The sequence below is a fragment of the Pongo abelii genome, chromosome 16 (assembly GCF_028885655.2).
Source record: "Pongo abelii isolate AG06213 chromosome 16, NHGRI_mPonAbe1-v2.0_pri, whole genome shotgun sequence".
NCBI lineage: Eukaryota > Metazoa > Chordata > Mammalia > Primates > Hominidae > Pongo > Pongo abelii.
In genome coordinates, this window is record NC_072001.2 from 48327322 (window position 1) to 48615679 (window position 288358).

Sequence of the window (288358 nt, forward strand, 5' to 3'; positions counted from 1 at the left end):
TCCCAGCACTTTGAGAGGCCGAGGCGGGCGGATCACTTGAGGTCAGGAGTTTGAGACCAGCCTGGCCAACATGGTGAAACCCCGTATTTACTAAAAATACCAAAAAAAAAATTAGCCGGGTGTGGTGACACATGCCTGTTAGTCCCAGCTACTCTAGAGGCTAAGGCAGGAGAATTGCTTGAACCTGGGAGGTGGAGGTTGCAGTGGGCTGAGATTGCACCATTGCACTCCAGCCTGGGCAACAAGAGTGAAACTCTGTCTCAAAAAAAAAAAAAAATTTGTAGAGTCTGGGTATGTTATCCAGGCTGGTCTCAAATTCCCGGCCTTGAGTGACCCTCCCACTTCTGCCTCCCAAAGTGCTGGAATTGCAGGCCTGAGCCATGGCACCTGGCCAACAGAATTTATTGAGTAAATAATTCAAAATTGCTGCATTTGCCTTAATATTATTAGTTGTAACATATAAATGAGTCACCCAAAGCACAGTGTTATAATTCTTGAATCAGGGAAAGACCAAACTACATATTGACCTTGATCTCTCAAAAGCTTGATATACCCAGGCATTATGAAAAGGAAGAAAAGTGTGGCTTTCTGGGTTTAATTTTTATTGCTGCAAATAGGAATAAGCAGATCTTAAAGGTTATATGGGCAAATTGTATCTGTAACTAACTACCTATAATTTGTGAATTTTAAAAATGTTTATTTTAAACATTTCTAAACATACATAAAAAGGAGAGTATAACAAACCCATACATACCTATCACCTACATTAAATAATTATTATTTTGTAAAATATTCATAATTTGTTTTTTGGTTGAAGTGTTTTTGTTTTTGTTTTTGAGATGGAGTTTCGCTCTTGTTGCCCAGGCTGGAGTGAGATGGTGCAATCTCGACTTACTGCAACCTCCACCTCCCAGTCAAGTGGTTCTCCTTCCTCAGCCTCCCAAGTACCTGGGATTACGGGATTACAGGCGCCCGCCACCACACCCGGCTAATTTCTTGTATTTTTAGTAGAGATGTTGGCCAGGCTGGTCTTGAACTCCTGACCTTAGGTGATCCACCCATCTTGGCCTCCCAAAGTGCTGGGATTACAGGCATGAGCCACCGCACCTGGCCTAGTTGAAGTATTTTAAAGTAAATCCCAGACATCATAATATTTCTCCCTTAAATATTTCCACATACAAGCTCTAAAAAAGGGAGAGGCCATTTAAAAAATATAACTGCCGGCCAGGCGTGGTGGCTCACGCCTGTAATCCCAGCACTTTGGGAGGCCGAGGCGGGCTGATCATGAGGTCAAGAGATTGAGACCATCCTGGCCAACACGGTGAAACCCCTTCTCTACTAAAAATACAAAAATTAGCTGGGTATGGTGGCGGGCACCTGTAGTCTCAGCTACTCGGGAGGCTGAGGCAGGAGAATCGCTTGAACCCGGGAGGCAGAGGTTGCAGTGAGCCGAGATATATACATATGTAGAAAACTGCAATACCATTATCACACCTAAGAAACTTAACAATATCCCTTTAATATCATCTAATGTCTGGATCCTATTTAAGTTTCCCACTTGCCCCCAAAATGTCTTTTTACAGTTGATTTGTCTTTTTGTATATTCAAATAAATACCCCACCTTTGGTAAGTTTTCTCAGACCCCCTTAGTTAGAATTAATCACCTGTCTTGGCAACAGATCATGCCTTGCATTAGCGTTATTTATGGGTGCTAAATTGCAAGCACCTTGAAGTAAGTGATTTGTGTCTTATTACTCTTTTTAATTCTGCTATGCCCCCATCCTCAGTATAATGCCTAGACTACTAAAAAACTGCATTATATTTTGAAAAGAAATGATACTGGCAAAGCACAGCTCTGTGTTTAAGGTCATTAGTAGGCAATGGTTACATATTTTAATTTCAATCTTGGGCTCATGAAATACTAATGTAAGATTTCTTTCTTCTCTCTCTTCGTCCTGTTTCTCTTTCTCTCTCCCTCCCTTCCTTCCATCCTAGAAAAACTTCTGTTTGTTAAAAACATGAGGGTTTTTTGTAGAATCTTCTGACAGAAGTAGCCTTAGAAGTCTTTCATTAAAAGGCTTCTCTGATTCTAGGTAATACAAACCAAGGAGAATTAATGTTGAATTTTCTTTGAAGTATATAACGTAGCTCCATCCAATCAGCAAATGTCTCTAGTTACAGCTCTGGGGTTAAACAGTAAGAATGCTTGCCAGAGTAAGGGAGTGGGAAACTACATTTATGATCAGCCTTACATAAAACAAATCTTTGAGAACGGGCGTGGTGGTTCACACTCATAATCCCAGCACTTTAGGAGGCTGAGGGGGGGGCGGATAACCTGAGGTCAGGAGTTCAAAACTAGCCTGGCCAACGTTGCAAAACCTGTCTCTACTAAAAATACAAAAATTAGCCGGGCGTGGTGGCACATGCCTGTATTCCCAGATGCCCAGGAGACTGACGCATGAGAATCGCTTTAGCCCAGGAAGCAGAGGTTGCAGTGAGCCAAGATCACACCACTGCACTCCAGCCAGGGTGACAGAGCGAGACTCTGGCCCAGAAAAACAAAACAAACAAACAAAAAACCAAATCTTTGCATATAGTAACTATTTGTTGAGTGCCTACTACAAGCAGGACAGAATGCTTTACATATATTCTAACATTTTTTCCAACTCTCTCCCCTGCTAGGTTTGCCCCCATTTTGCAGATATATAAACTGAAACTCATGAAGGTTAAGTAGTTTACTTAAAGTCAGCTATTAATAATAAGTATAGCAGGGGCAGGCTCTGAACTCAGGTCCATTTGACTGCAAAACCCAGGTTTAGAACGAAAATGGGGTTGAAACAGAGCAGGGTCTAGCCAATTTCAGGGAACGTTAAGATGTTGCCTTTTAACTTTAACTTACAGCTTGAACTTCAAACTGTTTGTTTTAAAATAACTGGTCCTTTACTTATTGCAGTATTTAACAAAGGGATGCAGACAGAACCGTGGTGTTGGGCACCAGACAGACCTGCGTTCTGATGGCATCGCCGCCACTTACCAGTGACGTGACCAGAGCCTCTCTGAGTCTTAATAAGACTTTGCACCCACCTTGCCGAGGGGAATCTGGCTCAGCGTCTGGCACACACACAGCCCCTGGCTCTGTGAAATTGTTACCATTGCAGCCGCCTGCAAACTGCAAAGTGAGGTTGCTGGCTTAGAGGAGAGTTAGGAGGGAACCCAAAGACTAAACCGGCCGGCAGGGTCGTTTGCAGAAAGACCTTCTCCTGACAACCTCCCCACCTGATTCTTTTGTTTGTTCTCCCTCTACCTCGGGTTTTTGTTTTATTGTTTTTTTTTTTTAGCAGAAAAAGTCAGGACGCCCTGGGAGTTATTCTGAAATAAACTTTACAATTTAATTTTAATGATCTCCACAGGTGCACAGCACCACATTTTGGAGCTTTTAATGTGATTGGATTAATTCTAATTTACCTGCCTGCACCTGGGAGCCTCTCCTGGGACCCTCGGGTCTGCGGCTCATTTTTCCGGACCCCCTTTTATTGTTTGCTTATTTGCTTATTTAAATATTTTGTTTTATTGTATTTTATTTAACACAGGGTCTTGCTCTGTTGCCCAGGCTGGAATACAGTGTTGTAATCTTGGCTCACTGCGACCTCAAAGGCCTGGACTCAAGCGATTCTCCTGCCTCACCCTCCTCAGTAGCTGGGACTGCAGGCAGGCAGCACCACGCCCGCTAATTTTTTTTAGTAGAGACTTGGTTTCCTCATGTTGGTCAGGCTGGACTCGAGTGATCCTCCTGCCTCAGCCTCCCAAAGTGTTGGGATTACAGTCCTGAGCCACCGCGCCAGGCCCGGATACCCTTTTAGAAGGGTTGGCTTCCCCTCAGGCCTTGGCTATCAGCGCTCCCCTCTTAGGGAGTTCCACCTCCTACTCCCCAAACCTCCAAACTCCTCACAAGCACCAGGGGGTGGCCAAGAGCGACTGAGGTCGGCAGGTATGGAAGACCGCGGCGAGCGGCAGGGGGCGCCAGCGCCCGCGTTCGGGCGCTTCACGTCAGCCGCACAATGTCCTGCAGGGGGCGCCCGGGAGCCGCGTGCCCAACGGGGAAAGCGAGTCAGGTCCCTCGCGCTCCCCGCCCCACGCACGTGACCAGAGCGCGCTGGCCCGGCCCACCCGGGGCGGTTGTGGTCGCTATATATAAGGTGGGGAGGCCGCCGGCCCGTTCGGTTCCGGGCGTTACCGTCCGTGCGCACCGCCCCGCGTCCAGGTGAGTCTCCCATCTGCAAAGACGCGGACGCGCCGGCTCGCAGTTGGCCTGCGGAGCGCGGTGGACGATTTGGCGCCCACCAGGAGATCAATACGTTGGATTTTTAATTTCTAGATTTGGCAATTCTTCGCTGAAGTCATCATGAGCTTTTTCCAACTCCTGATGAAAAGGAAGGAAGTAAGTTTTAAAAACAATTGAAAATCTTGACTAAAGTTTTAATTTTTAAAGATGAAAAGATGGCACAGATTTTGAAAAAAGTATAAAATAAATATAGCTGTTTTGCTGTGTTTCAAATGTTTCATATTGAAGTGTTCGAATGTGTCCCCTCCACGTGTTATCTGTTAGCTCATTCCCTTGGTGGTGTTCGTGACTGTGGCGGCGGGTGGAGCCTCATCGTTCGCTGTGTATTCTCTTTGGAAAACCGATGTGATGTAAGTAGGTCTCAATTTATAAAAACGTTTTTGGCAGTGTTTGGATGACCTTTAGTTTATGAAATGTATAAGTTTCCTATTTTTTCCCCATGGATAAGAATGCCAAATTGTGAACTGGGAGTCAGGGTTAAAAAGCATCTTTTATCAGAAAACTCTTATGATACTGTCTACCAATGGGTCAGAAAATGAAAATTAGAAAAAAAAAAGACAAAAAATTTAAAAACCCATGATATTAATCAAATTAGTTTATTTCTTGTGTTTATTCTTTTACCCATTGGCCCTTCTCCACTTTCTGGCAGTGAAGTAAATCTTGTTTGTTTTTTTTTTAAGTTTTGAATTTTAAAGTTCTTCAGTGGTTTTGGGAGATATATATCATAAAACAATCATTTTAATTAAAATTTTAAATTTTAGCTTATTAGATTTTTACTAATGTGGTAGAATTGATAGATTCAGTTGTCTACGATGAACCTAATCTCAACTTTGGGTTGAAGAAAGTAAAAAACAAAAACGTGTATTCTGGAATATGAGGAAAAGATAAACTTGAAACTGATGGAGGCTGGTGCAGGGCTGAAGAGGGCAGTCCTCTAACCGCTGGCAGAGGGGCCTAGAGCCCTGGAGTTCACCACCTGCAGAGTTCAACCTGCCCCTCCCACAGACTGAGATAAGAACATTATTGCATGTCCTTAGCTTGGTAGTTCCGCTCCCATGATTATTTGGTTTGTGGGATCCTTCCCCAATGTAACCCAATCAAGAGAATACAGACCTCCTACCCTTTAGAGGAACTGATGTTTAATGTTTGAGCCACACCAGGAAACTCCCTTAGAGAATTTTCCATCAATTTTAGTTACTACTGATGGTTCCTGATCATTAGCAGACAAATGCCTTAGTATGAGACTGGTTTTGTCCCTAGCATGTTTATAGACCCAGTATCAGTGTTGGTTTAAATTCGCATATTTTAATGTTTAATTGGCTTTCTTTAATTTTAGCCTTGATCGAAAAAAAAATCCAGAACCTTGGGAAACTGTGGACCCTAGTGTACCTCAAAAGGTATTGTTAAATTAAAAACAAATGATTTACATTTTGCCCAAACCTTAGCACCTTTGTCAGCAAAATAGATTTAGTACCTTACCCTTACTGTGTAACTTAGATCAATTGTGCTTTCATTGAGTAATTAAAATGAGGAAATTTTAAGAGCCTACTCTATGCCAGGAGCATTGTCCATCCACTCATGAGAAGCATATACTTTTGGAACTTATGGCTCACATAATACCTGGCAAACTTAAAAATCTGGATACTGGCCAGGCATGGTGTCTCACACCTGTAATGCCAACACTTTGGGAAGCCGAGGCGGGTGAATCACTTGAAGTCAGGAGTTTGAGACCAGCTTGGCCAACATGGTGAAATTCCATCTTTACTAAAAATACAAAAATTAGCTGGGTGTAGTGGCACGCACATGTAAACCCAGCTACTGGAGAGGCTGAGGCACGAAAATTGCTTGAACCTGGGAGGCGGAGCCTGCAGTGAATTGCAGTTGTGCCACTGCACTCCAGCCTGGGCAACACAGCAAGACTGTCTTAAAAAAAAAATCTGGATACTGCTAAGTGAAAGTAGGGCACATGTGTTTGATCTTTCCCTCTGATCTCATAACACTTAGGAGCCCAAGGGCTTTTTAAAAAGATGGACTGATAGAAACCAGCTCACATTACTATTTTGTGCATGTTTTAGATATGGAAAGAGGTAGGTACAAACACAATGGTGATGCTTTTTCTAAAGGGGAGTTTGGACAAATCCAAAAGAGGGACATGCAAATGAAAGTCAAATTTTTAACAAAAGGTTTTTTTTTTTCCTTTTTTCCCTTCAGCTTATAACAATCAACCAACAGTGGAAACCCATTGAAGAGTTGCAAAAGGTCCAAAGGGTGACCAAATGACCAGCCCTTGCCTCTTTCTTCCGAAGAGTACTCTATAAATCTAGTGGAAACATTTCTGCACAAACTAGATTCTGGACACCAGTGTGCGGAAATGCTTCTGCTACATTTTTAGGGTTTGTCTACATTTTTGGGGCTCTGGATAAGGAATTAAAGGAGTGCAGCAATAACTGCACTGTCTAAAAGTTTGTGCGTATTTTCTTGTAAATTTGAATATTGCATATTGAAATTTTTGTTTATGATTTATGAATGATTTTCTTAAAATTTACAAAGCTTTGTAAATTAGATTGTCTTTAATAAAATGCCATTTGTGCATGGTTTCTCAAGGATTAGATATATATTTAAATGGAAGAGAAAATATTTTTATGGGAGAAAAATACATTTGAACCATGAAATTTCATCTTTTAAATAACATCCAGTACAGATTTCTGCATAAGCTTTTTTTTTTCCAAGTTCATTCATTCATTAGTAGTTTATTGAGCACCTACTATTTGCAGTATAGCTAACAAAGCCAAAATTTGGTGGGATATGAATAAAAGATGGTAAGTACAATGAGGAAAATGAAGTGGGGATGAGGTTGGAGACTCGCATGAGGATTGACCTTGGAGGAAATGCTGGGATTCTGGAGGTGAATTGGAATGCAAGGCATACTGAGATCTGCCCTAAAGATGCCAAGCCAGGCCAGGCACGGTGGCTCACGCCTGTAATCCCAGCACTTTGGGAGGCTGAGGCGGGTGGATCACGTCAGGAGATCGAGACCATCCTGGCTAACGTGGTGAAACCCCATCTCTACTAAAAATACAAAAAATTAGCCGGGCGTGGTGGCGGGCGCCTGTAGTCCCAGGTACTCAGGAGGCTGAGGCAGGAGAATGGCGTGAACCCGGGAGGCGGAGCTTGCAGTGAGCCAAGATCACGCCACTGCACTCCAGCCTGGGTGACAGAGTGAGACTCCGTCTCAAAAAAAAAAAAAAAAAAATGCCAAGCCATACGGTGAAGTTCCTGTGGGGGCTAGGGAGGGGAAGATGGGGAGCCTTGCCAGCACTCTTCAGAGTTTGGGGCTACTCTTCCCTCTGGCCAATGGTAACTTGAAGGCTGAAGACATATTCATATCCAACATGCCCCTGGGCTCCCCTGCCTGTCCTTAAAAATGAAATAAGAAGAAAGTTGCTTTTCATTAACTTTTTTTAAAAAATGGAGATATAATTCACATGTCATAGTATTCACCCGTTTAAATTGCACAATTCAGTGGTTTTTAGCATGTTCACAAAGTTGTGCAACCATCTCCATCTAATTTCAGAACATTTTCCTCACCCCAGAAAGAACTCTGTACCATTAGCAGTCATTTCCCTAGTCCCAACCCCTCTGCTCCCAGCCCCAGGGAAATACTAATAAACTGTCTCTATGGATTTGCCCATTCTGGACATCTCATGTAAATGGAATCAGGCAATATGTGACCTTTGGGTTTGGCTCCTTTAACTTGGTATAGTGTTTTTAAGAGTCATCTATGTTGTACCATGTTTATATTATCAGTATTTCATTACTTTTTCTGACAGTACTCTTCCAATGTAAGGATATGCCATTTTTGTTCATTGGTAAGTTGATGAACATTTGGGTTGTTTCTACTTTTTGGCTATTATGAATAATGCTGCTATTAACAGCCGTGTACAAATTTTTGTGTGGCCATATATTTTCAGTTCTCCTAAGTAGGTAGCTAAGTTTGTTTTTTTTTTTTTGAGACGGGGTCTTGCTGTGTCACCCAGACTAGACAGGCTGGAGTGCAGTGGCACCATCTCACAACCTCTGCCTCCTGGGCTCAAACAATTCTCGTGCCTCAGCCTCCTGAGTAGCTGGGATTACAGGCATGCACCACCACCACACCTGGCTAATTTTTGTATTTTTAGTAGAGGCAGGGTTTTGCCATGTTGGCCAGGCTGGTCTTGAACTCCTGACCTCAAGTGATCCAACTGCCTGATCACTTGAGGAAAGGAGTGATCCCTTTCCTCCCCATTGGATCATGGCTAACACCCCTATAACAAAAGACAGGTTAACTAGAAAAAGCATAACAAACTTGTAGTTTTACTTGACATGGTAGCCTTCAGAATGAAGACCCAAAGATATAGGGAAAGCTGTTCATTTTTATGCTTATGTTCAATGAAAAGTCGGTGTAGAAATATGATTGGACATGTAGAAATATGGACAAAAAGGATATGGTCCTAATGCTATCAGAATAGACTGCATGGGGAAGCTCACCAAGGCCTGTCTGCAGCATTTCCTCCTGCCGGGTGTGGGGGTAGGATCCCTCTGGAATGAGTGTCTTAATTTCTTTATGGCCAGCTGTTACATAGAAAGGTGGGGGAAATTTAAGAGCAATATATTTAGGTTTTATGGCTGGCTTTCAGGAAAAGGGATTCTGGCTTCTATGGCGGTCTTGGAGAAGAGGAATTCTAGTTTCTATGGCTCACCTGGGGAAGAATCAGGGTCAACAGACAGGAGGGCAGAGAAATTTTGCTTCTGCGGCCTTCATTTGGGGTATCATTTTTTGGGCTCCAGCGTTACCGTCACAGCAATAAAAAATAACTAGGTTTTGCCAGGAACTTGGCAACTCTGAGAGGATTAAAGCAAGACTGCTGCCAACTTCTGTTGCTTCCTTATCACCTCAAGTCGTCTCAGATGAAAGTCTCTTATAGTTTATCTCAAGGAATTACACGTAGCAATTGGGAAGCACATTTTTATTTGCTTAAGCTTCTAAAGTCGAATGTAATATCATTTGCACAAATAAAAATTAACAGTTGGTCAACTAAGAGAGCAAAGTATAGAGTGTTTTTCAAGGGATGACTGTGGCTTTCAACTTTAAAACACAAACCTGATTGAAATGTGGTGGTGTGAACGTGGCAATGGGAGGTACTCTTCTGCAGGTTTAGGAGGGAGAGAGGCCAAAAGCAATGTTGATGCTTAAATTTCAAAAGATTTGGGTTTTGTTGTTGTGTTCTTAGCATTTCCCTCAAACATTTTATTTTGAAATTTTTCAAATATGCAGAGAAGTTGAAAGATACTCACATTCTTATCAATTAACATTTTGCCACATTTGCTGTATCTCTCTGTATATGTATGCTTTTCAAAAATTAACTCATTGAGGCCAGGCGCAGTGGCTCATGCCTGTAATCCCAACACTTTGGGAGGCTGAGGCGGGCAGATGGCTTGAGCTCAGGAGTTTGAGACCAGTGTGGACAACATAGTGAAACATCTCCACTAAAAATGCAAAAATTAGTCAGGTATGGTGGCACACATCTGTGGTCCCAGCTACTTGGGAGGCTGATGTGGGAGGATCACCTGACCCTGGGAGGTCAAGGCTGCGGAGAGCCTTGATCTCGCACCACTGCACTCCAGCCTGGGCAAACCAAGTGAGACCCTGTCTCAAAAAAAAAAAAAAAAAAAAAAGTGTTGAGAACAAGTTACAGACATAAGGCCTTTTTCCCTAAAAATTTAAGCATGTACTCACTGCCTAAGATAAAGGACATTCTAGGTGACTAGAATACCATTATCATCCCTAAGAAAGTTAACATTCATTCAGTAGTATCACCTATCATAAATATGATAGTGATATCATAAATATCACCTTTTTTTCCTCTAATTGTCTCAAAAATATCCTTTATATCTGTATTTTAAAATCCAGAATCATCTAATCCAAGGTTTACTTGTTGCATTTGTCTAAGTTGTATTGAGTACTTGACTGACTTGTGGTCATGAAAATGACTCCAAAGCAGCTTTTATAGAACGGCTATCTCTACAGATAATGAGAACATTATCCGGATAACATTCTCTTACATGCAGACTTTACAGTTTTTTATTTCCAATCTAATAATGATGTATTTTCATGTAGTTTATAAGAGGTTGTACAATTGATGAGCACTCACTATGTGTTAGACGCTGTGCTGGCCTTGAGGCTCTGACAGCTTAGGAAAGGGAGACACAGATGTAAACAGCATGAGAGCAATGCCAGGACAATAAAGCAAGGACAGGAGTAGGCACATGGTATGAAGGAAAGCTTCCCAAAGAAGGTGGATCCCTGAAAGTCTGCTTGGGCTAATTTCTTGAAAAAAAAAAATCATCATCATTTCAAGTCAGCAAGGCAATTGAAGAAGAGGCACGTTTTTACCAAGACGGAGCCACCTAAAGTAGCATGATGTCTCTTGGAAACTTGGAGTAGATTAATACAGGAATTATTTATTTATTTATTTATTTATTTATTTTTTGAGACATGGTCTCACTTTCGTTGCCCAGGCTGGAGTGCAGTGGTGCAATTACAGCTCACTGCAGCCTCGACCTCCCCAGCTCAAGCGATCCTCCCACCTCAGTAGCTCCTCCTAAGTAGCTGGGACTACAGGCTAGAGACTGAGTTTCGGCATGTTGGCCAGGCTGGCCTCAAACTCCTCGCATCAAGCAATCCTCCTGCCTTCGCCTCTGAAATTGCTGAGATTACAGGCATAAGCCATCCTACTTGACCAATACAGAGTATTTTTAATATTAAGAGAGATAATTGGAGAAAAAGAAGTAGGTGGAATGTGTAGGACATTTGTGCTATTATCTTGCAGGCGCAAAGGAACCAGAAAAGGATTTTAAGTTGAGGGAGGAGGTAATAGTCTACTGCCAGGGGTATCCAATCTTTTGACTTCCCTGGGCCACGTTGGAAGAATTTTCTTGGGCCACACATAAAATACACTAACAAAATCACACAAAAAACACAACTCAATGTTTTAAGAAAGTTTACAAATTTGTGCTGGGCCACATTCGAAGCTGCCCTGGGCCACATGCAGCCTGAGGGAATCAGGTTGGACAAGCTTGGTCTACTCAATGGGGAGTTGGCAACAGCAACTGGAAGCAGACGCAGACAATGCGTGCTGAAAGGAACTTAGGCTGGAGGCCGGAGACCAGTTGCTGCCATGGTCCAGGGGTCAACGATGAGGGCCATGACTAACCAAAGCCGTGGTGCAGGGGATAAAAGAAAGGATGTGTTTGCAAGAAATTGGGGAGAAATAAATGCAGAACCTCATTAAATGAAGACTCACTGGATGCAGCTGGGGATGTTCACAATGACTCCCAGATTTCTCACCTGCAGGGTTGGGTGGGTGGTGGTGCCAACACAGAAATGCAGGAGAGCCGGGCGCAGTGGCTCACGCCTGTAATCCCAGCACTTTGGGAGGCTGAGGTGGGTGGATCACGAGGTCAGGAGTTGGAGACCAGCCTGACCAACATGATGAAATCCCGTCTCTACTAAAACTACAAAAATTAACCAGGCCTGGTGGTACGTGCCTGTAATCCCAGCTACTCGGGAGGCTGAGACAGGAGAATCGCTTGAACCCGGGAGGCGGAGGTTGCAGGAGCCGAGATCACACCATTGCACTCCAGCCTGGGAAACAGAGTGAGACTCCATCTCAAAAAATAAAAATAAAAATAAATAAATAAAATTTAAAAACTTAAAGAGGCAGGAGAAAAAAGTGGAATGTGGGGAGGAGTGGATAAAGAAGAAAATAAATTAGGCTTTGGAATTGTTCGCTGGAGAGCCCAGAGAGCCATCTAGATGCTATGCCTGGAAACAGGTTAAAGAGTGGTAGAACCAGGGGCATGGACGAGGCGGCCTATGGAGGGCTTCTGGAGTGAAATGAAGACTGAAATGAAGACTATAAGAGTCAGGCAGAGAAAGAGGATCCGTCTATGATGCGGACTGAGGAGAGATCGATAGGGAAGGAGGAGAGATGTGGTGTGGAGGAACCCAGAGAGGAGGAAGTGCTCTTCCCAGTCAGGAGGTTGCGGCTGTTTGCAATGAAACCAAAGCCCAGAGTCCTTTCAGTTTTATGGTGTTGAGCTTTAAGCAAACATCCATAATTCTCTTTTACATACAAATCAAATATTATGCTTTCCGAGCAAAAAAGTTAATATCACATTCCGCATCACTAGAAGCTGGAGTGAGAGCTTATCATTTTTCATTTTCTTGAGGAAATTATTTTACATTTTAGTTGAGACTTTGTGGTAGAGAATGAAATTACAGGATCAGAAATCAGGCTGCTCTGCCACTTACTACGTTGCTTTGGAAAAGCCTCAGGTTCCTCAACTATAAAACCGGGCCAGTGGGGCTGGGCGCGGTGTCTCACGCCTGTAATCCCAGCACTTTGGGAGGCCAAGGGGGGCGGATCACGAGGTCAGGAGATCGAGACCATCCTGGCCAACATGGTGAAACCCCGTCTCTACTAAAATAACAACTACAAAAAAGAATTAGCCGGGTGTGGTGGTGCACGCCTGTAGTCCCAGCTACTCAGGAGGCTGAGGCAGGGGAATTGCTTGAAACCGGGAGGTGGAGGTTGTAGTTACCCAAGATCACGCCACTGCACTCCAGCCAACGACAGAGCGAGACTCCATCTCAAAAAAAAAAAAAAAAGGGCCAGTTCAGGCCAGGCGCAGTGGCTCACGCCTGTAATCCCAGCACTTTGGAAGGCTGAGGCTGGGTCACTTGAGATCAGGAGTTTAAGACCAGCGTGATCAACTTGGTGAAACCTCATCTCTACTAAAAATACAAAAATTAGCCCTGTGTGGTGGTGCGCGCCTGTAATCCCAGCTACTCAGGAGGCTGAGGCAGGAAAATTGCTTGAACCTGGGAGACAGAGGTTGCAGTGAGCTGAGATTGCACCACTGCACTCTAGGCTGGGCAACAAAGTGAGATCTGTCTCAAAAAAAAAAAAAAAAAAAAAACTGGGCCAGTTCGTACCTGTTTAGGTTAGTAGTAATGATTACTTACAGGAGATAATAGCTATAAAGTACCTAAAATGGTGCTTAACATGGACTAGCTGTTCAGTAAGTATTCCCTTCTTCCTAAAAAAAAAAAAAAAAAAAAGATTATCCCTGTAATAACAGCGACTTGGGAGGCTGAGACAGGCAGATTGCTTGAGCTTAGGAGTTCGAGATCAGCCTGGGCAACATGTGAAACCCCGTCTCTACAAAAAATAAAAAAATTAGCCGGGTGTGGTGACATATGCCTGTGGTGCTATTTGGGATGCCGAAGTGAGAGGATTGCTTGAACCCAATAGGTGGAGGTTGCAGTGAGCTGAGATCGCACCACTGCACTCCAGCTTGGGTGACTAAGCAAGACCCTGTCTGAAAAAAAGGAGATTACCACTATTAAAACTGCCATATGTGTTTAGGATTACATTCCATGAGTGGGAGCATTGCCTGTTTCACATCCGTGCATACCCAGCTCTGTTTGAAATCTATGCATACCCAGTGGCTCCTGGCCCACCTTTGGTTCACAACGCCCCAGTTACAAACCTTTTAGAGAGAGTGCACACACAGCTGTAGATAAATGCATCCCATATTCACTCTCACCTACATAGATACCTAGCTTAAAATAAAAACCCCTGCACACATAACAAATATAGATGATCTCACAACCAGAAAAGACATAACAAAAACATACATATCTCCTTAGAAATAAGGCCCAGCACGGTGGCTCACAATCAGTAATCCCAGCACTGTGGGAGGCCAAAGTGGGCAGATCACTGGAGCCCAGGAGTTTGAGACCAGCCTGGCCAACATAGGGAAACCCCATCTCTACTAAAAATACAAAAAACTAGCTGGGCGTGTTGGCGCATACCTGTAATCCCAGCTACTCGGGAGGCTGAGAATTGCTTGAACCCAGGAGGTGGAGGTTGCAGTAAGCCAAGATTGCACTGCTGCACTCCAGCCTGGGTGAGAAAGCGAGACTATTGTCTCAAAAAATAAATAAATAAATGTGCATATTTTAGTAATTACATATATTCTCACATTCAAAAGTAACGGTCTGTGGTTTGAATAAGGAAATGAAGTTGAGTGCATATACCTAAGACAGCGGTAGGAATTTTCGACCTAAAGAAGGACACTGAGGCAAAATTAACAGAGAGAGTTTATTGGGGCCAAGGTTGAGAACTGCAGCCCGGGACACACTTCCCAGTTGTCCTGCAGAGTGCTCCTGCCAGGGTTTGCTGCAAGCAGGTTTTTAAGGGCAAAAGGGAACAAAAGGTGGTCTGACAAAGTTGTTTGACAGGAGTGCTTATTGGTTTATAGAAACAACACTGATTAATGATTAACTGTATATTGTTGAACTATAGGGTATGCACAATGGTGTCCAGTGTATGGCATTTTATGGCTGCTTGGCGTTAGTCTAGAGCCCACATAGCAAATGGCTTCAAGAGGTAGTCACTTAGCTCAAGGACGTGACTGCTGTCACACTCTGTCACATTTCAATGCCTCTCTGGGCCTGATAACTAAAGCATTCCTCAGATAAAAGTTTGTTTTCTTTCTCGGAATGGAATTAGTTTTTCTAGTATGATTGTCCCTTAAAATGTCTTTTTCCCATGCTTAGAAAATTGCCTCAGATAATTACATCATTTCTCTGTGGAAACTAAGGCTATTTTTTGTTTTTGTCTTAGTCATGTTTGACTATATCATTTGCCTGTTTGTACACTACTTAGCTTTAAGATGAAAATTAGAATAAAATTAAGGAAAATCCCAAATGTTATAATTCTTGCAGACATGTTAAAACCAACTTGCTCATTCATTTGGTGAATATATAGTAAGACATTATATTACATATATTACATGTATAATAGGCTATTGCTTATTTGGAGAGTGGGCATACTATTTTTAAAAATAAGGCCAGTGGCTGGGCACGGTGGATCATGCCTGTAATCCCAGCACTTTGGGAGGCCGAGGCTGGCAGATCACCTGAGGTCAGGAGGGAGTTCGAGACCAGCCTGGCCAACATGGTGAAATCCCGTCTCTACTAAAAATACAAAAATTAGCCGAGTGTGGTGGCATGCACCTGTAATCCCAGCTACTTGGGAGGCTGAGGCAGGAGAATTGCTGGAACCTGGGAGGCGGAGGTTACAGTGAGCCGACATCGTGCCATTGTGCTCCAGCCCGGGCCAACAACAGCAAGAATCTGTCTCAAAAAAATAAAAAAATAAGGCCAGTCTTGGTGGCTCATGTCTGTAATCCCAGCACTTTGGGAGGCCGAGGCGGGTGGATCACCTGAGGTCAGGAGTTTCAGACCAGCCTGGCCAACATGGTGAATCCCCGTCCCTGCTGAAAATACAAAAATTAGCCGGGCATGGTGGTGCCTGCCTGTAATCCCAGCTACTCAGGAGGCTGAGGCAGGAGAATTGCTTGAGCCCAGAAGGTGGAGGATGCAGTGAGCCAAGATTGCGCCACTGCACTCCAGTCTGGGCAACAGAGCGAGACTTGGTCTCAAAAACAAAAACAAAAAAAACTCAACTGTTTTGTATTTACATCAAGTAATATATATGATGTTTTCTAAAGTGTGTGAACACAAAGTTGATACTATTCCTTGGTGTATATTAAGGCTCTATTGCTGCAGGCAAGTTAACCTGACTTATAATGTCTTTGGTTATCCGAATTCTCCTTAATAAAAATGAGAAATGGATTTGAGAAATGAACTAATACCACAAGGCAAATGTGACTTATTGTTTGCATATTAATTTGGAGACTATTTCATTGAGTCAACCACTGTATGTTTCCCACATTTTAATCGTGCCGGATTTTTTAAAAAGTAGTGCCATTTGCTTTTAAAATTATTATTTAAAAATTATTTAATTAAAAAATAATAATGTTTAATTACATTAAATAAAATTTGAGTTAAAATAGCATTTTAATTTGATAATTAAAAATTACTATTTAAATTGAGATGTAGTTTAGATACAATAAAATGAACAGGCCTCAGCTGTTCAGTTTAAGGAAGAATTTTGATGGAATAGTCATGTAAAACTAGCTGTGGAATGTTTCTATCACTCCAGAAAGTTCTCTTGTGGTGCCATTTAAAAGGATGAATTTTATGTGAATTATGTCTCCTCCCCCCCACCCCACACACACAAATTTGGCCCACATTTACCTGCTGTGTCACTTCCAGAAATAACAGAGGTTAGCATAATTTTTTAATACCATATAGAGTACCTGACTGTTCTGTGTGGGAAACGCGTGAAGGGAGAAGAAAAGACACACACACAATACCTTTAAGGGTAAACAACCTTTATCCCATGTAAATGGCAATGCAGATATAATAAGCAAATGATATAATAATAAACAGATAATAAGCAGATTGATATAATAAGCAAATTGCAATGGGAAGGGAAGAAGGGAAAAGATATTTACACTTACCAGACTATGGAGGATTCACCACCAGACTGGGAAGCAACAGCCTGGGCTCCAGAGTCGGCCACTCATCTGTGCAGACGAGGAGAGGTCTCATGAAGCTTAGGCGCAGTCTGAAACTCTAGCTTTTTTGTAACTAGTTTTTTGGCATGAGGCCCAGTCATGAGGGCCCTTCATGACTGAGCTCAAGGAACACAAAAAGGTGAACTTGTTTTGCGATTGTCTATTGTTTTTCAATAACTAACGTACAGGAATAGATTGAAATAGAGATTTCTCTGAAACAGTGCCGGATGAACGTCTCAAGGGGCTCACACAACCTGTTCCAGGAATTGGTGATCATTGTTTTTGTCCATGTTTAATTGAATTCAAATTTAATATTTAACTTTTCCTCCACAGCGACCCCATATATAACATTCAATTTACTTTTTTCCTAAAACAGAAAATTGGGAGTTCCTGAACATTGTAAGAAATACACCAGCCAGGCACGGTGGCTCACACCTGTAATCCCAGCACTTTGGGAGGCTGAGGCGGGTGGATCACCTGAGGTCAGGAGTTCGAGATCAGCCTGGCCAACATGATGAAACCCCATCTCTATTAAAAATACAAAAAATTAGCCGGGCGTGGTGGCATGCACTTGTAATCCCAGCTCCTCAGAGGTTGAGTCAGGAGAATTGTTTGAACCCGGGAGGCAGAAGTTGCAGTGAGCTGAGATCATGCCACTGCACCCCAGCTTGGGCAACAAGAGTGAAACTCAAAAAAAAAAAAAAAAAAGAAAGAAAGAAATACACCAAGGTCAGTTGGGCCAGGGCAGTGATTCAGTCTACCACTGCAGTGACAATAAATAGGCTTCCCTGGGCTCTGGGGAACGGAGAAGGACATTGAGTTTATCTAGTGTCTAAGTGATGTAAATTTATCCCCCACAGAGGAAGGGCCTGGCCTGAATGCAAGAGTTACCACAGCAACAAGACTATCCTGGCAATAAATCCCCTCCAGGGCAAGACTGCAACCGATTGAGGCAGCAGTGTGCAGTTGACCCCACAGCAAGATTATCACCATATGCTTCACAAACTCCTTCTCCACTGGTGAATGTCAGAGCTAACCCAGAGAGCAGGGAACCCTCCATGCCACCAAATCAAAGCCTCCCAAGCCATACTAGGAATCTGGCTAATTCTCTCCTGAGAATGGCAGTTCTCAAACCTTAGCTGTGAGTCAGAATCCTGGAAGGCATGTTAAGATGTGGGCTGCTGGGCCCTAACTCCAAAGTTGTTGCTTCAGTAGTCAGGGCTGGGATCCAAGTGTTTGGGTTTCGAACAAGTTCCCAGGTGAAGCTGATGCTCCTGGTCTGGGGACCACAATTTATTTATTTATTTTTTTAAATTCTTTATTTATTTTTTATTTTTTATTTTTTTTCTGAGACAGGGTCTTACTCTGTCAGCCAGGCTGGAGTGCAGTGGCCTGATCATAGCTCACTGCAGCCTCAAACTCCTAGGCTCAAGCAATCCTCCCGCCTCAGCCTCCTGAGTAGCTGGGACTACAAGCGCACACCACCATGCCCAGCTAATTGTTTTAAAATATTTTTTAGAGACGGGGGTCTCACTATGTTGCCCAAGGCTGGTCTTGAACTCTGGGTCTCAATCTATCCTCCAGCCTCAGCCTCCCAAAGTGCTGGGATTACAGGCATGAGCCACTGCACCTGCCTGGGACCGCACTTTGAGAAAGTGCTAAACCTTTGGTGCTAAAGCTTTCTACTCCTTATAACATTTGGTGCTCTAGAATTCTCACACAATAATATTCTAGGACAGTCCTGACCTATCAGTCATAGTCATGCTATCTGGAGAGCAGGATCAAGCCAGGCATGGAAGACCCAAGGGTAGGAATGCCTCTCTCAGCTAGGCTGCTCCGGCCACTGTTCAGACACACTAACCCCAGCACCCTAACCTGAGGAGCAGTGGGATTTATCAGGTGTATAGATAGCTGCATGTGCATTTGTGAACACCGTGTGGGTAGCAGAGATGACAGTTCTCACCATCCATGTCACCATGTCTGGTGATGGTTCTACCAGTGACAATCAATCTCACATGGATTCAGTGACTCAGTGGGCCAGGACCAAGCAGACAGGTTAGCACTTGGATCCAGGCTGTGCCAATCAAAAGCTGTGTGACATGGGCAAATTTCCTTACTTCTCAAAACCTTGCTTTGCAAAGAACTCATTACTTTGCAAGGGTAAACCTGCGGAGTAGGTCAGTATTTGGGAATGTGTTAAGTGAGATATTTCTTGCATCTTTTCCTTCATTCCTCTTCTCCCCTTTGACTTTAAGCTGGGAGCATTCCTTACTTCGGGGTGAGGGCTGAGGTTTCGAGGACAGTCCTGCTCTAGGTGGAGTTGGTGGACTGGCAGCATCAGCATTACCTGAGAGGGAAGCAAATTCTGGGACCACAGCCCACATCAACTGAATCTCAATCTCAGTCTCTGGGGATGAGGCCCAGAAATCTGTTTTTTTTTTTTTTTTTTTTTTTTTTTTTTTTTTTTTTTTTTTGAGATGGAGTCTCACTCTGTCACCCAGGCTGGAGTGCAGTGGTGCAATCTTGGCTCACTGCAACCTCCGCCTCCCGGGTTCACGCCATTCTCCTGTCTCAGCCTCCCAAGTAGCTGGGACTACGGGCACCCGCCACCACGCCCAGCTAATTTTTTGTATTTTTAGTAGAGACGGGGTTTCACCATGTTAGCCAGGATGGTCTCGATCTCCTGACCTCGTGATCCGCCCGCCTCGGCCTCCCAAAGTATTGGGATTATAGGCGTGAGCCACAGCGCCCGGCCAGAAATCTGTGTTTTAACACATAAACTCCTCAGGTTATTATACACAGGTAAAGACTGAGCAGCTCTGGCCTAGAACAAAAAAAGTTCAATGTAGAGGCTTCAAAAGCCATAGCTGACAGCATGGTCTGAAAACCAGCATGCATATGTTGTATGCAGTATATTGAGAAAGGGTTTTTCTTTGGAGGCTAAAGCTTAGGAAACCAAGCACAGAGTTTATGTTATAAGCCATGGTGTCGGGAAGCATTTGTGTTGAAGCCCTCTCTATCCCTAAAGGAAGAACAGTTGGATCAGCAGGAAGCAGAGCAGGACCAGATTGGGTGAGATTAGATCCTGGAGGACTTGCAGGGTACAGCCCCCTTCTCAGCCCACCAGGTCCTGGCTTGAAAAGGTTTATTGCGTGGGTCAGACTGTCCCCCAAGAGGTGAAGTAAGAGACAGAGTTCCAGCCAGAGGCATACAACTGAAGGAAAGAAAGGGCTGAGAGACCATCACAGGGGCACCTGGCACCCCAATTTATAGAGGGAGTAGAGACGGAAAGGGAGCCAGTCTGGAGAAAGAACTGCGCAGAAAACCAGAAGGAAGCCGAGGTGGGACAGCACGTGTCCAGGGCTGGCGAGATTATTATTATGAGCCAGGAGCCCTGAAAATCAGTGAGAGCAGCTTCAGAGGCAACGCGTGAGTGGGAACAGTCAACGCCCTGTCCTGAGTGGTGAGAGACAGCGTGGTCTATGTGACTGTTCTTGCTGGTCCGAGGGTCACTCCAGGCCTGCCTGTGATAACCTCACCCTGCGCTGATCCTGGGGAAGGTTCTATCTGGGTTTGTCCCTGCAGACCCATGGCTGTGGAGGAGCTGGCACTGAGGAGGGCATCCCCACAGGGCCCTCTGGCCCAGAAAGGGGCCTGGGAGGCACTTGGCTCCACTGCCCTGGGGGATTGGGCAACCTGGGTGTGTCCCCGCAGTTCCTGGAGAGTTGGCTCATTCCCTCTCTCCTCTCCAAAAACAAACAGACTCCCATGGTGAGGTCAGTTTCAGTTGAAGCTGCTTTGCATAAAAACAAAACAAAACAAAACATCTCCTTCCTCTTGATGGGAATACTTACCAAAAAGCTTTACAAGCATATGGCTTTGATGGCTGCGAGGTCAGGAGATGTGGGTTTTCCTCTTGCTCTGCAGGACCTTGGGGAAATCACTCACCAGCTAAGGTGTATCAGTGCTCACCGTGCACCAGGCACCTTTGAATCCTCCACAGCCCTTGAGGCTTTTTCAGTGAATGCTGAGAGGCGAGTGCTTTGCCTGGCTGCCATGGCCCTGTAATCAGCAGAGCTGGGATTTGCGCCTGGGGGTTCAGGATGAAGCCAAGTGTTGGAGCATTTTCGAGATCCTTCCCAGTGCCCAAACTTCCCACTTCTCTAGTTTTAAGTCACTGGCCATCTGACCGTGGGAGACTATGGCTTAGGCTGGCCACACTTGTTCTAATCTTGGGGGCTAGGATGTCCCAGATGGCTGCATCCTGCCATGACCATGGGTAAACAGCTTCACTTGCCCCTGAAGCTTCCTTTACAGGGAGAACAGGGCACAACCCCACAGCAGACACAGCAGACGCGTGGGTCTCACCACCAGCCTGTGTTTTTAAGGGCAGAGACCTAGTGTTCTCACTTTTGTATAACTGCCCCCCTACCCCATGCTACAGAGTACATGGCACGTGGTAGGTCCTCCTTAAACGTTTCTGATTAAGCCCAGTGACAAACCCTTTTGCAAAGATACATACCACAGTTGAGCTCTGGATACTTACTCATGAGATTTTCAAGTATTCATTTATTCAACGAATATTTATGTATGTATGTATGTATTTCATTTTTTAAATTACTTTTCTTGGGGGAGGGGGGCTTTCCAGCAAAAACCAGAAAGCCTGATAGACAAATTCTAAAAGAGCTGTAACACTTCAGCAAATATTTAAATGAATGCCTACTGTCTGCCAGGCACACACCAGGTGGTAAGTGATCCAATGGTGAGCAAAACAGTAGGTCCTCATGGGGTTACAGTCTTGTGGGGGAAGAAATAAACTAATCAGTTTCCCAAATGCACATAAAATGACAGCTATGAGAAGGTGACTGAAGGAAAGGGTCACAGGACTGTGGAAGCGTAGGCAAGAGGCCTGCCTGGGCTTCAGGGAGGCATCCCTGACGTGAATGAAGGCTTGCACATTGATCCACCCACCTGCCATCCAGTAGGGACCACATTCCAGAGAGACCGAACTTCCCTTCCTTCCGGTCCTTCTTGTCCTTCCTGTACTTCCTGTCCTTCCCTTCCTTCCCTTTCTTCCCATCCTTCCCTTCCTTCCCTTCCTTCCCTTCCTTCCTTCCTTCCATTTTTTTTGAGACAGGATCTCACTCTGTCTCCTAGGCTCAAGTGCAGCAGTGAGATCCTAGTTCACTGCAGTTTCGAACTCCTGGGCTCAGGCAATGCTCTTGCCTCAGCCTCCTGGGTAGCTGAGACTACAGGTGTGTGCCACCACGCCCAGATAATTTTTAAAAATTTATAGTAGAGATGAGGTCTCACTATGTTACCCAAGCTGGTCTGGAACTCCTGGCCTCAAGCAGTCTCTGCCCGTCTCTGCCTCCCAAAGTGCTGGGATTACAGATGTGATGCACTGTGCCTGGCCCACAGGAGCTCCTTTTCTAGTAGGCAGGTGGATCCTCTATGCAATGATAGAAATTAAATAAATGTCTGTTCAAACTATTTGGAGGCCACACTGCACACCCATTCATTATCAAAAATAAATAAAAATATGAAACCTACCATTGACAAAGCTATAAGGAAATAGGTACAAATCATATATTGCTAGGAGCACCACAACTTAGGTCAACTTTTTTGAGGACAACCTGGCAATAGGTAGCCAGAGCTTTGGATACTGTACCCTAGGGTTTCACTTTGGGGAGTATTTCTTTTCTTTTCTTTTCTTTTCTTTCCCTCCCTCCCTTCCTTCCTTCTTTCTTTCTTTCTTTCTTTTTTTTTTTTTTTTTGTGTGTGTGAGACGGAGTCTTGCTCTGTTGCCCAGGCTGGAGTGCAGTGGTGAGATCTCAACTCACTGCAACCTCCACCTCCCAGGCTCAAGTGATTCTCATGCCTCAGCTTCCCGAGTAGCTGGGTTTACAAGCGCATGCCACCACGCCCATCTAATTTTTGTATTTTTAGTAGAGACAGGGTTTCACTATGTTGGCTGGGCTGGTCTTGAACTCCTGACCTCAAGTGATCCTCCCACCTCGGCCTCCCAAAGTGCTGGGATTGCAGACATGAGCCACCACACCTGGCCAGTTTGAGGAGTTTTTCAAAAGAAAATGCAGTGGTATTTATAATAACAAAAAAAACTTTACAGGAAATAAGACCCGATAGAGGGGAACACTATATTAATATGTGAAAAACAATAATATATAAATATATGGATTGCAGCAGGCACTGACAGGTTGTCATTGTTTATGCGCCTTCCTCCTTGGATGCTCACATCACTTCTATGAGGAACAGGAAGCTCTGGGCACCCAGCTGGTGAGGGCAAGAGTCCTGTGTGCCCCACATGACACCATGCTGCCAACTTCCATCTCACCGGCCCCCAGGCTGTCCGCCCCTGAGGGGGCTCTGGGGCACGGTGACACTCCCCAGTGGGTGAGGGAGCTGAGGTCACTGTCTGCTTTCAACACTTGTCCCTGAGTCACTGCCTGGGCCTGAGTAGGGGAAATCCAGCCCCTGCCCGCTGCAGCCACACAGCCTGGCTCCCCTGGCTCTGGGGGATGTCACCATTCTGAGGGCGTCAAGCAGTGTGACGGTGAAGCCAGGTGCCCTCTCCCGATGGCCGCCCTTGCCCCACGGAGCCTGCCTGCTGGGACGCAGAGGAGGAGGGTTCCAGCCCCTCCTGTCCCGTGTCAGGTCTGTAGCACACAAACTGCCTGCCCAGGGTCCTCAAATCAGCTGTCTTCACTCTGACCTGCAGGTCTCGGCACCTGCATGCTGCAAGCTGGGTGCCTTCCTTCTACAGAACCCATGCCCCCTTGCAAGGAAACCATGGAATTTCCCTAGCAAGGAGTCTTCAACAACTCCAGGCCACAGGAAGGTCACAAATGGTCAGAAAAGGAATGAATTTGAGGAAGGACCAGCCCTGCCCATGTTGTCTGGGGCCCCTCCCAAGGGGACAGGAAAGCTCCACAAACAGGACCTGGAGCATCCAGGGAGCGTCTGGGCTGCAGGTAGGTGTCGCCTTATACACTTTACACCAGGCCCCTCCCCGCCTCCCCATGTAGAGCCTCCAGGACCAATCATATTGGAATCTCCAAGGCAGGACCTGGGGGCATCCATGCTTTTTAAAGCCCTCCAGGTGTTTGCAGTGTGCAGACAAGGTTCAGGGCCACTAATTTAAACCCTAAAATTCTTATACCAGATCTTTCTATAGTTTGGGGTGGGCTACTTTCCTGTCTATGGAAATCCTGCTTGTCCTACAGGGCACATCTCAGCCACCCATTCTTTGGTGAAGCCTTCCTTGACTTCCCAGTCTCCTGAGGCAAAGTTAATTGCTTCCCCACCATCATTAATTCTGGTGGGGTCCGGGCTGTGCCTGGGTGCAAATCCTGCCTCCATGACTTCCTAGTTGTACCGTGGCCACGTCTCTCCGCTTCTGCAAGCCTCAATCTTTTTATCTGTAAAATGAGGCTAATAATAAAAGTACCTATTTTATAGGGTTAATGTTCAGTTAAATGCAATAATCTGCTTATAACAGTGGTGGTCAGTAAATGCTAGCCATTTCTTATAACTCAAATTCTTTTCTGCCTTGTCTGTACTTTCAAAATGCAAACTCCTTGAAAGTAAAGTGAGTCCACCCCAGCCTCATGCTCCCCGTACTCTGTCTACATTGTGCTCTGCACGTAGCAGTATTCAATAACTATTTGATGAACAAATGAATCAGAAGGGAATCCTTATGTGACATTAGAACTTGCTTCCCAGTTTAGCTCTGGAATAAATCCAGAGTCCATATATTGATTTGTTGAGCAATGTTTTCCTTTATTGAGTTCTTACTATATACTGGGCTCTGAGGATTTAAAGATAAACACACAATTGCTGTCATTGAGGAGAGTCTGGAGGAGGACACAGATTCATGACTTTATTATTTTATTATGCTTGTAACATTGTCTCAGAAGTGCCACCGGGGCACAAAGGAAGAAGAGGGGAAGGGGAGGGAGGAGAGGGGAAGGGGAGGGAGGAGAGAAGTGTTAGTGCAGAAGATACAAAGAGAAGGAGTTTGCTGGGTGGAGAGGCAGGGAAAGGCATTGGAGCTGAGGGAACAGCACCTGCTAGGCCAGAAAGGCCCAAGAGGGCGAGCTGCAATCCGAGGATGGTGTGGTACGGCAGGAAAGCCGTGGGGGGATGGAACTGGCCAGGCAGACCGTGGCTGGAATGGGAGAGGCTTCAGGGCTGGACTAAGAGGCTGGGACTTCATCCAGCCAGCCAGGGAGGGTCTGGTCATGTTTGTGAGCCGAGAAGGTAAACAGAGCGCACCTGGGCTGGTTTCCTTCTCTCAGGCCGTCCTGTTGTCCACGCCTTACCGAAAGGAGTCCTGACTCAGAGCTGCTGTGCCGTCCCTTCTCCTGTCCCTGCCTGGAAGAGGCCTATCAGGTTGACCAAGCTTTGCTCCCACCTGTGGGTGAGAAGGGCAGATGGCCGAGAGTGGGTGTGGAGGAGGAGGAAGACTGGATGCCAATGATCCTGTGAGTTTCATTCATTGGAGGTGTAACTTTCAGGCTCAAACTAGAGGCAAAAGGTGGGGCAGCCCATGAGAAACAGGCAGGGGAGCAGGCGTAGCAGAGGGGCTCCGGCTGATGACAGGCAGGGGACTTGCCTCTTCTGTTTGTTTGTTAGAAATCATGACTCTGCCATTATCTGCTGTGACATCTTGGGTACTTAACCCCTCACTCGAGACCTCAGTGTCAACTTCTGTAAACTAAATGGAGTGGGCCAGGTGATCTTTCAACTCTGTAATTCCAAGGAAGAAAGCAGTTCAGGGAGCGGTGTGGATTTTGTAGATAAGGGGCCGAAGGTGGGGACTCCCAGACAGGACAAAGTCTCTTCTGGAGGGAGCAGCAGCCTTTTCAGAGTGGGTGGGTGGCGGAGCTCACCTTCCTTTGCTGCTCCTAGGCCTGACACAGCCTCAAACCCCGGCAGGTACTGAGGAGGTGGGGGAGTGGAGCTCCTCCACTGACCCAGCAGAGAGGAGCGGAGTAACCTCAGCGAGGTGGCCCTGGGAAAAGTGCTAGGGTACAGCTGCCCTAGGCCCCTCTGATCCCGATCCCAGCTACTCTTCTCCTCCCCAGCACTGTATAGCCCACAGGAGCTAAATCCAGGGGCAGACCCCAGGCTTCCGCCGAAGGGTAGAGGGTGGCAGTGGGAGGTCAGCCAGGCTTCTGGGCCAAGAGCCCAGAGAAGAGCTGGTGGCCATAGCACAGGCTATGTGAGGCTGGGCAGCGGGCTCACCTCCCCTCAGCCCCCACCCACCTCCTGCTGGCCTGAGGCATCCTGGAGACCCCTCAATCCCAACATGTTAGTCGCAGTCCCTGAAAGTCCTCGGGTTCACAAGCATTCTATTTTATGTAATGGTTCTCTCTACTTTTATTAGCACCCAGCACCCAGCACTAACCTTTTGTGAAGATATAAAATCAAAGTAAAAAACTCTATAATTATTATTTTTTAAAGCAAACACTCACATATGGATTAAGAGGACCTGTTCACCATTCGTGTGGCAAACATTTACTGAGCATTTACTATGCCAAGCCCTGTGCTGGGCTCAGGAGGACCCAGGGTGGGAGCAGAATCCCATGGAACCGCCTAGGAGGTTCAGGAAAGACTCCTTTAGAGAAGAGAACCTTGAGCTGAGACCAGGAGGGCTGGAGAACTTGGCCAACTGAAGGAGAGAGGCCAGCCTGAGCCAGGGCCAGGAGGCAGGGACTATGAGTAGTTTATTGTGGCTGAAGCAGGGAGTTGACAGGAAAATGTTCCTTTCCCTGCACTCACACAATTGTAATGATCTCTGTCGCTATTTGTTTAGTGTCTGTATCCCCTGCTAGACCACAAGCTCCAGGAGGGGGTACAGTGTGTATGTTCACTGCTGCATCCTGGTACCCAGAACGATGCCTAGCACAGGGGTCCCCAACCCCCAGGCCAAGGACCAGTACCAGTCGTGGCCTGTTAGGAACCAGGAGCACAGCAGGAGGTGAGCTGCGGGTGAGCTGGCATTACCGCCTGAGCTCCACCTCCTGTCAGATCAGCAGTGTGGCATTAGATTCCCCTAGGAGCTTGAACCCTACTGTGAACTGTGTGTGGGAGGGATCTAGGTTGCACACTTCTTATGACAATCTAATGCCTGATGATCTGAGGTGGAACAGTTTCATGCTGAAACCATCCTGCCCCGTCAGTGGAAAAATTGTCTTCCATGAAACTGGTCCCTGGTGCCAAAAAGTTCAGGAACCACTGGCCTAGCACATAGCAAGTGTTCACTTAAATTGTTGTCACAGGAACAAGTAAAAGAAATAATTCTCATGTTAATTTGGGTTAGATCAGAAAGGGCTGTGAAGCCATGCTAATGAGTTTGGATGGTATCCCAGGGCCAACAGGAGCCACTGAAGGTTTTGGGTTTTTTTTCTGGTGATTATTTAGAATTTTGGCCAGGTGCAGTGGCTCATGCCTATAATCCTAGCACTTTGGGAGGCTGAGGTGGGCCGATCACTTGATGTCAGGAGTTTGAAACCAACCTGGCCAACATGGTGAAACCCCATCTCTACTAAAAATATAAAAATTAGCCAGGCATTGCCTGTAATCCCAGCTAGTGGGGAGGCTGAGACACATGAATCACTTGAACCCAGGGGGCAGATGTTGCAGTGAGCTGAGATCGTGCCACTGCACTCCAGCCTGGGCAACAGAGTGAAACTCTGTCTCAAAATAATAATAATAATAATAAAATAAAATGATTTTATTTTTGTTTTTATCGATATAGTCTCACTATGTTGCCCAGGCTGGTCTCGAACTCCTGAGTTCAAGCAATCCACCCACTGGAGCCTCCCAAAGTGCTGGGATTATAGGCATGAACCACTACGCCCGGCCCACTGAAGGTTTTAAATAGGGGAATGACACAGTCATTTTTGCCCTTTACAAATCCCTTTTTGGCTTTGGTGTGGAGAACAGCCGGGATCAGAGAGTTCACTTGAGACCTAAAGTCGGCGGTGTCTCTGGAGATGAGGGGGCAGCACAGATTTGAGAGTTTGAGGAGACTTGATCCAGGGGTGCAGGGAGTGACTGGATGCAAGGAGTGAGGGAGACAGAGGTGGCTGGGAGGATGCCAGGCTTCTAGACCTGGCAGGTTTCCCACCGTGGCCCCTAGGACGGTGTACACGTCTACATTGTCATCCTGACCTCAGGGCATTGTTATGATTGATCGTCTCTTTATGGGACTCTCCCCAGCAAGTGGGCCAGGGCGGGCTCTGTTCACCTTTGTAGCTCTCATGCCTAGCACATGAGAGTAACTGCTCAGTTACTCTGAGCATAGTAACTGCTCAGTTAGTGTTTAGTGGATGAAGTTCTGGTTGGAATTTGTGTATACAACTTTGTTTTCAGAAGGGTGAGAGAAATTACTGTTTAGTAAATGCAATGTCATAGACATAGTGCACCCAAAAGAAAAAAATCATTTCATGGCCAGGTGTGGTGGCTCATACCTGTAATCCCAGCAATTTGGGAGGCCGAGGCAGGAGTATCACTTGAAGCCAAGAGTTTGAGTATATCCTGGGCAACATAGTAAGATCCCATCTCTACAAAAAACCAAAAATATAAAGTCATTTCCATTTGTGAGCTGTGTTCAGAGGCCTGGGAGCTGGGTTGAGGCAGGGAGGAATGTGGGGAGCCCGGGGTGTGGAGGAGGCGGCTGGGCTCCCTGGGCCCTGAAGGTCACTGGACAAGGGAGACCGTCCAGGTTTGGCCGCTGGTGCTTGGTGCTCTCCCCGAGATGCAATCGGAGGGGAGGGGCAGGTTTGGAGGAGAGGTGACAAGTCTGAGTACCCATGGGACATCCAGCTTGATGTATAAACTAGAAGGTGCTGGAAGCCTTAGGTGTGAGCGAGAAGACACAGAGATGTGGAGAGGAGGGCTGGGGGTAACCTGGAGAAACAACTGTTAAGGAAGCGGCAGAGAATCAAGTGGCTAGGGAGCTTGGGGACACATGGGGAGGGCCACCTCAGGCCCGGGGGTCCTGTTGCCTCTTCTCCTGTGCCGTTACCCAGCAGGAGGACCAGGGGCCTGGGAGAGGCGCCAGCACTTTACTAACAGCCCAATGCCATGGGGTTTCGTTTCTGCTGGGTTCCGGCTCACCTTCCTCTTGTGGTCAGAAGAATGCAGAATCCTGTGGTTTCCCCGCTGCGTCGTCACAAGGCCTGCTGCCGGCCTGCCGCACTTTCCCTCAGCTCCATCACTGAACTTCTTTCATTTTTGTAGACGAACCTTGTCACCCTCCTCATAACCCAGGTTTCCCCTGCCTCCGCCCCCCCCGCCCCAGATCGGTCCTGCCACCCTGCAAGTGAGCCAAGCTCTTCCCTGCTGTGCCCTGAGTGGGCTCAAGGGTGTTTCCTGGGCATGGTACCACCTCTCCCTCCCACTGCCTCCCTGCTCCTGCTTCCTTCCCCTCTGGTCTGGCTGAGAAAAAGGTCCAGAGCTGGCAGAGCAGGTGGAAAGCTGGGGGCTGGCTGTCCCAGCTGCTGAACATTCAGGTTCTGGGAGCTGTGGGCCAGGTGCAGCGGTGTGCTGCTAAATGGATAACAACAGGCTCTGGGGTCAAGCAATGCAGCATTAGCTGATTTCTATGACACAAATACTCCCACCACGGGCAATTTCAGGCTACTACCAAGATGTTACTGAAGGCAGAATGGGAAGAGGTGTGCAGTAGCACCTGCTATATGATATTTCCACCCTACAGACCCAATAGACACGAGTAGCCTCAAGAATATTTATAACTGCAAAACGTACTACAAGAATTAGGAAGTGATATGTTTTCAGTATTTATTGCTTTTTAAATAATTTATTTTCAGCCGGGCATGGTGGCTCATGCCTGTAATCCGAGCACTTTGAGAGGCTGAGGCAGGAGGATCACCTGAGCTCAAGAGTTTAAGACCAGCCTGGGCAACATGCTGAAATCCCGTCTCTACTAAAAATAAAAAAATTAGACGTGTGTGTGGCATGCACCTGTAATCTCAGCTCCTCGGGAGGCTGAGGTTGGAGGATCGCTTGGACCTGGAAGGCAGAGGTTGTAGTGGGCCAAGATTGCACCACTGCACTCCAACCTGGGTGACAGAGCAAGACTGTCTCAAAAACAAAAACAAAAACAAAACCTTATTTTTTCATGAGTTGTTATAATTTAATTTTAAAAATGATGACAATTTAACAACTGCTTTGCAAAATTTCTGAAAATTCCACAATTAGCTCTTACAAGCAGTACAAACTGGATCCAGCAAACCATTAGCACCAGGAAGAAAGGAAGAGGCTTCAAACCTCAGGCTCCAAGAGGTGCATTCACAGGGCTGTGTACCCTCTCCCAGCATCCATCTGTCACCCTCCCTCTGTCTGGACACCATCAGTCTGGGCAGCAGGTTGTGGGCAGCAGGCCTCAGAATCCCTGTGTGGGGTCCGCCCCAGTGGGAGCAGAGCCTGGCCCCAGGCAGCCCCTCCCACTCAGCAGACCACTCTTTCCCGGCCTGGACCTGGGGACCTGGTGCCCGCCCAGAATCCAGCCCCCAGACACCTACCCTGGCAGGCCTAGAGCAAGGAAGTTTCATGGTGCAATGTCCTTCCCCTTGAAGGTGTGAAGCCCTGTGAGGGCTGGAATTTCCACATTGCTCAGATAGTGGGCTTGCTCAGTCCTCCCCAGTGAAGAAAACAAAAGAGAACAAGTGGCCACAGACGGCCTCTTTCTAAGCATCTCTTTATTCCTCTGGGCTGCAAGGGGCCTGCATTGGGTCTGAACAGAGGTGAAACAGAGGAAAGCTTTGAGGGTGCAACTCAGCCTGGAGCCATTTCTGGACAGTGAGAATGAACAGCAGTGATGACATCATTCACCACATTCCACATGCGCTCCTCTTTGCACTAGGCCTTGGAGGCATGAGGGTGGTGACTCATAGCGGTAAAAACCCTGTCTTGGCTACCCCAGCAAATGAGTAGAATCTGTGGCTTGATGTTCCTGTGTTCTTGCTGATGAACCACTCACGATGTCCACGTAGTGGCTCCTGCCAGGCACTTGTGAAAGCTGGAGAAAAGAGGTCGCCTTCCCACCATGCCCACAGTGTGCCTCGGCCCCTTGTTCATGGCCCTCGGCCGCAGATGCCTTTCCTTTCTCTCATGCGCACAGGCCAGGCCAGCCCATCCCACCAGGCCCCCTGCCGAGCTCCCTCTTGGTGGAGCCTCCTCTAAACGTAGGGCTCTCCCTGGGGGTCTTCCTTTGAGTGTGGAGTTTATGTGCACTGATTTCTAAGATCAAGAAGGCTAAGACCTTGCCATCCATTCATTCATTCAGCAAGGGGGGCGGGGGTGCTGGGAGGAAGCAGGAGGACAAGTTTTAAGCAGTCACAAAATATAATGAATGAAAACAAAACGAAAAAGAGGAGTAAGGGAAGGGAGGTGGAAAAATACCAAACCCCTGTTCTACCCTCTTCTGAGACCCTGCGCTGCCGGGTGCCCTTGTAAACAGTGAAACAGCCGTCCCAGGGCCTGCGAGGTAGTGCCACTTTCTTAATCGGCCCGCAGGTTACTTCTTAGACGGCGTTTCCATGGATTCCACTGGGTCCTCACCTGTTTCTGGGCAACCTCACCCCAGCTTCCTGCCTTGTGATAAAGATCTTTTTATTTATTTTGAGCAGTCACTTTCCCCTAAAAGATTAATATGTTGTTCTCACCAAGAGGCCCAGCTCCAGCTATATACTACCTGTTTATAGTGGTTGAAAGTTTAATATCTCTTTAGCATCCCTTACAAAATATTTTGGGAGGTTTAGTTTAAATTCAGGCACAGCCTATGGAAGGCTCAGACGCAAGGCTAGGGCGCCATCTCCTGGTCGATTTTGAATATGACAAAATTGAATTTGAATTGAGACTCGTGTTAATAGAGGTGAAAATCAGCTGATTTAAGTTATAGGTGGAAAGGTGTGCGCAGAAACACATGTAACTGATAAAGCACTTTTGTCAGAATCTATAAAGAACTCTTACAATTTAACATAAAAAATCTTAGCGATTGGGCTGTTAAAAAATCAGTAGAAAAATAAGCAGGAGGCTTAAAGGGGCAATTTCTAAAAGAGGATATCAAATGCACAATAAATATATGAAAGATGTTCGACTTTTTATTCTTCGAGACTACTGGTGGAGGAGAAGGCGGAGGAAAGCCCGGGAAGCCTGTATACGCTGTAAAGACCGTTTCAGGTAATTCAGATTTTACCCACTACAGGGCGTGCCACCCACTTTAGTTGTTTTAAATTTGCCCTAGGGAAATATGCAAAATAAAACCGCAAAGAGATGCACTGCACTGCAGCCTGCCAAGATGGCAAAAATGGGGGGCAGCGGGTGCTCTCATACACTGCTGGAGAAAGTGCAAATTGGTATAACTTTGAAAAATTGTTTGGCATTATCTAGAAAAAAGTTAAAGCATAGGCGTATTCTATGTCACAGCAACTTCACTCCTTGATATATGTTCAACAAAAATGTGAGTACATGGACACTAAGAAGCATACAAGATTGCTTATAACAGCATTATTGGCAGGTAATAGCAAGAACTGGAAACAATTCAAAGGCCCACGAAGAATAGGCTGGAAAAATATGTTGATGCAGTGGAATATCTAACGGAAAAACGGACAAGCCAACAGAACCTGCAGCTACAAACGGCAACAATATGGATGGATGGATTTTATGAACATAATGTTGAGCAAACGAAGCCAGGTATAAAATAATCGTAATCATATATAAAGGTCAAAACAGAAAAAAACATTTTATAGTGCTAGATGTCAGGATAATGGTACATTTAGGCCCAGAGAATGAAGGCAGAGATTGGGAATATATTTAAAATAAATTTTTAAAATACATTTAACACTTCAATTATAAAGTTTTTAAAAGTTACAGATGGAATGGTAGAGTGGGATTTCTAACCAGTAGAATTAGGCAAGAGTGAGGGAAGAAATCGAAAACTTGGGAAAGAAGAAAAGCAGGTGTAGGGTGCAAAAAACAAAACCAAAAAACAAACCCCAAAACACCTCCAGGTAATTCGGATTCTCCCCACTAGAGGGCGTGCCTCCCTCTCCTCGCCCCGAGTGTTCTTGCCCTACGCAAACATTTGCTTCGATGTGTTTCTTTCCTCCCTTGAATTATTAGGTTAGTACAAAAGTAATTGGGTTTTTGCAATTACCTTTAATTTAATATATCCGTGGGAAAAATCTTCATAAGAGGAATAATTTGGCCAAAGGATATAACTATTTTAATGCCCTATTTTATGAACGTTGCTAGATTGTTCTTCAGAAAGACTGCACAAATTAAATTGATAGCCACCCAACAACGCGTCAAAATGCGTTCCTAAGTCATTCAATGGTAGACTTTTAAAATGGTAGGTTTTAAAGAGCTTGTTGATTCAACATTTGCAAAACAGTAGTAACAAAGTGGATTAATTTACATTTCTTTAGTTATTAGTGAAACAAAACATTTTCCTTTAAAATGCTTGACAATGATTTCCTCTTATACACACTGCCTAGTCAAGGTGGCCTTTGCCTATTCAGACAATTAGGTTAGTGCAAAAGTAACTGCGGTCTTTGCCATTACTGTTAATTACATAATTACTACTAATGCCAAAACCACAACTACTTTTGCAGCAGCCAAATATGTCCTCTTTATGTATCTGTATTTGATCTCTATATATTTATTAGTAAATTTTTTAATCTGTCAAGGTTGTCACAGTTTCTCCCATTCTAATGGTTACTTTTTTTTGTTTCTTTTTTTTTTGAGCTGGAGTCTCGCTCTGTTGCCCAGGCCTTGTAAGTGCAGTGGCACAATCTCAGCTCACGGCAACCTCCAGCTCCTGGGTTCAGGCTATTCTCGTGCCTCAGTCTAAAGAGTAACTGGGGCTACAGGCGCCTGCCACCATGCCTGGCTAATTTTTGTATTTTTAGTAGAAATGGGGTTTCACCATGTTGGCCAGACTGGTCTCGAACTTCTGACCTCAAATGATCCACCCACCTCAGCCTCCCAAAGTGCTGGGATTACAGGTGTGAGCTGCCACACCCGGCCTATTTTTTAATCTTAATTTTTATTATTTTCTTTTGAAATATACTTGAATGTTCTTGTGGTTATGCTTTTCCATTTTTAACTCTAACATTTTTTTTCTATTACCCATAGTATTACATATATTTCTTCCCAAGTTGTGATAAGTTTGTTTTCTTCTGAAGAGTGTTTTCCAAACTGATTTTCTCTTATTTCTTTGGGTGTGAAAACTTTTCTGAAGGAGTTCCATGGTCAAATAAATTGGGAAAATATTTAGACAAAAATAAATCCCTTCCTTTGTTACAGCAATGATAAAACCTTAACGATGGTAATTTATTCGTTGAAGAAAATATTTATTGAGCATCTACTATGAGGTACTAGGGGCTTGTACAGCTGTGAACAAAAGAGACAAATGCATGTGGTGTATTTCCAAGACAGGGATATCATATACAGATTTTTTTCCAATGTATTTGAGCAAAACTTTTTAATTTTTATTTATTTATATATTTTTAGAGACAGAGACTCACTCTGTCATGCAGGCTGGAGTGCAGTGGTGCAGTTATAGCTCACTATAGCCTCGACCTCCTGGACTCAAGTGATCCTCCCACCTCAGTCTCCCGAGTAGCTAGGACTACAGGTATGGCAGGCTAAGTTTTAAAAATTTTGTAGAGATGGGATCTCACTATGTTGCCTAGGCTGGTCTTCAAATCCTGGCCTCAAGCGGTCCTCCCTCCATGGCCTCCTAAAGTGCTCGGAGTAGAGTTGAGAACCACTGTACCTGGCTGCTCCAAAATGCTTTTTTATGCCTCCCCTACTTAGTCTTTTACACTGTTCCACAGAATATCAGAATCTAGAATTTATTCCAGCATAAAGTGAAAGATATGAATCAACTTTCATTTTTCCTCATCAATTCATCCATATTTTTAGCAGAATTTATTAAATATGATTCCTCTTTGGTTTTGCTGTCTTCTGTTCATTGAATAGAATTTTTTCTATAATTTGGGAATTCTGGCATATTTATTGTTTCATTGGTTTATAAAGAATAGCTGTATCCAAAATGAACAAAACTCTCACTTTCTTCGCCATTAATTGTTGCTAAGATTAAGTGGTACCTGAGGCTTCAGCTTCCCCAGGTACCTGCCAGCTAGAGGCATAAGCATGACAGCAGAGGGTGCAAAGTTATTGGAAACACTGAGCCTCCACGGACCCCTCTGGCAAGGAGGACAGCTAGCCCTAGCTGGGGGAGGAATACCTGGGAGATGGGGAGGGTTAGGAGTGGAGGGAAAACGTGTAGTTATTGAGTACTTGTCATGTGCTGATCACACTGTATTAATATATTACTCAGAAGCCCGCTGTGCAAATGTGGGAACTGAGGTAGCTTGTCTAAGCTAGCCCAGAGGCTGATCCACATCAAGCCCAGTCATAGCTGCTGCTCCTGCCCTGTACTGCCAGTTGACATCTACTACCACCACCACCACCACCACCATCACCACTACACTATCGCCACCACCACCATCATCACCACCACACCATCACCATCACCACCACCACTGCCACCATCACCACCACCACTACCATCATCATCACCATCACCACCACCACCACCATCATCATCACCATCACCACCACCACTGCCACCATCACCACCACCACCATCATCATCACCATCACCATCACCACTGCCACCATCACCACCACCACTACACCACACCGTCACCATCACCACTACACCATCACCACCACCACCATCATCACCACCATCATCACCACCACCACCACACCATCACCACCACCACCACCACCACCATCACCACCATCATCACCACCACCACCACACCATCACTACCACCACACCAACACCACTGCCACACCATCACCATCATTACCACCGCCACCATCACCACCACCACCACCACACCATCACCATCATTACCACCACCACCATCACCACCACCACCATCACCACCACCACCACACCATCACCACCACCACCATCATCACCACCATCATCACCACCACCACCATCACCATCACCACCACCACCATCATCACCACCATCATCACCACCACCACCACACCATCACTACCACCACCACCACCACCACCACCACCACACCATCACCATCATTACCACCACACCATCACCATCATCACCACCACACCATCACCATCATCACCACCACACCATCACCACCACCACCATCATCACCACCATCATCACCACCACCACCACACCATCACTACCACCACACCAACACCACCGCCACACCATCACCATCATTACCACCACCACCATCACCACCACCACCATCATCACCACCACCACCATCACCATCACCACCACCACACCATCACCATCATTACCACCACCACCATCACCACCACCACCATCATCACCACCACCACCACACCATCACCACCACCACCATCATCACCACCATCATCACCACCACCACCACACCATCACTACCACCACACCAACACCACCGCCACACCATCACCACCATCACCACCACCACCACCACACCATCACCACCACCACCATCATCACCACCACCACACCATCACTACCAACAGCACCACACCATCACCACACCATCACCACCACCACCACCACCACCATCACCACCACCACCACACCATCACCACCACCACCACCACCATCACCACTACCACACCATCACCATCATTACCACCACCACCATCACCACCACCACCACCACCATCACCACCACCACCATCACCATCACCACCACCACCACACCATCACCACCACCACCACCACCATCACCACCACCACACCATCACCATCATTACCACCACCACCATCACCATCACCACCACCACCACACCATCACCACCACCACCACCACCATCACCACCACCACCATCACCATCACCACCACACCATCACCACACCATCACCACCACTACCACACCATCACTACCACCACCACCATCACCACCACCACACCATCACCATCATTACCACCACCACCATCACCACCATCACCACCACCACCACCACCACCATCACCACCACCACCATCACCATCACCACCACCACCACCACCACACCATCACCATCACCACCACCATCACCACCACACCATCACCATCATTACCACCACCACCATCATCACCACCACCACCACCACCACACCATCACCATCACCACCACCATCACCACCACCACACCATCACCATCACCATCACCACCATCATCACCACCACCACCATCACCACCACCACCATCACCATCACCACCATCACCATCACCACCACCACCATCACCACTACCACCACCACCATCACCACCACCACCATCACCAACACCACCACCACCATCACCACCACACCATCACCACCACCATCACCATCATCACCACCACCAACACACCATCACCATCATCACCACCATCACCATCACCATCACCACCATCATCACCACCATCACCATCATCATCACCACCATCACCACCATCACCATCACCATCACCACCATCACCATCACCACCACCACCACCACCACCACCATCACCGAACTCCTGACCTCAAGTGATCCACCCACCTCGAACTCCTGACCTCAAGTGATCCACCCATCTCAGCCCCCTAAAGTGCTGGGATTACAGATGTGAGCCACCGTGCCCAGCCCTTTTCTGTGATTCTTTTGCTTATTAGTTGCTTTTGCTGTTCTGATTAGGAGGAAAGCAAAGGTCCTGCTTCCGCAAATATGGGGATATAGGAAACTACAAGGATGCCCATAAAAATACCAAGTGTGACCTTTGTGTTACAGTCCTTCCTTCTCGGGTTCTCTTTCTGGCAGCTGTAAAAATGGCCACGGTGGCAACAGTGGAGGCAGATGGCTCCCCGGCAACTCAAATAGCTTGTACTTGATAAAAACATGCTCACTCCTTCTGCTACTGCTTCCCCAGGGGCCCTCACCAGGAAGGTGTGAGCCTCCCCAGGCTGAGCATGGGGCATGAAAAGAAAGGACTGGGCTCTGGAGGGCTCCAGCATTTAAGGAGCAGGAGGAGGTTGGGGAGCCAGAGGAAGTGGTCAGAGAGGTGAGAAGAGAGCCAGGAGAGTGCAGGCACGGAAGCAAGGAGGTGTCTCCAGGGCGCCTTGGTCCCAGGGTCAGAACAGGCAGGGCCAGTGAGAACTCAGCTGCACAGAAGCCAGAGGCAGCTCTGCAAGTCCTGCCGTGGGAGAGGCTGAGATAGGTTCTGGAGTGAACAGGGCAGAGCCGCTAGCAGGAGGTGTGTCTGTTGCACGTTCCTTTGTGTGTGTGTGGGTGAAGAGGCTTGGGGATGTAAACTCTGGAAGAAGACATCCAAGAAGCTAATACAAGTGGTTACTTATTAGGGGACAGACAGTGAGGACAACGGGAGCAGGAGGATGAGCTATTCACTGTCTTTTTGGATTGCTTTGATTTTTGGACCGCGTGAAGGTTCATGTATTGAAAATAAAGAAAAAGCCCGGGCGCGGTGGCTCACGCCTGCAATCCCAGCACATTGGGAGGCGAAGGTGGGCGGATCACCTAAGGTCAGGAGTTCGAGACCAGCCTGACCAATATGGAGAAAGCCCATCTCTACTAAAAATACAAAAATTAGCCAGGCATGGTGGCACATGCCTGTAATCCCAGCTACTCAGGAGGCTGAGGCAGGAGAATTGCTTGAACCCGGGAGGCGGAGGTTGTGGTGAGCCGAGATCACGCCACTGCACCAGCCTAGGCAACAAGAGCGAAATTCTGCCTCAAAAAAAAAAAAAATAATAAATAATAATAATAAATAAAGAAAATGAAGAAAAAATTTAAATCTAGTAACTTAAAGGGCTGAAACATGTCCAGTGGCTATGTCACTTGGAATAGCATTGGTGACCTCAGGGGAGAAATTTTGGTCAAGTGGAGACAATGAAATCCAAAGTATATTAATTGGTGGGCCAGGCATGGTGGTTCACGCCTGTAATCCCAGCACTTTGGGAGGCCAAGGTGGTGGATCACCTGAGGTTGGGAGTTCAAGACCAGCCTGACCAACATGAAGAAACCCTCGCTCTACTAAAAATACAAAATTAGCCGGGCGTGGTGGCGCATGCCTGTAATCCCAGCTACTCGGGAGGCTGAGGCAGGAGAATTGCTTGAACCCAGGAAGCGGAGATTGCAGTGAGCCAAGATGGCACCATTGCATTCCAGACTGGGCAACAAGAGTGAAGCTCCGTCTCAAAATAAATAAATAAATAAAATAGATCGACGGATGTGATGGCTAATATTAGATGTCTCGACTGGATTGAGGGATGCCTAGATGGCTGGTAATGTACGATTTCTGGGTGTGTCTCTGAGGGTGTTGCCAGAGGAGACTGACGTTTGAGCCAGTGGACTGGGGAGGCAGACCCACCCTCAATAGCGGTGGGCACCATCCAATCGGCTGCCAGTGCGGCTAGAACAAAACAGGCAGAATAAGGAGGGATGTGCTGGCTCGCTGAGTCTTCTGGCTTCCATCTTTCTCCTCTGGTTCCTCCTGCCTTTGGACATCAGACTCCAGGTTCTTCGGCCTTTGGACTCAGGGACTTGCACTGGTGGCCTGCCTGGGGCTCCGAGGCCTCTGGCCACAGACTGAACGCTGCACTGTCAACTTCCCTACTTTTGAGCCTTTTGGACTAGGACTGAGCCACTACCGGCTTCTCTCTTCCTCCTGTTCCAGCCATGTGATGCGCCTGCTCCCGCTTAGCCTTCTACCAGGATTGGAAGCTCCCTGAGGCCTCTCCAGAAGCAGATGCTGCCATGCTTCCTGTACAACCTGCAGAACCGTGAGCCAATTAAACCTCTTTTCTTAGCCGGGCGCGGTGGCTCACACCTATCTCTCAGCACTTTAGGAGGCCGAGGTGGGCAGATCACCTGAGGTCAAGAGTTCGAGACCAGCCTGGCCAACATGGTGAAACCCCATCTCTACTAAAAATACAACAACAACAACAGCAACAACAAAAAGTTAGCCAGCATGGTAGCAGGTGCCTGTAATCCCAGCTACTGGAGAGGCTGAGGCAGGAGAATCACTTGAACCTGGGAGGCGGAAGTTGCAGTGAGCCAAGATCAAGCCACTGTACTCGAGCCTGGGCGACAACAGTGAGACTCTGTCTCAAAAACAAAAACAAAAACAAAAAAACCTCTTTTCTTTATAAATCACCCAGTCTCAGATATTTATTTATAGCAATATGAGAATGGACTCATACAATGGACAAAAGGGACTTTGCCTGCGAGAAGAGGGATGGAAGCAGGGCAGTGCCAGAGGTAGACTAAAGGTCACGGTGGCCTAGTTTGCTGTTCCTCCAGCTTGGGAGAGATGAGAAGATGGAAGGTTGGAAACGGAGGATGATGGAGCACAGAGGGGCGGAACTGAGAGCCCAGGCAGCCCAGTGAGCCCCGCTGGGGCTGAGCATAGGGTGGCCTGAGGCCTGGATAGGTGTGGGGTCACAGGGATAGCCCAGGATTTTTGTATGTTTGGATATTTATGCTTTGTGGAGGGTTGTGCAGATAGCTTCTGAGGCCCTTGTGCCTCTGTTTTTCTGTGATTCGAGAGCAGTGCTATTCAACAGAACTTTCTACAATAATGTTAACGTGCTATACCTGTGCTGGGCAATATGGCAGCCACTAACCACATATGACTATTGGGTGCTTGAAATGTGGCTGGGGTGACTTAGGAACTGAATTTCTAAACTTATTGAATGTTTTTAACTCTTGTTTTAAATTGCGATATAATTGACATATCATGCTCTGCACATATTTAAAGGGTACAGTTTGGTAAGTTTTGGGACATGAGCACACCCCTGTGAAACCATCACCACAATCAGGACAGTGAACATGTGCAGGACCCACACGAGTTTCCTCCTGCATCTTTGTAATCCCTCCCTCCCAACCTTCCCTGCTCCCACTAATCCCCAGACAACTACTGATCTGCTTTCAGTCATGATAGGTTGCATTTTTTAGAATTTTATTTTTGCCCCATCTTTACGACGCTGAGCATTTTTAAGAATTTCATATAAGTGGAATCCTACAGTATTTACTCTTTTTTGTCTGTCCCTTTTGCTCAGCATAATTCTTTTGAGATTCATCCGTGTCATTGTGTTTATCAATAATTAATTCCTTCTTATCACCCAGCAGTATTCCATTGTATGGATATGCTATGATTTGTTTATCCATTCATCTGTGGATAAATATTTTTTCCCGAGTTTTTAGCCATTGTGAATAAAGCTGCTATGAACATCATTATATGAGTCTTTGGACATATGCTTTAATTTTTCGTGGGTAAATACCGAAGAACGGAATGACTAGATCATATAGTAGAATTTAATTTTGATTAATTTTAACTAATATTTAAATGGCCAAATGTGGCTAGTGATTACCATATTGGACAGCACAGTTCTGAAGTATATTCCTTAATCCAGTGATTCTGTAACAGGGAAAGACTTCCCCTCCTTCTGTAAAATCTGAATTCATTTGCTCATCATTCACTGCGCAAAGATTTATTGAGGCTCACTTTGTGCCCTGCATTGTGGTGGTCACTAAGGATGGGATGGGGCAAGATGGACATGGGCCCTGTCCTCAAGGTGCTTGTAGTCTAATGGACTCAGTTTGGTTGGGCTATGGGTGTGTTCAACATTGAAATCTGCTGAGAAATGGGAGGATGAATCCAAAGCAAAGTTATAAAGTGGAGTGGTTTCTGTTTAGGCATTGAGATGTCCCCAGGAGAGGTGTAGGGTTTGGTGAGGGATTGAGGCTCTCCCACTCCTACTGAGATAACCTGTAAAATGAGAAGCAGGTACAGGGATGAGAGAGGTGAGTTTGGAGGACGGGGTGTAGTTGTTGGTGAACCTGGTGTTTCAGATGTGTGTGGGGTGCTTATTGTGAAGGAAGGGGAGGAGGAGGACGTACTGTGCTAGTACAGCTGTGCCTGTCCTGGGGATGTGGTGGGGGAACAGTGGGGGAAGATTCAGCTCCTGAGAAACCCCTAGCAATCCGAGCTCTCATTCTGTCACTGTGACACGACATACACACATCTCTCGTTAGGTCTCTCCCTAGAGAAAAACTATTTTTAGGCCATGATTGAGTGGGTGTGGATGCATTGAACCAAGAGGCTTCCTAAGAATTTTTAGGTCCTTCTGCTCATGACTCATCAGGTTCTGCTCCTAATTCTGCAGAAGCAGCTCCAACCATAGGCTTCTGGTGGAAGGATGAGGGAAGGGGCTGTGATAGGATGTCACTCCTGAGCTGATGACATGTTCTGAGCTGGGATGATTATGAGTGATGGCTTGTGAAGCAGACCCTGCATCCTACTGGTATATTTAAGTCTGTGATTTTGAACCTGTTAGTAGGGTGCTTGGAAAGCTGGTGAGGCCAGGGAAGCTTCTAGTGAGGCTAGGGAAGCTCAGGAACCCTAAATAGGAATAATGACAACCATAGCCAACATTTATTGAATACTAACATATGCCAGGCATTTTGCATGCATTATTTCATTTAATTCTCACAACAGTCCTATGAAGTCAGCTAATATTATGAGTCCCCATGTAACTGAGTGCCCCAAAATAAGTTGTCTTCTCTCCCCTTTCCCACTGTTCCCTATTTTCTACTTAGCCCTTCAGAAATGCAAATACAACCTTTCACTTCCCCCTCACCAGACACTCCTTGCAGACAAGTTCTTCTGTGTGTTCCAAGACAGATGTCTCTTGAGAGTTGGCAGATTTGCAGACCAAGTCATGCCCACAACGGAACTTTCACCTCCAGAGGGTTGGCTTGGGACATTCATCCACCAGGAGGGCACAGCAAAAGCACACCCTTTTCCCACTTGGCCACTTTTACAACTTCTGCCCAGGAAGGTGCCAACTCAACTGGATGGTAAATAAGGCACCAAACAAGCAGTGGGACCCCCTGCTCTTATTCATTCCCCTCTTACTTTATCAAAGTGTCTCCTTTCTGCTCCAGAGGGGAAGTAGCACATTTGAAGGCAGGACACTTTGTGCCCCTCCCCAAGCTAGTGTGAAAGGAAAATAAATCTTGGGGCCCTCAAATCATGAAGCTAAGGGAAAAAGTCAAGCCGGGAACTGCTTAGGGCCCTTCGCTCACTGAAATAAATGCATATCTGATTGCCTCCTTTGGAGAGGCTAATCAGAAACTCAAAAGAATGCTGTTTATCTCTTATCTACCTATGACCTGTAAGCGCCCTCCCCACTTTGAGTCTTCCCACCTTTCCAGACCGAACCAGTGTTCATCTTGCATATGTTGACTGATGTCTCATGTCTCCCTAGCACGTATAAAAGGGAAAACTTTGCTCTGACCACCTTGGGCACATGTTGTCAGGACTTCCTGAGGCTGTGTCACCGGTGCACATCCTCAACTCTGGTGAAATAAACTTTCTAAATTAACTCAGACCTGTCTCAGATTTTCAGGGTTCACACCAGGTTTGCAATAAATTCACTTTTTAAATATCTGGCCTTGCTCTTGTTGGACTGTACACGCGAGGAGCAACCAACCTGCATTTCAGTTACACCCACTTTACCAGTGAAAAAACTGAGCCCGAAGAGGTCAAATAATTTATCTAAGGTCACACTGACTCAATCTAAATTCAAACTCAGGGTCAGTTCTTCCCCATTGGGAGGCTATATATATGAAATGACCCGGTATAAACCCCCTGATAAGAGTTAGTTTCTTTCCATTGTCGACGAAAAGTCAAACTCTGTAAAATATTTGAAGAGATTTATTCTGAGCCAAATATGAGTGACCATGGCCCATGACACAGCCCTCAGGAAATTCTGAGAACAGGTGCCCAAGGTGGTTGGGGGACAGTTTGGTTTTATACATTTTAGGGAGACATGAGACTTCAATCTAAAACATTTAAGAAATACATTGGTTCAGGCTGGGCACGGTGACTCACACCTGTAATCCCAGCACTTTGGGAGGCTGAGGCGGGTGGATCATCTGAGGTCAGGAGTTCAAGACCAGCCTGGCCAACATGGCGAAACCCCATCTCTACTAAAAATACAAAAATTAGCCGGGCATGGTGGCAGGCACCTGTAATCCCAGCTACTTGGGAGGCTGAGGCAGGAGAATTGCTTGAACCCCGGGCGGCAGAGGTTGCAGTGAGCCGAGATCATGCCACTGCACTCCAACCTGGGCAAGAGACAGAACAAGACTCCATCTCAAAAAAAAAAAAAAAAAAAAAAAAAAAGAAATACATTGGTTCAGTCCAGAAAGGTGGGCCAACTCGAAGGGGTGGGTGGTGGTTCCAGTTTATAGGTAGATTTAAAATTTTTCTGGTTGAATATTGGTTGAGTTTATCTAAAGACCTGGGAGCAACAGAAAGGAAATGTCTGGGTTGCAGTAAGAGGTTGTGGAGACCAAAGTTTTGTCATGCAGATGAAGCCTTCAGTTATCAGGCTTCAGAAAGAATAGGCTGTAAATGCTTTTGATCAGACTTAAGGTATGTGTTAATGTTAAATGCTGACAGGTATAATGAGGGGTGTATGACCCCCACTTCCCGTCTTGGCCTAAACCAGTCTCTCAGGTTAAATCTCATGGGTCTTGGCCAAGTGCAGTGGCTCACGCCTGTAATCCCAGCACTTTGTGAGGCCAAGGCCGGTGGATGACTTGAGGCCAGGGGTTTGAAACCAACCTGGCCAACATGGTGAAATCCCGTCTCTACTAAAAATACAAAAATTAGCTGGGTGTGGTGGTGCATGCCTGTGATCCCAGCTACTTGGCAGGCTGAGGTAGAAGAGTCGCTTCAACCTGGGAGGTGGAGGTTGCAGTGAGCCAAGATTGTGCCACTGCACTCCAGCCTGGGCAACAGAGACCCTGTCTCAAAAAAAAAAAAAAAAAAAATTATGAGTCCCTTGGCCAAGAATGAAGTCCCTTTGAGACAGCTGGGTGGGAAGGGCTCCCTGGCAGAACCTCTGACAGCCCGCACACTGGGAGAAATGCGCACTGGGGTGGAGCCATAGGAAGTTAGCGCCCTTGGCAGGGAAGGAGCCTGGCCTTTCTCTCTTGTTCCGGGATATGGTACCTGGGATTCAATCTGCGAGGCAGGAAGCACACTAGCAGGACTCTGGCTTTGCAGAGAGTCCCTGTTTTCCTTTTTGCCCAATAAATCCCATTTTTCTCACCCTTCAAATTATCTGCGAGCCTCATTTTTCATGGTCGTGTGACAAGGACCCTGCCTGTAGCTTAACTAGGGAAAAGTCCTATAACACATTCAGATGGTTGGCCTTAGAATTTTATTTTTGGTTTACATCATCCTTAGATTAGTCCCTGAGGAGAGAATCTACCTGAATTAGACTAAATTAACTAGATGTGTCCAGTAGGGAGGCTCTCAATTTCTCAATCAGTGTGAGGAGTGGGGGAAAAAGAAACAATGTATCAAGAACTATACTAGATGTGGTTTTTTTTTTTTTGTTTGTTTGTTTTGTTTTTGAGATGGAGTTTCGCTCTTGTTGCCCAGGCTGGAGTGCGATGGCACTATCTCAGCTCACTGCAGCCTCAGCCTCCCAGGTTCAAGTGATTCTCCCGCATCAGCCTACTGAGTAGCTGGAATCACAGGCATCTGCCACCATGCCCAGCTAATTTTTTGTATTTTTAGTAAAGACGAGTTTTCACCATATTAGCCAGGCTGGTCTCGAACTCCGATCTCAGGTTATCCATCCTCGTCAGCCTCCCAAAGTGCTGAGATTACAGGTGTGAGCCACCACACCCAGCTAATGCTAGATGTTGTATGTGCTTTATTTTAGTTAATCCCTAAAGCAACCTTGTGAACGAAGTTCAAGTGAAATGCCTAACCTTGTTTTTACTCTAACTCGCTACTTTGAATCTTCCCTGTTTGTCTCTTTAATCACCTAGCCTTGCTTCTCATGTAAATCAGACTCTCTCTAGCTGGGAAAGCCAGACAAACTCCAACTGACCCCTTAATTTACAAGACACTAAGGGCTCCTTATCCGACCACCTTCCGTAAGGAGTTGACCTGTGTAAACAGATCCTCAGCATTTCAAAGGAGCCCAATTAACTGATAAGGTACTAGCACCAACAATGTATGAAGTTCCCAGGATTTTTCTCAAGGAGATAACAACATAAAGCCTTGAGTTCGTGTCCGGCATAGCCCCTGTATCTAATTATAAATGAAGGATTTAGAGCCCTGCACCTGGTACCGTTGCTCTTTTTGTAACCATTTGTCTTTTAAATCGTTTATCTCTTTGTAACCATTTGCTTTTTTGGTTCTTGCATGTTTTTACTTCTGTAGCATTATTGCATTTGAGTTCCCCTCCCCTTCCTAAACCTAGGTATAAAAGTTAATCAAGCCCCTTCCTCGGGGCCGAGAGAATTTTGAGCGTTAGCCGTCTCTTTGGCCACTGGCTTAATAAAGGACTCTTAATTTGTCTCAACGTGTGGCGTTTTCTCTAACTCCTGTGGTTATAACACAAGGTGTTATTCTGTTGTACAGCTGAAGAAAAAGGCTTAGAGAGGTTTCCACCCTTCCCAAGATCACACATCTATTAAGTTCATACAGCTGAAACTGAACCCACTGTAGCCTGGATCCAAACCCTCTCCTTAATATCCTACCATTCAGGCTCACTAACAAAGTGGACAAGAGAAGAGACAGTAAGAGCATAGCCCCCTCAGGGTCTTTATTTGCAAAAAAAGTCAGAAAGCCTCTGGTAGTTCTAGGAGAGATGGGGACAGAGTGAAAGTAAGTGTACATACAGTTGGACCATTATTGATAGAGCAGGCTCCTTCCCACCGGGCCCTCCTCACTCACATCCGCCCTACCCACACAGCTTCCCCTGCAGGCAGGTTCTCTCTGTGGCCTGGGGCAGCCACCCAGCCTCCTTAGGAGGCTTATGAGAGTGTCATGCAATTCTGCACTAGATAATTGACAGTGTTGGTCCCAGCTGGAGAATCTCACCATAAAGGCTAAGAGTGGGAATGCTGAGCCAGACCACTTTGTATTGGAATCCCAGCTCTGCTACTAATTAGCTAACCTTGGGAAGTTACCTAACCTTTCTCTGCCTCAGTTTCCTCATTTGTACACTGGGGTAATAATAATTCATAGAACTGTTGCTAACAATTCGTTAACACTGAAAAAGCTTTTAGAACAGTGCTTGGCAAGTACAGTGTGGAACACTCAATCAGCATTTATTATTATTATACAGACAGCTAGACTGAGGCCTAGCAAAACAGAGTAACTTGTCCAGAGAGACACGTTTAGCAAAGCTGGGACCAGAACCAGTTCTTCTGTCTCTTATTTCATTTTATTTTATTTTTAGATACAGGGTCTTACCATATTGTTCAGGCTAGTCTTGAACCTCTGGGCTCATGTGATCCTCCTGCCTTGGCCTCCCAAAGTGCTGGGATTACAGGGGTGAACCACTGTGCCTGGCTGTCCCTTAATCCAATGCATGTGTATATACTTGGTTAAATATTTTAACAATGAAGATAAAGATTATTGGTTTTAAATCCATTAATACTTTGAAAGTAGTGTCAGCCACTTTCATGTTGGCTTACACCTGTAATCCCAGCACTTTGGGAACCTAAAGCAGGAGGATCACTTGAGCCCAGAAGTTCAAGACCAGCCTGGGCAACATAGGGAGACCTCATCTCTACCAAAAAAAAAAAAAAAAAATCAAAAAATTAGCTGGGCATGGTGGCACATGCCTACAGTCCCAGCTACTTGGGGGGCTGAGGTAGCAGGATTGCTTGAGCCTGGGAGGTCGAGGCTGCAGTGAACCATGATCCCACCGTTTCACTCCAGCCTGGGTGACAGTGAGACCTTGTCTCTTTAAAAAAAAAAAAAAAGTAGTAAGTGAGCTCTTCCACAGTTTCAAGCTGAAAATAGTCGCCTTATTAATTCATTTAAAAAATAATCTGTTATTAAAAAAACAAACTGTCATTAGCAAGGCTAGAATTGTTGTGAACCAGCTCAGTGCTACTACTGGGCTGACAGGGAGATTATCATGTTCTGTAAGTGATAATAACTGCTGGCCATTAACACTTTTAGTTGTAATTATATTATTATCTGGAGTGTTTCAGAAATGTGTCTAATTTTTGTTGTAAACTTAAAGAGATAAAACAGGCCGGGCACAGTGGCTCACGGCCTGTAATCCCAGCACTTTGGGAGGCCGAGGCGGGTGGATCATGAGGTCAGGAGATCGAGACCATCCTGGCTAACACGGTGAAACCCCATCTCTACCAAAAATACAAAAAGAAATTAGCCGGGCGTGGTGGCAGGTACCTGTAGTCCCAGCTACTCAGGAGGCTGAGGCAGGAGAATGGCATGAACCTGGGAGGCGGAGCTTGCAGTGAGCCGAGATCGTGCCACTGCACTCCAGCCTGGGCAACAGAGTAAGACTTGGTCTCAAAAAAAAAAAAGATAAAACAAACCGAAAGACTTGCATAGCTATAGTATATAACTACACATACTCTTAAGTATACAAACCCAATTCTTTGTAACTGGGAGATGGCAAATCTGGAATATTTTTATAGAAGGGCAGTTTTATGATAGGGTTTCAGTTACATTATAGGAGATAGGTCAGAGCCTTGACAGTGGGGGTTCTTAAGGCTCTTTAAAAATTTTCTGTGCAGAGATAGATATTTAATGAATCCCCAACTGTGGGGACATTCACATAGCCTATGAACGTTCACTGTCTCCCACACTGGAGATTCAAAGACCTAGGTCCTGCCCCAGTGGCTGTGGGTAACCGACACCATGGCTCTCCATGGTGACCAAGTGATGGAGGCACCAAACCATGGAGGCCTCATTCACATGCAGGAGCAAGAAAGCCTTCTTGGAGATGATGCTTCTGGAGTGGAGTCATTAAGGAGCTGTTGGTTTTAGTGAGGTACAGAAGTTGAGGAATAAGATCTTCTAGGTAAAGAAGGGGGGCAAAGACGAGCTGCAAGACGAGCAATGCTCACTTAGTCAAGCAAAAATAATAGTAGGTGATGCGTTTGTGAAAATTAACTTGTGGCTAAGCATGGTGGCTCATGCCTGTAATCCCAGCACTTTGGGAGGCCGAGGTGGGTGGATCACTTGAGGTCAGGAGTTCAAGACCAGCTTGGCCAACATGGCAAAACCCCGTCTCTACTAAAAATACAAAAATTAGCAGGGCTTGGTGGTGTGTGCCTGTAGTCTCAGCTACTCGGGAGGCTGAAGCAGAAGAATTGCTTGAACCCAGAGGCGGAGGCTGCAGTGAGCCAAAATCGCACCACTGCACTCCAGCCTGGATGACAGAGTGAGACTCCATTTCAAAAACAACAACAACAACAATAAATAAAAGAAAAATCAACTTGTAGTAATAATAGCTAACATTTGAGTTTTGTGTGTTCTCAGTATATTTGTGATATAGCTCAGTTAATCCTCATAAAATCACATTAGGTAGAGACAATTATTATCCCCATTTTCAGATGGAGAAACTGAAGCACAGAGAAGTTCAGTAACTTTCCACAAATCTCACTGCCAGGGAGAGCCAGGATGGAAACCCAGGCAGCCTGCTGAGTCCCTGACTCTGTGTGACCTCACAAGGAAAACATCTAAGTATTTGGTTTGGAGCTACCTAGTAACTAACCCAGATATCAGCTGGATCTTACCCATTCCTCAAACAAGATGAGATCAGTTTTAATGTCTAATTCTGTGACTTGTAGAAACTTTGGTGCCTTCCTGGGTGTTTCTGTGAATTACCAAAGGCTTATGCTTTTGTTTTGTTTCCAGTGGGTTCACATTGTCTAGGCAGCATTTCTGAGCTATTTCCTTTTGTCTCCACCCTGTCCTGACGATGGCCCAGTTGTAGGCACAGCTCCTTCTCCCTGACTTAGCCTCCTTTCCCTTTCCCAAAACCATGTGTTCATTGGCTGAAGATGTGGGGAACTGCTATGACCAGTGAGTGCATGTTGACTGTAACATGGAACTGCCCCACCCTCTCACAAAAAAGATCAGGTGTGAAAAGAAGTGTAATCTCCTATTCCTAAAGTATTATACTTCCACTATGTTTATATGTCTGTTATCTAAAGCTTGTTGATTTTGACTACATTAATCTACAGTGAATCCCTTTTGTATTACACATAACTAGTTATAACTTATTTAAGAGTTGTCTGTGGCTTTCTGTTCCTGCATTACAACTCTAACTAGATGACTTCGGGCAAGTCACTTAAACCCTCCTGGTGAGAAGGACAATGTTCCTCACATTACCATCATGAACATTAAATAAAACAAAGAGCACAGCTGGGCGTGGTGGCTCACACCTGTAATCCCAGCACTTTGGGAGACTGAGGCGGGTGGGTCACGAGGTCGAAAGATTGAGACCATTCTGGCTAACACAGTGAAACCCCATCTCTACTGAAAAATACAAAAAATTAGCTGGGTGTCGTGGCGGGCACCTGTAGTCCCAGCTACTCAGGAGGCTGAGGCAGGAGAATGGCGTGAACCTGGGAGGCAGAGCTTGCAGTGAGCCGAGACCGCACCACTGCACTTCAGCCTGGGCGACAGTGCGAGACTCCGTCTCAAAAAACAAACAAGCAAAGTGAGCAGCAGTGTCTGGAATGCAGTCAGGGATCAATAAGTGTTAGCAATTATTTATTTCCCTGGTTAACCAAAAGCTGCCTATAGTTTGGTGTGGCTGACACATGGGAGGTAGGCTAGTGGTGGTGGGAAAGGCTGGAACTGCAGGGTGACTAGGTAAGCAGTGACCAGATCAGGACTTTGCATGTCATTACCAAGAGGATGGACTTTAATCCTCCTGGTCACAATTTCTGAAGCCATTCCTAATGGGAGACAAGTGTGATCTTCTATCCACAGGAGTGAGGCTATGGCCCAAGAAGCCCTCCAAAAACATAACATTGTTTTATTTCCTGTTTAACTTACAAAAAAAAACCCCCACTGCTATTGTGTGTTCTATTTCATAGCATGTTCAGTGGCAGGCAGATGGTCTTCACAGGTCAATCCTTGGTTGAATAATTGTAAAATGGGTGACATTTGGAATAGTCTCAATCTACTTCAGAAAAAACCATTTCCACTGGGTGCAGTGGCTTATGCTTGTAATCCTAAGCATTTTGGGAGGCCAAGATGAGTGGATTGCTTGAACCCAGAAGTTCAAGACCAGCTTGACCAACGTGGTGAAACCCTATTTCTACTAAAAATACAAAAATTAGTTGGGCGTGATGGTGCATGCCTATAATCCCAGCTACTCAGGAGGCTGAGGCACAAGAATCTCTTGAACCCGGGAGGATGCGGCTGTAGTGAGCCAAGATCACACCACTGCAGGCTGGGTGACACAGTGAGACCTTGCCTAAAGAAAATTAAAAAAAAAAAAAAAAAGAAAGAAAAGAAAAGAAAGAAAAAGAAAAAAACATTTCCAACCACTTGAACCAACTTTTTTTTTTTTGAGACAGAGTCTCACTGTCGCCCAGGCTGGAATGTAGTGGTGTGATCTCGGCTCACTACAACCTCCACCCACCGGGGTTCAAGCGATTCTCCTGCCTCAGCCTCCCGAGTAACTGGGATTACAGGTGCATGCCACCATGCCCAGATTAGTTTTTTGTATTTTTAATACAGACGGGGTTTTGCCATGCCATGTTGGCCAGGCTGGTCTCAAACTCTTGACCTCAGGTGATCCGCCTGCCTTGGCCTCTCAAAGTGCTGGGATTACAGGTGTGAGCCACCACACTCGGCCTGAACCAACTTTTTGAGATGTCAAAATTTCAATATCATGGTATCTTAAAGATGAGAAACATTTCTTTTTCTTTTTTTGAGACAGGATCTCACTCTGTCACCAAGGCTGGAGTGCAGCAGCACAATTTCAGCTCACTGCAACCTCGACTTGCTGGGTTCAAAGGATCCTCCCAAGTAGCTGGGACTACAGGTGCGCACCATCATGCCTGGCTAATTTTTTGTAGGGATGGAGTTTTACCATGCTGCCCAGGCTGGTCTTGAACTTCTGAGTTCAAGCGATCCTCCCTCCTGAGCCTCCTGAAGTGCTGGGATTACAGGTATGAGCCACCACGCCTAGATCAGAAACACTTCTAAAACCAAATACACGTCAATGACTAATACACTAAATTATATAACACTTTGTTTTAAGGTTTAAAAAATATCCTGGACTTTGGAAAATATTCTTATATAAAGAAGCAAAAAGAAGATGGAATAGAGTTGTGCTAACACTGAAACTCCAGTCAAGCTGTAAACTGAAAAAGAACGTGTTGGAACTAGGAATTGCCCCATGGCCTTCACAGGTGAGTATGATAGATTAATGAATGGAAGTCCAGGAAACATTTCTTACCTTCACCTCAGTCCTTCATGCCCTGACTGAAGTCAAACATTCACTGTGATCACTGTTCAAAGGTAAATACTGCTGTGACCATTTAAGCTGTTAGTGGGTTTCCTCTGGAAAGGAAGTGGGGTCAGATCTTCAAATGCTAGGAGAGTCAAGGGAGCAGAGATGGTCTGTCTTGCTTCAGGGCTAGCCTTGCTTTCATGAGGTCTCTAAAATTTTCCTACTATAAAAAATCCTACTCTCTTACCAAGAAATAGCTCAGTATATTTTGGAGAAAAACCAATCCATACACATTTTTCCCATAGTGTCAACATTTTGTTGAAGTGACAAAAGTGTTAAACAAACAAACAAATAAACAAACAAACACCAACCACAAACCAATGTGCAGAAACTGGCAAGTGAAACATAAGACAATAGGAATTTGAAAATCAAACCAGAAAAAAAAAATTTTACGTCCAGGAGACATGGAAGCAATTTGATAACTCACACAGTATCCTCTTCATGTTTATAGGGTAAGACTCATGGGCCAAACTTTAATTTGTAGTGCTCTGTAAAAGTTACATGAGAGCCTGTTAAACCAGAATGCTGCTTGAAAATGCTATTTTTGGTGATAACGTTGGATTTTAAAACCTCCTATCTTAAACACATGACTCATGTAGAGATTATATTTTGTTATAAGGCTTCATACTTTCTATTTGTGCCTAGTCTATTTCATAGCTTATAGCATTATTATGGGACCATAGTTGAAGTCGAAATATATCCAAAAAATATTATTTATGAATATACTAAAGTTTAGCATAAACAAGAGCTTGCAAGACTGTTACCCCAAATTAGTATTTAACATCTGACATGGACCAAAAAAAATGACACATCAAAATAGAAATATAGCTAGGTAGACAATCAAATAATAAGTAACATCTCAATCTTTACTAGTATATATAATACACACATATATATATATATATATGTATTTTTTTTAAACAGGATCTCACTCTATCACAGTGTCACTGGAGTGCAGTGGTGCAGTCTTGGCTTCCTGCAACATCTGCCTTCCAGACTCAAGCAATTATCCAGCTTCAGCCTCCCGAGTAGCTGGGACCACAGACGTGCCACCATGCCTGGCTCATTTTTTTATTTTTTGTAGAGATGTGGTTTCACCATTGTTGCCCAGGCTGGGCTCAACTCCTGAGCTCAAAGTGATCCATCTGTCTCAGCCTCCCAAAGTGCTGGAATTACAGGCTCAGTCTATACTAGTATATTTACAACTATATTTTATTACAATATTTATTAAATATTGTTGTCTTTTGCTAGGAAACTTAAAAACCTTAAAGAACATCATTTGTGAGCTCCCAATTGGCACAAATTACATAAGGCACTCTACACATATTTTTCTTAACTTTTTGTTATAACAAGTGAAAAATCTAAAAATCAACTGAATAAGCTTTTATGTTGAAAAGTATACTTAAATGATTCTGGTGATCATGGTGTTCTAGTAAGAAAAATGCTTTGCTAGTGATGTTACAGCATACGGCACATGAATAATATTTGAAATCTTGCTACTCTTTTCTTATATTCTGCCCTAAACCCAAAGGAAGATTAAAATGAGAAAAAAGGTAAAGGTATGAAAGAACATTTGGTGACTCAGGTGGCTTCAGACTTACCAGTCACAAAAACTTGCAAGCAGGTTCTAGGAGACTTCACTGCATCCATATACGCTGTTATAGTGTTTTTTTTTTGTTGTTGTTTTTTTTTTTTTTTTTTGAGACGGAGTCTCACTATGTTCCCCAGGCTAGAGTGCAGTGGTGTGATCTTGGCTCGGCTCACTGCAACCTCCACCTCCTAGGTTCAAGTAATTCTTCCACTTCAGCCTTCCGAGTAGCTGGGACTATAGGCACCTGCCACCACGCCAAGCTAATTTTTCTATTTTTAGTAGAGACGGGGTTTCACCACGTTGGCCAGGCTGGTCTGAAACTCCTGACCTCAAGTACCCACTCTGGCCTCCCGAAGTGCTGGGATTACAGGCATGAGCCACTGCACCCAGCTTGTTATAGTCTTAAAACACTCTACACCAGGGGCTGGTAAGTGTTTCCTATAAAGGGCCAGATAGTAAATATTTTATGTCACTACGAAACTCTCCACAGTAGCATGGAAGCAGCCATAGAAATACGTAACTGAATGAGTGTGGTGTGTTCCAGTAACGCTTTATAGACACAGAAATTCACTTAAAGTCCATATAATTTTCACATGCCATGAAATATTTACTGTTTTTTGGGGGGGTGGGGACAGGGTCTCACTGTCACTCAGGCTAGAGAGCAGTGGCACCATCATGGCTCAGTGTAGCCTAGACCTCCTGAGCTCAAGCGATCCTCCTATCTCTCAGCCTCCTGAGTAGCTGGGATCACAGGCATGTGCCACCATGCCCAGTTAATTTTTGTATTTTTTGTAGAGATGAGGTTTCACCATGTTGCCAAGGCTGGTCTTGAACTCCTGGGTTCAAGCAATCCACCTGCCTTGGCCTCCCGAAATGTTAGGATTACAGGCGTGAGCCACTGCACCCAGTGATTTATTTTTAATAGATGTAAAAATCATTCTTAGTTCTTGGGGCAAATAAAACAGGCTTGCAGGCCAGATTTGGCCTGGGAGGTATAGTGTGGACTGGTCCACACGATTGGAGAGTCAGGACGCTCTTACTCTCAGACTTCCTGGTGGTCCTCACCAGTCTATTTTACAGTGGCTTCTTTCTTTCCTTTCTGCCACTGTTGATGGGACTGTAGGGTCACTGCATGTGACTGATACCAAAAGAGAAAGGTTCTTTTAATAAATCTTTCCATACTATCTAAAAGATTTTGTTCAGTTTTATTTCTTAAACATATAAGAGGGCATTATAAAATGACATTATAATTATAAAAGATTTTCTTTTGTTTTTAAGAACAATGTTTTTAGGCCTACTAATATTACTTAATAAAAAGAGCAGATATTTAAGGGACTGTACATTTTTATTTAATAAACCACATGGCAAAACAACACTTTAATAAGTGTATAGGAAATTACAATTTGAAAGTTGCAAATACAGTACATATATATATATATATACTTTGATCTTAATTAACATGGACAAACCCCAGCTTCAAAATCTTTCTAAAATCAATCATATGCAAAATACCTGGTTTCTGAAAGGGCGTATGATAAAGTACATACAATTTCTTAAACTGTGATATGGCTTATTTAATAACATGTATTTATTGAGAGAAGCATAAACTTTCCAAATATACAGTATCTTCCAGGTAGAAAGATGACATACTGGCACATTTTAATTTTGTGTTGCAGTTATCTAAGAATATACTAAATTGCCCTATTTAAGTGGACACTGTCATAGATTTAACTGGGAAAGTCTCCATAAATGTTTTCCAATCTTATCAAAAATCAGATTGGTCCTCAATGATTGGAACAGCAGGTTAAACCCTTTACAAGTCAGAATTCAATGACTGGCGGGCCTGAGTGCACACATGTAATTCATTACTGAGGAACTCCCACAACACTGTCTTCTAATTTGCATGCTCCCACGAACATCACAAATAATATACCTGATTGGCAATCAGTAAAACAAATCTCAAGCCCTGGTTGTCAAGATTCACATGACACATCTGGAGTTAGGGTTTGCAAATTATATTTTGGCTACAGAGATATTAAGCTTTATCAATTATTTGAAGATCAGACTTGCCTCCCCTCAACATAGCATATAGTGATATAGTGATGTGTGTTCATTTATGACTAATAACCAACTGGCTCATGAGCTTGGCTTAGTTCAAAGGCAAAATGAACCAAATGAACTAATCTTATATCTAGGAAACACTCTGTAACTTTAAATTTGCTATATACAAATCAGAGCCAACAGCAAAATTGCCTAAAACCTTATTTCAAATGGGCTCATATTCTGTAAGAACACCATATTAACTTGAGCCAATTAACACATATGCATAAAAGGAAAATAGATTTAGCTAACTGCTTGTTTCAAAATCAAATGATTAATTCTACAAAAGCTGTGAGAGTGGCTGAGAAACACGACCCAGAGTCTTCTTAACAATGATATTCACTGGTGGTTGTGCAGTGTAGTCTCTTTGTCTACCACACTTACTCTACAAAGTCCAGTGTGCAGAGAAATCTGGATCAGGAACAACCAGCCATTTTAAAAGGGTTCTTTCCTACCTGGATATACATTTCTAAGTGGTGCCTTGTCTCTGAAAGATGATTTTCCTCACATTAAAATGAGAGAGAAGCTCACATGTCTGATCTTGACTATGTCTATTCTGGAAAGTCTACCAAAGACAAACACTGTCAGGTGGGACACCTGGGTTCAAGAGGAACACTAAGTCTTGTAAGAGCAAGAAACTTAGTTTTAGAGAATGGAAATGAAGCACCCAAAGTTGAAAATAAAACAGTAAAATAAGAAACCCGGTGATGTGGCAAAAAAACACTGATGGGAACTCTAAGTTGTAAAAATCTGCACTCACATTACATAAGGCATAGCTAATGGAAATGTATGTAGGAATTACAATAGCTTCCAGTTCTGCATATCAAAACCTTCTGAGATATGCTTTCTTCAATTACACTCCCATTATGTTTCCAAGGCAGCATAATTGTTAGTGGAATAATAGGTCTTTTCCTGAAACAGATCAAAAGGCTGCATCTGGCCATAGTTGTGAAACACAGGTTTATGTACACAAGTAACTCTGATTATTTGCAAATATTAATTAAAATACATCACGCCAAAGAACTGCCAAGTTTTTATATTGTGGTCTGTGGTCCTGTCACAATCTGTTTTCCCAGTCCAAAATTAACAATGCTATGTGTTCATCCAACTCAGCCACTGCTTTTCACAGGGCATAGCACTCTTTGAGAGCTCAGCTGAGAAGTGTAATGCATGGTTGTAGCTCAACAAGTGAAGGATAGACCAAACACTTTTTGTCAGAAGTCATTCAGTCCTTGGTCCTATCTGCTAAGTTAACATCCTTTTCTGTGGGTTTTGTTAAGTTACAAAAAGTGAAATCAAATTCTCAAATCTCATAGACTCAGTAAGGTAAAGATACAAACTATGCAGTTCTTGCTACAAAAACAAAGCACAGGAAACTTCATGTGTACCTTACTTTAAGCAGAACATGATAGTTAAGATTTACAAAAGTTTTCATGGCTGGGTGCGGTGGCTCACACCCTGTAATCCCAGCACTTTGGGAGCCTGAGGTGGAAGGATTTCTTGAGCCCAGGAGCTCAAGACCAGCCTGGGCAACATAGGGAGACCCCATCTGATTAAAAAAAAAAAAAAAAAGATTTACAAAGGTTTGCAGTGTTTCTGTATTTTACAGAAGGATTCTTTTTGGCTGGGCACAGTGGTTCATGCCTATAAGCCCAGCACTTTGGGAGGCCGAGGTGGGCAGATCACTTGAGCTCAGGAGTTCAAGACCAGCCTGGGCAACATGGTGAAACACTGTGTCTACCGAAAATACAAAAAATTAGCTGGGTGTGGTGGTGCATGCCTGTGGTACCAGCTACTTGGGAGGCTGAGATGGGAGGATCGCTTGAGCCTGGGAGGCAGAGGCTGCAGTGAGCCGAATTGTGCCACTGCACTCCAGCCTGGGTGACAGTGAGACACCATCATAAAAAAAAAAAAAAAAAAAGATTTATTTTCAATACTCAAATGAATTTTAGCCTGTTTTATCAAATACATTTTTTAAGGAACAGGTCGATATAAAAGTGAGATATGCCTTTATAAGATAAAGAAAAGTTTACAAGAAACAAGCTCAATAGATATAAAAAAATGATGAATATTTTTTTCCTTTCTACTTGCTAGATACTCAAAGTCCGTAAATATGTCCAGATGTCACTGAAATAGCTCTCATTTATTCTTACTTGGTTTCTATATATAAGAATATTTTGATTTAAATAGTTTATATGCTCCTGAAATTTCTGAGAAATTCAGGTCATTATTTTAAATGACTTCACAATAGGAATCCCATCTTGTATATTTTCTTTTCCTTTTTGTTTTTGAGATAGGGTCTCGTTTTGTTACTCAGGCTGGAGTGCAATGGTGTGGACACGGCTCACTGCAGCCTCAACCTCCTGGGCTCAAGCACTTCTGCCACAGCCTTACAAGTAGCTGATACTACAGGTGTGCACAACGCCTGGCTAATTTTTATATTTTTGTAGAGACAGGGTCTCTACAAAAGACCAGGCTGGTCATGAACTCTTGGCCTCAAGGGATACTCCCACCTTTGCCTCCCCAAATGCTGAGATTACAGGCATGAGCCACTGTGTCTGGCCACATAAATTTTCAGTTCAATTCAACAAACATCTACTGGGTTTCATTAGAGGGACCATCAATCCTTTTATTGACACCATTAACTCCCAACAATCTTATAGGTAAATCTGGGTTTTCTTATCTTAGGTTTACTTATAGTAAGGTACTTGGTAAGAAGATAAAATGTTTCCTATTCTTCATTTATATTGTAAGTCATCTGCATGCTTATCTAGAATTTCAACTCACAATTTGCCTGGTACATTGTTACCCTACTCTGATTCTTAGAGGAGCCCAAGAACCATATCCATTCTTGGTGTAAGAAACTGTCACTGTTGAAAAGGGACTCCAAATGTGCATAAAAGATAATCTCAAAACCAATGGTTGCAAAATGAAACATGAACAGTCAAGCTGCCTCTTTAACAGAGGCATTTACAATTAGGTTGCCTTCAGTTTGGAAACCTCTGTTTAGTTTCCCTGCAACACAGATTTAATGTCCATCCCTATCTAGTGCTTTAAAGCACACACATAACAGGCCAGGCATGGTGGCTCATGCTGTAATCCCAGCACTCTGGAAGGCCGAGGCAGGCAGATCACCTGAGGTCAGGAGTTCAAGACCAGACAGGCCAATGTGGCGAAACCCCGTCTCTACTAAAAATACAAAAAAATGAGCTGGGTGTGGTGTACCGGTAGTCCCAGCTAGTTGGGAGGCTGAGGCAGAAGAATCACTTGAACCCAGGAGGCAGAGGTTGCAGTGAGCAGAGGTCACGCCACTGCACTCCAGCCTGGGTGACAGAGTGAGAATCTCTCAAGAACAAAAACAAAAACAAAACCACACATATACATAAGGTCAAAAATCCTTTACATTTCTGTTTTCTCAAAGTAATATCTTCCCCCAACCCCTTGAACATTTCTGCTATGGTATTATTGGAAAACCTCAAAATTGTATTTTAGGGTTTCTGGAGTCCATGGAGAATCCCTAACCCCTATCATAAAACATAAAATATATAATAAAACATAACCCATATCATAAAACATAAAATTCTCTCTGGAGTAATGTTGTTAAACTGTATGTGAAAGGTGGGAATTATAAACTGAACCCTCTAGAGTTTACCCTGAAAGGCTAAACACACAGATGACCTGGAGTGGAGGCAGGAACCAACGTACCACATTTTTTGTACAAATTGCTGGCAGTTCTTAAAGGGACAGAAGATTACTGTTTACATTTTGCAGTCTCTTGCTTTTTTAAGACAATTTCATGAATGATAAAAGTGATGTCGGGAAGACATAAACCTGAAACTCCAACCCCCATCCTCGCTCTTTTATTTTGTTTTAAATCATCATATAGTAATTTGAGTTTAAGCCTAACTTCAGCCATTCAGAATAATATTGAAAGTATTTCCTAAATCATTTAATAACAGTGACCACAATAAATAAAGATTTGGTTCTAAGATTACAAATAATCAAAAATGTTAACTTTGAGATTCAAAACTCTGTAGCATCTGGAAAAGGTTGTTTATAGAGTATAACCGTAACAATAACATTAAGACTTATTTGTGAAATAAAACATTTCTGAAACACTTAGGAATACATGCTTATTCCACTTTTGGGATAACTACCAGTACTTTCTGAAATCTGTTGGGTAGTAATTTCTGTAAAAAGAAAGCAGCAATTCCAGAAGCTGGGTGTCAAGATTATTATACATAATTTTAAAAATTCAGTTTTCCAGCACTGGCTTAATATAAAATGGCCTTAAAAAGTATTTTTAAATGCAAATATTGAATTCTTGATGCTTCCTTTAAGACATGTACTCTGTCAAATTAATGAAGCATGATCTTGGATTGTCTTCTATGAGGTATCTGTAGAGTCACGTCTCATTCTGTAAACAGTGTTTGGGAAACATCTTCACCTGAAAATTATGGCAAAGTCTCCTTTTACCATTAAACAGAGACTAGCACTGTCAGGCTGGGGCGACTGTTTGAGAGACTGATGCTTGATATGGACACAGCTGTCAGGGATTCCATTTTCTCATTTAGGTTTGCATTTATTGCTCTCAAGTCTGTGACTGCAGGATAAATAAGGCAGGAGTCCCCAAAATATATAAAATTAGGGACTAGAACTCTGACAATTTGCACAAGTTCTGTCCACTTCTTGCCTGTAACTCTGAAGCTGAATAGTACATCTATACATGCCAAATGTGTTCAATAATAAATGGTTTGCTTTGGACTGTACTTCCTCCCATTTAGATGAACTTCCAGGAACTGCAATGTCAAGAAAATATCATTACTATCCATTGTACAGTTACATCTTGAATAAGATACAGGGAAAAAAAACAGCTGAAATATACTGGGAATATATTTTTATTAGTCTGATTTCTACCCTCTCTAAGCTATTCTGTTAGATAAGTAGGTCAATTTACACATCCTTAATGGCTTCTCATTATTCTAACCTCTCCAGTCTACTCTCAGGTAGAGAAAGAATACCAGACATCAGTTACAAACCTGTCATTAAAATATCTTATGTACATTAAAAGTAAACCTCATGCATGTATTATTTTGATTTAAAAAGCATCAATAGCATCAATCTGTGAAATGACTTGAAGAAATAAAAATGTAAGAATCTAGCTTTTCCTATGTAGAAAAGAGCACGGGAAATATTCTTTCAATTTTTTTTTTTTTTTTTAAGATGGAGTTTCACTCTTGTTGCCCAGGCTGGAGTACAATGGCGCCATCTTGGCTCACTGCAGCCTCTGCGTCCTGAGTGCAAGCAATTCTCCTGCCTCAGCCCCCCGAGTAGCTGGGATTACAGGCACGTGTCACCACAACCAGCTAATTTTTGTATTTTTTAGTAGAGATGGGGTTTCATCATGTTGGCCAGGCTGGTCTTGAACTCCTGACCTCAGGTGATCCACCCACCTTGGCCTCCCAAAGTGTTGGGATTACAGGCGTGAGTCAACGTGCCAGGCCGGGAAATATTTTTTTTTTTCCGAGATGGAGTCTTGCTCTGTCACCCAGAATGGACTGCAGTGGTGCAAGCTTGGCTCACTGCAACCTCCGCTTCATGAGTTCAGGCAATTCTCCTGCCTCAGCCTCCCGAGTAGCTGGGATTACAGGCATGCACCACCACACCTAGCTAATTTTTGTATTTTTAGTAGAGACGGGGTTTCACCATGTTGGCCAGGCTGGTCTCGAACTCCTGACCTCAGGTGATCCACCCGCCTCAGCCTTCCAAAGTGCTAGGATTACAGGTGTGAGCCACCATGCCGGTCGGGAAATATTCTTAACACCTTTAATCTGAAGGTTAAAATCAGTTTGTAATATCTCAAAGAGATAGAAAATTATTGTTCTGGTATCAATACTGACCTGCAACTTACCCTTTAAAGAGCCTTTTGTTTAAGGCTATTAACAAAAGCCTTTGTTTTTTAAAGACAAAGGCTTTTGTCTTAAAACAAATCTTTTCAGCAGAAAAGTATTCCTACACAATTATAAACAGGGATGTTTAGTTTGAAAGGCAGAAGTCCACCAACCCCAGGCCCACATTTACTACCAGCAACATACTTAGCTGTATGTGAACTATGGCAGTAGATTTTCCTGAAGTGAGAGACCAGATATTTAAATCTTCGACTGAATATACATCTTCTATTTTCATCAAGGCTTCTTTGATATAGTCTACATTCAAATGGCTTGGCACACCTATTAGGAATATATAATTTCTAAGTAAAATTTATTTTGGAAATAAAGGAACTTTCACATTACTGATAAGACATTTATCAAAGAAAACAAATGGCTTTGCTAAATTCAGTTTAAACAAATACCTTAAAATATTAATACTTCAAGATAAACCATGTACACATATATTTTTATTAAAAATGTAAGATATATACAAGAGGGTAATACATACTTTAAAAACATATTCATCCTCACTAAAAAGGAATGCCAATCAAACCAGAATGCTTCATTAACAGATAAACTAAGAAAAAAAAAAAGGAAAAAAGAGGAAAAGAAAAGAACATATAATGATAATAAGCCTATTGTTAAGAACTTTTATTTTCATGCTTACACATAATATCAGTAAGGGAAGAATGCAGTAAATACAACAAAGTCACAAGTTAAGTGGGAATTAAGGAATTAATACATAATCTAGAATTGCATTTTTGCCCTAGTGCCACGGTTTATCAGCAACATGACCCTAACCAAACTATGTTATCCCTCTGAACCTCAATTTTCTTATTTGTAAATGGGGATAATTTACCACATTATCTGCCTTACCTACTTTGCTTAGCTATTATAAGTGTCAAATGGGTAAAAGATGGGAGAGTTCATTAATTCTTATATGTTACATACATGTAAGGTACTGTTATATAGCCTAAAAGGTATTAGTAGAAAGCAAAAGACGTAATTCCTATTCAGAATGTCCCCTGACTCCCAATCTGCTTTAGGGAAGTAATAAACTCATAATGAGGATATTAGTGAGATCTTACCTTCTAGTATTATAACTACTGTATCCCATATGATTCGAAATGTTGTAAAAGCCACAAGTAATGAAAATACGTATGTACAGATGGGATCAGCAATCTTGTATTCTGGCTAAAGGGTAATAGATCAAAATTTATGATTAAATAGACAGATATAAAACAGACTACAAAGCAAAGCAGGGAATATGTCCCTTCTTGCTTGATTTTCTTTAGCAGAATTACAGAATACCTTTAAAACTTGGATATTGTAATTGAAAAGCATCTTCACTCTATCCTAGTTTACGTTACTTGCCTCATGGGACCTATTTCCAGAAATGTAATCACTTGTTCTATTGTTCCTTGTGCCGTCTCTAAATCTTCTAGAATATCAGAGCTGGAAAGAATTGTGTGTGTGTGTGTGTGTGTGCGCGCGCGCGTATTTTTAAAGACAAAGTCTTGCTATGTTGCCCAGGTTGGTCTTGAACTCCTGGGCTCAACCGATCCTCCAGCCTCAGCTGGGATTATAGGCACAGCCATTGTACTCAGCTCTGGAAAAAGTTCTAGCAGCCACTAGTCTAAGCCCCTTGTAATAAAGAAGAGGGAACTCAAGTTTAGAGTTAAGGTATTTGCTCTCAAGGTCAAAGCATTGATGGCAGAGCCAAGATTAGAACCCACTCAGATCTCTGGATTTTTAGTCCAGTGCACATTTTACTACCTAGTAATTCAATCATGCGTTTTAAAATTGAGTTATCTGGGCAATCATGGTGGCTCATGCCAGTAATCTCAGCACTATGGGAGGCTGAGGTGGGTGGATCACTTGAGGCCAGGAATTTGAGACCAGCCTGGCCAACATGGCGAAACCTTGTCTCTACCAAAAATACAAAAATTAGCTGGACATGGTGGTGTGTACCTGTAATCCCAGCTACTTGGGAGGCTGGGGCATGACAATCACTTGAGCCTTGGAAGCAGAGGCTGCAGTAAGCCAAGATTGTGCCACTGCACTCCAGCCTGGGCGAGAAAGTGAGACTCTGTCTCAAAAATAAATAAATAAATAAATAAATAAATAAATAAGAAAATTGAATTATCCAGTGAAGGCACTACAAAAGCCAAATAAAGTTACCCTGTGAAGTGATATCATTTTGTTTACTGCTAACAAAAGAACTATAATGATTGTCAATCAAGTAAACTTACATCAATGTAAAATGAATAGAACTGGCATTGGTGTCCAGTATACTGATATGACAATCAGCCTTAGTTTTCATGTTGAAATTAAATACATTTTAAAATAGAAAAATTACCAATCATATTACCTTGAATCGTATGATGTATGCAGCTATTAGCACACCAACACTCTGTACCAAATCTCCCAAAGCATGTACAAATGCAGCTCTCACTGCCAGGCTATCCTGCCCATGGTTATGTTCACACCCAGAACCTCTGGTAGGGGAATTTGAAGGCAGGGAGTGGGAATGGGAGTGATGGTGACCAGACTGGTTCAACAGAAACCCCATTCTGTTAAAAATAAAAGAAAACATTATTATTTTTCCTAATATTGACAAAAACATTTGTCACTAGTCAGACACTAATGAGGTAACATGGAACTCATTTATTTAATAAATTTGGAGCAACTATTATTTATCAGGTACTGTTCTAGGTACTGGGGTCAAAACAGCGATAAAATAGACATATCCCTACCCCCATGGAGCTTATGTTCTAGTAGAGAAGGCAGAGAAGCCAATAAATAAATACATAATGTATAGCCAGGCAATGTGAAATGCTTTGGAGAAACATAAAGCATTGTAAGGGGATGGAGGATGATGGGCAGAGTGGTAAGGGAAGGCCTCTCAGATTTTCTCTGAGCAGATACCTGAAGGAGGTCAGACAGCAAGTGGTGGAAGAGTGTTCTAGGCGGAAGAATAGCAGAACAAAGGCCCTAACATGAAAATGTGCTCCATGTACTTGAAAAAAGAAAGACAGCCACTGTGGGCCAGAATAAAGTAAGCAAAAGTGCTAGTAGATGAGTTGTAGAGGTACACAGAGTCTTACTAACAAGGCTGCAGTAAAAATTTGATTACATTCGGGGACTATTGTGGGGTGGGGGGGAGGGGGGAGGGATAGCATTAGAAGATATACCTAATACTAAATGACGAGTTAATGGGTGCAGCACACCAACATGGCACATGTATACATATGTAACAAACCTGCAAGTTGTGCACATGTACCCTAAAACTTAAAGTATAATAATAATAAAATTTAAAAAAAAATTTGATTTCATTCTAAGTACAAATAGAAGCCACTAGGGCAGGGATTGGTAAACTGTGGCTGGTAGATCATATTTGGCCCACTGATTTTTTTTTTATACATAAAGTTTTATTGGAACACAGCCATGTTCATTTGTTTACATGCTAAGTGTGGCTGCTTTTGTTTTATAACAAACAGTGTTGAGTAGCTTTGAAAGAGAATATATAGATCTCAAAGCTTAAAATATTTACTATCTAGCCTTTTACAGAAAAAAATTGCTGACCTTGGTCTAAATAATTAAATCTGTAACTTCAACTTTATTATTTTTTGTTTGTTTGTTTTAGAGACAGGGTTTTGCTCTGTTGCCCAAGCTGGGGTGCAGTGGCCCAATCACAGCTCAATGCAGTCTTGATCACCTGTGCTCAAGTGACCTTCCCACTTTAGCCTCCCAAGTAGCTGGGACCACAGGCACGAGCCACCGTGCCTGGCTAATTTTTATTTTTAGTAGAGATGAGGTCTCACTATGTTGGCCAGGCTGTCTTGAACTCCAGAGCGCAAGTGAGCTTCCCACCTTGGCCTCCCAAAGTGTTGGGATTATAGGTGTGAACCACTGTATGTGGCCTAACTTCAACTTTCAAAAGTTTCTTCCCTAAAAAGTTTTAAGGGAAAAAAATTGATAGCTTAAGAAAAAAAATCTAGTTAACACAAAAGTATTCTAAAAGTTAAACAACAACAAAAAACTTTGTTCTACTTAAATTCATGATTTTGACTCAATCTCCAATATACCTGGACAAACTAATGAGGAATTTATAATGTCCATAGTGTTTCATTTATCAGAAAAGTTAATGAGTTATATCATTTTTAAAATATCAAAATATCACTGAATATTACTGAATGCATATGCAATAGTCTCTGAGTTCACAGTACTTGAAAATATTAATGTGAAAAAAATAGAGCTTACATTACATTAACTGCAACTCCAACAGCTGCGGTGATGAGCATTATATCTCCATTTATTTCATAGTTCATATGGATAGTTCTTTGCACAGCTTCATATAAGAGGAATCCCATAAGTATATACACCAACAGCACACTAATCATAGCTGACAGAACCTCTAGAGGGAAAAACACATATAACAAATACATTTTCAGCATGGTTACTACACTTCATACCAACTAAATATTATACAGTCTTTTTAATATTCTTTCCTCTAAGGAGATAAAAGCACTCTATTGTTTCTGTCACGTCACTTTTCTTATTTATTTTTTTGAGACAGGGTCTCACTCTGTCACCCAGGCTGGAGTGTAGCGGCCTGATCATGCATGGTTCACTGCAGCCTTGATCTCCCAGGCTCAAGGGATCCTCCCATCTCAGCCTCCAAGTAGCTGGTACTACAGGCACATGCCACCACACCTGGCTAATCATTTTTCTTATTTAAAATGTGTTTGCACTTACAGAAAAAAAAGTGGTTAGCAGCTTGACTGATCTGGATCCTCCACTAATTTACCCTTACCTCTCCCTACCCTCCACTCATCTCTCTCCAGGGTCAAATTATGTATATTTACAGACCATGCACAAGGTAGAAAATGACAAAATGAGAAAAAATATTTGTCACATATGTGATCACAGACTAATTTCTTGATATAAAAAAGTACACTCAAAAGTCAGTAACAGGCAAGGTGTGGTGGCTCATGCCTGTAATCCTCCAACACTTTGGGAGGCTGAGACGGAAGGATCACTTGAGCCCATGAGTTTGAGATCAGCCTAGGCAACATAGTGAGACTCTGTCTCTCTGTTTTTCCCTTCCCTTCATGTCAATGGGTAATGTGCCAACGTTGTAACAAGGTTCCAGGGTGGCACATCTCACACATGTATGTGAACACCTAATTATCAAGCTCATGAACTACAAGAGGATCAAGACTCTATCTCTAAAAAAAATATTAAAAATTAGCTGGACATGGTGGTGAGCGCCTATGGTCCCAGCTACTCAGGAGGCTGAGATGGGAGGATTGTTTAAACCCAGGAGGTTGAGGCTGCAGTGAACCGTATGCTAATGGACTCCAGCCTGGTCTCCAGAGCTGTCTCAAAAAAAAAAAAAAAAATCAATAAGAAAATTCATAGTAAACAGAAATGGCCAAATTCTCAAAATCAGTCATAATAAATGAAATTCAAATAGGAATAAGATTTATTTCCTCCTATTAAATTGGCAAACATTTTTTTAAAAATCGAAAGTTTGATAATAGCCAGAGTTAGCAAGGATCTACTGGTGGAAGTATCAAATAGTATTACCTTTTTGGAGAGCCAATTGGTAAAACTAATCAAAACTTAAAATGTATACATTCCTTGATCTAACAATTGTACTTTTAGGACTCTACCTGATAGAAACACCTGCATGTGTGCAAAGATATCTACAAGGCTTTCACTGTAGCATTGTCTGTAGCATCCAAAAAGGAAAAAAAAAAAAAAACTCTGGAGACATCCTAAATGTCCACCAAAGAGGAACTTCATAAGTTATGATTTATACATATATAGTGGGGATACCACACAACCATTTATTTTTTAGAAAAGGAAAAGAAGAAAAAAATCAAATTGATAATCACAAGAAAGTATTACATTTGGGAAGTGGTACTAGAAGTTTAGGGGATTTATTTTTCACCGTATTATTTTTGGTAATATTTAAAGTGTTTTAAGTTTTTACCATAAATGCATATTACCTTTAGACTAAAAAAATTTTCTTAAGGCATGCAAATATTCATGCCTTCATGAAGGCTATTAATTAAACGTTGTGTATAATAGCAAATTATTGGAAACAACCAAAAAAGTGATTAGTAAGGACCTTGTAATGTGGAATACCATGCGTGTATAAAGAAGAAAAGAGCTTATTCTGGTAAGGAATAATGCCCAAGACATAGTGTTATGTGAAAAAAAGCAAAGTACACAACTGTGTATGATACATTACCATTTGTATAAAAAAAAGAAAAAAGAATATATAAATAATCACCTGTAAATGCAATTTCCAGAAGGATTATACAAAATACAAAAAACTGGTTATCTTGGGTGAGGAGAATTGGTGGCTGGGAGACAGGGATGACCTTGCCCTATACATGCTTTTGTACCATTTGAATTTTCTACTATGTAAATACAAGGCAAAATAATTTTGTATCTTTTCAAAATAACAAAAAGAGCAATGTGAGGTACATTTAAAAACAGTAAGGCCAGACGCGGTGGCTTATGCCTGTAATCCCAGCACTTTGGGAGACCAAGGCGGGCGGATCACCTGAGGTCAGGATTTCAAGACCAGCCTGACCAACATGGCAAAAGCCCGTCTCTACTAAAAATACAAAAATTAGCTGGGCATGGTGGTGGGTGCCTGTAATCCCAACTCCTTGGGAGGCTGAGGCAGAAGAATCGCTTGAACTCAGGAGGAGGAGGTTGCAGTGAGCCAAGATCACACCATTGCACTTCAGCCTGGGTGAAAATTAACATTATTATATGAAACACGCGTTAACCCTCAAACAATAAAAGGAAGAAAATAATTTAAGGAATATTTTTCCTTTAGAGAAACCTGACACTAATCCTGTGAGTGTTAATAGGTAAAATAATCTGGAAAACTGTTATGTGGAACAACTCATTGCTCAAAAGTTGGTTAAGTATATTGGACTCTGACACATTTTCATTCCAATTTATAAATTATAACACACAAAAAAATCTAGCAATTATAGGCTATTTCCTGAAGACACTTAATGTAGTTAAAACTCCTATAAAAACCACTGGGCACGGTGGCTCATGCCTGTAGTCCCAGCACTTTGGGAGGCCGAGGCGGGCGGATCACAAGGTCAGGAGTTCGAGACCAGCCTGGCCAATATGGTGAAACACTATCTCTACTAAAAGTACAAAAATTAGCTGGGCGTGGTGGTGGGCGCCTGTAGCCCCAGCTACTCAGGAGGCTGAGGCAGGAGAATTGCTTGAACCTGGGAGGGCGGAGATTGCAGTGAGCTGAGATTATGCCACTGCACCCCAGCCTGGCCGACAGAGTGAGACTCTGTCTCAAAAACAAAAACAAAAAAACCACTCCTATAAAAACCTGTGCATCAACAGAACAGATATAAGAATAAAACAAAAACATACCATTTCTATTCAAAAACCATGGAACACCTATTTCTAACATACAGATAATCATACTTTGAAAGAGATATATTAATATATTTTTAAAAGAGATATAAGCCGAAAAAGAGAAAAGACCAAATGAAACATACAAAGCTATGGAGAGACCTCTATATTAAGTACAGACTATACACTCTTTGAGGATATGGTCCAAGTCTTATTCCATGTCATATTTACTGTAGTACTTAGGAGAGTAGTTCACATTGATAGCAGGTATTCAAATATTTATGGATGATTTTGTAGAATGAAATTAGTCAAGGGTTAAGCAAGGGAAGATGATAAAAGGCTATACAATTAAGAAAATGAAGCTAAATATGAATAATAGGTTATTACTTAATCCCCCAAAAAACAAAAAGTAAATAAGTTAAAAGAGAAGGTGTAAGCCAAATAACAAAAACACAAGAGATTTCTTGTCAAAGTTATAACTGCTGATGGTGAAGTACACATATAAAAATAAAGAGGCCGGGTGCGGTAGCTCATACCTGTAATCCTAGCACTTTGGGAGGCCGAGGTGGGCGGATCACCTGAGGTCAGGAGTTCAAGACCAGCCTGGCCAACATGGCAAAACCCCATCTCTACTAAAAGTACAAAAATTAGCTGGGCATGGTGGCAGCCACCTGTAATCCCAGCTACTCAGGAGGCTGAGGCATAAGAATTGCTTAAACCTGGGAGGTGGAGGTTGCAGTGAGCTGAGATCACACCACTGCACACCAGCCTGGGTGGCAGAGTGAGACTCTGTCTCAAAAAAACAAAAACAAAAACAAAAACAACAACAACAACAACAAAAAAAACTGTAAAGAAGAAATAATTTAAAAAATTTGAAACTGTAGAATCTCATGTGCTTGTGGTAGCCTCCTACCACCAGGAGAACTTTAACCAAGTACCAAGGCTGAAGCTAGCAGTTAGCTCACCAGTTTTTAAGGTGCCCTAATCAAACTTTTAATATAAAAATTATAAAGCATGTGGTGGCTCATACCTGTAATCCCTGCTACTTGGGAAGCTGAAGGGGGAGGATCACTTGAGGTCAAGAGTTCAAGACCAGCCTGAGCAACATAGTGAGACCCTGTCTCTCCCCCCAAAATTGGCCAGGTGTGGTGGTGTATGCCTGTTGTCCAAGCTACTTGGGAGGCTGAGGCGGGAGGATCACTTGGAGTTTGAGGCTGCAGTAAGCTACGATAGTGCCACTACACTCCAGCCAGAGTGAGAGTGAGACCCCTGTCTCTCAAAAAAAAAAAAAATTACAAAGCAATACACTTTACACTTATAAAGATTCATAGCCACATAAGTTAATGACACAGAGATGTGCTTGGTTATGAAAACTTAAAACTCATAATTAAAAATTACTTCAAAACCCCTTATATAATTAGGTTGTCTATACTTTCCAGTTTTTCTGGGATAGTCCTAGTTTATGTTTGCTGTTCTGGCATAATTATGAATAGTGCCCCGTTTCACTCTCAAAACTGTTCTGGTTTGGATGATAAATTATAGTTACCCTAGTAGGTCTGTCAGATATAATATTGGATGCCCAGTTAAATTTGTATTTCACACAACAAATAATTTTTTAGTGTAAGTATGTCCTACGCAGTATTTCAGATATATTAGGCATCCTATGAGTATGCTAAATCTGGCAAATCCTACACTCCAGTGATTTTACTAAACCACTTAAAAATCACCTTTTTGTGAATTCTCAAATAAGGCAAACCTACATTCAAGATAAAGTGAAATGAAAGTCAAACACAGCGCATGAACAGAGCTCCTTGGCAGAAGGACTCCCACCCTTACAAGGCCCACTATATTCTGGCAGCCTGCAGCTGAAAAGTCAGTTCTCTATGCCACAGTTTTCACTCACATGAGAAGGATAAGAGATTCTAATACCTGCCTACAGTTAACAGTAATGGAATTCAGCTGATTTCTAGAAACTCCCAAAATGGCATATTAAGATACTGCTATCAATGATATACCTTTTCTAGTCATTAATAAGGAATGTGCCTCATTAATAAGGAATGTGGTTCCCTTGGTGAAAAGCAAAGACACTAGTCTGTTATCTTTTATTCTAATCACCTGCCAAAATGTCTCCTGGGATAGAGTAGTCATAAATGCAAAAGGGAAAAAATGTAAACTTTTAAGTAGATTTTTAGGGCTGAGATTTATAATTGGAAGTATAAAGCAAAGAATACTAGCTAACTAAAAATTCTAAGAGCAGAAATATAATCATTTATTCTGATAAAACAAAAAGCTCTTTCATTTGAATATATTAAGCTTTGGTGAAATACCATAAATAGGACTAACTTAGGGTTTAAAAATTTTTCCTTCATAATATTCTTAACATGATGGAATGCAGATAAAAACAGGCAAGATTCCGCTCCCTCCCACTCCCCCATTTAAGAGAGAGGGAAGCTTTCAATCAACAACCAAATTATGACCTGCTCCAATTTTCTCATTCTTGTTCTGGGTTGGTCTTCAGTCACATAACTTACAATAAAGTTTTCCAAGACAAAAGGAGTACATTTCGGATGACTATTTCATTTTCTTAAAAGAGACTCGGGAACTTTCACAATTAAAATTCTGGATTTCTGTGAAAGCTACCACCCCATTAGCTTTAGGTAAATTCGTTTTTTTAAATAGAGACAGGGTATCACTATGTTGGCCAGGTTGGTCTTAAACTCCTTGCCTCAAGCAGTCCTCTCACCTCAGCCACTTTAGGTGAACTTGAATGGTCATCTTTCAATCAAAATAGAAATTTAGCATTTAAAAGTCTTGAAAAATGGCCGGGTGTGGTAGCTCATGCCTATAATCCCTGTACTTTGGGAGGCTGAGGAGGACAGATTGCTTGAGCTCAGGAGTTTGAGACCAGCCTGGGAAACATGGTGAAATCCCGTCTCCGAAAAAATAAATAAATAAATAAATAGGTGTGGTAGCACATGCCTATAGTTCTAGCTACTCGGGAGGCTGAGGTGGAAGGATAGCTTGAGCACAGGAGGTCAAGACTGTAGTGAGCCTTGATCATGCCACTGCACTTCGGCCTGGGCAACAGAGCAAGTCTCTGTCTCAGAAAAAAAAGATTTTTATGAAAATACTACAAAACCATTAATATAGTTTTGTTTTGTTTCTCTCTGTCACCCAGGCTGAAGTGCAGTGGCACAATCTCAGCTCACTGCAACCTCCACCTCCCAGGTTCAAGAAATTCTCCTACCTCGGCCTCCCGAGTAGCTGGAATTACAGGCACACGTCACCATGCTCGGCTAATTTTTTTGGTATTTTTAGTAGAGACGGGGTTTCACCATGTTGGCCAGGGTAATTTCAAATTCCTGACCTCAGGTGATATGCCCGTATCAGCCTCCCAAACTGCTGGGATTACAGGCGTCAGCCACCACACCCGGCCTAATATAGTTTTTAAAATATATTTTGCCAGCTAAGTCTACACATACATAATTAAATCACTCCACTTGGCTGAACTGGAGCATGAGAGGAGGGAGTAAGATGAGTTAATATGTGTATTTGCTACAAGATCACGGGTCTTTTCATTCGGCTGAAATACAAACAAATGTTTATAGTCAATGATCTAATAAAAACTAAAATACGCCCTGAATTTCATATATAGAGAATAAACAGTTTGAATGGCTAATAAATGCTAAAAGAAAAAATTAAATAGGAGAAAACATAGATGATTATCAAGTTTTAATAGTACTATATGAAAATTGTTTACTGCATATTTTAAAACATCAATAAATTGCCAAAACTAGGAGTTTTCAAGGTTCACATGAAAAACACTGGCTTCCTTCTCTGTCATCCTGTTATTTTCCATCAAGTACCTTATTCTTTCTCTTCCTAGGATTTATTACAATTTATTATTATTTTTATGTTTGTATACATATGTACTACCTATTTCCCCACCTATACTATTATTCATTCATTCAACAAGTAACTATGAGGCACTATAACAATTTGCTTCAACTATGTAAACCACACACAACCCAAGCATATTTATTTTCATGGGTGTTGTATAAATGTACTGGCCTACCATAACTGTTAACTTTGCTAATGCTGTGATGCCAATAATGAGTATTGTTCACTCGACAAAACTCAGTTATAGTTTCACTTAAACTATGTAACACTTGTCTTTCCATTGCTTAAAAAAACTATATATAGCAAACATCTGAAGACAGGTTTCAGAGGTCTCTAAAAATGAACAGGGAAGGAGAGTGAGCTATATTCTCTCTTCTAATTCCTTTTGTGCTATTTTTTTTTCTACCTTCTTCCAATAGAGGATAGGAAGGAAACAGAAGGAAAAAGAGTGGGCTATATTGGATTTGCCTAGGACTTCTAAACTAGTACACGTTGAGCACCCCTAATGAGAAAATTCAAAATTTGAAATGCTCCAAAATTTGAAACTTTTTGAGCACGAATATGATGCTCAAAGGGGCATTTCAGATTTTGGATTAAGGATGTTCAACCTGTATTTGTATTTCAACTCAGGCTAAAGACATCATAGAGGATTTTCAGTGGCCCACTGTCACCACCAGAATGGCAAGCTAAACTCCAAAGTTTGTCTTTCGATCTCCCCTTCCATTATAAATAATCTACTTCTGCTTATTGCTCCCCCTACAACACACCCAAGATGCCTACTACTCTCAAGCTTATGTCTAGCTATCCAGCGTGGACTACCTCACTCATGTCTTCTTTCAGCCTCAATAAAAACTCCCATCCCTAGGAAGTTCTAGGAATTTATTCTTTTCCTATAGATGTTTATTTGGTGTGATTAAATTCTCACTAAGATGTGAATAATTAATAGGCATAACTTTTGTCAGTGGTGGGAGGAAGTTGTCAAAATGAATCTCTAACTAGGAGATTATAGGTTTTTTTGGCTGTGTGTTTGTGGGAAGACTTTTTAGCTGAATAGTTTTCTATCCCTAGAGCAAGAGCGGATAAAAAAATGTCAACTATATGGAATTAGCATTGTAACCAGGTACCTAACCCAGGACAATCCATCATCTAGCCAGCTCTGCCAGGGTTTCTGCTCAGTAAAACTACATATCATTAGGAAAGACATCTATCCTATACTGTCACTTAGCCATAAGCCTAGGCTGATTTTTTTTTTTTTTTTTTTTTTTTTGAGACGGAGTCTCACTCTGTCACTCAGGCTGTAGTGCAGTGGCACCATCTCAGCTCACTGCAACTTCCGCTTCCTGAGTTCAAGCGATTCTCCTGCCTTAGCCTCCCGAGTAGCTGGGACTATAGGCACCCGCCACCGTGCCTGGCTAATTTTTTTGTATTTTTAGTAGAGACGGGGTTTCACCATGTTAGCCAGGATGGTCTCAATCTTCTGACCTCGTGATCTGCCCACCTTGGCCTCTCAGAGTGCTGGGATTACAAGAGTGAGCCTCTGTGTCCGGCCCAGGCTGCTGATTTTTATTACCATAGTGCAAATCTTGCTTTTTATTTCAAATACAACAACTCTGCTTACTACAGTCCTTTCACATGAGCATTATCTTTATCTAATTCGCACAACCTCTTCAGCCCACCGTCTGGAAGAAAAACCATATAAATATAGTCAATTACTTTCACCAGAAGGACAGAAGGATAGAAGGATAGAGGCAGAAAGCAAGCAAGTGGGTGGAGCCTGTTCTCTTTAGAATGGCATTTCCTCTTTGTCTGGAAGAGAATGCTGTTCCTCCTGAGAACTTGTGGGATTTCTCCTACAGTGTGGTTTCATTACATTCAAAATTGTATTACCTTCCAGAATAAGATAGCATGCCCACAATCAAATAAATCCAGGCATTTAAAAATAACTCGCATATGGCCCCTACCCTGCTCTCCATCTTCCTACAAAAAGCTGATTGTAGTTCATTATAAAACAACAATGAAAGAAAACAGATGAAAAATAAAAACCTGAATGATTTTATATAATCTATGGTCTCACATGAAGGAAAAGTAGCAACAGAACAGAACTGACTCCTGGAATAGCCACTGTATCCCACAAATCTAAGACTACCCTTCTTTCACCTTGACTGATTTTTGCTAAAATGAACTGTTATATTGCAAATAAATTACCAAAGACTTATGAGTTTAAAGAGCATGTCTTGAAAAACTGTTATTTAATCATCTTTTTTCCTACTATTTAGCTAAGAATTCTGATTGGGGGAGAAGAACAGTAGGCCATTTTGGAGCATGGAGCATCTTGAGAGATATGAAAAATCTGGGTAAGATGATATACATGCAGGTAGAAGAGGGAAGGAAAAACAGAAGGCTGAAACTAACTTTTATTGGGAATTTACTCTATGCCAGAACCATGTTAGGTACTTTATTTTCCTTACCACATTATTTACTTTTCACAATTCTGCAATACAAATATTATTCCTAGTTTACAGAAGAAGAAACTTCTAGTTCAAGAGAGTAACTTACTCTCCAAAAGGTCATATAGATGGATCTCAGATTTGAACAAAAGATGATTTAGCCACAAAGTTCTAAGTGGTAAGAACTAAAGCAAACAAATAGGATCAGCCCCTCACTGAGATAAGGAAGAAAAAATTCCCTTCTGACAAATTTCTTTCTATACCCAAAAGGGACCTTAAGTCAGGTGTACAACCAGTACAACAGTACTATCCAGCTATGTTAAGGATCTATCTATCTATCTATCTATCTATCTATCTATCTATCTATCTATCTATCTATATGTTTTTGTTTTATTTTTATTTTTTTATTTTTTTTGAGACGGAGTTTCACTCTTGTTGCCCAGGATGGAATGCAATGGCACCATCTTGGCTCACCACAACCTCTGCCTCCCAGGTTCAAGTGATTTTCCTGCCTCAGCCTCCCAAGTAGCTGGGATTATAGGCAGCCGCCAACACGCCCAGGTAATGTTTTGTATTTTTAGTAGAGATGGGGTTTCACCATGTTGGCCAGGCTAGTCTTGAACTTTTGACCTCAGGCGATCCACCGTTCTCGGCCTCCCAAAGTGCTGGGATTACAGGCGTGAGTATTTTTATAGGCTATCCTGTGAACATGGCCACAGTTTTAGAATTATAGAAAAATGTGGCCCGGTGCAGTGGCTCACGCCTGTAATCCCAGCACTTTGGGAGGCCAAGGCAGGCGGATCACGAGGTCAGGAGATTGAGACCATCCTGGCTAACATGGTGAAACCCCGCCTCTACTAAAAATACAAAAAAATTAGCCGGGCGTGGTGGTGGGTGCCTGTAGTCCCAGCTACTCAGGAGGCTGAGGCAGGAGAATGGCGTGAACCCGGGAGGCGGAGCTTGCAGTGAGCCAAGATCGTGCCACTGCACTCCAGCCTGGGTGACAGAGCGAAACTCCATCTCAAAAAAAAAAAAAAAAAAAAAAAGAATTACGGAAAAATGTTTTCAAGTTCCAAATATTTAGTCCCAAATTACAAAAACACCACTACTCCGAGTTTGGCAACTAGTTTCATTTACTCCCAAAACAAATGATTTAAGGATTATGCATTGTTCTAAATTGTCTGTTCCACAGCTTTCATGCCCTTATTTATTCAGCCTGAATATGCAAATTTATGTTTTTGTCTTGTTTTAGACAGAGTCTTGCTCTGTCCCCTAAGCTGGAGGGCAGTGGCGTGCACATAGCTCACTGCAGCCCTGACCTCCTGGGCTCAAGTGATCCTCGTGCCTCAGCCTCCTGAGTAGCTGAGACTATAGGTGCATGCCACCATGGCTGACTAATTTTTAAAAAAGTTTTTGTAAAGATAGGGGTCTCGCTTTGTTGCCCAGGCTGGTCTCAAACTCAAGGGCTCAAGCAAACTTCCTACTATGGCCTCGCAAAATGCTGTGATTATAGGAGTGAGCCACCATGCCTATCCAACAATTAGTGCCAGACACAGAGAGTTTAATATTACCTGTTCTTGTCCCTATTTAACTCATCATCTAGGAGACAGAGTTTCATAAAAATAGCTATAAAAGATGTGATAAATGCTGCTAACCACATATAAATTATTATGAGAACATGAAATAAACTTAGAGGATGATACTACTAATATCTAACTATCATTCACAGACACAAATCCTTTTTTTAAAAAAATCCAAACTCATAAATAAATCAAACACGGGTGATTTCATTGTAAAAACAATTGTTCATTATATATTATATATTAGTGACTTTTTACTTTTTTTTTTTTTTTTTTGAGACGGAGTCTCGCTCTTGTTGCCCAGGCTGGAGTGCGATGGCACGATCTCAGCTCACCGCAACCTCCACCTCCCGGGTTCAAGCGATTTTTCTGCCTCAGCCTCCTGAGTAGCTGGGATTACAAGCATGTGCCACATGTATTTTTAGTTGAGATGGGGTTTCTCCATGTTGGTCAGGCTGGTCTCGAACTCCAACCTCAGGTGCTCTGCTCGCCTTGGCCTCCCAAAGTGCTGGGATTACAGGCGTGAGCCACCATGCCCAGCCTGGGTCTTGCTCTGTCACCCAGGCTAGAGTGCAGCGGCCCAAACATGGCTCACTGCAGCCTCAACCTCCTGGACCCAAGCAATCTTCCTATCTTAGCCTCCCAAGTAGCTGGGACCACAGGCGTGTGCCACCACATCTGCTAATTTTTCTTTTTATAGAGACGGGATCTCCCTATGTTGCCCAGGCTGGTCTCCAACTCCTGGGCTCAAGTGATCCTCCTGTCTTGGCCTCCCAAAGTGCTGGGATTAGAGGTATGAGCCACAGTGCCTGGACTATTAGTGACTTTAAAAGGTTCCATTCATCAGGCCTGGTGCAGTGGCTTATGGTTGTAATCTCATCACTTTGGGAGACTGAGATGGAAGGATAGCTTGAAGCTAGGAGTTCAGGACCAGCCTGGGCAACAAAGCAAGACCATGTCTGTACAAAAAATTAAAAAATTAGCTGGGTATGGTGGTATGTGCATGCAGTCCTAGCTACTCTGGAGGCTGTGAGGGTAAGATTTCCGGAACTCAGGAGTTCGAGGGTGCAGTGAGCTATGATGGTGTCATTGTATTCCAGCCTGGAAAACAGAACAAGACCCTGTCTCAAAAAAAAAAAAAAAGACTCCATTCATCTAAAGATAATTTACACACGAATTTCAGAAATACATCTGCCTGTTTGTCTACTATCAGTTTCTATACACCTTCACATGTGTAATATACTTTTATTGAATACTACTAGATAATCCAAATTCGATACATGTATCAGCTATAATTTGACATAAACCACAATATTATAAGTAAATATTAAAAACTCTTTATTACAGAAGGAGAAGCAAAGGCACAGTAAAACTATTTACCCTAGATCAACAGGACAAAAGAACACCTGAAATTAATTTTCATTTCCTCATTTAATATTTTATTCAATAAAAGCTAATCCTTTTAGAAGGTCATGGACTCACCGGGCATGGTGGCTCACACCTATAATCTCAGCACTTTGGGAGGCTGAGGTGGGCGGATCACAAGGTCAGGAGTTCGAGACCAGCATGGCCAATATGGTGAAACTCCGTCTCTACTAAAATACAAAAATTAGCTGGGCATGGTGGTGGGCGCCTGTAGTCCCAGCTACTCGAGAGGCTGAGGCAGGAGAATCGCTTCAATCTGGGAGGCACAGGTTGCAGTGAGCCAAGATCGAGCCACTGCACTCCAGCCTGGGTGACAGAGGGAGACTCCATTTCAAAAAAAAAAAAAAAAAAAGTCATGAACTCAAAAAAAAACAAAAAAACAAACAGGCTGTGCATGGTGGCTCGCGCCTGTAATCTCAACACTTTGGGAGGTGGGAGGCCGAGGTGGGCAGATCACCTGAGGTCAGGAGTTTGAGACCAGCTCGACCAACATGGAGAAATCCCATCTCTACTAAAAAGACAAAATTAGCCGGGCGTGGTAGCACATGCCTGTAATCCCAGCTACTTGGGAGGCTTAGACAGGAGAATCGCTTGAACCCAGGAGGCGGAGGTTGCGGTGAGCCAAGATCGTGCCATTGCACTCCAGCCTGGGCAACAAGAGTGGAACTCAGTCTCCAAAAAAAAAAATAAATAAATAAAATAAATAAATAAATAAAAATTTAAAAATAAGAAAAAATAGCTAATCTTTGGGTTACAGAAGAAACAAAAATGATTCCTTCTTCACTCCAGACCATTTGGAGGAGCTGAGAGGGGAAGTAATAGCCTCCAGAGTAACTAAATAGACAGTACTTGATCATGTAAAGCTAATTCTCTATAAGAAAATTCCAGATTCAGTTTAAACTGTACAGAAAGAACTAATGGGAAGAGGAGAAAACTAAAATGTGAATAGCATATAACAACATCACTGTTTTACCATCAAGTAGAATTGCTCCTTCAATTTATTTTATTTCTACCTTTTTAGCAAAACTATTCTCACTTGGGTGAGAACCCATTTTCATTGTTACTTCAAAACTATTCATAAGCAAAAATCAGTGTCAAAAATATTTAGTAACTTAAAAGAAATAAAAAGTAAAAGTAGAGATGGACAAGAACTCCTCCTGCTTTCTCCCACTGGGCTCATCGTATTTCTGTTTCGTTACATAAGAGACTAAAACCGACAAACTCTGTTTTATCACTAACACCTAAAAGCAATAAATATGATTTGTTACCATATTATGATAAAATTTAACCAAAAAATTTTAAAGATCGGATATTCTATAGTTTACAGTGACATTTATGTATATATGCCTAAAAGCTACATATAAACCTTGAATTCATTTAAAATTATTTCCAAAGAATAAATGAAGGCTGCTTTAGAAGTGCCAGGCATTTTTCTAATTACTTTACAAATATTAACTCATTTAATATTTGTAATAACTTTATTTAAAAATAGGCACTACTATTAGCTTCCTTTTACAAATAGAAAATGGAGGCACAAAGATGTTAGGTAACTTGCCCAAGGTCAAACTGGTAGGAAGTTAGGGAGCCAGAGCTTGAGCCAAACTATTGGTCTCAGGGTCTGTTCTCTTGACGACTTCTCTTTGTTGCCTCTCATGGGTCCTTGTAAATACCAATCAAAAGTCTACATTCGGCCGGGTATGGTGGCTCACGCCTGTAATCCCAGCACTTTGGGAGGCTGTGGCGGGCGGATCACATGAGGTCAGGAGTTCGAGACTAGCCTGGCCAACATGGTGAAACCCCATCTCTACTAAAAATACAAAAATCAGCTGGGAATGGTGGCACACGTCTATAATCCCAGCTACTTAGGAAGCTGAGGCAGGAGAATCGCTTGAATCCGGGAGGCGGAGGTTGCAATGAGCCGAGATTGTGCCATTGCACTCCAGCCTGGGCAACAAGAGCAAAACTCCATCTCAAAAATAAAAAATAAAAAAAAAAGAAAAGAAAAAAGAAAAAAAGTCTACAATCAATAGTCCATAAATAAATATAAACCAATCTAAAGCCTACAGAGAATGTGATCTTTTAAAGCAGAAAACATCCATATAACAACTAAAATGGCAATTACAGCTAAGCTATGGTTTGATATTTACTATTGTCAGATAGAGTGTAAAATTTCATTCTTCAGTGTAGAAGAAATTTCCAGGAAATCTAATTTTCTGCTTCCTCATGCAGAATCCCAAGACAATATCCTGTGTTCAATTTTTATTCAAAAGGAGCAAGGGAATATTACTTCTATCTCAATAGTTAAGTGGTTGTTCTCCTTTAAGCTCTGACATTTTCAAACCAGAAGCTTCTATGTACTGTTATAAAGTGATCTCCTGGAGGTGGAACTCTATATAGAATCACTGCCTCCAGGTCTAGAGTTGAGTATACAGTATACTGCCTATTGCATAAAAAAGGGTGGTGAGAAGCAGGATATGAACATATATATATGTATTTGCTTATGTTTTCAAAAGGAAGTGCTGGAAAGATAGGCTAGAAACCAATTAAAAGGGTCTACTCTTATGGAATGGTATGGGGAGATGGAGTGGAGGGGAATGAAAGCAAGACTTCTCTGTGTTTTCTTTTAAAAAATAATTTTTGGCCAGGCATGAAGGCTTATCCCTGTAATCCCAGCACTTTGGGAGGCCGAGGCGGGTGGATCACTTGAGCCCGGGAGTTCGAAACCAGCCTGGGAAACAGGCTGTGGAATTTGCAACCAGCCTGGGAAAAAAAACCTCGTCTCTACAAAAAATACAAAAGTTAGCCAGGCATGGTGGTGCATGCCTGTGGTCCCGGTCCCAGTCCCAGCCACTCAAGAGGCCGAGGTGGGAGGACTGCTTGAGCCTAGGAGGTCAAGGCTGCAGGGGGCTGAGATCACGCCACTGCACTCCAGCCTGGGCAACGGAGTGAGACCCACTCTCAAATAAATAAATTAATAAAATAAAATTTGACTTTTGCAACATGTTTTGCATATTTACAAAATAAATCAACAGAGAAAAAACCCATCCCTGTCCCACCCCCCGCATGTCATCAAAACAAAACAAAATTCAACAACAATGGTAACAAACCAAGCTTCTTGTGGGGATTCCCTCTATGAAGTTTTCAGGACCTGAATCTCCAAGTCTGGAATGAGAGATCACAAGAGCTACCCTACTTAAGTGTGTCCAAATGTAAATATATCTCTCCCCATAGAACTTCAAGAGATTACTCTGAAGCAATGGTACTGTGGAACTCAGGGACACCAACTGCTTTGGTTTACAGCTTTATTCATCAAATTCTATGTATCTTTGAATCTTCCTCAAACAAACTAAGTTTCTTCTTCCAAATCTCCACCATTACTTCATAGAGCAGAATAAGTGAAATAAGGTCTATATCTAGATATCCCCTCATAATATTTCAGAATACAAAACAAAAAAAAAGAAGATCCCAAAAGTTTCAGTGTGAAGCTTGAGTACCTTCTTAGCTCTGGAAATACCCATCTATCTATATCTTTAACAATTCCCTCCCTTTCATTTTTTTAGATGACTTTTAAAAATTGACATAAAATTCATGTAACAAAATTCACGATTTTAAAGTGTACAATTCAGTGGTTTTCAGTACATGTACAAGGTTGTGCAGCCATCATCACTACTAATTCCAGAACATGTTCAACACCTCAAAAAGAAATACCATATGCATTAAGTGGTTACTTCTTTCTATTTTTTAAGTTCTATTTTTCTGAGGTTCTTAATAGTAAGGCTTGGCTGGGGGCGGTGGCTCATGCCTATAATCCCAGCACTTTGGGAGGCCGAGGCGGGTGGATCATGAGGACAGGAGATCCAGACCCATCCTGGCCAACATGGTGAAATCCCGTCTCTACTAAAAATACAAAAATTAGCCAGGCATGGCGGCGGGCCCCTGTAATCCCAGCTACTCTGGAGGCTGAGGCAGGAGAATCACTTGAACCCGGGAAGCAGAGGTTGCAGTGAGCCGAGACCACGCCATTGCACTCCAGCCTGGGTGACACAGTGAGACTCCGTCTCAAAAAAAAAAAATAAAATAAATAAATAATAAATTTCAGGAATAATTTTAATTTCAAAGAGCTATTTCTTGAATTTAGTTTTCCAAAACATTTTACTGTTTTATTATTCTGAGCATATTAATAAGATAATTTCAAAACTTTTCTCCTGGTTCTGTTCTTTTCTTTTTCCTTTTTTTTTTTCTGAGACATTGTCTCACTCTGTTGCCCAGGCTGGAGTGCAGTAGCTTGATCTTGGCTCACTACAACCTTCACCTCCCAGGTTCAAGTGATTCTCGTGTCTCAGCCTCCCATGCAGCTGGTATTACAGGTGGGCACCACCATGCCCAGCTAGGTTTTGTATTTTTAGTGGAAACAGGTTTCACCATGTTGGCTAGGCTGGTCTCAAACTCCTGGCTTCAAGTGATCCGCCCACCTTGGCCTTCCAAAGTGATAGGATTATAGGCATGAGTCACCATGCCCAGCTTCTCCTGGTTCTTTAAGTTACCTCTCTTTCCTTTAGGGTTAATTTTTCTGTTAGTTTAGTTTTGGTCACTTTAATTCATGCTGCTGGTTTTTCCCACAGGCTGGAAGATTCTTGGTTGTCTATTCATACTTAGGGCAGAAGGATAGGGAAACTATCCTTTGTAAAAAGGAAATGCTGGAAGGATAAGCCAGAAATGAATTGAAATAATATTTTTTGGTAGAGACAGGGTCTTCCTATGTTGCCCAGGCTGGTCTCGAACTTCTGGGCTCAAGGGATCCTTCTGCTTCAGCCTCCCACAATGCTGGGATTGCAGGCATAAGCCACCATGCCCAGCCTAAAATGGTTATTAATATGGGGTGTAGGGCAGGGCAGAGGACAACTGTATTCCTTTAGGGTGAGTAGGTGGAGAATCAGGATATGAGGTGGTAGAACTCTGAATTCTGGTAAAAGTAAGACTTATTTTGGAGCATCAACTTCCACACTAATTCTTAGTTTTCCTGAACATTTTGTTCAGTTTCTTTCTAGAAGAACTATGTGGTGTTTTACTTGGGGGAAAGTGTAGGCTGCCTGAGTAGAGGTAGGAGTAAGAAGGGAGGTAGGGGCATAGTGACCACTGGGAACGGCTTCCCACTTATTCAATTAATCTTCCCTGTTTTCAGCCCCAATTCTCATTTCTGCTCATCTCTGTCCCTAAGCCTTAAGATCTGTTGGGCTGGTCCAGTTCCTAGTTCAGAGTATGTTCTACATGTTGCTTCTTCGCTTGTTTTCTCCTTCAACCCACTCATATCTACAACTTCCAAAAATTTCTGGAAATGTGTTTACTGGTAACCCAATCATGTAATTCTCTTTGGTGTTTTGGTACCTCTATGTTTTTATTTTAATGGACTCTCAGAGAGACAGGAATCAAATGGTGCTGTCTGGTCTACCTTCTTGGAACTTAGTACTTTTAAGGAAAGGGAAAGATTTGACTTTCTATAGAAAATTCCAGAGACACAATAGGACCAGTCAGTTCTATTGTCTCTTATTTTTACATAGTATTTATTTATGAAGAAGCAAAGTGACTATGCAGAACAAACACTAAGTACTTCTTTAATATTTAATAGAAGTTTCATTATTATGGGTTCTTAACTTATATGTGTAGCATCTTCTGTGTTCTGTTATTGCATGTTTCTGAGGGAGTGTTTCACTGCTTTCATCAGAATTCCAAGGGGTTTATAACCTAAAAGAGTTTAAGAACCACAGGACTATATAAATGTACTCTCTCAAGCAGTGTTAAAAAATTCCCATTCCATGATGATATGTTTACATCTTAGATCTTAACTGCAGGTGTTTAAATCACAAAAAAATTAATGTTTAAAAATAATTTTGAAGCTGTTTAAAAATCCCAAGGCAACCAGTAAACAAATGACTATATCATATGTTGAGAAGCAGTGGAGTAATCCCAGCACTTTGGGAGGCCAAGGTAGGAGGATGGCTTGAGCACAGGAGTTTGACATAAGCCTGGGCAAAGGATGACCCCCTTGTAGGTAGACCCTGTCTCTACAAAAAACACAAAAATTAGCTGAGCATGCTAGTGCACACCTATAGTCCCAGCTACTCGGGAGGCTGAGGTGGAAGGATCACTTGAGCCTGGAAGGTGGAGGTTGCAGTGAGCTGAGATCACACCACTGTACTCCAGCCTGGGCAACAGCGCAAGAAGATCACACCACTGCACTCCAGCCTGGGCAACAGAGTAAGACTCTGTCTTAAAAGCCAAAACGAAAAACAAATTCAAAGAAAATATACGTAAAGAAACAAAAAGTTTACTGCACTCCAGCCTGGGCAACAGAGCAAGACTCTGTCTTAAAAGCAAAAACAAAAAACAAATACAAAGAAAATATAGGTAAAGAAACAAACAAAAAATCTACAGTCTAAGTTTTTTTAGGCTAAAAAATAAAAAAGATGATGAGGAATTGATTGATGTATTAGCCAGGAACATCAGTGTTCCTACAAAATGAAATTATCAGATGTTAACTCTAGTTCTTTGAGGCAAGTTTTGCTGAAGCTACTTAAATGTCAACTTTTGGGTTCTACTTTTGAGTCTGACATCTGGGTAAATGTTACTTCATATAATAGTTCAGGTAATTATTTTATACATATTTTCAAAATAAGCAAAAAATTTAAAAACAGTAAACAGTAAGAAGCAGAGCTGTGTAGATAGCAATGTATGATTTTAACTCTTTATAATTAAACATTAAAATTTATTCAAAACAGGCAAATAAAAATGTGTGCATTTGCAGAATTACGTTGATACAATGGCTGCAGTCAAGTTCAGCCACACAGTATACATTATACATGTGATAGCTCTGCTTAAAATCTAAGCTATGGTAGCTTTGGCTGAAATACCTGAAGTAAAAGAGAGAAGCTAATGCTCATTAATGAGTTAAACCCATGTGGTTTTGCTTTGTTCAATAAACTGAAAGTAAACTTTTTTCTGATGATATCTTCAGGACATAGGGAGCAACCTTTGAAGATTAATGATTATCATATAATTTTATATGTGTAAACTGTTTAGCTGACTAGGCTAAATGTACCCTGGAAAAGATGTTTTTGAATAAATTTTGTTTATCTATTTTCATTTGCTTTGTTCAAACAAGATATCACTGGAACGAGTTCAGTTAATCAGGGTTATAGTTCATTGTGGTTTTACTATAAAATATTATAAAGCAAAAGAAACACCAACTACCTACCTAAGCGATGAAATCCAAAGGTGAATCTTTTGGTTGGTGATTTTGATGATAGCCACAAAGCAAGCAGGGTGAGTATGATGGCGCTTAGGTCAGTTAACATATGAAGTGCATCTGTCATGATTGCTAGGCTATTTGCAATATATCCACCTTAGAGTCACAAGTAGGAGGAAAAAAAGGAACAAGTTAATTTTTTAAAAAAGCAAGTAATCAAACTAGAAATATGCAATATCCTACAAAACATGAACTTCTAACTAAATCTTTATCCCATTACAATTAAATCAAGGTATTCTGAAATTTTATTCAAAATATTAGATATAGGTTCATTTTTCTGGTGAGAATATCCATTTCTTTTTTTCTTTTTCTTTTGAGACAGAGTCTCACTCTGTTGCCCAGGCTGGAGTGCAGTGGTGCAATCTCGGCTCACTGCAACCTCTGCCTTCTGGGTTCAAGTGATTCTTCTGCCTCAGCCTCCTGAGTAGCTGGGACTACAGGCACGCGCCACCACGCTCAGCTAATTTTTGTATTTTTAGTAGAGACAGGGTTTCACCATGTTGGCCAGGCTGTTCTCAAATTCCTGACCTCAAGTGATCCGCTCGCCTCGGCCTCCCAAGTGTTGGGATTATAGGCGTAAGCCAATGTGTCCAGCCAGAATATCCATTTCTAGTAACACATGCTGCAAGGAGTCAATCACCTTTAGAAAGTTAAGAACCACAAGGCAAATATATAAAGAGAGATTTTGTGTCTTGGTACTGAAGCTTTTGCTCAACTTACTAATTCTACTACTAGTGAATTAATAACCATATCTAAATATTACAAAAAAGCGGAAGAAAAGAAGGATGTTCACTTGTTGAGGGGCGTTGGAACATAAAATTAAAGGAAACCTACAAAATGTACATTAGTTCGATATAAAATATGTAAAAATTAACTGATTCACTTAGCAATATATCTGAAGAGGGGTACAAAAGGTAGTATTTAGGATACAATTTTTGTTATCGATTTTCCAGGCATTTAATATATATATTATACATTGTTTCATTGTGTGTCTGTATTGTCCCATAATGGACAACCAATTTTCCTAGCACTATGCATTGAATAAGCTTTCATGTGTATCAGAATCACCTGGAGGGCTTGTTAAACTACAAACTGCTTAACTCTACTCCCAGAATTTCTGATTTGGTAGGTCTGGGATGGGGATGGGGATGGGACCTGAGAATGTATATTGCTAACATGCTCCCAGGTAACGCTGATGCTTCAAGTCTTGGAACCACACTTCGAGAATCACTGTTATAATGTACAGCAGAACTGCATGATCAGGTAAGTGTGCTGAGCTGTGGATCCTCCTCATTCCTGAGCTGGGTGTGTAGAGACAAGAGCAGCAGGAGACTAGGGGCTGATGATTTTTAGTCACATCCATTTACCCCAGAGTGCTCTATACAAATAGCATTTTTATGTATTCCCCAGCATGAAAAAGCTGGAAAGCACTGAGAGAAGGTTGGTGTTAAACAACATGAAGTTTTGGAATCTCAGAAAGTCTGAATGAGTTAATTTTTTTGAGCTTTAGCATACTTATCATTTTATAATGAGGATAATTCCTTAAAGCAACTCTGTCCAATAGAACTTTGAGATGATAGAAATGTTCTGTATCTGAGCTGTCCAATGGTGTAGCCACTAGTCACATGTGGCTTTTCAGCATTTGAAAAATGGCTAGTAAGGTTGGGGCACAGTGGCTTATGCCTATAATCCCAGCTGTTTGGGAGGCCGAGGTGGGAGGACTGCTTGAGCCCAGGAGTCTGAGGCTGCAGTAAGCTATAATGGCACCAGTTCACTCCAACTTGGGTGACAAGAGAGAGACATTGACTAAAAAAAGAAGAAAAATGGGGCCAGGTGCAGTGGCTCACGCCTGTAATCCCAACACTTTGGGAGGCTGAGGCAGGTGGATCACCTGAGCTCAGGAGTTCGAGACCAGCCTGGGCAACATGGTGAAACCCCATCTCTACCAAAAAATAAATAAGAAAGAAAAAGAAAAATGGTCAGTGAAACTAAGGAATTTAATTAATTAAACTTTTTTTTTTTTTTTAGAGAGGGTCTCGCTCTGCCACCCAGGCAGGAATGCAGTGATGTGATCATAACTCACTGTAGCCTCAACCTCCTGTGTTCATGTAATCCTCCCATCTCAGCCTCCTGAGTAGCTGGGACTACAGGCATGTACCACCATGCTCAGCTAATCTTTTTATCTTTTTTTTTTTTTTTTTTCAGGAGATGAGGTCTTGCTATGTTGCCTAGGCTTAATTATTTACTTTTAATTAACCTAAACTTAAAAAGCTACATGTTGGTGACATCAGCCAAAAAAAAAAGTAAGGACCTCTGAAAATCATCTTCACAAAAAGAGTGAAAACATGGACAAAAATAGTCAAAATCAGCTTTTTCAGAACTTTGGAAATTAGCCAAAAGCTTATACACATAGCACTTATTCAAGACAAATAGCTGAATCTCAGCAAGAACAGTTATCTTCGTGGTGTTTTAATTTGCACTGTACCCATTTGTTGTTCTCCAGCTGTATGGTAGCCTTGAAAACCAACAGGCCACAATCACAGTGAAAACCTCAGGTTGGCAGCCATTGGAGGATACAAAATGAGTTTGGAGCTCCTTCAATGCCCCATTCCCAGAGAACTGTCATTATTTGACCTGCCTGGTAGTTCCCTAAAGGACGTGCAAGGATGTTTTTATTTGACTGGACACTTGAAGCTTGCCCTGTATGAACAGCCCCCATCTTCCCATGCTTGTCAAAAATCAGAGGCAACTAACACTGCAGCTTCCTGAGGTAGGTAATGATGTGTTCTCTGTGTTCAGAAAATTTCACAATGTCCACCCTGGAATGGATCTCTTTTCCCCCAATTTGCTCTTTCAATCTAGAAATGTGTGGCCAGGCGCAGTGGTTCACACCTGTAATCCCAGCATTTTGGGAGGTTGAGGAGGGCAGATCACCTGAGGTCGGGAGTTCGAGACCAGCCTGACCAGTATGGAAAAACCCTGTCTCTATTAAAAATACAAAATTAGCTGGGCATGGTGGCACATGCCTGTAATCCCAGCTACTCGGGGGCTGAGGCAGGAGAATTACTTGAACCCAGGAGGCGGAGGTTACGGGGAGGTGGAGGTTGTGGTGAGCTGAGATTGCACCATTGTACTCCAGCCTGGGCAACAAGAGTGAAACTCTGTCTCAAAAAAAAAAAAAAAAAAAAAAATTATAGAAATGTGTATCCTCCAGCTATGGGAAAACTTCCTAAACCATAAACTACAGTGTTGATGATTTCGTAGCCTTTGCTTTCTTTCTCAAACTCCTTCCTGTTATTTGGAGTTTAGATTGATATTCCAATTTTTTTTTTTTTTTTTGAGACAGAGTCTCACTTTGTCACCCAGGTTGGAGTACAGTGGTGTGATCTCAGCTCACTGCAACCTCCGCCTTCTGGGTTCAAGCAGTTCTCCTGCCTCAGCCTCCCGAGTAGCTGGGATTGCAGGCATGCGCCACCATGCCCGGCTAATTTTTGTATTTTTAGTAGAGATGGTGTTTCATCATATTGGCCAGGCTGGTCTCGAACCCCTAACCTCAGGTGATCTGCCCGCCTTGGCGTCCCAAAGTGCTAGGATTATAGGCATGAGCCACGGCGCCTGGCCTCTAAATTGTTTTTGCCCTTTCTCTCCAATTATACATTTTTTTGCTCAATTCTGTGGGAGAGTACCTTAATTCATCTTCTTTTTTTGAGATAGGGTCTTGCTCTGTTGTCCAGGCTGCAGTGCAGTGGCACAACTGTGGCTCACTGTGGCCTGGACCTCCTGGTCTTAAGCAATCCCTCCACCTCAACCTCCTTTGTAGCTGGGACTACAGGCATGTGCCACCACACCTTGCTAATTTTTTCTTTTAATTTTTATTAGAGACAAGGTGTCACTATGTTGCCCAGGCTGGTCTTGAATTCTTGGACTCAGGCAATCCTCCTGCCTTAGCCTCCTAAGTTGCTGGGACTACAGGAGCATGACACCATGCTTGGCTTTTTTTTTTTTTCTTCAATTTTTAGTGAAGATGAGGTCTCACTATACTGCCCACGCTGATCTTGAATTCCTGGGCTCATGTGATCGTCCCACCTCAGCTTCCCAAAGTGCTGTGATTTCAGGCATGAGCCACTGCACCCAGCCCTTAATTTATCTTCTAACTTTTCTATGGCGTTTAAAAGAAATTTCAGCTGGGTGTGGTGGCTCACGCCTGTAATCCCAGCACTTTGGGAGGCCAAGGCGGGCGGATCACGCGGTCAGGAGATGGAGAACATCCTGGTTAACACGGTGAAAGCCCGTCTGTACTAAAAATACAAAAGAATAGCAGGCGTGGTGGTGGGTGCCTGTAGTCCCAGCTACTTGGGAGGCTGAGGCAGGAAAATGGCATGAACCCGGGAGGTGGAGCTTGCAGTGAGCCGAGATGGCGCCACTGCACTCCAGCCTAGGTGACAGTGCGAGACTCCATCTCAAAAATAAATAAATAAATAAATAAATAAATAAAAGAAATTTCAACTATGTTTTTATTGTGCAGAAGCTGTTTTCGTTACCCTGAATTTCTTTTCTTTTTTTTTTTTTTGAGACAGGGTCTCACTCTGTCACCCAGGCTGGAGAGCAATTGCATAAACACTTGGCTCACTGCAGCCTCAACTTCTTGGCCTCAAGTGATCCTCCCACCTTAGCCTCCTAAGTAGCTGGGACCACAGGTAAGCACTACCATGCCCTACTATTTTTCTTTCTTTGTTTCTTTTTTTTGTAGAGACAGGGTCTTGCCACGTTGCCCAGGCTGGTCTTGAACTTCTGAGCTGAAGTGTTCCTCCTGCCTCAGCCTCGCAAAGTGCTAGGACTACAGGCATGAGCTACTGCGCCCACCTTGAATTTCTATTTTAAAGTAGTCTGTTCTTGCTTCATGGATACGTGATCTTCTTTTATCTCTGAGTATACTAATTATATAATTTTACTATTATATCTGACTGGCTTTTAAATAGGTTTAACTAGCTTTCCCTTTTTTAGCCGCCTTCTTCACCCACACTTCCAGAGGTACCTGGTACAACCAATCTTGAGCCTACTTAGGATTTTCTAGTGTAGTAGTTCTAAAATACGGTCCCTGGATCAGCAGTGTTAGTATCCCCTGGGATCTTGTGTTTTAACAAGATCTCTATATGATTCTGATGCACAGTAAGGCTTCAGAATCACTGCTGTAGTATAAACTGTGATGGTTCTCAGCCTTCCCCACTGCTGGCTTAGGTGTTTGCTTTCTTGGGTCTACTAAGTCAGTTACTTCTTTATCTGTTTCCTTTCTGGTTTCCAAAATTTTTGTTGCTATCTTTTCCTCTCCAGTTTTCCTCATATGTGTGAATTTATATCTTTTTAAAAAAAATCTCTTTATTGTATAAGAGGCCAGGTATGGTGGCTCACGCCTGTAATCCCAGCACTTTGGGAGGCTGAGGTGGGTGGATCACTTGAGGTCAGGAGTTCAAGACCAGCCTGGCCAACACGTTGAAACCCCGTCTCTACTAAAAATACTAAAAATTAGCTGGGCATGATGGTGTGCACCTGTAGTCCCAGCTACTTGGGAGGCTGAGGCAGGAGAATCACTTGAATCCGGGAGGTGGAGGCTACTACTCAGGAGGCTGAGGCAGGAGAATCACTTGAACCCAGGAGGCGGAGGCTGCAGTGAGCTGAGATGGTGCACTCCAGCCTGGATGACAGAGCGAGACTCCATTAAAAAAAATCCGTTTATTGTATAAGAGAGGCATCAGGAACAAGCAAAATTAGATGCATGAGTTCAATTTGCCATCTTTACCTAGAAGTTTATATACATTCTCAATTAAGCATTTTCATTTTCAATAAAAATGCAGTTGTAACTCTGTTACCAAATCCAAAAGATGTTTTAGTTCTCATCTAATTAGACCTCTCAACAGTTTCAACCTATTTATTTCCACTTTGAAATACTCTCTTTTTAAAAAAAAAAAAAAATTTGCAACACCTTTTCCCCTCTGCCTGACTTCTAAAGTTGGAGTTCCTAGAGACTTGGGCTCTCTAGGTAATTTTACCTATTCCTACGGCATTATATACATATCTCTCTACCTTGACCTTTCTTCTAACCACAGACTCATATTCTTGCTTCCAAGAATATACCCTCCATTTTTTTTTTTTTTTTTTGAGATGTAGTTTTGCTCTTGTTGCCCAGGCTGGAGTGCAACAGCGCGATCTCGGCTCACCATAACCTCCGCCTCCTGGGTTCAAGTGATTCTTTTGCCTCAGCCTCCCGAGTAGCTGGGATTATAGGCATGTGCCACCATGCCTGGCTAATTTTGTATTTTTAGTAGAGACGGGGTTTCGCCATATTGGTCAGGCTGGTCTCGAACTCCCAATCCATCTTTCAAAAAGGTAAATCCCATCTTGTTACTCTCCTGCTTAAAATCTTATCTGGTTGGCCAGGCACGGTGGCTCACGCCTGTAATCCCAGCACTTTGGGAGGCCGAGGCGGGCAGATCACGAGGTCAGGAGGTTGAGACCATCCTGGCTAACATGGTGAAACCCCGTCTCTACTAAAAATACAAAAAATTAGCTGGGCGCGGTGGCAGGCGCCTGTAGTCCCAGCTACTCAGGAGGCTGAGGCAGGAGAATGGCGCGAACCTGGGAGGCAGAGCTTGCAGTGAGCCGAGATCGCGCCACTGCACTCCAGCCTGGGCGAAAGAGCGAGACTCCATCTCAAAAAACAAAAACAAAAACAAAAAAAAACCTTATCTGGCTTTCCATTGCACTTAAAATAAAAACTACACTCATCTAACATGGCCTACCAGGACCTGCCTGATCTCTTCCTCCTGCCTCTTTCCCTCATGGTTACACACTGAAGCCAAACTGGCCTTCTTTCTAATTCCTTTTGAAGAACTGAAGGCTTTAGGACCTTGGTACATACTGTTCTCTTCTCTTGGAAAACTCCCTCACTCTGTTTGGGTAACTCCTACTATTCTTTTTTTTGGCTTAAATGTACCGGGTCCATGCATAAACTATGTCCTACTGGTTACTATGTCTTATAGTACCTTGTTCTTTTTCTTCCTAGCACTTAGGACCACCTAAATTTTAAATTTACTTATGTGTTTAATGTTTGTCTCTTTCATTAAATTCTCCAGATAGTAGGGATCATAATAGTTTCGTTCTCCATTGTATATTCAGAACATGTAGCAGTGCCTGGCACATAGTGTAAGTACTCAAAATACACTTCCAAAGAGAAGAGAAAAGAATGGACCTTGACGAAGGTCTCAGAGCAAGGTAAGTGGTAAAGCCAACCAAGTCTATCTCAGATCATTTAATTACTTCATTTTTTTTCCTTCTTTTTGAGACAGAGTCTCACTCTGTCACCTGGGGTGGAGTACAGCAGCAGGATCTCAGCTCACAGCAACCTCCACCCCCTGGGCTCAACCGATCCTGCCACTTCAGCCTCCAGAGGAGCTAGGACCACAGACACGCACCACCAAGTCAGGCTAAGTTTTTGGGTTTTTTTGGTAGACAGGGGGTTTCATCATGTTGCCAGGCTGGTCTTGAACTCCTGAGCTCAAGCGATCCTCAGCCTCCCAACGTGCTGGGATTACAGGCATGAGCCACCGCACCCAGCCAAATTGCTTCATTTTTTATTACTCCATACTTCCTACATAAGATACTTCCTACACCTGGCCAAATTGCTTCATTTTTTAAAAGTATATTTTATTTAATGTAGTCTCACTCTGTTGCCCCGGCTGGAGTGCAGTGGCATGATCTCGGCTCACTGCAACCTCTGCCTCCCGGGTTAAAGCGATTTCCGGCTAATTTTTGTATTTTTAGTAGAGATGGGGTTTCACCATGTTGGCCAGGCTGCTCTCAAACTCCTGACCTCAAGTGATCCGCCCGCCTTGGCCTCCCAAAAGTGCTAGGATTACAGGTGTGAGCCACTGTGCCTGGCCAAATTGCTTCATTTTTTATTTCTCCATTCTTCCTACATAAGATGCTTTATTTCCCTTTCTTTCTTTCTTTTTTTGAGACAGAGTCCCACTCTGTCACCCAGGCTGGAGTGCAGTGGTGCAATCTTGGCTCACTGCAACCTCCACCTCCCAGGTTCAAGCGATTCTCGTGTCTCAGCCTCCCCAGTAGCTGGGACTATAGGCGCGCCATGACGCCTGGCTAATTTTTTTGTATTTTCAGTAGAGACGGGGTTTCACCATGTTGGCAGTCTGCTTTCCTCCTAACCTCAAGTGATCTGCCTGCCTCGAAGATGCTTTATTTATAAGTGCTTTGGACACACTTTAATAAATGCTCTATTGTATACAGTTGAACTCTATATAACATTTTGAATAATATTGTTAATGCTTACCCTAAGTACTATTATCTCTGTATTGTTTAACAAAATATTTCCACATTTGACAATAAAGTCAGTATTTGAAAGGAAATACTTATTGTGGCTTTCATAAAACAACACTTACCAAATAACAGATTTCAGAAGTGAGAAGTCAAGACAATTACATCTTAATGATTTTTACTTAGGTGAAATAAACTCTGAATTATTAATCATTTTAAGGGGGGGATGCTGTGATTGTTATTTTAACTTCAAATATTCAACGTTAACTTCAAAAATCATTAAACCTGAATGACTTGATATTCTAGTTGTGTTAGTTTGGGCAAGTCACCGAATCTCAGTCTGCTGAGACCATGGTGCTTTATCTGGGGCACAGGTTGTCTCCTGTCTTTTAATTTCTTTACAGCTTAAGCATTTATAATTATCTAACAGAATAAAAATGAATTAATTCAACAAGTTTATTGAGTATCTACTTTGTGCCAGTCAGTGTTCTAGGTGCTAGGAATTCAGCCTGTATTTCAGTGGAAACAGACAGGTAATATTAAATGAGTAAATAAATAAGATATCTCAGATGCTGAGGACTTTGAAAGTTGGAGAGGGAACAGGGGACAAAAGAGATTTACTTTAGTCAGTCAGAAAAGGTCTCTCAAAGGTGTGTTTTTTTTTATTTTTATTATTTATTTATTTATTTATTTATTATTTTATTTATTTATTTATTTTGACACGGAGTCTCACTCTGTTGCCCAGGCTGGAGTGCAGTGGCGCGATCTCGGCTCACTACAACTTCCGCCTCCCAGGTTCAAGCGATTCTCCTGCTTTAGCCTCCCAAGTAGCTGGGATTACAGGTGCCCGCCACAACGTCCGGCTAATTTTTGTATTTTTTTTTTAGTAGAGACAAGGTTTCACCATGTTGGCTAGGGTGGTCTCAAACTCCTGACCTCAGGTGATCCACCCACCTCGGCCTCCCAAAGTGCTGGGATTAAAGGCGTGAGCCACTGCACCCGGCCGGGGTGTCTTTTTAAATAAGACACGAAAGACAAGAAACTGGCCAAGAAAAGATTTGGGAAAGGCAGTCTATGTAAAGCAGTGTTTTTCAAACTAAGGCCCTGACCTACTGCAGTGGACACATGAAATCCATTTAGTGAGCTGGGACCACAATTGAAAAAACTATTAGGATACGTCACACGAAGGAAAACTTTTGTTTCAGTTATACGTATATTTATACACATGTGACCTGTGTATATTCTCATACATACGTATGCATGCATGCCTAAATGAGTCACAATGTGAAGTGTATTTCTTACTATAGTGAGGTCAAAAAATGTTTGAAAGCCACTGAGATAGAAGGACTAGCCACTTAGAACGCCTTAGAGGCAAAAAGAGCTTTGTGCGTTGTAAGAGGAAGCGAGCCCTGGGGAGGAGTGTTATGAAAGAAGGTAGGAAATGCATATAATTTTTCCCACATAGAACCCTCCAGTCAAGCATCTTAAATCTGGACTGCCACCTGTTTTTATCATGGTTCATCATTTAAGAGATAACATGTGAGAATCATCTCCCTGCTTTAATGTCACTTTGTAAACTGTCACTGAGAAGTTAGTAGTTATACCGACGTGACTGAAAATAACCTCTAAACTAAGAATGTATCTTATATTGAGAACGGATTGTTCGTATAAATAAAAAATGAACAAGAAAACCAGGCTCATAGAACTTTGGCGGAGTCCTCTGGTTCATTTCAGGCCCTTCTTACAAGGCAAAAATTTCATGTTAGTTGGTAATTAATTTTGCAAATCTCTTGGCTATAAATACAAAAGGAAATCGTATAAAAGAAACCACTTAGGTCAAATGTAGAGGAAAAAAATGCTGGGACACTCCCTAAGTGGCCCTCACGACTTATTCCACTGGTTTGTGCCCTGGAAATCCTTACATGTAAAAAAAAAAAAAAAAAAAAAAAGGAGGTGGAGCAGGTGTTCAGTAAGGTCCCTTCATACTGTAAAATTCTATGATCTTAAGTTATTTACGATCATTTACTATTTTAAACGTTGCGAAAATTAACCTGGTATTTTAACCAGAACTTTGTAAAAAGAGGAAGTTACATGACATACAATGAAGGTAACGTCCTTAACTTTACGGTAGATGACAGTGAACAACTAGAAGAGAAAGTCAAAGTTATCTCGGGGAGTTTATATTGTACTTAGATTGAGCTGCACTTTGGAACTGTGTGGCCTTTTCACATGAGATCAGCGTCTTGATAAATACAAACTTCCTGAAAAGATGGGTTAAACCTCAAAGCCTTGTAACTACAGCTTGACAGACTCTCGAGGAAAGGTAAACGGAAAGTGAGTTGGCAACACAACTCACCTACAAGTTCTCCAATCATGAAAAGCAAGTAAAGAACGGCAGCAATGGTCAACCTGGTTTTCACCTTTCTCTGCTTCAGTATCTCTCTCTGTTTGCTGCAGTTGTCACAGGAGTCCACCTTCAAACTCAGCTGACTGTTGGTCAAAGGTAAGTCTTGGTCCAGTAAGGAATCATCGTCGGCCTGGAGGGTCGGGTGCGCCCCGTTAACAGGCCTTTCCGGGGCTTCGGAACCGTCATCGGCCACCACAACTCGAAGTTTGTTGAACCGAGAAAGCCCCTCGTCCCCCGCCTCATCCGAGAAGTCAAAGGCGCTGGTGTCATTTAAAAACAGCGGCGCATCATCCTTCCTTAGCAGAGATTTGAGGCGCTTCCACGCGCCAGAGCCGGCCATGGCAGAGGCTGAGCGGCCGCGGTGCGGAACGGCTTGGGGGAGGCGGACGGCCGGCGGCGCCTACTTCACCGGAGCGCCAGTTCTCGAGGGCAGTGCCGCGCGTCCCTCCCCATCCTGTGGAAAACGAAACACGTTATAAATTAAAGGCGCCCTACCACGTCCTCAAGTTCCGAAGCCGCTGGCGGAGGGTCGCAGGGCCGACCCCGAGGCTCCGCCGGGGCTCCGCGAGGGGGCGGCACATCTATTTAATACCTGGGGCGCTGCCGCGGGGCCGCAGCTCATCTCCCCGCCCCCGGCCGGCTCAGCGAGACCGGCTCGCGCTGCTCCACCCGCGGCCGCAGGAGAGCGGGGTCGTGCTCGCGTCCGCCGCGCCCGCCGCCGGAGGCTGGCTCCCCAGGTCTGACAGGTTCGGGGCCGGACGCCCACAGCCGCCGCCTCTCCCCGCCCTGCGCGAGGCCACGCGCGTGCGCCGGGCGAGGCGCGCGAGGGAGGGGTCGGCGCGAGGACACGCAGGCCTGGCGCTCAGGGCTGGGGCGACCGCGATGGGCGGGGGCGCGCGGCCCGCCCCGCCTCTCGCCCCGAGGCTGGCTTGGGGGCCCCCGCGCCGCCTCCGCCCAGGGGTCACTCACTGGCCAACTGAGGGGACTCTGGGCGGCCCCTTCCACCTTCCCAGGCTGGGAGGCAAGTGCGGTCGGAGGGTCACGCCGGGGGCTGGGCGTTGCTGCTAGGAGTTCCCTCCACCAAAAGTGTGTCTCAGGAATCTCGGGTCGGGATCTGGGTTGCGGGTGCTCGGCAGAAGACAAATCCAGCACTTTTCTTGCTAACTGGAAAGGCAAGCAGCTTTTCTCTCCTCGAATTGCTTGTCTCTGGCAAATTGGCAACATTTGCTGCAGTCAACTGGGGAGGGCAAGGCTGTCGTCGTCAGCAGTTCTGTGTCCTACTGTTTTTCAACAAATATGTATTGTCCTCTTTGTACTCTCTGCCGTGTTCCTTTTGCCTCCAAGGTATTTACGATATGGACTAAACTCAAGCACAGAAAATCTAGTACAGGCATACCTTGGAGATACTGCGAATTTGGTTCCAGACCACCGCAATATGACAAAGTGAGGTCTCACAAATGTTTCACGTCCCAGTGCAAATACAATCATGTTTATAATGTAGTCTATTAAGTGTGTAATAGCGTTATGTCTAAAACAATGTGCATACCTTAATTTAAAATATTGGGAGAGAGGGAGGAAAAAGTATATATACATTTGTTAATTGCTTTGAGGAAGGAGGGTCGCTTGAGCCCAGAAGTTCGAGATTACAGTGAGCTATGATTGTGCCTCCGCACCCCTGCCTGGCGACAGAGTGAGACCCTGTCTCTAAAAATAAACAAGTAAATAAAATACATGACTGCTAAAAAAATGCTAACAATCAGCTGGGCGTGGTGGCCCACGCCTGTAATCCCGGCCCTTTGGGAGGCCGAGGCGGGCGGATCACCTGAGGTTGGGAGTTCAAGACCAGCCTGACCAAAATGGAGAAACCCTGTCTCTACTAAAAATACAAAATTAGCCGGGCATGGTGGCGCATGCCTGTAATCCCAGCTACTAGGGAGGCTGAGGCAGGAGAATCGCTTGAACCCGGGTGGCGAAGGTTGTGGTGAGCCGAGATCATGCCATTACACTCCAGCCTGGGCAAGAAGAGCAAAACTCCGTCTCAAAAAAAAAAAAAAAAAAAAAGCTATCAATCATCTAGGCCTTTAGCAAGTCATATGCTTTGCTAGTTGGAAGGTCTTTGCTCCGTGTTGATGGCTGCTGACTGATCTGGATGGTGGCTGCTGAAGTTCGGGGTGGCTGTGGCAATTCCTTAAAATAAGACAACAATGACATTTGCTATATTGATTGACTCTTGTTTTCATGAAAGAGTTCTTGATGGCATGTGATGCTGGTTGATAATATTTTACCCGCAGTGGAACTTTCAAAGTTGGAGTCAGTCCAGTTTTCTCAAACCCTGCCTCTGCTTTATCAACTAAATTTATGGAATATTCAAATCCTTTGTTGCCATTTCAACAGTGTTCACAGCATCTTCACAAGGAGTAGATTCTATCTCAAGAAACCACTCTCTCTGCTTATCTATAAGAAGCAACTCCTCATCTGTTCAAATTTTATGAGATTGCAGCAATTCAGTCACATCTTCAGGTTCCACTTCTAGTTCTCTTGCTATTTCCACCACATCTATAGTTACTTCCTCCATTGAAGTCTTGAATCCCTCAAAATCATCCATTAGGGTTAGAATCCACTTCTTCCAAAATCCTGTTAATGTTGATATTTTGACCTCCCATGAATCACAGATGTTCTTAATGGCATCTGGAATGCTGAATCCTTTCCAGAAGTTTTTCAATTTACTTTACTTAGGTTCATCAGAGGAATCAATGGCAGCTATAGCCTTATGAAAGGTATTTCTTCTTTTTTATTCATTTATTTTTTTTTTTAGATGGTGTTTCACTCTTGTTGCCCAGGCTGGAGTGCAATGGCACGATATCGGCTCACCACAACCTCTGCCTCCCGGTTTCAAACTATTCTCTTGCCTCAGCCTCCCAAGTAGCTGGGATTACAGGCATGTGCCACCACGCCTGGCTAATTTCGTATCTTTAGTAGAGATGGGGTTTCACCATGTTGGCCAGACTAGTCTCAACTCCCGACCTCAGGTGATCTGCCTGCGTCGACCTTCCAAAATGCTGGGATTACAGGCGTGAGCCACCACGCCCGGCCAGTCACCCAGGTTTTGTTCCATTTATAGAGCACAGGTAGAGTAGATTTAGAATAATTCCTACGGCCCCTAGAATTTTCAGAATGGTAAATGAGCATTGGCCTTAACTTAAAGCTACGGGCTGCATTAGCCTCTAACAAGAGAGTGAGATTGTCCTTTGAAGCCAGGCATCAACTTCTCTCTAACTATGAAAGCCCTAGGTGAAATCTTCCAATAGAAGGTTGTTTCCCCTGTACTGAAAATCTGTTGTTTAGTGTAGTCACCTTTAATGATCTTAGCTACACCTTGTGGACAACTTGTTGCAGTTTCTCCATCAGCATTTGCTGCTGCTGCTTGCACTTTTATATTATGGAGATTGCTTTTTTCCTTAAACCTCATGAACCAACCTCTGCTAGCTTCAAACTTTTCTTTTTTTGTTAAAAAAATTATTTTATTTATTTATTTTTAAATAGAGACAGGGTCTCACTATGTTGCCCAGGCTGGTCTGGGTATTTCTAATTTCCTTCAAGAACTTTTCCATTTCCCAGAGTCAAGCGATAGAAGTTTAATACAAACAAACAAACAAACCCAAACAATCAAAAATAACTTTTCATTTGCATTCACAACCTGGGTAAGAAAAGGCATAGTGCAGGGCGTGGTGGCTCACGCCTGTAATCCCAACACTTTGGAAGGCTGAGGCAGGCGGATCACCTGAGGTCAGGAGTTCGAGAACAGCCTGGTCAACATGGTGAAACCCTGTCTCTACTAAAAATACAAAAATTAGCTGGGTGTGGTGGCATGTGCCAGGTAGCTCCCAGCTGTTTGGGAGGCTGAGGCAGGAGAATCGCTTGAACCTGGGAGGCGGAGGTTGCAGTGAGCCTCGCACCATTACACTCCAGCCTGGACGACAGAGCAAGACTCTGTCTCAAAAAAAAAAAAAAAAAGAAAGAAAAGAAAAGGCATAGCTTTCAGCCTATCTCAGCTTGCTTTCTTTTTTCTTTCCTTCCTTCCCTTCCCCCCTTCGCCTTCCTCCCTTCCCCCTCCTTTCCCCTTCCTTCCTTCCCCTTCGCCCCTCCTTTCTCCTTCCTTTCCTGCCTCCCTTCCTCCCTCCCTCCCTCCTTCGTTCGTTCCTTCCTTCCTTTCTTCCTTCCTTCTTTTCATCCTTCCTTCCTTCTTTCCTTTTTTTGGAGTGCACAGGCACAATCATGACTCACTGAAGCCTCTACTGCTCAGGCTCAGGCAATTCTCCCACCTCAGCCTCCCAGAGTGTTAGGATTATAGGTGTGAGCCACCGTGCCCATCCTTATCTCAGCTTTCCATATGCCTTTCTCACTACGGTTAATAATTTCTAGCTTTTGATTTAAAGTGAGAGATATACAACTCTTCCTTTCACTTAAACACTTAGAGGTCATTGTAGGGTTATTAACTGGCCCAATTTTAATATTATGTCTTGGAATAGGGAGGGCCAAGGAGAGGGAGAGTGAAGGGGAATGGCTGGTCAATGGAACAGTCGAAACACATACAACATTTATCAGTTAAGTTTGTCATCTTATATGGACAAGGTTCATGATGCCCCCAAATAATTACAATAGTAATATAAAAGATCACTGATCACAGATCAGCATGTCAGATACAATAATAATGACAAGGTTTGAAATATTAAGAGAATTACCAAAATGTGACATAGAGACATGAAGTGAGCCCAGGCTATTGGAAAAATAACGGCGACAGATTTGCTTGACACAGGGTTGCCATAAATCTTCAATTTGCAAAACTGGCAATATCTAAGAAGTGCGAGAAAGTGAAGCACAATAAAACAAGGTGTGCTTATAGAGGCGTCCTTTTGGCTTTTGGGTCTGTTTAACAAAAAAACAAAAAACAGCCAGATGCAGTAGCTCATACCTGTAATCTCAACACTTTGGGAAGCCAAGGGGAGAGGATCTCTTGAGGTCAGAAGTTCAAGACCAGCATGGGCAACATATTGAGACCCCGTCTTTCCAAAAAATTTTTTTAAAGCCTCCAAGGAATTGGCAGTTGCAGTGAGCTATGATTGTGCCACTGTACTCCAGCCTGGGTAATAGAGGGAGACCCCATCTTTAAAAACCAAAACAAAACAAAACCAAAAAAAGAGGAAGAAGAAATAATTGTTGCTTTTTTGTTTTTTGTTTTTTTGAGACAGGGTCTCATTCTGTTGCCAAGGCCGGAGTGCAGCGGTGCGATCTCGGCTCACTGCAGCCTTGACCTCCTGGGCCCAGTCTATCCTCCTGCCTCAGCCTTTTGACTAGCTGGGACCATAGGTGCTTGTCATCATGCCTGGCTAATTTTTGTATTTTTTTCCTTGTAGAGATGGGTTTTTGCCATGTTGCCCAGGCAGGCCTTGAACTCCTGGGCTTAAGTGATCCTGCTGCCTCAACCTCCCATAAGTGCTGGGATTACAGGTGTGAGCCACCACGCTCAGCCAATATTTAAATTCTGTAGCAGCTTCTGATTTAAACCTAAATTATAATATCACAATGGAATGGCAATATGCACCCCTAGCAAAGTCTTAGAGTTTTGTTTGTTTGTTTGTTTTGTTTTTTTTTGAGACAGGGTCTTGCTCTGTCACTCAGGCTGGAGTGCAGTAGTGTGATCTCGGCTCACTGCAACCTCTGCCTACCTGGTTCAAACAATTCTCATGCCTCAGCCACCCAAGTAACTGTGATTACAGGCAAGCACCACCATGCCTGGCTAATTTTTATATTTTTATTGTTAGTATTTATTATTATTATTATTTTTTTTTGAGACAGAGTTTTGCTCTTGTTGCCCAGGCTGGAGTGCAGTGGTACGATCTCTGCTCACTGCAATCTCCGCCTCCAGGGTTCAAGCAATTCTCCTGCCTCAGCCTCCTGGGTACCTGAGATTACAGGCGCCTGCCACCACCCCCAGTTAATTTTTTGTATTTTTAGTAGAGACTGTGTTTCATCATATTGGCCAGGCTGGTCTCGAACTCCTGACCTCAGGTGATCCACCTGCCTCGGCCTCCCAATGTGCTGGGATTACAGGCGTGAGCCACCGCGCCAAGCCTAATTGTTCTATTTTTAGTAGAGACGAGGTTTCACTATGTTGGCCAGGCAGATCTCAAACTCCTGGCCTCAAGTGATCCACCCACTTAAGCCTCCCAAAGTGGTGCTGCGATTACAGGCATGAGCTACCACACCTGGCTGTTTTAGAGATTCTTAATCTAGGTTTTCTGAGTGGGTTTTAGGGAGTTTGGGAGGCCTTAAACTTATGTGCAAAATTTTGAGGACGTGTGTATTTTCTGGGATAAGTCTTTTAGCTTTCATCATATTCTCAAATTGGATTGAGTCAAATTAGGTTAAAAACAACATTGTCAGGAGAGCTCATCTTAAAGGTCCAGCCCCTAGCTTCTACTTGAGTTGAGTTGTAGGGCAAACTCCTATTTATCCAGCGTTTTTTTTTTGAGACCAAGTCTCACTCTGTTGCCCAGGCTGGAGTGCAGTGGTGCGATCTCGGCTCACTGCAAGGTCCGCCTCCTGGGTTCACGCCATTCTCCTGCCTCAGCCTCCCCAGCAGCTGGGACTACAGGCGCACGCCGCCACGCCCGGCTAATTTTTTGTATTTTTAGTAAAGACGGGGTTTCACCGTGTTAGCCGGAATGGTCTCGATTTCCTGACCTCGTGATCCGCCCACCTCGGCCTCCCAAAGTGCTGGGATTACAGGCGTGAGCCACCGCGCCCGGCCTATACAGCGTTTATGAATGTTGTATTTTTATAATAGTCCACATGTATTACCAAATTTCAAGTTACAAAAAATACAATAAAAAGTCACATGAAACATTTTCCTCTGAAGATTGAAATGGCACTTTAGAATCTTGTATGCCTCAGATGCAAGAAATCAACTCCTTTAAATATGACTCCTCGGATTTAAATGCCCATCATATTTCTACAGAGCTGCAGCCACGGGAATCAAGATAGGAAACCTAGATCAGAGATTCCATGTTCCCTGGACCAGGAAGGGAAAACTATTTCCCAGTTAACCAGGGCACTCTGGTAATAATCAGCTGAAAGGAGAGATCTTACTGGGGGTTGCTTTCCTAACTCCAAATATTTTAATCCACCGGGTTTGGGAGTAGGTTTTTTTGTAGTTATTTTGAATTTCACTTTGTTATACTGTCTGAAATTCTACTAATGAGAGATACAAATGGATAAAGAAAATATTTTATGAGTGTGATCATTTTCTCTTTAGTATAAATCCTTCAAACAAGATTCCATTTAAAGAAAGTGGATAAATGTTTTTAAGAAAAGTTAAGGCAAGAGCGTGGATTGTTTTGGGTACTTACAGCAAGCTTTGTTGAATAGGGCTGCAGTTCTGCATCCCAGTTTGTTTTTATTATTTTTCTCACTGGGTACCTGGAGAAAGTGATGGGAGGACAACAAAAACTCTTTATGGTGATTTTAAAGTATATCCACAAATTCTGTGATACTCTACTCATCAAGAGGTGGAGCTTAATTTCCTTCCTATTGAGCGTGGACTGCACTAAATGAGTTGCATGTGGCCTATAATGAATATGGCAGAAGTGACTCTGTGTGACTTAACAAGACTAGGTCATAAAAGGTATTGCAGCTGCCTCCTCATTCTCACACTTGGATCACTTGCACTAGGAGGAGCCAGCTACTGTGTCATGAGGAACCCAAGTGGCCCTGTGGAAAGGCCTGTGTGATGAGGAACTGAGGCCTCTTGCCAACAGCCATGTGAGTGAACTATTTTGGAAGTGGACCCTCTAGTCCCAGCTAAGCCTTCAGATAACTATAGACTGGGCAGTGCTAACTAAAATCTGGAGAAATCCAGAGCCAGAACCACCCAGCTAAGCCATTCTCAGATGACCCACAGAGACTGCATGAGATAAGAAATGTTTGTTTTAAGATGGCAAGTTTTGGGATACTTCGTTACACAGCAATAGATAACTAATGTGTTACGTATCAATTTTCCTGCATACCGGGAAAGACACTTTTCTTATTCCTTTATCACATGGGCTCTTATTCCTCAGCCTGCCCTCAGACTAGTGGCATGATTTCTATCATTGAGCTTCAAAATGGGCTAAATACATAGACTTCTGCAAATAGGCTTGGAATGTAACTACAATTTGCAACCTTATTTCTACGCACTCAGAGTTTATAATAATAGACAAATGAACTTTTGAAACATTGCACACTTATAATCTCGGTACTGCCTGCAATTCTGTTTGCTAGCTATTGCTCAGTATGCCATTCTTTTTTAAGAGACTTCATACATTTTTCTAGTCTGAAGAATTTATTTTTTTTTATTTTAGTGAGATGGGGCGGAGGGGCGGGTCTCACTATGTTGCCCAGGCTGGTCTTGAACTCCTGGGCTGAAGTGATCCTCCTGTCTCAGCCTCCCAAGTGCTGGGATTACAGGCGCGAGCCACCAAGCCCAGCCTGAATAACTTCTTGCATGGCAGATGGAAAAGGCTGCCAACCATTTAGCTAGTCTCTCAACCAGGCAACTCGTAATATGCAGATTTAGGCAATAGCAGAATCCTGTCAACTGAATTGCAAGACACATACCTTGGGGCAGTTGAAAGGGATGGACGCAAAATTTCCTATGTCAAAATTTGTTTTCTGGTCCAGATATCTCTTGAAAAAAATGGCTGGGTGTTGTGGCTTATGCCTGTAATCCCAGCACTTTGGGAGGCTGAGGTGGGCAGACCACCTGAGGTCAGGAGTTTGAGACCAGCCTGGTCAACATAGTGAAACCCCCGTCTGTACTAAAAATACAAAAATTAAGGCTGGGTTTAGTGGCTCACGCCTGTAATCCCAACACTTTGGAAGGCTGAGGCAGGTGGATCACGAGGTCAGGAGTTCAAGACCAGCCTGACCAACATGGTGAAACACCGTCTCTAGTAAAAATACAAAAATTATCAGGTCTTGGTGGTGCGTGCCTGTAATCCCAGCTACTGAGGAAGCTGAGGCAGGAGAATCGCTTGAATCCGGGAGGCAGAGGTTGCAGTGAGCCAAGATCGTGCCACTACATTCCGGCCTGGACAACAGAGCGAGACTCCGTCTCAAACAACAACAACAACAACAACAAAAATTAGCTGGCTGTGGTGGCGGATGCCTGTAATCCCAGCTGCTTGGGAGGCTGAGGCAGGAGAATCTCTTGAACCTGGGAGGTGGAGGTTGCAGTGAGCTGAGATTGTGCCATTGCACTCCAGCCTAGGCAACAGAGCAAGACTCCATCTCATTTAAAAAAAAAAACAAACAAACAAAAAACCTACTGAAAATAATATCATAGCTAGGATACTTAAGGCTTGTGTGCCAGGCACTATGAGGGCACCTGACTTACATTAGCTCTTTTAATCATTACCACATCACTGTGATGAAGGTAGTGATTAAAAGCATGGGTCTTGGAGTCAGACAGATTGTGTTTGAGTCCTGGCCTCACCACTTACAGTTGTATGGTCTGTGGCAAACTATTTAATCTCTTTATGCTTCAATTTTCTTACATATAAAATGGATATAATAATAGTACCCACTTCACAAGGGTTGTACTAAGGATTAAATAGGATAATGCCAGTAAAGCATGTAAAACTTAGCACACGTAATTCCTAGCACACAGTATGCGTTCAATCAATCAATGCCAGCTATTATTATTGTTATTTTTATTTTCCTTTTTTTTTTTTTCACTTTTGACACGGCCTCAGGAGGTCCTGAGGACATGTGCCCCAAGCTGTTATTTTTTATGTAGATGAAGACATAGAGTCTCAGGGAGGTTAAGTATCTTGGTCAGGATCATGCAGTTAGCAAACAGAGCAAGAACTCAATTTGGATCAGCTTTGTTTCTGAGCTCAATCTCTTAACCATTACCCCACACTATCTGCTCAGTTTCTTTCTGCCCAAAAATGGAATGCTCTATAGAAAAGCATCTAGACTCTGAAGCATGTCAGGAGAGATCCCTGTTTTATATATCAATGATTTGCCAGAACCTTGAGACTTCAGCATCATCCTGTGAAATCCCCATTGAAAATGAGCAAAAAGAAAGTGGAAAAGTTTTTTAAAAGTGAAATATGGGAGAAGATGCTACTTGGTTGAGGTTCAAATTCTGCATATTCCCCATCCCAAGAATGCATCTCTATTGGAGTATGTGGCCGTAGGAGATTCCTATAGGATGTTTTAGAATGTGTCCCCTTATTTTCTTCAGGAGGGGATGAAAGTTGTTGAATGCGTGGAACAGGGTTAGTGATGTGATACACAACTACAGTGAGTGTATTAGTTTATTCCTTCTATGAGTTGTTACCAGGAAGGAGTCCTGATCCAGACCCCAAGAGAGGGTTCTTGGATCTCATACAAGAAAGAATTTGAGACGAGTTCATACAGTAAAGTGAAAGCAAGTTTATTAAGAAAGTAAAGGAATAAAGAATGGCAACTCCATAGGCAGAGCAGCCCTGAGGGCTGCTGGTTGCCCATTTTTATGGTTATTTATTGATTATATGCTAAACAAGGGGTGGATTATTCATGCCTCCCCTTTTTATTATTTATTATTTTTTAGGCAGAGTCTCATTCTGTTGCTCAGGATGGCTAATTTTTGTATTTTTAGTAGAGACGGGGTTTCACCATGTTGGCCAGGCTGGTCTCAAACACCTGGCCTCATTTGATCCACCTGCCTCAGCCTCCCAAAGAGCTGGGATTACAGGCATGAGCTGCCATGTCGGGCAATGCCTCTCCATTTTAGACCATATAGGGTAACTTCCTGACATTGCCATGGCATTTGTAAACTGTCATGATGCTGGTGGGAGGGAAGCAGTGAGGACGACCAGAGGTCACTGTCATCCCCATATTGGTTTTGGTGGGTTTTGGCCGGCTTCTTTACTGCAGCCTGTTTTATCAGCAAGGTCTTTATGACCTGTATCTTGTGCCGACCTCCTATGTCATTCTGTGACTCAGAATGCCTTAGCTGTCTGGGAATGAAACCCGGTATGTCTCAGCCTTATTTTACCCAGCCCCTATTCAAGATGGAGTTGCTCTGGTTTAAATGCCTCTGACAGAGTGGCTGGAGTTTCAATTTAATACCTCCTCTCAGGGAGGAGAAAGAGAAGGAGAAGGACCCAAAATAGATAAGAGAATTGCCCAAGGATGGCAAAGGCCCCCTTTTGGACAGGGAGGAGATAAAGCAGAGGGTCAAGAGCCCATCTACCCTGTAAGGCAAACCAACCTGCCAGCCAAAACCGAAATTTAGTCGAGTTCATTGTTTTCATAGCTTTGTTTTTTGCTTTCCCTTAGTTTTTGTTTGTTTGTTTTGTTTTGTTTTGTTTTGAGACAGAGTTTTGCTCTTGTTGCCTGGGCTGGAGTGCAATGGTGCAATCTCGGCTCACTGCAACCTCCACCTCCCGGGTTCAAGTGATTCTCCTGCCTCAGCCTCCCAAGTAGCTGAGACTACAGGCATGTGCCATCATGCCCGGCTAATTTCTGTATTTTTAGTAGAGATGGGGTTTCACCATGTTGGCTAGGCTGGTCTTGAATGCCTGACCTCAGATGATCTGCCTGCCTTGGCCTCCCAAATTGCTGGGACTATAGGCATGATCCACCACACCCGGCCAAACTGAGACCCTTAGTTTTAAAGTAAATGTTCCTATGGATTTCTCTAAGCATATCTGGCTGAAATTAGCAGGAATAGGAGGTCCAAGATGAGAAGGGGTTTTGGGAGTTAGGATACCAGCCCCAGAGTCTGAGGTGGTGGCTGCGCTAGAGGAGCTTAAAGTTGAGGGTGGAAGGCTGAACTTGGAAATACATTGGGAGTTTCATCATAGACAGGAGCACCACAAGAGAACTCAGGGAAACTGATTCAGCTTCTAATTTTGTAATCCGTTCACTGTGACCCCTAGCAGTGTAATATTAATAATTGTTCAGCTTATTTTCTTGTCTGTAAAAAGTGGAAAATAATTTTTGTCTTACCTATTTCATTGGGACACTGTAAGAATCAAATGAGATTTTGTATGTGAAAGCATCTTCCTTTACCACTTTACCAGAAAGAGACATTAAAGACCATGCCACATGAACTAAACTACAAAGCAAGGGTATGGACAAATGCTAATCATCAAGAATTCTCAGTCAGGGGTGGTGGCTCACCCCTGTAATCCCAGCACTTTGGGAGGCCGAGGCAGACAGATCACTTGAGGCCAGGAATTCAAGATCAGCTTGGCCAATGTGGTGAAACCCCATCTCTACTAAAAAAAACAAAAAAATTAGCTGGGTGTGGTGGTGCACGCCTGTAATTCCAGCTACTCGGAAGGCTGAGGCATGAGAATCACTTGAACCTGGAAGGCGTACGTTGCAGTGAGCCAAGATCGCGCCACTGCACTCCAGCCTGGGCGATAGAACAAGACTCTGTCTCAAAAAAGAATTTTCCACTTACGTTTGTCTCTTCTTAGGATTGCTAAACCCAGTCCTTGGTTTATTAATGACGCATTCTGACTTATTTAGAACTCCACCACACATTGTTACTTCACTCCTATCCTAAGCTGTTTTTGCAGCCATAGCACCTGATCTCATGTTGCAGCAGGAACCCAGTAAATACTCATGGACAAATATATGCAAATATTTTAATCATAGAGAGTTTATCCATAACCTTAAATTCTCCTTTAACATAAACATTTCTATTTCTTTAAGCTGGAGTGTAAGGCCATTTCTAAGGAATTTTTTTAAGTGGTGATATCAATGTGTCTTATAAGATCAGTGATTATAAATACACTCTTAGTTCATATTTATACTATATCTATTTCAAAGAACATTATAACATTTACGAATCAAGCCAGGACAAAGAAGCAACTGCAGACAAAGTGACTCTTTTGTGGCCTCTAGTAACTTGTGGCTTCAAACAATGAAGACCATTGTATAAACTCCTTTGAGGGGTTATTGTGAGAATTAATTATATTAAAATCTGCAAAGTACTTTGAACTTTTTCCAGAATTCCCTTACAAATAAAGATGACATTAATTTTTCTTGAGGTATCTTTATGTTGGTCCTCCCAGAATCAAATGTAACAAGTTCACCTGCTGTTGAACTGCCTGTGTTCCCTGAAGCAAATCCAAGACTAAGCCAAATTTTATCTTTAGTGATTTTAAGCTGACCCCAAGAGCACACACAATGGAGCAGAATTTGTTGCCTTTATCACAAAGAGCTTGGTGTATGATATGCATGATGCAGTGTCTCATAATCCCTATGCCACATGGTAATTAAATATAAATTACTGTAGTTATTACAGCTATTTTATAGTGACCAACAGTTTTACCCTCCTCTTTGTTATTTATATTTGAATAATTTACATTCTGCTTATTTGCAATAGGATTTAAGGCAGCCTTCCCTTTAGTAGTTCTTCCTTATCCCTAAACAATGTAAATGCTGAAAAACTTTCCTGATTCCGGTAACTGTTTAATCTTCATTGTATGAACAGAAGCACAAGCAGACATTAAAGACAGGAGTCTTAGATCCAACTCTCTAACAGCTGGGGCTCCTTGGGAACCCCTTCTCCTTAGTCTCCTGATCTTCTCTGATCCCAATCTTGTTCCCAGTGAACCCCTCAGCCCATGCTGTCCTCTACCCTTCCCAAGAAGGAGCAGCTCTGAATATTCTGAGTGCTGGGCTTGGGGCAGCAGAAACTGTGGAGCAGCCCTAGGTGAGCCCTGGGGAACGGTAGGATAAGAGCCCTATTGTAAATGAGGAACCTGTCTGGCAGGTGACCAACCTGGTTTGCTTGGGAGTGAGGGCGGTTCCCAGGACATGGGACTTTCAGTTTACTGGGACTAATTTACCTGGGCATTAGACTAGGTTCTGGGACCCTGATATTGGCAGAGTTTTTTCTGGATGGGGAGAGAATCTTATTTGGGAAAGACACCTTGTTCCTTTTGGGCCCTGCAGCACACTGGTCTGGGTTACGTCTTCTCAGGGAACTCTGGATGTGACTCCTGTTACATGAAAATGGAAGAGGTCAGAGTTGTCCAAGAGGGAGGCCAGCCACATCCAGGCAGGGCCCCCATGGCCAGAACCCTGCTAGAGCCATCAGGGTCCCAGGTCAGTTCTGCAGCTTTGCAGGTGTGGAAATGACACCTGTGGGTCAGGCTGGGGAAACTAATGCATGCTAAACAACTGCCCTGAGAGACTTGGTAGATCACTGTTGTGGTTATCTTCATAATCCTGGGGGATACACCTTTGCCATTTCCCTGGATGGCCCCCTTCACAGGACCAGTGATATGAGAAGCCAAGTTACCTTAGAGCTAGAACAAAGGTTTTTGTTTGTTTGTTTGTTGAGATAGAGTCTCCCTCTGTCACCTAGGCTGGAGTGCAATGGCACGATCTTGGCTCACTGCAACTTCCGCCTCCCAGATTCAAGCGATTCTTCCACTCCAGGCTCCCAAGTAGCTGGGATTACAGGCACTCACCATCATGCCTGGCTAATTTTTGTATTTTTGTAGAGACAGGGTTTCGCCATGTTGGCCAGGCTGGTCTTGAACTCCTGACCTCAGGTGATCCGCCCACCTCAGCCTTCCAAAGTGCTGGGATTACAGACGTGAGCCACTGCACCCAGCCTAGAACAAAGGTTTTGAAAGGAGAAAAAGGTTGGTTGGTTGGTTGGTTGAAGACAGGGTCTTGCTCTGCTGCCCAGGCTGGAGTGCCGTGGCGTCATTTGAGGCCACTGCAACCTCTGCCTCTTCCTATGTGTAATTTTTAAGTGAAAGTGGAAAATCCTAGTCTAGTTTTCCTGGAAATTTTTCCCCAGGTCCACATCAGGTGAGGCCCACAGAGAACCAACCCCCTCTACTCTGTACTGATTGTTATAATTTAGGGGAGGACATTCACGTACTACTACTCTAGCTGCCTTTAATCCTCCCAGTTGTATTTAGTCCTGAGTTGTGACCTCAAAGCTTATAGGCCTGTCTTCCTTTTGTAAATAGTTTGGATATTTTTATCTCAAAGTGCATTATTTTGCACTTGCTCCCACGAGAGCTCATTTGTCAATTGTCAGATCACATGGTCAGATTTATAGGCTCTTCTGATTATCTAGCTCAGGAATTGGCAAATGTTTTCTGTAAAGGCCAGATAATAAATAATTTCACTTCCACCACTATTGGTCTGCAGCTCTTCTTATGGTAGCAGTTGTTGCATTTCTCTGTGGGAAAGAAAAGAGGATTAAACACCTCTTTCTTAGCAAAACAGAGAGTAGGCATATGTGTGACAGACACAAGATGTATTCTGTAGTTTTGTTTGGCAGGAGATGATCCATTTCAAAACAAATTAAGAAGACTTGGAAAAAATATAATTCAGTATTTGAATAATGCTGCTTCTTGTTCTTTTTAAAAAATAATAATTTTAGGCCGGGTGCGGTGGCTCACGCCTGTAATCCCAGCACTTTGGGAGGCCGAGGCGGGCGGATCTTGAGGTCAGGAGATCAAGACCATCCTGGCTAACACAGTGAAACCCCATCTCTACTAAAAATACAAAAAATTAGCCAGGCGTGGTGGCAGGCGCCTGTAGTCCCAGCTACTTGGGAGGCTGAGGCAGGAGAATGGTGTAAACCCGGGAGATGGAGCTTGCAGTGAGCTGAGGTCGCGCAACTGTGCTCCAGCCTGGGCGACAGAGCAAGACTCTGTCTCAAAAAATAACAATAATAATAATAATAATAATAATAATTTTAGCTTTGCAGCAATCCTCAGGTGTCAGTCACTCACTCTGCTGTTGTAGCAGCAGCCAAAGAGAATAAACAAATGAGCATGGCCATGTTCCAATAAAACTTTATTTATGGAAACTGGGATGTGACTTTCATATAATTTTAATGTGTCACAAAATATTAGTTTTCTTTCCATTTTTTTCAACCACTTAAAAATGTAAAAACAATTCTTAGTTTGCAGGCTGTACAAAAACAGGCACTGGTGCGATTTGGCCCAGCACTTGCTGACCCCTGATCTAGTCCTATCTGCGTAGAAGTGTTGTTGGAGGTTTTATCGCATAGGCTGTGATCCAGATCATTTACACATGTTAGTATGTCCTTTCCTAGCACAGATGCCTGAGACTTAGGCTCTTGGTTTCATCAATCCTTACTTCCCAATGTACTGTTTTTAAAAATTTATTTATATATTTATTTACTTATTTTGAGACGGAGTCTCACTCTGTTGCCCAGGCTGGAGTGCAGTGAGCCGAGGTAGCGCTACCTCGGCTCACTGCAACCTCCGCCTCCTGGGTTCAAGCAGTTCTCTACCTCAGCCTCCCAAGTAGCTGGGATTACAGGTGCCCGCCACCATGCCTGGCTAAGTTTTGTATTTTTAGTAGAGATGGAGTTTCACTATGTTGGCCAGACTGGTCTTGAACTCCTGACCTCGTGATCCACCCACCTCAGCCTCCCAAAGTGCTGGGATTACAGGCGTGAGCCACAGTACCTGGCCTATTTTATTTATTTTTTTTATTTTTTATTTTTTTGAGACAGACTCTCACCCTATTGCCCTCCCAAGTAGCCTCCCAAGTAGCTGGGACTACAGGCACCCACCACCATCCTTGGCTAATTTTTGTATTTTCAGTAGAGACAGGTTTCATTCACTGTGTTGGCCAGGCTGGTCTCGAACTCCTAACCTCAACTGATCCACCCGCCTCAGCCTTTCAAAGTGCTGGGATTACAGGCATGAGCCATGGTGCCCGGCCCTCAAATGTACTGTTAAGGCAGCAGTATTTATACCACCCAACTGCCTTCATTTGGGCCGGGTATAGCTGGGGCCCCGGAACCCACCAGAATGCTTGCTTGTGGCTGTTCAAGCATCTTAGTGGCGCCTGTGAAAATACACTGGACCTTTCAAAATGGAAATCTGATTGTGTCTCCAGCCTCTTCCATGCCTCTACCCTTTGCTCAGGCACTTGCCTCTTTCCTCTGAGCTGTAGTGTAGCTGCACTAAACTTGTGTTTTCTGGGGTTCTGAGCACAGGCCTTTTCATGTGCAGCTTCCTCACTTGGAATACCTTTCTTCATCATTCTTTTAGCTAGTTAATTAGGTAAGCTCTCTAGAACCACTCTCCTGCATGGCACCCATCATGCCCCAAGTCTAGATGAGTCAATTTGTTACATGTTTCACTTTGTAATGTTATCTTCATTAGTGGCATTATTTGACTAATGGCTGCTACTAACTCTCATTAGACTCTAAGCTCCAAGAGAGTGAGGGACTGTATCTTTGCACACTACTGTATCTTCTGCACCTGGCACTGTGCCTGGCACAGAGTAGGTGGTCAACAAGCAACCCAGTAGGCCACAGCCTGCTGCCTGAGGCATTGATGCCTATGAGAGTTCCCTCCCTTTACTAGCAGAGTGAACTTAGATGAATTATAAGATCTCTTTGAGCCTCAGTGTCCTTCTGTGTAAAATGGAGGTAATAACATAACTAGTGTCGGGTTATGGTGACTTAAATGAGATAATGTGCCTGGCACATGGCCTGATCTAGTCACTGCTAGATTAACATTAGTCTCCTTCTCCTTTCCTATTATTGAGGTCCATTCCGTGGGTGCCTGACACCCAAGTATCACTTGGCCAGATTCCCCCAAGTGCACAGGACTCCATCTTTCTGTTGAGAACTGCACAGTTTCCATCGAGAAATCCAGAATTAGAGATGTGACTACCATGCCCTTCATATATCCACTGCCTTCCCAGGAACTGTCACTTGGGCCTCTAGTTCCCTCCCCTACCTTGAATCAACAGGCCCCGCCCATTATTTTTGCTTCTGAGCTAGTTCCTAATTGCCTCACAAAACATTCCACTTTCACACAACTTTTATTATTAGCCTGTCCTTTGGAAACCTGTCCAAGGTTTTATTAAGGTTTCTAGGTGAATAATACCAAGCTGTTGTTTATCTACTTTTCCTTTTTTTAACCACTTAAACATGTAAAAATCTCACAGAAATTTGTCAAATTTTCTCTTTAAAGATATCATCTTGACAGTCTTCTCTGAAATTAATTTTATTTATTTAGCTTGCCTATTTCACAAATGAACCATAATTTCCCAGGTTCCCTTTATAAATTTCTAAATGATAATAAATATTGTCATGTAATAAAAATTATAATATTTTGAGCCCACTGTGCTAGGAACCTTACATACACTATTTAATTAATTATTATTATTATTATTTTTTGAGACAGAGTCTCACTCTGTTACCCAGGCTGGAGTGCAGTGGCACAATCTAGGCTCACTACAACCTCCACCGCCCAGGTCCAAGGGGTTCCTGGGCATCAGCCTCCTGAGTAGCTGGGATTACAGGCATGCACCACCATGCCTGGCTCATTTTTTTTTGTATTTTTAGTAGAGACAGGGTTTTGCCATGTTGACCACGCTGGTCTTGAACTCCTGGCCTCAAGTGATCCACCCACATTGGCCTCCCAAAGTGTTGGGATTACAGGTGTGGGCCACCACGCCCGGCCCACTATTTAATATAATCCTTATAACAATCCTTCATAGTAGACACTATTGTTCCCATTGTGTACATGGAATAAATGAAATTTTATAAATATTTTGTTCTAAGTCACACAGTTAGGAATCAAGATTTGCATCAGGTTTGTATGAGTCAGGTGCCAATTGTCTTTTCACTCTGATATTTTTCCTCCTTTCTTATGCTTGTTGGTTCATAATGGTGGTGGGGAGGGTACGTATGTCATATTTTTGCTTTTCCAACCTCCTGAGTATACAGCCAGTTGTTATGACCAGTTACCCAATTTTGCCAATGGCCCCTCAATGTCATGTTTCACTTCCATCAGAAGTTGGGTAGGTCTTGAAGTATTATCCTTGTATTGAAAACAGTAATCATCCATCCATCTATCCATCCACCCATCCATTCAATATTCCTTAAGGGTCTGTATACCGACCAGGCGTGGTGGCTCACGCCTATAATCCCAGCACTTTGGGAGGCCAAGGCCGGCAGATCACCTGAGGTAGGGAGTTCAAGACCAGCCTGACCAACATGGAGAAACCCCGTCTCTACTAAAAATACAAAATTAGCCGGGCGTGGTGGCACATGCCTGTAATCCTAGCTACTCAGGAGGCTGAGGCAGGAGAATCTCTTGAACCTGGGAGGTGGAGGTTGTAGTGAGCTGAGATCGTGCCATTGCACTCCAGCCTCGGCAACAAGAGCGAAACTCTGTCTCAAAAAAAAAAAAAAAAAAAAAAAAAAAAGAGTCTGTATGCCAGATGCTATGCTATGTGCTAAAACATGTCTTAGACCAAAGAAATGTGTCTCTAGTTTTTAAAATCAAGACATTGTGGAGTTAGTGGAAGAGGCATTGGCGGGTTAGGGGATTAGGGTAGGGATGAAGAAGAGAAAGGAAGGGAAAGGAAGGAACTTCCTGTGAAGTCATTCTCCTGGGCACATGAGTATGATGGAGGAAGGCAGGGGAAGATATTGAGATTCTTACACAGCAAGATAGGAATGATAAGGCAAAACCAGCAGAATTTTGCCCTGGCATGAAATACTGCCTGTTTGTGGTACCTTATGATTTTCAGTTCCCTTCTCCAGAAGCTGATACTTTCCTATATCTCTGATGTTCTATTTACTCTTTTTGAAGTCACTTTTAGAAATTGGCCAGCATATGGACATGGTGGTGCAGCATATGGATATGGTAGTCCCAGCTACTTGGGAGGCTGAGGCAGGAGGATCACTTGAGCCTGGGAGGTTGAGGCTGCAGTGAGCTATGATTGAGTCACTGCACTCCAGCCTGGCATGATTATAGCTCACTGCAGGCTAGGTTAGTGGAAGATAAAGGCTCCCTCAGGCTGCCAAAAACATCAAGTTTCTGACTCTAATCAGATCTTGAGAGCAAGACCATCTCAAAAAAAAAAAAAATTGGCCAGCATAGATGTTAACCTTTGCATTTTGTGTTCTCTGTGTAGGTAGCATATCCACTCATCTCAACAGCCTACCAGAATTGTGACAGTAGATTCAAGTTATGCTTTTTAAAAGATTTAAACTGATTTACTGGGCTTAAGAAGGGGTTTTCTTTTCCTTTTTTTTTTTTTGAGACGCAGTTTTGTTCTTGTTGCCCAAGCTGGAGTGAAACTGAAACCCCCGCCTCCTGGGTTCAAGCGCTCACTGAAACCCCCGCCTCCTGGGTTCAAGCGATCCTCCTGCCTCAGCCTCCTGAGTAGCTGGCATTACAGGCACGTGCCACCACACTTAGCTGATTTTCTGTATTTTTAGTAGAGACAGGGTTTCACCATGTTGGCCAGGCTGGTCTTGAACTCCTGACCTCAGGTGATCCGCCGGCCTCAGCCTCCCAAAGTGCTGGGATTACAGGCGTGAGCCACTGGGCCCAGCCTACTTCATTTTTTCCCTTGGTTTTGCATGTGTTTGTGTGTGTGTATTAGTCTGTTCTCACACTGCTATGAAGAAATGCCCAAGACCGGGTAATTTATGAAGGAAAGAAGTGTAATTGACTCCCAGTTCCACATTGCTTGGGAGGCCTCAGGAAACTTGCAGTCATAGCAGAAGGCAAAAAGCAAGTGCCTTCTTCACAGGGCAACAGGATGGAGTGAGTGCAAGCAGGGGAAATGCCAGATGCTTAATGCAACCATCAGATGTCGTGAGAATTCATTCACTATCATGAGAACAGCATGGGGGAAACTGCCCCCATGATCCAATTACCTCCACCTGGTCCTGTCCGTGACACGTGGGGATAATGGGGTGAGATTTGGATAGAAACACAGAGCCAAACCATATCAGTGTGCATGGTGAATGCATTTGCACACAAGTGTGTATAGACTTGTACATGTGAAAAGCAAAGGGATCCTGGATTGTTGTTCAATCATTAAAACATGTTCAGACAGAGGAATCCTGGTGATTAGAAGAGTCCTCACAAAGTGGCCTTTACTTTGGTAAGTTCATTGTGAAATCAGAGTCTGAAACTTGATTTTATTAACAGCCTGAGAGTGCCTTCATCTTCCACTAACCTAGCTTACGAAAACTAGTAAATACAAAGGAAAATATTGTGAGTATACAAGAAAGTGTTCATATGTTTTAGAGATCCACACTAAAGTGAATGGTTATCTTGGTCAGCCTGGGCTGCTACAACAAAATACCATATGCTTGGTGGCTTAGAAACAACAGGAATTTTTTGCTCACATTTCTAGAGGCTGAAAAGTCCAAGATCCAGGTGCCAGCAGATTCCATGTCTGGTGAGGCCCTGGTTCCTGCTTAAGAGATGGCTGTGTTCTCCCTCTGTCCTCACATGCTATAAGGGGCTAGGGGCCTCTTGGGGTCTTGGCACTTATGAGGGCACTGTCTCCATGACTTAATTGTCTCCAAAAAGGCTCCACCTCCTAATATCACCTGGGTGGGGTAGGATTTCAACATATGAATTTTGGGGGACAGAAACATTTACACCATGGCAGTGGGGAGGGGTCTAGGATTTTCTTTAATATAGTTTAGTTTTTTTATTTTTATTTTTATTTTTATTTTTTTTGAGAGGGAGTTTCGCTCTTGTTGCCCAGGCTGGAGTGCAGTGGTGTGATCTCAGCTCATCGCAAGCTCTGCCTCCCGGGTTCAAGCGATTCTCCTACCTCAGCCTCCCAAGTAGCTGGGATTACAGGCATGTGCCACCATATCCAGCTAATTTTGTATTTTTAGTAGAAACAGGGTTTCTCCATATTGGTCAGGCTGGTCTTGAACTCCTGACCTCAGGTGATCCACCCACCTCGGCCTCCCAAAGTGCTGGGATGACAGGTGTGAGCCACCACGCCTGGCTATATAGTTTAGTTTATAAAAGTGGGAGAAAGTGAAGCAAGTGTAGGAAAATCTTGATTATGATTGAACATGGTTATAGGGTATTTCATACTCTATTCATTATACTTTATATATATTCATTATATTATTTTCTTCACTTTTTTCCTTTTACTTATTTAAAAACCTAGAATACTTTTGTATTTTTGAAATTTTTCTTTTTTTAACTTTTATTTTAAGTTGAGGAGTGCACGTGCAGGTTTGTTATACAGGTAAACTCTTGTCATGGGAGTTTGTTGTATGGATTATTTTGTCACCCAGGTATTAAGCCTACTACCCACTAGTTATTTTTCCCGATCCTCTCCCTGCTCCTACCTTCCACCTTCCAGTAGGCCCCAGTGTGTGTTGTTCCCCTCTTTGTGTTCATGTGTTCTCATCATTCAGCTTCCACTTATAAGTAAGAACATGTGGTATTTGCCTTTCTGTCCCTGCATTAGTTTGCTAAGGATAATGGGCTCGAGCTCCATCCGCGTCCCTGCAAAGGACGTGATCTCACTCTTTTTTGTGGCTGCATAGTATTCCATGGTGTATATATACCATATTTTCTTTATCCAGTCTGCCACTGATGAACATTTAGGTTGATTCCATGTCTTTGCAATTATGAATAGTCTTGCAACAAACATACGTGTGGATATGTCTTTATGATAGAATGATTTATATTCCTTTGAGTATATCCAGTAATGGGATTGCTGGGTCAAATGGTAGTTTTGTTTTTAGATCTTTGAGAAATCACCACACTGTTTCCCATATGGTTGAACTAATTTACACTCCTACCAACAGTGTATAAGCATTCCTTTTTCTCCACAACCTTGACAGTACCTATTATGTTTTTACTTTAACCATAGCCATTCTGACAGGTGTGAGATGGTATCTCATTGTGGTTTTGATTTGCATTTCCCTAATGGTCAGTGATGTTGAGCTGTTTTTCATATGCTTGTTGGCCACATGTATGTCTTCTTTTGAAAAGTGTCTGTTCCTATTAATGGAGTTGTTTGTTTCTGTAAATTTGTTTAAGTTTCTTTAAAATAGTTTGGTTTAGTTTTTAAAAGTGGGAGAAAGTGAAGCAAGTGTAGGAAAATCTTGATAATGATTAAATCTAGTTATAGGGGTATTTCACAGTATTAATTATATATATTCATTGTATTATTTTCTCCACTTTTGTGTGTTTGAAACTTTTTTCTTTCTTTCTTTCTTTTTTTTTTTTTTTTTTTTTTGAGACAGAGATTTGCTCTTGTCGCCCAGGCTGGAGTGCAATGGAGTGATCTCGGCTCGCTGCAACCTCTGCCTCCCAGGTTCAAGCGATTCTCTGGCCTCAGCCTCTCCAATAGCTGGGACTACAGACATGACCACTATACCCAGCTAATTTTTTGTATTTTTAGCAGAGACAGGGTTTCACCATGTTGGTCAGGCTGGTCTTGAACTCCTGACCTCATGTAATTCACCCTCCTCAGTCTCACAAAGTGCTGGGATTACAGGCGTGAGCCACTGCACCCAGCCTGAAATTTTTCTTAATATAAATTTTAAAAATATAAAGAAAGTGACAATAATTTACAGAAATAAATAAAACAGTTGGCCTGATTATTCAAGTTACCTTAACCAGAAATACAACATAGAAAACTAATTTAATTAAGACTTCTGGGTCCACCTGCAATCCTAGCAAGGACAGCTAGCTGTAGGATCCAAGCACAAAAGATTAATGCCCTACTGGTTTAGTCTGTGCGTGCTATAACAGAATACCTTAGACTGGGCAACTTAAAAAGAACAGAAATTTATTTCTCACAGTTTGGGAGGCTGGGAAGTCCGTGATCACGGTGCTCGCAGGTTTGGTTGTCTGGTGAGGGCCTCATCCTCTGGAGGGGAGGTGGAAGGGTAAATTAACCAAATACTGCCCGAAGTGTCTTTTTTAAGGCACTTAATCCCAAACCTGAGGGAGGAGCTCTTATGGCCTGATTGCCACTTAAAGGCCCCACCTCTTAAAACTATCACATTGCAGCCTGGCCAACATGGTGAAACTCCGTCTCTACTAAAAATACAAAAATTAGCCAGGCAGTAGTGGTGTGCACCTGTAATCCCAGCTACTCAGGAGGCTGAGGCAGTAGAATCATTTGAGCCTGGGGACGAAGGTTGCGGTGAGCTGTTATCATGCCACTACACTCCAGTCTGAGCAAAAAAGTGAGGCCCTGTTTCAACAAAACAAAAATCCTATCATTTTGGCAACATCTGAATTTTGGAGGGGCTGTATTCAAATGATAGTACCTACTGTCTGTATAAAATGACGTAACTACCTGTTTTTGTTCGCATGTCTTTCTCCAGAAAAAACTGATTTGATCTCTGTTTACTAAATTACAACTTCAGTACAATCCTGCCTCCCCCAAAATACTCACAGAGCATCTTTGAGGGGCCCAATCTCTTTGATTGCTCATTTACAGCCTCCTAGTTTACTACAACAGATAACTGATTCCCTCCTTTGCAATGAATTCTTGCTAAAATAACCTTCAGAGAGTGGCTTATTCTCTCATCTGCAAATGTTTTTTTTTTTTTTTTTTTTTGAGACAGAGTCTTGCTCTGTCACCTAGGCTGGAGTGCAGTAGTGCGATCTTGGCTCACTGTATCCTCCCTACCCAAGGTTCAAGTGATTCTCATTCTCATCTGCAAATCTTGAGGAGTGCCTCACAATTGTTCCCTCCTCATACCAACCATATCTCACATAGTGCTGTCCATTATCCAGCACATAGCACAATTAAAACCTAATCTGCTCTAATCCCAGTACTTTGGGAGGCTGAGGCAGGTGGATCACCTGAGGTCAAGAGTTCGAGACCAGCCTGGTCAACATGGTGAAACCCCATCTCTATTAAAAACACAAAAAATTAGCCGGGCGTTGTGGTGGGCACCTGTAATCCCAGATATTTGGGAGGCTGAGGCAGAAGAATCACTTGAACCCATGGGGTGGAGGTTTCAGTGAGCGGGGATAGTGCCACTGCACTCCAACCTGGCGGCAGAGTGAAACTCCGTCCAAAAAAAAAAAAAAAAATCAACAAAACCTAATCTGCTCAAGTCCACCATGAACAAGCCTGTGGTCTGACAAGGGAGTGCACTTCAGAATTGTGAAATGCTGCCCTCAACAAGGTGTTACGGGTGGGTCTTTGTTCTTAGAGCTCCCAAGATGGTGGCAAGCCTTTTATTCTCTGACCAGAGGTTCTTGGCCTCACAGATTCCAAGGAATGGAACCTTGGGCCATGCGGTGAGTGTTATAACTCTATTAGAAGCCATGGGTCACGGAAGAGAACCGTGGAACCCAGTGACTAGGGTTCAGCTCAGTTAGGATGAACCTGGGCACTTAGCTGTGCAGGAACAATGGTGAGCCTCTAGCCCGAACGGGAGCAGCAATGGGTGCCTCGCTGAATCAGAAACGCAGAGTACACCCTGCCGGATCTGGAGCGGGGGAAGTCAATGGCGGGTCTGCGATGGCGGGTCTGCGACGGCAGCGAACAGCAGTGGTGGATGGTGAGAGAAAGCTCACTTCGAGCTGGAAGAAACATGGACCAGAAGAGTGTGCAGTTGCAAGATTTAATAGAGTGAAAACTGAACCCCCATACAAGGGGAGGGGACCCAAAGCAGGTTGCCCCTCCCTGCTCGAATGCCTGGGGTTTATTTCCCAATCATTGTCCCTCCCCCTGTGCTCTCAGATGATAAATGATTTGACTATTTCTTTACCTCCTGCTTTTAGCTTAATTGGTATTTTAGTGGGCCCTCTTTACTACCTGATTGGTCAGGTGTGAGCTGAGTTTCAAGCCTCGTGTTTAAAGGTGGGTTCAGTCATCTTCCCCAGCTAGGCTTAGGAATTCTTAGTTGGCCTAGGAAATCCAGCTAGTACTGTCTCTCAAAGGGAACTCTAGCAGCTGCATTCTCATGGAAATGTTTAGATTAATTAGAGGACAAACTTTTTTTTTTTTTTTTTTGAGACAGAGTCTGTGTCTGTTGCCCAGGCTGGAGCACAGTGGTGCAATCTTGGCTCACTGCAACCGCTGCCTCCCGGGTTCAAGGAATTCTTGTGCCTCAGCCTCCCGAGTAGTTGGGATTACAGGCTTTCACCATCATGCCCTGCTAATTTTTTTGTTGTTGTTGTATTTTTAGTAGAGTCGGGGTTTCACCATGTTGGCCAGGCTGGTCTTGAACTCCTAACCTCAAATGACCCTCCCATATCAGCCTCCCAAAGTGTTGGGATTACAGGTGTGAGCGACTGCACCTGGCCTGTGGACAAACTTTCCTTGTGTGTCTACAAATCAGTGAATGAAAGATCATTTTTAGAGAATGAAAACTAACCTCAAGAAAGCAGAGAGAGGGTAGAGACTTCTGGGGTCTGAGCTCTCCCATATAACTTTCATGCCATGGGACTGTAGTAGTCACCCAAGAGAATGACATAGGCCCATCTGTAGCCATCCTCCCCTTCTGCTCTTCTGTCCCAGGATCTAGTTCTAGGAACAGAAAGGACAGATCTTCAAAGACCTAGACATCTGATGCCTACATTGATAGGCTTCTCCCATCACATTCCCTGTCCCTACATCGGTATACGTCAGTCCCGCTCCAAGCCAAGGGAGTGGTGCCTCAATTGCTACCACCAATGGCAAAAGGCATCTATTTCTGCTGCTTCCAGCTTCTGCTTTAGAAACTGTCATTCTTGGGATACATGAGAGACAGACACTGCTAACCTAACTGCTGGTTCATCTTCCACTCCTCCTGGCACTTCCATTCCATCAGATGTCTTAGGGGCTGAAACTGACATAGGAGTTAAGGGATTACTTAGGCAGATACTAAGGGCATGGGAGTCCTCCTAAGGCTTTTCTTTTTAATGAAAAGCAGCCCCAAATCATTTTCTAGCAAAGAGCAGCCTGCAAGCTGGGAGCTTGCACGGGTGCATGCTAGCAGGAACTAAGGACTAGGCATTTTCAAAATAGAGGCTCCACCTTCCCTTCTCTGCCAGCCACGTGTATTGCAAGGAGCAGACAAGATGGCGCAGGTCAACTGGGAAGTCCATTTGCATGAGATTAGGGTGGGGAGACCAGCCTTCCTGGCGCACTATGTAAACGTCATACCTGATCCAACCAATCTGTGAGCCCTATGTAAATCAGATACCGCCTCTTCAAACTGAGCTATAAAACTTGGGGCATTCACCACCAGCTGGTCCTTTTTGCTTGGAGACCTCTATCTGTGTAGAGGAAGCTGTTTCTCTTTCTCTTCTCTTCTGCCTTTTAAACCTCCGCTCCTAAACTTCTCATGTGTGTACGTGTCCTAAATCTTCCTGGCACGTGACGACGAACCCCAGGTTTAAACTCCAGACAACATAGCCGCTTCAAAACCTGAGAAATAGCAGGACCGTATGAGGATTCTCGACCTGGTGGCCCAAACTCTCTGCCCGTTTGCCCAACACCAGCCTCCTGGAATAACAGAGATGGCTAAAGCAAAACCTCCTTTGTGTTTACAAATTGTTTTGAAAAACATGGTTTAATCTCATCCTCCTTCAGATCTGTGAGATAGCTATTATTTCTGTTTAAAGAGACAAGACACTAGGGCACAGAGAAGTTAAGTAATTTGTTCACAGTCACAGAGTTAATTGAAAGCAGAGCCGTGATGTGAACTGAGATATTCCATCTCCTGGAGGAATTCATCTGTATCTAAATCCAAATTATTACTGCCCTTTGAGCTACAATATCTCTTTCTTTCTTTTTTTCTTTTTTGAGAGAGAGTCTTACTCTGTCACCCAGCCTGGAGTGCAGTGGCGTGATCTCGGCTAACTGTCGCCTTGACCTCCCTGGGCTCAGCTGAGCCTCCTGAGTAGCTGGGACCATAGGCATATGCCACCACGCCCAGCTAATTTTTGTACTTTTTGTAGAGACAGGATTTTGCCATGTTCCCCAGGCTGGTCTCAAATTCTTGGGCTCAAGGGATCCGCCCGCCTCAGCCTCCCAAAGTGCTGGAATTACAGGCATGAGCCACTGTGCCCAGCCTATGATATTTCTGTAAGAAAAATATTGGTTATAGCCACCAAGTTATGTTACCACAAAAAATGACTCATTATTAGCTTCAGGCTGAGACTGTTCATAGCCAAAAGGCATATTTCATTCTGTGTTGAACTCATTAATTTAAACCATTCCTAATTTTTTATTGTGATGAGTCAATAGATAATATTTACAGTTAATAAATCAAGAAAAACAAATATAAGTATATTACATATACCGATTCAATGGTAATCAACAATATAACTTAAAAACAAACTATTAATAAATCTTCTGGGTAATGGGTGTGGAGTGTGGGTGTTGTGGAGATTGGTGGCAAGAGACTTTTGTTTTTCATTTAAGACAACTCGGTACAGTCTAAATTTTTCAAACGTGCAAATGTTACTTCTATAAATTAAAAACAAATTTATTTTATTTTATTTTTTGAGACAGAATCTTGCTCTGTCGCCCAGGCTGGAGTGCAGTGGTGCAATCTCGGCTCACTGCAGCCTCTGCCTCCTGGGCTCAAGCAATTCTCCTGCTTCAGCTTCCCAAGTAGCTGGGTTCACAGGCGTGTGCCACCATGGCCAGCTAATTTTTGTATTTGTAGTAGAGAGATGGGGTTTCACCATGTTGGCCAGGCTGGTCTCAAACTCCTGACCCTGTGATCTGCCTGCCTCAGCCTCCCAAAGTGCTGGGATTACAGGCGTGAGCCACTGTGCTGGGCCTAAAAAAAATTTTTAAAATAGAAAAATAAAATGAAGTAAAAAATATTTTATCAATGAGTGATTGCTTAGTCATATGTAATGCTGTGTAGCCAATAGAAAAAAATGAGATACCTCTATACAAATTTTAAGTAAGAAAAACACATTGCAGAATGATACTAGAATAATACTATTTATTTCAAATTTGTGTGTGTGTGTAGATAAACTCGCACACCAAACTGTAAGGATATATACCAAAGTGTAGGAATAAAGAGTAGGGAGGAGAGAAAGATTTTATTTACTTTCTTTTTTTTTTTGTTTTTGTTTTTGTTTTTGAGATGGAGTCTCGCTTTGTTGCCCAGGCTGGAGTGCAGTGGCACTGCAACCTCCACCTCCTGAGTTCAAGTGATTCTTCTGCCTCAGCCTCTCGAGTAGCTGGGACTACAGGTGTGTGCCACCACACCCAGGTAATTTTTGTATTTTTAGTAGAGATAGGGTTTTGTCATATTTACCAGGCAGGTCTTGAACTCCTGACCTCATGATCCTCCTGCCTCGGCCTCCCAAAGTGCTGGGATTACATGCGTGAGCCACTGTGCCAGGCTGATTACTTTCTGTCACGCGCGTCCGTGTGAAGAGACCATCAAACAGGCTTTGCGTGAGCAATAAAGCTTTTTAATCACCTGGGTGCAGGCGGGCTGAGTCCAAAAAGAGAGTCAGCAAAGGGAGATGGGGTGGGGCCGTTTTATAGGATTTGGGTAGGTAGTGGAAAATTACAGTCAAAGGGGGTTGTTCTCTGGTGGGCAGGGGCAGGGGTCACAAGGTGTTCAGTGGGGGTGCTTCTGAGCCAGGAGAAGGAATTTCACAAGGTAACGTCATCAGTTAAGGCAGGGACCAGCCATTTTCACTTCTTTTGTGATTCTTCATTTGCTTCAGGCCATCTGGATGTATACATGCAGGCTTGAGCTCAGAGGCCTGACACTTTCTATACTTCTATATATTGTTTGATTTTTTTCAAGGAGCATGTGCATTGAATATGAATGTATATGGACGATTCTGCAGGTTCAAAGCTAAAGTGATTCTGAGTGTTTTCCTTTTCTTTTCATGCCATGAAAGAGCCCAAATGTGGTTGTATTGTGTTATGTATGAGAGTCAGTATCTTACACTGATTTGTAGTGAGGAGATTCACTGGTTCTCTGCTCCATGGTATTGTTGCAGAAGGGAAGTTTATGAATCAAATCACTCCACTCTTGTGCCTTAACATCACCACAGAGCTGACCAAAATCTGACTCATGTTTCTTTTTATATTGTTAGATTTCCTTTCTCTGCTTGGTTTTGAGCATATGTCACCAGAATGCATGGGATTTAAATCCCCAAATCTAGAATTAATATTTGATGACTGTAACAAGGTATCTGAACCACACTTTGGAATTCTGGACTTTGGGTCTTGATTTACCCTGGTACTTAACTATAATCTTTTTGAGACCTTGGCAATGAAATTATTGACTTTGAGCCTTGGTATCTTCATCTGTTTCATGAAGATTTTAATAATATTATTTCCACAGTATTATTGCCAAGATCAAATGGGATAACCTATGAAAGCCTTTGAAAATTATAAGCAATATATAAATAAATATAACATATTGTTATTTTATTAGTCCTAGTAACAGAAAGATACTTAATGCTCACTGACTACAGGGTTAGAGAATGAAGACTCCCTGCCTTACTTCTCTTTTCCATCTCGTGCAAAATGTTCTCCCCCAACCCCACCCTGCAAAAAAGATTTGCTTGGCAGTACAATTTTGATTGTTTAATGTTTCCATAGTGGTGTACCAGGAATCATAGCCAAGACAAGGAACTTGTAGCAAAATATTTCCTTTTTCTGTTCCCAGCCCAGATTTGTCCCCAGCAATACCAGGTTATTTATACCTTTTCTTCCCTTTATACTTGGCTCTTATGAGAGCCAGGGCACACGGCCTGTACAGTGTTTTATTAAAGGATCTTCTAGTAGGATTGTAATGGTTTTAAAAGATGATCACAAATTCTTTGACATTTCTCCCACTGAGTGTGGGATCTATATTCCCTTCCTTTGAATCTGGGTGGATTCATGACTGCTTTGACTAATAGAGTATGGCAGAAATGTTGCTATGTGAATTTCAAGCCTAAGTTACAGAAGACCATGCAGCCTCTGCCTTGTTAACTAGGACATTTGTTCATAGATTCTTGTCATCATAAAAAGTCCAGCTACCCTGAGCCACTGTGCTAGAGAGGCAATGTGTAGATGCTGTGGTCAGTAATCCCTGTTTAGCCTGGTCTTCTAGCCAAGATATCAGAAATACGAAGGAAACCAGCTTGGACCCGCCATACCACTCTACGTGCCAGATCAATGCCAAGTGTCCTCCACCAATGCCTCATGGAACAGAATTCTCCAGCTGAGCTGTGCTTAAATTCATGACCTACAAAATTGTTTTGGGGTAGCTTGTTATGTAATAATTGGTAACCAGAACAGGAACGATAATCCCATTTCAGTTCAACTTTTGGGCAGATTAAGCACAATTATGGGGGTCAATTTATCTTTCTTTTTTCTCTCTTTGCAGTGAATTTTTTTTTTTTTTTTTTTTTTTTTGAAGCAGGGTCTTGCTTTGTTGACCAGCCTGGAGTACAGTGGTGCCATCTTGGCTCACTGCAGCCTCAACTTCTTGGGCTCGAGCAATCCTCCCACCTCAGCCTCCCAAGTAGCTGGGACTATAGGGGCATGTCACTATGCTTGGCTAATTTTTCGTTTATTTTTTGTAGAGATAGCATCTCACTCTGTTGCCCAGGCTGGTCTCAAACTCCTGGGCTCAAGTAATCCTCCCATTATGGCCTCCCAAAGTGCTGGGATTATAGGTGTGAGCCACGATGCCTAGCCTTCCTACAGCACTCAGTATTCCAAGAAATCTCCCATCCAAGCACTAACCAGGCCCGACTCTGCTTAGTTTCTAAGATCAGATAAGTTCCTTAAACAAAAAAAAAAAAAAAAAAAAAAAAAAGAGGTTACTGACTATTCTTGATAGCTGGGTATTTTGATAAAGACTTCCAAAGAGATATCCTAAGCTTGAACTCTTCCCCCAAAGAGGGAGCACCAGAGCTTCTTTGCTGTCATCTTGCCTGAGAAACTTCCTTGCACTGGGGCTACTGAGTCAACAATATTCTTCATAAAAATAATTTTCCTTTGGGAGGCTGAGGCTGGTGGATCACTTGAGGCCAGGAGTTTGAGACCAGCCTGGCCAACATGGTGAAACCCTGTCTCTATAAAAAATACAAAAATTAGCCAGGTGTAGTGACAGGTGCCTGTAATCCCAGCTGCTCAGGAGATTGAACCTGGGAGGCGGAGGTTGCAGTGAGCCAAGATCGTGCCATTGCACTCCAGCCTGGGTGACAGAGTACGCCTCCGTCTCAAAAAAAAAAGAAAGAATTTTGTAAGAATATTCATAGGTACTCACTGTTTCTCTTAGGTAAAGAGCTGAGAGTGGAATTCCTGGGTTATGGGATAGATATATGTTTAACTTGGTAGGAAATTGCTAACTTTTCAAAGTGTTTATATCGTTTTACACCTCCATTAGGAAAGTATGAGTGATCATTCCTCACCTCACCAACGTTTGGTATTGTCAGGTGGGTTTTTTTTTCATTTAATTTTGGTGAATTCTAATTTATCTGTTTTATTGTTGTTGTTGTTGTTGCTGCTGCTGGTGTTTTTGATATTGTATCTTAGAAATTGTTGGCTAATCCAAAGTCACGAAGATTCACACCTGTGTTTTCTCCTAAGCATTTTATAGCTTTATCTCTTACATTTAGGTGTGTGATCCCCTTTGAGTTAACTTTTGTAGATGATGTGAAGAAATGGTCCAAACTGATTCTTTTGCATGTGGATATCCAGATGTCTCAGCACCATTTGTTGTAAAGACTGTTCTTTCCTTACTGAGTTGCTTTGATCCCTTTGTGGAAAATCAGTTGACCATAAATGTATGGATTTATTTCTGGACTCTCAATTCTATTGATGTATGTGCCTATCCTTATGCATAGTTTTAATTGTGGTAATTCATTGTAGTCTTAATTGTGGCAATTCATCATAGTCTTAATTTGCATTTAATTGTATTTTCCTGATGACTAATAATTGCTAGAAAGTTCCTTCTTACCCATGCCAGTCAATCCCTTTCCGCATCCCCATTCCCCCAGAGCTAGCCATTGTTTTGATTAGTTTCCACTGTAAATGAGTTTTAACCTGTTCTAGATCATTATATAAAAGGAATCACACAGTGTACACTTTTTAGTGTGGACTTCTTTCACTCAGCATGTTTTTGAGATTTATCCATGTGTGGTGTATATTATAGTTTGTTCCTTTCAGAAGAAATTTTTACCACAAAGATTTTCAAATTTATCTCAACTTATTTCTTTTTATTTAATTTGTATATGAAAAATTTTAGCCTATTTTTTACATTTCTCATCCAATTGCAGATTATTTTCAATTTACAATTATAGGTTTGCCCAGTTTTGGATCTCTAATGTTTTGCTTATTTCTGGTTTTTGTCAAGCCCATGCACTTGACTTCTGCTAGTCCCTTGAAGGCTGTACCAGAGTCAAGGGCCATTTTCTTCCTTTTAAAGCTCATATACATTGCCATCTTTTTATTAGCTGACCTAAGTGTATATTTATCCAAACATCTAATTTATTCCAGCTTTAGATCTTCTTGCATCTGAATTATTAAAATACACATTTAGTTTACAATACCTACCAGTATTTATCAAAATTTACTGAGATTATTCATGGAATTTAGGGGGAAACACTATCTAAAAAGGACCCATGATTGATTATTTGTTTATTTATTTATTTAGTGCACTTGATTTTGCAGATAAGTCTGGAAGTGTTAGTTGCAAAGATATGCATTTACTTCTCTGGTTACAAGAAAGAATATAAATGCACAAACGGGAGCAGCGTGAAGAAGAGGCGATGACCCCTAGACCGACCAAAGCCCACGCTCCGCTGCCCAGCACCTATGTCCTACCACCGTCGCTGCCACCATGCCCGAGAGAAAGGCTGAAGGGGATGCTGAAGGAGAGAAAGCCAAGGTTAAGTAGGAACCGCAGAGAAGATCCATGGGTTGTCTGCTAAACCTGCTCCTCCAAAGCCAGAGCCGAAGCCCAAAAAGGCCTCTGCAAAGAAGAGAGAGAAGGTACCTAAAGAGAAAACGGGAAAAGCTGATGCTGGCAAGGAGGGGAATAACCCTGCAGAAAATGGAGATGCCAAAACAGACTAGGCACAGAAAGCTGAAGGTGCTGGAGATGCCAAGTGAAGTGTGTGCATTTTTGATAACTGTGTACTTCTGGTGACTGTACAGTTTGAAATACTATTTTTTAATCAAGTTTTATAAAAATGCAGATTTTATTTAGCTTTTTTTTTTTTTTAAGCTATGTTGTTAGTACACAGAATACTTCATTGTTGTTTTGGGGGGAAGGGCCATATGTCACTAATAGCCCCTGAAGCTGGACTGATGTGGGGAAAACACCTTTTCCTTCTGGTTTTGAGAGACCTCCTCTTGGGTCCCAGGAAGAGAGATTCCCTGACTTTGATACACATGGCTACCTTGGTACAAAAGCCTTGTGGTATGGAAAAACAAATTCGTTTTTTATGTCCTCTTCTCTCTTTCTACCTTTCAGAATAGACTTAAATCCCTTAAACCCAGACATCTTCTGGGACCTGACCCCCAATAATTGGTTACCAGTGTGTCAGGCATTCTGGACTTTGCCCTCAAAAGAGCAGTGGTTCCTGTTTCTAGGTTGTGGATCTTCAGACAAATTCTGTCATTTTCATTTCACTTCCTGAAAGCCAGGGTCGGTTCATGAAAAGCTATGAAACAGCACGCTAAATGTGAAATGTCAACCCTCACTAAACTTTCCCGGTTCAGAGCATCAGATGAAGACTTCACTGGATTTTATAGTGGCTTTCTGATTTTTGGTAGTCCATTGAAGAAGGGAGTTTGAAAGTTATCGTATACTGTTAACGATTGTCTGCCCATGTCCTGCCCAAAATACCATGATTCTTTATGGAAATTATCTTTAATAAAGCTGGATACAGTTTGGCTTGGGAAAAAAAAATGCACAAAGAAGGCAAAGTGAGCTTGCACTGTATGAAGAATAACTTTCAAGCGGTCTGCAGATAGATCCTATTTGAAAGTCAATCCCCCTTTCCCTCACTCCTGCACTGCCAACAACTGAAGTTGCTGAAGAAGAGTGAGTTTGTGGGATAGCCAGTCTCCTCACCTTTTCCACCTTCATTCTTGAATTCTTTGTCTCCTCTGGCTCCTGTCTTTTTTGTCTTTCTTTTTTTTTTTTTTTTTCACCAAAATAATACCTGCCTTGGGCAAAATTATCAAATCAACTCCCCTGCCAGCACTCCCTTTGCTGCCTGATTCTCTTCCTTTATTCCTCTGTGCAAGCCTCCTTATGCTAAAGCTCCAACCCTCAGGGTTCAATCAGACAAACAAAACCAGCCAGAAGTATACATTAAGAGAGTTTTTGCACAGAATTGGCTTATGTGATGGTGGCAGCTGGCAAGACACCCTAGAAGAGCAGGCCTGGTCTCTTAGACACCAGCTGAAGCTGTTAGCTACAGATAAATTTCTTCTTCTGCAGAGAAGCCTTAGTTCTGCAATTAAAAACTTTCAACTGATTGAATCAGGCCCACTCAGATTATTTAGAATAATCTCTCTTATGTAAAGTCAACTGATTATGGATTTAATTCACATCAACAAATTACCTTCATTGAAACACCTAAATTAGTGTTTGATTGAATAACAGGGGACTGTAGTCTAGCCAAATTGACACATAAAGCTGACCATCACACTCTGTTTCCTATAGGAGTTGGCTTTCACATACTGGCTCAACTGGTAACTAAAATGTAGCTGATAGAAGCTGCATGCTCAGGAGTATTTTTGTTTTATGAAGAAATCTTAAAGAAACAATATGAAATAAAAATAGCGAAGGTATGTGTGGGGTGGGGTACCTATCCAAAAGGCAAGAACTGGTCACAGGCATGGTCACCCTTTCTCATTGTCCCCTCCATCTCCTGAAATATCAGCCATTCTGAATCTTTTATTTTATCTCTACATAGTCCTCTACCACCCCCACCAATGTACACACCCAACAACCCTTCACCAGCACCTCTAGGTTTCCTCCCATGAGAACACCTTGAGATCTACACCTAACATCTACTTTTAGGCTTCCCCCATCTTCTCAGCCCTGTGCATATATTTAGGGACCATATTTATCTCCCATATTTAATTTATCTCCTGTGGAAGTCTTTACAAAGATCAAATTATTCATTTATTCATCCATCAAATATATGTCTAGGGCATTGGCAGGTGGTGCACATAAAATAAACAGATTCACTTCCTCTGTGTCCTGGGCTTGTTTCATTCTGACCCTCTGTGCTAGAAGCCCAGGACACAGAGGAAGAAGCAGTGTGTTCTGATTGAGGGACTTCAGGAAGCTGAATAGAGTCCATCAGCTGGGACTTGAAGGTTAAGAAGGATTTTGATGGATGGAGAAGAGCATTTCAGGTTAAGTGGACTATATGAACAAATGCAAGGAGTCCTGAAGATGAAGGCATAATTCAGAGCCTGCTCCTGGGTTTGGATGCAGGATGTAGCTGGTTGAAGAGTCACATTTAGGGCACCAGGTTTTCACCAGCCTCACTTCATTTAAGTGAGGCTGAAGCCTACTGATAGTTAGAAGACACTAAGGCTTAGGACAGATTTAGAAGAAGTGGTTGAAAAGATAGAATGTCAGAGAATACAATACCCAAAAGTCAAGGGAGGATGTTGTAAATTGTGTTGGTGCCATAGAGAGAGATCTTATGTCTTGTGACTCAGTGCTCAGCTTTCTGTCTTGTTGGGCTGCCCTGTTTGAGTCTTTTGGCTAGAGAGAGCAGGCTTTTCATGGTGTTTTTTCTGCCCCATACACAGTGACACAAGCTTCTCCAGCACACAATCCACAAAATCTTTTTTTTCTTTTTTTTTTTACTTATTTATTTATTTTTTGAGACAGGGTCTTGCGCTGTTGCCCATGCTAGAGTGCAGTGTTGCAATCATAGCTCACTGTAGACTTGAACTCATGGATTCAAGCAATTTTCCTGCCTCAGCCTCCCAAGCAGCTGGGACTACAGGTGTGTGCCACCATGCCTGGCCAATTTTTAAATGTTTGGTAGAGACACGAATCTTGCTATGTTGCCCAGGCTCAGGATATCTTTTTAAAGTTTTTTCCTTTTATCTTTTTTTTGCAGGGGGAAGGCAGAGTCTCACTCTGTCACCCAGGTTAGAGTGCAGTGGTGGGATCACAGCTCACTGCAGCCGTGACCTCCTGGGCTCAAGTGATCTTCCCACCTCAGCCTCCTGAGTAGCTGGGACTACAGGTGAATGCCACCGTGCCCAGCCACATTTTTTTTCTTTTAGTAAGAGACAAGGACTTGCTATGTTGCCCAGGCTGGTCTTGAACTCCTGGGCTCAAGTGGATCTGCCTGCCTCAGCCTCCCAAAGTGCTCGAATTACAGGTGTGAAATACTGTACCCAGCCTTTAAAGTTTTTAATCAATTTTTTGAGGTATCCTTTACCTGCAATCAAATGTACTCATTTCAAGGGTACAGTGCAATGAATTTTTTTATTTTTATTTTTTTGAGATGGAGTCTCGAACTGCCACCCAGGCTGCAGTGCAGTGGTGCTATCTCGGCTCACTGCAAGCTCCACCTCCCAGGTTCATGCCATTCTCCTGCCTCAGCCTCCCGAGTAGCTGGGACTACAGGTGCCCGCCACCACATCCAGCTAATGTTTTGTATTTTTAGTAGAGACGGGATTTCACCATGTTAGCCAGGATGGTCTCGATCTCCTGACCTTGTGGTCCTCCCGCCTCAGCCTCCCAAAGTGCTACAGGCGTGAGCCACCGCCCCCAACTTTTTTTTTTTCTTTTTTTTTTTAGAGACAGAGTCTCACTGTGTCACTCAGGCTGGAGTGCGGGGGCACGATCATAATTCATTGCAGCCTTGAACTCCTGGGCTCAAGTGATCTTCCCACCTCAGCCTCCTGAGTATCTAGGACTAGAGGCATGTGCCACCATGCCCGACTAATTGTTTTTTTTTTTTTCTGTAGAGATCAGGGTCTCACTGCATTGCTCAGGCCACTCTTGAATTCCTGGTTGCAAGTGATCCTCCTTCCTCGGCCTCCCTTCTGGAACTATAGGGGTAAGCTAGCATGCCCAGCCTTGAACTTTGAAAAATACGTGTAGTTATGTAACTATCATCATAAGATACAGAACTTTTTCATCATCAAAAAGTTTTCTTTTTTTTTTTTTCTTTTCTGAGACAGAGTCTCACTCTGTCCTCCAGGCTGCAGTGCAATGGTGCAATCTTGACTCACTGCAACCTCCGTCTCCTGGGTTCAAGCGATTCTCCTACCTCAGCCTCCTGAGTAGCTGGGATTACAGGCACACGCCACTAGGCCTAGCTAATTTTTGTATTTTTTAGTAGAGACAGAGTTTCACCATGTTGGCCAGGCTGGTCTGGATCTCTTGATCTCAAATGATCCACCTGCCTTGGCCTCCCAAAGTGCTGGGGTTACAGGCGTGAGCCACCACGCCTGGCCAAAAAGTTTCCTTATTTAAGATGTTAATATTACTCACAGTGAACTACAGATTCAATGTGATCCCTATCAAAATCCTAACAATGGCTGGGCATGGTGGCTCACCCCTGTGATCCCAACAGTTTGGGAGGCTGAAGAAGGAGGATTGCTTGAGGCCAGGAGTTCAATACCAGCCTGGGCAACACAATGAGACCCCCCAGCAGCTCTCAAAAAAAAAAATCTAAAAACATTTCTTGCAGAAATAGGAAAATACATCCTAAGATTCATAAGGAGGCCGGGTGCGGTGGCTCACGCCTGTAATCCCAGCACTTTGGGAGGCCGAGGTGGGCTGATCACCTGAGGTTGGGGGTTCAAATCCAGCCTGACCAATATGGAAGAACCCCGTCTGTACTAAAAATACAAAATTAGCCAGGCGTGGTGGCGCATGTCTGTAATCTCAGCTACTCTGGAGGCTGGGGCAGGAGAATCACTTGAACCCGGGAGGCGGAGGTTGCGGTGAGCCGAGATTGTGCCATTGCACTCCAGCCTGGGCAACAAGATGGAAACTTCGTCTCAAAAAAAAAAAAAAAAAAAAAAAGATTCATAAGGAATCTCCAGGGACCCCAAATCGCCAAAACAATCTTGAAAAAGAAGAACAAAGTTGGACTTCTTACACTTTCCAGCTTCAAAACTTACTACAAAGCTATAATAATCAAAATAGTGTGGTTCTGGCATAAAGAAGGACATATGGATCAGTGGATTCAGAAATAAACCTTCAAAAATATGGTCAAATGATTTTTGACAGGAGTGTCAAGACCATTCAGTAAGGAAAGGATAGTCTTTTTCAACAAATGATGTTGGGAAAATTGGATATTCACCTGCGAAAAAAAAAAGAATTTGGAACTTTACCTTACACCATATACAAAAAGCAAATCAAAATGGATTACAGACCTGCATATGAGAACTAAAACTATAAAACTCAGATGAAAACATAGGGGAAAAGTTTTGTGGAATTATTTTAGCAATGATTTATTAGCTATAACTCTAAAAGGATAGGCAACAAAAGAAAAAAGATAAATTAGATTCCATCAAAATTAAAAACTTGTACATCAAAGGACACTATGAACAGATTATAAAGGCAACCCAGGGAAGGGAGAAAATACATGCTAGCTAATCATAGCTCTGATAAGTCATTGATATCTAGAATATATAAAGAAGAAATATGCTTCAACAACAACAAAAAACCAAACAACCCAATTTTTAAAGTCAGGCAAAGGACTTGAATAGGCATTTCTTCAAAGGAGATATACAAATGGCCAATAAGCACATGAAAAGTTGCTTAACATCACTAATTATTAGGCAAATGCAAATCAAAACCACAAGGACACCTGGCCCGGTGCCATGTGCCTGTAGAGTCTGGCTACTAGGGAGGCTGAGGCAGGAGGATCCTTTGAGCCCAGGAGTTTGAGGAGTGGGTGATAACTGCACCTGTGAATAGCCACTATATTCCAGCCTGGACAACATTGCAAGATCCTATCTATTTAAAAAATCTGCATACAAGGAGTTACTACTTTCCACTTTACACCCATTAGAATGGCTATTATACACACACACACACACACCTAGAAGCGTTGGCAAGATGTGGAAAAATTGGAACCTTCGTGCATTGGTGGGAATGTAAAAACATGCAACTACGCTGGGTATGGTGGTTCATGCCTGTAATCCCAGCACTTTGGGAGGCGGAGGTGGGCTGAACACTTGAAGTTAGGAGTTCGTGACCAGCCTGGCCAACATGGTAAAACCATGTCTGTACTGAAAATACAAAAATTAGCTGGGTGTGGTGGCGCATGCCTCTAGTCCCAGCTACTTGGGAGGCGGAAGCAGGAGAATCACTTGAACTCGGGAGTCAAAGGTTGCAGTGAGCCAAGACCGTGCCACTGCACTCCAGTCTGGGCGACAGGGCAAGACTCCATCTAAAAAAAACCCAAAAAAAACAAAACAACAGTAAAAACAACAAAAACCATGCAACTGCTATGGAAGACGGTGTGGTGTTTCTTCAAAAAATTAAACATAAAATTACCATATGATCCAGCCTTTCTACTTCTGATTATAGACCCCCCAAAAAGTGAAAGCAAAAACTTGAACAGATAGTTGTACATCCATATTCATAGCAGCAGCATTCGCAATAATCAAAAGAAGGAAGCAACCCAAGTGCCCATAGGTGGATGAATAAACACTATGTGTATACATATAGTGGAATATTATTCAGCCTTAAAACGGAAGAAGATTCTAATGCATGTTACAACATGGATGAAACTTGAAGACATTATGCCAAGTGAAACAAGACAATCACAAAAGGGCTGGGTATGGTGGCTCATGCCTGTAATCCCAGCACTTTAAGAGGCTGAGGCAGGAGGATCATGTAAGCCCAGGAGTTTGAGACCAGCCTGGGCAACATAGTGAGACCCATACACAAGAAAATTAGCCAGGCATGGTGGCATGTACCTGTAATCCCAGCAACTCCAGGAGGCTGAGGTGGGAGGATCACAGAAGCCCAGGAAGTCAGCAGGGCAATGAGCCATAATTGTGCCACTGCACTCCAACCTGGGTGACAGAGCAAGACCCAGTCTCAAAAACAAAAGAAAGAAAGAAAGAAATATGTTTAACTTTTATAACAATATAATGACTAGGAATATTAATTTATTTATAGCACAGGAAATGTGGAGGAAGGAATAGAGAGAGAAATACTGCATTATGAAAGGGACATTGGCAATCCCATAGTCCCAGTAACAAATCTAGACTTAAAATTTGGTTAATATAGAGAATATGGTATAAGCAGGGAGGACTAGCAATTTCTCCTTAAGTTTTTCCTGTGGGTTCATCTTCCCATTCCTTGCCATCTTCCTCCCCTTAAATAAAAGGGAGGAAGGGAGGAAGGGAGGAAGGAAAAGGGCAAGGAAACAGAAGATGCACCAACAACTCCCAAAACTGGAGAAGGTTTGGGCAAATAGTACTTGAAAGAAAGATAACTCAGTTGGGTGCAGTTGCTCATGCCTGTAATCCTAGCACTTTGGGAGGCTAAGGTGGAAGGATCACTTGAAGCTAGGAGTTCAAGACCAGCCTAGGCAACAAGGTGAGACCCCCCTGTTGTTGTTTTTTTTCTACCAGTTTTTTTTTTTTTTTTTAAAGAAAGAAAACTCTAAACAGTTGAGATACCTAGTTATTTGGAATAATTGTTGGTGGTGACAATCCTGAGTTGTTTCTTATTTCTGACACACCAGAAATGTGAATCCTATTGTAGGTTCAAGTGACTTTGAAGGAGTCCTTGCTGAGGCATATAGGGCCATCCTATTGGGAGAGAACTGGGCTCCAAACAGCCAGGGGCTTCTCCTGATAACGCCAATGGGGCAGGCCATGCTGATTCTCTTTCTTCCTTCTCTCTCATCTCATCTCTCTCTTCTCTTTGCTGCTCAGCAGCTATCTTGCTATCTTGTTCCAACTGTGTCTTTTTTTCTGTCTTACCTTTTCTCTTTCCCAATCTTCCAGTATACTTCTGTCAGTGAAATGAATGTTCATGTTTTTTAATGTAATTTTTAAAAGCAAACACCCACTGATTCTGTAGCAAGACTGCTAGTTGCTTTCCAGCCATCAATACTCCCCATCTTTCCAATGTTTTACCTGTGTTGGTGGCTGTTCAGTGAAGGACTGCATCTCTTAGCCTTTCTTGCAACTAAGACTAGCACGTGACTAAGTTCTGGTCTTTGGGATTTGAGTGGGGGTGATACATGCAGTTCCAAGTCATGGCACGGAGATGTGTCCTCTCTTTCCAATCCTTCTCCAACCTGCTTCCTGACATGGGGATGTGCTGGGGCCCTCTGGGACCATACAGATGAGGCCAGTACCCAAAGGGTGACAGAGCTACAAGCGACCAGGACCCCATGTCCCTGTGTGAACAGATAGACTTCTGCCTTATTTGAACCATTGTTACCTTGATCTTTGTTACAGCAGCTGAATATGTACTCTAATACAGATCCTACCATGGGCAAGAGACTGGATTAGGCAATAAACATCTAAAGATGAGTGAAATCTTGACAGTGCAAATCCTGAAAGAGTTTGAAATTGTCCCAATTGTCTCAGAGAACTAATATTTATGGTTTTTGAACAAATGTAGGAATTGATTCTCCCTGGTCTTAAGACTTGAAACTTACATTTGTCTTACCTCAGTTCCTTCCTCAGGAAACTGACCCTCAGGCAGAGAATTGAAACTCATGAGATCACCACATCCAGACAATGAGGTGCCAGTCCCCCTCATCCATCGTGATTGCTCCCTAATTCCTTTTTTCCCCAACTTCCCCGCTTCATAAACCTCCCAATTTTAGTTGGTCGGGGAGACATATCTGAGACTTGTCTCCCATTCTCCTCTGCTGCAGCACCCAATTAAATCCTCTTCCCTGGCACTACTCATTGTCTCAGTGATTAACATTCCATACAGTGAGCAACAGGACCTAGACCGAACCCCTGGCGTTTCTGTAACAAGTTCACAACCAAGTGGGAGACATAGCCACAAACTTAGTAACTGTAATACAGGGTTAGACTATGGAAATGACTTTATTGGAGATATAAACAAAGGCTGGTGGGAGACATTAATTCTGGTTGTAGTGGTAATAAGAAAGACTTCCTACATGAGGCAATATATGACTTGGGATTTGGACAGTGAATTCTGATAATGAAAGAGGATAAATAGGGCACTCTGGGAAGAAGGAACAGTACGTGTAAAGGTGCGAAGATATAGAAGTGCACATTGTATCTAGAAAATAACCATCAGAACAGGCAGAATATCAGTGAATGTCGAGGAACAATAGTCCAACTAGGTAGGGACCAGATTGTGATGGCCCTTGAATGTCATATTAGGGAATTTGGGGTCAGGCACAGTGGCTCACGCCTGTAATCCTAGCACTTTGGGAGGCTGAGGTGGGTGGATCACTTGAGGTCAGGAGTTCGAGACCAGCCTGGCCAACATGGTGAAACCCCTGACTCTACTAAAAATTATAAAAATTAGCCTGGTGTGGCGACGGGGACCTGTAATCCCAGCTACTTGAGTGTCAGCTCTGTGTCCCCATCCAAGTCTCATGTCAAATTGTAATCCCCGTGTGTTGAAGGTGGGACCTGGTGGGAGGCAATTTGATGTGGGTGGTTTCTAATGGTTTAGCACCATCCCCCAGTGCTGTCTCATGATAGAGTTCTCATGAGACCTGATGGTTTAAAAGTGTGTGGCAGTTCCCCGCTTGTTCTCTCCCTTCTGCCCTGCCATGTTAAGACTTGCCTGCTTCCTCTTCACCTTCTGCCATGATTATAAGTTTCCTGAGGCTAGCCATGCTTCCTGTTAAGCCTGCAGTACTGTGAGCCAATTAAATTTCTTTTCTTCATAAATTACTCAGTCTCAGGTAGTTCTTTATAGCAGTGTGAAAATGGACTAGTACAAAGATGAAATATGAAAGCCAGAGGGTCTCCTAGGCAGGAAATAAGTAGACTCTCAAATCTTGAAGTCAGATGGCAGCAAAAGTTGAAAAGGCCCAGGACTAAAACAGGAGCTAAACTTGCTCCATAGAAGAGTGAATTGGTGGCCAGGCGTGGTAGCTCATGCTTGTAATCCCAGCACTTTGGGAGGCCGAGGCAGGTGGATCACGAGGTCAGGAGGTCCAGACCATCCTGGCCAACATAGTGAAACCCCGTCTCTACTAAAAATACAAAAATTAGCTGGGTGTGGTGGTGGGCACCTGTAATCCCAGCTACTTGGGAGGTTGAGGCAGGAGAATCGCTTGAACCTGGGAGGCAGAGGTTGCAGTGAGCCGAGATTGCGCTACTGCACTGCAGCCTAGGAAACAGAGCAAGACTCCGTCTCAAAAAAAAGAAGAGTGAATTGGCAGGGCACTGTGGGTGGCTCACACCTGTAATCCAAGCACGTTGGGAAGCTGAGGCAGGTGGATGCCTTGAGCTTAGGAGCTCAAGACCAGCCTGGGCAACATGGCGAAACCCCATCTCTACAAAAAATAAGCTGGGCATGGCAGTGTGCACCTGTAGTCCCAGCTACTTGGGAGGCTGAGATGGGAGGTTCACCTGAACCTGGGAGGTCGAGGCTGCAGTGAGCCACGATAGTGGCAGAGTGAGATCCTGTCTCAAAAAATTAAAAAAATACATAGAAGAGTGAATCCTCAGCCATGCCAAGTGTGTTACATCAATATCAGTGTCTTTACTGGGAGGGAGTGGGATCCTGAGACTTGAGATGGAAAAATCCAGGTTGATAAACTTGAAAATCTTGAATCCTCAGATTCCCCTGGACCCTCTCGGTCTGAAGAAGCAGCTCAGTCCTTCCTGTGAAAGGCTGATGATCCCACTTTACTTAAAACGATGTAGATGGTTAGGCCTAGCTTCTGCGGGAGAGTGGTTGGTTGTGAGGGTCGCAAGATGGGAATTCTCCCGGAATGTAAAAATATCTCACTGTGGTTGAAAGTTCCCAAAGACCTGGAAGATCCAGAGGTGTTTCAGGCCTAGACACAGCTGCTGGAAGTCACATATGGCCCAGAAGGGTCACAGATCCCTTACACTGAGCAGGTGAGTAAGGCCATGCTTGAGTTGAAGGCTCTGAAATCTTCAGACCTCACTGAGGTCGTGGTTTATGGCTCCTATTTGTACAAGCTCTGGACCAAGTGGATGCTGCAGTCCGTGGCTGAGTGGTTCCAGCTTGGTTTAAACTCTGCTCCAGCCTGATGAATTAAGGAAAAACCATCTGTTTTGGGGTCTCTGCACTTGCTCTGACTCCAGTTGTGAATATCTTTTTTGAATGTTGCTCATTTAAGAATAAAATTTTAAATAGTTTTAAATAAATTGTAAATAGTTTTAAAAAATGACATAGAGGCCTTTGCCTTGCATCATCCCCATAATGCATAAGACCACATCCATCCATTCCCATAATCAACTCTCATTTCCCCACCTGGCCACCAGACTAATGCTAGGATCAGGGAACACTGTACCCTAGCACCTCCCTTAGCTGCTAAGGGAAACATGGATCACAGGCTAAAAGAGCTGCAGGATATAGCTAGTATGTATTGGCAGGAGCTGGGAGTGAATATATGGAACTGGATTCTAAGGAGGCTGGATCAGTGGAGATGAAGAATTTATGGATAAGGGAGCACTCTTCCATAACACAGGATTTAACACCTTGGGAAATAGTGTTAACTTGCTGCCAAGATAGTTTTTGAGAAAGCTTAGAAGAAATATAATAGAAAATTCAGACTGCTTTGGAACATAGTAAAGGAGTAAAGGGCTCAGAGATATGTGCTTTCTAGAGTAGATATATAAATCTGGAAAACCCATCTGCTATGTTCTGCAGAAGAATCTAGATGATACTCCATTTATTAAAGGGATAAGGAATGCACTGGTAAAAGGGGGCACCAGAATCATTGAGAAACTCAGTGATCTTCTGTAGGCCAGGGCCACAAAAGTAAGATATGTCATTGTAAAAACTGGGCTCCGTAATAGACAGGGGCATGATAGGATCCTATCATGTAACCGAGGTTAGGTAGTAGCACTTAAACCATCACATGCAAAGTGGGTGAGATTATCATAGTAAGCAGAAAAAAACAGACTGTTTTTCAGAGGAGTCTGATACAAAGAGGGCTACAGAGATGGTTGTGAGATGATGGGTCTAGGCCAAGGTGGGAGGATCCCTTGAACTTAGGAGCTTGAGACGAGCCTGGGCAACATGGCGAAACACCATCTCTACAAAAAAATGCAAAAATTAGCTGGGCCTAGTGACTCACACCTCTAGTCCCAGCCACTTGGGAGGCTGAGGTGGGAGGATGGCTTGAGCCTGGGAGGCAGAGGTTGCAGTGAGCCAAGATTGCACCACTTCACTCCAGACTGGGCAACAGAGTGAGACCCTGTCTCAATTAAAAAAAAAAAAACAAAACAGAAAGAAGAAGAAGAAAAGAATCAGCTTGCATTCATGTGGGAATGGACGCAATAGGTATTAATTTATGTTTCTGCCCTAGGGCTATGTTAACTTTTCCATCCTTTCACATAATATAGTAGAAAGGCATTTAGATCACCTGGAGATGCAGATTATCACATTGGTTTATTGTAACTATGACTTCATTGAATTGGATGAGCAAGAAATCACCAACATGTTGGTGGCCTTGGAAAAAAATTTGTGCTCCAGAGAGTGGGAGAGAACCCTATGAAGATTCAGTGTTCCAAGACTCAGTGAAGTCTTTAGAGTTCTAGTGGAGAGCATGCTAGGACATCCCCTCTGAAGTAAAGGATACATTGTTGAGCTTGTATCTCCCATCACTAGGAAGGAAACGCAATACCTGGTAGAATTCTATGTTCTGGTGGCAGCATGTACCAAGCTCCAGCTCATTTATGGTGTAATATGGAAAGCTTTTCAGAGCAAGACATGGCTTTGTAGCAGGTCCAGCCTGTGGTGCAGGCAGCACTGTTACTTGGGTCTTAAGATTGAGAAACCCCTATGATGTTGGAGGTATCAGTGGTGGGAAAAGATGTCTTGTGCAGTTTATGGCAAGCCCACATTGACCCTAGGATCTGGAACAAGGCCCAGCACCTACACAGAATTTATAGACCTTTTAAAAATCAGCTTCTGGTGTGCTACTGGCCTTGACAGAAATAGAGCTTCTGATTATGTAATATGCATCCATGTGGCCAGAAGGGCCCATTATGAGCTAGCTTCTGAACCACCAAGTCATAAGGTCAGGTACGCCTAACAGCAACCCACTGTAATTGGGAAGTGGTACATCTGGACTGGGTATAGGCAGGCTCAGACAGAGGGTACAGCTATCACATAGGTAGTACAGACCCCAGTTACATTTACAGACATTGCCATTTTTATGGTTTTAGCTAACATTACCTGGGTGAAAAGATATTAGCAAAACTTTGTCTTAGTAAGGTTCTAACTAGGAAGACATAAATTATTCTGAGTATTTGAAAATAGAGTTTATGATAGAGAATTGTTACTGTTGATAATTATTAATCAACAGGGGATGGTGAGGCAATCGAGAGATTAGCAATAACAGGCAGCCACTGTCCCCTTGGCTGGAGAAGAGGTGGTGTTCCTGGAACCCAGGGATAGGGGTTACCTGGTATGCTAATCGTCAATTTATTGTCTCTTCACTCCAAATCCATTCTTCATTGCCTATAGTCATAATTCTAAGATTGCCCCCAAGATTCTCACCTTCCTGGTGTACAGGTCCTGTATAATCCCTTTTCCTTGAGTGTAGATGGGACTGTGAACATGATGGATTTTACTCCCGTGATTAGGTTACATCAGATGACAAAGGTGAAGATGTAATTGAGATCTCAAATCAGTTGACTTTGAGTTAATCGAAGGGTGATTTTCCTGAGTGGGTCTGACCTACTCAGGTGCTTTCTTGAAGGGGAAAGAGGACTCTTCTTGGGTGAGGAGATTCAAAGTTAAGAGGGCCCATGGAGGGGGTGACATGGCCAGAGTACCCTCTAGTTGTTGAGAGTGGTCCCTGGTTGACAGCCAGCAAGAAAACAAGTTCTTCAGTTCTACAACTGCAAGGAACTAAATTCTGCCAATGACCTAAATGAACTTGGAAGTGGATCACTTCCTAGTTGATCCTCCAGATAAATATGTAGCCAGCTGACACCTTGATTTCAGCTGTGTGAGACCTTAAGCAGAGTACCCAGACAAAATGTGCCAGACTCCTAAGCCACGGGAGCTGTGCAATAATAACTTTGTGTTGTTTAAGCCATTAAGTTTGCGGTAATATGTTATGCATCAATAGCAAACTAATATAGGCCTTGTAAATAGTTCTCTTCTGGCATGATACTAAGCTTTGTTGGTAGATGGTGCTGGAGAGACATTGCAGGAGGAAGGTTTTTTCTCTCTCTTCCTGACTTCCATGTGCTCCTCTCACCGGTGCTCCTGCAGTATGTACAGCATCTGCAATACTTGGCTCCTGCAACGCACATGGCTTCTGTAGTGCCCAGCTCCTGCGGTGCATGCAGCTTCTGCAGTATTTCCTAGCTGGCAGCACACAGTACCTCCCCATGGGGAGTTTCCCCAGCATCGCCTAAGGTAGCTTTGCAATGTTTGGTATCTCTCTGTAGATAGCTTCTCTTAGTACCTCAGCAAGTGCTTCTGGCATGGCACCTCAGCTGCACTATCTAGTGAACCAAGGCTATTCCATCTCCAACAAGATCTGGATTTTTGTCTTGGTGAGGTTGCAGAGATCTTACTTGGATGCTTTATCTCAGTCCCAGCGTTGTGACTGCTCCTTATATCTGCTATTCTTGTATTCTTTAGAATTATCTTTCTTACTGCATTGCTCCAATATCTCTCTAATAGTGCATAACTTTCTATATTTTAAAATTTAATTTAACTTAATTTAATTTTATTTTTTGAGTTTGGACCTTGCTATGTTGCCCAGGCTGGTCTTGAACTCCGGGGTCCAAGCAATCCTCCCTCCTTGGCCTTTCAAAGTGCTGGTATTACAGGTGTGAGCCACTGTGCCTAGCCTAAATTTCTATATTAAATTTTCCCTGTTTAAATTACTATTTGCATTCTTTCTCCTGATTGGACCCTGACTGATATATCTGACAAAGTTGGACTCACAGCAGGATTCTCCAGTTGGGAGCTGGGGCCAGACGGGAGAGCCAGTCATTGCTCCAGTTGCCTTCTGAGGCAAAAAGGAAGGAGAAATACCTTGATTTCTTCTTTACCACCCGCTTCCAATCTCCCAGGCTGTAACCTCTACTAGTGCCTCCCATTGGCCAAACTCAGCTGGAAGCAAGCTGGCACGGGGACCAGGAAAGCCAGCCCCTGTGGTATGGGGCAGAGCAGGGAAGGTGACGGTGGGACTGAGGAAAACCAGGACTGATAAAATCCTGCAGTAGTCATTGGCATTCAGGGATTAGTTCTCCTAAGTTTATGATGAGATACAGGCAGACTATATTTATCTCTTTATTAAGTAAATTAATTTAAAGTCTATTTTTTCCTCTGGGAGCACATAATAGAGACTTTTCTGAAAACTTAGAGGGAAAAATGACATCTTGAGATCTTTAGCCGTTAATAAAAATTAATGCCTTTAAATATACCCTTTCATCTACTACATCAAATAAGCAGTTTAGAAAAAATACTTTAAAATGAAGGTAAGTGAATAATTTTAAAGACAGCAGTTTCACAAATAAATTCAAAAAATGTTGACAAGAAATTTATAGGAAGTCCAAAGACTAGGGCAATAATTTAGAAATTACTTGATCCACTGGCATTTTTAAACTGAAAAAGGAATCAGAGACTCTGAACTCTTTGTATTATTGACCTCATTACATTATAAGGAAATTGAATTTTTAAGATATCATCTCACCTTTTGGTCTGGAGAATCTTTGGAAATAATTCACATTTAGTAACTGAAACACTTTGAAGAGAACATTTTAAGTAAAAAAAAAAGGACTATTTTGCAAAGCTAATGCAAGTACTTATTTTAGCAATTTTAAATGAAGCATGATCTATCTCCTAGCTAATTTAAATAAATCTATCCTAAAAGGAAAGCTGAGTCCTGGAATAATATATGATGCCTATGGTCATTAAAATCACGCTTTTTCCATAACATAGAGAATAAAGTAATAATGACTGATGGCTACTTTGATATCTACATATCAGATTAACAAATGAGTTTTGTGAAAACCCCAAAGTGGAAGAAGAATCGCTGTCTTTTGAATAATATTTAAAGTTATTTGAATGAATCATCATTTGTGACTAGTTTTACTAATAGTTTAAAAAACACTGATACTATTTCAAATGATTAACACTCAATATTATGGCTATTCATTTACTGTCAGATTTGATAATACTAAATAAAAAATAAAAAAGATACCCCACCTGCCAATAGAAGCAGAACACTGGTATTGGTGATGTTCTCTATCCCTCACAGCTTGATCTTCTAATTTTGCAGGTTTGGAACTTCAGTTGCCAGCTTAGCCAGTTGACATTAACCACTAAAAAACTGCCTATTGTATGAAGTTGATTTGTATAAAAGAAGTGAATTTTAATAAAACATAGAATTGCCAAGCCCTCCAATATTCATTTAAGTCATTTAGTCCCTCTTATTTCAACAGAGAAGTCTACATAAGAAGCCAAATTAAGGTTGAATGGTTACTTAGGAAACCTAAAGTCTATTTAAGAGATCACATTAAGGTTAGTGAATATATGTATCCAAGGCACTAATAACAGAAATAATACTATTTCTTCTAGCCATAATAAATGCTCGTTTAGTGGGTGTTATTATTTACAATAGTGTCTTGCAACAGTTTACAAATCCTGTTCATATAATGCGTGCTTGATTCTTACAAGAACTACACCGAGTAATGGGTCTGGTATTATCATTACCATGCCTCTTTTACTGATGAAAAAAAACAGAGGTTCAGAGAGTAAGTGACTTGACTAAAATCTAATAACTGATATAGTTGACATCTGTTGTTTTGGTTGGGCCAATTTCCTTCCTCTTTTTGGTAACAGGACTCTGATTTTTCCTTTATGGAACTACCCAGCGCCTTTCTATAACTCCTAGCAGGTCTGTCAATCAAGGGGCTCTGCCTCTGTCTGTTATGTGTGACCCACACTGACCCATCAGGGTCCACTATATTCCCCTGGATGCAGAGATTGGTATATGGGTGGGCATGCAATCCAAGTATTTGAGTGGTTTTTTTTTTTTTTTGAGATGGAGTCTTGCTCTGTTGCCCAGGCTGCAGTGCAGTGGTGCAATCTTGGCTCACTGCAACCTCTGCCTCCTGGGTTCAAGCAATTCTCTTACCTCAGCCTCCCGAGTAGCTGGGATTACAGGCATGCGTCACCACACCTGGCTAATTTTTGTATTTTTTGTAGAGAAGGGGTTTCACCATGTTGGCCAGGCTGGTCTCGAACTCCTGACCTCAAGCGAACCACCTGCTTCAGCCTCCCAAAGTGCTGGGATTACAAGTGTGAGCCACTGTGCCTAGCTTTGAGTTTTTTTTTTTTTAAGGGATTGAAATAAACGAATGCTAGGAGCGAGCTGACTTCACTTGGGAAATGTAAGGATCATGAAACCCTGGAGCTATTTTCTTATCACATTGAGAGAGCTGCTAGAGTGAATGCTACATAGGAGAAAGCAGAGTGGAGAATCGAAGGGAGAGAGAGGGAGAGATTCCTATTTTGGCTGAGGGGAAGACATAGAAATCCTTGAAGCCAGAGCAGTCCCTGGACTTTCAAGCTCGGTAGATCAAAACTTCCTTCGTTTGTTTAGGAAGGTCTGGACTTCTCTACTTGCTAGTTGGTTAGACAAAAATCTAATACAGCTAATGATTATCTTAGCTGGGCTTGAAACAAATCTTTTGACTTTAGCCCTTTGCTGTTTCTTTTCTTGGGATCTTTGAGGTACTGCTTCTCTGGCTGGAAACCTCTGTGGGTGGTGGCGCCTTTGCCCAAGTTATTGTCCTGTGTCCAGGAAGAGTGATGTATGCAGACCAGTGGAGGGTAAGCAAGATGAAGAAGAACTTTACTGAGGGTTAGAACAGCTCAGAGGAGACCTGCAGTGAGCAGGTCCTCTCTGTGGGCAGGTCGTCCCATCGAGTGTGCAGCTCTCAGCAGAGAGGAGGCCTGGAGTGGATGGCTCCTCTCTGCTGACAGATCATCCCCACAAATGTTCAGCTCTCAGGGGAGATGGTAGTTCCTCTATGCAGCTGGCCATCTGGATGTCTGCCCTGCTCTGGCTGAGTCTGCGGTTTTTATGGTTTTCATTCAGAGTGGTGGAAGTATATGCTGATTGGTCCATGGGCAGCAATAGGTGGGCTCAGGAAAAAGCACCACAAGTTCCCCCCCTGGTGGACAGGACTGGTAGGACCTTCCCTGGCCTGAAAGTGGGGCTTCACTGGGGACCCACCCCCTTCCTCCCAGGAGCCTGTCTGCCTCTCACGGCCATTCATTGGCACCCAGGATGTTTGTGCCAAGAGGTGCCTGCAGGCCAGTGTTGAGCTGCCTACAGTCCCCGTCGGCTTCCCTCCCATGATTCTCATCACCCAAAGTCTGGAGGGGACTGATGTGGCTGGGGGCTGGTGTGTCAGCACTGCCCTGAGCATGAGCCCCTCCGGCTGGGCTGCAGTAGTGCTGGGGCTCGGCTCCAACCTTGCTCCAGGATTAGAGCAGGAGCTGACAGTGGGAGAAGCCAGGCAGCAGGAACAGGCGCTGGCAGGGGGAGGGGGGCCCTCCTGGGCTCCCAAGAGCACAGAGACCCCTGGGTCTGCAGCCGAAGGGCAGGGCTCCTGCCTGCTCCATGGAGCATATTTTCCTTTAAGGAACTACCCAGTGCCTCCCTGCTGTAGCTGGCATCTTGGCAATGGCCACTCTAGATGAGTCGCTGCTGCTATCGTTTCTATTGAGGTATACCTCAGAAAGGTGTCCCTGACTATAAATGTCAAAACTGGTCATGTGCTTTTGTGAGTAATTTGAAAATCTGCCCTCTTTCTATAGAGACATACTGTCCTAAGTTGCTTTCTAATGTTCATTTTAAAAATTAAGTCAAGAGAATGGAAAGACCAGCCATAGACTGGGAGAAAATATTTTCAAAAACATGTCTGATAGGCCAGGTGCATTGGCTCACACCTGTAATCCCAGCACTTTGGGAGGCTGAAGCAGGCAGATCACCTGTGGTCACGAGTTTGAGACCAGCCTGGCCAACATGGTAAAACTCCATCTGTACTAAAAATACAAAAATTAGCCAGGTGTGGTGGTGCATGCCTGTAATCCCAGCTACTTGGGAGGCTGAGGAATGAGAATCACTTGAACCCAGGAGGCGGAGGTTGCAGTGAGCCAAGACTGCACCACTGCTCTCCAAGCTGGGTGGCAGAGTGAGACTTCATCTCAAAAAAAAAAAAAAAAAACAAACAACAACAAAAAAACCATGTCTGATAAAGGACTATTATGCAAAATATACAAATAACTCTTAAAACTCAGCGATAAGAAAACAAACAGCTTGCTTCCAATATGTGTAAAAGATGTCAACTCACATCTCATCGAAGAAAATATATAGATAGCAAAGAAGCATATGAAAAGATGCTCAACATCATATGCCATTAGGAAATTGCAAATTAAAACAATGAAATACCACTACACACCCATTACAATGGGTGAAATTCAAAATACTGACCCCACCAAAGGCTGGTGTGGACGTAGAACAACAGGAACCCTCATTCATTGCACGTTGGTATGCAAAATGGTACAGCCTCTTTGGAAGAGTGTTTGGTAGTTTCTTACAAAACTAAACATACACTTACCCTATGATTCAGAAATCTCACTGCTTGGTATTTACCGAACTGATCTGAAAACTTACATATACACAAAAATCTGCACATGGCGTTTATAGCAGTTTTATTCATAATTGCCAAAACTTGAGAACAACCAAGATGTCTTTCAGTAGGTGAGTGTACAAGCTGTGGTATATCCATACAATGGAATATTATTCAGTGCTAAAAGAAATGAGCTCTTAAGCCATGATAAGATATGGAGGAAGCTTAAATGCATATTACTAAGTGAAAGAAATCAGTCTGAAAAGACTACATACTATACAATTCCAATTATGTGATAATCTGGGGAAGGGCAAAACTATGCAGTCAAAAGATCAGTGGTTGCTAGGAGTTGCAGGGAGAGAGTGGTGAATAGGTGGGCACAGATGACTTTTGGGGCAGTGGAACTATCTTGTATGACACTCCAGTGGTGAATATATGCCATTACACATTTGTCAAAACCCATAGAATAGGGAATATCAAGAGTGAATCCTAATGCAAACTGTGGATTTTGAGTGATGATGATGTATTTATGTAGGTTCATTGATTGTAATACGTGAATCATTTTGGTGGGAGATGTTGGTAGTGAGGGGTATGAGTGTGTGTGAGCAGGGGACATAGGGGACCTCTGTACTTTTTGCTCAACTTTGTTGTAAACCCAAAACTGTTCCAAAAAATAAAGTTTAGGCCGGGCACGGTGGCTCACGCCTGTAATAATCCCAGCACTTGGGAGACCGAGGCAGGTGGATCAACTGAGGTCGGGAGTTTGAGACCAGCCTGACCAACATGGAGAAGCCTTGTCTCTACTAGAAATACAAAATTAGCCGGGCATGGTGGCGCATGCCTGTAATCCCAGCTACTCGGGAGGTTGAGGCAGGAGAATCACTTGAGCCCGGGAGGCAGAGGTTGTGGTGAGCTGAGATGGCACCACTGTACTCCAGCCTGGGCAACAAGAGCAAAACTCCATCTCAAAAAAAAAAAAAAAATCTATAAAAAAAAATCCCATTCTAAAAAAACCTGCCTTTTCTCAGATTGCCTCAAGAAGAAAGACTCTAATTGCTGGCACCTGTGATAGTCACTGATGCTATTCACTTTCTGTTTTTCTCCTTTCCCAAGCACCTGTGAGGAAAATGCTTCCCCATCCCTTTGATGTTGGGTGTAGCCATGTGGCTGGCTGTGGGTAATGAAATGTAACCTCTGTCACCTTGAGGGTGAAAGTCTTCAAGAGTTAGTGTGCAATTTGCCATGTTTCTTCTTCCCATGGTAATGACTGGGGGTGTTCCTCCTTATGGTGGAGGCTGTCAGCCTGGGTCTCTGAGTGAAGACTTTGTGAAGCAGAGTCCTTCATAAAATAGATGTGTGTGTGTTAAGCCGTGAGATGTGAAGGTTATTACAGGACCATAGCCTAGGCTGCCCTGACTGTACAGTAGTACCTGATATCGTATCTCTAGTTCTCTAGTGACCCTCGAATAACATAAAAGAGATAAGGGAAGTTGAATTTCAATCTCTTATTTTAATAAATTACTTTAGGCCAGGCGTGGTGGCTCATGCTGTAATCCCAGCACTTTGGGAGGCCAAGGCAGGTGGATCAACTGAGGTTGGGAGTTTGAGACCAGTCTGGCCAATATGGTGAAATCCTGTCTCTACTAAAATACGTTTAAAAAAAAAAATTAGCCAGGGTGGTGGCGCTACTCGGGAGACTGAGGTAGGAGAATTGCTTGAACCCGGGAGGCAGAGGCTGCAGTGAGCCGAGATCATGCCACTGCACTCCAGGCTGGGTGACAGAGCAAGATGCTGTCTCAAAAAAAAAAATTTCTTTAGTGTTTACATGAAAATAGAAGTTTGGGCTGGGTGCAGTGGCTCACGCTTGTAATCCTAGCACTTGGGAGGCTGAGGCAGGTGGATCACTTGAGCTCAGGGGTTCAAGACCAGCCTGGGTAACATAGTGAGACCCTGTCTTTACAAAAAAATACAAAAATTAGCCAGGTGTGGTGGTGCGCCCCTGTAGTCCCAGCTACTTGCGGGGCTGAGGTGGGAGGATCTCTTGAGCCCGGGAGGTTGAGGCTACAGTGAGCCATGATTGTGAAATTGCACTCCAGCCTGGGCATAGAGTGAGACCCTGTCTCAAAAAAAGAAAATAGAAGTTTGAACAAAACTTGGCTTGTATTTGCTTATGTAAGATATTGCAGCCAGGCATGGTGGCTCATGCCCATAATCCCAACACTTTGGGAGGCCGAGGTGGGAAGATTGCTTGAGCCAGGAGTTTGAGACCAGCCTGGGCAACACAGGGAGACCCCCATCTCTACAAGAAATTAAAATAAATTATTGGGTCATGGTGGTGCCTGACTGTGGTCCCAGCTACTTGAGAGGCTGAGGTGGGAGGATTGCTTAAGCCTGGGAGGTTGAGGCTTCAGTGAGCCATGATCACTAAAATAAAATGTTTCTAGTAATTGTGTTCATTTTCTAAAAATTTCAAAAGCCATTGCTTTTGACTTCTGCATATATTTTGCAAAACTTTTTGGTGGCAGAGTTAGGAGGAGGTGTTGGTGAAATAATCCATGTAAAAATATGTTTGTTATATAATGCAAGGAATGAATGTGGAAAGTGTAGCAGAGTTACAGTGGGTGGAAGTATTTCAGCACTTTGCTAATGTGAAAGAATATTTCTTACGTAAATACAAGTGAAAAGTGGTTTTAAAAAAAGTGGCTAACCATAGGCAAAATGGTAAACTGTTTTTCTTTAGTACTTCAATTTCTTTGATTTTCTACTTACAATTTCTTCCCTTCCTTTTAATTATTTTGCAAGAGCATCAGCCTATATGAATGTGTTCATATTTTCAACATCTATCCAACAGAAGCATAAGGTCATGGGCTGTAATATCTTTCTCTTGTGTATCTTTCCCTTTCTCCTCTCTTTTTCTCTGCAGCCTTGGTAATTACATCTTTTTATTTTATTTTCTTTTTTCTTTTTCTTTTTTTGAGACGGAGTCTCACTCTGTCACCTAGGCTGGAGTGCAGTGGTGCGATCTTTGCTCACTGCAACCTCCGCCTCCTGGGTTCAAGTGATTCTTGTGCCTCAGCTTCCTGAGTAGCTGGGATTACAGACATGAGCCACTGCGCCTGGTAATTTTTTGTATTTTTAGTAGAGATGGGGTTTCCTTATGTTGGCCAGGCTGGTCTTGAACTCCTTGCCTCAAGTGATCTGCCCACCTCCGCCTCCCAAAGTTCTGGGACTACAGGCGTGAGCCACTGCACCTGGCCAGTCCTTACATCTTACTGAAATCTTTTGTGCCACCCCCTGCTTTGTCTTCCCCCAATACTTTCTTCCGTTTTTGGAAAGAGATCAAAAGAGAGATAAATGGGAGGGTGGAAATAAATGCCTGTGAGAGAAGTAGGTCAAACATTCTAAATATAGGACATCTGATCCATAAAAGGAATAAAAAATATTCATGGACTAATATTTCTTTCTTTACTTGAATCTCTTACCCACCTTCTCCCTTTAGGTCAGCAAAAAATAAAGGATATAGAAAAATTTAAAACAGCAAAACTGAAAGGTGAATAAAGTTTTGATGTATTTATTGTATTATATTTGCTCTTCCTCTTTTGCATTTCATAGTCCTTGAAATCCAGTGGCCTTATTTTTGCTATGAATATGACACACACACACACACACACACACACACACACACACACACACACACACACAGTGTTTAACGCTTTCTAGATATAGTTTCTTTGAACTAACTTATTCAGAGCTACATTTTATGTTCTTTTATCTTCTTAAATTCTTTTGGTCTAACAGACTATGCAATACCTTTCTCTTTTAGGTCCTCCTACTAACCATTTAATCTGTGTCACTGTTGTATTCTCCAGAGGACAGTTAGTGCCTTGAGGACCTTGAATCTGAAGTATATTTTTGCTACTCACGATGTTTTTCTCCTGCCTGAAAGACTTTACTAATTTTTCTCTTCAGATTACATTTTACCGGTCTTTTAAGGTATGACTTAAATCCCAATTCCTCTATTAAATTTTAAAACTTTCCCTAGTTGCTTTCCACTTGTGCACTATACAACTGCACATCTGTGATAGGATGAATAATGACCCCCCCAAGATGTCCATATTCAAGTCCTTGGAGTCTGTGAATGCTAGCCTCCATGGCAAAAGGGACTTTGCTGATGTAATTAAATTAAGGACCTTGAGATGGGAAGAGTATCCTGGATTATGCAGGTGGGCTTAATGTAATCACAAGACTCCTTATATAAAGGAGGCAGGAGGATCAGAGTGGGAGAGATGGTGATGTGACAATGAAAGCAGGGGGAAAAAGGCCATGTGATGTGGGGCCATCAGACAAAAAAGTTGCAGCCTCTCTATAAACTGAAAGAGGCAAAATTCTAGGGAAGCAGATTCTTCCCTGGAGCCTCCAGAAGTAAGCAGCTGTGCTGACACCTTCATTTTTAGCCCACTGAGCCTGATTTTAGACTTCTAAGCTCCAGACCTATAAGAAAATAAAACTGTTGGCCGGGCACTGTGGCTCACGCCTGTAATCCCAGCACTTTGGGAGGCCGAGGCGGGCAGATCACGAGATCAGGAGATCGAGACCATCCTGGCTAACACGGTGAAACCCCCACCTGTACTAAAAATACAAAATTAGTAAAAATACAAAATAAAAAATTAGTCGGGCGTGGTGGTGGGCGCCTGTAGTTCCAGCAACTCAGAAGGCTGAGGCAGGAGAATGGCGTGAACCCGGGAGGCGGAGCTTGCAGTGAGCACAGATGGTGCCACTGTACTCCAGCCTGGGCGACAGAGCAAGACTCTGTCTCAAAAAAAATAAAATAAATCCATAAAACTGTGTTGTTTTAAGCTACCAAGTTTGTAATTTGTTACACTAGCCATAGGAAACTAAGATGACATCATGTCCTTTACATTTCTCCAGGTCTGTTCCACATAATTCAGCACTTTATTGTCATGCTCACTAATTCTATTGTGTTTAAATGGTAGAATATAAATTCTTGGTGGACAGGAACCAGGATTTTTACTTTTACCCCCTACAATGCCTAGATATTCAGATGTTTGGAGTGAATTATAACTTCGGTGCATAAAAGGGAATGGGAGAGATGAAAGGCATTTTAAAAGAAATATAAAGAAACAAATTGTATTTACATCCTTGCAATGAAATTCTAGTATTTTGCTTTTGAGCTCTGTGCCACATGCAGTGTTATGTTAAGCATATAGCAGCCATTTCACAGAGACTGGAACACAGAGGGTATTCAACAAACACCTGATGTGTTAGTAACCCCAAGAGAGGGTTCTTGGGTCGCATGCAAGAAAGAATTTGGGATGAGTCCACAAAGTAAAGTGAAAGCAAGTTTATTAGAGAAGTAAACAAACAAAAGCATGGCTACTCGCCAGGTGCGGTGGCTCACGCCTGTAATCCCAGCACTTTGTGAGACCGAGGCGGGCGGATCATGAGGTCAGGAGATCGAGACCATCCTGGCTAACACAATGAAACCCCGTCTCTACTAAAAATACAAAAAATTAGCCTGGCATAGTGGCAGGCGCCTGTAGTCCCAGCTACTCGGGAGGGTGAGCCAGAAGAATGGCGTGAACCCGGGAAATGGAGCTTGCAGTGAGCCGAGATCATGCCACTGCACTCCAGCCTGGGTGACACAGCGAGACTCCGTCTCAAAAAATAAAAAAGAATGGCTATTCCATAGGCAGCGCAGTGGCATGGGCTGATTGGCTCAGTATACTTATGGTTATTTCTTGGTCATATGCTAAACAAGGGGTGGATATTCAATGAGTTTTCCAGGAAAGGAGGAGGAGTTCCTGGAACTGGGGGTTCCTCCCCTTTTTGGACCATATAGAGTGACTTCTGGACGTTGCTATGGCATTTGTAAACTGTGATGGTGCTGGTGGGAGTGTCTTTTAGTGTGTTAATGCATTAAAATTAGTGTATAATGATCAGTGAGTATGACCAGAGATCACTTTTGTCACCATCTTGGTTTTGGCCAGCTTCTTTACTGCATCCTTTTAATCAGCGGGGTCTTTGTGACCTGCATCTTGGGCAACCTTCTATCTCATCCTGTTACTAAGAATGCCTATCCTGGGAATGCAGCCCAGCAGGTCTCAGCCTCATTTTACCCAGCATCTGTTCAAGACAGAGTCACTCTGCTTGGAATGCCTCTAACAGATGCATTGAGCTGAAATCTGTAGGGGTAGAGGGAAAAGGAGAAAGGGAAAAGCAAGATGGGTTTGGTACAAAGTCCTCCTTGTCCATTTAGCTGATTAGTTTTTGTAACATTAAGTAAAGTTAAAATGCTGAAAAAGATCATCAAATTTCCAGCATGAATTGTTCTGTAAAGCAAAATAGAAGATAATTAAAAATCGGCAGGGTTTAACAGTTTAATTTCATCCACTGAATTTAAATAACCAGTATTTTGGCCAGGTATGGTGGCTCCACCTGTAATCCCAACACTGGGAGGCTGAGGCAGGAGGATCACTCAGGCTCAGGAGGAGTTCAAGAGGAGCCTGGGCAAATAGTGAGACCTTGTTTTTATTTTAAATAATAATAAAAAATAACCAGTATTTTCAAATCCATGTAATATGGTTAATACGGTGCTAAGAGATAAAGAGGTACAGACAACCCATAGGACACAGCTTCGTTCTAAATGGCCTTACTATCTAGTTAGGAGATAATGCTAACAACCAATTAAGGTTACCAGGCAGTTTATTAAATGCCATATTGTGTGATGCAGACATAACAGATTATAGATATCTGGAAATGGGGCTAGAGAATCAATACTTCCTTCATTCATTGAATATTTATTGAGAACCTATTATGATTCTCTGTGAATAAGAGTGTATGTTCAGAGTTTGCAATCTAATAGAGGGAGACAAGGAAAATAACTAATACAAGAATAAATTAAGTGGACGGGCACGGTGGCTCATGCCAGTAATCCCAGCACTTTGGGAGGTTGAGGCTGGCAGATAGCTTGAGTTCAGGAGTTCGAGACCAGCCTAGGCAACATAGCAAAACCCGTTTCTACCAAGGGGGAATAAAAAAGAACGGATTAAGTGCTAAAATAGCAGGATGCTTTGTAGTTGATAAAGGGTTATTACCATAACTTGTGAATGAAAGGAGAACTGGGATTGTGAATGATTTTAAAGTAAAGGCTTTAAGACTGAGCCTTGGAAGAGAAGTAGGACTTTTTTTTTTTTTTTTTTTTTTTTTTTTTTGAGACAGAGTCTTGCTCTGTCATCCAGGCTGGAGTGCAGTGGTGCGATCTCGGCTTACTGCAACCTCCACCTCCCGGGTTCAAGCGATTCTCTGCCTCAGCCTCCTGAGTATCTGGGATTACAGGCGTGTGCCACCACGCCCAGCTAAGTTTTGTGTTTTCGGTACAGACAGGGTTTCACCATGTTGGCCAGGCTGGTCTTGAACTCCTGACCTCAGCTGATTTGCCTCCCAAAGTGCTAGGGATTACAGGTGTGAGCCACCACACCCAGCTGAAAAGTAGGACTTTGAAAATGCTGATTAAGTCAAACTCTGTAAAATATTTGAAGACATTTATTTTGAGCCAAATGTGAGTGACCAATGGCCTGTGACACAGCCCCAGGAGATCCTGAGAACATATGCCCAAGGTGGTCAGGCTGTTAGCAGAAAGGGGTACTGATTCAGACCCCAGGAGAGAGTTCTTGGATTTCGCAAAAGAAAGAATTCGGGTGAGTCCATAGAGTAAAGTGAAAGCAAGTTTATTAACAAAGTAAAGGAATAAAGAATGGCTACTCACAGGCAGAGCAGCGGCTTAGGCTGCTCACTGATTACACTTATAGTTATTTCCTGATTATATGCGAAATAAGGGGTGGATTATTCATGAGTGTTCCGGGAAAGGGGTAGGCAATTCCTGGAACTGAGGGTTCTTCACCTTTTTAGACCATATAGGGTAACTTCCTGATGTTGCCATGGCATTTGTAAACTGTCGTGGTGCTGGTGGGTGTGTCTTTTAGCATGCTAATGCATTATAATTAGCAAATAATGAGCAGTGAGGATGACCAGAGGTCACTTTTGGCACCATCTTGGTTTTGGTGGGAGTTGGCTGGCTTCTTTACCACATGCTGTTGTATCAGCAAGGTCTTTGTGATCTGTATCTTGTGCTGATCTCCTATCTCATCCTGTGACTAAGAATGCCTAACCTCCTGGGGATGCAGCCCAATAGGTCTCAGCCTCATTTTACCCAGTCGTATTCAAGATGGAGTTGCTCTGGCTCAAATGCCTCTGACAAGGCTACAGTGTAGTTTTATATACTTTAGGAAGACCTAAGACATTCATCAAACCATGTAAGATGTACATTGGCTTGGTCTTGAAAGGCGGGACACCTGGAAGCAGAGACTCCAGGGTCACAGGCAATTCATAGATTATCAGGCTGGCGTGGTGGCTTACACCTGTAATCCCAGTGCTTTGGGAGGCTGAGGTGAGAGGAGCGCCTGAGGCCAAGAGTTCCAGAGCAGCCTGGGCAACATAGGGAGACTCTACCTCTATATTAGGAAATAAACAAACAAAAAAGACTTAAGTTATTATCTAAAGACCTGGAGTCAATAGAATGTCTGGGTTAAGATAAGGGGTTGTGGAGACCAAGGTGGTTTTTTTTTTTTTTTTTTTGAGACAGAGTTTCACTCTTGTCGCCCAGGCTGGAGTGCAATGGTGTGATCTCGACTCACTGGAACCTCCGCCTCCCAGGTTCAGGTGATCCTCCTGCCTCAGAGAAGGTGAGATTACAGGCACCCACCACCATGCCTGGCTTTTTTTTTTTTTTTTTTTTTTGTAATTTTAGTAGACACAGGGTTTTAGTCATCATGTTGGCCAGGCTGGTCACGAACTCTTGACCTCAGGTGATCTGCCTGCCTCGGCCTCCCTAATTGCTGAGATTACAGTCGTGAGCCAGCACACCCGGCCCAAGATCAAGATTTTTTTTTTTTTTTTGAGACGGAGTTTCGTTCTTGTTTCCCAGGCTGGAGTGCTGTGGTGTGATCTTGGCTCACCACTACCTCCACCTCCTGGGTTCAAGCAATTCTCCTGCCCCTCCCAAGTAGCTAGGATTACAGGCATGGACCACCACGTCTGGCTAATTTTGTATTTTTAGTACAGATGGGGGTTTCTCCAGGTTGGTCAGGCTAGTCTCGAACTCCTGACCTCAGGTGATCCACCCGCCTTGGTCTCCCAAAGTGCTGCGGTTACAGGCGTGAGCCACTGCACCTGGCAGAGATCAAAGTTTTATCATGCAGATGAAGCCTCAGATAGAGCTCTTATCAGACCTAAAAAGGTGCCAGACTTGGTTAATTCTCTCCTGGATAAGGGAAAACATCTGGAAAGGAACAGGGCTTTTCTACAGACTGTGGGTTTTCCCCCACAAGATACAGCTTTGCAGGGCCACTTAAAAATTTGTCAAAGGAATATATTTTGGGGTTAAATAATTCAATTTCCTTCAGGGCCTGCTATCTGTCGTGATGCTATACTAGAGTCAGGCTGGCTTGGTGTCAAAAATAAAGTTCTAGAAAAGCTAGAAAAAGTCTGTTCTGGCAGTCTTAAGATCTGTTTTCACGTGAATGCTGTTCAGCTGAGCCTGAATTCCAAAGGGAGGAGGGTATAATGAGGCATGTCCGACCCACCCACGGACTAACCCCCCATCCCCACTTCCATCTAGATGATGGAAAAACTAGATTTTCAGGTTTACTTTGGAATGCCCTCGGCGAAGAGGTGAGGGGCAGGGGGTCCATCAGTCAGTTGTGGGGTTTATAATTTTATTTTTGGTTTACAAAAGGATAGAATATTTCAGGTTGAAGCATAAGCAAGAGCACTGCAGACATGAAAGGGCATAGTTTTAGAATGCTCACATGGAATAAAGAATGTCTTGAAGAGTAGTACATTATTATTGGTGTTATAACAAGTTATCACAAACTTAAGACACAGATTATTTCACAGTTCTGTTGGTCAGAAGTCCAACACTGATCACATGAGGATAAAATCAAGGTGTCATCAGAGCATTAGAGAGGCTTCAGGGGAATGTTTCCTTATCAGTTCCAGCTTCTGGAGGTCACCCACAATGCTGGAGGCTCCCTTTCTCTATATTCAAAGCCAACAATGTTGTATCTCTCTAACCATTCTTCATAGTTACTTGTCACTCTTGACTCTTTTGCAGTTTTGGAGGCCCTTATGATTACAGTCAGCCCACTGGAACAATCCAGGATAATGTTTTTTTTTTAGATGGAATCTCACCCTGTCCTCCAGGCTGGAGTGCAGTGGAGCTGCTCAGCTCACTGCAACTCTGCCTCCCTGGTTAAAGCGATTCCAGGATAATCTATTTCAACACCAGGTAATTAACAACCTTAATTCCCATTTGCTATGCAAGCTAACATATTCACAGCTTCTGGTGTTTAGGCTGTGGACATCTTTGAGGGGCTACTATTCTGCCTACCATAGTTAATAAGGAGGAGCTAATACTAAGAGGAAAAGGCCCAAAGAGGATAGGGTGTGAATGCACTGATAAGGGCAATGCGGAGCCAGTGCAAGTTTCTGAGGCTTGCAAATTCTTATTTTTTTGAAATAAGCTTTGCTTGCAGCTGAGAAAACTGAACAGGCATAATTGGGGAGCAACATTAGGAGGCCACCATTACAGTTGAGATGAGAGGGTATAAGCTAGAGATGGCAGAGCTAAATCGTTTTCTTTGGTCCAAAACTGCCTATGCCGTTTTCTAAGTGTTTTCCAATAGAATTCATGAGATCATTCCGCAGGATCTCAGCAAGTGCAGTTTCTGGTAACTTGGCCGAATTTGTTCAGTAGCTGCTGCAACGGAGGGCTTAAATCTTTCATCTACACTTAACAAGGGGAGCCCGGAAAAGTGGCAAAACCCTAGTTAGCAAGGCTGAGGTTCGCAGAGACCTAGGTATCGAATTTTTTAATGGTCCAAATCGCAGGGAAAGCGAGCACTCCCTGTTCTTAAGGTTTTCCCTAAACACGGAGACAACAATAAAAAGCTGTGCCGCCTGAGGGCTGAAAGTCCTGTTTTCTCCCTAGCTTCAGTGAACAAAGCCTAACGGCTCGCCCGCGTCCAACAAAGACAACGCTCTTCCGGTCTTCGTGACCCACCCCGTGAGCAGCCCAAACCCACCACCGTCCTCCCCCAGCTCCCACCAATCGGATCGCAGGGACTCGAGCCCCATACTGCTGAGTCCGCTGACACTGCGTCCGGGGTCAGACGACGATATCAGCGCGGGGTCCCCACAACGCCATGGGGCAGAGCCAACTCTCGAGCGCGTGACCGAAGCCGGCAGTTTATCGCCTCCGTCACTTCCGGGTGCGACAATCTCTTCTGTCCGGCCAGCCACTGGAGTCGTTAGGTGCCTCTTTCTTGCTTCTGACGAGCCACACGTTTGCTCCTTCCCTCTGTTCCCAGCTGGAGGGACATGAGTGTCCCTGGGCCGTCGTCTCCGGACGGGGCCCTGACACGGCCACCCTACTGCCTGGAGGCCGGGGAGCCGACGCCTGGTACGTACTGTCGGGTGGGAAGCGCGGCCCGGGCTGGGTGTGAGGGGCGGGGACCTGAGTGGGTAGGACTCCGGAGAAACCCTGGGGGAGTAAGCGGCTTTTGGCAGCTGCGGCCCTCGGACCCTGCCCCGAGTGCAGAAATGGGGAACCATGCCGGCCTCTCTGCCCAGCGCAATGGGCGGAACTGAAGCCCCGAGGGGAAGCTTTGTATTGGAGGTGCAGTTGAAGGCGGTTAATGGTGAAGCCATTCTGAGTTTGTGTGTTGACTCTGGTACGTCATTGGTTATTTGTCATACGGCAGTGGTGGGGGATGGATTTACCGGAAAGATGATCAGCTTATAATTCAGAGAGGTGACGTATCCTATAATATTGACCACTCATGAAATGCTTGGTCAGCTTGGTGATATTACTTCATCCCTATTCCTGTGCAGCAGTCTTCTCGACCGAGTTCCAGGAGGGATTTAAGTTCTAATGCCCTAAGGCATCCATTGAATGGAATGAATTAACTTGCTGTGCACCCAAAATGGTACTGTTTATGTACCATCCTTGGGAGAACTGAGAAAATGGTCACTCAGAGCATTTTCTGTGTTCTGTGGTTCAGATGAGGCCTTAGATGAGAAATGCTGCAGGGCTCCTTGGATATGCTTTTTCTTTTACCTCCTGTTTCAGAAATATAGGGGTTACCCCCAAACAGTGTTCTCAGCACTTTCCTGTTTATGTTTTTCCTCAAGGATCTCTTCACACTTTCATAAGTCGCTTCTATAAATACGACTTCCTTGTATGTATTTGAAACTTGGGCCTCTCTCTTAACTCTTGTTTACTTCTCCATCTGCTAGCTGGATACTTTGACGTGGCTGTTTTGCGTTAATCTCACATAAGACATGTACATAAATGAAAGCATGTCTCATCCTGTTAATGGTGGTAGGTCACTCTGACTTGAAACTTTGAAATTGCTCTGGACTTTTTCTTCTCTCTCTCCTTCCACCTCTAGGGGATTCTCCTATACAATTCCATCTCCTTGTAATTTCACCTTTAAAACAGCAGTTGAAAGGCTAGTTCACCTCCAGTCTTACTCTTTCAACGCATCTGTCCCAATACTATCCCATCACTGTCCCAAGATAAAGCTTCAGTCATGTCATTCCTGAACTCAGAAACCTTAAATAGCTCCTCACTACTTATTAACAAAGGTCCAAACCATTAACTTGGCGTTTAGAGGCCCTTACTGGCCTTCCGGTCTTAAAGTTCACTATTGCTATGCTGCATATGCCCCATGTCTCTCCAGAAGAATCCTATACTGTATTCCAGCCTTTCCTCGTGCTGCTTTCTTTACCCATATTGCATCCATTCCACTCCTGCCATAGATTTCTTCCCCATTTGGAAATAGTCCTCACAGATTGTTGGTGGGAGTGCAAATTGGTGCCAATTTCTTAGGAGGGCAGTTTGGCAATGTCTGTTTAAAAAATGCATGAACTCTTTGTCCCAACAGTCTACTTCTAAGAATTTATCCCACAGAAAGTGACACAAATATGCAGATAAGCAAGAAAGCTCACTGCAGCATTGTTTGAAATAGCAAAAAGTGAAAATAACCTAAATAATCCATCTATGGGGGACTGGTTAAACAAACTATGGTAGTTTGTTAAACTACCATATGTTAAAAATAATGTTAAAAATAACTACCAAATGTTAAAAATAATGTAGTAGATCCCTATATGTTGGTATGGAAAGATACCTAAGATACATGTTTTAAAAGTTGCAGAATGGTATGAGTAATATTTCATTTGTCATAAAAATAACATATGCATAGGTACTCAAAGACAATTTCTGGAAGTCTCTGTGAGAAACTCCAGAGTAGCTCATGCTGGAGTTAGAGGGTAAGGAGGAGTATTTTTACTTTTCAGTTTGTGCCTCCCTCTGTAGTGTTTAAGTTTTTACAGTGAGTAACACTTGAATAGACAAAGAGAAATGAAAACTCCATCCATTCTTTGAGGCTTAGCTCAGTGTCCACACTTCCTTTAGGAATTTTTCTTAGACTTCCCTAATGAAAGTCGCTCTCCCCTGAATTTCCATAACATTTTCTATTTCTCATTTTCTGTGATTCCTCACTTCTCATATTCTGTGATTCCTCGTATTGTGCCCTTCCAGGGAAGAGGACTTGCCTTATTTGTTGTTGTAACCTCAGAACCTGGTACATAATATAGATGTTCAGCAAACCTTTCTTGTATGAATAGAGTAAGGACCCTCCCTTTCTTCTTCTTTACTCCCCCACAATAAAGCACCTTGAACTTAGTAATTAAATATGTATAAAAACATGAGTGACTTCTTAACCATTGGAAGCAGAGGGTAAAAGAGAAAAACAAAACAAGCAAACAAAAAATGAGTAACTGAGACTCATCCAATAATTAACCACAACATTGGGGTGGGAGGAGGGTTTGTGAGTTAAAATGTATGTATATGTTGTTAACTGAAGTGAATTAGTTGTTATTCCTTAAAGTTGAAATGCCCTTTTTTGGGGTGTTCGTATCATAAAACATTAAGAAAATTGTTTTCTATATTTATTAATACTTAAAGTTGCTGATTGCATTGTTATTGTAATCAAGCCTTAAGCAATGGCATAACTGGTGGATATAATTTATTCACTTCCTGTACAGTTGGTACATTAATATCCCTAAGTGCTTCACTTTTCTCTCTGTGTGTGTGTATCTATCTATCTATCTATCTATCTATCTATCTATCTATCTTTTCTTTTTTTGGTTTTTGTATTTTTATTTTATATGTGGAGTGCTTCAGTTTCTAGTTATCTCTTACCTATTTGAATGTTGCCTTGCAACTTTGAGAAGTCCAAAGTTTGTTCATTTGTTTCTTAGGGTTAAAATAAAAATTATATAATTTTATTTTGATTTTCAAAAAGCTTACTTCGAATATGATAGCATGTTGTTTTCCTCAATCTTTTTTTTTTTTGAGGCAGAGTCTTGCTCTGTCGCCCAGGCTGTAGTGTAGTGGCACAATCTTGGCACACTGCAGCCTCCACCTCCCAGGTTCAAGCAATGCTTGTGTTTTAGCCTCTCGAGTAGCTGAGCTTACAGGCATACAACACTACGCCCAGGAAATTTTTGTATTTTTAGTAGAGATGGAGTTTCACCATGTTGGCCAGACTGGTCTCAAACTCCTGACCTCAGGTGATCCGCCCACCTCAGCCTCCCAGAGTGCTGGGATTACAGGCATGAGCCACTGTGCCAAGACTGTTTTTCTCAGTTTTGCCAAAATTTAAATCTGTGGCACAAATTGTACTTAGAAATGTGTCACAAGCAATGTGTTGTGATAACTGTATTCTATAGAGTGATCTAATTTGATGTTACTGATGGTTACCAGACTATAATTGAAGAGAGATGTTTCAGAGTTTAATATTAATCATAATTTTAGTGTATAATTTCAGTAAAGTGAGCATCTTACTTTTTTTTCTCTGATTATAAATCAGTGATTCCATCTTACAAACCATTAAACCCTATTTAGAAATTGTATTTTTCTTGGTAGGAATGGTGATTGGTAGTTATTCATCTTAGGTGTTTTTGAATACCTGGTACAATGCTTACACTTTTATTATTCAAAGGAAAGTGATGAGGCATTGATCCCAGCATCAGGTCTAGATTTATACACAAGACAATGATTATACACTATTTTCTATGGTGAATTAAGTTGCTGAATCTTAAGAGAGAAGAAATTCTTAGAAAATCCCTCTTCTCCTCCCTAACAAATAACACAACAACCCCCCTTTTGCATGTAAATAACATATCAAACTATATGCAAAATCAATGTTGACCTATATTTTTGTTTCCATAGAATTGAAAACATACTTTTTTTTAGGCATTGCATTTTTGTTTATATAATTTCTTCATGCTTTTGAAAGCAAGAATGCTTTAGTTCAGTGACCATTACCCACATTTTGGCCTCAGGCTCCTTTACTTTATTTTTATTTTTATATTTATTTATTTTTTTGAGACAGAGTCTTGCTCCGCTGCCCAGGCTGGAGTGCAGTGGTGCGATCATAGCTCGCTGCAGCCATGAACTTCTGGGCTCAAGTTATCCTCCCACCTCAGCCTCCTGAATAGCTGGGACCACAGGTGTGTGCCACCGTGCCCAGCCATTCTGGGCTCGAGCAATTCTCCCGCCTTGGCTTCCCAAAATGCTAGGATTACAGGTGTGAGCCACTGTCCCTGGCCCTCAGACTCCTTTGATAATCCAGTGAAAACTATAAGTCCTCTGCCCTGAAAAATATATAAAGATACAGAATTTTGTGTATGTTAATGTTCATTTATAATAGACTTTACCTTATAGTAATAACTTAAAAACATTTTTTGAACATTCATAACTCATTTTTTAGAGGAAGCTCAGAAGTAAAAGTTTAAAAAGAAAAGAAGGATACCTGTGGTTGGGAGAGTGTGTGTGTGCTCTCAACCCCATTTGTGGGCCCCTTTCTACCTGCTACTCCCCAACCTCCTTTTATTAGCTGTGTCAATTTGAAAGGTTCCGGCTGGTCAGAGTGCAGTGGTATTTACAACTAATTGATCACAACCAGTTACGGATTTCTTTGTTCCTTCTCTAATCCCACTGCTTCAGTTGACCAGTGTAAAAAAATAAAATAAATAAAAGGTTCCTAAATTTGATTTTTGCTGGGGACAGGTTTAAGTGACACTTCTCCAGATGAAGGGTTAATAGAGGACTTGACTATAGAAGACAAAGCTGTGGAGCAACTGGCAGAAGGATTGCTTTCTCATTATTTGCCAGATCTGCAGAGATCAAAACAAGCCCTCCAGGAACTCACGTAAGCTAATAAAAAACCAGATATACACTCATTTCCTCTGTGGCATAGTCATAATTTGTATAATTGTATACTGTGTTAAGACATAATATTTTTAAACATGCAGTTATAATTGAGTATGTCTATATCTTTACTGATAGCAGATGGGAATAGAGGAGTACATAGTATTCTAAATGTAAAAAGTGAAATGAATACTCCTAGGGTGTTTGATCTCTTCTGAGAAGAACTCCTAAATCTTACCTAGACTCTGTGATTAGGTTTGGCGTTTATCATTATTTTATGAAAGTATTGCCTTTTGGGGATTGTTCAGGTGGATATACACCTGAGTAGAGTTGAAAAATTGCCTCCATAAAAGTCACACTTGTTTTCAGTTGCTAGTTCAGATGAGTTGCCAGAGATCTGTAAGTATCTTTTCTGAGATGACCTGTTTCATTCCCAGTAGATAACTTTACTAGTAAGTAAAGATTGGAGGATATGTTAAGAAAACAGCTTAAGATAGAACAGAACCCATAGAGTGGGATCAGTATACAAAAATATATACTCTGGCTTTATTAGCTCCCATCCACAGACAACAGACTCAGCTTCTGCCTCCTCCTGGGTTGGGACCTCTCTGGATAGCCCAGGCTGGCCTGTCTGTCATTTCTTTCTGTGGTGCTCAGCTTTACACTGGCTACAAACTGCTGCTGCTCTGAGACCTACCCTTTGAAAACTTACTTAAGAGGCCTTTATTAGGGCAAAAGGAGAGGAATAATAACTGTGCTTATTTGATGATTATAAGTAATGTTATAATCCTTAGTGTTAAGGTGCTAAATGCATATAAAAGTGGTACTGAGGCCAGGTGCGGTGGCTTACACCTGTAATCCCAGCACTTTGGGAGGCTGAGGCGGGCGGATCACTTGAGGTCGGGAGTTTGAGACCACCCTGGCGAAACCCTGTCTCTACTAAAACAAAAAATTAGCTGGGCATGGTGATGTGCACCTGTAGCCCTAGCTACTTGGGAGGCTGAGGCAGGAGAATCGCTTGAACCCAGGGGGCTGTTTGTGGTGAGCTGAGATCTGTGCCACTGCACTCCAGCCCAGGTGACAGAGTGAGACTCTGTCTCTGAAAAAAAAAAAAAAAGTGGTACTGAGTTATTCTAAGACTATATGTATACTACTATAGTTAGGGAGTTGGCAACCTTCTCAGTTTTGTGCTAATCCCAAACAAGATTTTTTTTATCCCTAGTGCGTGATATACCTTATATTTTGATGCCAATCAATCCTTGTTGTATGAGGTGTGATAGGCTGAAGGAAGGTAAGAAACTCTGCAAGCAAACATATCTGAAAAACACTTTACTTGCAGGAAGCTGGGAATCAAGTTTTAATTGCAGAGTTTAATTGATGATGATATTGTCTAAAATTTAGTGTTTTGAATAGCCCCTACTTATCTTCCTAGGCACCCAGACAACAATGATTATTTTGACGACGATAGTAAAATTAGCTACTGTTTGTTACTATATGTACTATATGACCAGCACTTTAACATATCTCAGTTACTCCTGACACCAACTTTATGAAGTATCTAGTATTATCCTCGTTTACAATTGAGGAAACTGAGGCTCAGAGAGGTTAAGTAATTTGAAAAAGATGACACAGGTAGTAGTAGAATTAACTATTGAATATGATGCATTAGTAGTTAATATGCTTCTTGACTGTTAAGGAAAGGTAAACAAATTTCAGAGAAAGGAAAAAGAGAGGATTTCCTCCTCTTTTTCCCATCTCTCCACAAATTTCACTATTAATAAAGATATAGGTGAAAGAGTACTGGACTGAGAGGCACCTGGATTCTAGTCCTGGCTCTGCCATCAAACCTTTGGTAAAGCCTCTTCACCATTATAGAAACAGGCCCACAGAGAAGTAAAGGAGAAGATAGTGGTAGGTAGGGATTGAGTTTATTTTGTAGCTAACAATGAGTAAGGAAGACCAAGAAAAAAATTTAGCTTTATATATAAGAAAGGTTATAAATATTCATTTATATGTATTTATCATTTTAAGAACATTGGAAACTAAAGTAGCCACAGAGGTGCAGTTGTCAGTGGCCTCCGTGGAGCTCCCTTAGAGATAATTCACACTTGGAACTTGTAAGGAAGTAGCTTTTCTCTCAGATAATCATTCCTCAGACACTGCATTAAGGCTTCACAAACATTGTCAGCATATTTACTGTAAATTACACAAAGCTTCAAGGGAATGAAGTTGAGTCATCTTTTCTGCCCCACTGTATTCTCTGGAACTTTCTCCCTTTTTTTGAGATTGAGTCTCATTCTGTCACCCAGGTTGGAGTGCAGTGGTGGGATCTCGGCTCACTGCAACCTCCGCCTCCTGGGTTCAAGAGATTCTCCTGCCTCAGCCTCCCAAGTAGATGGGATTACAAGTGTGCACCACTCCGCCCAGCTAATTTTTTTGTATTTTTAGTAGAGACGGGTTTCACCATGTTGGCCAGGCTGGTTTGGAACTCCTGACCTCAAGTGATCTGCCCACCTGGGCCTCCCAAAGTCCTAGGATTACAGGTGTGAGCCACTGTGCCCAGCCACATTCTCTGGAACCTTCTTTGAGAGTGGTCAGACTTACGGGTCAGGAAAGCACTGTACTTAAAGTTACAGTTGTATTATAAAGGGTACAGATCAGGACGAGCCAATGCAGAGACACACAGGGTAGTGCCTGGGAGGTTCCTGAACACAAAACTTTTGTTTCCTCTCCCAGTGAGAGGAAACCCCCGCTGCCACCACATCAGTGTGTTCAGCAGCTTGGTGTTCGAGGCTGCAGTGAACCATGGTCATGCCACTGTGCCCTAGCCTGGGTGACAGAGTGAGACCCTATCTCAACAACAAAAATTTAGTCTTTTAATCTATGTACTTGGAATGTCTCTATTATTTAGATGTTCTTTCTTTGTTATTTTTCATTAGCCTCCCATCTTGAAGCTCTAGGGGCCCATCATGAGTCACTTGATTAGCGTAAACTCAGGTGTGATCCAAGGAGCTCATAGATAACAAAGACACTTCTGTCACTTGGAAAATTCCAAGGATTTTAGAAGCTCTGTGCCAGAAACTTGGGACAAAGATCAGACAAATTCTTTGTTAGATAACAGGTGTCTTCAGATCTTTTGCTCATTTTAAAATTGGATTGTTTTTCTTATTGTTGACTTTTAAGAGTTCTTTGTATATTTTTGATATGAGTCCTTTATGTGTTTTGCAAATATTTTCTCCAAGACTGTGGTTTGTCTTATTACTCTCTTTACAGTGTCTTTTGCAGAGCAGGAGTTTTTAATTTTAATAAATTTATTTAATAAATAAGAAAAAATATAATCAGTTTTTTCTTTTATGAATTGTGCTTTTGGTAGTGTATCTCAAAACTCATCACCAAACCAAGGTCACCTAGATTTTCTCCTGTGTTTTCTTCTAGAAGTTCTAGTTTTGCAATTTACATTGAGACCTATGATTTATTTTGAGTTAATTTTTTTTTTTTTGTTTTGAGATGGAGTTTCGCTCTTGTTGCCCAGGCAGTAGTGCAATGGCACGATCTCGGCTCACCACAACGTCTGCCTCCTGGGTTCAAGCGATTCTCCTGCCTCAGCCTCCTGAGTAGCTGGGATTACAGGCATGCACCACCACGCCTGTCTAATTTTTGTACTTTTAGTAGAGATGGAGTTTCTCCATGTTGGTCAGGCTGGTCTGGGACCTCAGGTGATCCGCCTGCCTTGGCCTCCCAAAGTGCTGGGATTACAGGTGTGAGCCACTGGGCCCGGCCTATTCTGAGTTAATTTTTATGGAGGCTTGTAAGGTCTGTGTCTATTAATAGATACATTTCTTTGCGCATGGATATCCCATTGCTTCAGCACCATTTATTGTTGTTTGAGACAGGGTCTCACTCTGTTGCCCAGGCTGGAGTGCAGTGGCACAGCCTTAGCTCACTGCAGCCTCCATTTCTTGGGCTCAAGTGATCCTTCCATCTCAGCCTCCCAAGTAGCTGGGACCACAGGCGCACACCACCACATCTGGCCGATTTTTGTATTTTTTGTAGAGATGGGGTTTCACCATATTGCCCTGGCTGGTCTTGAATTCCTAGGCTCAAGTGATCCTCCTGCCTTGGCCTCCCAAAGTGCTGGGATTACAGGTGTGAGCCACTGTACCTGGCCACCATTTGTTGAAAAAACTATCCTTTCTCCACTGCATTACCTTTGCACCTTTGTCAAAGAGAAGTTTATTGTTTTTGTGTAGGTTTATTTAAGGATTTTCTATTCTGTTCCATTGATCAGTATGTCTGTTCTTTTGCCAGTACCATGCTGTCTTGATTTCTGTAGCTTTTTGTTGTTGTCATTGTTTGTTTTTTTTTTTTGAGACAGGGTCTCACTTTGTTGCCCAGGCTGGAATGCAGTGGCGCGATCTCAGCTCACTGCAACCTCTGCCTCTCAGGTTCAAGTGATTCTTGCACCTCAGCTGGGATTCTTGCACCTCACCAAGTAGCTGGGATTACAAGTGCGTGCCACCACGCCCAGCTAATTTTTGTATTTTTTGTAGAGATGGGGTTTCACCATGTTGGCCAGGCTGATCTTGAACTCCTGACCTCAGGTGATCCCCCGCCTCAGGCTCCCAAAGTGCTGGGATTACAGGAGTGAGTCACTGTGCCTGGCCAGATTTCTGTAGCTTTATAATAAGTATTGAAATTGGGTACTGTGAGTCTTCTAATTTTGTTCTTCAGTATTGTATTGGCTCTTCTAAGTCTTTGCCTTTCCGTATGAACTTTAAAACAGTTTGTTGATATCTATACAATAACTTGCTGGGATTTTGATTGGGATTGCATTGAATCCTTAGATCAAGTTGGGAATAATTTGCATCTTAAAAAATATTGAAGGGCTGGGTGTGGTGGTTGACGCTGGTAATCCAAGCACTTTGGGAGCCTGGGGCAGAAGGATCTCTTGAGGCCAGGAGTTGGAGACCAGCCTGGGTAATGTAATGAGACCTGTCTCTACAAAAAAATTTAAAAAGTCAGCCTGGCATGGTGGTGTGCACCTGTAGTCATAGCTACTTGGGAGGCTGAGGCAGAGGATCCCTTGAACCAGGAGTTCGAGGCTGCAGTGAACTATGATCATGCCACTGCAGTCCAGCTTGGGTGACAGAGTGAGACCCTATCTGAACAACAACAACAACGACAGTTGAGTCTTTTAATCTGTGTACTTGGAGTGTCTCTCTGTTATTTAGATTTTCTTTGATATTTTTCATTAGAGTTTTATACTTTTTGCATATAGATCCTGTACATATTTTGTTGTATTTGTACCACAGTATTTCACTGGGGATGGGGAGCTACTATAAATGGTATTGTTTTTTAAATTTCAAATTCATTGCTGGTACATAGGAAAGAAATTGACTTCTGTATATTAACCTTGTATCCTGAAATCTTACTATACTTGCCTATTAGTTTCAGGAGGTTTCTTGTTGAATCTTTGGGAATTTCCACATAGGAAATCATCTGGGAACAAAGACAGTATTATTTCTTTCTTCTCAATTTGTATACCTTTTATTTCTTTTTCTTGTCTTACTGTATTAGCTTGGACTTAAAGTATGATGTTGAATAGGAGTTGTGAGAGGGGACATAGCTTGTTCTAGTTTTAGGAGAAAATTATGTAGTTTCTCACCCTAAATGTTAGCTGCAGGTTTTTCAAGGTATTCCTTATTAAGTTGAGGAAGATCCTCTCTCTTCTTAGTTTGTTGATGGTTTATAGTCATGAATAGATGCTGGATTTTGTCAAATGCTTTTTCTACATCAATTGATAGGACCATATAATTTTTCTTCTTTAGCCTGTTGATGTGGTAGATTACATTGATTGAATTTTTGAGTATTGAACCAGCTTTGTGTATTTGGAAGAAATTTTACTTGGTTGTGATATGTAATTCTTTTTACACATTGTTGGATTCAATTTGCTAATATTTTGTTGAGTTTTGTATCAATGTTCATGAGAGATACTGGTCTATAGTTTTTCTTTCTTGTAATATCTTTATCTGGTTTGGCTTTAGGGTAATGCTAGCCTTATAGAATGAGTTGGGAGGTGCTCCTTTTGCTTGTGCAGTTGTTGCCCTTTATCCAAAGGAGGATATGTTCCAAGACCGCTAGTGGATACAATATTTTAAATAATTTTGTGCATGAAACAAAGTTTTGACTGTGACTCGTCACATGAGGTCAGGTGGGTCATTCATTGTCCAAACATTTCAGGTTTTGCAACATTTTGGATTTTCAGATTATGGATGTCAACCTTGATACACTATGTTTTTTCCTATACTTACATACCTATGATAAAGTTTAATTTGTAAGTTAGGCATAGTAAGAGATTAACAGCAATAACTAATAATAAAATAGAGCAGTTATACTATAATAAAAGTTAAGTGAATGTGGTCTCTCTCTCAAAATATCTTATTGTGCTGTACTCACCCTTCTTGTGATGATATGAGATGACATAGTACAGCTGCGGTTGACTGCAGGTGCCTCAAACTGAAGAAAGCAGAACTGCAGATAAAGGAGGACTGACATATTTTCTGGAAGAGACTGTGGGGAATTGGTATCATTTCTTCCTTAAATGTTTGGTAAAAATTACCAGTGAAGCCATTTGGTCCCGGTACTGTCTTTTTTGGAAGGTTATTACTTACTGATTCAATTTGTCTAATAAATATAGGCCTACATAAACTTTCTGTTTCTCCTTGTATAAGTTTTGGTAGTTTGTATCTTTCAAAGAATTAGTCCATTCCATCCACATTATCAAATTTATGAGCACTGAGTTGTTGAAAGTATTCATTTATTATCCTTTTAATGTCATGGGATCAGTGGTGATTACTGCTCTTTCATGAATAATACTAATACTTCGGGTTTTTTTTTCTTGATTGGTCTCACTAGAGGTTTATCAATCTTATTGATCTTTTAAAGAACCACCTTTTTGTCTCATTGATTTTTTTTGTTTTCCCCCTTCTATTGTTTTCTAGTTCTAACAGCCTGTTTTTGCTGTCCTGCTTATCTCGGATGGTTGACTTGCTGAGTTTTCCTCTCATCCATTCTGTATTTCACTTTCTGTGATCTAGGACACAGTTTATTTATTTATTTATTTATATTTGTAGAGATGGGGTCTCACCCTGTCACATAGGCTATAGTACAGTGGTGTGATTATAACTCACTGCAGCTTCTAACTCCTGGCTCAAGCAATCCTTCTGCCTCAGCCTCCCAAGTAGCTCGGACCGCAGGTGTGTGCCACCACACCCAGCTCATTTTTTATTTTTTTTATTTTATTTTATTTTTTATTTTTGTAGAGGGTCTTGCTTTGTTGTCCACACTGGTCTCAAATTCCTGGCTTCAAGCAATCCTCCTTCCTTGGCCTCCCAAAGTGCTGGGATTATAGGCATGAACCACTGTGCCCAGCCAAGAGACAAATTTATGACCTGTAGGGTATGCCAGACTCAGTGCTGGATAGTAGAGATGTTGTAATTGCCCTCAGCCTCTTTGTTGCTATTTCTTTTTTTAATCATTATTCTCTAGATAGCACAGTTTTACAAGCAAATCACATCATATTTTTCTTTGTAGCATTCTTTAAAATATTCAGGTAGGTGACCCTTTTAATGTCACTTATTCCTGTGATCCTAACATTGATTGATGTGGAAAGAAATATCAAGGAAGTTGGCTTTTCTTCCTCAATAAGTTTTGAATCAGAATTGTAATGAGAAACATTAGAAATTATCTGGTCTGACCTTCTCACTTTGTAAATGAGGAGATTTAGGCCAGAGAAATAAACTGAATTTCTAAGATCATATAACAAACTGGCTGTTGGCCGGGGAAAGCTATGATTTCCAGTCCTATGCTTTTTTCATCTTGCTGCTTAATTATTCTTTTTGACTTAACTGTCCCTTGATACTGCATCTTTCTCAACTCTAATCTGAAAAGCCATTGTTCCTCATTTCCTTTATGGGAATGTTGCAATTTTAAGATATATAAAACATTGAACTTCTTGGGCAAAATACTATAAAAAACTTCTTTTTTGGAATAATACAGAGAGTTGTTAAAAGTAACAAGTAATAAAATACTTTTAAATGATTGGATTATTTTAGTTATTAGAAATTGAAGCAAGAATAAAAGACACATTTAGTTATCAGAATGTGGCTTTAGAATATTATTTTGAAAAATCTTATTCTATATTAAATAAACCTTAGAGAGTTAATACATTTCCTACTTAATTTCTAACTGTTACCATTAACCAAGATGAATATGATTCCTTTTAATGGACTGGTACTTTAAATATGTAGAGTTTGTCTTGGCTGTGTGTTTTTGTTTCAGACAGAACCAAGTTGTATTGTTAGACACACTGGAACAAGAGATTTCAAAATTTAAAGAATGTCATTCTATGTTGGATATTAATGCTTTGGTAAGTATGATTTAGTTGATGTAATTTAATGACATCTTGTCTTAGCAATAGCTAGATTTTAAGTTTAGAATTTGTCTTTTTAACAAGAAACCTTGATTGAACTTCTATTGTGTTGAATTGTTATCTTTCAAATGTTGAATTTGTAGTAGGAAATTGAACTTATTTGTGCATTTGGAATAGATCTGCTTATGATTGAAGACTTAGAGAACTGAGACTTGGCACAGTGGCTCATACTTGTAATCCCAGCACTTTGGGAGGCTGAGGCAGGAGGACTGCTTGAGCCCAGCAGTTCAAGACCAGCCTGGGCTACATAGTGAGAACCCATCTCTACAAAAAGTAATTTAAAAAAATAGCTGGGCGTGGTGGCACATGCCTGTAGTCCCAGCTATTCCAGAAGCTGAGGTGGAAGGAGTGCTTGAGCCCAGGAGGTCGAGGCCACAAGTGAGCTGTGATTGTGACACTGTACTCCAGCCTGGGTGACAAAGGGAGACCCTGTCTCAAAAAAAAAAAAAAAAAAGAGCGAACTGGAAGTAAAGAACCTTTGGGGTACCATTTTTTTTTTCTTTAAAGAAAGTGCATTTCTCTTTACCAATTACATGGTTTCTCAAATTAGCATTTTATTTAATTATATGGCATATTCATAATGCTATAATAAATTAATGCCATAGGCTGAAGTGGACACTTTGAGAATGATCAATTATATCTTTCAATATAAATAGTTGAACAGTTGAATTTCATCAGAAGTTCTATAGCTTTTTGATGAGAGGAAGTGATACTCTGTATTATAAGAAACAAGGAATTAACCAAAAAAAGGAACTTGTTGCTACCTTTATTTTCTGATGAACATTAAAAATAGTTTTGTTTGTTGGCGGGGCATGGTGATTTATGACTCTAATCCCAGCACTTTGCGAGGCTGAGGTAGGAGGACTGCTTGAGGCCTGGAGTTTAAGACCAACCTAGCCAATGTAGCAAGACCCCATCTCTTAAGAAAAAAAGAAGCTGGGTTTATATGACTGTAGCCATTCATGCATACCTCAAAAAATGGACTTTTCTTTGGACAAAGGTGGTTTACTAATGTTTTCCATTTATAACAGTTAAAAACAAAGTTCATATTCTCTGACATTAGAGGCCTGTGGAAGTAAATACAGAGTCATCTGCCCGGTAGTTCCTGGTTTCTTGTGAGGGAGGTGGGCAAGGCTACACTGACCTACTTTTGTGTTCCCCACTGAAATCCTGTTGCAACAGAAGGAATATTTGTTGAATGAATGAATGTTGAATGAATTAACTAAGCAGATGTAATACTGTTGCTTTAGTCTGAAGGGGCAGGATGGAGTCTTCCTCTTTTTTCTTCTTTAGTCAAGAGTAGTTTTTATTACCATCTGGGAACTGAAAACTGGAAGGCCCAGGATATGTAAAAAGGGACTGTAACTTCTGAGCTAATCAGACAATGACTTTACTTGCAGCTACATTAAGGCCGTGAATCTCTCTACTGACATTTCTTTCATTTCTTCTCTTTCTGTAACCTTGTCTGAAAATAGGGTGCATTTCTCCTTCTCTCTGACATCTCTAGGCTTGCATCATCCTCCCATCTTCTCCTGACATAAGACTTCATTTTAGATTATGCAGGTTGGCTGAGTTGTAAAGTCTGTGCTTAACGACTCCTCAAGAAGGAGAGTGTCCTCACAGAGATCATTCTGCTTAGTCTGACTAAAGGAGCCCAAGGAATGGGATTAAACTTGTTCACAGTCCTCTCTGTCCAGGGCTCTGTGGCCACAGCTTGGGTTTTCCTTATGGGCAGACACTTCACTTAAACTATTTCATGTGCTCTGGCTCAGTCTCTCTCTTGTAAAGGCAGAGAGAATGCTTTACTTTTCTTAAATGAAACTGATAGCATTATTAGATAGTCTTATCTGAAATTTTAGAATTATATGTTTTTAAAGTAAAATATTGTCTATGCCCATCTTAATGTAAATGTCTGTTTTATGTTTAGTAACACTTTTGTCAATCTGAACTAAATCAAATGTCTTTCAAATCCTACTAACAATATAAGGAAATCTTTATTTTGGAATTAAAATGTGAAGATAAGGCTGTAAAAATTTTGACCAATTTAGGAAGCACAAACTGTCATTTATATATTGCCTTATTTATTCATTTTGATATTTTAGTCTATTTTAACTTGACTTTTCATTTATTTTTCCATGTTAAGTTTGCTGAGGCTAAACACTATCATGCCAAGTTGGTGAATATAAGAAAAGAGATGCTGATGCTTCATGAAAAAACATCAAAGTTAAAAGTGAGTTGAAAATTCTTTCACATTCTTTACAAAAGTAGAGGTTTAATTGTCTTTGTTGTTGTTTTTTTTCAGTATTCTTTTTTTTTTGAGACAGAGTTTTGCTGTTGCCGCCCAGGCTGGAGTGCAGTGGTGCAATCTCGGCTCACTGCAACCTCTGCCTCCCGGGTTGAAGCGATTCTTCTGCCTCAGCTACCCAGGTAGCTGGGATTACAGGTGCCCGCCACCACGCCCACCTAATTTTTGTATTTTTAGTAGAGACAGGGTTTTACCATGTTGGCCAGGCTGGTCTCAAACTCCTGACCTCAGGTGATACGCCCGCCTTGGCCTCCCAAAGTGCTGAGATTACAGGCGTGAGCCACTGTGCCTGGCCAGTATTCATATTTTGACTTTTATACCCTCATATACAATAGCATAATTAATTCATGGTACATTGTTTTCTTTTTAAAAATGTCATTGTTTAAGAAATATTAGAGACAGGGTCTCACTACGTTTCCAAGGCTGGTCTTAAACTCCTGTGCTCAAGCAGCCCTCTGGCCTCGACCTCCCTAAGTGCTAGGATTACAGATATGAGCCACTGCGTGCAGCCTTAAAAATGTCATTTTTTTTTCAACTGGACTCCGAGCATTTTTACTAATAGCTGGGCTGATAGGCTTAGATTTTCTGGATATGCCCTACAGTTCTCATTTAATAAGAGTTTAGAGCAACAAATTTTTTTGAATCAAAGGGACCTTAAATTATCCCAAATTTAAATGTCCAAGATGAAGTTTATTAGTGTGAATGAATTACCTCAAAGCAGAGCACTGTTATTTTCAAATTAGGCTAAACCTGTAACCCCTGATTGCTCTCTTGGTTTTTAAATTTTTTTTTTAACACAGAAAAGAGCACTTAAACTGCAGCAGAAGAGGCAAAAAGAAGAGTTGGAAAGGGAGCAGCAACGAGAGAAGGAGTTTGAAAGAGAAAAGCAGTTAACTGCCAGACCAGCCAAAAGGACGTGAAAAGCTGTGTTTGTGTGTTTTCTTCTCCTGTCCCATATTTGGGTTATGATGACTCAAGTGTAGACTGAAGTTGAGGTAGTGCCTTACGCCATTATGTCATATGTTGAAATCCTTATTCCGGTATTACTTTGTCTCCATGCCTTTTTTCCAAGTAGCAGACGTCATGTTGCTTGGTTTTTGATATTTATATGTAAGTTTTTCAAATTTTGTTTAATTTTAAAATTTATTATTTTGATCTTGAATTATTTATAAACTGGAAAGTGGTTTGATTATTGTGAGTCAAAACTCTAAGTGGTTAAAAATTAGTATGAATTTTTTAGCTTCTTAATGAATACAGATTTAAAACTCTCCAGTTCTTATTTTATGAAATGACTTGCCTTTCTGGTAATACAATGCTGACTTTTTAGTAATTGCCTTTTCATTACTTTGTTAAGAAGAAATGCCAGCTGTTTAATCACACCTACCCCTGGAAAAGAGGTAAGCCTTTTGAACAGTTGAGTTTCATCAGAAGCTCTATAGCTTTTTGGTGAGAGGAAGTGATACTCTTTATTACAAGAAACAAGGAATTAACAAAAATAAGGAACTTGTTGCTACCTTTCTTTTCTCTTGAACATTAAAAATAGTTTGGTTTGTGGACTGGGCATATGGTGGCTTATGGGAAAGAGGTGAGCCTTTGAGAACAACATAATGGAAAAGTGCATGCACGGGAAATAACAGCACTTTAGGTGTAGTTCAGGTGAGCAAGATGCCAGATAGATTCTACTAACCATATACTCTTTCTGCTTCTTAGCGTCGTTGTCACTGCTTCTGTAGCTTTTGGGTTCAAAGTAGATTATATATATTCCTAAAGCTTGGTGGAGGTGGTGGAGCTATCACACACTCAAATGAGCTTGTATATTTATAATACAATATAGTATTACAGTAATAGTTATCATACACTGAGATATAGTTTCTGTGCTTGTAAAAAATTCTTGAAGTGAGGCCGGGCGCGATGGCTCACGCCTGTACTCCCAACACTTTGGGATGCCGAGGCAGGCGGATCACGAGGTCAAAAGATTGAGACCATCCTGGCCAACATGGTGAAACCCCGTCTCTACTAGAAATACAAAAATTAGCTGGGTGTGGTGGCGTGCGCCTATAGTCCCAGCTACTTGGGAGGCTGAGGCAGGAGAATCTCTTGAACCCGGGAGGCAGAGGTTGCAGTGAGCCAAGATTGTGCCACTGCACTCCAGCCTTGGTGACAGCGAGACTCCATCTCAAAAAAAAAAAATAAATAAATAAATAAAGAAAGTTTCTTGAAGTGGAATGATGTACACCAACTACCCATTTTATAGATAATTACAGGGATGGCGAAAAATTAGTAAATAACTTCACAAAAGAGGCAGCATGATACCTTTAGTGTTTTCTAGAATTTTTTTCTGGATATTATATGTAAGAATTTATTGTTTGAGGGAAATATGAGGTTTCATTGTTTAAAATCAGGAGTGTATTGTTTACTGTTTTACAGTATTATTTAATATCCAACTGGTCTCCAATCTCCATTACATAGGGACTGTACAAAGCCTGTGAAGATGTATGAATGGTATCTTTTATAATCCACAATACATTTTTGGTAAGATGGAATCACTACCTCTGATCACATATCAGGCTAACGATGGAGAAAGCATTACGTTTAAGTTGAGGGCTAAGAACTGGTTTGTTTAGAGGTTTAAATTGTTGGAAAGAGCATTTGCCTTTTTTAATGAATGATGGTCTCACAATTCAGTTGACTTTGATCTAATATTTAAGAATATAAATATATGTTATTTGAAAGGCTGAGTGTTGCCCTCAAACACTTGCTAAAACTGCCTAGGGCAGGATTCATTAGGGCTTGCAGACAATGTCACCTAAATTGCTGAATGTACTCATTGTAATATGATATCTGACAAAGGTAGTACAGTGTTTCTGAGTCATTTGGGACCAACTGCAGTGGTTGTTTAAAATGCTGGTTCCTGCACACAATTCTCTATCTACTGAAGCACATCTGTTTTCTTTGTTTGTTTTGCTTTGCTTTTTGTTTTTAAAGTTTCCCCCAGTGATTCCAGTGCACCTGAAAAGTTGAGAACCACAGGCTTAGTGGTAGGTTGGGGTTTCCCACACTAGGCTGCAAAGCATTATCACCTGGGAACGTTAAAAAAAAATACAGACATTCTCGATTCTTAGTGTAGTTATGATGTGGATCCCATGTATTTTTTAAAAAGCTCTCCAGATAATTTTGATGTCACGAGTCACTAGTATAGACTTTCTATCTAGCGAGTTGTATTATAAACAATGAAATACTTTAAAAGCTACCCAGTAACTCTTGGGATTAATTTTATGAAATAAATTCTGAGCTGCTGCTTTTGATATAGTCAGACTTAAGACAACCCCAGTAGACAGGCAATAGATACAGAATTCTGGTTAGTTAATTGAACTTTTGTGACCTGTTTAAAAACAAATCAAATTTATTGAACAAATGACAAGGCACAAATACTTTCAGAATTGTATTTCAGTTTTGAAGGTTTAAAAAAATGTGAAAATAAATATATATTAGTATCTTCTATTTTAAAGTCAATTGTAAACCAGAAGTACTGTTATTTTGTTGATTACAATCCAAAACTTTAGCTGTATTTCAGTAACAAAAACACACCTTACTAGACTGTGATGGCTCCCACCTGTAATCCCAGTGCTTTGGGAGGCTGAGGTGGGAAGATTCTTTGAGCCCAGGAGTTCAAGGCTGCAGTGAATTCTGATTGCACCACTGAACTCCAGCCTGTATGACAGAGTGAGACCCTGTTTCTAAAAACAAAAACAAACAAACAAACAATGTATCTTACTGACTAAACTGGAATGGAACTCATAATTAGTGTTGTATTTTTCTGCAAATTAGTGAATTGGTACTTGGGAGACTTGTGTTTTTTGTTGAAAAAAATTGCCTTTGTTTTGAAATTATATCACCTGTGTTCTGAACTAAAATGATGGGAGTTCATTTTGTATTTACTTTGCAGTAAGTATCATGTAAATATGCAATGTTGAATGTAATATAGATTGTGTCCTCATTGAGTTTTTGGGTGATACAGTTTATAAATATAACAGTTATACACCCTCATACATTCGTCTGATTTTGAGCTTGTAAGATGAGAACTGCTTTTTACACATTTAATAAAAAAAGTTCTCTGAATTATCTGATGTCATTTATCAAGCATCCTTCTATGCATAGCACTATATACTCCCCTTCATGTACATTATTTTAAACATTCCACTCTTTTCTCACCTGTTATCTTTCTCTTAATGTTCTCCATCTATTGTGTCACAAAATTATGGGTCCACTCATGAAATTTCTTTTAGAAAGGTGATAGAAAGGCCAGGCACGGTGGCTCATGCCTGTAATTCCAGCACTTTGGAAGGCCAAGGTGGGTGGATCACTTGAGGCCAGGAGTTCGAGACCAGCCCGGCCAACATGGCAAAATGCTGTCTCTACAAAAAATACAAAAATTAGCCGGGTATTGTGGTGCATGCCTGTAATCCCAGCTACTACTCAGGAGGCTGAGGCAGGAGAATCACTTGTAATGGGAGGCAGAGGTTGCAGTGAGCCGAGGTCGCACCACTGCACTCCAGCCTGGGTGACAGAGTGAGATCCTGTCTCAAAAAAAAAAAAGGGATAGAGGCCAGGCATGGTGGCTCATGCCTGTAATCCTAACACTTTGGGAGGCTGAGGCGGTTGGATCACTTGAGGTCAGGAGCTCGAGACCAGCCTGCAGCCTCGCCAACATGGTGAAACCCTGTCTCTACTAAAAATACAAAAATCAGCAGGGCGTGGTGGTGTGCTTGCACTCCAGCCTGGGCGAAAGAGCGAGAGCGAGACTCCATCTCAAAAAAAATAAAATAAGTAAATAAATAAATATGATAGTGTGAAAAGATTCTAGTCAAAGTAAACCAATTTCATAAAGTTTTTCACTTTGAGAACAAAAATAATACCTACTATTAGTAGTTTGGTAGAAAGTGCTTCAAAAGGATCCCTGCATGTATGACTTATAAAAAATGAAAATTTCCAACTAATAGTATATTTTAGGTCAGATTTTTAACTTTTTTTTTTTTTTTAAGGCTATTTTATTTAAAAAAAAAGTGGGCTCTGCGAACAGGGTTAGTCCATTCAGGCCTTCAATCCTGGTGGTGATTTTGTCCTTTTCAATGATGTGGACAATAACTCCCATGTCTGACACTGCATCCTGGTCCGCAGCATCCAGCATGGCTTGAGAGATGCTTGCTTTTTTTTTTTTGAGACGGAGTCTCGCTCTGTCTCCCAGGCTGGAGTCCAGTGCCGTGATCTCTGCTCACTGCAAGCTCCACCTCCCGGGTTCACGCCATTCTCCTGCCTTAGCCTCCCTAGTGGCTGGGACTACAGGCGCCCGCCACCGCGCCCGGCTAATTCTTTGTATTTTTAGTAGAGACGGAGTTTCACTGTGTTAGCCAGGATGGTCTCGATCTCCTGACCTCATGATCCGCCCGCCTCGGCCTCCCAAAGTGCTGAGATTACAGGCGTGAGCCACCGCACCCGGCCGAGATGCTTTCAAACAGGTGTTCTGGATACATGCTGGGCTCCCAGAGGGACTCGCACTTTCCGTACATTTGTTTGGTGCAGGTTGCACTGACCACAAAGTCATCAGTTGCCATGGGGCAGCCTATGAGATTTAGAGAGCAAATGAAGGGCTTAAAGCTCTTTGGGTCCCACCCAGAAATGACTGGCTCAGTATAGTAGGGGCAAACTGTTTCTCATACAAGAGGTTGGCCGCTATGCTCATGAGAGTATGAGCCAACCTTTCTTCAACTCATACAGGTTCAGCTGGAACTTGAGGCACTGGGCAACTGTCTGGACGTCCGTGGCAAGCCCGGCTAGACCGGTGTACGGCCAGTCACCCATGAGTGAGATCTTCTGAAAGTCCGTGGTTACCATCTGGGCCTGGATCCTGAAGCACCTGTCTGTGGCGATAGCCACACTGTTCTTCCCCTTCATGGCCATGACAGGCCCTCCATTATAGGACATAATAGACATGACTGTGGTGTGCTAGGACCCCTTCATCCAGATTTTTAATTTTTTTAACCTTGGAGTTTTTGGATCCCTGAGGGAGGAACTTCTGTGAATGGTTTTTGGAGAGGACACAAACCCTTATAATTATATCACAGAATTTTGTGTATGTGTATTTCCCAGGATTGGGTCTACAGATTTCATCAGATTCATATGATGAATCTATCTATAAAATTTCCTACAAAGCAGTGATTCTTGATCATGAAACCTCCAAGCCTCATTGTGCACACATTTAAAAAGTTACTTGGTTTCTAAAAATTTCTTTTGATGAAGATAGTTCTTATATAGGTTTGTTCAGGTTAATCAGATATTTAAGATTTGTTCTGTTGCTAGTCGATTCCTACTGTTTGTTTGTTTGTTGTTGTTTTTTTTTTTTTTTTGAGACAGTCTCGCTCTGTCGCACAGCTCACTACAAGCTCCACCTCCCGGGTTCACGTCATTCTCCTGCCTCAGCCTCCCTAGTAGCTGGGACTACAGGCACCCACCACCATGCCTGGCTAATTTTTTGTATTTTTAGTAGAGACGGGTTTCACCGCGTTAGCCAGGATGGTCTTGATCTCCTGACCTTGTGATCCGCCTGCTTCGGCCTCCCAAAGTGCTGGGATTACAAGTTTATTCCTACTGTTTTAGCTCAGTTTGTACGTATGAGGTCAGATTCCATTTAGTCTTCAGGTTAGCATTTGAGTGAGACTAGGTTTATTTTCAAAACCTGTAGGAGAATGAAGTGAGCAGTCAAGAGAGACAGTTCTAATGACTGCAATTTGAAAAGCACTTAAAGCAAAAATTCCAAAGAAACACAATGTAAAAGAAGGGCAATCAAAGAGAAGGTGGGTAAAATTTGGGATGGGATGGGGGTGATGATTGAGAAAGCGAAAAGAACAGGCCTAGACCAACGTGGAAGGTCAAGATAATTTATGCTTCATGTACGTACCCTGAATAAGGGAGGCTTGTAGGCATGTAAAGAATAAACAGAATCCACCTATTTTTGGTTAAAAGTAACAAGAAGTCGCCCCCTACTGTCACTTTATTGTAAACAGAGGAAAAGTTTGTAGCTGTTCATTCTGGTTTAGACCATAAATATATTCCTAATGAGCTCTAGGAAGCCTGCAATGTTCAAATCCTGATAAGGATGGGCTGAAAATCACTCTGAGAATGATTTTCACTCTTATTTTTAGGCCTGACTTTTATTAGTCCATTAGAAGAGACAGTTAAAAAGTACAAGGGAATACAGCCCTGGCGCGGTGGCTCATGCCTATAATCCCAGCACTTTGGGAGGCCGAGGTGGATAGATTAGAAGGTCAGGAGTTCGAGACCAGCCTGGCCAACATGGTGAAACCCCATCTCTACTAAAGATACAAAAAAATAGCCAGGCGTGGTAGCACGTGCCTGTAATCCCAGCTACTTGGGAGGCTGAGGCAGGAGAATCGCTTGAACCTGGGAGGCGGAGGTTGCAGTGAGCCAAGATCGCCCCATTGCACTCCAGCCTGGGTGACAGGGTGAGACTCCGTCTCAAAAAAAAGACAAGGGAATACTAAGAAACAAAAATATGTCTATAAACCTGAAGGTTCCTAGGCTCCCCTTTGATTATAACATTTAAAATTTTAAAGCATATAGGGCCTTAGTAATATAGTGTTTAGGATTATAACTCAAGTCAGATTGAAACCGGGCATGATGACTCACACCTATAATCCCAGCACTTTTGGAACTGAAGCAGGAGGATCACTTGAGCTCAGGAGTTCGAGACCAGCCTGGGCAACATAGTGAGATCCCCATCTCTACCAAAAAAAAAAAAAAAAAAAAAGAAAAGAAAAAATTAGACAGGTGTGGTGGCACATGCCTGTAGCCCCAGCTACTTGGGAGGCTGAGGTGGGTGGATCACTTGAACCCAGGAGGTCGAGGCAGTGAGCCATGATCCCACCACTGCACTCCAGCCTGGTGATAGAACATGACCCTGTCCCTAAATAAATAAATAAATAAATAAATAAATAAATAAAGTCAGACTGCTTTGGTTCATGTTCCTGCTTGATTTGGGGTGTTAGACAAATTGCTTAAATTCTGTGTTCCTAAGTTTCTAAAATCGTGAAGTTAGGATACTAAGAGCTTGTAGCTTGATAAGGATGTAAAGTTTCATGGTATCTATATAAAAGCCCTTATTAACAAAATAGTAAAGCTCAAATGTTGGATATTATATCTTATACCTCGAAGTCACATATCTACATGGGGGACTACTTATTTTGCCACCTTTTGCACATCTATTTTTGCTCATTGGGTTTCCACTGCCTCTAATGTCTGCCTGTTGGAGACCTGTTTATTCTTTGCAAGTCAAATGGCACCTCTTTACGGTTTTTCTCACTGCCACCCAAAGAATTTATTTTTCTGTGTTCCCACAGTATTTTCATAATACATTGCCTTAACACTTACAGTATTAGTTATGTGTTCATGTGTTTTTCAGATGGGTTCTGGGTATATGACTGAAGTGAGTCATAGAAAGCAGTGAACTGCTGCTGCCTGGAACCTCCCCCTACCCCATTCCCCGCAGTCCCACCCTCTGCCCAGCATGCTTAGGAACGTTCATTGTAGGGAACCCAAACAATCCCTGTAAGTAGGAATTAAAGAGGTAGAAGATAACTAGAGTAAATAGATTAAGAAAGCAACCAGATGGCTTAACATGTCATCAGAGACTTTCTGTGCACTTTCATTTTCATGGTATAAAAGGTTAGGTGTATAGTGCAAGTCCTGAGATGTACCTTGTCTTGCTGCTGCCCAAGACTGCCTACTATGTAAGTTTCCCCTGAATAAATTTTTGGCTACCTACCAACCTGGAGTGGTCTGCCTCTTTCTTTGGTCTGAGCTTGCCCTCCACTTATGGAGGCAATTATTGGTTCCAGTAAGGAGTTTTCCTAACATGAGATCAATGATATTTCTTTTCTTTTCTTTTCTTTTTTTTTTTTTGACGGAGTCTTGCTCTGTTGCCAGGCTGGAGTGCAGTGGCTCGATCTCAGCTCACTGCAACCTCTGCCTCCCGGGTTCAAGCGATTCTCCTGCCTCAGCCTCCCAAGTAGCTGGGATTACAGGTACGTGGCCCAAGATATTTCTTAATTATCTTTGTATTCCACGGTGCGGTGCCTGGTCTATAGCTTACTGTGAGGGCTGGCAAGTCTGAAATTTGTAGGGCAGGCTAACAGCTGAAAACCCAGGGAGGAGTCGATGTTGTAGTTTGAGTCCAAAGGCGGTCTGGAGGCAGAATTTCCTCTTCCCTGGGGATCTCAGTCTTTTTCTCTTAAAGCCTTCAACTGCTTGGATGAGGCCCCCACAATTATGGAGGACAATCTCCTTTACTCTAAGTCTACTGAATTAAATTTAATCTCATTTAAAAATACTTTCACAGCAACATCTAGACTGGTGGTTGGCCAGATACTGGGCACCATGGCCTACCCAAATTCCCACATAAAATTAACATTCATAGTTGGTTTTCAGTATGTATTTTGGGCTTGAATTGAATCTTGTAGGAAAGAGATATACATAGATTTTAAAAAGCTATAATGAAAAACTGGATTACATAAATGCCAAATAACATTACAATTAAAAAACTGAATTTCTGCAATTCAGACATGGCAAAGGAGCTTGTAATCCTTGGATAATACAAGCCACTGCTTCCATGCCTAATTATGTATTTAATTAGACTAAAAAATAATAACAGGTCCTGAGATTTCAGAAATCAAATGAGCTCAGAGATAGAGTGAACTGGAGGATACAAAAATAGATGCCATGTCTGTTTAGATTTATATATTCTCCATCAACTAGGGGCTGCTCGGGTCTCTTAAAAATAGCTTCAGGAAAGAGGTGGGCAGATTGAGAGCAGGCTCAACAGATAATCTGGCTCTCAGACTTTTTAACAGGACAAGGCACAAAAGGGATAATGCTGCCATCTTGTGGTATTGTTCTCCTAGTTCTACAAATTCTAGTATTGTCTCAATTGGTCTGATGAAGTTCGGCCGGCCTAGGCCTTTTTTCTTTTTTGATAGTCTCGCTCTGTTGCTCACACTAGAGTGCAGTGGCGCGATCTCGGCTCACTGCCACCTCTTTCTCCCGAGTTCAAGCGACTCTTGTGCCTCAGCCTCCAAAGCAGTTGGGACCACAGGCACCCACCACCACCCCTGGCTAATTTTTTGTATTTTTAGTAGAGATGGGGTTTTGCCGTGTTGGCCAGGCTGGTCTCAAACTCCTGGCCTTGGCCTCCCAAAGTGCTGGCATTACAGGTGGGAGCCACTGCTCCTGGCTGGCCTAAGCCTTTTTTAACTATAACTTTTTAGGCAAATTAGGATTTTCTGTATGGTCTGACCTTTGTTTAAACAGTGAGATGCTTGAAAGCAATCTATCTGAAACATTTTATAGGATTTAAGATATTTTCTAACTTTTTGAGTCTCCCAGTTTGATGTTAGGCTTGAGGTTTTGATCATTTAATGATCAATTCATCTGTCATCTATTAACAGCCATGCTCAGAATCGTCATTTAAGAAAAACATTCCAGTCCAAAGACCTTGCTGGGATCTTTGGGATCCCATGTGTTTCCATGCTTTTATTCATCTAAGCCTACGATGTCAGGCCTTAACTGATTGGATATGGGGTGGACACCTGGCCCAAGAGAAGCCAACCCACGGGCTAGTCAGTGATGAATTGGCCTGGCAGGAGAAACTCTGCCTAGATGGAGACTGCAGGGAATCTCAATGGCTTAGTTAATTACTGTCTGAGGAATATGCACTAGAATAGTCAGAGAGAGTCAGCCCTTTAGTAATTAAACAAGTGAGAGGGCACACAGATACTGACAGAGAGTAGATGAGTATTAAGTGGAGATGAGTAGGAGGTTGATGAACTTCTGCTTCTGAAAGGGGACAAAGTAATCAGCTCCCTCAAAATGCCTTGGATCCTGAGCCAAGGATTTGCCTGTATGGGCTCTGTGAGACTTGAGTGCTAGACTTTTCTTGGGTTCTAGGCTAAGGTTCTTGTTTTCCACATTTTCACAAACATTTTTACCATACCGCCCTCCTGTCCCTAACAAATCTCTGTTTATTGCAACTATAAGCATATCACTGTCTTGTAGGTTATTCTAGTAAGTTATATTTTTCAAAATGTTTTAATGTACATTATTTAATTTAATAATAAGGATCCTACTTAGGAGTTTATGTATTTTCCATGTCTGCTAATCCAGGAATTCAAGGACGAAGATATCAATGACCAGCCACACACCTGGGTGTTTCCCTTATTTTGTTGCTGGGTGTTTCCTTTATTTTGTACAATTTCTTTTCTTATTCTCATATTTGGCTGGATTTTTAATACCAGATCTACGTCAGCTCCTTCTGAAACCTAAAATTCAGAGCCCCAGCTCTGTTGAGCATCTATTATATTTCAGTTGCTTTATACATGTTATCTCATAACAGCAACCTTAGGAGGTAACTATTGTTATTACCATTTTACAGGTGAGGAAGCTGAGATGCATTGGGTCTGATAACTGCCCAGGATCACACAGGTGTAGGTGGTGGGGCTGGGATTTGATTTTTGGAAAAAGGTGAATTTTCTTAAGTTGGAGACCCTAGGAGTAGAGATAGAAATTGGCCTTAGGAGTTTTACTTTAAATATCTTGATAAAACTATATCCATAATGGGGAATTACGGGGCTACACCAATCTATCTGCTATTTTTCTTTATCCAGTCTGATGATATTGGAAGAACAAAAGTGAAGAAGGCATGAGTTGTTAGGAGAGAGCCTAGTGGTGAGGATACACAGAACTGTTATTTTCCTGCAAGGTTGCTTTAATTCTAGACAGCCGGTAAAACTCCACACCTCTAGGGATAGAAATGAGCAACAGTGAGACTAGAACTGGGTGAGATTTGGCTCAGGAACGTCTCCTTGAGATAACAATGATGCTGATAGAAGGAAGACAAAGCTGCTAGGAGAAATTAACAACTGTGGGATGGTTAGGACATTCCCGTTAAGGCAGGGCTGTTTTGAGACATTTCATCCCCACCGCCATCTGGAGAAATCTATCTTTGATGCAGCCTTCCTGGGCCTGTAGCCTACCACTCAGCTCCATCTATTTTGCACCTTCATAGCTTTGAAGAAAGAGCATAGCTAGTACTAGAAGCGAAATTTTTATCACTGGAGAAAGTTAGTTTCCCTTAGGGATAAATGTACAGACAGGAGGTGATCCCTAAGACGCTTACTGGCATTAACATACTGTGACATCAGTGGCTCTTGCTGCAATTGCAGCTTCCAGGCAAATGCACTCATTGCAGGTGGGTTGTTTTTGGCCTTTAACCACCTCACAGCCTAGGCCTCAAGTGAGGAATCCTAGGATCTGTCAATTCACCCTCTCAGAATGGAGGAACAGGGAATAGACTGCTTCTGAGTCAGGGCAAGTACTTCTTTCCTGTTTGGATTGCAAGTATAATAGCAAGGAGAGAGGAGGTGAGGCACACACGAATCACTTTGTCCCTATGCAGTCTGCCTGGGAGCCCTCTTATTCTGCTGACTCAAAAGACACTCCTGAAAGCAGTGCCATCCTGAGCAGCAGCTTGTACTACTTTACAAGTCAGACCTGTTATTAAAGATGCAGACTGGCATTTAAATCAGGCTGTGTCACACCCATCCTGGTCTTTGTTCTGGTTCCTGTGGTGGCCAGGAGAATGTGCCTCACACACCTCCAGCCACAGGGAACAAAACGACCTAAGGGCTCCATTGCTGTACTCTGAGACCTATCTGCATTTGCACCCAGGCATGCTTCCTATACAGGCTGCTCCTAGCGAATAGTTAAGGCCGGCAGGGATGCTAAGACAGGTCTGTTCCTGGAAGACATGGGACTTCTCTGACTTTGGTTCAAAGACTCCCTGTTAGCCTTGCTGAAGCTCTGCTTAGTAGTTTAATGCTTCTCCCCAACCCTCCTTTACTTCTTCACTCAGTACAGATAAGAATAAAGAGGCCGAAGGAAGTGGACGTGTTCGAAGGACTGTAATATATAAGGCCAGGCCAGGCACAGCAGCTTACACCTATAATCCCAGCACTTTGAGAGTCTGTGGCTGGTGGACTGCTTGAGCTCAGGAGTTCGAGACCCACCTGGGCAACACGGTGAATCCCCATCTCTATTTTTGTAATAAGGTATTATATTTATTTTAAAATTAAAAATATAGGCCGGGCACTGTGGCTCATGCCTGTAATCCCAGCACTTTGGGAGGCCGAGGCGGGCGGATCACGAGGTCAGGAGATCGAGACCATCCTGGCTAACACGGTGAAACCCCGTCTCTACTAAAAATACAAAAAAAAATTAGCTGGGTGTGGTGGCGGGCGCCTGCAGTCCCAGCTACTTGGGAGGCCGAGGCAGGAGAATGGTGTGAACCCAGGAGGTGGAGCTTGCAGTGAGCCAAGATCACACCACTGCACTCCAGCCCAGGCAACAGAGCGAGACTCCGTCTAAAAAAAAAAAAAAAAAAAAAAAAAAAAATATATATATATATATATATATATATATGGCCAAAAGACCCACCAAAGAATATGTCCTATGAGAAGGCACACAAGATACACCATTCTCCCAGCCATCAAAATGCACTCATGAGAAGGGCACCATCACTAAGAAGTTCTGCAGGCTGCGATGATGGTAGGAGTGGCGGTTACAATCTGAGCTTGTCAGCATCTGTGGGCATGATGGGGGCCAGGAGGTGGCACTTAACTGCCAGGAGCCAGGAGGCTTTAATTGCCTTACCCACCAAAAGGCAGGGTTTGAGGGGCAATCACTGGGCTTTACCAGCAGGGGGTTGTGGACATGGTTAATGGAGCAAAGTGTCTATTTTGCACTTAGAAGCAAAATAGGCAGGCAGTCAACAAGGATGCTTTTAGCATCTATAACAGGATCAACAAACTGTTCAGGTAAAGGGCTAAATATTTTAGACTTTGCAAGTCATATGCTCTTTGTGGCAACTGCTTAGCTCAGCTGTTGTAGCATAAAAGCAACCATAGACGATATGTAAGCAAATGAGTGTCCCGTGTGTTTTAACAAAACTTTGTTTATGAAAAATAGATGATTGACTAGATCAGGCCATCAATGGCTCCTGGGCCATCATATGCTGATCCCTGATCTATTTATTTTTTTAAAGCAAATTGGAGGAGCAAGAGGCTGAGGGCAGCCATTTCAATAAAAAGTCCGGCTCCCTTGCCCAGTTCCCAGACTTAAGTTAATTTTTAGATCTGGATACACGGACTGGAGAGGTGGTTGGAGGAAGAACCCTGCAACGTGATGGCAAACATATACTGTGATGATTCCCCTAGTCTCCTCAAAGGGACCTATGGCCATTTTCTTGGGTGACTATACACTGAAGGGGGAATAATCAGACATTTATAAAATAATTGGACAGGCCAGGTGCAGTGGGTCATGCCTGTAATCCTAGCACTTTGGGAGGCTGAGGCTGGATCACTTGAGGTCAGGAGTTCGAGACCAGCCTGGCCAATATGGTGAAACCCTGTCTCTACTAAAAATACAAAAATTAGCTGGGCGTGGTGGCGGGCGCCTGTAATCCCGGCTACTCAGGAGGCTGAGGCAGGAGAATCGCTTGAACACAGGAGGCGGAGGTTGCAGTGAGCTGAGATCGCGCTACTGCACTCCAGCCTGGGCGACAGAGCAAGACTTCCTCCCCCTAAAAAAAAAAAAAAAACTACTGGACAAAGGGTTTGAGTTGCACTGATACTGAGAGACCCAAAGAAGCATCATGGTCCTGCTGTTAGAGCAGAGTTTAGGAGGACCAACTAAAAAATGGGGTGCTAGATAAAGTCCAGTTTACAATGGGCCCAGGAGGCCTGCAGATCCATTCAGTGGTCACGCTACATCTTTTCCCACCACTCACACCTCCAACACTGTGGGGGTCTGCTGGCAGAACTGACTGCACTATGGCTTGGACCTGCTGCAGCACCCTTTCTTGTTCTAGCCCCACTCAAGCCAGAAGCTTTCTATGTCACCCAGTACATGGGCCAGAAATATATCCCCCAGGGGTGGCATATGTTGTCTCAAGAACACAAAAAGGCCTACAAGGCACTGCCTTCTTTCCTCAAAACAGGGCTAGAAGATACATCAATTTGCCTTTTACTTTAGAATAGGCTATTCCAGAATACTTCCAACCACCAGACCTCCAAAAATGTTACTGAAATGGCCTGTTCTGGACTCTTCACAGGGTTTATCTCCTACCCTCTGAAATGCATGCATCTTATCAAGGCCTCCAGCATACTTGCCCCTCTGGCTGGTCCTGTCTAATGAACTTTATGTCATCTCAGTGTAATGGATCAATGTGATATCTTCTTGGATGTTTAAGAGGTCCAGATCTCTCAGACTATCTTATAATAGGAGGTGGGATAGGTAATACAACTCTAAGGCAAACTGTAAATTAATATTGTATGGTTTTTCTGCCCATGGAGCCTCAGCCAGCACTTCCATCTGGAAGCTTAGGGAATGCTTGATCCACAGTTGTGGAATCCTATGTAGCGGAGCATCCAACTAGGGAACCTACTTCAAGTGAAGGAGGTGTGGGAGTGGGTCCTGACCATGGGATTCTCTGGTTGTGTTATGAACTACACCACCCAGAAGCAACTGGCCTTATAGATTGTTGAGATGGTCTTCTAAAGTTACAACTGAAATGGGAGCTCGGAGAAAGGATGTGAAATAATGAAGTGCCATCTTTCAGGACACAGTGCATTTATTAAATGAGTGACCTCTCTATGGTTCTACTTCCCTAGTAGGAAGGATACAAGGGTCAGGAAACTAAAGTGTGGAAGGAGAAGGGGCCCTACTTACCGTCGTTTCCAGTGACCCACTTACTACCATTCCCCAATGAGCCACTGGGGGATTTTCTTTCTTTCTCTGCAACTCTAGGCTCTGCATGATTGGAGGTCCTGATTCCCAAAGGGAACACACTCTTGCCAGGGATATAATAAAGGTCCCACTGAACTATAAGTTGTGGCTGCTGACAGGGCGCTTTGTACTTTTTGTGTTCAGGCACCAGCAGGCAAGAGAGGAGCTGGTGTACTAGCAAAAGCTATGAAGTGATCATTAGGGGGAGGTAAGTTCATTTACAAGATGGGGCAAGGAGGAAGATGTGTGGAACTCAGGTGATTTATTTGGGTACCTCCTGTACTCCCTAGCCCCGTTATAACTGTGAATAGATAGATGCGGCAACCTCGGCCTTAGAAGAGTATGATTATCATGAGTTCAGACCCCTCAGGAATAAAGGTTTGGGTTACACCACCAGGTAAGCCACCAAGACCAGCCAAGGTGATAGCTGAGGGTGAAGGGGATTTAGAATGAATAGTGGAAGAGGGAGAAGGTAAGTACTAATTGTGGTCCTGGGATCAACTGTGGTGATCTTGGGACTGTAATTCATCCAACCAACCCCCTCTGCTCAGTTGCCCCTTAGGAAGGAAGGCCCATGAGGACTACGGAGGAGCTGCTCCTTGAACCTGTGTGGAGAAGTACATCTCTACGGCTCAAGGGGTGGACTGTGGTGGCCATTAGAACATGCCTCACAGACCTCCAGCTACAGGGAACCTCATTTTCTGGGCCCCAGTTACTTTGCTCTGAAGTGTACTGCTATGTTTGTACTGAGGATGCTTCCCATGGGCTACTCTTAGCCCAGTGACAGCTCAGCAAGGATACTAGGCAGACTCATTCCTGAGAACAGAGATGGCTACATAATTTGCAGGACCTACTGCAAAATGCAAATGCAGGCCCCTTGTCAAATATGATGAAAAAATTTAAGATGGCAGCAGCAGAGCATTAAGCCAAGTATTGGCCCTGTGTGACTGTACGGGTCACATTCTCATTAAGCTGGTTCTGCCTGGAAAATAGGGGATTTCTCCAGGACTGGCTCTAAAAGTTTTGCTGAGCCTTCCTTAGAGTACACAGCTGTATACAAAACTTCCACTCAACCTTTCATCCCTGTCTTTTTCTTTTGAGGTCAGACTTGTATTGTAGGCTGATGAATATCTCAACCATCTCCCTCTCATTTTCTCCCCAAGAATTTCCTTAAAAATCCTTGCATGTTTAGCTCTGTCTTGATGCCTGCTTCTCAGAGTACATGGATTAACACAGAGTCTTAATTCTGCTATCTTATCACACTTGTATGTAACAAACCCTCCAACATAAAATCTCTTTTTCCCAACAATAAAAGCAATTTAGGGTTCTTATTTCCTGGATCCCAGCTGGATACTGCTTACCCATAAAATGACTTGTTTTCAAATGTACAGTGCAGGTCACACAGAGATTAAACTTAATTTGTATCCCATTTTTACCATAGCTTCTCCCCTGACTGACAAGGCTGATTGTATTTTGGGTATGGGATTGCAGTAGAGGTTCCTGGGAGAAGAAGAGACATTTGGAAGAAAAAGGTGAGAAATCAGCTGGGCGCAGCGGCTCATGCCTGTAATCCCAGCACTTTGGGAGGCTGAGGCAGACGTATCATGATGGGAGTTTGAGACCAGCCTGACCAACATGGAGAATCCCCGTCTCTACTAAAAATACAAAATTAGCCAGGCGTGGTGGCACATGCATGTAATCCCAGCTACTTGGGAGGCTGAGGCAGGAGAATCACTTGAACTTGGGAGGTGGAGGTTGCGGTGATCTGAGATCAGGCCATTGCACTCCAGCCTGGGCAACATGAGCAAAACTCCATTTAAATAAAAAAAAGAAAAAGAAAAAAGAAAAAGGTGAGAAATAATTGAGAGAAAAGAGAATTGGAGTAAGAAAGAGGGAGAAAAGTAGAGGCAGAAAAGCCTTCAACAAAATTCAACAACCCTTCATGCTAAAATCTCTCAATAAACTAGGTAATAATGGAATGTATCTCAAAATAATAAGAGCTATTATGACAAACACACAGTCAATATCATACTGAATGGGCAAAAACTGGAAGCATTCCCTTTGAAAACCGGCACAAGACAAGAATGCCCTCTCTCACCACTCCTATTCAACAAAGTGTTGGAAGTTCTGGCCCGGGCAATCAGGCAAGAGAAAGAAATAAAGGGTATTCATTTGGGAAAAGAGGAAGTCAAATTGTCCCTGTTTGCAGATGACATGATTGTATATTTAGAAAACCCCATCTTCTCAGCCCAAAATCTCCTTAAGCTGATAAGCAACTTCAGCGAAGCCTCAGGATACAAAATCAATGTGCAAAAATCACAAGTGTTCCTTTACACCAATAACAGACACACAGAGAGCAAAATCATGAGTGAACTCCCATTCACAATTGCTGCAGAGAGAAATATCTAGGAATCCAACTTACAAGGGATATAAAGGACCTCTTCAAGGAGGACTACAAACCACTGCTCAATGAAATAAAGGAGGACACAAACAAATGGAAGAACATTCCATGCTCATGGATAGGAAGAATCAATATTGTGAAAATGGCCATACTGCCCAAGGTAATTTATAGATTCAATGCCATCCCCATCAAGCTACCAATGACTTTCTTCACAGAATTGGAAAAAACTACTTTAAAGTTCATATGAAACCGAAAAAGAGCCCACATTGCCAAGATAATCCTAAGCAAAAAGAATAAAGCTAGAGGCATCACTCTACCTGACTTCAAACTATACTACAAGGCTACAGTAACCAAAACAGCATGGTACTGGTACCAAAACAGATATATAGACCAATGGAACAGGACAGAGGCCTCAGAAATAACACCACACATCTACAACCATCTGATCTTTGACAAACCTGACAAAAACAAGAAATGGGGAAAGGATTACTTATTTAATAAATGATGCTGGGAAACCTGGATAGCCACATGTAGAAAGCTGAAACTGGATCCCTTCCTTACACCTTATACAAAAATTAACTCAAGATGGATTAAAGACTTAAATGTTAGACCTAAAACCATAAAAACCCTAGAAGAAAATCTAGGCAAAACCATTCAGGACACAGACATGGGCAAGGACTTCATGAATACACCACCAAAAGCAATGGCAACAAAAGCCAAAATAGACAAAATGGGATCTAATTAAACTAAAGAGCTTCTTCATGGCAAAAGAAACTACCATCAGAGTGAACAGGCAACCTACAGAACGGGAGAAAATTTTTGCAATCTACCCATCTGACAAAAGGCTAATATCCAGAATCTACAAAGAACTTCAACAAACGTACAAGAAAAAAACAAACAACCCCATCAAGAAGTGGGCAAAGGATATGAACAGACTCTTCTCAAAAGAAGACATTTATGCAGCCAACACACATATGAAAAAATGCTCATCATCACTGGTCATCAGAGAAATGCAAATCAAAACCACAATGAGATACTATCTCACGCCAGTTAGAATGATGATCATTAAAAAGTCAGGAAACAACAGATGCTGGAGAGGGACGTGGAGATATAGGAACACTTTTACACTGTTGGTGGGACTGTAAACTAGTTCAACCATTGTGGAAGACAGTGTGGTGATTCCTCAAGGATCTAGAACTAGAAAAATGATTTGACCCAGCGATCCCATTACTGGGCATATACCCAAAGGATTATAAATCATGCCACTATAAAGACACATGCACACGTATGTTTATTGTGGCACAATTCACAATAGCAAAGACTTGGAACCAACCTAAATGTCCATCAATGGTAGACTAGAAAAAAAAAATGGTAGACTAGATTAAGAAAATGTGGCACATACACTTTGGGAGACTGAGGCGGGCGGATCACAAGGTCAGGTGATCAAGACCATCCTGGCTAACATGGTGAAACTCCGTCTCTACTAAAAATACAAAAAATTAGCCAGGCATGGTGGTGGGCACCTGTAGTCCCAGCTACTTGGGAGGCTGAGGCAGGAGAATGGCATGAACCCGGGAGGCAGAGTTTGCAGTGACCCGAGATCGTGCCACTGCACTCCAGCCTGGGAGACAGAGCGAGACTCCATCTTCAAAAAAAAAAAAAAAGAAAGAAAATGTGGCACATATACACCATGGAATACTATGCGGTCATAAAAAAGGATGAGTTCATGTCCTTTGCAGGCACATGGATGAAGCTGGAAACCATCATTCTAAGCAAACTATCACAAGGACAGAAAACCAAACACCGTATGTTCTCACTCATAGGTGGAAACTGAACAATGAGAACACTTGGACTCAGGGCAGGGAATATCACACACTGGGGCCTGTCAGGGGGTGGGGGGCTGGGGGAGGAATAGCATTAGGAGAAATACCTAATGTACATGACAAGTTGATGGGTGCAGCAAACCAACATGGCACATGTATACCTATGTAACAAACCTGCACATTGTGCACATGTACCTTAGAACTTAAAGTATAAAAAAAAAAAAGAGGGAGAAAAGTAAAGGGTAGTTGAGAGGAAACAAAGAAGGCTAAGAGGGACATTAATCTATTCATGAGGGATCTGCCCCATGACTCAGACACCTCCCATTAGGCCCAGGCTCTGCCTCCAACATTGGAGATTTTTTTTTTGAGATGGAGTCTTACTCAATCGCTCTGGCTGGAGTGCAGTGGCGTGATCTTGGCTCACTGCAACCTCTGCCTCCTGGATTCAAGCAATTCTCCTGCCTCAGCCTCCTGAGTAGCTGGGACCACATGTGTGCACCACCACACCTGGCCAATTTTTGTATTTTAGTAGAGATGGGGTTTCTCCATGTTGATGAGGATGGTCTTGAACTTCTGACCTCAGTTGATCTGCCTGCCTTGGCCTCCCAAAGTGCTGGGATTACAGGCATAAGCCACTGCACCTGGTGGAGATTAACTTTTATTATGAGATTTGGAAAGGAAAATCATCCAAACTATAGCACTATCTTTTAGGCTAATAATTTTAAAAATGTGTTCATCTCTTAAATCATGTAGAAAAAAATAGTGGAATTAAGACTGTTAAAACAATACTAGCCTTTATTATTGCCCATGTATTTACCTTTATTGAGATCTTTATTTCTTCATACAACTTTGAGTTACTGTCTAGTGTTTTTTAATTTCACTCTGAAGAACTCCTTTGAGAATTTCTTACAGGGGAGATCTAGTGGTTACAAACTCTCATTTTTTTGTTTATCTGGAAATATCTTAATTCCTGTCTCACTTTTAAAGGACAGATCTGCTAGTTATACAATTCTTGGTTGACAGTTTTTTTCTGTTTTAGCACTTTAAATATATTGGCCCATTGTTCTCTGGCCTCCAAAGTTCCTGATGAGAAATCTGATAATCTTATCAAGGATCCCTTGTATGAGACAAATTGCTTCTGTCTTGCTGCTTTCAAGATTCTCTTTTGGTCTTTGTTTTTCAAAATTTTACTTATAATATGTTTAGTATGGTCTCTTTGAGTTCATCTTTCTTGGAGTTGAGCTTTTTGTATGTTTGTATTTATATATTTTATCACATTTGGAAAGTTTTCAGCCATTATGTATTCAGATATTATTTCTGTTCCTCTTTCTCTTTCTCTTCTCCTCTGGAACTCCCACAATGTATATGTTGATCTGCTTGATGGTGTCCCACAGATGTCTTAGGCTCTCTTCACTTTCCTTCAGTAATTTTTATTTCTGTTCCTCAGACTTAATAATTTCTATTGTCTTCAAGTTCTATTATCTTCAAGTTTACTGATTCTTTTGCTTGCTCAAATCTGCCTTTGAATCCCTCTAGTGAATTTTCATTTCAGTTATTGTACTTTTTTTTTTTTTAATTGAGACAGAATCTCTCTCAGCAGTGGGAGGCTGGAGTGCAGTGGCATGATCTCAGCTCACTGCAACCTCCACATCCTAGGTTTAAGTGATTCTCCTGCCTCAGCCTCCTGAGTAGCTGGGATTACAGGCGCCACAGCTGGCTAATTTTTGTAGGTTTAGTAGAGATGGGGTTTCACCATTTTGGCCAGGCTGGTCTTGAACTCCTGGCCTTGAGTGATCTGCCTGGCTTTGCCTCCCAAAGTGCTAGGATTACAGGCATGAGCCACTGTGCCTGGTCCAGTTATTGTACTTTTGATCTTCAAAATTTCTTTTTAGATATATTTTTAAGGTATCTTTCTCTCTGTCTCTCTTTCTCTCTCTTTTTCCTTCTCTCTCTCTTTTTCAACAGGATCTTGCTATGTTTCCCAGGCTGGTCTCGAGTGACCGCCCTGCCTTCTGAGTGGCTGGGATGGCAGGCATTCACCACCGTGCCTGGCTTAGATCTTACATCTGTTTTTTGATATTTTCATTTGTTCATAAATTGATTTCTTGATTTTCTCCACATCTTCCTTTTGTTCTTTAAGCATCTTTATAATAATTGTTTTAAAGTGTTTGTCTAGTAGGTCTGCCATCAACTCTTCTTCAGGGACAGTTCATATTGATTTAGTTTTTCCTTTGAATGGGCCATACTTTTCTATTCTTTTTGTATGCCTTGTGATTTTTGTTGAAAACTGGACATTTAAATCTAATAATGTGTTAACTCTGGAAATCACATTTTTCCCCTTTCCCAGAATTTGCTGTTTATTATTATTTTTTATTATTAATTGTTGTGGGCTGTCTCTGTGCAAAGATCAGCTAAGGTGTCAGCTTAGGGTCTTCTCAGATCTTTCCTAAATCTATGCATTTCTTTGGGAATACACAGTCACTTTCTAATTTTCCCCATATATACAGTTGCTTTTGAGTGTCTTAGTCTTTAATGTCTGGCTTTTAAAAGAGAGAAAAAAGAAAAATGAAGAGGTGAAGAAGGGGTACTGGATCTTTAAATCACTTGAAAGTCACTTCAGCTTGAGGGAAAGGACGTTGCAACAGTGGGGGGCAGGTGCAACAACATGGCCACCTGCCTCTTTGTCTGCATCTTTATGATCAGCAGCTGCAATCAGCAAGCAGAGCACACATCCTCAATATTGTAACAGTGTGCTTTTTGCCCACCCTGGCTCCCACAAGCTGTATGTAAGCTGTTCCTGGAACATACAATATTTTTGAGACAAGATCTTGCTTAGTCAACTAGGTTGGAGTGCAATGGTGTCATCATGGCTCACTGTAGCAGTAACCTCCTGGGCTCAAGCATCCCTCCCACCTCAGCCTCTGAAGTAGCTGGGACCACAGGCATGTGCCACCAAACCTGGCTACTTTTATTTATTTATTTATTTTTTGGAGACAGAGTCTCACTCTGTTGCCCAGGCTGGAGTGCAGTGGTGCAGTCTTGGCTTGTTGCAGCCTCCACCTCCTGGGTTCTAGTGATGCTCCTGCCTCAGCCTCCTGAATAGCTGGGACTATAGGCATGTGCCACCATGCTCGACAAATTTTTCTATTTTTTTAAAATTATTATTATACTTTAAGTTTTAGGGTACATGTGCACAATGTGCAGGTTAGTTACATATGTATACACGTGCCATGCTGGTGTGCTGCACCCATTAACTCGTCATTTAGCATTAGGTATATCTCCTAAAGCTATCCCTCCCCCCTCCCCCCACCCCACAACAGTCCCCAGAGTGTGATGTTCCCCTTCCTGTGTCCATGTGTTCTCATTGTTCAATTCCCACCTATAAGTGAGAATATGCGGTGTTTGGTTTTTTGTTCTTGCAATAGTTTACTGAGAATGATGATTTCCAATTTCATCCATGTCCCTACAGAGGACATGAACTCATCATTTTTTATGGCTGCATAGTATTCCATGGTGTATATGTGCCACATTTTCTTAATCCAGTCTATCATTGTTGGACATTTGGGTTGGTTCCAAGTCTTTGCTATTGTGAATAGTGCCGCAATAAACATAGGTGTGCATGTGTCTTTATAGCAGCATGATTTATAGTCCTTTGGGTATATACCCAGTAATGGGATGGCTGGGTCAAATGGTATTTCTAGTTCTAGGTCCCTGAGGAATCACCACACTGACTTCCACAAGGGTTGAACTAGTTTTTTTAGTAGAGATGGGGTTTCTCCATGTTGGCCAGGCTGGTCTCAAGCTCCTGATCTCAGGTGATCTGCCTGCCTTGGCCTCCCAAAGTGCTGGGATTACAAGTGTGAGCTACTGCATCCGGCCTTGGCTAATATTTTTAAAAATAATTTTTATAATTTTTGTAGAGATGAGGTCTTGCCATGTTGCCCAGGGTAATCTTGAAAATCTTGAACTCCTGGGCTTAAGTGATCCTCCTGCCTCGGCCTCCCAAAGTGCTAGGATTACAGTCATGGGCTACTGTGCCCAGTCAAAATACGTACTTTATTACTGCAGCTAACTGAGACAAAGTAATATATTCTCTTTTAGAGTGATGATGTGCAAACACAAAGATAACTTTTGGTCTCCACAGTCCCACATGCTTTGAGGTATTCTATGGCCCAAGAGACACAATGTCTGTTCTTTTAGCATATCTTTGAGTTAGTTCTTGAAGTAGGAGAAAATATTTTATCTCCTTTTTCTTTTTTTTTTTTTTTTTGAGACAGGGTCTGGTTTATAGCCCAGGCTGGAGTGCAGTGGTGTGATCTCGGCTCACTGCAACCTCTGCCTCCTGGAGTTAAGCCAGCCTCTCACCTCAGCCTCATGAGTAGCTGGAACCACAGGCACATGCCACTATACCTGGCTAATTTTTGCATTTTTTTAGAGACAGGGTCTCATTTTGTTGCCCACGCTGGTTTCAAACTCCTGAGCTCAAGTGATACACCAGCCTTGGCCTCACAAAGTACTGGGATTACAGGCATGAGCCACCACGCTTGGCCTTATCTCCATTTTAACGATGACAAAATTCAGGTGTAAAGAACTGCCCCAAACCCGATTTGAGACTAGATTTCTGAGGAAGACTTGATTTTAGATCCAGTACTTTTCTTATGTCCTAGGAGACTTTTCTGGGTGGAGTCTAAGCCTGCCTGAGCCACACCCCTCCCTGCCCTCCAGCACTCTAGTATACATTTATTTAGCAGAACTTTTTGTGGCTCTAGGACCGAGTATTATTATTATTATTATTATTATTATTATTATTATTATTATTGAGACAAAGTCTGGCTCTGTTGCCCCGGCTGGAGTGCAGTGGCATGATCTCGGCTTACTGCAACCTATGCCTCCCAGGTTCAAGCGATTCTCATGCCTCAGCCTCCTGAGTAGCTGGGATTACAGGCATGTGACACCACACCTGGCAATTATTATTATTTTTTTTTTTGTATTTTTAGTAGAGGTGCTCAGGAGTTCTGGTCTAAATACTAAAAGAGTTCTGGTCTTGAACTCCTGACCTCAAGGGATCTGCCTACCTTGGCCTCCCAAAATGCTGGGATTACAGGCATGAACCACTGTGTCCGGCCAATTTTCACTATTATACCACTTTGTTTATCTATGTAGAAAAAAGTATATGATAAAGAGATCTTATATTTGTGGAGCCTATAGTAGACATCTTTCTTTCCCCATCCGCTGCTGCCAGTATTCAATCCCCCTTTCCATTTTTTGAAGGAATACCCATCATAATAGTTCTGGCAGAAGTAAGGGGGCCAAGTATATTCTCTCCCTGCTCTGACAGCTACAATGCTGGCCTTTGACATACAGTTGGTCAACTGGAAACTCTCATTGAGAATTTTCACTCTCACTCTCTTTATATTTGTGTCATTCATTCTAGAGTAATTTGTGATGACATGGGAGCATCCTGGGGGTAGCCAGGCTGTTTCTGCTAAAAGAAGGTGGGCATTCTGCTTTTTGATTCTCCAGAGCTGTCCTCATTCCTGTGCACTTCTCCTCCCATCATTACCCATCATTTTAATGGTTCTGTGAATCCTTGAGTGCCTTTTAATGTCCCTTTTCTTTTCTTTTTTTTTTTTTTGAGACAGAATCTCACTCTGTTGCCCAGGCTGGAGTGCAGTGGCGCGATTTCAGCTCACTGCAACCTCAACCTCCGGGTTCAGGCAATTCTCTGCCTCAGCCTCCTGAGCAGCTGGGATTACAGGCACCTGCCACCACACCTGGCTAATTTTTGTATTTTTAGTAGAGACGGGGTTTCACCACCTTGGCCAGGCCGGTGGTGATCTCCTGACCTCGTGATCCACCTGCCTTGGCCTCCCAAAGTGCTGGGATTACAGGCGTGAGCCACTGTGCCCAGCCTAATGTTCCTTTTCTACTTAAGGCATCCAGAGCTGGTTTCTTTCTTGCAACTGAGAATGCTGATTGAGATAGAACCTCCATATACATTAGTGCTTCTTGTCTGAAAACAACAGCAACAACAACAACTTGACCTTCAATGACACAGATGAGGATACTCCAGCTACCCTGTAGACTGATGTAGTTTTAGTTATTATTTGATAAGCAGATTAGCTGTGAGGAAAACAGCATGTTTGGGAGGTGTTGGGGCTGTCTTTTAAAAGCAAGGCATAAAACACAAGTATTGCCCTGTAATATGGTTTGGCTGTGTCCCCACCCAAATATCAACTTGAACTGTATCTCTCAGAATTCCTACGTGTTGTGGGAGGGACTCAGGGTGAGGTCCCTCCCTGAGTCCCAGCACATCGAATTATGGGTGCTGGTCTCTCAAGTGCTATTCTCATGATAGTGAGTTAGTCTCACGAGATCTGATGGGTTTATTAGGGGTTTCTGCTTTTGCTTCTTCTTCATTTTCTCTTGCTGCCACCATGTAAGAAGCGCCTTTCGCCTCCCGCCATGATTCTGAGGCCTCCCCAGCCACATGGAATTGTAAGTCCAATTAAATCTCTTTTTCTTCCCAGTCTTGGGTATGTCTTTATCAGCAGTGTGAAAACAAACTAATACACCCTGTTCATCTGCCTATCTGGTTCTGAGACTGCCTTGTGGTTTGGCAGGATGAAACACCATGTGATGCTTGCTCCCTGATGCATAGCAGGAACTCATTCCCAACTCTCCCACAAGTCTCATTGCTTAGCTGTGAAGCCTTGGCTGGGTTACTGTCCCAGCTAGGGAGGGTTTGCTGGGGAGGCTAGGGTATGAGTTGTTTCTCTAGCTACTCACCCAGGAAGCATTTGCCGCAGGGAAGGGATGAGGGTGGGGCTTGCTGATCAGGCAGGAAAGACAGTACAGGAGGATCAGCCTCTTTGCTCTGATCTTCCTCCTGAGCCTTCCCTTTCTTGTGATAAGGATCCCTTTCACTGTTCCATTCTCTATTTCCACCCATTCCTGTTGCCAGCCCTTCCTGCCCATGTGCCTGCAAATCTTCCCAGAGCCCTGATTTTGATTTGTTTTCCTTCTCCCGGATGTTCTTGAATTGGGATGTGTTCCTCTTAGTGCTAGCTCTTCCTATCACTTCCTCTTCCCATCCTTTAATGATTCTTCTTTCAGTTTCCCATATCCCCAAGTGCACTTTCATTCCTCTGCAAACTTCACATGGGTAGGAATCAAGTCTGATTTTTTTCAACAGTGTATGCCTAGACAGCAGGCACAGGGCTTGCTGGACACAGAAGGCAAGGACTCAGAGAATATCCATCAGATGAAAGAATGACTGCATGAGTAAGTGAGTCAACTCTCAGTCCCCTTCCTTGTCTGATGGGCAAGTTACAACTTCTGTTCTCCTTTGAAGTGTTCTCTTTTGCGTTGGAAGGAGGGCTCTTGAGTGAGATAGTAGAATACATACAGTGGAGGCTCTCAGCATGTGGGATATGGTCAGGACATTTCCCTCCCCCTCCCCTCCCTTCCCTCCCTCCTTCCTTTTTTGATGGAGTCTCCCTCTGTTGCCCAGGCTGGAGTGCAGTGGCACGATCTTGGCTCACTGCAACCTCCGCCTGCCGGGTTGAAGCAATTCTCCTGCCTCAGCCTCCCGAGTAGCTGGGACTACAGGCACGTGCCACAATGCCCGGCTAATTTTTTTGTATTTTTAGTAGAGACGGGGTTTCATCATGCTGGCCAGGCTGGTCTCGAACTCCTGACCTCGTGATCTTCCCGCCACAGCCTCCCAAAGTGCTAGGATTACAGGCATGAGCCACCGCACCCAGCTAGGACATGTTTCTTAACTCTGAATCTGATTCCACAGCCATCAGTCTCAAACCACCCAGCAGGCAGCACATCTCCTGTGACTCCTTCCTGCCTGCATCCTTCCCATTTAAACCAGGGCTTCTTGGCTTGGATGTGGAGGGTGATGGGACTGGGAGGTGGGGTGAAGCATTTTGGAAATATAGGAGGGGACTTTTTATTTGTCATAAATTTGGGAGAGAGTCTATTGGCATTTAGAGAGTGGGAACCAAGGAAGCCAACCTCCCCTGCTATGTGAACAGGGCCATATAACAATGAACTGTCCTGGCCGGACATGGTGGCCCACTCCTCTAATCCCAGCACCTTGAGAGGCTGAGGTGGGAGGATGGCTTGAGCCCAGGAGTTCAAGACCAGCCTGGGCAACGTAGTGAGATCTCCATCTCTACAGAAAAATAAATAAATTTAGAAAAAAATTAGTTGGGCATGGTGGCATATGCCTGTGGTCTCAGTTATTTGGGAGGCTGAGGTAGGAGGACTGTTTAAGCTCCAGAGGTCGAGACTGCAGGAAGCTGTTATCGCACCATTGCACTCAAACCTGGGTAGCAGAGTGAGACCCTGTCTCAATTAAAAAAAACAAACCCAAAACACCAAAAACCCAATTAAATGTCCAGAGTCCTGCACAATTTCTGGTGTCCTGTGCCTTGCACCAACATTCAAGTATGCAAAAAACCATTTTTTTGGTAAAGTTATTTGGGTTCTAGTTCAGATAATTATAAACATTAAGCATTTTGCATGGTTTTCATACTAAAATTTCCAGGAATGTTTCTATTGGAATAAAGGAAGAAAAGAGTATACTTTGTTTTGTTCAGAGCTTCTTTACCAGAGTTATTTGCCATTTCAAAAAATCATGTTGGCTGGGTGCGATGGCTCACGCCTGTAATCCCAGCACTTTGGGAGGCCAAGGTGGGTGGATCATTTGGTCAGGAGTTCAAGACCAGCCTGGCCAACATGGTGAAACCCTGTCTCTACTAAAAATACAAAAGTTAGCTACGGGTGGTGGTGGATGCCTGTAGTCCCAGCTACTCGGGAGGCTGAGGCAGGAGAATCACTTGAATCTGGGAGGTGGAGGTTGCAGTGAGCTGAGATCATGCCACTGCACTCCAGTCTGGGTGATGGAGTGAGACTTTGCCTCAAAAAAAAAAAGGAAGAAGAAGAAAATCGTCACAGAAGCAATGCTGCAGATGGAATTGATTTACCAATAAAAGTCTACAGTCTGCGTTTGTATTATATTGTTCATGATGATTTTGCCATAGATACAGTCAGTCCCTTTGATTAAAGATAAAAAGTATCAGTTGAAAACATTTAAAAAAATAATATTCAAGGCTGGGCATGGTGGCTCACGCCTGTAATCCCAGCACTTTGGGAGGCCCAGGAGGGCAGATCGCTTGAGGCCAGGAGTTTGAGACCAGCTTGGCCAACATGGTGAAACCTCATCTCTACTGAAACATACAAAAATTAGCCGGGCATGGTGGCATACACCTGTAGTCCCAGCTACTCAGGAGGCTGAGACACGAGAATTGGTTGAACCCATGAGGCAGATGTTGCAGTGAGCCAAGATTGCTCTACTCACTGCACTCCAGCCTGGGCAACACAGTGAGACTCTGTTTCAAAAAAAAAAATATATATATATATATATATATATATATATATATATAAATATATATTCAAAATTCATAAAACCAAATAAGTATAAAAGAAACTCAAACTTTCAAGGGTTTTTTGGTTTTGTTTGTTTTTTTGAAAGCTTCTAGCACTTGCACTTCTCAGGTTATGAGACTTTTGGGACACCCTGTATTTATTGTAAAATGGGTTACTGAATCCGGTATGGTGGAGAACCACTCACTGAGACTTTACATCCACCTGGAAAGAGCCGCCAATTGAAAATGTCCAGTCATGAATATGGGATGGGACACTGTGGAGGCCAGTGGCTGGAAGCCAGCTTACCCCTGCCTGCGCGTTTTGAAGGAAGGGCTCCAGCGCACACCAAAGCTGAACCTCGGTCACCTTCTCTGTGAAACAAGCGCGGGAATACCTGTGTTTCTGGGCAGCTGTGAGAACCTGGTGAGAAGTCCAGGGCACATAGGAGGACCCAGTGGGAACAGCCAGAGCCTCTCTCCACAGCGCCCCGCCTCCGCTTTTGCCTGCCCTGATTACAAAACGCTGTTGGCACCCAGGGGCGGAAGCGTCAGGTGGCCTCGGTGTCCTCCGCCGGTGCGCCCCAGCCTGCGGGGCCGCCCTTCAGGGCGCGCAAGGGGCGAGTCTGCCCAGCCGGCAGCGCCCCAGGCCGGATGGACGCTTGTTCCTGGTTCTGTGCCCCGTGAGCGCTCAAAGTCCTGGTGTGTTCACTGACCATGGTGCCTGGGCTGCGGCGCCGGGCAGGGCACGGCGGGACTTTTCGGGACCTTTCCTGGGGGGAGCCTCGCTTTCCCCGCCTCCAGCCTCCGCCCGGAGGGCCGGGAAGGCAGGCGGGCGGGGCCCCAGTCCAGGCCTTGAGACCCAGAAGGGAGCGGCGGTTTTTGCTGCGCCAACGCAGTGACCGAAGGCTCCGCTCACGCCTGGGTAAGAGGCATCCGCGGCCGATATTTGGCCCTGGGCCAGCGGAGGGAGACTGGGCGGGGACAGCGACCACCACCGAGGCTGTTTGTTAGCTTAACTGGGTTTCCGCAGCTGGGACTCCGCAGACCCGGTGCGCCGCGCCCCAAACTTTGCTTCCTCAACTCCGGACACCCGCAGCTCTTGCTGCCCTTGTCTGGAACCCGGGTCTTGGGACTCTTGCTTCCTTCTCGGAGTGTCAGAGCCTCAGGGCCGCGGAGAGGCCAACCCGCGAGGGGTGCTTAAAAACCGAAGTATCCGTGGTCTTGGTGTGTGGACGTTTCTGGCGCCTTCCACCTGTTGACTGTCACTCGGCACCGTCCTGGAGCGGGAGTGGGTGCTCGGCGTCCGGGGACCAGGGAGTGACACAGTCATCCACCGACACTGCGCGTGGGACAGAGGGGGCGCTCGAGGGGTCGGCTGCAGCTGAAACCTGAAGGGGAGAGGATTTAGGGCACCTGCTGAACAGGAATTGGTGGAAAGGGAGAAAGGGTCTTCTGGTGGAATCTGGGCTCATTTCCTTTCCTCTTCATCTGTCTCTTTTATTTATCAAAATTCCAACCTGGCTTTTTGCTCAAAGACACTGAGCAGAGCCCCTGGCTTTGCCTGTGCTGCCCATTGCTATAATGCAGGGCTCTGTTCCATTTTTGTGCTGTGCACCCCTTTGGCATTTCTGGGAAGGCTAAAGACTCTCTCTCAGAACAATACAATAATTTTTGTATTTTTTGGTAGAGACAGGGTTTCATCATATTGGCCAGGCTGGTCTTGAACTGCTGACCTCAAGTGATCTGCCCTTCTCTGCTTCCCAAAGCAGCCACCACGCCCAGCCTAACCTTGGCTTTTGAATTTCTTTTAGCCTCGGCTTCTTCATTGTACAGTGGAGATAATAACACTTTCCTAAGTATTTAAGGCACCCAGCACTGCACTTGGTGTAGAGGGCTGAAGTAGGTACCGTTTATCAGAACTTATCTGTATCCCTCCCAAACTTATGGCCTTATATCCCCAAGCCTGGGGAGGTACTCATTATTTATTGAATGAATAAGTGGGTTAAAAAGGGTTGCTTGTGACTAAGTCCAAAAAACAAAATTCATTAAGGAGACGGCTGGTGGTTTGGGAAATGACTTTGTTTAAATTTGGGGCTTTTTTTTTTTTTTTTTTATCTGTAGCTGGACAAATATATAAACACATCTGGAACGGGGGTGCTTGAAATGTCAGTCAGGGCCCAGGGTCTGTGTGTGCGTGTCTGTGTGGCTGGTGTTCTGCCAGTGAAAATGAAACTGAATGTTGAAAGGAAACCGGATTCCTTTGCAGAACAGTTTCTCCTCCATGTTGCCTGTGTCTAGCTTTGTTAATCCAATGTGTTGTAACACAGGAAATGTCTTATAAAGAATGGAGACAGACCCATGACAAGGCATTTCTGGGCATAGATGTACTTTTTTCTTCTCCTTTCACCTTTCCCTGCTCCACTATCTACTATATAACTCCTCTTTGACTCTGAAGACTTGGTAAATAGGAGCAGTTTGGATAGCTTATGAAAAGCTGCCCAGACCTGGCTGGAAGCCAACTAGTTGCTTCTTAATCCCAGCCTTAAAAATCTTTGTAATCCCCAGATGTAGATGGTAATAATAATAAAGAAAAGTAGATCTAGCCAACCATCCCTGTGATTTACATTGAGAAAGTGCTAAATTGGGACAGGAGGTAGAGAACTTTGTGGAAAAAAACAAAACAGAACAAAAAAACCCTCGGAAATTTAGAACACACTGGGACTATCTATGTCTGTAACTTTGGGAAGGCCAAATACTGGTGTTATGGACTCACCAAACTCATATATTGAAACCCTAACCCCCAGTATCTTAGAATGTGACTGTATTAGGAGATAGTGCCTTAGTTAGAAGTGGTGATGAGCACCTGTAGCCCCAGCTACTTGGGAGGCTGAGGTGGGAGAACTGCTTGAGCTCAGAAGTTCGAGGCTAGCCTGGGCAACATAGCAAGACCTTGTCTCAGTAAAAGAATAATTAGCCAGGCATGGTGGCTCACGCCTGTAGTCCTAGCACTTTGAGAGGCCGAGGTAAGCAGATTGCTTGAGACTGGGAGTTTGAGACCAGCCTGGCCAACATAGAGGAACCCCGTCTCTACTAAAAATTCAAAATATTAGCTGGATGGGGTAGTGTGCACACACTGAGTGGTGTAATTCCAACTACTCAGGGGGCTGAGGCATGAGAATCGCTTGAACCTGAGAGGAGGAGGTTGCATTGAGTCAAGATCATCATGCCCTGCATTCTAGCCTGTGCAACAGAGCGAGACTCTGTCTCAAAAAAAAAAAAAAAAAAAAAAAGGATAATTAAGTTAGGTCATTAGGGTGGAGCCCTAATCCAATATGAATAGTATCCTTATAAGAAGAAGACTCGTCAGGAGCACATGTGCACAGAGAAAAGGCCACGCAAAGGCACAGTGAGAAGGTGGCCATCTGCAAACCAGGGAGAGAGATCCCAGGAGAAACCAGGCTCATCAGCACCGAGGTCTTGGACTTTCAATCTCCAGAATTTTGAGAAAATAAATTTCTGTTCTTTGAGAAAATAAATTTCTGTTCTAGACTTCATCTAGTCTATAGTGTTTTGTTATGGCAGCCCTAGAAAATTAATACAACTGGTTCTACCAAATGGACAATTGGTTTAAAAAAAATGGCTACCACTAGGCACCATCTCTTTTAAGTCATGATCCCGACATGTCCATCACTTGCTCTTAGGATCTCTTACCCAACCTACGCAGAAGAGTCTCCCATGTGCTTTCCTTCTACAGACACCCTGTGTGGTCCCTAGGATCCTGCCTGAAGTTGTTAAAGCCATATTCAGCTTCATGATTTTGACTGTTAGGAAAAGAAAAACTTGGCCTCTTCAGCAAGTGACCTAGGTTAGCTGTTGTGCCATGTACATCGTAAGTACTTTGTAAATGCATGGTGGGTGATAGGTGATGATGTTGATGATCATCTTTAAATACCATGGGGTGACTCCCTTCTGATCACAATGAATCTCCACATTTTGGCCCTAGCCCAGCCCTCAGGGAACTTTCATTCTGCCTAGCTGGGAACCAGCAGCTCTGGCCCTAGCTACATGAATGGAGAGAAAATGGCTATGTCTTTATCCTGGTACCAATTCCTGACTTCTGGGAGGGAGGGCTGCTTCTGGAAGTGGGGATTGTGGTGATTTCACTCTATGATAACTGTCTTATATCTTTCGCTATTTGTTCGAAGGTAGCCCATGATGTCTCCATAGGAAAATGATGTATTTTAACAACTACCATGTTTGGAGTATAGATTGTGAGAGCTCTTCAAGACAGTGCTGGGTCTAGTAAATGTGGTTTTGTGTTTCTGTGAGCACATAAATGATGCTTGAGATGGATGAGGGGCCATCTCAGTTTGGAGGAAAATTATGAGCCTTTCAAGGTCTAGGTGATCAAATCCAAGCTTGTTTTGAATCATTGAGTAAGAAAGGTCTTTAATGGCAACTAGACACCTCCACTTATTTTACACTCAGGGAAATGGACTCAGAATGGCTAAATGACTATCTCATGGTCTTGCAATCTCCATTTCCTCACTTATAAAATGGGAATAATAATTCCCACCTCTCTGGTTTTTGTGAGTAATTATGTAAAGTGCATAGCACAATGCCTGTCACATATCAAGACTTCCACAAATGATTTGGGGACTTGCGGGGAGAGATTGAGAGGAATGGTTTCCATTCTAACTGTGTTCCAGAACTGCTTATTAAAGCCTTGTTATTCTTCGCCACAAAAATTCACATCTCTGATCAATCTAAGGAGTTATTAGAACAAGTGTCCCCATTTGAAAGCCTGCTTGTGAACTTCCATTTTCCTTTTCTCATTTAGAGGATAGCAAAGTTTTAGAGAAGCAGGGGACCTTTGATGCCACCCAACCTGATCCTTTATTCCATTGATGAAGAAAGCATGGCCCAAAATGGGTCAGGATGAGCTGTACCTAGCACTCCCTGGACTGTGGTCCTGGGTCTCTTGACTCTTGATATGCCCTCAAAGCTTCACCAGGAATGGGTCAGTGTCATCTAGCTGGACACAGGAGAGACGTGAGCTGTCTACACCTCATTCTGTCTCAACTATTAAAGGATTGAGTTTAGAGGCTCTCCAACTATGTCCAAATAGCAAATGTATACCTTGTAATTAAAGAGTGTTTTCTCATTATGGTAAGACCTCACACACTGGATTCCAAGGAATGATATACTTGAATGAAATGGCCAGTCTGGTTTACAATGAACTCCTTGCATGTGAGACTCTGAGTGGAAATCCCAATGCTCCTGAGGCTGATGAGTAATTTTAATGTGGTCATTTAACAAACTCAGGAAAACAAGTTCATCCCTGTTGTGTGACTGGGAGTACGTTGATTCCACATCAGGCTTCTTTTTCCAGTGAGTCATGTCCCACAGTCTGCAGATGGGCACACACAGGCATATACAGACTAGAAAGGAAACCTGAAAATTACCTGACCAGAGGCCAACTATGAGTGGTGGGGTTGAAGGGGAGCTAAGTTGTGCTTATTTATGTACTAGAATGTGAGAAGTCAGGCTCCCACTGGCTACAGCAAGCAGAAAAACAAGGTGTTCTTTTGTTTTTTTTTCCCCTATATAATTCAGTCAAAACTCTTAACTTTCAGTTGAAATAATCCAATTGACTGACATATTTTTTCTTTCCTGGAATCTGAATGCAAGCATTTTCCTTATGTAAATATAATTTTTGTTTTCTGCTTCGCAATTGTATTGGTTTGGTGAAATTGTCAGTTCTCTTGTTATAATGCATTCTCTGATTGTAAAATAAGCATAGGTCAGGATAATTTGTAGGAAATTTCTCAGGAGCAAAGGGAGCCACTGTTTCATTATAAAGTCCTCATTAGCAACTCTTAATCAGTAACTCTGCAAAGAGAATTCCTACAGTTTTGCCCCTGAAGAGTGAGGGAACTAAAGAACCCCAGTGCAGCTCCCAGTCCTTGAATCATCAGAGAGCTATATAGATTGTTCCTGTTTCCCCGATGACTCAGTCCTGGACCACTACTGGTGTACTTGCTTCACAGCTTAATATTTAAACAAATGTTTGGATTCGTAACAGCTCCAGAGGGAGAGTTTCAACATGGCCCTGCAGGGCTAAGTGAAGATTGCTCCATTTTCTTTATTTGTTAACAATATAGTAATCCAGTTCCTGAACACACAGGCAAGAATAGCACTGCCATTACTCAAGAGGAGGTGTGCCAAGAGGAAGAGCACAGCCGCTATCCTTTCTCGGAACAACACTCATTCAGTTTTCAAGGGGGGTGCTTTCCTTCTCCTTCACAGTGCCTTGGACCTTTACTCCACTTTGAGTAACTCTAGTATTGCTACTTACATCCCATCTTCATTATATTCACCTGAACAAGTGGATATAATGTCATCGTTCACATTCTTCCTTCTTCTTTATCCCCTATAGCTGACTGTCGCAAAAATGTCAATGTGTGTCTCACATTCACACCCTTCATCTCTGTTCCCATTGCCCAGACCCCACCCTCACTGTGCCTGAATTTCTGAAACAGCCACTTAATGGATCTTCATATTCCTGGTCTTTCCTGTTATAACAGACAGACTCTTCTTACCCATCACTGGCTGTGCAGTGCCTAGCACAATCCCTGGCATCTAGTAAACACTCAAAAATGCTGAACTCAACTGAATTGCTCCAATTCATTCTCTCAACTTCCCCTGGGGACTCTTTCTAAATCCAGTTTTATTAAGACCTTCCAAGGGCTCTCACTGCCATTAGCAGTAACCACAGGCTGAAATGCACACCAGGGCTGAGCAGGTAACAAATGAACAACATAGGCTGAGTGGGGCTGGAGTGAACTGAAACCTTGTGCATGGTGGAGAAGACCAATGACTGCTCAGCTCCAGCCAAGAGCTTCCATGTGAGAATGTGGGCTTAGTGTTAGAGGCCAAGAATCTGGAATATTTTTTGTCAAGATCTCCAAATTTTTTAATGTTGGTGACTAATTCAAAATTCAAGAAAAGCACTGCGAGCCAAGCAAAACACAGCTCTGGCCTGCACTTGGCCTGCAGGTTGCTGCTTTGTGACCCCTAGATCAAATTGCCATTGTCTGGGATTAAGCTCTCAGACCTAAAGTTTAGTAACACATGCCTATCCAATCTCATTTCTCCCTCTTCCCAGTGCGCTAGACTGCCCTCCTTTATATCCACAGTTAGGAGATTCTCATTGCAAGTGATTCTACTTTCAAAGTCTTGAACCCAACTGTCCAAAAGTAGCCCAAACAGGTCCCTGCCATAACTTCCCTTTTTCTGCTCACATAATTCCTTTTTCTTCAGCTGCCTAGATGTCAACTTTGACTTTTTTTTTTCCTTCCAGAAGCCTTTCCCACATCTCCCGAAATTATTCTCTCTTCCCAGCCTCTATCTTATCTGAATCTTTGTTTGCATTTCTAGTGCTAATACCTAATTCAGGAGCTTATCGCTCACACCTGGACCACTCCAATAGTCTCCTAACTGATTTGTCAAAATCAGCCCATGTCAAACTGGTTTTGTTTCTCCTCCAACAGGAGGGTTAATTTGTTCCATCACCAGAAGATTCTCCTACTCAGAGCTGCCCCTTTGTGCGATCACTTTCCAGAACTTTGTTTTCCCGTGTAAAGCCTCAATGCCCTAGCTAAAAGAGTGGGAGGGGGCCAGGCCTGGAGAAATTGCTGTCTCTCAGCATGCATCCTTATATATAGTAGGCGCTCAATGAATACTTGTGGAAACATTCTTTTTTCTTTTTGAGATGGAGTCTTGCTCTGTCGCCCAGGCTGGAGTGCAGTGGTGGGATCTCAGCTTACTGCAACCTCCGCCTCCCAGGTTCAAGCAATTTTTTTGCCTCAGTCTCCTGAGTAGCTGGGACTACAGGTGCGTGCCACCATGCCTGGCTAACTTTTTGTATTTTTAATAGAGACAGGGTTTCACCATGTTAGCCAGGATGGTCTCAATCTCCCGACCTCATGATCCGCCTGCCTCAGCCTCCCAAAGTGTTGGGATTACAGGCATGAGCCACCATATTTAGCATAGCTAAATGTAAGTAATTTAACCGTATATCATTTGTGCAGGTAAAAATTCTAATAAAAATTCAGCTTAGATTATCTTTCCTGATTTTCAGTTCTGCAAACTTAGCCCCTGTGTGATTGAGACAAATTCAGTGTAGGTATAAACCTGAATTTGCACATAGACTTATATGCTGCAGAAAACTTGTTTCTCACCTTCTTTTCTGAGCACTTCTGGCTGATGCCCTCCTTTATCAAGGTTAAATGGATAAAATAGATGTGAAGATTTTTCTTGGTGGAGAAGATATCTTAAGTTTCAATAGAATGGAGGATAGTATATGACAAAGGAAAGGAAGGCCACGTGCTGCTGCTTCTAGAGCCGTTACTGCATTAAAAACTCAAACTGTAGCTATGTTATTTAGTTGCAAAAATTTAGCTCAATCACCCACATAATTGTAACATTCTTCGGTAATATGTAATTAAATTGCATTATAGAGATGGCGTCTTTTTTTTTTTTTCCTTTTTGAGACGGAGTCTTGCTCTGTTGTTCCCAGGCTGTAGTGCAGTGGCGCAATCTTGGCTTACTGCAACCTCCGCCTCCCAGGTTCAAGCGTTTCAACTGCCTCAGCCTCCTGAGTAGCTGGGATTACAGGCACCCGCCATCATGCCTGGCTAATTTTTGTATTTTTTAGAGACAGGGTTTCACCATGTTGGCCAGGCTGGTCTTGAACTCCTGACCTCAAGTGATCCACCTGCCTCGGCCTCCTAAAGTGCTGGGATTACAGGCATGAGCCACCACGCCTGGCTTTTTAAATGCCACCTGACAGTTTAGTGGATATGTGAGGAGAAGAAGCCGAGCAAAAATGTGTTAAACACGTAAAAGCTTCCATCTGACTGAATAGTTGGCACATGCATTTTAATCTAGATGTATTACAATGTATCTGGGATTTGTTTTAATCAAGTATGGTGAGGCCAACAGATCAGGAGGTGACTGCCATGAAGGAAGAAGCTCTTCCTCACAGTTCCCTAGAAACAGGAGGCATAACACCCCACATGGGGCCATATGGGAAAGCACCTGCATAGGTCAGGGTGCAGAAAAAGTGAGGGGAAAGAACAGACAAAAGACTGTATTGTGAGGCAGGGGAAAGGGCTGGCCAGGTTTGGGATTGGCTAGTTTGAATAATGTTAGAATGCTCCAGGGTGCATGAGCTGCCTGTAGTCGTAGTTGTCTGATGCCTGACCCTGGAATAATCAGGGCAGAGGAAAATTGCCTCTTGGAGTGTAAAAGCCAGATAGAGGAGGTAGTTCAGAATATGGCTCTGGATTGATTGGTTTACATATCAAAGGTGTGGTCATAGGCAAGTCAGGCAAGCCATTTATCATCTCTCAGAGTTAGCTAGTCCTGGGAGGGGCAGTCTCTCTGGGATTAGCAAGGCCCCAAAATGTCAAACCATAAAAAAATACAGACAATGAAAAACAGAATTAATACAGCAGGACTCAGAATATTGACAGGAAGGGGAAACAGTCAGTTGCCTTCCTGGTTTCATGAAGTATCTAATGCAGTGCCATTGATATGTGCTGTAAATATTACTGGACACATTACTTGCATGTATTTCAAATTAAGAGGAGATCATGCTAAGGATCTCATTTATGGGCTAATGTTTGGCATTTTCTTGACACCCAAAGTCGTGCTAATCAGGTGACAGTAACAATTTCCTTTTTGAGATATTTCCAGATTTAGACCTGCCTTCTTAGAGTTTAAGTCAGAGGGTGTGATGGTTAATTTTATGTTCCAGTTTGACTGGGCTACGGGGTACAGAGAAATTTGGTCAAACGGTATTCTGGGTGTGCCTGTGAGGGTGTTTCTGGATGAGAGTAACATTTGAATGAGTAGATTGAGCAAAGCAGATTGTCTTCCCCAATGTGGGTTGGCCTTACACAATCAGCTGAAAGCCTCAATAGAACAAAAAGGCTAACACTGCCGTGAATGAGAGACAATCAGCCCTCCCTGCCTGAGTGTCTTGGAGCTGGGACGTCGGATGTTCTTCTGTGTTGAGACTCAACTGAAACATGGCTTGTCCTGTGTCTTGAGCTGGCCTTGAGACTGAAACTGCACCACAGGCTCTCCCGGGTCTTCAGCTTGCTGACTACAGATTTGGGAGTTAGCTTCTTAATCTTGTGAGCCAGTTTCCAGGAATGTCCTTCATGTAATAGGGAAATGATGATGTTTGCTTTGGTCGCCTCCCTCATTCCTTTCACCTCCTCCAGTTAAATCTTGTTTTGACCCTTTATTGGCTGTGGATGCAGGGAGTTTTTGCATGTTCCAGGAGGTAGCCAGGTTGTAACTAGCAAGCATTGCTATGTTTGTATTTCTGATACATTTTCTAAAAGAGATCTCAGAACAAAGGTGATCTCAGATCACCAAGGATCCAGGTATTTGTTGTGATTTACTTTCTCATTCAAAATACATATTAGATATTGTATCTAATTTTGTATTTGTAATTTTGGGTTATGAAACCCCAAATTTGAAGCCCCAAATTGTATAGGCTTCAATGCCCATAAAACCCAGATCTGCCCCTGCTTAGAGGCCTGCCCCTCTAGGAGACAGTATGTGGGGCCACCCAGGGATACAGGACTCTTCTGTTCTGCCCTGTCGCAGCAGAGAGGCCATCCCTGGAGCTGGAAGGTGCAGACTGGGAATTGCTCCTTCTCTGAATTGCTAGCTCCTGCTAATGCCTGCATTGCGGCTACAAAGGATATTCAGAAAAAGTTGCTCATCAGAAAAAGAATTCATGTTAGCTCTGGCCCTGCTGCTGATGCCTTGCGTGAAACCCTTGAGTGACCTTGCCTCTTGGAACCTCAGTTTTCCCATTTGTAAAGAGATATCAATACTTCCAGTGTGGGCTCAGGTTTGGGCCTTGTGAATTGTAAAGCTCTATGCATATGGGAGGATGTATGATGATAAGTTGTGTTGCTATTACTTGTATTGCTAATATCTTGCTATTATTGAAATATGCCCAAACCTTAACATTTCCGTGACTAAAGAGCAAAACCAGTATTCACTCTGACATACTGTTTTTTTGATTTTTCATTCATTCACTCATTTTAAGTTTTTATTGTGTAAACTTTCATCAAACATGTACAAAAATAGACGTCACAAGGAACATCCATATATATCCATCCACTGATTTCAAATTATTGCCAACTTATGGCCCATTTTGTTTCATCTATACCCCTATCCACTTACACCTCCTAAAATATTTTCAAGCAAATTCTGAGTCATTTCAACTATAAGAATCTCAGTGTATATTTCTAAAAGATAAAGACTCTTAAAAAATTAAATCAGTACGATTATTGTACTTTGCACTTCTTTGCCAAAAAAACTTAATTTCCTTCTTTTCAGTTTATTTAGTAAGCTAAAATTAATAACAGGGAGGCCGAGGCGGGTGGATCACCTGAGGTCAGGAATTCAACACCAGCCTGGCCAACATGGTGAAACTCCGTCTCTATTAAAAATATAAAAATTAGCTGGGTGTTGTGGTGGGCGCCTATAATCCCAGCTACTCAGGAGGCTGAGACAGGAGAATCACTTGAATCCGGAAGGAGGAGGTTGCAGTGAGCCGAGATCATGCCACTGCACTCCAGCCTGGGCAACAGAGTGACACTCTGTCAGAAAAAAACAAAACAAAACAAAACATATATTCACTCTCACCTCCCACCTCACTTCATGGGATTCAACCAAGCTACTTTAACTGTTTTTTTTTTGAGACAGGGTCTTGGTCTGTGACCCAGGCTGGAGTGCAGTGAGGCAGGCTCCACTCACTGCAACCTCCTCTTCCTGGGTTCAAGTGATTCTCCTGCCTCAACCTCCCTAGTAGCTGGAATTATAGGAGCATACCACCACGCCTGGCTACTTTTTGTATTTTTAGTAGAGATGGGATTTCGCCCTGTTGCCCAGACTGGTCTCGAACTCCTGAGCTCAAGTGATGCACCCACCTTGGCCTCCCAAAGTGCTGGGATTATTTTATTTTCATTCAAATTTAAAGTGGCTTGGGCCAGGCCCGGTGGCTTAGGCCCATAAATCGCAGCACTTTGGGAGGCCGAGGTGGGCGGATCTCTTGAGGCCAGGAGTTTGAGACCAGCCTGGCCAACATGGTAAAATCCCGCCTCTACTAAAAGTAGAAAAATTAGCTGGGTGTGGTTGTGGGTGCTTGTAATCCCAGCTACTCGGGAGACTTGAAGCACGAGAATCGCTTAAGCCCAGGAGGCGGAGGCTGCAGTGAGTGGAGATCACGCTGCTGCACTCCAGCCTGGGCGACAAGTGACAGAGTGAGACTGTCTCAAAAACAAAACAAAATAAAATAAAATAATTTTAGCAATAGGCATTTTTCCTGAATTATTAGATAGTTTGAATTAAGTTCTGTTGCTTAGTCTTGTGACCTTAGGCAAGTTCTCTATCTCTACTCAAACCCTCAATTTTATCATCTGTAAAATGGGGATTCTATTTATAAGGTTATGAGGAGTCTTTGAGACAGCACAACAACTGGTAAACAATAAATGTTAGTTACTATTTTATTATTTTGATGATAGTTTTTTCGTTTTTTTTTTTTTTGAGATGGAATCTTGCGCCGTCACCAGGCTGGAGTGTGGTGGCACGATCTTGGCTCACTGCAACCTCTGCCTTCTGGGTTCAAGTGATTCTCGTGCTTCAGCCTTCCCAGTAGCTGGGATAACAGGCATGTGCCACCACACCCAGCTAATTTTTGTATTTTTAGGAAAGACGGGGTTTCACCATATTGGCCAGGATGGTCTCCATCTCCTGACCTCGTGATCCGCCCACCTTGGCCTCCCAAAGTGCTGGGATTACAGGCGTGAGCCACCACACCCAGCCAGAATAGATTATTTTCCTACCAAATCCTGTCTTCTGGATTTGAAATAAGAAAATATTTGGTTAAGAGGTGTAAATAACTGATAATAGCATTAGGGCTGACTTAATTAATTAAATACGCCCAGAAAGCCCAAGTGGGAGGATTTAGCTGAGGAGGAGGAGGAGTTTTCCAACAGTCCCTCCACCTGGGCACCAGGTGTGAGCCTGACCTGTGCTGTGTACACAGTGCTCACTCGTGCCCTGAGACTGGAAGCTACAGAGATCCAGACCAACAGCTCACAGTAAGCTTGGGCCGGGTCTGGCGGGAAGAATAGGGTAGGCGACAAGAGCTGGAGACTGTTTGTTGACTGTTTTCCTCTTTGATTTTGGAAGTGTTCTACAAAGGTGATCTGTTAAAGGTTGACCCTGTGGTTATTGAAACCCAAAGCAGAGTGGGCCCAGCCTGGCCTAGGCTTGAGAGGAAACAATTGTAAGTCAAAGAACCACTGTGTCCTCAAAAGCAAAAATAGCTGAAGGGTTGATGACAATCCTTGGCTTGGTGGATCTTTCATTAAGAATGCTCTGAGTAATTCTTGCTTAGCCAGCAGCTCTGTTTGAACACTGCCAGGTGCCCTGGCTGCTCACAAACCATGTCATGTGACGTAAGATTAGGAAGTTTTTGACACAGGCAGTCTGTATTGCTTGTCCAGGAAGAGCTGTATGGAAAGGTATGAAGTCCCAAAGACTTGTCCAGACCAGGTCTGGAACCAGGGGCCAGTGATGGAAGTAGGGGATGCCCAGTCAGCTGTCTTATCTTTCAATCAACAGGGACTTTACTTCTCCAGTTAGACTGCAGTCATATCAAAGCATTCATTCCCATCCTTTGAAGGAGGGACACAATCAATTTAGAATAGAGGAATTTTAATCTAACTTAAAAGCATAATACTATTTGATTATAAAATATATTGCATGTGCCATTTGGTAAATGAAAGTTAAATTTACCTTATTTATCGATGTTTTTCTTTTTCGAGACAGAGTCTTGCTCTGTTGCCCAGGCTGGAGTGCAGTGGCGCAATCTTGGCTCACTGCAACCTCTGCCTCCCTGGCTCAAGCAATTGATTCTCCTGCCTCAGCCTCCTGAGTAGCTGGGATTACAGACATCTGCCTCCATGCCCAGTTAATTTTTTTTGTATTTTTGGTAGAGACAGGGTTTCACCATGTTGGTCAGGCTAGTCTCGAACTCCTGGCCTAAGGTGATCTGCCTGAGTTGGCCTCCCAAAGTGCTGGGATTACAGGCGTGAGCCACTGCGCCTGGCCTCGTTTTTTTAGAATTGCTGGGGTAAGGGAGAATGAAAAGGTGGGACATGGGCAATGTTTTTTTTGTGTGTGTGTGTGTTTTTTTGAGACAGTCTTGCTGTCACCCAGGCTGGCATGACCTCAGCTCACTGCAGCCTGTGCCTCCCTGGTTCAAGTGATTTTCCTGCCTCAGGGTCCCAAGTAGCTGGGATTACAGATGTGTGCCACCACACCCGGCTAATTTTTGTATTTTTAGTAGCGATGGGGTTTCACCATGTTGGCCAGGCTGGTCTTTAACTCCTGACCTCAAGTGATCCACCCGCCTCGGCCTCCCAAAGTGCTGGGATTACAGGCATGAGCCACTGTGCCAGATTTTTTTTTTTTTTTTAACCTTTGCAGTGTGGTCTGGCTCTGTTGCCCAGGCTGGAGTGCAATGGCATCATCTTGGCTCATTGCCACCTCCACTTCCTGGGCTGAAACCATTCTCCTACTGTGTCCAGAATTGGTGGGTTCTTGGTTTCACTGACTTCAAGAATGAAGCCGCGGACCCTCGTGGTGAGTGTTACAGTTCTTAAAAGCAGCATGTGCGGACTTTGCTCCTTCTAATGTTCAAATGTGTTTGGAGTTTTTTCCTTCTGGTGGGTTAGTGGTCTTGCTGGCTCAGGAGTGAAGCTGCAGACCTTCACAGTTAGTGTTACAGCTCATAAGGGCAAAGCGGACCCAAAGAGCAAGCAGCAAGATTTATGACAAAGAACAAAAGAAGAAAGTTACCACAACGTGGAATAGGACCGGAATCGGCTGCCACTGCTGGCTAGGGCAGTCTGCTTTTATTCCCTTATCTGGCCCCACCCACATCCTGCTGATTGGTCCATTTTACAGAGAGCTGATTGGTCTGTTTTACAGAGAGCTGATTGGTTCGTTTTGACAGGGTGCTGACTGGTGTGTTTACAAACCTTGAGCTAGACACAGAGTGCCGATTGGTGTATTCACAAACCTTGAGCTAGACACAGAGTGCTGATTGGTGTATCTACAATCCCTTAGCTAGACATTAACGTTCTCCAAGTCCCCACCAGATTAGCTAGACACAGGGTGCTGATTGGTGCATTTATAAACGTTGAGCTAGACATGAAAGTTCTCCAAGTCCTACCTGACTCAGGAGCCCAGCTGGCTTCACCTTGTGGATCCCATGCCAGAGCCGTGGGAGGAACTGCCCGCCAGTACCACACCACGCGCCTGCACTCCTCAGCCCTTGGGCAGTCAATGGAACAGGGCACTGCGGAGCAGGGGGTGGCTCCCGTCAGGGAGGTTTACCCATGCGGGAGCCCACTGCCGGGGTCTGGGGCATGGCGGGCTGCCGATCCCAAGCCCTGCCCTGCAGGGAGGCCGCTGAGGCCTGGCGAGAATTCAAGCGCCCTGCCGGCAGGCCGGCACTGCTGGGGGACTTGGCGCACGCTCCGCAGCTGCTGGCCCGTGCTAAGCCTCTCACTGCCCCCGCCTGCGGCGCCAGCCTGCCACTCTGAGTGCAGGGCCTGCTGAGCCCATGCCCACCCGGAACTCGTGCTGGCCGGCAAGCGTCGCTGGCAGCCCCGGTTCCCTTCGGCGCCTCTCCCTCTACACCTCCCCGCAAGCAGAGGGAGCTGGCTCCGGCCTCGGCCAGCCCAGAGAGGGGCGCCCACAGCGCAGTGGCGGCCTGAAGGGCTCCTTGAGCATGGCCGGAGCGGACGCGGAGGCTGAGGAGGCGCTGAGAGCGAGCGAGGGCTGCGAGGGCTGCCAGCATGCTGTCACCTGTCACTACCTCAGCCTCCAGGGTAGCTGGGACTACAGGCACGTGCCACCACACTCGTCTAATTTCTTTTTTTGTAATTTTGGTAGAGATGGGGTTTTGGCATCTTGGCTATGGCTGGTCTCAAACTCCTGGCCTCAAGCAGTCCTCCCACCTGGGCCTCCCAAAGTGCTAGGATTATAGGCATGCGCCACCGTACCTGGCCTTGATTTTTAAGTGTATTTCATCTTGTAAGAATGTAGAGATGAAGTGGCTGCATTCTCCTGTATCATTGGTAGTTAATTTTTCTTCTTCTTCTCTTTCTCCTCCTTCTCCTTCTTTCTTTTTTTTAAAAACAGACTCTCACTCTGTTGCCCAGGCTGGAGTGCAGTGGCATGATCTCGGCTCACTGCAACCACCGCATCCTGGGTTCAAGCAATTCTTGTGCCTCAGCCTCCCAAGCGTGTGCCACCATGCCTGGCTAATTTTTGTGTTTTTAGTAGAGAGGGGGTTTTGATATGTTGGCCAGGCTAGTCTCAAATTCCTGACCTCAAGTGATCTACCCACCTTGGCCTCCCGGGGTGCTGGGATTACAGGCGTGAGCCACCACGTCCGGCCGGTAGTTAATTCTTATTTCTTAAAAAAGCTATATGTTTCAGGCTATCTTCTGAGGAGACTAAGAAATCATATCAGATTTATGCTCCTTGTCAACAGAAGTTTACAGTTTTCTGTTTCTTCTCTGCTGACTTTAGGGTCCAGTTTTTTCCCATTTAATATTATCACACAAGCATTGTTTTGTTGCTGTTGAGACATATTGTTCTAAAGATCGTAGAGATAGTATGGTGTAGTGGTTAAAAGTAGAGGCTCTGACACCAAAATACCTGGGTACAAATCACAGTCCACCCATGAGCTGTATAACCTTGAGAGTCACTTAACTGCTATCTGCCTTAGTTTTACCATCTGTAAGTGGGAATGATAGTGGTAGCCAACTCACAAGTTAAATGCTTATGTAAAGGACTTAGTAAATGTTAATTATCATCTAAAGGAGGATTTTATTAATATTAATTTTATTTATTTATTTTAAGACAAGGTCTCCCTCTGTCCCCAGGCTGGAGTACAGTGGTGAAATCACAGATCACTGCGGCCTTGACCTCCCGGGCTTGAGTGATCCTTCCACTTCAGCCTCTCTAGTAGCTGGGTGCACCACCATGCCCGGCTAATTTTTTTTTTTTTTTTTTTTAAATATAGATGGGGTTTCCCATGTTTTCCATGCTAGTGTCAAACTCCTGGGCTCAGGTGATCCTCCTCTCTCGGCCTTCTAAAGTGCTGGGATTACAGGTGTGAGCCACCATGTCCAGCCAATATTAATGTATGTGTATAGTAGAGACTTTTATAAAATACATAAAAGCAGAAGAAATCAAAATCACTCATTATTCTAAAACCCAGAGAAAACCACTTGCCAGTGTTAAAATTTTGGCTTTGTTTTTTCTAATACGTTTTCTCTTACATAGTTGAGAGAATATTGCATTTCTAATTTGTATCCTGATCATGATGTAAACATTTTATGTATTCTTTTTTTTTTTTTTTTTTCAGACAGTCTCCCTCTGTCACCACCCAGGTTGGAGTGCAGTGGCATGATTTCAGCTCACTGCAACCTCTGCCCAGGAGGTTCAAGCAATTCTCATGGCTCAGCCTCCCTAGTAGCTGGGATTACAGGCACACACCACCACGCCTGGCTAAAAATTGTTGTATTTTTAGTAGAGAGAGAGTTTCACCATGTTGGCCAGGGTGGTCTTGAACTGCTGACCTCAGGTGATCCACCTGCCTTGGCCTCCCAAAGTGCTGGGATTATGGGTGTGAACCACCACACCTGGTCTATATATTCTTTATGAACATAATTTTAAAAGACTACAGAAATCATATTGTATTCCATATTTTAGTTAACCTTTCCCCAGTGTTTTGATATTTGCATTGCTCTCTGCCCCCATATTAAAGTGGTGACCTGAGCCTTCTCTGGCCCGTGTGGAGCCTGCAGTTTTGTTTTTTTTTTGTCCCCAGGACATAATTAGCCCTAATCCACAAACCAATTAGCAGAGAGGTGACCAGATTATGAATACGTTTGTGAAAAACATCTTTGTAGTGGTTTTTCTTCTTCAGTATTAGAGGTTATTTCCATAGATTAGATTCCTAGAAATGGAAATGGAGGGTCAAAGGGTAAGTTTCCAGAAGGGTTGTATTGACTCTAGACTCCTGGAAACACTGTATGAGCCTGTCCTACTTACCGTGGGCCTCCAAATCCCCTTCCTACAGCTCTAGGTTGCTTCTGAGATCTGAAATATTGAAGAAGTTGTCGGGGCACCAAAACTCTGGAATAAAGTTAATCTTAACAGCCCCTCGGCTCCTCTTTCCCATTCCCTATTATTTTTCCCCCTCTCCAAGGCCTTTCTTTCTTTTTATAGCTCTTTGCCCTCTCAGCTTTCTCTAATCCCCTTGTGCAGGCTTCCTCTTCTCCAGGGAGGGGGGAAATGATATAATTAAGTCATTTCATTAAGAAGTTAGTAACCTTAGCAGCTAGAAGTGTTAGTCCCCTGCTGGACACTTGCATTTTAATAAAGGGTTCTTGGAGCAGTGTTGAACCCTAAGAACTGGACTTGACGATAGGATTTGGGGCACTGTCTTACCCAGGGAGGGAGATATCATGAGCCGGGGCCACTCAAGGTTTGTAAGTGGATGGGGTCCTGGATGTCAGGCTAGCTTTGTGTGTGGGGTGAAGCAAAGGTCAGTCTCTGAGAAGCCTTAATTTCCTCTCTGCCAAAGCACTAACTGCTCAGAGTATAAACAGGTTTTCTTAAAGGTACAGTGAGTCTCTCGGAGGAACTATTAAGGAGAAATTGTTTACTGAATTGGATGTAATAAAAGACTGGTCAGCAGCATGTGCAGATTCCTTCCATAAAATATAACTTTATGATACCAGGCAGGGCTCCTTTTATGGCTTTCTAAAATCATTTGGTTAAAATTGCTAGAGGTGTGGAGGGCCTTCACTTGTGTGTCTATAGCCAGTGATTTGATTACATTATATTTCCCTGGGCAAGCAGAGCCAGGAGGCCTCTGGATGGGGGCTGAGGGCTTGATTGCCTTGGTGGGTACTCTGAGTTGCAGAAGGTGGGTTTCTTGCTAGAAAGTTTCTGTTTCAACAAGGTCTCAGGTGCCTTTTACTGCAAGGAATGTTGTAGGTCTCTAATAGTGGACTCGTATATCAGTTTTAATGGACTGAAAATCCAAAGAAAGCACTGGGGAGTGTGCCTCCGTGGAGAATGGGCCAACAGCTGGATACAACCAGATGGTGCCCTAGATCTTACGGATGGACAAGGATGGGTACAGACAGGTTGTTAGGAAGGACTCAAAGAGTTGGGGAACCTGGTTCAAACAAAGTCCTCGATAGCCTGAATGTAGGAAGAAGGGGAGAAATGGAAAGTGTAGTCAATTGATAGCTACCAATTGGGTGCTCTCAGGAGACCTTGGGACCATAGCCGGTGGGGAAAGTGGTCTTGAGAGATGATGGGGACCAGCTGGAGCGGGCCAGATGCCGGCCTCCCTTCCTCCTGGAAAGAAAACGCTTCAGTCCCATGATGGTTTCTACCTTGGCACTCACAGCCCTGTCTCTTCCCTTCCAGCCTGATCCTGCCTGAAGATGGTGCCACTGGTGGCTGTGGTATCAGGGCCCCGTGCCCAGCTCTTTGCCTGCCTGCTCAGGCTGGGCACTCAGCAGGTTGGCCCCCTTCAGCTGCACACCGGGGCCAGCCATGCGGCCAGGAACCATTATGAGGTGCTGGTGCTGGGTGGGGGCAGTGGCGGAATCACCATGGCCGCCCGCATGAAGAGGAAAGTGGGTGCAGAGAATGTGGCCGTTGTTGAGCCCAGTGAGGTAAGCCTCCCCTTTTGAGGGCCTGGGTGTGTGTGTACGTGTGTGTGTATGTGTGTGTGTGTGTGTGTTCTGGGGTTGGGTATGACTATCAAGCAATGGGTCTTCATGTGTCCAGTTTAGGGCTTCTCCTGGGCACAGAAAGCAGCCTATCCATAAGGACTGGGAGGAAGTGGAGGGAAAGAGAGAGGGAGGACAGATCTCTTGGCTTTTAGTGTTCTCCTCTGTATTAGTTTCTTAGAGCTGCCATAACAAATTGCTACAAATTGGGTGGCTTAAAACAACAGACATTTATTCCCTCACAGTTCTGGAGGCTAGAAGCCCAAAACCAAGCTATGGGCAAGGCCACACTCCCTCTGCAGCCTGGGTGAGAGGGATGGGCAGGCGGCTTTGTCTCATGCCTCTCTCCCAGCTTCTGGTGGTTACCCTGAAATCCTTGCCACTCCCTGGCTTGCAGCTGTGCCACTCCTTTCTCTGCCTCCATCTTCACAGAATGTTCTCTGTGTGTCTCTGTGTCCCTGTGTCTTCACATGACCCTCTTATAAAGCCACCAATCATTGGATTTATGGCACACTCTATTCAAGAATGACCTCGTCTTAATTTGATTACATTTGCAAAGACCCTATTTCCAAATAAGGTTACATTCCCAGGTACTGGGGTTAGAACGTCAACATCCTTCTTTGAGAGACACACAATTCAACCCATGACACTCTCCCAGTGCCAACCTCTTGCCCAGAGGAAAATCAATGGCCACTGCACTTGCCTATCTGTTCCTGTCTGGAGAAGGGATGATGAGTTGGGGAGCAGGAAGGCCTCTGGAAAGCTGTCAGTGGGCTTAGAAATTTAAATGCAAGGGCAGATTATAAAGGAGAAAAGGTAGTTGACACTAGGAGGGAAGACTGAGTAAGGCACTGTCTCACAAAAAACATGTTAAGATTGTCCAAAAGCTTCAGAAAAATATTAAAGATTTTTGGTGGTTTGCCTAATGTTTCCTATGGAACTAGGCATGTACCGGTTGGGAGCTGTATCCTTGGGAGGAAAAAGCAAAATGGATCAGGTGCCTGTTTCAGGGGGAGGACAGGACAAGGAAGACATACTCCTTTTCAAGATTTGTCCCCAGTAGGGAATGATGTTAACCAGGGCTATGATTTGAGAGGAAACTAGGGGGCAGTCTCTATCATTTTCCTTTTTAAAGTGGCATCTCTTCAATTCAGGAACCTCACTTTAAATGACAGTGGTCTGAGAGCTCTGTCAGGTGGCCACTGTTTCTGGTATATGTTGTATTTTAGCTAATGCATGGGTGGGTCTCCCAGTCGGGCTTCTCTTTGTAAGGAGACTGGCTCTTCTGGGACCTGGGCACAATTCAGGTGGCCAGAATCAAGTTTGTCCTGCCCTGTGAGGAAGTGCAGGACAGGAATTTCTGGAAGGAGCTGCCAGAGCCCCAGCCTTGGTACTTTCCCTGCTGAGTCTGGTTTAGTGATAGCTGGAGCTGATGTTCATAGTCTAAAAATAAAATCTGAGGTTGTGTTTTTGCTCCTCTTACTGTTCAAGATGGACTGGCCATTGATGAGCTCTCATAAATGGAAACCTCTGTCTTCCTCCCTCTTGGATCACATTATTGGTTGTAGGGAGATTGCAAAGTCATTCCTGGTGTCCTCTTCACCTCTCTGTGGGTTTTGGCAGTGCTGGCCAGCCACTTTGAGGCATTTTGGCAATATTGAGAGCTCTTGGTCCCCAGTCTACTCTAAGTGGATTGGAATTCTTAGAGGCCATTAAACAAATCTGCCCTTTGCCCCTACGTCCAGAACTTTCATAACTAACTTAGATCAAGAATGGACTGTTGCCGGGCACAGTGGCTCAGGGCTGTAATCCCAGCACTTTGAGAGGCTGAGGAAGGCAGATCAGCTGAGGTCGGGAGTTCAAGACCAACCTAGGCAACATGGTGAAACTCCATCTCTACTAAAAATGCAAAAATTAGCCAGGCGTGGTGGCACACGCCTGTAGTCCCAGCTACTCAGGAGGCTGAGGCAGAAGAATCACCTGAACCTGGGAGGTGGAGGTTGCAGTGAGCCGAGATCGCGCCACTGCACTCCAGCCTGGGTGACTGGGCGAGACTCTGTCTTAAAAAAAAAAAAAAAAGGACCATCTGAAGCAAGAAAACTCCAGAAGTTAGTGAAAGTTTGGGTATGCATTGCATTGTGGAGTAGGATCTGGTACTTACTGTCTTTGGTGTAAAATCTCTGAGTCTCTGAGAAAGTAGAAGAAGGGCTGATCAGGAAACACAGCCCTCACTGGGCTTGGGAAACACAGTTGGAAGTTAATGAAGTTTAGAGGACCCCTGGAAAGGGCTGTAAACTTTCCAGACTTACCACTCTCTCCACATGCTCCTGAGGAACCATATCTGGGCTGCTGGGCTTAATTTTTAAAATATTTGTTCACATGAAGTATCCATAATATGTGTGTAGATATGCACGTGTATATAACCTGTACATATTAAACACCAAATCAACTTTTAGCAATCCATAATGCAGTGGTCACTAAAGATAGTTTATAGCTTTTCTGATGATCTTGGAAGAATTCTTGTGTGGAGTGACTGTCCTTCAGAGCTTACCATAATAGGAGACTCCTAATAGACGGAGCTAACTTTGTGGAGACTTTTGCATATGATGCTCTAAAGGTCAGGAGGGAGTGATTGAGAGAATCTAGCTCATACTGTTAGCTATGACCCCTTTTGATCAGTGTCAAATTGCAATAAATCTTCAAATACTTTGTTTCTCAGAGACATTTCTACCAGCCAATCTGGACACTGGTGGGTGCTGGTGCCAAACAATTGTCCTCATCTGGTCGTCCCACGGCAAGTGTAATTCCATCTGGTGTAGAATGGATCAAAGCTAGAGTGACTGAGTTGAACCCAGACAAGAACTGCATTCACACAGACGACGACGAGAAGGTAACCAGTGGGGCCTTTGGATTTTTTGTTAATCTGACAGCTTGTATTAATATGCAGCCATCTTAAACTGGATAGCCTTGTGTTGAAAGAGCGGTATATATGCATGTGTGTGCATGAAAGTATGTGTGTTGAATGCTGCACAAGATGGCAGGGTATGTGGTAAGTGGAGGATAGATGGAAGGACTGAGTGATATTGAGTTAATAAACAACTAAGATAAGTATTTGTTGAACACCCACTGTGCACCCTATTGCTTAGTATAGTATCTTGCACCTGAATGTTTATCAATCAAACTATTTGTTTATGTGTTGCTACATGTTAAAATAGCAAGCACCTTCCTCCTCTTTTTCTGAAGCAATCAGATTTTCGACCTGACGCCTAGCCTCCCAGAGCAATAGGATGCTGGAAAATATCCATCCAGCCACCCTAGGGGGCGCTCTGCCAGAACTGTAGGGGAATCCTGTGACTCAGATTCATGCCAGCGCTAAGGAGAATTGTTGCTGGAGCTTGAGGCTCACAGCTGCTCAGCACCTTTTAGAAGTCTCCCACTCTCACCACTCAGGGGTCAAAGCTTTTCAGCAGTGGCTGCCTCATGTTTGAGGTGATAAGAGCAGGATGGTGGAAGGCCTGCTCAGAAGCCATCTGCAGCTTTCTTTCCCCCACCTGCTGCTGAGCCCAGGACAGGGGCAGGCAGTGAGCCCCCGTGCTCTGACCTGTTCCAGGCTTCTGTGGTTTTTGGACTCCCAGGGTGTTATTGGTCTTAATCCCCTGCCCCTTCTCCCTTCAACTGGGGACTCTGGCATTTTCACGGAATTGTAGAGTCAGAGTTGGGTGAGGATCCTAAAACGTTTTGAAGTCCAACCCTTCCTCTAACAGAGATTCATCTGCTGAGGCATTATTTTTTCTGAGACAGAGTCTCACTTTGTCGCCCAGGATGGAGTGCAGTGGCGCAGTCTTGGCTCATTGCAACCTCCACCTCCTGGGTTCAAGCGATTCTCCCACCTCAGCCTCCCCAGTAGCTGGGACTACAGGTGCGCATCACCATGCCTGGATAATTTTTGTATTTTTTGGTAGAGATGGGGTTTTACCATGTTGGCCAGGCTGGCTCGAACTCCTGACCTCAAGTGATCCACCTGCCTCAGTCTCCCAAAGTGCTGGGATTATAGGGGTGAGCCATTGTGCCCGGCCTGCTGAGGCACTGTTAAGCTTTTTTTGGGTCATGGATCTTTCTGGGTACCAGAGGAAAGCCCTCTCTAGAAAAATGCACCTATGTATCAGATTTTGCATTTGCTTTTGGGGAGTTCAGAGATTTTCTGTAGCTTTTCCCTGGACCCTGATCAAGAGTACCTGCTTTGGCTGAGCATGGTGGTTCACACCTGTAATCCCAACACCTTGGGAGGCTGAGGTAGGAAGATCAGTTGAGCCCATGAGGTCAAGGCCAGTCTGGGCAACATAGTGAGACCCTGTCTCTACAAAAAAAATTAAGAAATTAGCTAGGTGTGGTGGTGTGTGCCTGTGGTTCCAGCTACTTGGGAGGCTAAGGTGGGAGGATCACTTGAGTCCAGGAGATCCAGGCTGCGGTGAGCTGTGATTGCGCCACTGCACTCCGTCTTGGGTGACAGAGCTGTCTCCAAAAAAAGAAAAAAAGAAAAAAAACACAAAAAGAAAAAAAGAGTACCTACTGTATAGCATTTATGATCCTTGGCTTTCTGGCCTCCATTCATTCATTCTACAAATATTTATTAAGCATCTACTATAAGCCAGGTGCAGTTTTAGGCATTAAGGATACATGAGTGAACAAAAACAGACACAAATTCTTACTGAACTGGATATTATATTCTAGTCAGGGAGAACATACAATCAACATAGACATGATAAGTAAATTATATAGTATGTTAGAATATGATGGTTATTCATGAAAAAAATAGAGCTGATTTGGAGCTAATTGGTATTGGGGCACATGGAGTTGGGGGACTGAATTTAAAATAGGTTGGTATTTGCATAGTCCATGGCCAAGGAGTTCTCTGATAAGTTAACTCTTCATTTTTTTAGACACGTGGGTTATATGAACGTTCTGTCTTTACTGAGCCAGAATCCACCTTCCTGTAATCTTTTTTGTATTCTTTCTTGGACACCCAGGATGTTATTGTTTTTAATACACTTAATACCTTTCTTAATACTTTTATTGCTTGTTTTGTCCTGTTGTGTATGAGAGAAGAATGTCTTCTCTCTTTTCTGTGGAGAAACCCTTCAGCTATTTGAAGATGGCTCTTATGTTTTATGTAAATTTTCTCTAGGTAGATATGTCCCCCCCCATCCTCATGTCCCTCAATTCTTCCTCACATTTCGTGGTTTCCAGTCCCCCCAGCCCCCTCTTTATTCTGCTTTAAACACCATCTGGCTTGTTAGTGCCCCATGAAAGAGGTGCCTGGAAAGAAGGCAACTTTACAGAACAGCCCAGAATAGCATGGGGCCATTCTCTCCCATGATCTCATGCTGCATAAGTTAGCATTTGCCTTTTTCGTGAGTTACCACAGTGCTGATTCATGCTGGGCTTGAGGTCGGTGCAAATCGCTGGGCCCTTTTCACATGACCCACGATCAAGTCAGGCTTCCCCCATCCTGAAAAAGTGTAGTTGTTATTGATTTTACCTAAAGGCAGGAATGAATATATGTAAGCAAATACCTATATGCATATATATTTATTTTAATTAAAATTTTTATATATGGCTTTTGCCCTGTTAATAGTTCAGAACTTTCTTATTTTTCTCAATGTCTCCAGAAGACAGACTGAATTACACTCAAGATTGTTCTCAATTCACAAGGTTGAGCTTGGTGGCTCTTTTACCTTGCCAGTCTCCTGAACACAGGGCCAGGAGACCTCTCTCGTATCACACACAGCATCTCTTTTGTACAGCAGGGCCTGCCTCATTGTTTGGACCCCTTCAAGCTACAGGAAGAGCTTTAGAGCCTTCTGTGGTTTAGAGCCTTCTGTGGTTGGGTTCATGCTCATCTCAAGGACCGTATACTTTACTCATCTCTTGGGAATGACGGGCACTAGTAGGTGTTCTCACTGCTGAGTCGTACCTATTACTCCTAAGGCTAGACACTTAGGAAAGCTGTAGGGTCTTGTTTTAGGGCAGAGAAGTTGGTGCAATGTAGTGGGACTTTCTTCCAAGATTTTATGAAGCAAAACGACTTCAGAGCCAGATATCAGAAATACACGTGACATCTCATGTGAGAAATCATCCTGCTGGTTTTAATTCATCCTCCCAACCTATCTGGGTCTTTTGGATTTATGACTCTGTCACTCCATTAGCAATTTTTCCTATCTATTATTCACAGGTGGTTTCATATAAGTTCAAGGTTTTAATTCTGTAACATGTCACTAGAGAGCTTTTTTAGATTGCACAAAATTAGTCAACATTCTTTAGCAAATATTCAATTGACCAAATCATTCCATTCTTTTTTTTTTTTTTTTTTTTTGAGACAGAGTCTCACTCTGTTGCCCAGGCTGGAGTGCAGTGGTGCGATCTTGGCTCACTGCAACCTCTGCCTCCCGGGTTCAAGTGATTCTCCTGCCTCAGCCTCCTGAATAGCTGGGATTACAGGCGTGTGCCACCACGCCCAGCTAATTTTTGGGTTTTTAGTAGAGACAGGGTTTTGCCATGTTGGCCAGGCTGGTCTCGAACTCCTGACCTCAGATGATCTGCCCACCTCGGCCTCCCAAAGTGTTGGGATTACAGGTGTGAGCCACCGTGCCCAGCCCATTCCATTCTTAGTTTACACTTTCCCGCTTTATTGGTGAAAGACTGAGCTGAAGGCACTGTTGAAACCCAGACTCAGTGTGTCTCTGATTCTTCCCTGATCCAGGGGTGTGTTTGTCTGAAACACATCTCAAGGCCCTGTATAGACTGGTCCTTGCTCCTTCTCCAGGCTTAACCTGGTTCTATTCTCCCCTTGTTCCTGCTCGTGCCATACTGGCCTCCTATTTCCTCAAATGCCTCAGCCTTTTTCTTACCCCAGGTGCACATGCTGCTTCCACTTCTATCCCTAGCTAACTGCTACTCATCTTTAGCTTCGATATGACTCCTTCAGGCAAGCCTTCCTTGATTTCCCAGACTAGGTCAGGTTACCCCTTGATGTGCTATCACAGCATTCTGTGATTTAGTAATTATTTGTGTCATTATCTGGTAAAGCCTATCTCACTCACTAGATGGAGTTCCTGAAGGGCAGGAAGTGTATCTTTCTTGTCCATTGTTTTATGCCCAGGACCTAGCACAATATCTGGCACATAGAAGGTGCTCAGTAAATATTTGTGAGCAAATTGTGTCTGTTTCTTCATTTGTAAAATAATAGTAATAATAGTACCTAGATACCTTATGAAGTTGTTGTGAGTGTTAAATGAATGAAACCATATGAAGCACTTAGAACAGCACCTTGCACAGAGCAAATGCTCAATAAATGTTGCTGTTATTTTTAAAAGAATACATAAAAAGGAAAAGGATATATTTGAGTATCTACTATATGCCAGCAGTTCTTGATTGCTGATTGAAAGCAGCAGGCTTATCATCTGTGAACCTATGTTGGTGCTTGTTTTCCTCTCCCCTCCCCTCCTCTCCCCTCCTCTCCCCTCCTCTCCCCTCCTCTCCCCTCCCCTCCCCTCCCCTCCTCTCCCCTCTCCTCCCCTCTCCTCCTTTCCCCTCCCCTCCCCTGTCCTCTCCTTTCTTCCCTCCCCTTCCCTCTCCTCTCCTTTCTCCCCTCCCCTCCCCTCTCTCTCTTCCTTCTCCTTCCCCCTCCCTGCTTCCCTCCCTCCCTTCCTTCCTTCCTTCCTTCCTCTCTCCCTCCATTCCTTCCTTCCTCCCTTCCTCTCTTTGTCTCCTTCCTCCCTCCCCTCCCCTCCCCTCCTCTCCCTTCAGCCTTGCTCTGTTGCCCAGGCTGGAGTGCAGTGGTGAGATCACAGCTCACTGCTCCTTGAACTCTTGGGCTCAAGAGTTCTGAGCCGATCTGCCTTAGCCTCCTGAGTAGCTGGGACTACAGGCACACACTACCATGCCCAGCTAATCTTTTAAAAAATTACTATGAAATGTCTATTTAGTAGTTGAGTCTAGACTTTTGCAAAGGATTAGTAGCCTATTTACTAAGGTGTTCATGTCAGAATTTACCTCTTCTGACCCCTGTGTAATATGAGAATACTTGCAGATATACAGCCTTCTGGCAAAGTCTACACTGTTGTGTGTAACTGTTCAAAAGTCTTGTCTAGAAGCTTTTGCTGTTCCTGGGGGTTTAGGTCGTCTGACCTGAAAACTTGAACTCATTCAAAAGGCTTGAGGTTTTCTTCTTGCTCTCTTGCTTTGGAGAGTTTATTCTCTCTTAATGATTTTTTTCCCCATAATCTTAAGCTGGCGTGTTTTTAGTCCTTAGACATAATGAATATTATGCTCTAATAAAATAGAGCGTAATCAATATTATTTGCATTATGCTTGGTGGTGGCCTGCACAAACCAAAAGCTCATCTTGTTGCCAGTGGTCATACGTTTCACCTGTAGATCATCACTACCAGACCCCATGCTAGCTCTTACCTAACATGCCCGGATTGCTCAACACGGTTTGGCTGGCCATTTAACGGGCCCGGTGCCCTTTCCTACAGAAGATGGAATTTCAATACATCATCTTTCTTTATTTCTTTTTTTTTTTTTTGAGACAGAGTCTCTCACTGTCACCCATGCTGAAGTGCAATGGCGCGATCTTGGCTCACTGCAACCTCCACCTCCTGGATTCAAGCAATTCTGCCTCAGCCTCCCGAGTAGCTGGGACTACAGGCGCCCGCCACCATGCCCAGCTAATTTTTTGTATTTTTAGTAGAGACGGGGTTTCACTATGCGGGCCAGGCTGGTCTCGAACTCCTGACCTTGTGATCCACCCGCCTCGGCCTCCCAAAGTGCTGGGATTACAGGCATGAGCCACTGCACCTGGCCAAGACATCATCTTTCTATGGATAGGCAAAACATACAGATGAAAATGCTTATATTATCTATCCACTTAGAGAAATTGTATTTTTCACGAGCAACTGAAATCATTCATCTATCCATTCACCCACCAAACATTACAGAGTTCCTCACTTTAATTTAGCGACTGTGCTAGATTCTAGGAATGTAAGGAATAAGACGTAACTTTTATCCTCTAGGAGTGGTCAGTGTGCTGGGGAGAACAAGTGCTAGAAGCCTCATGCACACCATGCTGGGGAGCTCCTGGGAGGGGCCAGTGGTGAGGGTGATCGTGTCATAATGGGAAAGCCTGCTGCCGAGGTGCCTTTGGGGCTGAAGCTCCTGGATGCCAGGGAAGGACCTCTTTTGCACGTTGCTTCCCTTGGCTCCTCAGCCAGAGCCAAGCACTCTCAGGTCTTGGACTCCTCTCTCTCCAACTGCAATTCGCTCAGGTTGCTTGCTCTGCTCTGCCATTTAGTACAGGATCATGGTAATCACCACCTGTTTCTTCTTTCTGGGCTCCTGAGTCTCACTGCAATCATTCTCCAACTCCAGTTTTCTAGGCAAGTTCTTGTACTTTATGACCACTTTGTTTACACTTTTTGGCCTAAACTTGTCTTCCTCTTTGTTGTAAACCCACATTTCCATCATGCTACTTATGGATAAAATACCCATATTTGAAGAAGGGACTTTTTTCATCCCATACAGGTCATTAAATAAGATCAGGTGCACTATGTCATAGCCTTTCAATGACCTTGAGATTGCTCAAAAGAGCAATCTCCCAATTATGATATTGGTCCAATCCACATGACAGGTCAGACTTGCTTGGGACTCACATATTACCCAATAGATTTTAGTTTTTTATTTTTAACATACAATATACTAATATATATTATATATATATATTTATTTTATTTTATTATTTTTTTTGAGACAGAGTCTCACTCTATCACCAAGGCTGGAGTGCAGTGGTGTGATCTCTGCTCGCTGCAACCTCCACCTCCCAGGCTCGAGCGATTCTCCCACTTCAGCCCCCTTGGGGACTACAGGTGCTTGCCACCGCACCTGGGTAATTTTTGTATTTTTTGCAGAGACAGGGTTTTACCATGTTGCCCAGGCTGGTCTCCAACTCCTGAGCTCAAGTGATCCACCTGCCTCGGCCTCCCAAGGTGCTGGGATTACAGGTGTGAGCCACTGTGCCTGGCCTACCACATAGATTTTAGATAGTGGATTGTCTTTTATGATTAGGAAGCCCTTCTCTTAACTCTCAATATGAAAAAGTGTTAATACAAGCACTGTACAAATAATTGTGGCCTCTCACTGTGTAAACACATAGCTGTCTCAAGCTTTCTGGGGCTAGGCAGCTTACAAAATACTTGTGAAGCAGTGAGGTGTGAGGCATAGATGGCAGAGGGCATGATGGGAGTGGACATGCATCCCTTCCTGCTTGTCTGCCCACCTCCCCCAGCCCCAAGGCATTCAGATTAAAAAATGGGAACCTGGGCAGGACTCCCAACCATGTTCTGCTTCGGTTTTCTAATCTGTTCTATGGGCTAATAATATTTCCCTGCCTCCCTCAGACCACACGGAACCACATCTGGGGCCTGAGTTAGTCCTTGAGTTGCTGCTTCTTGGGTCTTGGTCTAAAATAATGTCTTCTTGTGTTGCAGATCTCCTACCAATATCTTATTATTGCTCTCGGAATCCAGCTGGATTATGAGAAGGTACTGTGTGAAACTGTTTCTGTGTTATGCTGGCTTATCTATGCCAAGAGCAAATGCTGCATTTAGTTGCTTTATTATATTCATTTTGACAAGAAAGGGGTTCTAAGAAAATCTCTTCTGGTTTTATTTCTTGGCAGTCCTTTTACAGTTTTAAGGAAGTCTTCTCTAAGATTCTGTCAATAATAACCATATGTTCTAGCTTTAAGCTTTAATTAGAGTTCAGCATGCTCATGCCTTAATGATTAATTCTTGCAAAACAGCAGTTTTCTTTCCACATTTGTAAGAAACCTGTCTTTCTATGTGGGACTGAGTTGGCTGTATTGAAGATTACATTCCGCTTTGGAAGTAGGGTTTAGATTATAAATTTTAAGGCAGAATTTAAGGGGTGGAACACCAGCAGTTAGCTCATCAGTTGCTGGAGGGACATCTGGGTTTTGTTGTGTCGATGCTGGGTTTCTAGTGTGAAGTAACTGATGCAATGGAAATGCCACCCAGAAGTTCCTCAGATCTCCCTTTTCAGTGAGCTAGGGAGCCAGATGCAGTTTGGAAGTTGTGAGATTCAAGTTATTTTTCTAAAACATAGCAGAGTAAATCGGTAAATATTATCATTTCCAGAAGGTTGTTGGGGACTACGGATAAATAGTTGGAGTACAAGAAACATCTGTGCTAACCGGGTAACAAGCTTCAGGAATGTGACCCGGGCAAGGGCCTCATCAGAGTTGGCCCAGTAAGAATCTTTGAAGTGTGTTGAATTGTGCCATGTCCAGGGGAAGGGTAGTGAAAATGTCTTGGGATGTGTTTTGGGAAAGTTCAGAGAAGCTACAAGTTGTTGTGAATGTTGTAAGATGGTTTTGAGTCATGGTGCCATGGGTCGTGAGTCTGTTAGAATGACAGACAAGCAGTGAAGTAGACGATATGGAGAAAGGTGTTTATTACAACTACTTTCAAGAGGGCCATACCTTCCAAAAATCCCCCACAGTGTTGACCTAGCAAAGGCAATGCATCTCCATGGTACTGTCTTCCCAAAGCCCCAGTGTCATGTGAGAAGCACTGCAGAGGCCAGTGCTCAGAGTTCATAGCAGCCTCTTGTAGCAAACCAAGTCACAGAGATATTTAAAAGTAGCCTTTATCATGGAATCTCTATTACATACCAGGAACCATGCTAGGAATCAAGTATTGTTTCTTTTTTATTTTGAGATGGAGTCTTATCACCCAGGCTGGAGTGCAGTGGCGTGATCTCAACTCACTTGCAATTTCCATTTCCCAGGTTAAAGCAATCTCCTGCCTCATCCTCCAGTGTAGCTGGGATTACAGGTGCCCACCACCACGCCCGGCTAATTTTTGTATTTTTTTTAGTAGAGACGGGGTTTCACTGTGTTGGTCAGGCTGGTCTCAAACTCCTGGCCTCAAGTGAGCCACCTGCCTCAGCCTCTCAAAGTGCTGGGATTACAGGCGTGAGCCACTGCGCCCAGCCAGGAATCAAAAATTGATTCTTTACAACTACTTGTGAGGGAGGCATTTTTATCTTCACTTAATAGATGAGGAAACTGAGGCTAAGGAATGTAATAACTTAACAATGGTCACTGTGCTACTTGGGACTATTTGATTGCAATTTCAAGGAAACTACTCAGGTTGGTGTAAATAAAAAGTGGAGATCATTGATGAAAATATTGAGATGTTTCTAGAACACTAGGGCAAGAATGTAGCTGGGCCTCTGGCAGGGCTGGATCTCCACTTTGGGTTCTACTGGACTCAGGCAGCCTCTCTTTGTCCATCTCTCTTAGCCTCTTTCTCAGGCCAGCTTCACAGGGTCTCTGCAGCAGGCCGTCCTGCCTGCCGGTCTACTCTGTGTGATAGGATAGTCCATAGCTCCCCAGTGCACAGCCTGTTGCTGGAAGCCAAAGGAGGAGTCACATCTCATCTCTTTCCCTGACTCTCCCTTTCCCTGTCTCCCCTCCTCTCTAGCTCTCTCTGTTTCAGAATTCCCAGGGAAGCAACTCTGACTAGATGAGGGGTCAAAACCACCTTTTTTGACACAGGTTTTCCTGAAAGAAGCTTGGTTACCACTTTACGGCACCTTTTCCATCAACGACAGCTTCTTAAAACTAGAGAAAACTAATGAAGGTGATAAGACATCAACTGCTTGTGTCTGCTTGTTTATCTCTTGGATAGTGAGATTTGCTTTGGGAACTAGAAGGTATGGCGGTCCTGTGGGAAGACCCCCAGGCAGGTGGGCAGAGGCCTTGGTGTCTGGTTCTTTAAGATTCTGGGCAGGGCTCCATCCATTCTAGGGGCTAATAATATTCCCCTGCCTCCTTCAGAGGTACATAGTGAATATCCATTGTTAACATTGATGTGAAACTTTGAAAACATTAACATACAAGGTGATTTTATAATAATAATGATATTATTATTGAGACTGCCAATGTTACTACTATCTAACTGTAACAGGGGTGAACAGTAACAAATAGTTGCTTTTAACGTTGAGTGTGGATAAGTAGTGAACTCAGGCCACTGAGGGGATGGGAGGACTCTGTTTCCTTGAGACCTCAGGGATAAGTGTCCGGAGTGACTTTGGAGGCGGCCCAGAGAATGGGCTGGGGAGGCTCTGAAGGACCAGCCCATCTTGATGATTGAAGTTGAACCTGCTCTTGCTGAGAACTGAGGCTTAAGTCTCTTTAACTCAGTCTGTGACATCTTCATTGCACTCCATGAGCCTTCTAACATTTATAGTAGGTGTCCAGTTGATCTTATTGGCAATAATCAGCTAACATTTACAGGACATTTGCCATGTGCATGCGTCATTTACATGCATGGCCTCATTTGCTTCTGCCTACAACCCTGTGAAGCAGATACCTTATCCCCATTTCAAAGATGGTGAACATTAAGATTCTCAAACCTGAGTGTGCATCTGAATCACCTGGAGGGCTTGTTAAACCACAGATTGCTGGGTCTGCTCCCAGAGTTTCTGATTCAGTAGGTCTAGGATGGGGCCTGATAATCTGCATTTCCGGCAAGCTCCCAGGTGGTGCTTGTGCTGCTGGTCTGAGCACCGCACTTGGAGACCTACTGGCTTAGAAGTATTAGGTAATTTACGCAGGGTCACAATGCCAGTAAGTGGAAGAGCCAGGACTCAAACTGGTATGTGGGATCCTAAAGTCCATGTTTTTAGGTACCTGGCTTTACTGTCTTTACCTAGAGTTTGGTCTGCTACAAACCGATAAAGGGTGATTTAAGTTTGCTATTCTTGACGATATAAATGGCTCTTGGTCCTGCCAGTTGTTCTTTCCAGTAAGGCAACTGGTTCTCCTAAAAGGAAGGCTGGCTGGCGTCTTGTCCTCACTCTGATGGTGGGAAAAGTTGTATTCAAATTATATTCTTAAGGCCAGGGAGTTGGAGGGTTCCTCTGAGCTGAGCCCATTCTGCAGTTTGACAGGTGACTACAGGTGCCGCAGCTCTGGTCTTAGAACCCTCAGCCACCTGCCTGCTCTAGGCATATAGGTATTGGAGGGTAATGATAGTACTGAAATATTTGAAAAGTTGTAGAAATGGCAAAGAACAAGGACTCTAAAGACATTTGCACTTTTGTTTAAAATAATTTTTGTGTACTTTGTTGCAGATCAAAGGCCTGCCTGAAGGTTTCGCTCATCCCAAAATAGGGTCGAATTATTCAGTTAAGACTGTAGAGAAGACATGGAAAGCTCTGCAGGACTTCAAGGAGGGCAATGCCATCTTCACCTTCCCAAATACTCCAGTGAAGTGTGCTGGAGCCCCTCAGAAGATCATGTACTTATCAGAAGCCTACTTCAGGAAGGTATGCTTCCTTTCCGGGGACAAAGATGAGCAGGGCAGACAGTGCTAATTCACTGATTGCAAGAATTCCATTTTATCTCTATCGTAATCCCTTTTTTATCCTAAATTTTTATTACATATGTACAAAATTAGATAACTGGAAGTTTATAAAATAGAAAAGAGGAGAAAATCACTCATGATCCAATTGCTTTAATAAAGCTGCAGTTTTCAATTTGACATGGTTTTCCAGCTTTTTTTCCTGTATACTTAAATATGGTTACAGTCATAGTGTACATGAAAAATTTAAATGTATTATATAATATTAAATAGACTTTGTTACATACTTTTTAAATATGTGTGTAAAAGTCTACTGGATGCTGGGTATGGTGGCTCACGCCTGTAATCCCAGCACTTTGGGAGGCTGAGGTGGGCAGATCATCTGAGGGTAGGAGTTCAAGACCAGCCTGACCAACATGGAGAAATCCCGTCTCTACTAAAAATACAAAAAAATTAGCTGGGCGTGGTGGTGCATGCCTGTAATTCCAGCTACTCGGGAGGCTGAGACAGGAAAATTGCTTGAACCTGGGAGGCAGAGGTTGTGGTGAGCCAAGATCGTGCCATTGCACTCCAGCCTGGGCAACAAGAGTGAAACTCCATCTTTAAAAAAAAAAAAAAAAAAGAGAAGTCTACTGCAGAGACATGTTAGAGACTGTTTAAATATTTCCATATAGTTAGACAATTAGTTGCAGATTGTTCATTTTTATCCATAATGCTATCCACTACTTCCACTCAAGTTTAAGGTCATGAATATTTTCTGTCCCTTAGGTATACATTAAAAAAATATGATAGGCAAAATGCCAATTTAAAAAGCAAAAAAATGTTCTCATAGAACTTTAAACCTTCATGGAAAGAGATATTTGGGCAGGAGGAGACTTTCTTAGCATTCTCCAAATGCTCTCTGTGGAGCAGGTGTCTGGAGCTCAAGTACACCTGGCTTAAGCTTGTGAGGGAAGCTGTTCTTGCCTTCCCTGCTCTTGCATGGGGTGTGACATTTAGTTTACCAAAGTACGGTTTGGCTTGAGACAGTGGCAGGATTTCTAGCAGCCCGTAGTCGTGTATGGGGACAGATGGGAAGAAAGGTGGGCAAGAACGGGCTGGGGAGTGGTTGAATGTGCACATGGAGGCTGGGACTGAGCAAGACCTTCCCCTGAGCTCTGTAAACTGCAACAACCCTGTGAGGCAAGGAATTAAAGACAGTTCCAGTAATCATTTCTGACTCCAAGAAAGTTCATTCTGGGTCATAAAGGGTTGGCACAGCCTTTTGAGGCACTTACCCACCTGACTTCTTCAAATGGTGAGATCCGGGTGAGCAAATCCTGAAAGGAGCCGAGCAAAGGAAAGAATAAGAAACGAGCTGTTTCTTCCGTCCTGAAAGCTTCCTTTGTATAACTCTTTTCTCCCAAGTCTTGGATGGCCTACAAGGAAGGTTCAAGTACCATAAGATCTTAGGCATTTGGGAGAATATTGGCCTCTCTGAACAATGTCAAGAAGGTAGGAACTCAGAGTTTTGTTGTTACTGTTTTTTAGTTTAGTTTTTTTTTTTTTGAGACAGAATTTTGCTCTATTACCCAGGCTGGAGTGCAATGGTGCAATCTCAGCTCACTGCAAACTCTGCTTCCTGGGTTCAAGCCATTCTCCTGCCTCAGCCTCCTGAGTAGCTGGGATTACAGGCGCCTGCCACCATGCCCAGCTAAGAGACAAGCTTGTCTCAAACCATGTTTGCCAGGCTTGTCTGGAACTCCTGACCTCAGGTGATCTGCCTGCCTCGGCCTCCCAAAGTGCTAGGATTACAGGTGTGAGGTACTGTGCCTGGCTGGAGCTCAGTTTTGCTCACTGCTGTTCGCTCAGCACCTAGGACAGTATCTGGCCAACTCTAGAACTTTGTTAAATATTTATTGAGTGAATGAATACATGAATATATGAATAAACAGTCTGTTCTACTCTATTCTATCTTGACCTGGACCTAACCTTCACCTCTGGCCTTCAGCTGAACAGTGCCCACCTCAGCCCGCAACTGAAGTATGTACTTAGTTTTATGTCATGGGCAGAACATAAGGAGGAGGCAGTGGATTGGTCTACCCATTGCCCTGCCAGGACATAATGGTGGCAAAAGCTAGCAAGGTCCCTGCTGAGGGTTTTAATTCTTGTCTGGATTAAAAAAAAAAAAAAAAGGGCAGCTGCATTCATGCTTGTGTTAATGGTTTTCTTATTTTTCTCAGACAGGGAAGCGATCCAAGGCCAATATCATTTTCAACACTGCTCTTGGAGCCATTTTCGGGGTTAAGAAGTATGCAGATGCCCTGCAGGAGATCATCCGGGAGCGGAACCTCACTGTTAACTACAAGAAAAACCTCATTGAAGTCCGAGCCGATAAACAAGAGGCTGTATTTGAGAACCTGGACAAACCAGGAGAGACCCAAGTGATTTCAGTGAGTGGTGAGGCTAAGCTGTTAGCCTGAAGCGTTGTCTGCTGAAACGTGCCATAGATACATGGGGGCTCACACCACCCTATCTGCCATCATTGTGTGCTGGGGAAGACTGGGTGAAATGAGCATATTAGGGAAGTGATAGGGCAAGAAGGTAGGTCAAAATGGGTGGGGAAGAGAAAGATGTAAGAGGCTGTGTCAGTGGGAGGTGAGAAGGTGTTGTTAGCTGGTGCCAAGTGAATTTTTGTCCTATTCCTTTGACTCAACTTTTACTGGCATCGAGTCACTTGAAGTAGTCAAAAATATTCCACAACTTTGGTTACTGTGTAGAGGTAAGGGAGGGCTTCCTCGCATGCAAGATCTGATGATTGTCTCAATTGGTGGCATGTGAGAAACAGTCCTGCTTGTGAGCAGGAAGTAACCCTGTGGGTAGTTCAAGAAAACAGGGATTGGCTGGGTATGCTGGCTCACGCCTGTAATCCCAGCACTTTGGAAGGCCAAGACAGGTGGATCACTTGAGGTCAGGAGTTCGAGACCAGGCTGGCCAACATGGTGAAACCCTGTCTCTACTAAAAATACGAAAATTATCTGGGTGTGGTGGCGGGTGCCTGTAGTCCCAGCTACTGGGGAGGCTGAGGCAGGAGAATCACTTGAAGCCAGGAGGTGGAGGTTGCAGTGAGCTGAGCTCACACTATTGCACTCCAGCCTGGGCAACAGAGCGAGACTCCGTTTCAAAAAAAGAAAAAGAAAAAGAAAAAGAAAAAAGAACAACAGGGATGTCTTTCACCTGTGGAAGAGGCTATCTTTAAAAATATTTCCCCTTGAAGGATCTGGCAGAGCTACCATACTTCTTGGAAAGATTTGGCCTTTGTTGTATGGGGTTGGCCTTGGTGTCTGAGTTTCTTCTTCTGTGAAGTGGGAATAGTACTTTCTGGAGGTGTTATGAGGTTAAGAACAAGATGTAAAAGCATCTGGAGAAGCATGCGTGGAAGAATATTTGTTTACATCATTTTGGCAAAAGCTGTTGACAATGAGAAAATGTTACAGAGTCAGATTTTATTCATTCAGAATTTTTCAAGAAATGAAGGGTTCCATAAAAAGGAATTTTGAAGTGAACCAAAGACTAGACTTCTAAACTTCAAACTTCCAATTTTAAGCTTTTTAGCTCAGCTCTTTCTAAAATTTATTGCATACATCTTTCCTTTTTAAAATAGTGCACTAAATATCACTTGAAATGTTACTGATGATTCAGGGTCATAATTTTAAAAACTTTTATTTGGAAATAATCTCAGGCCGGGCACTGTGGCTCTTGCTTATAATTCTAGCACTTTGGGAGGCCGAGGCAGGCGGATCACCTGTGGTCAGGGGTTTGAGACCAGCCTGGCCAACATGGTGAAGCCCCATCTCTACTAAAAATACATAAATTATCTGGGCGTGGTGGCACGTCCCTGTAATCCCAGCTACCCGGGAGGCTGAGGCAGGAGAATCACTGGAACCCAGGAGGCGGAGGCTGCAGTGAGCCGAGATTGTACCACTGCACTCCAGCCTGGGTGACAGAGTGAGACTCCATCTTTAAAAAAAAAAAAAAAGAAATAATCTCAAACTTAGAGAAGTTACAAAATAAAAATAGTACAAAGAAAATTGTGTGTAGCTTTTACCTAGATTCATTTGTAGAATTTTACCCCATTTGCTTTAGCTTTATCATTTGATTTCTTCCTTCCTTCTTTCCTTCCTTCCTTCCTTCCTTTCTCTCTTTCTTCTATCTGCCTTTGTCTATCTATCTATCCATCCATCCATATCTAGTTTTTCCAAGGAAATTTACATATATCATGCATCAGCTCTCTTTAGCCCCAAATACTTTAGTGTTAATTTTCTAAAATAGAAGTGTTCTCTTACATAACTACAGTACCATTATCAACTCAGTAAATTTAGCACAGATACAATTTTTTAACTTACTATTTGTATTCCAGTTTAGTTGATTGGCCCAACTGTGTTTATAGCATTTTTTCCTCCAGTGCAAGACTCAGGCAACAGTCAGGTATTACATTCAATTGTGAGGTCTATTTAGCCTCCTTTAATCTGTGACATTTCTATAGCTTTTCTTTGTCTTCTATGACATTGATATTTTGAAATAATACAGCCCTCTCCCCCACCACTTTTCTTTCAGTAGAATGTTCCTCATTTTGAGTTTGTCAATGTTTTCTTGTGATTAGTTTTAGACTTTGATATTTATTTATTTATTTATTTTTGAGACGAAGTCTCGCTGTGTTACCCAGGCTGGAGTGCAGTGGTGCAATCTCAGCTCACTGCAGCCTCTGCTTCCCAGGTTCAAGCGATTCTCTTGCCTCAGCTTCATGAGTAGCTGGGACTACAGGTGTGCACCACCATGCCCGGCTAATTTTTTTATTTTTTATTTTTAGTAGCGACGAGGTTTCACCATGTTGGCCAGGCTGGTCTCGAACTCCTGACCTCAAGCCATCCACCTGCTCGGCCTCCTGAAGTGCTGGGATTATAGGCATGAGCCATTGCACCTGGCCTCAGGCTCTGTTTTTTAGACTGGAACATTGCATAAGCATTGTGCCCTTCTAAGGTATCACATTTGCAAGCATACAGTGTTCATCTGCCCTTCATTGGTGATGTTAATTTTGATCAGCAGTCAAGATGTGGTCCAGTTTTTCCATGGAATAATTACAGTTTGTTTTCTCCCTTGCTACTAATAAGAAGTCTGTGGGGAAGACACTTTAAAACCATGCAAATAGTCTACTCATTCAAGTCTCCCCACTAGAGTTAGCATCCATTGATGATCCTTGCCTAATCAAATCTTTACTATGTTGGTTGCAAAATGATGATTTTCTAACTGTAACATTTCCTGCACATTTACCAGTAAGCTCTTGTCATTCTTTCAGCAAGAGTCTTTGCTTCTCTCTTAGTTAATTAACTATTGGTATGAACTCATGAGTTCCTATATTTTTTCCAATGGTGTTATCATTCATTATTGTTTTTAATTATTTTGGTGCTCAAATTGTTCTGGATTTGGTCAGTACGTTCCCCTTCCAGCTGGCTCTTGTGTCCCTGTGACATGCCCCATCATGTGTTCGAGCACTTCCTTTACTTTCTGGTGTCACAGGTTGTCCCAGGCTCATCTAGTGTCTATCTGCAGCAGCTCAGGGTCATCATTTCGAATAGCTCCTGTGTAGTTATGCACACAGAGGCTACTGGAATGTTTGGAGCTAGTTATCACTTTACAAAAGGGTCTCAAATTACTGCTCTTTGTTTTTATGTGTGTCCTTTTTGTAGTTTTCCTTTTTCCTGGCTGTCAGGCTGTTGTTAGTGACTTTGGGAGGTCCCTCCAGCTTTAGCTCTTTTAAATTGCCGCTCCTCAAATGGGCTCACTCAAATGGGCTCACTCAAATGGACAGCTCATATGAGTGAACTAATTTTTACTTTACAAAAGAGCCCATTTGAGAGAGCCCATTGAGTGAGCCCAAGTTGAGCTTTCACTAAAATGGGCTATGAGTAAGAGCACGAAGCATACTTTTATGATCAAAGTGTATGAACTTGAGTGCATGAACTTAACTTTGTTAGTACTTCGGTTCTCAGCTCTCCTCTGGATAGCTGAGGTTGTAGGTAGGGGTGTGGATAAATGAATGGTTATTATTCTTCTAAAGGGTTTGTAATTAAAGAAGACATTTGTGTCCCCTTTGAATTATAGGATTTCAGGTCAGATATTTAGTTCCACTCTTAAAATCTGAATTTCAAAAAATCCACCAGAAGAATGTAAAGCTGTGGCTCTTAACCCTGGCTACATATTAGGGAGCTTTTGAAATGTGCTGATGCCTGGCCTCTTTACAAGAGGTTTTAATTAATTGGTTTGGGGTGCAGATTGAGGATGGGGAGTTTCAAAAATTCCCCTAATGACTCTACTGTTCAACCAGGATTGAGAACAACTGGTGTGAAGAATTGGGCCAGACATGGTGGCTCACGTCTATAATCCCAGCACTTTGGGAGGCCGAGGCGGGTGGATCATGAAGTTAGGAGTTTGAGACCTGCCTGGCCAAGATGGTGAAACCTGTCTCTACTGAAAATACAAAAATTAGCTGGGCATGGTGGTGGGAGCCTGTAATCCCAGCTACTCTGGAGGCTGAGGCGGAGAATTGCTTGAACCTGGGAGGGGAAGGAACTAGAAGACACTTTGGAGATTGTCTAGTCTAGTGCATTTCTTTATGGATAAGCAAATTAAAGACCAAAGAGATGAAGTGACTTGTCCAAGTAATAGCATTCTATTTTTCTTCATAAATGAGCCTGTTCCTTCAAGCCAGAGATTGTAAGCATGTGATCCACAGATTTTACATGTCAGAATCACTAGCAGATTTTGTTAAAGTACAGATTCCCGTGCTTTACCCAGATCTACTAGACTGGGATCTTGGCATGGTGCAGCCTGGGAACCTGTATTTTCCACAAGTCTCCCCAATGCTGCTAATAAACATTAAAGTTTGAAAACCACCACACTGAATGGACTATGTATGTTAATAAAGGAGAACCAAGTTATTTATCCTATACAGTACAGAAATAAATGATAGATAATGAACAAGCTACAACTAAGTGCCAGTGTTTGTTTGTTTGTTTGTTTCTTTCTTTCTTTTTTTTTGTAGACAGGGTCTCACTCTGTTACCCAGGTTGGAGTGCAGTGGTACAACCATGGCTCACGGCTCACTGCAGCCTCTACTTCCCAGGCTCAGGCGATCCTCCTACCTCAGTCTCCTGAGTAGCTGGGTCTATAGGCATGCACCACCATGCCTGGGTAATTTTCGTATTTTTTTAAAGACTGGGTTTTGCTGTGTTGCTCAGGCTGGTCTCAAACTCCTGAGCTCAAGTGATCTGCCCACCTTGGCCTCCCAAAGTGTTGGGATTACAGGTGTGAACCACCACACCTGGCCCAATGTTAATTTCCTTTTATTTCTTTTTTTCTTTTGGAGGCAGGATCTTGCTCTGTCACCCAGGCTGGAGTGCAGTGGTGCCTTCTTGGCTCACTGCAACCCCCACCTCCCGGCCTCAAGCAAGCCATCCTCCCACCTCAGTCTCCTGAGGAGCTGGGACAACAGGCATGTGCTACTACGCCTAGATAATTTTTTGTGTTTTTGGTAGAGAGGGGTTTGACTACGTTACCCAGGCTGGTCTCGAACTCCTGGGCTCAAGCGATCTGCCCACCTTGGCCCCCCAAAGTGTTGGGATTACAGGCATGAGCCACTGTACCTGGCCATTAATTTCTAATAAATCCATAAAGTAGACCCTTTTGTAGGATGTTAGCTCAGGTAAAACTCCATACCTTTATGATGATTATATGAAAGTATTTAGCTTTTCCTTTAGAAAAGAGGTGTGGAATTTACGTGTACTTGTGAAATTCAAACACATTAACTCCACCGAGATGACTCTAGTAAGGTTTAGACCTCAGTTCAAAAATGTAGTTCTAGGTCAGGTATGGTAGCTTGCACCTATAATCCCAGCACTTTGGGAGGCTGAGACAGGTGGGTTGCTTAAGCCCAGGAGTTCGAGACCAGCCTGGGCAACAGAGCAAGACTGAGTCTCTACTAAAAGAAACAACAACAACAACAACAACAAACTAGCTGGGTGTGGTGGTGCGTGCCTCTAGTCCCAGGTATTTGGGAGGCTGAAGCAGGAGGATTGCTTGAGCCCAGGGGTTCGAGGCTATAGTGAGCTATGATCAAGCCACTGCCCTCCAGTCTGGCAACAGAGTGAAACACTGTCTCAAAAGTAGTTCTAGTTGACTGTGGAAATGCAGACAGGAGATTAATAATTTAGTAGATGATAGCTGTTGACCATTTCATCCATTATCCTGCAAACATGCATTCAGTTTCAATGTTCATTAACAGACCTGACCTCAGGGACCCATGTCCCAAGAGCCACCCTCCACCCAAGATTATCCTGCAGATGAGCAGCAACCATTTGCAGTGCTCCTTCCCTGAGGTTAATTAAGCTTATATTTGTCTGAGAGTTGTAATAAGTACAAGTCATCTTCCTAATTCCCATTGCCATCAGTGACTGCTGAGCCTCTCGGAGGGCATGGGGCCATTGGACTTCTTATGGAAATTGAAGAGCTATTGACTGTCTCAAAAGGTTGGAATTGTCTTCAAATGCTTAAGTTTTTACCCTAATGACATGTCGTGAACATTTCAATCAATGCGTTCTTAACTGGACCCACTAGCAAATTGATGAAGTTGCTGGAAGGAGTTTGTTAAAAATAAATAAAAAGAATAATAAGAACCAACTACAAAATGTGAAAGAATATTACATAAACAAAAAAATTAAATGAGCCCTCAAAAGTGATTAGGATGGGTCAGTGCACCACTACCAAAGGTAACCTTGATACGGTGTTTTGGAAAAAAATTCACCCCTGCCTTCTGCACTGAAAAGTAAATCCAGTACTGAATCAGACCCCTTGCTCCTTTTCCAAAGTGCTAGCTAATATTTTTACCACCCCTTTTCATCTTAAATTGATGTTCTGACAGTTTCCTTTATGTGTTTTGAAGTTGACACATATTTGGGAATGATGCTTTCTTACCAGCTCGTAACACGTCCTTTACAAGTTGAAGGGATGCTGAGCATCACCTTACAGAGTAACGCTGAGGTGCTAAACTTTACAAGTTGATAGCTGAGGGTCAGGGAGACTGCAACTAAAATATACCACCCCCTTATTTTAGTATTAATAAAAACATCAATGGATTCTTTCAGAATATTAGTGAGCTTTACTCCAATATCTCATGTACCCCATGTGTGTGGCCACAGAGATCTCTTGGTCTCTGTATGGGGAGATCATGTCAACTGAGAGAATGGTTATTTAGCTTATCACCATCCCCCAGGAGAACACATAAGATCTTGGAGAGGGCGTGGACTGGTACAAGTGCTGATTGTATAATGCTCCATGCAGCCATAGCGCAGTGTATGGAGTAAGGAAGGTGGGGGGAGAGCTTGTGGAGCTGTAGAAATATTGAATAAATGAAAATGTGGATTCTCTCTTTGTGTGTAGTATGAAATGCTTCATGTCACACCACCAATGAGCCCACCAGATGTCCTCAAGACCAGTCCTGTGTCTGATGCTGCTGGTTGGGTGGATGTGGATAAGGAAACACTGCAACACAAGAGGTACCCAAATGTGTTTGGGATTGGGGACTGCACCAACCTTCCTACGTCAAAGACTGCTGCTGCAGTAGGTAAGATAACCAGCTCTATTTCTCCCTTTCTCAAAAAGATGCCACCTCAAGGCACGATTGTAACAAAAACAAAAGCTTGGCATTGGCCAGAGACGGTGGTTCCTGCCTGTAATCCCAGCACTTTGGGAGACTCAGGCAGGCAGGTCATTTGAGGCCAGGAGTTTGAGATCAGCCTGGCCAACATGGTGAAACCCTGTCTCTACTAAAAATACAAAAATTAGTCAGGCGTGTGGCGGGCGCCTGCAATCCCAGCTACTCAGGAGGCTGAGGCAGAAGAATTGCTTGAACCTGGGAGGTGGAGGTTGCAGTGAGCCAAGATCGCACCACTCCTTTCCAGCCTGGGTGACACAGCAAGGCTTCATCTCAAAAAAAAAAAGGCCTTCCTAAGACAGAAGCAAGTTGTCAATGAACCCAGTGTCATGTAAAGCAAAAAGTACCTTTTGAGTGCTCTGCCCCAGAGTAGCATGATCTTATCTACCTTTTCTAGGTCAGAGGGGTTGTTGTCAGAAGAAGGGGCCTTAGAGAGAGTGCACCACTTTTCCAGCTCGCTTGAATTCTCTTACTTCTCATACTGCCATACTGGCATCCCGGGTATTCTTTGCCTCTGCCACCAGGCAGGTTGGCTATTTTTCTTCTGCCTGAAACACCATAAAGCTTGGGAAGCATTTGTTTTCCCAGAAAACACATGCAAGTCAATGAAAGCTTGCAGACCAGAAAATTGTCCTGTTAAGACAAATACAGTGGAGCATGCCCTGAGTGGTACACGATTAAGGCCTCAGCCTGGAAAACTAAATTCTTCACCTCGATGTTCTGCACCAGCAGTGACGGGGAGAATTGCCTTTAAGATTCTGTCCTCTACTGACAGGAACTGTCTTCTCTGGATGCTGTAAAACACAAGACCTTCAGTATGGTAGTGTTTTGTGTGAATTAGACACCTGTGGAACAGATTGTGTTACTTTTGCTATTTCAACCTCAAGGTAGACTATCTAGGAAACTCACTGAGTGTGTTTTTCATTATTAATATTAATTTCCTTCCAACTTTTTATTTTAAAAAAATCTCAAACCTATACAAATTTGAAATAAATTATAATACTCATATACCCTTCAGGTATTAACCAATTATTAATATTTTGTGACATTTGCTTTATCGTATTTGTGTATATATGTATATTATATATGTATATATTGTGTATGTGTGTGTGTATATATATATATATATATATATATACTTTTTTTTTTTTTTTTTTTGGTGGAGGGACAGAATTTCACTCTTGTTGCCTGGGCTGGAGTGCAGTGGCGCACTCTCAGCTCAACGCAACCTCTGTCTCCCGGGTTCAAGCGATTCTCCTTCCTCAGCCTCCCAAGTAGCTGGGATTACAGGCACCCACCACCATACAGGGCTAGTTTTTTTATTTTTAGTAGAGATGGGGTTTCACCATGTTGGCCAGGCTGGTCTCGAACTCATGGCTGCAGGTGATCTGCTCACTTTGGCCTCCCAAAGTGCTAGGATTATAGGCGTAAGCCACCATGCCCAGCCTGTATTTATGTATATTTTCCTAAAAATGTCCTTTTTTGTCCCAGCCCCTCCTTAAATCCACCAGACAGTCAAGGATCACACACTGCATTGGGCGTCATGCCTCTTTGGTTCCCTTTAATATAGAGCAGGCATTCTGACATTTTTTTCTTTACTTTCATGACATCGACATTTTTGAAGATTCCAGGCCAGTTACCTTGTAGAATACCCCAAAATTTCGAATTGTCTAGTTGCTTTCTTACGATTAGATTCAGGTTATATGTTTTGGCAAAAATCTCCATACCTGAGGCTGTGTACCTCCCTCTGTGGCACCTCAGGAGCCTGTCATGTTAGTTTGTCTTGTCTTTAGTGAAGCTAGACTTCCTTACTGGGTTAAGGGGTGTTCTCTCTCTCCTTTTTTTTCATTGTAAAAGTACGCTCTCTCTCTTTGTAATTTGTAGGTAGTCTGTGGGGTGATACTTTGAAATGACACTCATTTAATGTAAGCCTGCAGAATTTATGTGGTGAAACTACCTGTGATATGAGGCCCAGATTACCCAGCTTTTAGCCTTCTTCAAACAAATATTTAATTCGATGTTCCAGATAGATAAGACTGAATATGACTGAACAAAAATATTCTAAGTGGAAAGTCTTGTTCCCAGTCCTGCAGTACATCTGCATGGCTTCCACAGTCCTCCAGCCACGGAGGGAGCAACCCCATTATTCTTACATTTGTGTCTTACAATCTGCAACCTATTCTATGGTTGCTGTAGAGCTTATTTAATGAGTCCGCTCTTAATTATATCTGGGTTGTTTCCAACCCGTTTTTATTCAAACAGTACCATAATGAGTGCTCTTTACCTGCTATTTAGGTTGGTGCAAAAGTAATTGCGGTTTTTGCCATGAAGAGTAATGTCTCTAAATTTTTTGCCATTAAGAGTAATGGCAAAAACCGCAATTACTTTTGCACCAACCTAATATTTCACCTGTGTGAAAGTCTATTTACTCTTCAATTTCTAAATTACAATAGTACTAGCTTTTCCCAAGCAGATCTTCATTTCTTCTTAGATTCCCTTCCCCAAATCCTCTGAGTATCCCAAGGCAATGCTACACTTTTTCCACAAATCTGTCCTTGGGTTAACTTGCCACCAATCCTCTGTCCAGACCCTGATGCGATTGTGAGCAAGACCCATCTTGCCATGTTGAATCTGGCTTTCCAGAGCTCATGTCCCCTTCTCTGCTTCTCTCTGCCCCAGGATGCTCCTTTAATTACTCCCAGCACAGCTAAGATCAGGATGTGGCATTTAACAAAAGTTAACTGAAGGCATGGACATGGTAGAAGGGGATTGTAATACAGGGCAAAAACCCAACTCCCGCACGCCTGCACCCATGCACACTTTAAGCCTGGACGTTGAGTGACTGCTTCCTGGCTCCACAGGCCCCATCTCTCTGTGATGGCACCCACTGGACATCTCCACTCCTTTTCCATTGGCCTTGATGTCCTGCTGCTGTGGCCTCCTCAAGTGTTCTCAGTCCAGATTCCAAACTCTTTATGGCCCTCAAAGAGGAACACAGTTTTCCAAAAGGGAAATATGATCTTTAGAGATGTTGCTTTGCCCACAGTGAATATAGCCATTTAATTTTTTTTTTCTGTTTTCTAGAGAGAAGGTCTCGCTCTGTTGCCCAGGGTGGAGTGTAGTAGAGTGATCACGGCTCGCTGCAGCCTTGACCTCTTGGGCTCAAGTGATCCTTCCACTTCAACCCCCCGCCAAGTAGCTGGAACTGTAGGCATGTGTCACCATACCCAGCTAATTTTTAAGTTATCTGTAGAGATAGGGTCTCCCTCTGTTGCCCAGGTCTCAAACTCCTGGGCTCAAGTGATCCTCCTGCTTTGGCCTCCCAAACTGTTGGGATTCATTAGCCACTGTGGTTGGCCTCATTTAATATATATATATATTTAGATGCAGTCTTGCTCTGTTGCCTAGGCTGGAGTGCAGTGGCACGATCTTGGCTTACCACAACCTCTGCCTCCTGGGTTCAAGCAAGTCTCTTGTCTTAGCCTCCTGAGTAGCTGGGATTATAGGCACCTGCCACCACGCCTGGCTAATTTTTCTATTTTTAGTAGAGACGGGGTTTTACCATGTTGGCCAGGCTGTTCTTGAACTCCTGAACTCAAGTGATCCACCCACCTCAGCCTCCCAAAGTGCTGGGATTACAGGCGTGAGCCACCACGCCCAGCCTCATTTAATATTTTTAAGCAGAGTTGTTTACTCTTCATTTTTTTGACCCCCACCCATTCTAGAAAAAAAATCATTGCTTCTTTGATTTGGGTATCAGCAAACTATAGCTTATGGGGCAATGCAGTCCACTGCCTGTTTTTGTATGGTGGAAATTTTGTTTTTTCTCATTATATAATATCTTTGATTTGCCGTTGGCCCACAAGGCCTGCAATTTTTCTTACAGAAAAAGTTTGCTAACCCCTGATTTGGGAGATTACAAAATAACCACTTTAATAAGCATTTTATAATACAAAGGTAACCCATCTTTCCTCAAAAGTGAATCCCATGTTCTACCTCCAGAGACACCAACTGCTGTATCTTCATTTTATTTTATTTTTGAGACAGAGTCTTATTCCATCATGCAGGCTGGAGTGCAGTGGTGCAATCTCAGCTCATTGCAACCTCTGCCTCCGGATTCAAGCAATTCTTGTGCCTCAGCCTCCTGAGTGGCTGGAATTACAGGAGCGACACCACGCCTGGCTAATTTTTTGTATTTTTAGTAGAGACAGGTTTCACCATGTTGGCCAGGCTGGTCTCAAACTCCTGGCCTCAAGTGATCTGCCCACCTTGGTCCCCCAAAGTGTTGAGATTACAGGTGTAAGCCACCATGCTCGGCCACAAACTGCTGTCTCCTTAAAAGGGTAGTCTTTTTTTGTTTTTCTGAGATGGTGTCTCACTTATCTCCAAGGGTGGAGTGCAGTGGTGCCATCTTGGCTTGCTGCAACCTCCGCCATTCTCCTGCCTCAGCCTCCTGAGTAGCTGGGATTACAGGCGTGTACCATCATGCCTGCCTAATTTTTGTATTTTTAGTAGAGATGGGGTTTCATCATATTGGCCAGGCTGGTCTTGAACTCCTGACCTCAAATGATCCACTTTCCTCGGCCTCCCAAAGTGTTGAGATTACAGGCATGAGCCACCATGCCCATCTGGGCTGTCTTAATTATTCAAAATTGAACACAAACTGGGTTTAGATTATATGAAGAAACTATTACTAATATTTTGGGGGTGTGAAAATACTGTGGTTTGTGTTAAGAAAATTCCCCATCAGAGATACAGACAGGAAGATTTATGAGTGAACTGATGTGATATCTGCTCTAAAAATACAGCAGGAAAAAAAATAGGATGTGTGATGAGATGCATGAAACAAAACAATGGAATTTGAACATTTTCCTAATAAAAAAGGCAGTCTCCCCACTCTTGCCAAAGAAAAACAGAAACAAATTCCGATGTATGTATGTATCTATCTGTATCTGTCTGTCGTTCTGTCTGTCTGTCTATCTATCTAGGAAAGAGACAGAGAGATGGAAATACAGGTAGATCTATATAGATCTATATCTATATCCACAGATCTATATCTATATCTGTATCTATATCCACCTGGTCCTGCCTCAGCCAGGACAGTCTGGTAGAGAGGAAGGCCTGCTTTGTCTTATTGGAAATGCCTGAGGCTACCAATCCAGACTGCCTGTGAAGAGGGACACAGGGATAACCCACATGGCCAAGAACACTGACTAAGTGGACACACAGACTAAGTTGACAGCCTCAACCCCAGGAGGAGAGGCAGTGGATTTGGGGTGGGTCCATCCTTACAGCCGCACTGGAGGGAGTCGGCTCTTTAGTTTCAAACCCATGGAAACACATGCGCAGGCCTTTCATGAATTAAAAGAACCCCCTCCAGTAGTCAGAATTTCAATTAGTAAGAAGGTCATGTCTCGAGGGATGGGAAATGGAATCTTCTTAACTTGTTTACATTAAAGTTATTTGCAAATTAGTTTTCATGGAAAACCTAGATGCTTACATTTTTCTAACTTTCCCATTTCTCTTATAGCTGCCCAGTCAGGAATACTTGATAGAACAATTTCTGTGATTATGAAGAATCAAACACCAACAAAGAAGGTTTGTATGCCTTGTAAGAATCACTGTCTCAATGATCATGTTCCATTCTGTGTAAAAGTAGTGTTTTCCCACAATTTTGCACTTTCTTTCTTTTCTTTTCTTTCTTTTTTTTATTTTTTGAGATGGAGTTTTGCTCTTGTTGCCCAGGCTGGAGTGCAATGGCATGATCTCGGCTCACCGCAACCTCCACCTCCTGGGTTCAAGCGATTCTCCTGCCTCAGCCTCCTGAATAGATGGAATTACAGGCGTGTGCCACCACACCTGGCTAATTTTTTGTATTTTTAGTAGAGACGGGATTTCTCCATGTTGGTCAGGCTGGTCTCAAACTCCCGACCTCAGATGATCCGCCCACCTTGGCCTCCCAGAGTGCTGGGATTACAGGTGTGAGTCACCGTGCCTGGCTCAGTTTTGCACTTTCTTAATTAGTGTCTCCAATATGGGCATTTCTGTTTTTGCCATTAGTACTATTTTTTTGTAATATAATTTACATTTTTCACAGTACAAAAAGTTAGAATATACAGAAAAAAAGAATATATAACCACTCACAGCAAATAATAAATTCTATAGTGTTAATATAGTACCATGAAAAAAATCTACTTTCCAACTCAGTCTGATTTACAATTTTAGTATGATGGCTACACATCATGTCCACTGGTGACCGGCTACAACCGTGTGATTCTTGCTGAGTTTGACTACAAAGCAGAGCCGCTAGAAACCTTCCCCTTTGATCAAAGCAAAGAGCGCCTTTCCATGTATCTTATGAAAGCTGACCTGATGCCTTTCCTGTATTGGAATATGATGCTAAGGTAAGTGCACTGCCTGGTTCCTGGATGAGGAAAGGGATTTGTAGCACATCTCCACCCACAGGGGATGTAGCCTCTTTTCTTCATTATTAGCAGTGACCAAGTGTTCTGTCTTCCATGCTCTAGGCCCTGTTTTGCTGCTGGATAAATAATAATAGTAAATCACTTTCACATATCAAGTACTCTATCATCTGCTAACTTACTTTTTTTTTTTTTTTTTTGAGACAGAGTCTTGCTCTGTTGCCCAGGTTGGAGTGCAGTGGCACGATCTTGGCTCACTGCAACCTCCACTTCCTGGGTTCATGCAATTTTCCTGCCCCAGCCTCCTGAGTAGCTGGGATTACAGGTGCCTACCACCACGCCTGGCTAATTTTTATATTTTTAGTAGAGACGGGTCTCTACTAAATGTTGGCCAGGCTGGTCTCAAACTCCCGATCTCAAGTGATCCGCCCGCCTCGGCCTCCCAAAGTGTTGGGATTACAGGCGTGAGCCACCGCTCCCAGCCCCTTACCTTTGTTTTTAATATGTTATGGGAAAAACCAAACAGTGAGTAAGAGCATAGTCTTTGGAGTCAGACCTGCATTTGAGTCATACTTCTGCCATTAGCATGGCAGAAGTCATTAGCAGTGTCATCATGGCCATTAGCAGTGTCATGCTATTAGCATGACATATATAGCTGTGTGTCCCAGGGAAAGTTCTGTTTAATTTAATTTAAACACTTTCTGTGTTTAAATTTCTCATCTGCAAAATGAAAGTAACATTGCCTTCCTCACAAGATGGAGGTTAATGAGATAACACATAAAGAGGCAGGTACGTAGTAGGGATTCAATAAGTAAATAGAGTAATAAAAATGAGTAATTCCTCTTCCTTTTTTTTTTTTTTTTTTTTTGAGGCAAGGTCTTGCCCTGCCACCCAGGCTGGAGTGCAGTGGTGCGATCTCAGCTCGCTGCAACCTCCACCTCCCAGGTTCAAGCAATTCTCCTGCCTCAGCCTCCCAAGTAGCTGGGATTACAGGAATGCACCACCATGCCCAGCTAATTTTTGTATTTTTAGTAGAGACAGGGTTTTGCCACGTTGGCCAGGCTTGTTTCAAACTCCTGGCCTCAAATGATCTACCTGCCTCAGACTCCCAAAGTACTGGGATTACAGGTGTGAACCACTGCACCCAGCCACTCTTCTTCATTCTAAAAGCTGATGACCTCATTTGACTTTTCCAAACCCATATGAGAGAGAAATCAGGGTGTCTACATCAGTGGTCCTGAACCAAGAGTGATCTTCCTACCCCTTGCTGCCCCAGGGACATTTGATAATTTCTGGAGACACTTTTTGGTTGTTACAACTGGAGGGGTGCTACTTGCATTTAGTGAGCAGAGGCCAGGGATACTGCTAAACATCCTATAATGCCAGGTCAGCCCCCAACAGCAAAGAATTATCTGGTCCAAAATATCAATAGGGCCAAGATTGCAAAATCCTGACCTACAGTTAATTATGAGCTAATGAAAGCAGAAAGAGTAGCAGTTTGCATGTAGTAGAGGCTTTAGACACATTTGCCAAATTGAGTCAGCACATCCAGGCTCACACAGCAAGTCTATGTCAAAGCTTAGAACTGGAAGTAGGTTATCCCCTCCTAGTCATGGGATCTTTCCAACTCACTAGACAATCTTGCTTTATGTGCTGATAAACATGCTCTGTGAGCAGCCTGGCTTCCCTTTCAGCATCCTCCTGACTGAAGTCGCCCCATCTCTCTTGCTGCAGGTACATTTTTTTGTGTTATTTCTTACAGGGGTTACTGGGGAGGACCAGCGGTTCTGCGCAAGTTGTTTCATCTGGGTATGAGTTAAGGATGGCTCAGCACTTGCTCATCTTGGATGGCTTCTGGGCCAAAACTGCAGTCACTGAATGACCAAGAGCAGCACGAAGGACTTGGAACCTATCCTTGTAAAGAGTTTCTTGATGGGTAATGGTGACCAAATGCCTCCCTTTTCAGTACCTTTGAACAGCAACCATGTGGGCTACTCATGACGGGCTTGATTCTTTGGAAATAATAAAATGAAATAATACTTTTATTTTCTGAATAAAAGTTTGTCACTGATTGTGTTCTATGAGAAAATTTTATCTTGGCTGATAGGGATGAAAAGTTCCAGCACTTGGGAGAAAAATATGGTGGTGGTGGACTAGCTTATGTGTTATCTACTGTGAGTATTCAGCTGACAGCTGGCATAATTTCACAGAGCCTATTTGGATTCACTGAAAAAGGTCATTCCAAGGACAATATTGTTTCAACCATAGTGTGCAGTAGCCCTGAACATGTGCTGCTTAGAACTCCTGCCGCGGGAGCACAGTGGAGTAAGAGCCCAGCTGCCACCCCTCTTGTTCCAACACCCTGTTTATGCTAAGGCCATACTTTCTTCCAGCCAGAGACTGAACATGGTGGGGCCCACATTCCTTGGAATGTGGGACTTCTCTATTGGACAACTTTAGCTCCAGGACCCCCCATCAACCTGGCTGAAACTTCTTTAGAACTGTGCTGCGTCTGAGGTTCTTCTGTCCAGTCCTTCCTTCCCCCTCTGTTTTCATACGTGTCCATCTTGCATGGTGGTATGAAGGCCCGCCTTGCCTTCTCCTGTTCCCTCTCCCTTATCCTTCCTAGCCATTTCCCCCACTAAATCTCCTGCAAACCTAGTTCTCTCCAGGTACCTGTTTCTCAGGGAACCTACACACAGTGAGACTGGGGTTAGAGGAATCCTGATGTGTATAGCAAGCATTTGCTAGATTCAGTCCCAGTTTTGCCAACAAGGTTTTGAATGAGTTTGTACTAGAGATATTGCATGAAATGGTTCCAGTTTATTTCAAGTTCAGCAGTGGCTTAAAAATAATTTGTTTTCTATTGGTTTATTGTAGAAGTTCACAGGTTCAGTTCAATCTGGCATTTTAAAGCTGTGTACATTTCATATTTATAAACTCCCCCAAAGGGAAAGGCATAGCAGTTTATACAATGACTTAGATTTTTTTTTTTTTTTAGACGGAGTCTCGCTCTGTCGCCCAGGCTGGAGTGCAGTGGTGCGACCTCAGCTCACTGCAAGTTCCGCCTCCTGGGTTCACACCATTCTCCTGCCTCAGCCTCCTGAATAGCTGGGACTACAGGCGCCCACCACCACACCCAGCTAATTTTTTGTATTTTTAGTAGAGATGGGGTTTCACTGTGTTAGCCAGGATGGTCTTGATCTCCTGACCTCATGATCCACCCGCCTCAGCCTCCCAAAGTACTGGGATTACAGGCATGAACCACCATGCCCCACCACAATTCCTTAGATTTTTATAAGTTTAGAGTTCAAACCCTTTTATGTGCTACTAGATTGCCAAGTCTGTTTTCCTAGAGTTCTCTCGATGATATTAGAAACTTTGGGCGTTCACTCACTCATTCAACAAATATTTATTGAGCATATACTACTTGCTAAGTACTATTCTTGGCCCAGGGTATATTGTGTTGAACCAGACAAATAAGGGCCCTGTCTACATTTTTGTGGTGCCTGTGATAGTTTCCTCTTCTTTTCTTGGGATGCCAAGGGAGCTTGTTGAGTGAGGTCCTGGCTTGATTAGGGAAGTAGACTGTCTTCAGTGGCATACATTCTGGGGGAGGGCAGGGCACTAACTGCTCTAGCAGCAGGCCCCTAACCTGGCGACAGGAGTAGATGTTCTCTCGGGTATCTACACATCCTGGTTTGCCTGGGATAGTCCTGTTTAATACCTATTGTCCTGGCATAACTAAATAGTGTCCCCTTTAGCTGTCCCAGATGTCGCAGTTTAGACAATAGATTTACAAGCACTCTGAGGATCACCCTCCACCCCCCAGTCCCAGAATGGGAGAGTAGTGCTACGAATGGTGCTAATACAGGACTTGTCACCTCATTGGCTTTTCCATGGTGCTCATGAGACAAGCAGGAGTAGGATTAGTCTGCCTTGTTCTCTGAGTCCTGGCAAAGAAAATCCATCCCTTTATGGAGTTCCTGCCCGAGACCGCTGCCGCCTGGCTCCTGGTGGGCTGCTCACTCTCTCAGGCATGGAGGTCAGGGAGAGCCAGGGGCTGTTCACCTCTAATGGTTCTCCCCTGCAGGGTCTAGGAAGGCTTGGGGATAATCCAGTTGGGACTCTCTCCCTGGATGTAGACAAAAGTGCTGGCAAGGTAAGTTTCTGCATTTTCAGAGAATGGGGCTGTGATTCCTGGGAATGGCTGAGGCTCCAGGTGGAGTAACTTTGAAATCCCTTGCGGAGTTACCTTGAGCCTCCTGGGTCTGTTTATGATGATGCATTCTGAACGAAACCTTCAAGCATCAGGGAATTGATTCCAGGTTCACATTATGCTGGGTAGGATGTATTGCCAGGGCTGGAGACAGCAGTGACCATGACTGGACAGTTTTCCTTCTCCTAAGCTGGGAAAGACAAAACGTGCTGAATTCCAGAAAAGCTTAGCCTTTGAAACCTTATCCACAAATGTGGGGTTCCCTTGGCACTGCCTCCATAATTAGGAGCGGGCAGCAGGAAGAGGAGGTAAGACCTGGGTAGGGATAAGGGTAGTGATTTCTCTAAGGGTGTTACCTTGGGGTGGAGAGGAGGTTGTAGGTCCCACCCTACAGAGGGCTCCAAACTCAGGCCTTCAGGGTCCATAAGTGACATGGTGCTGAGACTGCCGACTTGGGGAATCTCTTTAAACCCTCCACCCCTTTTCTCCAGAGCTGCTTCCTTCTCAATTCCTGCTTTGGTGTTAGCCCTGGGTGAGCTGTGGGTATAATAACAGAGCTGAGGTTGTAGTTTAGGGGCCACTGGGGTACAGGGAAGTAGGCTAGGCTTAAGCCTGACTTGGGGATCACAGCGTTTGAGATTTAATATAATTTTTTGGGGTATTAACTTTTTTTTTTTGAGAGGGAGTCTTGCTCTGTCACCCAAGCTGGAGTGCAGTGGCCCGATCTCGGCTCACTGCAACCTCTGCCTCCCGGGTTCAAGTGATTCTACTGCCTCAGCCTCCTAAGTATCTGAGACTACAGGTGCATGCCACCGTACCTGGCTAATTTTTGTATTTTTAGTAAAGATGGGGTTTCTCCATGTTGGCCAGGCTGGTCTTGAACTCTTGACCTCAGGTGATTGGCCTGCCTTGGCCTCCCAAAGTGCTGGGACTACAGGCGTGAGCCACCGCACCTAGCTGATATTAACATTTTAAATGCTTTTTTCCTTGTCTAAATTTTGTTGAGAATTTAGAGAACAGGTGTAAACAAGAGGACTAAAAATCACTTCCACATTTGCCACCCAGTTATAATAACTAGTAACATGTTGGTGTCTCTCAATTGACCTAATATGATTACGTATCAAGTTTCTGAAAACTGAAACAGGATGACATTGTAAGTAGTGTTCTGTGGCCTAGCATCTTATGCTTAATAGACACTGAAGACCCAGTGGTTGGTTGTGGAGAGGAGGTAATCGGGGGCAATCTCTCAAGGAGCACAGGGCGTTTGTGCCTGCTGAGAAAACTGCTCATTCACCAATTAATGTAACATATATATGTCATGTGCTGAGTAGGGTATTGGTACATAATCAGCATTAGGTATTTTTCTCATGTAATCTTTTTTTTTTTTTTTTTTTTTGAGACACAGTCTCACTCTGTTGCCCAGACTGGAGTGCAGTGGCGTAACCTCTGCTCACTGCAACCTCCACCTCCCAGGCTCAGCCTGCCGAGTAGCTGGGATTACAGGTCTGTGCTGCCACACCCAGCTGATTTTTTTTGTTTTGTTTTGTTTTTGTTTTTTTGTTTTTTGTATTTTTAGTAGAGATGGGGTTTCACCATGTTGGCCCAAATGGTCTCAAACTCCTGACCTCAAATGATCCACCTGCCTCAGCCTCCCAAAGTGCTGATTACAGGCATGAGCCACCGTGACTGGTCTTTTTCTCATGTAATTCTTAAAACAACCTTGCAGGAGAAATTATCAAAGACATGGAATATTATTCTTTTTGAGAAAGATGGCTTTTGCAATGCAATGTATAAAAGTAGCTCCTCTGGATGTTTTGGTTTTAAATGCAGTGGTTAACTGTTCCGACATTAAAACAAAGTTCCCCCTTCACATCCTAAGACCACAGAGCTTTTGTTCAGGATGGGCCCCCTGTGATCATCTCAGGGAGGGAAGAAATGCTTTGGATAAGATGAAGCCTTTTGAGTGGATTAAGGAAAACTATATTTCTCCGGTTAGATTAACTGTCAAATAGCTAAGAAAATTGCATGTCTATATGCTGGAAGAAGTCAAGGTTAACATTCAGCAATGGATAGGTAGAAAGGTCACAAGAAGCAATTGAGAAGAAGATGGATGGTGAAATATCAGGCAGTTTTCTCCCTCAATATGGATTTTTTAAAAGTAATTTCTCTGGAGTATAGCATGCTATGAGCAATCGTAAATTAGGTCATAACTTTCCATATTTGCATGAAGAAAACTCCTGTGATTGCATCCCTCAGGTACAATTTGGGGCCACTCCCAGGCCTACAGTAGAACAGAGGCTGCAGAAGGGCAGGTCCTCTGGTGTATACTAGGTACCAGCTGTGTCGGGTTTTCTTGAAGAGCAGCTGATAGAACAGAGGACTAGGAGCCCCAGACCTGGATTTGGATCCTGGCTCTCCCACCGACTCCTGCCTGAGAGTGTCCAGCTCAAGCATATTAGTCAGCATTTCCTCACCTGTAGGATGGGTAATAATACCGTTTCCACAGAGTTCATTCATATGAGGATTAAGTAAATCAAGGGAAAGCTCTGAGAAGTTTGACACCTAGATGGTAGCTACTGTTGTTAACTCTAGGAGTCCAACAAAGCATTCACAAATATAACTCCCCCTGAAACTAGAAATTTCTATCAGTCCTGCAGAAATGGGATCATGACACGGGTTTCCAGCATCCTTGCACTAGTCAAAGGGCGTGCAGATTCTTTTACTTGCCACCGTTACATCTCTCTGCCTCATTTCAGACTTTCAGCACCGGGAAATTCCCTTTGCCAATGTCGGGTAGTGGGTAAAAGTGCAGGTGTGGATCCGGCCTCTGGGTTTGAATCCTAGATCTGCTTCTCATTGAGTGTATGGTCTAGGGGAAGTCGTTTCAACTCCCTAGGTCCCAGTTTTCTCTCTTTTTTTTTTGGAGATGGGGTCTCACTCTGTTGCCCAGGCTGGAGTGCAGGGGTGCCATCTCGGGTCAGTGCAACCTCCACCCTCCAGGTTCAATTGATCCTCCTGCCTCAGCCTTGCCAGTAGCAGGGACTACAGGCACGGACCACTACACCTGGCTAATTTTTTTTTCCTGCCTGCCTTCCTGTCTGCCTTCTTGCCTTCCTGCCTCCCCTGCCTTCCTTCCCTCCTTCCTTCCTTCTTTCCTTTTTTTTTTTTTTTTTTTTTTGAGTCAGGGTCTTGCTCTGTAGCCCAGGTTGGAGTGCAATGGTGAGACCTCGGCTCCCTGCAACCTCTGCCTCCCAGGTTCAAGCGACCCTTCTGCCTCAGCCTCTGGAGTAGCTGGGACTACAAGCCCCCACAGCCATGCCTGGCTAATTTTTGTATTTTTAGTAGAGATGAGGTTTCACCATGTTGGCCTGGCTGGTCTTGAACTCCTCACCTCAAGTGATCCGCTTCCTTTCTTTGTCACTCCTTTTCTTTGTTTCTCGCTCTCTCTCTTTCTCTCCTTCCCTTCTTTCTCTCTCTTTTTCCTTCCTTTCTTCCCTTCCTCCCTTTCTTCCTTTCCTCCTCCTCCTTCTCTTCTTCTTCTTCTCCTTCTCCTCCCCTCCCTCCCTTCCTTCCTTCCTTTCTCTCTGTTTCTTCCTTCTTTCTTTTTCTTTTTCTTTCTTTCTTTCTTCTTTCTTTCTTCTCTCTTGTTCTCTTTCTTTTTCATTTCCTTTCTTCCTTCACTTCTTCCTTTCTTCCCTTCTTCCCTTTCTTCTCCTTCTTCCTTTCTTTGTTTTTCTTCTTTCTTCCTTTTTCAAGACAGGGTCTCACTGTTGCCTAGACTGAAGTGCAGTAGTGTGATTTTGACTCACTGCAACCTCCGTCTCCTGGGGCTCAAGTGATCCTCCAGGCTCAGCCTCCCTTGTAGCTGGGAACACAAGTGCACACCACCATGCCTGGATAATTTCACTTTTTTAAGAGACAAGATCTATGTTGCCCAGGCTGGTCTCAAACTCCTAGGCTCAAGCAATTCCCCCACCTTGGCCTCCAAAGTGCTGGGATTACAGGCATGATAGTTTTCTTATCTATAAATTGGGGACTAAAATAGCATCTACCTTGCTGAGTTATTATGGAGATTAAATATGTCAAATACTTCTTACATAATGCTAATCAAATACCAAGTACTGTTCTAGTCATAAGCTATTATTAATTGCCTCAGGCTGCTAATATTAATTGACTGGCTGCTTCCTCTTGACTTGTAATGAGATATCCCATAGGAACAGATGGGCTCCTTTCCTGGAGTGAAATCCATCTGACCCAAGGTGTGTGGACTCTGACAGGTTTAGCTTATGGAAGGCCCTTTGTATTCAACCTCTCTTTATCTCAAATCAATTCCTTTTTCCAGGGTATATAAATATATACCATAGAGGCCGGGTGCAGTGGCTTCATGCCTGTAATCCCAGCACTTTGGGACACTGAGGAGGGCGGATCACTTGAGGTCAGGTGTTTGAGATCAACCTGGCCAACATGGCAAAACCCCGTCTTTACTAAAAATACAAAAAAATAGCTGGGCGTCTTGGTGCACGCCTGTAGTCCCAGCTACTTGGGAGGCCGAGGCAGGAGAATCACTTGAATCCGGGAGGTGGAATCACTTGAACCTGGGAGGCGGAGGTTGCAGTGAGTCGAGATTGTGCCACTGCACTCCAGCCTGGGAGATGGCGTGAGACTGTCTCAAAAAAACTCTCAGAAAACATACATACCATAGAGACATACTATTAGAAATATTATTTGTTATAGAGGATCAATGAATAAAAAAATTTATTAGTCACTCCCATAAACATTTCACTTCTTGTGTATCTAATATAGGTAGGGCTCTGGGGATTCATAGAGGAAAGCCTTTGCCCTCAATGAGAGCTATCTGTTTAATTACTTATGTGTCTATCATGTGAATTGCCAAGATAGATGTCCCATCTATATGTTCTGATAGCATATTTTAGAATACCCCACTGGCTTATATCAGACATTCAAGGAAAAGAAGAGGAAGTTTGAGCTGAATTCCTAAACTAGTCAGAGCTCATTTGGTTGTAAGTGACAGAAATCCAACCCAAATAAGTCTATGCAAAAAAGGGAATTTGTTGGCTCATGTAACTGGGAAATCTAAGGGTAGACTTCAGGTATGGCTGGATCCAGGAGTCAAATAATATAGTTACAGTGCTCTCTCCTTGCATCTCCCAATTGTTTTTCCCTCTGAGTCTTTTTTTTTTTTTTTGAGACAGAGTCTTACTCTGTCACCCAGGCTGAAGGTGGTGGTGCCATCTCGACTCATTGCAACCGCCTCCCAGGTTCAAGTGATTCTTGTGCCTCAGCCTCTGCAGTAGCTGGCATTACAGGCCTGCACCACCATGCCTGGCTAATTTTTGTATTTTTAGTAGAGATGGGGTTTCGCCATGTTGGTCAGGCTGGTCTTGAACTCCTGACTTCAAGTGATCCCCCCACCTCTGGCCTCCCAAAGTGTTGGGAGCACAGGTGTGAGCCACCACCCCTGGCCATCTCTGAGTCACTCTTCTACTATAGACAAATTTTCTCAGTGTGGCCAGGGAAGAGGGCTATGTTCATGGCCTCTCTGATTGGTCTCTTTGGAGGAAAGCAACAAACTTTGCTTTCTAAGTGTTCATAGATCAATTTTAGGTGAGGATTATCATTATCACCTGATAAATAAATGTGTTTTCCTTATCAGAATGAGTACAGGGATTTGTCATCTTTTGTTCAGTGCTGTATTAGTAGGACCTAGAATAGTATATATGGCACACAGTAAGTACTCAGTAAATATCTGTTGAATAACTGAACGAATTAGCTAAATTTTTGTCATTGCCCACTTCATATCTAGGGGAGTGGTTTGCTATCCAAAGAAGGACATTGGAAGAAAAATGTTCTGATCAATGTCAGGCCATTATTATCTCTATGGCAAGACTTGGCCAAACAGGAGTGGAAACTTCCCAGGCGCAGGGAATAGTATATGTAAAGGGGTAGAGGTGAGGGGATGCAGGACCTAGAGTTAGTTTGGTAGGGGTGGACTACTGGACCACATGAAGACAGGCTGGGAAGCGGTCTTTTGAAGGCCCTTAGGCTGCATTTTTTTCTGTTGCTTTTGTTCCTTCAGACCTGCCCTTCACTTTCTGCACATTGCCCTGTGCCCCAGGAGGCTAACAGGCATGGCATCAATGTCCTCTCCTGATTATCTGGTTTCTGGTTGGGTTTGGCCAATGGAAGGTGTTGGTAGGAGATGAGAGAGAGGGAGGAGAGTAAGATTGGCCTTTTTATTACTCTGGCTCCCTCCCTGCAGGGCTGTCTTGGCCCCAAGATGAGGGAAGAACGGAAATTAAGAATATACGTTTATGGCCGGGCACAGCAGCTCATGCCTGTAATCCCAGCACTTTGGGAAGCTGAGGCAGGTGGATCACTTGAGGTCAGGAGTTCAAGAACAGTCTGGCCAACATAGCAAAATCCCGTCTTTACTAAAAATACAAAAAATTAGCTGGGTGTGGTGGTGGGTGCCTGTAATTCCAGCTACTCGGGAGGCTGAAGCAGGGAATCGCTTGAACCCAGGAGGTAGAGGTTGCCGTGAGCCAAGATCGCACCACTACACTCCAGCCTGAGTGACAAAGCAAGACTCTGTTTCAAAAAAAAAAAAAAAAAAAAGAAAAAGAAAAAAAAAGAATATACATTTATAAATCCTTATAGCAATTTGATAGAGAATTTTATCTTTTGAATCTAATATGGGTTGAGGATCCCTAATCTGAAAATCTGAAATCCTACATGCTCCAAAATCTGAAACTTTTTGAGGGCTGACATGATGCCACAAATGGAAAACTCCATACCTGACCTCATGTGATAGGTTGCAGTCAAAACTTTATTTCATGAGCAAAATTATTAAAAATATTGTACAAAATTATCTTCAGGCTATGGGTAATGGTACACCTAATACAATGAATTTCATGTTAGATTTATGTCCCATCCCCAGGATATCTCATTATGCACAGTAGATGCACATATTCCAAAATCTGAAAAAATCTGAAATCCAAAACACTTCTGGTCCCAAGCATTTCAGATAAGGGATACTTACTTTGTAATTAAAAACTCTCTGTGGGTTTTCTCATCTCATTGTTTCCTAATAGTTTTTTTATTGTAAGTTACCAAAGCACTAGTCTGAGGAGAATAGGATTAAAAAAAAATCAAACACAATGAGGGTAGAAACCCAAACCTGGTCCTTCAGCACAGATCATTAGAGAAGCCTGACTCTCCATCACTCTTTTGGGTTCTGGAAATTGCTCCCTGCCTTTGTCCTGCTGGGCCTGGAGGGGAAAGAGCTCCACTGCTATCAACCCGAGCGACTACTCTGTGCCTGTGGTTCCCCTAAACCTGGGACCCTCGTTTGTAAACAAGCCCATTTTGAATTATCTTAATTTGACTGTGTCATCTGCTTCCTATTGGGACCCCAATGGACACAAGGTAACCTAAAAATGATGCAGAGCTATTGAGAGAGTTTATGGAGGAATGACAGGAGATTGTAGCCACATGAGTGAGGTATAGACAAGGGAGGAGACCCCAGACACAGTGACCAACGCCAGGGCCAACTCTAAAATGCTGAGGGCTTGAACTAACACAATGGTACTAAGGGCAGGAAAAAATCCATAGATATTTAAGATATCCCATCAGTTAGGAAAACAGAAATGTGTTCAGATTTGGGTCCCGTTAAGCTATAAATAGCTTAAGGAGAAAGGAATTAAATATTGTAGAGGGTGGCAAACTATGACCTTTGAGCCGAGCGCAACCAGTGGCCTGTTTTTATAAATAAAGTTTTATTGGAACATGGTCATGCTTATTTGTTTGTGTGATGTTTGGGGTGCTTTTCCACTACAAAGGCAGAGTTGAGCAGTTGTGACAGAGACCATATATGATCTGCAAAGCCTAAAATATTTACTCTCTGGCTCTTTACAGAAAGAGCTTGCTGACTCCTGGAATATTGGGATGGCAATGTTTACAGAACTCTAGGGGAACAAGCAAGAATTGTGCAAAACTACTGTTGGTTTTCAGATTGGGGGCTGAATAAACTGCAGGAATACTGGCCCCAGTAATCTTGGCTGTGGATCAGCCACATCAAAGTAGGTGATTGCAGGAGACGGCCTAGAAACCTATGCTGGCCTCATGTCTGCAGATGCAGATGTCCACCAACACCAGAGGAGGAAGGGCTTCTCCTCATCTGCCTTCCCATCTGTCACGAGTGCGCCTCATTGGCTGGCACTAAGTGAAACTGATGTACTTTTGCAGCTTTTCCTCTTAATACACTGGTGATCATAGAAGGGGCAGGGATAGGGAAGCCTGGGGCTTTGGGATGACTAGAGAGTGTAGGGATTTGGAGGCTGGGAGGACTCCCGGGCTTTGGTGACAGTGATGAATTGTGGTGATACCCACAGAGAGGAAGAGAAGAAGAAAAGAAGAAGATTCTGGATAGGAGGGGAGGCCCTATTGGGAGGTTAGATTCCCAACCCCCTGCCAACTATGGAGTAGTCACAGCCACCTGCCCCAGTGGGGCTGTACTTACATTGATTCATGGAGTAAAACCATTAAGTACTTTTGACATAAAACATTGGTATTCTGAGCCTGGGATGAACAGATTTTGCCATGGCTGATGGATATCTAGCTCACAAGCTAACACAGCTATAAATCTTCCTTTGGTAGGTTTCAAGGAGACCTTCCAGGAATTGGAAAGCATTGGCAATTTCTTTGGCCTGGCGCCCTGTTGGCATGCATGGTCTTGTGAATGCTAGAGAGGCCTGAAGCAAAGTAACCAAGTGAGGAGAGTAGATTGGAGGGAGAGGAGGTGAGAGGCAAAGGGGTGGAGAGGAGAGCAAGGAAGCCCTGGGGAGGAGCCTCATTACAGAGGTGAGAGGTCACCTAACGCCCGTGGAGTGCGGAGCCATGGAGGATGTGGGGAAAGGGTGCTAGGACTGCAGGTGCTGACCAGCCCAGGCCTCCGTCCCCACTTGGCTTATTGTCAGTCAGAGCTTCACCTTCCTCCAGAGCATGCTCCCTACTGTTGACTGGGGACTGTGCAGTGAAATTTAGCAAGATCTGGCAGAAAACTCTTCCCCATCCTATATCTTTCTTTGGGCAGACACTCAAGGACCTCAGTTGTGTGACTTTTCACTTCAGCAAAGTTGGTTTTATTAGCTTTACTTCCCCCAGTTCGGTAGTAATCCAGCTCACAAATCCATCCTTACAGCCTACTAATCCATGTTATATCCTACTAGTTAGCGACTGTCTTCTAAATGAAGAATGCCTTCCAATCATTTTTATGTGCAAATACAATACTGCAGGTGCTTAAACATCAATAATGGTAAAAACAATATGGTAATTGCTCTAGACTGAATGTTTGTATTTCTCTCAAATTCATATGTTGAAGCCCTCAACCCCAATGTGGCTGTATTTTGAGATAGAGCATTTACAGGAGTAATTAAGGTTAAATGAGTCCACAAGGGTAGGGCCCTGATCCAAAAGGAATAGCGTCCTTATAACAAGAGGAACCAGAGAACTCTCTCTCTCTGCCATGTAAGAATACAGTAAGAAGGTTGCAGTTTACAAACTAAGAAGAGGGCCCTCACCAGAATTCAATCATGCTGGCACCCTATCTTGGACTTTCAACCTCCAGAACTGCAAGAAAATAAATTTCTGTTCTTTAAGCCACCCCAGTCTGTCGTATTTTGTTATAGTAGCTCAAGCTGATTAAAAAAGTATTTGAATGGTTGTGGTTAAGATGAAACTTTTCTAGAATTCAATTTACAAATTTAGAAAAGGGCTGCCATTTATGATTAGAAACAACATGTTCATTGTCAAAAGGCCTGACACATTTGCAAGATAACATGGCAAAGGAGAAGCAGAACTGAGATTTGAACCTCAGTCTGTCCTCCCAGTGTCTTGGGAGAACTTGTCGATGTCAGGATTACTTCGGAGTTCTTTTCCTGTTCAGAACTGTCCTATTTCTGCTTAGGTAGTAAAGGAAAGGGGAGAAATGTATTTGTCTAAATTATTTCACTTGCCAAGTAGAAATAAATAAATAAAAATAAAACATTCATTGGTTTAAGTATCTAGGAAGTCTGGGAAGGAGATCAAGCATGGGTGGATCAAGAAGCTTAATTTCTTAATTTCTTGACCTTTCAGCTCTGACTTTCTTTGCGTTGGTTTCTTTCTCAGGTAGACTCACTTCATATGTTGACCAAGTGGGCCTGGGCAGGGTTAGACTTTCCTGGTCTAGAGCCCACAGACCCAGAGACAATGCCTCTCTTCTGTTAACAGTAAAAATCTGGTGAGAACATTGAGGATTCAAGCTGAGTTTGTGAGCTTCCCAGAACCACTCATGTGCTCATCCTTGAAGGAGAGGATTAGGTCAGCTATGTGTGAGCCACATGGACCGAGAATGGGTGTAGGTGTGGGGTTTAAAAACCCACATTTACTACAAGGATAGGAAGGTGGACACAACCTGTCTTCTCCATTAACAGTGTTAATTTATTCATTCATTCTACAATTAGCAATCGCATGGGGCCTGGCCGGCTGCTGAGGTTCCTCAGGTGAGTAAGACGGGCTCCAGCCTTGGAGGAACTTCCAGTCTAAGGGAGCCCGAGTTCACAGAGAGGGTCCCCTAGGACACTGGCACGGCATCCTGCTGGCCAGGAAAGGGAACTGCTGCTCTTCCAGGGAGGATAGGTGGGTTTTTGTTTGTTTGTTTTTGCCAGAGGACACCATGCTTACGACAGCCCTTTCAACGTCGCAGGGCTTGTCAGTGGGTTCTGTGACAGAACCGTGCAAGTAATGGCACGCGGAGAGGGCGCGCGAACGCGCTTGGCTCGTTCCTGGAGCCCGGGCTGCGGACGCCCCCCGCGTGCCGCGAAACCTGAGGGGTCCCGGTCCTTCCTGGCCTTTTAAAGGCCATGCCTAGAAACACTTGGCTTGACCAGTTAGAAGTAACGCCACGCTGTGAATGTTTACTACCTGCGCGCTGTCAGCGCTGAGTAAAGGGGCCCGAACCCCCGGTTCCAGGAGCCCCTGCTCGTCTCTCCAGCTACCTTCCCACCAGCCCACAACGCACGAGGATCACAGCTTCCAGAGGCGCCGCGCGCTCTCTTTCCAGGCGCTTTCCCTCAGCTGGGGTGCTCCACCCCTTCCGCTCGGCGAACTCCTATTCATCCTTCCGGACTCCTTCCCAGAGCTAACTACAGACCTGAAAGATCTTCTTCTGTGCTCTCAGGGAACAACAGTCCTTAAAGTCCAGCTCACGCTGCTGTGCTGCAGCCTCGCGCTCGGTCCCCTCCACTGCACTGGGTCTCCCCACTGCACTGAGCCCCCTCTTCACTGCACCCGGCCCCTCCACGGCACCCGGTACCCCGGCCCTCTATGGCACCCAGTTCTCTCTCCTCGGCATCCAGTTCCCCGCCCCCACCTCCGCCCCAACAGCACCCAGTCCCTCGCACCCAGCACCGCCCCCGCCCCACCAACTGTACCCAGTCCCCCCGCTCCACCACGGCACCCAGTCCCCTCAGGGCACCCGGTCCCCCGCCTCCGCCAAGGCACCCGGTCCCTCCCCGCCCTCCGCTACGGCACCCAGTCCCCCGACGGCTCTCGGTCTCCCCCACGCCGAGCCTCGGAGAGCAGGGGCTTTGCTTTTCCGGCTGAGGTGCTCAATAAACATCTCTTAAACAAAGGAGTGCGCAAGTGAGATAACATAAGGTAAGTGCTTGCCACTATACGAATGTACGGAAAGGAAGATGTTATTCTTTTACTTCAGCCCCATATTTAATTATAAAGCATTTGTGAGCAAAGCTGATTAACATTGATTTCTAATTTCTAGTGTGAGACATGACGCTTGGGAGACAAGCTGTAACATGAGACGTGGGGCTTATGTTTTCGGTAGGTGAGATTTAATGTACACAAGGGTAAGAGTAGGAAACAAAAGTAACTCGAAGTTAAATATGGTCTTTTTGGTTAAATTCTACGGGTTCTGGGAGGAGGGCAATACCATTTCCTGCTGAGGTGAGTTTGCTCACCCATTGCCATAATCGCAATCGTAATAAAAATAACATTAATAACTACAATTGATCGAGCTCTTTGAGGCGGACATCGGGTTAGGCATTTGGGATCCAATTTCTCATTTAATCCTCACGACCACCTTAAGGGAGCGCATTTTACCCGTGTTTTACGGGGGACTGAAGCTTAAGGAGCAGTAGCTTGCCCAGGTCACGTGGCTAGGAAGCGACAAGGTCAGGTCAGAGCCACAAGAGGGCGCTCTTCCCCTTTCTATTCTATGTTGTCCTTCCACAAATGTAAAAACCCCACATAAACATCTTGTTTCTCTGTCTTCCTCCTCCTCCCCAGTGTCTCTCTCTCCTCTCAGTCTGTATTTCTCCTCTCAGTTTCTCTCTCCCTTTCCTTACTTGTTTTTTGTCTCTCTCTTCCTCCTTGTTTTCTGTTTATTTATCTATTTCAGGGGATGGGCAGCCTTGGGAATATGGGCTATAGGTAGGAAGAGAACATTTCTGGAACGGAAAATTATGCTACATCTGGTCTAACGGGAAGCAATATTTTTGAATGTGGGAGTCTTGTAAAATCTAGATGTTGGTCATCAATACACATGGGATGAAACTGTAAAGCTATGAGCGGCTGTGGTGAGTTGTGGCTGGGAAGCCACATGGGGTGTGTATGAACACATGCATTTTGCAAGCTTCGCTGGAGCTTCCTCCAGCTTACTCCTGGGTTCTGCCTTTCCCTGATTACACCTAGGGTTGAAGCCTCATTCACCTCTGTGTATTTGCTCATGCTTTTCCTGTCACTGGTGTTAATTTCTGCAGTCTCTCTGCATGTTTAACTAAGTTCTACCTCTTTTATTTATTTATTTATTTATTTATTTATTTTTGAGACTGAATCTTGCTCTGTTGCCCAGGCTGGAGTGCTGGGGTGCGATCTTGGCTCACTGCAACCTGCGTCTCCCAGGTTCAAGTGATTCTCCTGCCTCAGCCTCCTGAGTAGCTGGGATTACAGGTGCCCACCACCACGCGGGGCTAATTTTTTCTTTTCTTTTCTTTTCTTTTTCTTTTTTAGACAGAATCTCACTCTGTCGCCCAGCCTGGAGTACAGTGGTGCAATCTGGGCTCACTACAACCTCTGCCTCCCGGGTTCAAGCGATTCTTCTGCCTCAGCCTCCTGAGTAGCTGGGACTACAGGTGCGTGCCACCATGCCCGGGTAATGTTTTTTGTATTTTTAGTAGAGATGGGGTTTCACCATATTGGCCAGGCTGGTCTCTAACTCCTGACCTTGTGATTCACCCCACCCCCCCCACCCCCGCCCTTGGCCTCCCAAAGCGCTGAGATTACAGGCGTGAGCCACCGCGCCCGGCCTAATTTTTTTTATTTTTAGTGGAGACGGGGTTTCACTTTGTTGACCAGGCTGGTCTTGAACTCCTGGCCTCAAGTGATCCGCCCCGCCTTGGCTTTCCAAAGTGCTGAGATTGCAGGTGTGAGCCACTGCCCCTGGCCAAAATTCTACTTATTCTTTATAGAGGAGTAGTACAGGCTGTTTCTGACTGCCCCATCTGTAAGTAAACAATGTAGTTTTGAATTGTCAGTTGATTTAAAAGTGATAGTTTTCAAATCTTCATTGAAGCATTTTGTATCCATTGATTCTTCCTGCCAGGGCACAGACTCTGTCTACGTTATGCATTGAAGCCTTTCTGTGTATCCTTACTGGGCCTTGATGCTGGGTAACTGCACGATCAAGGCACATCCCAATCAGCTTTTTCAAAATAGGGCTTTCTAGACCTTCACCTGGAGATTCTGTCTAGAGGTGTTTGGGCTGAAGCCTGGCAACTGTGTTACGTGAACAGTTGGCCCCCATCCCTGGGGCATCTGCCTCTGCTGCACTGATGCCTTCCCCAGCTCGCATCATGGCTGCACGGGGCCAGAGGGGTTCCCTGTGATGCTTGCAGAAAAGCTTGGGTCTGCTGGTAGGAGTGGAAAATGGACTGCTGCCCACTCCAGAGTGGCTTTAAAGGACAGTGGGGAGGGAGTCTTCCTAATGAGCAGAGCTGTGAGCAGTACCCTTGTTTGTCCATCTTGTATGGAGGGAGAAGGGGCCCGAGGTCGCTTACATGGACTCCTGGGGAGTGGTGACTGATTTGGTTGCAAGTCTGGAAAGAGCAGGAGTGGAAGATCTGAGAGCAAGAGTCAGGGTGAGGTGTGGATGAACCTACAGGAGTGGGCAGAGAGCACTCAGATCTCCCTGCTGGCCATCAATACCCGGCTGAGGGGGAGCACAGCAGAGGAGTCGCTCGACAACCAGGTGGACAAGATGACTCGTCTGGTAGACACCTGCCAGCCTCTGCCCTTCCGGTGACAGTGCTCATGTTACCGGAAAGAGGTCCTGATCTAGATCCCAAGACAGGGTTCTTGGATCTCGTACAAGAAATAATTCGAGGCTAATCCATAAAGTGAAAGCAAGTTTATTAGGAAAGTAAAGGAATAAAGAATGGCTACTCCGTAGGCAGAGCAGCCTGAGGGCAGCTGGTTGGCTATTTTTATGGTTCTTTCTCGATTATATGCTAAACTAGGGGTAGATTATTCATGAGTTTTCCAAGAAAGGGGTGGGCAATTCCCAGAAATGAGGATTCCTCCCCTTTTTAGACCATATGGGGTAACTTCCTGACATTGCCATGGCATCTGTAAACTGTCATGGCGCTGGTGGGAGTGTCTTTTAGCATGCTAATGCATTATAATTAGTGAATAATGAGCAGTGAGGTCACTTTTGTTGCCATCTTGTTTTTAGTGGGTTTTGACAAGCTTCTCTACTGCAACCTGTTGTATCAGCAAGGTCTTTATGACCTGTACCTTGTGTGGACCTCCTATCTCATCCTGTGACTCAGAATGCCTAACCTCCTGGGAATGCAGCCCAGTAGGTCTCAGCCTTATTTTACCCAGTGCCTATTCAAGATGGAGTTGCTCTGGCTCAAACACGTCTGATGCTCACACCACGGGCCCATGGTTGGAAGAGCTATGGTAGTGGGGATAGAGGCTCTGTAGAGGGCCAACAGCAAGGGCCCCCTCTGACCAAAGCTGGTCCAGTTACTGCCACTGCTGAATACCCAACCTGTTGATGGCAGAGAATGAAGACAACCCCTTGGTATGGTCCCACTTCTTGGAGAGTCTAGCTAGACATTTGCTGGAAAGTTGATTCCATCAGGCCTTTCTCACCCTGCAGGGGACAGTGATTGATTCTTTTTTGGAGTTGATTCCATCAGATACCATCAGTTTGCCCTTCCTATACCTTTGCTGGTATCATCCGAGGGTTCACAGAGTACCTGATTACTGACACGGGGTTTCATGTAACAGCTTTTGAGATGAGAGGCCCATTTCACAGTGGAGAAAGTGTGATATTGGCACCTAGCACAGGGTCCTCTGGACCCACCATGCACCACATGGCCTGGAAGCCTAAAGGAGGATGCAATGGCCAGTGGGCCTTTGACCCCTCAGCTGGAATCAGCTTGTGGTAGATGTCCCTTAGATAGAGCCCCCAGAGACATCCAGGGACTCTGAATGCAGGTATTTCCATAGAGAACAGGAGGCCGGAGGAAGCAGGAGTTCAGGCCTGGTAGTGTGTGTGCAGTGGGATACTAGATGTCTCAGAGCAGGAATCTGTATTTTTAAAGGCTCTTAAGGCATGACAGGTACTCTTCTAGGGTCGAGAACCACCAAGGGGTGGAAAGAGGATGAAACATGGAAGAGGAAGAGCTGGTTGTGAGTCCTGGTGCCATCACTTGCCCAAGGTGACCTCCCTTCGTCACAGGCTGAGGTGAGGATCACAGTTACTGACTTACTTGTTTATACTCTTTTCTCATTAGAACTGGGATCAACATATCAGCTAGGATCACCGTGTGTGAACCATTATTAAATGAGTTAATATACATAAGGTATATAAAACAGTGCCTCAATTGCACAAGAGCACTATAAAAGGATTAGCTGTTTTTATGCAAGTGATTGTTACTGTTAACAGAGGTTGAGGCACAGAGGAAGTCACTGATGAGGGCCCAAAAATGCCTAATTCTTCCTGTCCATTGGCTCCTTGAGAACCCAGCAGCAGGCAGCAGGATGACCATTTCTTGCTTTCTTTTTTCTCTCCACTTTTTATTTGGAAATAACTTCAAACACACAAAAATTGCAAACATAAAATAGTGCAAGGAGCATTTATATACCTTTTACTCAGATTCACGCATTGGAATGTTTTACTCCCATTTGCTTTATTTTTCATGTTCTTTTTTTTTCTTTGAGACGGAGTTTCGCTCTTTTTGCCCAGGCTGGAGTGCAATGGTGCGATCTCGGCTCACTGCAACCTCCGCCTCCCAGGTTCAGGCGATTCTCCTGCCTCAGCCTCCCAAGTAGCTGGGATTACAGGCGCCTGCCACCACGCCCGGCTAATTTTTTGTATTTTTAGTAGAGATGGGGTTTCACCATGTCGGTCTGGTTGGTCTCGATCTCTTGACCTTGTGATCTGCCCGCCTCAGCCTCCCAAAGTGCTGGGATTACAGGTGTGAGCCACCGCGCCCAGCCCTATTATTCATGTTCTTTATCTTTCTTATCTCTCTAAATTTGTGGAATATATATACATACATGTTTATGTATATAGATACAGATGTATATCCATATATAAATATTTATTTATACTATCGTATATTATATATGCATTCCCATTTTTTTTGGAATTAAAGGTGAGTGACATCATGGCTTTTAATCCTCAATACTACATTATACCAAATGCTAAATTATAATACCAGGAGTACTAAATACTACACAAAGGATAATCTCTTATATAACCACAGCACAGTTGTCAGCCTCACACATTTACGCTGATACAATATGTTATCTAATCCACTGTTCGTATTCCAGTTTTATCAGTTGGTCTAATGATGTTTTTTCCAGCATTTTTTCCTCTGGCACAGAATCCCCTGTAGGGTCAGGCTGCATTTAGTTGTCCTGTTTCTTCAGCTTTCCTTCATCTGGAACATTTCCACAGCCTTTCTTTGTCTTTTATAACCTTGACATTATTGAAGGACACTTCCCTTCCCCCTGTTGTTTTAATAGGACGTTCCTCATGTTACATCTGTCTGGTGTTCCCTTCCAAGCAAGGTTGTGTGTTCTTGGCTACCATGGGTCCTGTTGTGCAGGCCGCTGTTCCTAGTAAGGCAAGAGTGCTGGTGGCTGATGAGCCCAGGGCTGCTCTTGCTCACTTTCCTGACAGCACCCGAGGGGGAGTCAGCAAAGCCAGAAGTGCAAATAAAGCCATAAGCTTCAGGAAATCTTGGGTGTCATTCCATGTAAACAATAGGACTGGACGAATGGAAAACTAGGCAGCTGGAAGCACTGTCAGAAATTCAAGCCAGTAAAACCAGGCAGAGCAATGTCATTCCACGATTACAGCCAGCTGCATATTTCAGTGCTAAAATGTTTGATTTCTGAACAATGACACTCACTAGTTATAAAATAGATGGGATTGGTTTATGCATATTTTATCTCTGAAGTTGCTACTGTCATAGCCATTTTATAAATAAGGAAACTGAGGCTTGGGGGGCAACTACAGTAATGCCACATGGCAAGCATTGGCACTAAAGCTAGAATCCAAGTTTTGGTCTAAATGCCCTATGCTGTCTCCATGAGAGCAGTGCTTTGCATGAGAAGTCCTCAAGTTTTAGTTTGAGGGAGGTGGGCTGTAAATCAATGTGAAGCCATTGATAAACACTGATTATCTACAAATGTTACTAACTTCCTGGCCTTTTTTCTTTTCTTTTCTTTTTTCTTTCTTTTTTTTTTTTTTGAGACAGAGTTTTGCTCTTGTTGCCCACGCTGGAATGCAATGGTGTGATCTCAGCTCACTGCAACCTCCGCCTCCCGGATTCAAGCGATTCTCCTGCCTCAGCCTCCTGAGTAGCTGGCATTACAGGCATGCGCCACTATGCCTGGCTAATTTTGTATTTTTAGTAGAGACGGGGTTTCTCCATGTTGGTCAGGCTGGTCTTGAACTCCTGACCTCAAGTGATCCACCTGCCTCAGCTTCCCAAAGTGCTGAGATTACAGGCGTGAGCCACCGCACCTGGCCCCTGCTTTTTTCTTTAATCTTCACTCCTGACAAATCATAGTGAAGTCTTGGGTTCATTGTCTTGGGAAGTCTGAGGTCTAGGGCCCCCTTTTGATGGAGGTGGAAGGCATTTACATGGTGAGAGGGCCAGTGGATACCATCTTGGGTCTCTCTTGCTCTTCTTACAGAGCCACCAGGCCTACTGAATTAGGGCCTCATCCTTATGATCTCATTTAAGTTTAGTTACCACCTAAAAACCTATGTCTAGATATAATCCCACTGGGAATTATATTTTCAACACATAAACTTCTGGGGACACATTCAAACCATAGCATGACTTTTGATTTTGAAGGCTGACCTGCGTCTGTCCGATGTGTCCTCATGGCCAGACTCAAGCCATGCACTCCTGGAAGACTTCCAGAAAATGATGCTGTGCTCTTCCTGATGCAGAATGTAGATTCTTCCCTTGGTGTTACCTTGACCACTTTGTCAAGTTGGTTTCTGCCATATTTCTCCTCCAAAAAGCCACTGTTTTTTTCCATTGTGATTAATGAGTATTTTGTAGGGAGATAATCTGGCATTGTACCAATATCCTGTTCCTCATTGAAACTTTACCCACCATCCTTAGCAATTATTGACATCTTCCTCTATCGTGGTTGCCACATCATAGAAGAAGGTCTATAATCTCCCATTTCTGTCATCCTATCTACCTTTATTAGTTGGCATTCACTGTAAGGAAGGGCTTTCCCTTCTCACCCACTTGTTTATTTATATCTTTAAGGCCTCATAGATTCTCATTTTATCCAATGGATTGTAAATCATCACTATCATTATTTATTTCAAACGTCAAATTTTCCAAATTTGGCCAGTGAAACTACCTTCAAGCTGGATCCCAAGTCCTTTTGACACGTCTGTTTCAATCTTTGAATACTTCTTTACTTTCTGAAACAAGATATTCCAAACCCACCTTATACTTCGTACTTATTTATTTAATTATTTAGGAGCTAAGGTCTCATTGATTCCCATTTTATTGAATGGCTGTAACCCATCACTATCATTATCTATTTTAAAGTAACTGCTATTTTACCTCTAGTCTCATTTCCCTAAAATTCATCCAATATTTGCACCATATTAATCTTCTAAAAGCATAGCTACTGTCCTTATTTTTTGACCATGCTGGCATCTTTGAAGAAGCAGGAAAAAACCCAAGCTTCTCATCTAGGATTCAAGATGCTCCATACTCTGTCCCCATCTGCCTTGGCCATCTAATTTCCCAAGACTCCCTGATGTGTTTCTCCATGGATGTTATGAGCACCTCCTCATCCTCTCACCCTCCCTCCCTCCCTTCTTTTTTCCCTCCTCCCTCCCTCCCCTCCATTCCTTTTCCTTTCTTCCTCCCTCCTTCCTTTTCCTTCCTTCCCACCTTCGTTCCTTTTCTTTCCTTCCTTTTCCTTCCTTCCTTCCTTTTCCTTCCTTCCCTCCTTCCTTCGTTTTCCTTCCACCCTCGCTTCCTTCCTTCCTTTTCCTTCCTCCCTCCCTCCCTTCCTTCCTTCCCTCCTTCCCCCCTTCCTTTTCCTTCCTTGCTTCCTTCCTTCTTCCCTCCCTCCCTCCCTCCATCCCTCCATCCCTCCCTTCCTCCCTGCCTTCCTCCCTTCCTCCGTTCCTCCTTTCCATACTTATCTAGAAGTTGCAATGTGTCAGACACTGAACTAGGCACTGAGGACACAGCAGTGAATGAAATGAAGTTCTTGCTGTCATGGAGCTTGTCCTGGAAAGAGACAGTAGTCACACAAATACATATGGATCAGGTAATAGTAAATGTTGTGAGAAAGAATAAAGCAGAGTAAGGGGATAGAGTGAATGGTGCGTGATTGAGGGTGTGTCTATCTCTCTTTCTACCTGTGTGTGTGGATGCACAAGTGATATTTTACACAGGGCACATCTAGAACTTCCCTATCTTCACACCACCTTTGCTCATATCATTCCTTCTATTTGGCATTTTGTTCCTTGTTGATACTTGAGCTTGAACTTCAAGAAATAAGATTTTCCAGTCCTCATGAGGTCTTCTCTGATTGCCCCAGACCCAGTGATCCTTCTCTGAACAACAACAAAAAGCAAGTAGAAAACATGGGTCTGTATATAGAGCATGTTATATTGAAGTGATAAAGTTATACTGCCAAGCATTATAATTATATATAATTATAATTATATTATAATTATATATAATTATAATTATAATTATATATTATATATATCTATTCCTCTTTCTATCTTATCTCTGTAGCACATAGTAGATGCTAGATCAGTTTGAATTAAAACATAAATAAAAGGACCCGTGAAGATGAGAGAGATGGGAAATATGGTGGACTTTTAGAAGTTAGTGAAAAGATGATTGTGACAACTTTTTCTAGAACCTTCGGCTATGATCTCATGCAACTGCAGCATCTGCAAGTTTGAGGATTCTAGAGCTAGAGTTTTATTTTCTAATTTCATAGATGGCAGATGACTAAATGACAGTTTCACATCAAATTTTCATGTCAACTGCTCTTGATGGTTATTTCTGATTGATTTTACACCCTGGTGAATTCCTGCAGCAGATCTTTTTTGAAGTTTATTTTTTATTTTATATTTTAAGTTCCTAGGGTACATGTACAGGCTGTACAGGTTTGTTACATAGGTAAACATGTGCCATGATGATTTGCCCTGCAGCAGATCTTGGAAAAAAAGAATTGCCACGTTAGAATTCAATGATGTTAGCCTGAAACAAGCAAGAAAGCAGACAGGCATATAACCAATCAATGCAGCCTCCTCTCTACTATCGCACTTTCTTTTTTTCATCCCCAAATAAACATAATACCTGTGACGTTTAAAGTCTAGGTCAGATACTGTCTGCCTGATGTAGCAATTCTCTGAGGTTGTTATCTGCGATTCCAGGGCGGCCGGTGAAGAGGGCGATGGTGAATTGCACCAATAATGCTGTAGGTGGCGCTGTGTACTTGATGCATGTGGCCAGCGTGTCTCGAAGATTTCTTTGGAGAACGGATGGCGTCTGGCATCGTTTTAGTTAAACGTGATCTGTCGGTTTAGTTTGTGTGGAGCAAGTCTGAGAAACAGATTAGCCAATTTCTGACACTAAATGGAAGGTCAGCCGTTCTGTGCTCAAATGTAGCATTCGCCGTACCCTGCATGATGTCTCGGGCTGGGCATTGGAATGATGCTCATAGGCTGTGAAAATGACCCTAAGGTGTTTCTTTCGAGACTTTGCCTGGGCGTCTTGTCTGGGTTTTGTACTTGGAAGCAAAAACTACATTAGAGTCACATTCTAGGCCTCTGGAGGTTGGGGGGAGGTTGAGTTGAACCTCAGCTATCTTTAAGCAGCAAGGCCGTTTGGTGCTTTCACTGGTGTAGCTCAATTTTTCAATCCAATATTGCCCTTTAAAGTGGGCCCCTGGTTGAATGAAGTCTTTATTGCCCCCATCCCATTCCTAAGTTTTTGGAGCTCTTTCTTTGTTAAAAACCTTTATGACCATTCAGGAAAACGGGCCTAGAGGCTCTGTGATTGTGTACTGCAGATCACCTAATAGGAGAAAATTGGGTGCTGAGTATATCATTTGTCAGCCAAACTGCAGGATCTTGAATTCCTTCATTAAACTTGCAGGTTTCAGTTTTAAAAAAATGAATTCGTGTCTTCGTGTCTTATTTTTACAGATTTTGAACATGTAGAATTGAGAGAATTGAAGAGCATCTAAGAACTATGGACTAAATGACCTCCTAGTATATTACAATGCTAATTCCCTAAACACATTTACTAAAGGCATATCTGACTTCAGGTGTCTCTTATATTTTCTTATATTTAAGAAAATATTCTCATGTATTTATATTGAAGGGAATGAGAGGATGCTTCCTATCACATTTCTCTGTGAAGTTATTTAAGATGAATTTGAATATTTTTACTTTTTTCTGTTGTTTTTAGATGACTTCCTCCTTTTACTTGTGACCAGTAGATGGCTCTATGGCTTTCCTTGAGTTAACAGGAGTTAGTTTGGTGCCTCTCAAAGTAGAAGGTTAGTTCAGTTTTGCCCTGGCCTGAGGGGAAATGTTGAGCTGTTTTTTCCAATCCCACAGGAAAGGAGGATGGCTGATGAAGGTTCTTTCCCTCCACCTAGAAAGATTTAAAGAGTACTGACCTGTCTTCATCTGTTTTCTGTTGCTGTAACAGAGTACCATGAACTGGGTACCACCCTCCTACACCATCCCTACTCTCTGCCTCTGGATCTCTGAGAACCTTACGTTATGAGTGAATGTGTGTGGAGGGGGATTGTCCACTGGAGTCATCAGATAATGACTAAGTCTAGGGGCTCACGCGGGCATCAGTCCTGTGGATGGTCACTGGGCAGTGTGCTGGCTACTGTTGATCAAAGATCCTGCCCAGATGCCAGAGGGAAGGATGACTATTGTGACTCCTCAGCTCTGGCCATGTAGAGCACTAATGGAGTCTGGAGTATCTGACTATCTGCAGCACTGACTCAGGTTCTGTTTGTCTCCCTGGTACTGGGGGTGGCTGCTTAGAGGAGGTGGGGGGTGGGGGTATATCTCTGGATGCTGTCTGTTTGTGCTTCTGTCCACATGGTCTCTCCAAATAAAGGCCCTTTGTCAATTGCCCTCATCACTTTTCTTTCATTGCTTTCATTCTAGGAGTAGGAACAACTGTGCCCAATCACATATATTCTTAAATATTTTCACCATATTCTTGTGAGGTAAAAATTGCTAGTGCTCACTCATACCTGGTTCTCCTTTCCTCCCTGGCACAAGTGAAGTTGAAACTTACCAGCCCATCTTGTAGTTAGGTGGAGCCATGTGACCTGTTCTAGCCAATACAATTTGAATGGGAATAGTATTTCATATTTCCAGGCTGTTAGGGACTGAATTGTCTCACCCCATCCCCTCAACCCCATTGAAGCCCTAACTTCAATGTGATTGTATTTGGAGACAGAGTCTTTAAATAAGTAATTAAGGTTATAATGGTGAGGCCCTAATCCAATTGACTGGTGTCCTTATAAGAAGAGGAAGAAACAGTAGGGATCTGCATACTTCATGTGAGCATACAGAGAGTAGGTGGCCATCGGCAAGCCACGGAGAGAAGCCTCAGGAGAAACCAAATCTCTCACACCTTGATCTCGGACTTCCAGCCTCCAGAGCTGTGAGAAATAAATTTCTGTTGTTTGAGCCACCCAGTCTACAGCATTTTATTATGGCAGCCCTAGCTGACTGATATACAGGCTGAGGAATTTAACAGTGAGTGTGAGTTCTCCATTCTCTCTTCCTCTCTTTATTGATCTTTAGGGGATCTGTATTCCAGATGATGTTGCTAAAAGCTAGAATGGGGAGGCCCAACCCAAATAACTTTTCTTGTGCCAATCCACTGATATTTCTGGTTCAGTTTTGCTGTAGTATAGCCCAGCATTCATCAGGCAGACCAACTCAACCTGGACCTTGCCTTTGAAAACAAAAGCTAAGCATGTGACCATTTGGCTCTGCAGTTCCATGGGATGAATCCTCCTTCAGGCAATGGATGCCTCCTGTTTGGATGCATGAATGGGGTTGACTCACAACATAACTGAGAATATCAAGCTGAAAGAGTTGGTTAATTGATTGTAATATTATAGTGCTACAACTACATAGGGCCCCAAGCAATCTAAGAGGTTTTCTCTTAGTGTTCAAACAGCCCTCCAGATCTCAGAGACCTGATGAGATGCTTGAGGTGGAGGTCAAAGGCAAGATGGGCCTCTGGCTTTTCTCTCTTTAATCAGAACAAATCTACTATTATCTGTGTATTGTTTTGTGTGAGATTTAATTTAAATGAAGAGTTCTGTTGCTAAAGAAAATTTAAAAATCACTCTGGTAGTTCCATAGTAAAAGAAATACAGATTTTATGAGTATATGAAGTTCTTAGAGCTTGAAGTTTAGTTTGATTCAGCCAGAGTTCTGTATTAATGGCTTCAAGATCATAAGCCTCAGTTCAGCTCAGTTCCTTGATCTAGTTGATCTGAAAAACTCTCTGACTCAAGGAAATAGATTTGCACAAAGTGCAAGAGTCATTGTAGGTCTCCATGTGTTAATATTTTAAAAAGGTATTTATGAAAGACACCAATGGCATGTGGTGATACAGCAGTAATAGTAAAACCATATCCTGAAAAGACACCTATGTCTTTCAAATGCTGCTACTCCCCATTCTGTGCAGACATGTCTAGTTGATCACAGAATTTATTCCTGCAGAGCCCAGATATAGCCCTGCAATTCTTCTTAGTACTCTGTTCTATGCAGCCCCTTCCCACTAATTCATGTTAACACATGAAATGAGACCCCGTTTATCATCTTTATGCATAATTAATAATGATCTGGGGTTTGCTCATCTATGTCTTGGAATGCTGGGTTATAGAGCTGTGGTTGAGTTGATCACTGAGTGATCAGTACTTCTTGAAGCCCATAATGCACATGATGACCATATTTTTAAAAATTAAATTAGGGATGTATTCTATCTAAAGATCCTAGTGAGATTAATGTTTGAAATGAGAATGTATCAATCAGGACCCTGGCTTTATTTAGCTTTTTAGGTGGCTCCAGTTCTTTCTCAAGGCCTCTCTCTTGATTTTAGCTACAATTTTTGTTTGTTTGTTTTGAGACAGGGTCTTGCTCTGCTGCCCAGGCTGGAGTTCATGGTGAGATCCATCTCAAAAAAAAAAATATATATATATATATATATAATATATATAATAAATAAATAAAAAATAAAAAGATACATATATACACACACATAACACTATGAAGTAGAGTAAAATACAAGTAGGTTAGAAAATTGTAGCTAAAGGCTGGTTGTGGTGGCTCATGCCTGTAATCCAGCACTTTGGGAGGCTGAGGTGGGAGGATTGCTTGAGCCCAGGAGTTTGAGACCAGCCTGGGCAACATGACAAAACCTCATCTCTACAAAAAATACAAAAATTAGCCAGGTGCAGTGGTGCACATCTGTAGTCCCAGCTACTTTGGAGGCTGAGGTGGGAGAGTCACCTAAACCTGGGGAGGTTGAGGTTGCAGTGAGCCGTGGTTGTGCCACCGCACTCCAGCCTGGGCAACAGAGTAAGACCCTGTCTCAAAAAGCAAACAAACAAACAAGAAAATTGCAGTTGAGAGAAAGGTAGGATGAAGTGGGATGGGAGGTTAGGCACACACTGCCTGCCTTGTCCGAGGGAACTTGCCTGGGGCTTGGGCATACATTTGGCTTTAAGATGTTGATATTATATTATATTATTTTATTTTTTGAGATAGAGTCTTGCTCTCTCACCCAGGCTGGAATGCAGTGGCGTGATCTTGGCTCACTACAGTCTCCACCTCCTGGGCTTAAGCAATTCTGCTGCCTCAGCCTCCTGAGTAGCTGGGACTACAGGTGCGTGCCACCACACCTGGCTGATTTTTTGTATTTTTAGTAGAGACAAGGTTTCACCATGTTGGCAAGGCTAGTCTCGAACTCCTGACATCTAGTGATCCGCCCACCTCAGCCTTCCAAAGTGCTGGGATTACCAGCGTGAGCCACCGTGCCCAGCCTTAAAGATGTTTAGTAGCCAACACAACAAGAGAAACATGAGCAGTTAATGCGAGAGAGAGGAACCCATGTCACTATTCCTATTCTTGGTGCCAAGTTCAGGATAATGTTCCTATCATGGGCCCTCAAAAATGTAACAAGCCTCGTCCTCAGCAACCCTCACTGTTTGGTTTTCTAGGGCTATTTCTTTTAGTATGCTTTAGTGTAGGCTGAGGCTTGGGGCAGCCCCCCAATCCAAAAATATGTCCACAAACATGAATTTCAAGCACATACGGGATAGTGTAAGATGTCAGGAAGCAATGCCCTTTAGTAAACATGTTGTGTCCACTGCCCCACCCCCATCACTGAGATTGTTGACCTTGGAGATGAGGGTCTCTCAAGTCTCCTTAAAAGGGCTGAGGAATCTAGCAGTGCATAATGTGTGGGGTTACAGGGGCAGCAGTAAGGGAGAACACCCTGAAAGAGAAGCTTTACGATTTCTCCGTGAGGGAAATGAGATTTTTCTCACCTTACTCCTGCTAGTGATTTTTAAACCAAGTCGTAAAATAAATACAAATGTAAGAGAAAAAAGAAAGGAGAGAAAACTTAAGCAAAATAACGAGGGAAGGGTAGAAGTTTAAGAGAATATTAAAAATAAAGCATTGATACTTGGGAAGAGAAAGGTAAAGGGAAAGGAGCAGGATAAATATTACAATCAGAGAATAAAAGCCCAGTGCAGATAAAAGGTTAAGACATAAAGCCACCGTGAGAGATACAATAAATAAGTTTTAAGATAAGAATACAGAAGAGTGACATTACTAAAAGAAAATGAGAGGAGTGAAAAAATAAAGCTAAAATTAAATTCAAGTTAAAAAATTAAGATACTATGAATAAA

General features: G+C 43.3%; 4 protein-coding genes, 3 long non-coding RNA genes, 3 other non-coding genes and 2 pseudogenes across 25 annotated transcripts; 8 read left to right on the forward strand and 4 right to left on the reverse strand.

Moving 5' to 3' along the window:
* Positions 1-4090: 4090 nt before the first annotated feature.
* Positions 4091-6948, forward strand: C16H15orf48 (chromosome 16 C15orf48 homolog). Of its 2 annotated transcripts, XM_024232550.3 has the most exons (5): positions 4091-4261; positions 4376-4438; positions 4607-4692; positions 5679-5739; positions 6554-6948. In XM_024232550.3, exons 2-5 carry the CDS (start codon positions 4403-4405, stop codon positions 6620-6622), a joined length of 252 nt encoding a protein of 83 aa, XP_024088318.2. In that variant the 5' UTR covers positions 4091-4261; positions 4376-4402; the 3' UTR covers positions 6623-6948. The 2 variants fall into 2 exon arrangements, with proteins under 2 accessions (XP_024088318.2, XP_054387385.1); XM_054531410.2 differs by having other exon boundaries at positions 4109-4438.
* A 14563-nt stretch (positions 6949-21511) lies between these two features.
* LOC112129153 (U7 small nuclear RNA) lies at positions 21512-21573 on the reverse strand. The gene has a single exon (XR_002911574.2). It is a non-coding gene; the product is annotated as a U7 small nuclear RNA (small nuclear RNA).
* Positions 21574-23416: 1843 nt separating this feature from the next.
* On the forward strand, positions 23417-34671 carry LOC129050094 (uncharacterized). Its single transcript, XR_008513558.2, has 3 exons — positions 23417-23868; positions 25195-25380; positions 32448-34671. It is a non-coding gene; the product is annotated as an uncharacterized LOC129050094 (long non-coding RNA).
* Positions 24764-104335, reverse strand: SLC30A4 (solute carrier family 30 member 4). 4 transcript variants are annotated; one of them, XM_054531412.2, is made up of 9 exons: positions 97305-97506; positions 96662-97166; positions 85927-86073; positions 66173-66326; positions 64281-64482; positions 62998-63103; positions 62075-62209; positions 28375-28467; positions 24764-25310 (listed from the first exon to the last, which is right to left on the reverse strand). In XM_054531412.2, exons 2-9 carry the CDS (start codon positions 97050-97052, stop codon positions 25285-25287), a joined length of 1254 nt encoding a protein of 417 aa, XP_054387387.1. In that variant the 5' UTR covers positions 97053-97166; positions 97305-97506; the 3' UTR covers positions 24764-25284. The 4 variants fall into 4 exon arrangements, with proteins under 4 accessions (XP_054387387.1, XP_054387386.1, XP_024088650.1 ...); XM_054531411.2 differs by lacking the exons at positions 24764-25310; positions 28375-28467; positions 97305-97506 and adding exons at positions 55206-60778; positions 104122-104335; XM_024232882.3 differs by lacking the exons at positions 24764-25310; positions 28375-28467 and adding an exon at positions 55206-60778 and having other exon boundaries at positions 97305-97567.
* LOC112129118 (uncharacterized) lies at positions 51827-87235 on the forward strand. Its single transcript, XR_008513559.1, has 3 exons — positions 51827-51944; positions 52037-52187; positions 87164-87235. It is a non-coding gene; the product is annotated as an uncharacterized LOC112129118 (long non-coding RNA).
* Positions 67025-67127, reverse strand: LOC112129285 (small nucleolar RNA U13). Its single transcript, XR_002911692.1, has one exon. It is a non-coding gene; the product is annotated as a small nucleolar RNA U13 (small nucleolar RNA).
* Positions 95673-181558, forward strand: BLOC1S6 (biogenesis of lysosomal organelles complex 1 subunit 6). 8 transcript variants are annotated; one of them, XM_054531415.2, is made up of 9 exons: positions 104427-104533; positions 153786-153836; positions 154156-154279; positions 160479-160652; positions 161355-161825; positions 166503-166644; positions 174984-175071; positions 177278-177364; positions 178240-181558. In XM_054531415.2, exons 5-9 carry the CDS (start codon positions 161744-161746, stop codon positions 178357-178359), a joined length of 519 nt encoding a protein of 172 aa, XP_054387390.1. In that variant the 5' UTR covers positions 104427-104533; positions 153786-153836; positions 154156-154279; positions 160479-160652; positions 161355-161743; the 3' UTR covers positions 178360-181558. The 8 variants fall into 8 exon arrangements, with proteins under 8 accessions (XP_054387393.1, XP_054387390.1, XP_054387391.1 ...); XM_054531414.2 differs by lacking the exons at positions 153786-153836; positions 154156-154279 and adding an exon at positions 158949-159048 and having other exon boundaries at positions 104442-104533; XM_054531417.2 differs by lacking the exons at positions 153786-153836; positions 154156-154279 and adding an exon at positions 158949-159048 and having other exon boundaries at positions 104457-104533; positions 160544-160652.
* On the forward strand, positions 111910-112037 carry LOC112129265 (small nucleolar RNA SNORA41). The gene has a single exon (XR_002911673.1). It is a non-coding gene; the product is annotated as a small nucleolar RNA SNORA41 (small nucleolar RNA).
* Positions 130180-130696, forward strand: LOC100452025 (putative Dresden prostate carcinoma protein 2; annotated as a pseudogene).
* On the reverse strand, positions 180799-183430 carry LOC100453875 (proteasome subunit beta type-3-like; annotated as a pseudogene).
* Positions 183431-204411: 20981 nt separating this feature from the next.
* Positions 204412-259633, forward strand: SQOR (sulfide quinone oxidoreductase). Of its 5 annotated transcripts, none has more exons than XM_063716142.1 (10): positions 204412-204856; positions 226639-226889; positions 229666-229836; positions 237490-237543; positions 241163-241357; positions 243615-243824; positions 250867-251050; positions 256671-256738; positions 257366-257544; positions 259325-259633. In XM_063716142.1, the coding sequence occupies exons 2-10, from the start codon at positions 226656-226658 to the stop codon at positions 259380-259382; spliced, it is 1353 nt and encodes a 450-aa protein (XP_063572212.1). In that variant the 5' UTR covers positions 204412-204856; positions 226639-226655; the 3' UTR covers positions 259383-259633. The 5 variants fall into 5 exon arrangements, with proteins under 5 accessions (XP_063572212.1, XP_054387395.1, XP_024088101.2 ...); XM_054531420.2 differs by having other exon boundaries at positions 204421-204860; XM_024232333.3 differs by lacking the exon at positions 204412-204856 and adding an exon at positions 207535-207934.
* A 13372-nt stretch (positions 259634-273005) lies between these two features.
* On the forward strand, positions 273006-277642 carry LOC112129076 (uncharacterized). Its single transcript, XR_008513560.1, has 3 exons — positions 273006-273499; positions 274868-274989; positions 277498-277642. It is a non-coding gene; the product is annotated as an uncharacterized LOC112129076 (long non-coding RNA).
* The last annotated feature ends 10716 nt before the right edge of the window (positions 277643-288358 follow it).

Excerpts from the sequence above, each read along its gene's own strand:
- C16H15orf48 (XM_024232550.3), top strand. The coding sequence starts at position 4,403 with ATGAGCTTTTTCCAACTCCTGATGAAAAGGAAGGAA. Across the intron at positions 4,439-4,606 it reads TCCTGATGAAAAGGAAGGAA|CTCATTCCCTTGGTGGTGTT; the intron begins GTAAGTTTTAAA and ends GTTATCTGTTAG. Across the intron at positions 5,740-6,553 it reads ACCCTAGTGTACCTCAAAAG|CTTATAACAATCAACCAACA; the intron begins GTATTGTTAAAT and ends TTTTCCCTTCAG.
- SLC30A4 (XM_054531411.2), bottom strand. The coding sequence starts at position 97,052 with ATGGCCGGCTCTGGCGCGTGGAAGCGCCTCAAATCTCTGCTAAGGAAG. Across the intron at positions 63,104-64,280 it reads CATACATCATACGATTCAAG|CCAGAATACAAGATTGCTGA; the intron begins GTAATATGATTG and ends ATTACCCTTTAG. Across the intron at positions 62,210-62,997 it reads AGTAGTTATAATACTAGAAG|GTGTGCCAAGCCATTTGAAT; the intron begins GTAAGATCTCAC and ends TATTCCTAATAG.
- BLOC1S6 (XM_024232331.3), top strand. The coding sequence starts at position 161,976 with ATGCCGGCCTCTCTGCCCAGCGCAATGGGCGGAACTGAAGCCCCGAGG. Across the intron at positions 162,097-166,502 it reads GAGTTTGTGTGTTGACTCTG|GTTTAAGTGACACTTCTCCA; the intron begins GTACGTCATTGG and ends TGCTGGGGACAG. Across the intron at positions 175,072-177,277 it reads TGTTGGATATTAATGCTTTG|TTTGCTGAGGCTAAACACTA; the intron begins GTAAGTATGATT and ends TTCCATGTTAAG.
- SQOR (XM_063716141.1), top strand. The coding sequence starts at position 226,656 with ATGGTGCCACTGGTGGCTGTGGTATCAGGGCCCCGTGCCCAGCTCTTT. Across the intron at positions 226,890-229,665 it reads CCGTTGTTGAGCCCAGTGAG|AGACATTTCTACCAGCCAAT; the intron begins GTAAGCCTCCCC and ends TTTGTTTCTCAG. Across the intron at positions 241,358-243,614 it reads CAGAAGCCTACTTCAGGAAG|ACAGGGAAGCGATCCAAGGC; the intron begins GTATGCTTCCTT and ends TATTTTTCTCAG.